The sequence below is a fragment of the Scyliorhinus canicula genome, chromosome 15 (genome assembly GCF_902713615.1).
Source record: "Scyliorhinus canicula chromosome 15, sScyCan1.1, whole genome shotgun sequence".
Lineage (NCBI taxonomy): Eukaryota > Metazoa > Chordata > Chondrichthyes > Carcharhiniformes > Scyliorhinidae > Scyliorhinus > Scyliorhinus canicula.
In genome coordinates, this window is record NC_052160.1 from 139,991,849 (window position 1) to 140,200,068 (window position 208,220).

General features: G+C 46.9%; 4 protein-coding genes across 6 annotated transcripts; 2 read left to right on the forward strand and 2 right to left on the reverse strand.

Annotated features, from left to right (window-relative positions):
- Window positions 1-19,698: 19,698 nt before the first annotated feature.
- On the forward strand, window positions 19,699-36,609 carry LOC119978396 (pepsin A-like). Its single transcript, XM_038820018.1, has 9 exons — window positions 19,699-19,805; window positions 23,358-23,517; window positions 24,994-25,111; window positions 27,054-27,172; window positions 30,611-30,810; window positions 31,631-31,750; window positions 32,808-32,952; window positions 33,185-33,283; window positions 36,173-36,609. The coding sequence occupies exons 1-9, from the start codon at window positions 19,750-19,752 to the stop codon at window positions 36,329-36,331; spliced, it is 1,176 nt and encodes a 391-aa protein (XP_038675946.1). The 5' UTR covers window positions 19,699-19,749; the 3' UTR covers window positions 36,332-36,609.
- An 18,088-nt stretch (window positions 36,610-54,697) lies between these two features.
- On the forward strand, window positions 54,698-70,971 carry LOC119978394 (gastricsin-like). The gene is made up of 9 exons (XM_038820016.1): window positions 54,698-54,822; window positions 56,207-56,372; window positions 58,985-59,102; window positions 59,223-59,341; window positions 61,617-61,816; window positions 65,815-65,937; window positions 67,918-68,062; window positions 69,483-69,581; window positions 70,751-70,971. Exons 1-9 carry the CDS (start codon window positions 54,767-54,769, stop codon window positions 70,904-70,906), a joined length of 1,182 nt encoding a protein of 393 aa, XP_038675944.1. The 5' UTR covers window positions 54,698-54,766; the 3' UTR covers window positions 70,907-70,971.
- Window positions 70,972-77,733: 6,762 nt separating this feature from the next.
- Window positions 77,734-96,608, reverse strand: LOC119978810 (gastricsin-like). Its single transcript, XM_038820688.1, has 9 exons — window positions 96,476-96,608; window positions 94,116-94,281; window positions 92,485-92,602; window positions 92,250-92,368; window positions 86,834-87,033; window positions 84,104-84,226; window positions 82,792-82,936; window positions 81,235-81,333; window positions 77,734-78,195 (listed from the first exon to the last, which is right to left on the reverse strand). The coding sequence occupies exons 1-9, from the start codon at window positions 96,529-96,531 to the stop codon at window positions 78,040-78,042; spliced, it is 1,182 nt and encodes a 393-aa protein (XP_038676616.1). The 5' UTR covers window positions 96,532-96,608; the 3' UTR covers window positions 77,734-78,039.
- A 24,029-nt stretch (window positions 96,609-120,637) lies between these two features.
- LOC119978012 (fibroblast growth factor receptor substrate 2-like) lies at window positions 120,638-207,592 on the reverse strand. 3 transcript variants are annotated; one of them, XM_038819330.1, is made up of 8 exons: window positions 207,461-207,592; window positions 150,705-150,812; window positions 143,543-143,631; window positions 140,520-140,706; window positions 136,358-136,519; window positions 133,000-133,166; window positions 129,497-130,446; window positions 120,638-127,637 (listed from the first exon to the last, which is right to left on the reverse strand). In XM_038819330.1, exons 3-8 carry the CDS (start codon window positions 143,606-143,608, stop codon window positions 127,610-127,612), a joined length of 1,560 nt encoding a protein of 519 aa, XP_038675258.1. In that variant the 5' UTR covers window positions 143,609-143,631; window positions 150,705-150,812; window positions 207,461-207,592; the 3' UTR covers window positions 120,638-127,609. The 3 variants fall into 3 exon arrangements, with proteins under 3 accessions (XP_038675258.1, XP_038675259.1, XP_038675260.1); XM_038819331.1 differs by lacking the exon at window positions 207,461-207,592 and adding an exon at window positions 168,357-168,447; XM_038819332.1 differs by lacking the exon at window positions 120,638-127,637 and having other exon boundaries at window positions 129,493-130,446.
- Between the last annotated feature and the right edge of the window lie 628 nt (window positions 207,593-208,220).

Genomic DNA, 208,220 nt, shown 5'->3' on the forward strand with positions numbered 1-208,220 from the left:
GAAAAATCGTACAACATTATAAATAACCAATACCCATTCCCCCTTCCCCCCCCCCCCCCCGCTCCCCACCATCACCCCTTCTCCATCCTGCCTTCCCCATTTCCACCCCCTTACCTCCCTCGCTCCCCTCCGCCCTTACTGAACCTTCAATCCTCCTTAAAGAACGGCTTCCACCTCCGAGTGAACCCATCAGCAGACCCCCTCATGACCAACTTGACCTTCTCCAGCCTCAGGAATTCCCCCAGGTCACACACCGTCACCCCTGCTTTCGGGGGCTCCGAGCCCCTCCATCCGAGCAAGATCTGTCTCCAGGGCTATCAGGGAGGCAAAGGCCACGACATCGGCCTCTCTCGCCCCCTGGACGCCTGGGTCTTCCGACACCCCGAATATCGCTACCTCTGACTCGGCGCCACTTTCACCCCTGACCTCAGACAAACCCCTGCCAGAACCTCTTTATCTTCGGACATGCCCAAAACCTGTGAATGCGGTTCGAGGGCCTCCGCGCACAAAGCCCACTCATATCCTCTACTTCCTCAAAAACCCTACTCATCCACGCTACCGTCATATGTGCTCTATGAATGACCTTAAACTGAATGAGGTTTAGCCTCGCACACGGCGAGGACGCATTCACCCTCCACAGGGCCTCAACCCACATCCCGGCCTCCACCTCCTACCCAGCTTCTCATCCCTCGTACGCTTTCTGTCCCCCACCAGGGCCCCCTCCCAAACCATCAGCTCCTTGTAGACCTCGGACACCTTCCTGCAAACCCCACACCCCCCCCCCCCCCCCACCCCATCTCCTTGATGCGACCATCAATTCACACGAGACGATTAGTAGAAGTGAACAGTGGTGAACAGCGGGAGTGAAGTGGGCTCACATACCGAGTCTGTCCGGCGCCTTGATCGTTCTCTGTGATCGCCTCAGCTCCGGCTTTTTCGATGGTCGCTGGGGAGCTGGCAGATGCCAGATCCTGGAGGGAGACTGTATCTTGTCGTCCGTGGCAGTGCGCCATGTAGGCATACTGAGGGTCGCCTCTGGAAACCCTAGTAGACACATCCATTATCGTCAAAAGATATTGATTCCCACTTTTCATTTCAGGAAGCGGTCCTACGCAACCAATTAGGACCCTTGTAAAAGGTTCCTCAAATACTGGAATGGGTATTAAGGGTGCTGGTTTTATCACTGCTTGAGGTTTCCCTATCACTTGACATGTGTGACATGTTTGACAAAATTTAGCTACATCTTTATGTAGTCCAGGCCAATAAAAATGTGTATTTTAACTTGAGTTTTCCTTATTCCCAAATGACCTCCCACTGGTATCTCATGTGCAACTCGCAACACCTCCTTTCTATGCCCTACCGACAATACTACTTGATGAACTTCTGCCCAGTTTTCATCCCACTGCATATGTAAAGGTCTCCATTTTCTCATCAAGACATCACTTTTACGGTAATAACACTCTGGTATATATTCAGATTCCTCTTCCGTATATGCTTTCCGATACATCCGTTTTATTTCTATATCTTTCTGTTGTAACTCCATTAATTTTCCTGAACTAAAAATATCCACCTCATCCTCCACCTGTTCTTGTTCTTTTTCAACCATCTGATCAAAAATCGTTTCTGATAATCGCACTTCAACTTCATCTTCACTCTTTGATTTCTCCTCTTGTCTTAACCTGTGACTTTGCGACTTTGTTACTACACAATCCGGAAAAAGCCCAGGATATTCGTCCTTCAACACTTCAGTTGTCTGATTTTCCACTGGCTTATCAACCACAGTAGGCATCACTCCCACCTGCGATCCAGCTATATCATTACCCAAAATAAACTGTATTCCTGGACAAGATACTTTCTCTATTACTCCTACTAGTACTTCACCACTTTTCACTGGACTTTCCAACCTTACCTTATATAATGGAGCACTACTCCTCTCATCCTGAATTCCACATATTACCACTTTCCCTCGCAACATTCTTCCCAAACTACATAACTCCTCATCTCTTACTATTAAAAATTGACTAGCTCCTGTATCTCTTAAAATTGTGACTTCTTTACCTGCTCCTCCTGATACACATGAGTAAACTTCGCCCACACAAGTAAATTCTTTAAAGACATCTGGCACTTTCTTAGATCAGGCTGTACAATCTTTTGCAGCTCCTTCGCTTCACTTGGGCTTTCCTTTACCATTTTAACCAACCCCACTTCTTATCCTGTTTTACCACATCAGCCTTCCCAGTGCTTTTCTTCAACTACCAACCCTGTGACTTTACATGGCCTAGTTCATTACAGTGAAAACATTTGAAACTTTTCATGTCTCTTCCACCCTCCTGGATTTCATTTTTAATCTGGGGTACACTCTCCTTATTATCTCCCATCAGATCGCCTTTACTTTTACCACTTGAGTATTTCTCATCTTCCCAGTTTCTATCCCTCACAGGCTGAAACTGATGTCGGTAACAAAGCTTTGATTTCTGAACTAATTCATAATCATCTGCCGTTTCTGCTGCTAACCTCGCAGTTTTAACCCTCTGTTCTTCCACATGAGTTCTCACTACATCAGAAATTGAATTTTTAAACTCCTCCAAAAGTGTAATTTCTCTGAGAGCTTCATACGTTTGGTCTATTTCCAAAGCCCTTATCCACCTATCAAAATTACTCTGTTTGAGCCTTTCAAACTCCATGCATGTTTGACCAAATTCCTTCCTTAAATTTCCAAACCTTTGTCTGTCAGTTTCACGCATATACACCTAAGATGGATTTTTTCACCTCTTCATACGTCCCAGATACCTCCTCCGGTAGTGATGCAAACACTTCACTAGCCCTACCTATCAGCTTTGTTTAAATCAGTAATACCCGCATGTCCTATGGCCATTTCATTTGTTTAGCTACCTTCTCAAATGAATGAAAAATGCTTCCATCTCCTTCTCGTCAAACCTTGGCAATGCTTGGACATATTTAAATAAATCCCCACCAGGCCTTCGACGTTGATGCTGTTTCTCACTGTCCTTATCGCTATCATCCAATTGTACGTTTCCCTTTACGTCTGCCAATTTTAACTGACTGTCATGTTTCATGGCCATTTTCCAAAGTTCAAACTCTCTCTCTTTATCTTTTTCCCTGATCTGTATCTCCCTTTCTCTTTCTTTTTGTTCTGCTAGGGCTATTCTTTCTTTTCTCCTTTCTTCTCTCTCCTTTTCTTTTTCCTCTCTATCTCCCTCTTTCCGCTCTCTCTCTTTTTTTATCCTCTCTTTCGTACTCAAGCTGCTTTAATTCTTTCTCATGTTCAAGTTGCTTAATGAGTCAGGCTGTATCTCAGGCAACTTTAAATGCTTAGCCACCGCCATAATTACCTCACCTTTTTGCATTTTGTCAGGTAATGTTAACTGCAATGTTTTTGCCAAATCTAACAGTCTGCTTTTAGTCTCTGTCCATAAGGTACTGCGTGTGACCATCTCCACCCCCAAAAACATCAGAGCCTCTGAAAGAGCCATTGTCCACAACACACTCCCTACATAAACTAGAATACCACAACCGAAAAGCAACCACAATATGCACATCCCTCACTATCTTTAAGTTCACTAAGCCAATCCAATAGATAGACTTTTATCCTCCTCGAGCCCCCAATTTGTTATGGGCCAGGGTTTAGAGAACCACAAAGTGTATCATGGAGTTCACCTGACCCACAACTTTTAATAGATTGTGGTATGGGGAGCACACGGCCCACTCTACAGGTGTGGTACAGCAGAAATGGAAAAGTAATTTTTTAAAGAAAAACAATGTTTATTCTGTGAATACAAGTTAATCTTTTTAAAACATACAGTGAACATGTTCACAACCATCATTTCAAATACAACCCCCAAAGAATACAACACTAAATAATGCTTAATAACTTCCCAAACAACATCCTGAAGACAAAAGAAACACCTTTTAACAGAAGCACATTAGGTTTACATCCACTCGTCAGAACATTTATAATTCTGAATTCACCAACTGATCAAGAGATAGTCTTTTCATGGCAGAGAGATCAACAGTACATCTGCTCTGCCTGGCTTCAGCTCCAACCCTGAAAATTAAACTAAAACACACCCTGCAGCAAACAGCCTAAAGCAAAAGTAAAAAAGCTGACAGACAGCCCAGCTTAACCCATTCTCTGACATCACTGATAAACACCTATTTCTTAAAGGTACTCTCACATGACAGTGTGTATATGTGTGTTGTCTGTGTGTGGGTGTGTGTGTGTGTCTGTGTGTGTGTGTGTGTATGTGTGTGTGTATGTGTGTGTGTATGTGTGTGTGTGTGTATATGAGTGTCTGGTTGCCTGTACCTTTTCCCAGTTCTGATGCAGGGTTTGGACCCAACGTGTTCACACGTCTTTCTCGCTCTCGATACTGACTAATCTGCCGCGTGTTTCTAAGATTTATTGCCTTCCTTTGAAATTAATAGCATTTCTTTGTTGTCTAAATTGTCTTGTTAAAAAGGTGAAGTCACAGGTTTGCAGAATAGGCTGGATCCTCTTAGTTACAAAGATGGACACTTCTATTAAAATATTTTATTCAGGCATTTTCATAAAAACAAACCAAAGCAGAAGAAAAATCGTACAACATTATAAATAACCAATACCCATTCCCCCTTCCCCCCCCCCCCGCTCCCCACCATCACCCCTTCTCCATCCTGCCTTCCCCATTTCCACCCCCTTACCTCCCTCGCTCCCCTCCGCCCTTACTGAACCTTCAATCCTCCTTAAAGAACGGCTTCCACCTCCGAGTGAACCCATCAGCAGACCCACTCATGACCAACTTGACCTTCTCCAGCCTCAGGAATTCCCCCAAGTCATACACCCTCACCCCTGCTTTCGGGGGCTCCGAGCCCCTCCATCCGAGCAAGATCTGTCTCCAGGGCTATCAGGGAGGCAAAGGCCACGACATCGGCCTCTCTCGCCCCCTGGACGCTCGGGTCTTCCGACACCCCGAATATCGCTACCTCTGACTCGGCGCCACTTTCACCCCTGACCTCAGACAAACCCCTGCCAGAACCTCTTTATCTTCGGACATGCCCAAAACCTGTGACTGCGGTTCGAGGGCCTCCGCGCACAAAGCCCACTCATATCCTCTACTTCCTCAAAAACCCTACTCATCCACGCTACCGTCATATGTGCTCTATGAATGACCTTAAACTGAATGAGGTTTAGCCTCGCACACGGCGAGGACGCATTCACCCTCCACAGGGCCTCAACCCACATCCCGGCCTCCACCTCCTACCCAGCTTCTCATCCCTCGTACGCTTTCTGTCCCCCACCAGGGCCGCCTCCCAAACCATCAGCTCCTTGTAGACCTCGGACACCTTCCTGCAAACCCAACACCCCCCCCCCCCCCCACCCCATCTCCTTGATGCGACCATCAATTCACACGAGACAATTAGTAGAAGTGAACAGTGGTGAACAGCGGGAGTGAAGTGGGCTCACATACCGAGTCTGTCCGGCGCCTTGATCGTTCTCTGTGATCGCCTCAGCTCCGGCTTTTTCGATGGTCGCTGGGGAGCTGGCAGATGCCAGATCCTGGAGGGAGACTGTATCTTGTCGTCCGTCGCAGTGCGCCATGTAGGCATACTGAGGGTCGGCATGTAGAAGCTGGACCCTCTCACCAGGGGTTTGGACTTATGGCTCCTCACGTGCTTCCAGAGGAGGACAGGCCCCGGTGTTGTCAGCCAGGACGGAAGCGAGACCCCGGAGGTGGACCTCCTGGGGAAGAAAAATAGGGGGTCTTGAGGGGTCTTGTTCGTGGCTGCGCAGAGGAGTGACCGAATGGAGTGGAGTGCATCGGGGAGGACCTCCTGCCAGCAGGAATCTGGGAGACTTCTACACCGTAAGGCCAGAAGGACAGCCTTCCATACCATCGTGGTCTCCCCTCACCACCTGTCCATTTCCCCGGGGATTGTAGCTGGTAGTCCTGCTCGAGGCAATGTCCTTACTGAGCAGGTACTGACGCAGCTCATCACTCATAAACGAGGAGCACCATTCACTGTGGACGTAAGTGGGGAAACCGAACAGGGTGAAGCTGCTGTGCAGGGCCTTAATGACAGTGGCTGTGGTCATGTTGGGACAGGGGACGGCAAAGGGTAAACGGGAGTACTCGTCAACGATGTTGAGAAAGTACACGTTGCAGTCAGTAGAGGGGAGAGGCACTTTGAATTCGACGCTGAGGTGCTCAAAGGGGCGGGAGGCCTTCACCAGGTGGGCCTTGTCTGGCCAGTAGAAGTGTGGCTTGCACTCCGCGCAGACCTGGCAGTCCATGGTCATTGCCCTGACCTCCTCGGTGGAGTAGGGCAGGTTGCAGGCCTTGACGAAGTGGAGAAGCCGGGTGACCTCCGGGTGACAGAGGTAATTGTGGATGGCCCGAATTAGGTCATCTTGCACGCTGGCACACGTGCCGCGGGACAGGGCATCTGGGGGCTCATTGAGCTTCCCGGGACGATACACAATATCGCAATTATAGGTGGAGAGTTTGATTCTCCACCTCAAGATCTTATCATTTTTGATCTTGCCCCGTTGTGTGTTGTTCAACATAAAGGCTACCGATCGTTGGTCGGTGACGAGGGTGAACCTCCTACTGGCTTGGTAGTGCCTCCAATGTCGCACAGCTTCCACAATGGCTTGAACCTCCTTCTCGACAGAGGAGTGTAGAACCTCGGAGGCTTTGAGGGTACGGGAAAAGAAGGCACCGGGCCTGCCCGCCTGGTTAAGGGTAGCGGCAAGGGCGACATCTGACGCATTGCTCTCCACCTGGAAGGGGATGGACTCGTGCATTGCGGCCTTGGTAATGTCTGCCTTGATGCAGCTGAAGGCCGGGCGGTCCTCAGTCGTCAGGGGAAAGATGGTGGCTTTGATAAGTGGGCAGGCTTTGTCCGCATAGTTAGGGACCCACTGGGCATGATACGAGAATAACCCCAGGCATCTTTTCAGGGCCTTGGGGGAGTTGCAGGAGGAGGCGCATGCGGTTGTGGTCGGGCCCTAGGACTCTGTTTTCCACGACGTAGCCGAGGATGGCCAGTCGGGTTGTGCGGAAAACCTTGTTGTAGCTGAGATTGAGGACTTGGGAGGTTTGGAGGAACTTCTGAAGGTTAGCGTCGTGGTCCTGCTGATCATGGCCGCAGATGGTGACATTATCCAAGTACGGGAACGTGGCCCGCAGCCCATACTGGTCCACCATTCAGTCCATCGTTCTTTGGAAGACCGAGACCCCATTGGTGACGCCGAAGAGGACCCTGAGGAAGTGGAAGAGGCGGCCGTCTGCCTCAAAGGCAGTGTAGTGGCTGTCTTCTGGGCGGATCGGGAGCTGGTGGTATGTGGACTTCAGATCTACCGTGGAGAAAACCCGGTAGTGTGCAATCTGATTAACCATGTCCGCTATGGGGGGAAGGGGGTACGCATCGAGATGCGTGTACCGGTTTATGGTGTGGCTGTAGTCTACAACCATCCGGTTCTTTTCCCCGGTCCTGACGACCACCACTTGGGCTCTCCAGGGGCTATTACTGGCCTCGATGATCCCCTCCCTCAAGAGCCGCTGGACCTCCGACTTGATAAAAGTCCTGTCCTGGGCACTGTACCGTCTGCTCCTGGTGGCGACAGGTTTACAGTCGGAGGTGAGGTTCGCGAAGATCGAGGGAGGGGCGACCTTAAGGGTCGCGAGGCTACATGCGGTGAGAGGGGGCACGGGTCCGCTGAACTTTAGGGTCAGGCTCCTGAGGTTGCGCTGGAAATCCAGACCAAACAAGAGAGGAGCGCAGAGATGGGGAAGGACAGAGAGTTTACAATTGGCGTAATCGCCGTCCTGTATCGCGAGGTTCGCGACACAGTACCCCCGGGTGTGCATTGAATGTGATCCGGAAGCAAGGGAGATTGTTTGGGACGCGAGGGAAATCTGGAGGGGACAGCGCCTTACCGTGTCCGGATGGATAAAGCTCTCCGTGCTCCCGGAGTCAAACAGACAGGGCTTTCGTGCCCATTGACCTGGACGGTCATCATGGAGTTCTTGAGGTGCTTGGGCCGTGACTGGTCGAGAGTGACAGCACCAAGCTGCGGGTAGCCGGCGTGGTCGGTGGTAGTGAGGTGGTCCCAAGATGGCGGCCAAGATGCCGGCCCCCGTCGGTCGCACGTGTCAGCCGGCGTTGAAGATGTCGGCCAAGATGGCGGCCCCCATTAGTTGCACGTGTCAGGCGGAGTTAAAGATTGCGACAGATAGCACAAGGCGGATGACGTGTCAGAAGGGGTTGGTACCGGCAGACACGCAGCCACGCTGCGGGGTCTGCGGGGCCTGTGAGTCTGTGCGTCTGGCCTGCGATTTTGGAACTTTGGGTCGGGCCAGGCAGACTTTGGCAAAATGTCCTTTCTTGCCGCAGTCGCTGTAGGTCACGTTCCGAGCTGGGCAACGCTGCCTGGGGTGCTGGTTCTGACAACAGAAATAGCAAGACGCCCCCCCGGGTTGGGCGGGCAGCTGCGCGGCACAGGCCTGGGTCACCCTCGGGTCGGGTGATGGCCGCACCTCCGGCGCCCACGAAGAGATTGCGTGGTCGGAGTGGAAAGCATTTAGGCTCTGGAAGGTTACCTCTAACGAGGTGGATAGTTTTACCGTCTCTTCTAATTCGAGGGGGTCCTTTTCGAGCAGCCACTGCCTGACATAGTTGGACCGGACTCCAGCCACATAGGTGTCCCGGATGGCGAGTTCCATATGCTGTGAGGCCGTGACGTCCTTGTAGCTACAGTTTCGAGTGAGTACCCTCAGGTCGCGTCGATATTCCTCCAGCGATTCCCTGAGGCGTTGATGACGAGTGGTGAGGAGATGCCGCGCAAACACTTCGTTCACCGGCCTCACGTAATGTCTTTTCAGGATCGCGGCTGCATCCGTGTATGTGGTCGCGTGGAGGAGACTCAGCTTCTGTGTCTCGGTGACGGCGGGCGAGGAGGAGGCTGCGAGGTAGGCCTCAAAGCAGTGGAACCAGTGTGAAAAGATTCCTATTGGCTTCAGCTGCCTGTGGTTTGAGTTCCAGTCGACCAGGTTTGAGTGCGGCTTCCATTGCGATATCTCAGCTTATTAAATTGCTGCGACCATCAACGTACACGAGACGATAAGTAGAAGTGAACAGTGGTTTTAATCAGCTAGATCTGTGCCTGCCTGCGACTGCTCTGTACTGAGTGTCGCCTACAGGCTGCAGGTTTATATAACACCCCCGAGGGGGCGGAGCCACATAATACAATACAATACAGTGGTGAATTGTCACTGTAATACGTTCACCTACAGAACCTTATCCTGCAACTCCAGGGGCGGCAGCCCAGGAATAGAGGACACCTCTCTCCTCATGAAAACCCAAGCCTGCAGGTACCTAAAACCATTCCCCCGGGCAACACATACTCTTCCTCCAGGTCCTCCTCCAACTTCACAAATCTGCCCCCTATTAACAGGTCACTGAATTGCTAAATCCCTGCCTGCTGCCACCCTAGAAATCTCACATCCTGCGCCCCCCCCCCCCCCCCCCCCCCCCACACCGAGGCCCCTTCCAGTCCCAGATTCTGCCTCCCCTGCCCCCAGACCCTCAAGGCCAACACCACCACCAGGCTCACGGAATGCCTGGCCAGCGAGAACGGCAGTGGCGCTGTTAACAATGGCGTTTAGCTTGTTCCCCTACAAGAAGCTGCCTCACCCCCCCCCCCCCCCCCCCCCACGCCGACCACACCCCCATTCCCCATTTCCTAACCATGGCAATATTCGCTGCCCAGTAGTAGTTCACTATATTCAGCAAAGCCAGACACCCGCACCGCCCCCACCTGCACCACCTCACCCTCACTCCACAAATGCCCTCCTGACACACCGGGTCTTCCGCACCCACACAAACGCAGAAATCCCAAAACTGATCCAGATGATGGGACAGAGCCGTGACATTCAGGAGGGACTATTGGGGGGGCGGGGGGGGGGAGGGGGGGGGGGGGGGGGGGCGGGGGGCGGGGGGGGGGTGTTGTTGAGCTGACGGACACAACCTCCACAGTTCCCCTGGTATGTTGGACCCTTGCCGCCACCTGTCCTCCTGTCCGTGTCTGGCATTGTCAGCAAGGCCAGCACTTGTCGCCCCTGCACCATATTGCCCTTTAATACTGTGACCTGAAGGTAGACTACATGACTGTAGATCTGGAGTCACATGTAGGCCAGGCAAAGAGGGCAGATTTCCTTCTTTGAAAGGGCTTTAGTGAATCAGGTCAGTTTTTACAACAATTAATGATAGTTTCATGGTCACCATCACCAAGAGGCTAGCTTTCCATTCCAGATTTTTAAAAATTGAATTCTAAATTTCACCAGCTGTCATGGTGGGTTCTGAATTTGTGCCGCAGAACATTTGCCGGGGTCTCTGAATGACTGACCTGGTGACAGTATCACTGTGCTGCCATCTCCCCAAACAGCTCCTGTCTCTGTGATTGCTGTTGTAGCAGTGGCTATTCCAGAATTGATAACCTGCCTGTTATTAAAAACAGATCTCTCCGCAGAGACACATGAAATTCTCATTATGGACAGCTGAACACCTTCTGTCATTCGCTGAGTCTTCACTCTGTCTAGTATGTTCCTCAGGCAGCACCTTCTAAACCCACTACCATCTAAAAGGACAAGGGCAGCAGATACCTGGGAACCCCACCACCTGGAGGTTCCCGTCCAAATCACTCGCCACCCCGACTGGGAAATATATCGCCGTTCCTTCACTGTCGCTGGGCCAAAATCTGAAAACTCCCTCGCTAAGTGGGCATATCGGGGCCCAGACCGCTCTCCGCTCTCCTACATTTCCTCCACTGCCCCCAGACTCTCAGGGCCGCCACCACCGGGCTTGTGGAGTACCCGGCCGGCGAGGATGGCAGAGGTGCCATTATCGGTGCCCCCAGACTTGTGTCTTCACGTGATGCCGCCTGACACGCTCCCACACCCACCCCCCACCTCACTACCCACTTCCTAATCATGGCTATATTTGCGGCCCAGTAGTAGTTACAAAGGTTTGGCAGCGCCAAGCCCCCTCCCCCTGGCTGTGCTCCAACAGCACTTTCTTCACTCACAGGGTTTTACCCACCCACATAAAGCCTGAAATCACCTTATTTAGCCGTTTAAAAAAGGCCCTCAGGAGAAAGATGGGGAGGCACTGAAAAACGAAAATTAGTCTGGGGAGGACCGTCATTTTCATGATCTGTACCCTCCCAGTCAGTGACAGCGGGAGCATGTCCCATCTCCTAAAGTCCTCCTCCATTTGTTCTACAAGCCGAGGCAAGTTTAACTTGTGCAATGTCTCCCATTCCCAGGCCACCTGGATTCCCAGATAGCGAAAGCTCCTTCCTACCATTCTAAACGGCAGCTCTCCCAGCCTCCTCTCCTGCCACCTCGCCTGGAACATCTCGCTTTTCCCCATATTCAATTTATACCCCGAAAACCAACCAAATTCCCCTAAGATCCACATAATCCCCCCCCCCCTCCCCCCCACCCACTGAGGGCATCATGATAACATTTAGGAGCCTTCTCACATTGGCCGTAAGTTGCCTGCCCTTCACAAACCCCGTCTGGTCTTCCCCTATCTCCTCCGGAACACAGTCCTCTATCCTTGTGGCCAATATTTTAGCTAGCAGTTTGCCGTCCACATTCAATAGGGAGATTGGCCTGTATGACCCACATAGCTCACGGACCTTCTCCCGCAGCTGTAATCACCTCTTGCCATGTGCTGCATGTGCAACATCTTTTAGTCAATTCCTTCCATCGCGAGGAAAAAGTCAATCTCTTATTCCCACTCCCAGTAGAAGCTGTTCGGTCCCCTCATCACAAAGCAGTCCATCCATATGTGAACATGTTTGACATATTCATGCTGGGGGTCTGTTTAATTCAATCACTTATTGTTCCTCCTCGGTAAAAATGTCAGGCATGAGAGTTAACAAAGTAAAGAAACAATAACTTTAATTACTATAGTGTTCTTCTCAGAGCAGCACAATCCCTTTTATATTGCCAGGCCTAACACCAGCCGCCCCCCATCCCCGCAACTTCCGTGCCCCGCCCCCACCCCCCCTCCCCCCCCCCCACCCCCCCCCCTCCCCCCCTCCCCCCCACCAACTATGGCGAATGCATCTCAAAAGCTTTCATTCACATAACTCACAACTAAGGGGGAATACAAACTTTTCAAAAACAATGTATACCAACACTGTCTAACATACAGAAATAAAAGTCATGTGAAACCATATCAATATTCTTCCACCACTGAGCCTTGGCTGACACTCTCTGAGCAAGTTTGAGGTTTCGGAGATGAATCCTGCTTCAATCGGCTGCATTGCTAAAGTCCCAAATTCACCAGCCCACCAGAGTGTTACAATTTCCGGCAACATCTTGGAGGCCTGTGCTCCCGCCCTCAGAAAACCCACTGTCATGTTTGTTATGACAGGAATTGCACGATTTGCCCATAATGCCTCATGCAAACACGTTGTGGGGCCATTTATTAACTCCAGGCACATGTGTACCGATAGACATGGAGGGAAAGGTGGAAAACACCAACTGCAGTGCTGCCTGGGAGCTCTACTTAAATAGAAAAGTTAGGCTAAAACTGGATTGCACGGCACACTTGCTTTTTGTGATGTGATATTGCAATCTCTTAAAGGCATATTACAACACTCACTGGCCTCCGAATTAGCCCCAACAGGAAAGTGGTTCATAAAGAAGTGGCCACAGAATCTCGGGATGATTGGCCACCGTGAGTTTCAGGAAAATCGTTACAAGTTTATTCCTTCCAAACAGCCAGAAAATTACAGATTCAACTAAGTTTGGCACCATGGAATTGGAGACATTTTCTTTCTTAGGAGCTCTGCATTGAATACTACCTGATGTGTTGGCTTGTGTGGGCTTGAGAGATGAACAGACACTTCCAACACAGATGATGGTTCAACTCAATTTTATTAACTATTTCTAACTAACTAACACACGATGACTGTGGGTCTAAATAATGCTAACTTGAACTAGAGTCCTAAGCCTTGTCCGAACCAGTTGATTCTCTCAGCACGTGTTGTAAGTCTGTGCTGGGCTGAATAAGTTCCTGTTACACTGAGAGGCAGCACCCAGAATGAGCGGGAACCGTGGTGCCCTCTGCCTTTATAGTGTGTGTATTCTAACTGGTGATTGGCTGTGGTGTTTGTTCATGTTGATTGGTCCCTGTGTGTGTCCATCAGTGTGTGTCTGTACCATGATATATTGGTATATATTATGACACTACCCGATACAAATATGGGTCATAATTGGTCAGGATTAACGCTGGCAACAGCAGTCCCACTGACACTGCCAGAAACAGGGGGCAAACCGGCTTCAGTGGTCAGCAGGAGCCATGGCCACATTTGCATGCAGTAAATTAACTGTCACTGGGCCCTCCACCCCCATTAAGAATGGCCTCCCGACCCCCAGATCTGCAGGGTTAATTGTTATAAGTCCATTGAAGAAACCCAGAAAGCCACTCAATTTTCCCAGAGACACATACAACACACACAGGGGCTGTTCCCCCTTGAAATTTGGTGGAATTTTCAGAATCATGAAATCAGCCCAACTCTCCATAGTCATATTTTGCAACAGCTCCAGGGTTGCGTCACAATCTGTGCGGAGTCTGCACGTTCTCCCCGTGTCTGCGTGGATTCCCTCCGGGTGCTCCAGTTTCCTCCCACAAGTCCAGAAAGATGTTCAAGTTAGGTGATTTGGACATTCTGAATTCTCCCTCAGTGTGCCTGAACAGACACTGGAACGTGGCGATGAGGGGATTTTCACAGTAACTTCATTGCCGTGTTAATGTAAGCCTACTTGAGACAATAAAGATTATTATTAGTCCTGTAAATTTAAGAAAATCATGAACAATTTTTAACAAAAAGTACTCAGTGTGGCCATGGAACAGAATGCACTCAGCTGAGGGATTTCTGTTCACCAGCAGTAGTGGCTTGTAGCAGTGTTTCAGACTGAGTTGGCTCGGTCCTGAGTATATTGCCTCACTCTGCAAATCACTCATTCAGCATACCCCTCACTTGGTATGCTTGGTATGCCCCTCACTCAGCCTACCCCTTCCTCAGAACATCACTCATTCAGCATATCCATCGCTCTGCATAGCCCTCACTCAACATATCGCTCATTCAGCATGGCATATCCCTCACTCGGCACAACTCTCACTTGGCATACCCCTCACTCGGCATATCCCGCACACGGCATATCCTTCACTAGGCATTTCCCTCACTCAGCATGCCCCTCACTCAGCAAATCCCTCACTCAGCAAATCCCTCACTCAGCATATCATTTACTCGGCATACCCCTCACTTGTCATGTCTCTCATTCGGCATTCCCCTCACTCGGCATATCCCTTACTGTCGTGGAAATTACAATAAAGGCAAACTCTTCGAGCTTCGAGTCAGAAAATTTATTTCACACAAATATTTGCGGAGAGGGCTGTGGTCTGGCTAAATAGCCATTCCACAGTACTCTGAATTATACAGTTGAAAATCATTATATTCATAGTGTGAAATAAACAACTTTGAAGAGATAAAACCTTGGGAACATACACAAGAGGAAATATGAATGTTTTGCCCTTGGTTTAAAAACAATTCTCATACGCATTTTTAATCTTTCGGGGGACAATGTGTTCTTATAATAAGACCAAGTAAAAAATACAAAGCAGTATTTTGTTTATATTACCTGACCTACTTATTTTCGTTCAAAAGTAGTGTTAAAATATAGTCAAGCATTCCCAGCATGCTTTAGCAAGTGCCTTTTCATTAATAGCAACTAATATTAATGTATCTCTAAGCGGGCAACTAATGCTCACATTAACTTCCCTGCCACAGTTCCCTTCTTGTTGATCTTTTGATCAACACCTTTTAGTACCTTATCGTGTCCTCCATAGAGAAGGGCAGTTTATAATGTAAGGGGAATGGATGTATGACAGTTCCCTCCATGTTATGAAGCTGGTACCAAGAGGCAATGCAGCTAGGGCTGTTCCCATGTTCGTACAGTACCCTGTGTATCTTTACCACGTCCTATACTATTTCGACTTAGGGCCCATTCTGCTCTCTCGTTACTGGTAAATGGGATGGGTCGCACAGGGATGCCCTCCCCTGAGCATTTGGGAATGTGTGTACAAACCCAACAACTGGATGTATTTACCCTCTCTGCGTATGAGTGAGACATGTATATTAAGGTGTTAGTATGCAGTTCACCTCCTACATGATGTGCGATTAATATGATAATACATAAGAACAGCAACGCCGTCATTTTGTTCAGGTCAGCGTTTCTCTAGTACTCTCAAAGTTCCGTATGATGTAGTTTACACCGGGTTGCGTGGGTCCAATCTGGCCTTTCTTTCACTTTAACGGCTGTTCGGGTCGTTAGCAGCACTTGGTAGGGTCCTTCTCACCGAGGAGAAAAATAATCTTCGTTCAGTGCTTTCACATATACTTAATCTCCAGCTGAAAGGGGTGTGTAGTTCCCTCTTTTGGTTGCATCTGAGCCTGTCGCACCTTTTCATGTATTTTTCCAGCGGTTTCACACATGGCCTGGGCATATTTTAGTGATGCTTCATCTGCCCATATTAAGGCTACTGCCGCTGGAGTCATTGGGGGCTTAGTTCCAGTTGTCATGGGGCGTCCCATTAATATCCCAAACAGGGTTAAGCCCATGTTGTGATTTTTCTGATTTCTCAGGGCATACATTACTATGGGTACGGCATCTGGCCACTGCAGCCCATTTTGTTGACACACTTTAGTAACTGCAGTTTTAATTATTCCATCCGCCCTTTCCACCATTCCTGAGGATTGCGGCTGATATGGTATATGCAATTTCCAATCAAATCCCATGGCTTCTGTTAGGGCTTTGGTCGATTTGCTGGTGAAATGAGTTCCCCTGTCACTGTTAATACCCATTGGTATCCAAAACCTCGGCATTATTTCCTTCAACAGAATATTTGGTTTAGCACAGGGCTAAGTAGCTGGCTTTTAAAGCAGACCCAGGCAGGCCAGCAGCGTGGTTCAATTCCCGTACCAGCCTCCCCGAACAGGCGCCGGAATGTGGCGACTTGGGCCTTTTCACAGTAACTTCATTTGAAGCTTACTTGTGACAATAAGTGATTTTCATTTCATTTCATTTCATTTACCACTGTTCCAGCATCATCTCTTTTGGTTGGAAAAGCCTCTACCCACCGTGAAACCATGTCCACTATCACCAGCATGTATTTGAATCCTTTAGCCATCGGTATGTGTGCAAAATCTATCTGCAAATTTTCAAAAGGCATTTCGGGCTGTGGTAGATGATCAAAGACAGCGGGTGTTTTGCCCCGATTATTCCTCTGACAAATCATGCATTTGTGGGCTACTTTTTCAATTGTTACCGTAATACCTGGAGCATGCCATTGTTGACATATGGCATGTGTCATCCCTCCTTTGCCCACATGAGCCTGCCCATGGGCAAGGCGACATAGTGGCAAGAACAGACTTCTGGGGCATACCGCTCGGGTATCTGGGTGGACCCAGATCTGATGGCTGTCTTGGTAGCAACCTGCTTTTAGCCAAGAGCGATGCTCCTGTGGGGAGGCTTCCTCCTGTGCCTGTTTTAACTTTGGTTCTGTTATGGTGGACGGACGTTCTACTACAGCAGCTTGCAGTTGTGGCTGCTGTTTGAGAGCCACTTCTTTTGCTATTTTATCAGCAAATCTATTGCCGTATGAGGCTTCATCATCTGCAGTAGTATGCACTTTAAATGGCTATCTTGCTGGGCAGCTGAACAGCATCTGGTAAATTTAAACCCAATTTAGCATGTTTAAAAGGTTGGCCGGAGGAAATTATGAACCTCCTGTTTTTCATAATTGGCCAAAACTATGGACTACCCCGAAAGCGTATCGAGACTTAGTGTAAATGCTGACTGTTTTACTTTTAGCTGGAACAATGTAAGGGCAAACAATTTGGCCGCTTGAGCAGACGTTCCCAAAGGCAGAGCAAAAGTTTCCTCTATCTCGAATGGAGTTACTATTGCATAGCCGGCCGGGGGGGGCAAGCAGAGACCCGAAACACTTTTCAAAAGTACCTGAATCTGCACCTTAAGTGCTATAAGCTACAGGGCTATAGACCGGGTGCAGGAAGGTGGGATTAGAAAGGGCACCTGGGTTTCCTTGGGCTGGCATATCAAGATGGGCTGAATGGCCTCCTTCAGTGCTGTAACTTTTCATTGGTTCTATAGTCAATGGATGAGCAACCTGTCCATGACAATGTGGTACATTCAAGTGGGAGTTAATAGGAATGTACTCATATTTGAGAATGCTATATCAAGATTCTCTGCAACCGAGGGTATGAGTCCAGATGGTTCTGTTGCCTGAGCAGTGGCAGGATGCACAATATCTGCTCTGGGCTGGGGAGGAACATGTTGGTTGTGTTACACGCTGGCACCAAAGGCATAGATAAGACTAGGAAAGAGGTTCTGCTCAGGGTGTATGAGCAGCTAAGGGGTCAATCAGCATGGTAGCATAGTGGTTAGCACGATTGCTTCACAGTTCCAGGGACCCAGGTTCGATTCCCGGCTTGGGTCACTGTCTGTGAGGAGTCTGCACGTTCTCCCCCTTCTGCGTGGGTTTCCTCCGGGTGCTCCGGTTTCCTCCCACAGTCCAAAGATGTGCAGGTTAGGTTGACTTGCCGTGCTAAATTGCCCGTAGTGTCCTAAATTGCCTTTAGTGTTGGGTGGGGTAACTGGGTTATGGGGATAGGGTGGAGGTGTGGGCTTGGGTAGGGTGCTCTTTCCAAGAACCGGTGCAGACTCGATGGGCTGAATGGCCTCCTTCTGCACTGTAAATTCTATGATTCTAATTAAAAAGTAGAACCTGAAAAGAAATGGGGCATGATTCTCCATCCCGCTGCACCTGTTTTCTGGGACGGTGCGTTCCCGCCGGCAGCGGGATTCTCCGTCCCGGCAGCCCGTCAAACAGATTCCCATTGGGGGCACCGTAGAGAAATCAGCGGGTTTGAGTGAGCTGCCGGCGAAACAGAGGTTCCGCCGATTGTGAATCCAGCCATGATCTCTGGGTTATTACCTCAGCCACCAGCAAACTGGTGTTGAGTAAATCAGATTAGAGTAAATCAAAGATTGGTGTGAGCGAAATGGGTTTTTGATCATGAGGCAATGGCATCAGTCCTGGGGGAAATGGGAGCTGGACCATTGGGACAGTCTTCACGGAAACCAGGCTGGAACCAGCGTTCTGGTGAGTCATATAACCAAGGTGGCAGAAAGAGCTTGAAACGCATTACTGGGGGGAAGGAATCATGCCAGAGGCAGTGTAGTAAATCAAAGGGACACAACAATTTGGATAATGACATGTAGAGTATCCAAGGGAGGGATTGAACGTACAAACTTACGAGAGCATCAGCAGCTAAATCGGAAACTGAAAAATGGTAAAAGGACAGAAATTCTGGCTCTGCATCTGTTGGAGAGGAACGTGGTGGTGGTTCCAAATCATCAATTGCCCTTGTTCTTCTATAATGGGGAGATGTTCAGTCACCTGAAGAAGGAGCAGTGCTCTGAAAGCTAGTAATTTGAAGCAAACCTGTTGGACTTTAACCTGGTGCTGTAAGACTTCTCACTTGTTTTTCTAGGTGGCAGAGATTGCCAGTTTGGAAGATGCCCCTGAAACATCCTTCATGAGTTGCTGCAGGTCATCTTGTGGCTAGAAGACAACCTGGCCATAGTGCGCAGGTGGTGGAGACGGCATCCACCATGATGTTTGGATCATCTGTTTATCGCATCAATGGCTTTCCAAAACGTGTATCAACTCAATCCAATCCTTAACAAAGGATTCTGGTGATAAAGGCAGCAGGCTCATTCAGAGCCAATTATTGCATTTCTGACCTGACAGAACAGAAAAGAAATTATGGAACTTTGTGTAGTCTAACCCAATACACGAATCACCAAATCTTAAACGATTGTTGATTACAGATTGTGTGCTCCGTGTTTATACCGTCCAGGTGCCATCTCCACACTGTGAGTTTTTCCCACTCAATGGACAACTTACACAGCAGCTGACCTGCCATATACAAATAAGCTCAATGTCATCCAGACAGTAATTCATTGCTTATCAGTACCTGAGGCAAAATGTACAAGCTCCAACACCCCAAGTAACTACACTAATCATTTTTCATGGGTTTGTAAATAGTTTTTTTTTATAAATTTAGAGTACCCAATTATTTTTTCCAATTGAGGGGCAATTTAGCGTGGTCAATCCACCTACTCTGCACATTTTTGGGTTGTGAGGGCGAAACCCACGCAGACACGGGGAGAATGTGTAAACTCCTCACGGACAGTGACCCAGAGCTGGGATCGAACCTGGGACCTCAGCGCCGTGAGGCGGTTGTGCTAACCACGAGGCCACCGTGCTGCCCTGTAAATAGAGTTTTGATTTCTTTATCGGTTACAATTGCATTGATAGGTGCCATTGACATTTAATCATGTGATAAATTGTAACTTTCCCAAGTTTGATGTTACTTAAATTGGAAACAATATCTGTTTTTCCAACAAGGTCATCATGTTTGACATTTTCCATTATGGAAAAACTTTTAATTACCTGATCCAAATCTGTCGACCACGGAATGGATTGATCCTGATGACTATAAAAGCAGCAACAACCAGAACCCATTCACATTGGAATTTGACATTTCCTTGTGGTTTCCTTCAACTACTCGAAGAGGCAAAAATGAAGTGGCTGCTCATTGCACTTGCGTGCATTCAGCTCTCTGAATGTTTAGTCAGGTAAGGTTTTTATCTATTATAAATTTAAAGTACCCAATTCTTTGTTTACAATTAAGGGGCAATTTAGCACATCCAATCCACCTACCCTGCACATCTTTTTGGTTTGTGGGGGTGAGACCCACGCAGTCAGGGGGGTGAATGTGCAAACTCAACTTGGACAGTGACCCAGGGCCGGGATCGAACCCGGGTCGTGGGCGCCGTGAGGCAGCAGTGCTAACCACTGCGCCCAGTCAGATAGGAATTTGTGATTGCCATGTTGGTTTTGATGTTTATAGATATGCTTTGAATGTATCCTCACAGAAGATGATAATTCTATCAAAATACTTGGTGTTTGGTTTGAACATGAAGTTAAAACTCACCACTATTCTTAGAATTCCCCCTATACCAAAAAAGGGTCGATATTCTAAATGGTGAACAGGGATTCTCACTCCCTGACTCCGATGGAGGCTTCGGTGGGTTCTATTCAGGTCAAACTATATTTTCAAGTTATCCCCCGGTATAACCCATATCTTCACCGAAGAATTTTACCTACTTACCCCTTAGTAGCATCGATGTCCTGGGTCCTGCATTGTTAAGTAAGTAAAGTAGGCTAATAACCACTGTTTCAGGTTAAAACTTTTAAGTTATTTTATTATTATAATTTTTTTTTAAAGCTGTAAACACTTTCTGAACAGAAAGGTAAAACAATCTTGCTTCTGGATCCGTCCTGTTGGTTGAAGGGACCTTCAGGCCCACCTTGACAATCGATCTTCTTTAAAATCTGGTCTCCTTGAGATGTATTCGCTGGTGAGCTCGGTTGCTGTGTCCGATCCTTCCCATGTACCGAGCTGTGAGAGCTGGCTCTGGCTCTGCTGGCTGTCTCCTTTCTTCGGGTTTATAGTCTCTTTCGAACAGTTATTAAGTTTTAACGACTTTATTGTAAATGAGCTTGTTTCACTTTGATTGTTAAAAAGTATCTTTGATGTAAACATTTTAATACAACTAATTATTCATTTTGGGCATAACGTCACCTCTCAGATCTGATTAAAAAATGCTTTGGTTTCAATAGGTGTTACTTTTATTTCTGTGATTTCGAATCGTTTAATTTTCCAATTGTCCCCAGCTCATAACTTTGCCTTTGATTTTGATTTTAAATTATGTTCCTCATAGACAGGTTGTCTCCAATTTTCTTTTAATTGACTTGATGTTCGTAGAATTTTACACTTAGAATCGACACCAGATTCGACTGAGCATCATCCAGCTGTTTACTAAGAGAGTTTATTTCAATTAAGGTGTGAAACCTTTGCTTTTAGCTGTATGCTAAAATTTAACTTGGTTATGACTTGAAAGACCTGCCTGTTATAAACATTTGTCACTTAATTCAATTGAAACTCTCATCACTGCTTTTCCAGATGCTTCCTGAGATAGTTACATTCCATGAAGGTGTGAGCCATTGTTTTAGCTTACCACAAGGATCCTGTGTGTTTGCTAAACCTGCTTGTGAGCAAGAATCTGCATTTTATAATCCTGCTCTTTGCAGCTGCTATTAACCTTTTGTGGGATATTTCCCTGTATCCTCTCAGACCAGATATTGCCAGACTTCCATGTTTCAAATGACACATTTTTCTGTATTTTCAAGAACAGACATGTTCGCAACAGTAACAATGCCTGGATCTTAATGGGCCGATTTGCTGTCGGGCCCAATGTTTCACTCAGATGCCTGGTTGCATAGTTGTAAAATGGGGCCGAAATTGGGCGAATAAGTTCCCATTAGCTTTACCCTGAGTCCATTCTGCCTATGATGTTGCAACCAGCTGCTTCTTGTCGACTAGATTGCATGCACATTATTCATCTTGTAGCCACGCTAAGGCACCATAACACTCAACATTTAAAAAATATATCTATTCTAACTACAGGTGGACAGAAGTGTGCTTTTGCAATCAAAGCCCATTTTGAGTAGGTGCAAGGAGAGTTCCCTGTGCAATGGAACTCTCAGTAGCGAACAAGATTGGTTTTCTTTCTGCACCATTATGGTTTTTGAATTTATTAATAGATATGGCATATATTTATGAAATTTTTAATGTATGTGGAGACAATTTTGATTGAATCATTATAGTACGAAAAGGAAAGAAATGCTCTTTCTCAATGTGATGCGCACAATCAGCATGCATTTCAAATCATGAGAGATATTATTTAAATAGAGATTGACCCCTCCTTGTCATCTATTTTGGAAAATAGTTGTGCTCACTGTGGCCTACTCCCATGCTGAATTTGTATGTTCTCAGATTCACAGACAATACACTGCAGAAGAGGCCCTTCAGCCCATCGAGTCTGCACCAACGTTTGAAAAACTCCTGACCTACCTACCTACCTAATCCCATTTGTCAGCATTTGGCCCACTGGCTTGAATGTTATGACGTGCCAAATGCTCAACCAGGGATGAGGCATTAGGGAAGTGAGGCAACCCGCCTCTACCACCCTCCCAGACAGTGCGTTCCAGACCGTCACCACTCTCTGCGTAAAAAGGTTTATCCTCAAATCCCCCTTAAGCTTCCTGTCCCTCACCTTGAAGCTGTGTACCCTCGTAAATGACCCTTCAACTAAGGGGAACAGCTGCTCCCTATCCACACTGCCCATGCCCTTCATAATCTTGTACACCTCAATCAGGTCGGCCCTCAATCTTCCCTGCTCCAGCGAAAACAACCCAACCCTTACCCAATCTCTCTTTATAACTTAAATGCTCCATCCCAGGCAACAACCTGCTGAATTTCCTCTGCACCCCCTCCAGTGCAATCACATCCTTCTTATAATGTAATGACCAGAATTGCACACTGTCTGCCAGCTATGGCCCCACCAGAGTTCTATAGAACTCCAACATTACCTCACTGCCTTTGTAATCTATGCCCCGATTGATAATGCTAAGTTTCCTTATGCCTTTTTCACCACCCTATTAACCTGCCCTTCTGCCTTCAGAGGTCAATGGTCAAACACGCCACTGTCCCTTTGATCCTGGAACCTCCCAGTGTTTTGCTGCTCGTTGAATATTCCTAGTCAAATTTCTCCTTCCAAAGTGCATCACCTCACACTTTTCAGGGTTAATGTACATCAGCCACTTAATCTGCCCATTTGGCCATCCCGTCTATATCTTCCTGTAACCCCAGATGCTCATCCTCACTGTTAGTCACCTGGCCTATCCTTGTGTCATCCGCGAGCTGACTGATCTACCCCTCACATAGTTATCAAAGTTGTTTATATCAATAATGAATAACAGGGAACCCAGGACAGATCCCTGTGGTACGCCACTGAACACTGTTTCCAGTCACTAAAGCAGCCGTCTGTCATCACCCACTGTCTACTGCAACTAAGCCAATTTTGAATCAGTTTGTATGTGCACCTTCATACATCAATCTCTGTTTTTTGTAAATGCTACTTTTGTTTACCAATCACAACATAGTACACAGAAGGTTATAGCTTGTACACATGAAACAGAAAGGGATAGAAAAAGATATTTGGTTTAATTTAGAAGGACGAATCTGCCTGAATGTTGATCCATTTTCACTCTGATCCTTGCAGAGTGAAACTATTTAAGGGTAAATCTGTCCGCGATGTCTTGGCGGAGCGTGGTTTACTCGAAGAGTTTCTGAAAGAACACAAATACAATCTCTACTCAAAATACGTTGGACCATCCAAGGGGGAGTCGGGTTCAACAGAGCCACTCATAAACTACCTGGATGTAAGTAATCTGTACTGTTTTTAAAGAAGATCAGCTTACAGAATAGAATTGAAACAGTCACATCCCGGTGGTGTTTATTGCATTCTGCCCTTTATTAACACTGCCCTGTGTATCTGAAACCCAAAAGTGCAGCAAGTGTTGAAGTTGGTCATTTCGCGATGGATATATATTAGCACAGCCCTGAGGGAGTGCTGCATTGTCAGGAATACCCTCTTTTAGAATGGACATTAAACCGGGACCATGTCTGCCCTGTCACATAGATGTAAACAATTCCGAGCCACCTTTTGATGCAGTGCAGGGGAGATTTACCCAACAGTTATCACTGTACCAAAGTTACTAATAAAAATCTGCTGGTCATCACAGTGCTGCTGGTGGGATCGTGCTGTGCGCAGATTGGCTGAGCTGAGATCGGCCATGATTCTATTGAATGTTGGAGCAGGCCCGAGGGGCTGAATTGCTGACTTCTGCTCCTCATTCTCTTCATGGAGAAGTTACAGCACAGAAGGAGGCCGTTCGGCCCATCTTGACCATGCCAGCCTGAGGACACCCAGGTGCCCTTTCTAACCCCACCTACCTGCACCCGGTCCATAGCCCTGTACCTTACAGCACTTAAGGTACAGATCCAGGTAATTTTTAAAAGAGTTTAGGGTCTCTGCCTCCACCGCCAACCCGGGTAGCAAATTCCAGATTCCCACTACCCTCTGCATAAAAAAGTTCTTCCCCGTGTCCCCTCTGCACCTTCTGCCACTTATCTTGAATCTATGTCCCCTGGTTCGAGAATTCTCCACGACGGAAAATAAATCAATCCTGTCCACTCTATCTCTTCCCCTCATAATTTTGTACACCTCAATTAAGTCACCCCCTCAGCCTTCTTTGTTCGAAGGAAAATAATCCCACCCTACCCAATCTCTCCTCCTAGCTATTCTGTCCTGATTGTCATCATGATTCTTACACCATAACAGTGACTACACTTCATAGAGTACTTTACTGGGCTAAGTGTTAGGGATATCCTGAAGTTTAAATACACAATTTCTTTTGGCATTACCAGAATCATAGAACAGGTAATGAATCTGATTAATTCAGTTTCAAGATCTCTAATGAAACTGACAATAGCCACTCGCCATTCTGACAAATTTATGACAATGTTTTTAAGCTGCCTCACTACGTGAACTAGTGGACTATTTGCTAAAAGTCGCAGCGCCACCTTTCAAAATCTTAGTTTGACATTTGAAAACCTAAGGAGTTTGTTTTAATTAAACTCTGAGGACAGAAACATTTTAGCTGGTTGGAAAATGGATGCAAAACGTGTTCCCATTTTGGTTGGTTAGTTGGTTAATAATTTAGTATCCCTAAATTATTCTGTGAAAACTCCAAAAGCTTAAGCAGGTCTGACCTGTAACGCATCTCAACTGTACTTTACTGTCTGAGAAACAGACACATTCCTAATTATACATTTTCTTTTTAATTTCCTGACAGCTGTCGTACTATGCAACAATCAGCGTTGGGACTCCACCTCAGAGTTTCATTGTCATCTTTGACACTGGCTCTTCAAACTTCTGGGTCCCATCGGATTACTGCTCCAGTTATGCCTGCAGTAAGTACTTCCAGATAATAGCAGAAGTTCTCACAATAGCACATGTTGGCTTTTTTGATCGCGTAACGGTTTACAGAAGCTTGAGGTTTAGATTTCATAGAATTTACAGTGCAGAAGGAGGCCATTCGGCCCATCGAGTCTGCACTGGCTCTTGGAAAGAGCACCCTACCCAAGCCCCTACCTCCACCCTATCCCCATAACCCAGAAACCCCACCTAACACTAAGGGGCAATTTAGCGTGGCCAATCCACCTAACCTGCACATCTTTGGACTGTGGGAGGAAACCGGAGCACCCGGAGGAAACCCACGTACACACAGGGAGAACGTGCAGACTCCACACAGACAGTGACCCAGCGGGGAATCGAACCTGGGACCCTGGCGCTGTGAAGCATTTGTGCAATCCACAATGCTACCGTACTGCCCTATACAGTTCTTCTTCTTGACTTATGATGCACGATCAATTACACAAAGACAAGAGTTGAATGCAATTAAGGCTTCAATGCACTAAGATGTGTGGCCTCCTACAGCAGCTGGCGAAATGGCTGCTGTACAAGGAGCACACATATTTATACTCCGTCTCCTGGGCGGAGCCAGCAGGCAGGGAACTACCCCCGTACCTGCCACAAATCACCTAATATATACATCAGTGGTGACTACCACAACTTAGATTTGCCTCATTATGAGCTGATAGTGCAATTGTTAAACACTGAATCCCCACTTGGCTTTGTTACATCGTGTTGTGTATTTCAAATGATTGGCTAATTAGAGCCTCTGAAATATCAGGAATGGCTGGTGCCTGAAAGAAGCTGGGAGCTGGATTGATTCAGGATCCAGCTCTGTGCTCAGAATATTCCAGACGTTATCCCCGTCTGGATCTGCCGATCCTGTTGACGGTAAAACCCCCGCTGCGGGTCTCGTGGCGGTGAGGGGATGCACAGAACGACAAACCCCATTGACAACGATGGGACCAGAATATCCAATGGCGGGCCTCCTCCACCACTGTGAGGCACACCATGGAGTGGGGGAGGAGAATCCAGTCCAATCCAGTGCCTCATACATTTTGTTGACCGTCGCCCATGTGCAGGGTCGCCAAACTCTTCTGATTTTGCCTGCGTAGCTGTTCTGCTATTGGTGTGGCTGAAGTGATCCACATGGGCGAGTGAGGTGAGTTGTGTGTTTATTGGTCACAACACTGACTGTGAGAGCCGTGCACTCACTCTGTGCCCAAAGTGTAAATATTTATGTTCTTTTTACCATTTGAAGTTGGTCATAATTCAATTAATATGTAAATGATTAAACATTTTCTGCAACTCATTATTGAATATTCGGTTTGTATTGAATCTTATTCATGGGGTCACAGTTAATGAACAAGACCAATTTCAATCTCATGGTTCACTGAGATGAAGGAGGGTCACTCATGCGGCCCACTCACCATCCCAGGGTCCCATCAATGATCAAAAGCAAGAAGCCCCCAGTCTCTTACTTCCCAGGCAATTCAGAGAATCATAGAATTCACAGTGCAGAAAGAGGTCACTCGGCCCATCGAGTCTGCACAGGCTCTTGCAAAGAGCACCATACTTAAGCCGTCACCACCACCCTGTCCCCGTAACCGTGTAACCCCACCTAATTAATGTGGCCAATCCACCTAACTGCACATCTTTGGACTGTGGGAGGAAACCGGTGCACCCGGAGGAATCCCATGAAGACACGGGGAGAACGTGCAGACTCCGCACAGACAGTGACCCAAGCCGGGAATCGAACCTGGGACCCTGGTGTTGTAAAGCAACAGTGCTAATCACTGCTAATTAAATTTAAATTCCTCAGCTGCTGTGCTGGGATTTAACCATATCTCTGTACTATTAGGCCTGGCCAACATGTTGTTATATTGAAATGAACAGAATCATCTACTGAAACTGAGTGGGTAAAATGTGCTTTTCTTGTAGGGGATCATCACAAGTTCAATCCACAAGACTCCTCAACATTTCAGATGAGCAACAAATATATGTCCATTCAATATGGCACTGGCAGCATGACTGGTGTACTGGGATATGATACTCTCAGAGTAAGTCAAATTAGCTGATTACCCATCTCTGCGGGGCTCATTGCCCTAATTGAAATCAGGGTCCCAGATTGTGTTTTCTTTATTCTTTTGTTGGATGTGGGCATCGCTGGTTAGGTCAACATTTATTGCCCATCCCTAATTGCCCTTGAGTACCTGACCAAGGGTGTACAAAACCGAAGAATAACTTCCTGTCCTTTGTATTTCACCAGCAATCCATTGGCTTTTCTGATTGATTTTTGTACCTACCTACTGGCTTTGACTAATTTGTGTTGTTGGGCTCCTGAGTCACTCTCCTCTACCATTCTTAATTCCTCACCATTTGGGAAATATTCTTTATCTTTTGCCAAAATGTATGACCCTACACATGCCCACACTGAACTCAGAATGGCCATTCACTTATTCTATTAATGTTCCTTTGCAAGGATGACCTTCCACCTACACTACGTACTATCCCTCCTAACTTTATGTCATCAGAAGTCTTATACAGTGATCAATTCCTTCATCTGGGTCATTTTTGTCAGGGGCAGCGAGAATCCACACCGCGCTTTAGAGAGAAACAACACTTATTTGATTTAGCACGTTAACTATTATGTACAGCCGCAGTGGTCCCCTACTGGGCCTTCTGCAGTCGGTGCCTGACTGGCCGCCTCTATTTATACAAAGACACATGGTCCTTGTTAAGGGTCCGCTGTCCCCTTATCGAGGGAGCTCATATTCTACAAGCTCCACGGGGCGGTCGATCATCCCAACCCCGTGATGTGGGTTATAACAGTCATCAATAAATAGAGCAAAAAACTGAAGTCCCAGAGCAGGTTCCACCTTCCACATACATATCCTTTATCTCCACTCTCTGCATCACACCTCTCAAACCATTTCTAACCAAAGCCACATGTCCATCACATGTGATCTGACTTTTGCCAATAATCATTTGTTTGGAATCTTATCCAATGCCTTTTGAGGTGCCCCTGATGTAAAACCTCCATGGACGTTTCATTTTCATTATCTACCCTTATGGGTGACCTCCTCAAAAGATTTGGCAGGTTTAGACAGACAATGCCTTACCTTTAATAGAGTCACATTGGCTCTCTCTGTCCAGTTCATATTTGTTCAAGTGCTGGGTCACACGTACCTTCGTGACAGACAGTAACTGGGTGCACTTCAAAAGTAATTCATTGGCTGTGAAACATTTTTGAATATCTAAACAATGTCTGAAGATACAGCATAAGAAGTTTTCTCTTCTTCAATTTGCAAACACTGTCAAGTCCAGAATCTTTGGCATATAATTCCACTCGAGCTTCTGGGGCTAGTATAAGAACACCTAATTAGAATTGACTAATTCAGTGCAACTGCCAACTATGGGTGCACACCTGAGCCATGTGGTCAGGAACTCTGATGCCCACCTGGGAGTTTGGAAGGTTTCCTCTGACATCTTCTCCATCTGTTGTGGGACAAAAGCCAGTCAGAGACCAGAAATGGTGAGTCAGAAAATATTTTATTTAGAGTGACAAAGGGCGCGATTCTCCGCTGCCCACGACGGGTCGGAGAATAGCGGGAGGGCCTTCCCGACAATTTTCCCGCCCTCCCGCTATTCTCACCCCCCCACGGCCGCCCCACGACACGAATCGCTGCTCGCCGTTTTTTACGGAGCACAGTGATTCTCCCCAGGCCGATGGGCCGAGTTCCCAGGCCTTTACAGCCGTTTTCACGAACGCAATCACACCTGCTCTCACCGTTCGTGAAAACGGCCGCAAAGTGCCGTCCCGGAAAACCATGGCACCGATTGGCACGGCCGCACCACGGCCGTGCCAAGGGTGGCATGGGCCTGCGATCGGTGGGCACCGATCGCGGGCAGCGGGTCCAATACCCGCGCACTATTTGTTCTTCCGCCGCCCCGCAGGATCAGTCCGCGGGGCGGCTGAGGGGCATGACGGCCCGCGCATGCACGGGTTTGACGCGTCTGCATGATGACGTCATCCGCGCATGCGCGGGTTGGAGCCGGCCAACCCGCGCATGCGCGGCTGACGTCATCGTGCGTGTCAGCCGCCGTGACGCTTAGCGCGCGGACTTAGCGACGGTCGCTAAGCCCGCGATGCCGTGCTTTACGGGGCCGCGCTGCTAGCCCCGCCCGGGGGGGGGGGGAATCAGGTCCAGGGAGGGTGCGCGGAGGCTGCCGTGAAACACGGCCAGTTTCACGGCAGCCTTTACGACTCGCCACATTTCTCTCACTGAGCAGATACAATAACGTACATGTATACACAATACAGCTTTGTGTGGGTGTGTGCCAAAGCCTATTTTGACTGCTCGTGGCCTTCAAAAAGCACCCATTGAGCACATCCCATCATAGTTTCACAGCTCGTGGGAAAGTGCGAAATATTAAAAATAATCAAATACAGCTACAGTAACGTCATTTCAAACAAAACACCTCTGGAATAATGAAATGAAATGAAATGAAAATCACTTATTGTCACGAGTAGGCTTCAATGAAGTTACTGTGAAAAGCCCCTAGTCGCCACATTCCGGCACCTGTTCGGGGAGGCAGGTACGGGAATCGAACCGTGCTGCTGGCCTGCCTTGGTCTGCTTTAAAAGCCAGCGATTTAGCCCCAGGTGTGTGCGATAGGGGCAGCGTATCACAGTGGGTAGCACAGTTGCTTCACAGCTCCACGGTCCCAGGTTCGATTTCTGGCTTGGGTTACTATCTGTGCAGAGTCTGCACGTTCTCCCCGTGTTTGCGTGGGCTTCCTCCGGGTGCTCCGGTTTACTCCCACAGTCCAAAGATGTGCAGGTTAGGTGGATTGACCATGATTTGCCCTTCGTGTCCAAAAAGGTTCGGTGTGGTTATTGGGTTATGGGGATGGGGTGAAGGTGTGGGCTGAAGTAGGGCGCTCTTTACAAGGGCCGGTGCAGACTCAATGGGCCAAATGGCCTCCTTCTGCACCGTAAATTCTCTGATTCTATGATTCTGTGATAAAGCTTATGGAAAAATACAGCAAAAGAAACAGCTTCCAAAAATGTATCTCACTTTACAACTCAAAGTAATCGTGCTCACCCTTTATTTCTCACATCACATATCTTCCTCAGCTCCTGGAGGAAGACACGACGTTCCGGAAACTCTTTGAAAACTCTTCAGTGGGATGGGTTAGTGGGGCCCACATCTGTCCATTTAGAGACAGCAGTGCCTCACCTCACTCGATACATTAGTGCCCAATGACTGAGACACAGCAGCAGAAACGTCCAGAACAGAGTGTTTATGTCCCTATCTTCACATTCCAAAGACATTCACCTAGTGAGAAGCAGCCTGAGGCTCTATACCTTCCAAGGGCAATTTTAAACAGCAGAGACCAAGAAGGTGGCAATACCCTAATGTGTTCATATGTTAACTTGACCTTCTTACAGGACGACCTACTGTAAATATTTAAACTGTCTTCTTTTCGATTAGGTCGGCAACATTGATATCACCCACCAAGAATTTGGTTTAAGTATGACTGAGCCTGGCAATTTCCTTTACTACGCTAAATTTGATGGAATTGTGGGATTGGGATATCCAAATTATGCAGTATCAGGCGCCACAACTGTTTTCGATAACATGATGTCCGAGCGTCTGTTGGAGCAGCCTCTGTTTGCTTTTTACCTGACCAGGTGAAGTATTTTTTAATATTTACTAATTAATCTCGTCATAAAGAGCTTCCAACATAACCTGCACCAAACTTGCCCTTTTCTTCAACCTCTCTTTATCAACACCTGGATTTTTCTCTGGCATAATTCAATAGACGAAACAGCATTTGGAAATTGAGTAATGTAGGGATGGGATGCCCGTAGATAGAACTCCACCCCCCATCTGCCCTGCAGCAAAGTTTCTTCCAGCTCCCTGCCCCATCTGTCAGGGATTTTAGCCTCCCTGGCTTAGCTCTGACTATCATTCTTCGGCCCATCCCGCCACCCTCAGCAGTGAACCCACTCTCGAATTGATTCCATCCCTGTAGACTTTAATGAATCGAATCCTATGCAGCACAGAAAGAGGCCATTCGGCCCATTATGCTTGTGCTAGCGCTTTGAGGGAACTATCCAATTAGTCTGACTCCCCTGCCCATCCACAATAATCTTTTTCCCAACATATGCCCGATTCCCTTTTGCAATTTACTCTTGAATCCGCTTCCATTTTCTGCCCAGGCTGTTCCCTATTCCCCATCACAACAACAAATCAAATAAATCTGACCAGATTGCGATGCAAACATTTAAAACCTTGTGGGATTCACACTGTGCTGTGGTGGGATATAGTTGCATCCTACACTTTAGTTGTCAAATTCTCCAGACATTCCAGCAAGCTTTCCAAGAGGTTAACAACTATTCTCAGACACATATTTGACAAAAGGCTAATATGATGTGATCGTAGAAGCTGACAGAAATTCTGAACCTGCATACTTCCAGATTTAATTCATTTTTAACCTTTGATTTACAGAGAGAATGGTCAGTCTGGAAGTGAAGTTGTATTTGGTGGAGTTGATCCAAACCATTACACAGGTCAAATTAACTGGGTTCCCGTCACCGTAGAGGGATACTGGCAAATCCGTCTGGACAGGTAAGTAAATGCCTATTGACAAATGTTACATGTTCGAGATAGAATTCAGCTGCAAAGATGTGTTTTGTGCCGGAATAATTCATAATGAGAAAGAGGTTAAATGTTGCACAGTGCTTGCTGGGTAGTTTAACATTACAGGCGTGTCAAAGAGAAATATCAGGAATCAGCTGGGAAATGCATAATCCAGGGTTATTCAGGTTCAAAGCAAGTACTGGCCTGTACTCCCTGCTCCATTGTGGTCTCATGGACTTCTGCCCCCTACCTCCTGATAAATCTCTCCATCTTCCCTTTGCTCCTCATTAGAAGATCACACAGCATGATCAATACCTATCTCACCCTCAACCCCCCCCCCCCCCCCCCACCCCCCACTCAACAGATATTGATCCAATTGCTTGTAAAGACAACATCCCCAATTAATGTTGAGGCTGCTTGAATGCAAGTCAACTGCAACCAGGTTTGTTGTGCAGTTTTACCGCACAACAACATCCAAAGGCACTCTGAAGGTCAAACAGTGGATGAACAGGGATTAAGGAAGTGCAAAGAGGGAAGGAACTAAAGGCAAAGTTAAGGAATTGAGTTTTGAAGAGACTAAAGTTTTGATGCAGAATTCCCAGCAAGAAAAAAATCAACAGAGACTAACTTGATAGAACCCACAAAGAATGCAGAGTAATTGGGAGGCCGAGCTGATACATGTGCTGTTATTTAGAGTTGGAGAAGATCACAATGATTGAGATAAGCAAGCCAGTTGAGGAATATAAACAGGAAGAGGAAGGTTTTGAAGCCAATACACTAGATGACAGAGAGTCAAATGCAAACCAGAAAAGTGGGAATCAACATACATGGACCTGGAAAAACATTGCAAGACAGTAGTTGCAAATGTACTAAAGACAGAGCAGCCATATTGAGAGATTGAAAAACACAATCCTAATGCTATGTTTTATATTTACCTCAAGTATCAACTTGATGCAAGATGCACACATTTGCACACATTAATCTCAGTTGTCAATTAGATTTCCAAAACAGGTCACCTAACTATGAATGTCCTTTTACTTCCTAGTGTGAAAATAAATGGCCAGGTGGTGGCTTGCCAAAGTGGTTGTCAGGCCATTGTTGATACTGGAACCTCCCTGATCGTTGGACCTACCGCACCTATTCAGAAAATCCAGCGCCTAATTGGCGCCGGCCCAGAAAATGGGGCATGGGTAATTTGCATTGTGTTTTATCATGGGAAGGAGATAATTCCATCTCAAATATTAATGTAGAGAAGTTTCTTATATTAAAGGAGGTTCAGATGCATTGATAACGATATTTTACACTTATGCTAAAATTAAGTCAATTCTCAGAGCTAACCTTCGGTCAATAATTTAATTTAAACATAGATGTGAGCTGCCCCTTCAGATTATACCACTGTTAACTTCTTTCTCTGTTCTACAGAATTACGTCTACTGCAATTCCGTGTCCAGCATGCCCGATGTGACATTCACCATCAATGGAATTGACTATCCCGTTCCTTCTTCTGCTTATGTGCTCAAGGTATGCTTTAACCCTTAAGCTGCTGGAATTCCCACAGCACCGTACACCATCTCCGGGTTACTGGGTTTAGAACAGATTTCAGTGCAATGGCATAGCCCAGTTTTTCCAGTGAACCCTAACGCCAGCTGACTCTCTGAGTAATGTACAGGAACAGTGTGGTTGTTTTAAAAAATATTTTCATTCAAACCAGAACAAACATGAACATAAACACTGAATCATTCAAAAAACATGATGCACTTCCCACATTTTGACATCTTTTTCCTCGTTTACTCCCCGTAACCACCCCCTCCCTCTCCCCACCCACTGACAACAAACAGGTCCTCAAACAGGCACAAGAAACACTTTTTATTGTTCTGGTGAACCACTGTGTACACCTGTATTAGGGGATGTAAGGTAGGACCTGTATTACAGGTTCGCCGGTAGCCCCTGCCGGCTGGCTCCGCCCAGTAGGAGGAGTATAAATATGCGTGTCCTCCATTCATCTGTCGTTTCGCCAGCTGCAGCAGGAGGCCACGCATCTGACTGCAATAAAGCCACAGTTTTACCCAACCTTAGTCTTTGTGCCATTGAGGCACAAGAACAACTTCCATCATGGGCAGAACCTGAATCCCCTCCCACCCCCACAGCCTCCCACCCCCTAAGGGCGAATATAATATAATCGTTTCTAATTTAAAGAATTCTGCTACGCCCCCCAGCCACACCAACATCTTCGGTGGCTGCACCGACCTCCAATCCAGTAGACTTTACCGCTGTATGATCAGAGTTGTGGAGGCCACGACGTCAGCCTCCCCACTCCCCTCCAGCAGCCCTGGCAGCTCCGACACCCCAAGGATCATCACCAGAGAGTCCGGCAACATCTCCATCTCCACAATGTTCGATAATGCTTCAAATAACGGGCCCCAAAACCCCACCAATCTCAGACAAGACCAAAACATCTGGACGTGATTTGCCGCCCCGTCACCCACCACATCTCTCACACTTACCCCCTACCTCTGAAAAGAACCCACTCTTCCGCCCCCAGATCATGTGAGCCCTGTTCACCACCTTGAACTGTACCAAGCTCATCCTGGCACAGGACAACGTTTCCTCCCACTTCTACTTCTCCTCCTCAATTGGTGTTTCCCTGTGCCCACCAGCCCTCTGTCAATATCCGCAATTTTCCCGTCCCCTAGCTCATCTGGCGCCAATAACCTGTCCAACAGAGTGTGCTCCGGCAACCGAGGGAACAAGGTCACCTCCTTGCACACAAAACTCCGTAACTATACATACCTGAATGGCCGCCATCTCAGCAATTCACATTTCTCCTGCAATTCACCCAAACTTGCAAACCTTCCTCCCATGAACACGTTCCTCACTCATTCCACCCCTTCCCTACACTACCGCCGATATGTCACCTCCATCCTTGCCGGAGAGAACCTGTGATTCCCACAAATAGTACAACACCGACACGTCCCCCACAGGAAAATGCTGATTTAGCTGGTTCCAGACTTTTGTGGATGAAGCCACCACTACACTCACTGTATATCTGTCTGGGGCAAACAGAACGGGGCCACAGCCAGAGACCTCAAACTTACCCCCACATCCGACACTGGAATGAAGAACTTGTCGTATGAGGAACGTTTTGAAGATTCTGGGTCTGTACTCATTAGAGTTTAGAAGGATGAGGGGGGGATCTTATTGAAACTTACAGGCTACTACGAAGCCTGGATAGAGTGGACGCGGAGGAGATGTTTCCACTTTTAGGAAAAACAAGAAGCAAAGGACACAATTTCAGACTAAAGGGACAATTCTTTAAAACAGAGATGAGGAGGAATTTATTCAGCCAGAGGGTGGTGAATCTGTGGAACTCTTTGCCGCAGAAGGCTGTTCAGGCCAAATAACTGAGTATCTTTAGGACAGAGATAGAAAGGTTTTTGATTAAAAAGGGGTTGGGGTTATGGGGAGAATGTAGGAGAATGGGGATGCGATGCAGAACAAGGCAGCAGCACGGGTTCAATTCCCGTACCGACCTCCCCGAACAGGTGCCGGAATGTGGCGACTAGGGACTTTTCACGGTAACTTTATTGAAGCCTACTTGTGACAATAAGCGATTATTATGGTCTCAGGGTCTTATGATTCCTGTCCTCAAATGGTCTTCGTGAAATTCTGCCTCAAGCATGAAGGGGAGCTCAGGTTAGTTTGTTCTCCCTCCAGAACGTGGGGGTGTTCTGACTGAACCTTTCCCCCAGTTACTAACACATCTGCCCTGAGAATGAGAATCACCTCCTGTTCTTCCCCAATCGGGCCCTGGCCAATGTCACTCCTTGAAGCAGCACCGCCAACAAAATGATGAACTCTTTCTTCGTCCATTTGCCAAACGTGCAACGTGGTGATGTGAATGTTTTCAGCAGGGGCGCAGTCGCACAGTGGTTAGCACTGCTGCCTATGGCGCTGAGGACCCAGGTTTGCTCCGGGTCACTGTCCGTGTGGAGTTTGCACAGTCTCCCTGTGTCTGCGTGGGTTTCACCCACACAGCCCAAAGATGTGCAGGGTAGGTGGATTGGCCAGGCTAAATTGATCCTGAATTGGAAACAAAAGAATTGCGTGCTCTAAATTAATTTTTTAAAAGTGAAGGTTTTCTGCTGGATTTTCCCTTACCGCAGACTCTTTCCCTTCAAATTAATTAATTGCGCAAAGTGCTTTGGTCTTTTTCCCAAGGAAACATCAGGGTGTTCTGCTCATCGTGAAGTTTGGGGCAAGTCCTTTGTTTCCTATCTGTCAAATAAGTATGTTTGTATGTAATGCAATATGTTTGCGTGTAATACCGCATGCTGCAAAAGCAAGTGTAATCTTAGAAGCAAACAAATGTCGGAAAATCGGCTGATTTTGTCTTTATTACATTGCTTGCAGAGAATTTTCAGTGGAAAGCACTATTGTCTGAGCGGATTTAACCACATGGCTCTTCCTACTACTGAACCACTCTGGATTCTTGGAGATGTCTTCATTGGAGTCTACTATTCCATTTTTGACCGCGGAAACAACCAAGTGGGTTTCGCCAAGGCTGCCTAATTTATTCATCCATGACGTTGTTTAAGTTGCTTCCTTTTCCTCTCTCCAAATCACAACTACGAACACCGCCTGAATTCCTCACAATCTCCAAATGCAATGGCCAACACAAATGGTGAAAAATATTATTAGCAATGATTTTTTACAGATGAAGAAGACATTTCTTATTAAGAATAGTTGCCTGTTTAGCTGTGAATATATTTAGAATTTTACTTTGCAGATGATTACGGGAAAGGATTAATGGAGAATATTAAAAAATAAATATAAGTATCAAAAACGCATTAATAGCTCTGATCTCTTTTTTTGGTATTGGAGGTGAACGAGATGCCGCCCAGTTTCTAGACAAATGTCTGATCTCTGATATTTCTTCCCAAACCAAGTACCCACTGAATACAGCTTTCAGCCAAATTAAAATTTCTTGGGCCGGACCCGCCGTTCCTGGATGCCCGGAATGCATTTCCAAATGGGACGGGGAATCGGACGTTGGGGGGAAATCGGGATCGGCGCCCGGGGCCAATTTGAATGCCACGCTCGGAACCCCCGCTGACGGTGTGAGCGAGGTCCACAATCCACACCGGCAGGGAGCGTCAATAAATGTAAATGAGTCTTTATGCTCCGTCCTCCCATGATCCCCCCGTTCCTGCGGCCGGAAATCATGTGCGCACGGATCACTTGTGGTCTCAGCAAACCGTGAACCTGACGTGGTGGACCTCATGGTGGGCCAAACGGGCAACGGTGGTCATCTTGAACCACTGCAAGATTCACCACGCCAGGACCACGCTGGTCGAAACCATCCAAACACATCCGAGGGTCAACCCCACCTCTCCAATAATGCACCGCCTGCCGACCCCTCCTCTAGCAGCAGCTCCCCTCACAGTGTTGCCAGGGACCCCCAGAATAGGGGGACTCCCGGGACCCCTGTGATAGGCATATGCCCCAGGGACCGCCTGCCTAAAGGAACCCCCTGCACAGACCACAGTGTGTGTATGGCTGCCGCACCTCCGAGCGAACCCACCAGCCCACCCCCTCAGGACGAAAGTGACCTTCTCCACCCTCAGCAATTCCGCCAGGTCACTCACCCTCACTCCTGCTTTTGACGGCTCCAAGCTCCTCCACACGAGCAAGATCAGTCTCTGGGCTACCTGGCAGGCAATGGCCAAGACATCAGCCTCTCTCGCCCCCTGGACTCCCGGGTCTTCCGACACCCCGAATATCGCTACCTCTGACTCGGCGCCACTTTCACCCCCAGCACCTCAGACATTACGTCGGCAAAACATGAGGATGTGGTTTGGGGGCCTCCCCGCACACCGCTCACATCTGTCCTGTACCCTTCAAAAACCCTACTTATCCACGCTACCGTCACATGTGCTCTACCTTAAACTGAATGCGGTTTAGCCTCGTACACGGTGAGGAGGCATTCACCCTCCGCAGGGCCTCAAGCCCACGTCCCGGCTTCCACCTCTCCTGTTCCAGCGGCTCTTTTCCTCTCTCCCCACTCCTGGGGCGTGGATCCTTCCACCAGCCACACCAGAGGAGCAGCACCTTCTACAGATACTCCTGCACCGCCTGCCATCAAAAACCCCACCCTTCAGACCAGAAAATGCTGCCTTGGGTGGGAGCCACCAAATGTGTGACTGCTCACGCCATGGCCGCCACCGGAAGTCTCAAGGATGGACTCGGAAAGTTAGGGACACAATCAGTATTGGTGAAAATAGAGCAGGATCTCCAGTCCATAATAGCCGGGAACATTTAGATGGTAGAAACTGGGGACTGCGCTACTAACAGCACAACGTGGGCACATTCCAGACCGGGCAGGGTAAGAAAAGCACCATGAGTCAGCCACTGGTGCAGCAATGTGCTGCCTATACCATGCTCAGGCCCAGTTGGTTCCCGTTATGCGGAAGTTTATTTCCTTGACAGTATAGCCGACGTTTCCGAGTCCAGACCAGGAGCCCGACTGACCTGACTTGCAGCAATGTGTCTGTCCGTAAGTCAGGGTCATCCTCGTCTGGTGGCAGAGAGGTCACGATCCAATAAATTCGCAGCATCAGCTCTACCCTCACTAAACATAGATCAAGGTTGGCTTGTACCACAATCCCATTTACCCTCTGATAGGGGCTGGTTTAGCACACTGGGCTACATCGCTGGCTTTGAAAGCAGACCAAGGCAGGCCAGCAGCACGGTTCAATTCCCGTACCAGCCTCCCCGAACAGGCGCTGGGATGTGGCAACTAGGGGCTTTTCACGGTAACTTCATTTGAAGCCTACTTGTGACAATAAGCGATTTTCATTCCATTTCATTTCATAATGCGGGCCATTGGTGAGGCCGATGAATATTAAATCGCAACCCGGCGCTGAGGCAATCTCAAAGCTCAGGGAGTTACAGGTGAATCTGGATATTGAATCCCATGGTCCACCCACCCAGCTGACTGATGTCAAACTAATCCATGGAAATATGGGACCAGGGCATATGCGTTAGCGGAATGTCGGGTTGGATGGGTTAAGGCTCCGTTATGGAAGAACCAGAGGCTTGGAGCGGGATGAAGGACTCAATTAGGTTGGAAAGATTATTTGGACCGGAGGCATTTAGTCGGACTGGAAACAATGAACATAAAACCCATTGGCATATATGTATACATTCAATATCAGGAAGAATTTCACTTTGGAAAGGAGCATATGAACTATGCAGCAGATAAAGCCCATTAGATTATAGGACAGTAGCAGCATGGAAATATAATTGACTGAGGATCAGACAGAGATAATAACTGGTTGTTTAACAGACTGGAATGAAGAGGATACAATGGTGCCACACGGACGGCTCGGTAGCACATTCATTAGCACAGTTGTTTCACAGCTCCAGGGTCCCGGGTTCGATTCCCGGCTTGGGTCACTGTCTGTGCGGAGTCTGTACGTTCTCCCCGTGTCTGCGTGGGTTTCCTCCGGGTGCTCCGGTTTCCTCCCACAAGTCTCGAAAGATGTGCTGTTAGGTGAATTGGACATTCTGAATTCTCCCTCTGTGGACCCGAACAGGCGCCGGAGTGTGGCGACCAGGGGATTTTCACAGTAACTTCATTGCAGTGTTAATGTAAGCCTACTTGTGACACTAATAAAGATTATTATTATTATTATGTTGCCTTTTGGATTACTGTGTCTTTTTTTGATATATAAATTACCTGGGGGTGGCACGTAGTGGTTAGCACTGTTGCTTCACAGCTCCAGGGTTCCAGGTTTGATTCCCGGCTTGGGTCACTGTCTGTGCAGAGTCTGCACGTTCTCCCCATGTCTGCGTGGGTTTCCTCCGGGTGCTCCGGTTTCCTCCCACAGTCCACAGATGTGCAGGTTAGGTGGATTGGCCATGCTAAATTGCCCTAAATTGCTAATCTAAAAAGATTAGGTGGGGTTACTGGTTTACGGGGATAGGGTGGAGGTGTGGGCTTAAGTGGGGTGCTCTTTCCACGAGCTGGTGCAGACTTGATGGGCCGAATGGCCTCCCCCTGCACTGTAAAGTCTACGATTCTATGAATCAGTTGTATCTCCCATAAATGCAAAGTTGGCAAACTCGGAAATAAGGAACCAGATTTACCGGCTGTTCGTGTCGGCAGGAAAGTCCGGTCCAACACCGTTTTCTCGATGGTGAGGGGTGCAGTCACTGGGAAATCCAGTTGACAACGGCGGGACTGGTAGATCCCGCTGGTGGGCCACCACCCCGCCGAAAAACACGCGGCGGAGTGGTCAGTAAATCCTGCCCGTAGTAAACAATGAGGAGAATAGGGGCAGAAACATCACAGATGGGATTTAATAAAGGAAAATGTGAAGTGAAGCATTTTGGTAAGAATCATAAAATCCCAACATTGTAGAAGGAGGGCATTCGGCCCATCGGGTTCCCCAGCCCCTCCCCTGCAACCCCCATAACCCCACTTCACCTTGGGTCACTACGGGACAATTTAGAAATGGCCAATCCAACCAATCTGCACATCTGTGGACAAAGAGGATCGAGGAGAGACAGTATAAAGTAAATGGCAGAATCCTTAAAGGAGAGCAGGAGCAGAGTGATCGGAGATAAGGCAGAAAATGCCGCCAAATCTGCTGGATGTTCCGGCATTTTCTGTTTTTATTTCTCATTTCCAGCATCCGCAGGATTTTGCTTTTATCGGAGTGATCTGGAGATGACGATTTCCAAATCTGTGAAGATAGTGGAACAGTTTGGACAGGACAGTTAATAAAAGTAGGTGGGATGCTTGGCTTTATTAATTAAGGATTGGAGCATGAAAAGAAGGAAGTTCTACGTTTTAAGTGGGTTTAATTTAATGTTTCTGTAACTGGAAGGGTAATACCTATAAAGTTAGATTCATGTTGGGCAAAGGGGTTTGTGTGTAGGGGGGTTGATTTTCATTTACAACTGAGATTCTATGGTGCTTAGAGAGGGTTACAGTATGAAAAATAAATAGAATTAGCAGGGGTTGCTTAGCAACTGGGACCTTGTGAGGGAGAAAGCTTTTAGGTTTTAGTTTTGGCTGAATTTCTGGGAGGTTGGAGATGGGTAATGAAAGAAAAAGCTGTGCTAAAGCAGTTGGTTTTAGAAGTCTGAAGAGGATAGCAGAAAAGAGGAGAGGGTGGGGATGAGGCACTGGAGCGGTGAGCTCTGGCTGAACTGGGGTCCCTGGCCCACACCCAATCCCAATGTCTGATCATCTCTCCCCCCACCCCCAGTGCCCCCTCTGCAGCCAGCCCAGCCCATCCCTCAACCTTCTGCAATTCACACCAAGGCAGATTGAAACATGGTGAACATGTTAGGGCGGCACGGTGGCGAGCACTGCTGCCTCACAGCTCCAGGGACCCGGGTTCAATTCCAGCCTCGCGTGACTGTCTACCTGGAGTTGGCACGTTCTCGTCATGTCTGCGCGGGTTTACTCCCTCAGTCCAAAGCTGTACAGGTTAGGTGGATGGGCCATGCTAAATTGTCCCTTAGTGTCCAAAAGATTAGGTGGGGTTACTGGGTTACAAGTATAGGGTGGAGGCTTGGGCTTAAGTGGGGTGCACTTTCCAAGGGTCCGTGCAGACTCGATGGGCCGAATGGTCTCCTTCTGCATGGTAGGGATTCTATTATTCTATTTGTTTATTGTGTGACCGTGAACATATCATACAGGTTTGTGCCCTCGCACCTAACACTATACTTTGTGCTGCACCCATGCCAACTTAACTGGTGTCTATCTTTCTGGCCTTACGGGCCTTAACGCTTTGCCCAGGTGGATCCTCAGGTGGTACATCAGGAGTGGAGGTGACCTGCTGCAATTCCCGCCCTACGACCCGCGACCCCTTTGGCAGGAACCTTCTTGGGCAACGTGGACTGAATGGGCCCGGCTGCTGCCCAGGTCTCCCAGGTGGTGTGGTGCCGCCATTTTCAGTGCACTGCCCATCAGATGCATCAGGGACAGGAGGCTGGAAGTCCGAGGTGCTGCGGTGTTCCGGCACCTCCCCTGTGGGAGTCAGCGACAGAGACCCCATCACCTCCTCCTCCCTCAGGGTGCCTGAAGGCCCCCAAGGGATGGGGGCGCACGCGGAGCTGTCACCCTGAGGCTCCCCCACCACCTGGCGCAAGCTCTGGTCTCAAGCAGGGTCTCGATGCTCACGCCCATGGAGCACAGGGAGGAGAAACATCTCCCTCTGGGTCGGTGACACATCAGCCAGCACCTGGGCAATGCCGCCAATGCCCTCACCATAGCCCACTGTAACTGGGCCACACTCTGGAGTGCCTCTGCAATGTCCAGGTGGTCCTGGTAAATGACTCCCTGTGACAGGGCATCCCTGACCTGGGCCTCGGCCATTGCCCACACAGACAGCCCCAGGCATTGGACATCTTGACCCATGGCATGCATGATCGGCACCCTGCACTCCTTGTGCTTTTCCTCGTTGCTATCTGTCATGATATGCATAATCAATCCTGTATATAATATTGTACATGACCTCCGACCACCAGGTGTCAGTGTAAACCTACTATGTGACTGTACCTCGGGGAGTTGGGAGTAAGTCGTGTTGGTGGACAGACATATTTTGCAGTAGCTCTAGAATAGGTAGTTAGTGTCGGTAGTTTGTTATATACTTACTCCAGTTATCTTTACCAGTAATTGTTTCATAAAAAATTATTTTAACTAGTCAAGAACTAAATGTTCTGTTCTGCATCATTCACATCGCCCAGTGTGGTGGAAAGGGTGTGGTGGTGGTGGGGGAGTGTGGGCGTGGTGGTGGGAGGGTGGGAGTGGTGGAAGTGGGGTGGTGGTGGCAGTGGAGGGGGTGTGGGGGTGGTGGGGGGGTGTGGGCGTGGTGGTGGGGGGTGGGGGTGGTGGAGGTGGGTGGTAGTGGTGGTAGTGGAGGGGGTGTGGGGTGGTGGGGGGGTGTGGGCGTGGTGATGGGGGTGGTGGAGGTGGGTGGTAGTGGTGGTAGTGGAGGGGTTGTGGGGTTGGGGGTGTGGGTGTTGTGGGGATGGTGGAGGGGGGTGTGGTGGTGGAGGGGTGTGTGGGGTGGAGGTGGGAGTGGTGTGGGGTGGGGTTGGTTATGGGGTGGAGGTGGTGTGGGGTGGGGTGGTGGAGGTGGGTGGTAGTGGTGGTAGTGGAGGGGGTGTGGGGGTGGTGGCGGGGTGTGGGCCTGGTGGTGGGGGGTGGGGGTGGTGGAGGTGGGTGGTAGTGGTGGTAGTGGAGGGGTTGTGGGGTTGGGGGTGTGGGTGTTGTGGGGATGGTGGAGGGGGGTGTGGTGGTGGAGGGGGGTGTGGGGTTGGTTAGGGGGGTGGAGGGGTGTGTGGGGTGGAGGTGGGGGTGGTGTGGGGTGGGGTTGGGGGTGGGGGTGGAGGGGTGTGTGGGGTGGAGGTGGGGGTGGTGTGGGGTGGGGTTGGGGGTGGGGGTGGAGGGGTGTGTGGGGTGGGGTGGTGGTGGAGGGGGTGTGGGGTTGGTTTTGGGGGTGGAGGTGGTGTGGGGTGGGGTGGTGGTGGAGGGGGGTGTTGGGGTGGTTGTGGGGGTGGAGGGATGTGCAAGGTAGGGGTGGAGACACACGTGCCATGGGAAACTACAACTCAGTGGGGTCTGACTTGCTGGCTGTGGGGGTGGAGGGGTGTGTGGGGTGGAGGTGGGGGTGGTGTGGGGTGGAGGTGGGGTTGGAGGTGTGGGTGGAGGTGGTGTGGGGTGGGAGTGGAGGGGGGAGTGGGGTGGGGTTGGGGGTGGGGGTGGAGATGGTGTGGGGTTGGGGAGGTGTTGGAGGGGGGTGTGGGATGGGGGTGGCGGTGGGGGTGGAGGTGGTGTGGGGTGGGTGTGGTGGTGGGGGGGGCATGGGGTTGGTTATGGGGTGGAGAGGTGTGTGGGGTGGAGGTGGGGGTGGTGTGGGGTGGGGTTGGGGGTGGGGGTGGAGGTGGTGTGGGGTGGGGTGGTGGTGGAGGGGGCGTGGGGTTGGTTATGGGGGTGGAGGTGGTGTGGGGTGGGGTGGTGGTGGAGGGGGGTGTTGGGGTGGTTGTGGGGGTGGAGGTGGGGTGAGGGTGGGGGTGGAGACACACGTGCCATGGGGAGCTGCAACTCAGTGGGGTCTGACTTGCTGGCTGGATGCTGACCTCCACCTCGGTGACTGTGCTCTCTCCGGGATCACTGACCGGGTTCAGTGTCCGCTGCTCTGCTGTGGTGAGGGGCCGCAGGTCCGACGGTCCCACTCCAGCCTTTTCCCTCTCCCACCAGGTGTGAGCGCCCTCTCCTGGAGGGCGGGGGGAGGGAGCCTCAGAAAACGCGCAGAGTTAGACAATTGGACACATGCAGCACGGGGGTGGGTAGCTGGCAGCCTTCGTGGCCAGGGCACCCAGCCATGGCGGCCGGTATGGGTGCTGGCAGGTGGAGCAAGGTGGGGGTTCGGTCGCCCGGTGGGTGGGGGAGGGGAGGTTTATGGGTATTTGAACGGGGGGGTTGTGTTAGAGGCACAGTGCTGCCTTGTCACCTTGGCTGCCCTCAGGAGGTCGTGCAGGTTTTTATGGCACTGTTGGCCGGTTCTGGCATCTGGCCCAAGGCGCTCATGACCTCTGTCAGCCTCACAAGTGTCAATCCCCACCCCGGCGAATCCAACACCTCATTGGAATTGATTGTGTTCCACGTGGCGCCTGTTTTAGCCCATTAATTGGCCCAGGAGCGGCGTCAATGTTGCTGTGGTACAATCCACCGATTCTCTCCCGGCACCAACATTAGTTTCTGAAACGGAGAATCCGGCCCCTGAGCCGTGGTTACATTCTGGGATCTTCCCCTCCATCAACTGGGATGGTAACAAAGCTTTATAAAACACTGGTTTGGCCTCACCTGGAATATTAGGTTCAGTTCCTTGTACCACACGTTATAAAGGCCGTGCAGGGGGTGGAGAGGAGATTGTGTTGAATTGGAACAAGAATGAAGGACCTCAATTCTGTGAAGAGAATAGAAAAGCTTCTTTCCTCAGAACAAAGGTAATGAAGAGGGGATTTGATGGAAGGTTTCAAAATGAAGAATAGTTTTGGTATAATAAATAACGAGGAGTTGTTTCCACAGACAGAAGGTTCAATAACAATAGGACACAAATCACAGGCCATTGGAAAAACAACCAGAGGAACCTTAGGAAAAAATCTATAGATCAAGTTGTTATATTCTAGGGTGCACTGACTTAAAGTACAACGGAAGCTTATCCAACAGTAACCTTCAACAGGGAATTTGTACTTGAAAAGGAAAAATTACAGAGCAGAGGACAAAGTTCTGGGGACACAGTGGTTAGCACTGTAGATGCACAGCACCAGGGTCCCGGTTTTGATTCACGGCTTTAAGATGTGTGGTGAATGGGATTCACACTGGATTATAACCTGTATATACATGTGTCTATATTGTAAATGCAGTTGCACTATCTGACATCCAGGGGGAGTAGCTCTGGGAATGCTTGAGAGTTGTACGGGGCTCCTCCCTTGGCTCCGCCCAGGACTCCTCCCCTGGGAGCTGCTGTATAAAGATCAGTGCCACAGGGTCAGCCGGCCAGTTCACCGAAAGTTCAACGGCTAACAGGCTGGCTCTGTTGTAAGTATATTAAAACCGCTATTCTAATCCTACAAGCACGTGTCCGTAGAATTGTTGGTTCCAACAATTTAATATACTTAGGAAACAGTCGAAGAAATCATGGAAGCAGCCCTCAAGCCCGGACGCCTAGAACTCGACCCACAGGATGCAGAGGCTAAGGAAATTTTTCCCCACTGGCTGAGATGTTTTAAAGCCTGGCAGAAGCCAGCACCGCTGGAACAACGGAGGAACAAAAACTCAGCCTACTGCACGCGAGGGTAAGCCACAGAATCTCCACACAGCTGAATCCGGCCGGTTCTTACACCGCAGCACTGGCAATACTGGACAAAATGTACGTTAGGCCCATTAATGAGGTTTATACACGCCACGTGTTTACGACTCGCCGTCAGCGGCCTACAGAAACGCTTGCCGAATTTGTAAGGGAATTGAACAACCTTTCCAATGACTGTAATTATCAAGCCATTACCGCGGCTGAACATAGGGAGCTTGCTGTGCGGGACATTTTCGTAGCGGGTCTTAGGTCTAACTATGTGCGCCAAAGACTGCTAGAAAAGGGGGCCCAGGACTTAGACACTACTGTGGAGGCTGCTACCACTATGGAAGTTTCCTTCCGCAGCCTCACGTCGTTTCCCGCGGACCCCGCGACCTTATCGTGGACCCCCGACCAACAGTCCCCCCAGGCCTGTGCCGCACAGCCCCCCAGCTACCGCGCTGCCAAAGCCAGTTACTCAGCTGCTCCAGCCAGCTATTTAGCTGCCCCAGCCAGTCACTCTGCTGCCCCAGCCAGCTACTCAGCTGCCCCAGCCAGCCATTTCTGTGGCCAAAGCCAGCACCCGCGGCAGCACTGCCCAGCCCGATCCGCGACCTGCAGCAGCTGCGGGAAGAAAGGCCACTATGCCAGAGTGTGCCTTGCAAAAAGGGCCCCAGTTTTTAACTCCCCTGCAGAGAGAACAAATCGCTCCCAACACCAGCGGGTCCGCGGGGCCCGAAACGCTGCGGCCTACGCCCCGACTCCGCCCCCTCCCGCCACATGCGATCCATGGGGGCCGCCATCTTGGCAAACCCCCACCATGCAGCCGGCCACGTGCGACTCATGGGGGCCGCCATCTTCCTCGCCGCTCACCACGTGCGATCCACGGGCCCCATCTGCATCGGCATGCTCAGAAAGCTCATCTGAAGAATACGACTTCCTCGGGCACTCACCACGCGGCCCGCAACTCAATGCGGCCACCCTGGATCAATCCCGCCACAAACACCTACGAAGTTTGATGGCGGAGGTCCAGATCAACGGGTACAGCACACCATGCCTCTTTGACTCCGGGAGCACCGAGAGCTTTATACATCCAGAGCTGGTAAGACGCTGTCCGCTTTCTATTTTTCCGGTGAGCCAAACTATCACCCTCGCTTCGGGCTCCCACTCAGTCCAAATCCAAGGACGCACCGTCGCTACGCTCACAATTCGAGGCACTAGTTATTCTAAATTTAAACTTCATGTCCTGCCCGACCTCTGCGCGCCACTCTTATTAGGCCTGGATTTCCAGTGCAACCTCAAGAGCCTCACCCTCAGCTTCGGCGGGCCCCTGCCCCCACTCACTATCTGCAGCCTAGCCACGCTGCACATCTCCCCCCTCCGCTCTTCGCCAATCTCACTCCAGATTGCAAGCCTGTAGCTACTCGCAGCAGGCGATACAGCCTACAGGACAGGGTCTTTATCCGTTCGGAGGTCCGACGGCTGCTCAGTGAGGGGATCATAGAGGCCAGCAATAGTCCCTGGAGAGCTCAGGTGGTGGTCGTCAAGACGGGGGAGAAATTTTGCATGGTCGTCGACTATAGCCAGACCATAAATCGCTTTACGCTCCTAGACGCGTATCCCCTCCCCAGAATTGCAGACATGGTTAATCAGATCGCCCAATATCGGCTATTTTCCACGATGGATCTGAAGTCTGCATACCACCAGCTCCCAATCCGCCCGGAGGACCGCCACTACACGGCATTCGAGGCCGATGGCCGCCTCTTCCATTTCCTCCGGGTTCCCTTCGGCGTCACTAATGGGGTTTCGGTGTTCCAACGAGCAATGGACCGAATGGTAGACCAGTACGGGCTGCGGGCCACGTTTCCGTATCTGGACAATGTTACCATCTGCGGCTATGACCAGCAGGACCACGACGCCAACTTCCACCGTTTTCTCCAAACGGCACAGATTTTAAATCTCACTTATAACAAGGAGAAATGCGTTTTCCGCACAAACAGACTGGCCATCCTCGGCTACGTCGTGGAGAACGGAGTCCTGGGCCCCCTCTTAGAACTCCCCCTCCCTCATTGCCCCAAGGCCCTCAAACGGTGCTTGGGGTTCTTTTCATACTACGCCCAGTGGGTCCCTCAATATGCGAAAAAAGCCCGCCCACTCTTCAAGGCCACACTATTTCCCCTGTCTGCTGAGGCGCGCGAGGCCTTCAGCTGCATCAAGGAGGACATCGCCAAAGCAGCCATGCAGGCGGTGGATGAATCCACTCCCTTTCAGGTTGAGAGCGACGCCTCAGAGGTAGCTCTAGCAGCCACTTTAAATCAGGCAGGGAGGCCCGTTGCATTTTTCCTCCCGTACCCTATCCGCTTCAGAACTCCGACACTCCTCAATCGAGAAGGAAGCACAAGCCATCGTGGAGGCTGTTCGTCACTGGAGGCACTACCTCACAGGTAGGAGGTTCACCCTCATCACCGACCAACGATCGGGTGCCTTTATGTTTGACAACTCGCAAAGGGGCAAAATAAAAAATGATAAAATCCTTCGGTGGAGGATCGAACTCTCCACCTATAGTTACGATATTAAATATCGACCGGGGAAGCTCAATGAGCCCTCGGATGCCCTATCCCGCGGGACATGCGCCAGAGCGCAGATCAGCCGCCTGAAAGCCATCCACGTGGACCTCTGCCATCCAGGGGTCACCCGGCTCGCCCACTACATCAGAGCCCGAAACCTGCCTTTCTCCAACGAGGAGGTAAAAGCGGTCACCAGGGACTGCCCGATCTGTGTGGAGTGCAAACCGCACTTCTATAGACCAGACAGGGCCCACCTGGTCAAGGCTTCTAGGCCCTTTGAACGCCTTGCGACCGATTTCAAAGGGCCACTCCCCTCCACTAACAAGAACATCTATTTCCTCAACATCATCGACGAGTTCTCCCGATTCCCTTTTGCCATTCCATGCCCTGATATGACCTCCCACACAGTCATTAGGGCCCTGCATAGTGTCTTCACCCTGTTCGGTTTCCCCAGCTACGTGCACAGCGACCGGGGTTCGTCCTTTATGAGCGACGAACTGCGTCAGTACCTGCTCGACAAGGGCATCGCCTCGAGCAGGACTACCAGCTACAACCCCAGGGGGAACGGACAGGCGGAGAGGGAGAACGCGACGGTCTGGAAGACCGTCCTGCTGACCCTCCAGTCTAGAAAACTCCAAATCGCCCAATGGCAAGAAGTCCTCCCAGACACGCTCCACGCTATCAGATCCCTCCTCTGTACAGCTACAAATCAAACCCCTCACGAGCGACTCTTCATTTTTCCTAGGGGCACTACCACGGGAGTCTCACTTCCGGTGTGGCTGAGGACACCAGGCCCGGTCTTCCTGAGGAAACACGTCAGGGGGCACAAAACCGACCCCCTTGTTGAAAAGGTGCGCCTCCTCCATTCTAACCCCCAGTACGCATTCGTGGAGTTCCCGGACGGTCGCCAGGACACAGTATCCCTTCGGGACCTGGCACCCGCTGGATCCAGCCCCCCCCCACCCCCACTGAGGAACCCCTTACCCCGTTCCCTATGCTGCCGCCCCCTCGCGCCCCCGATCCCGCAAGCTCACCCCACCGGTTCCACGCGCCAGAACCAGCCCGCCCCCAGCGCCCCCAGTCTCCGGTCGAGCCAGAGGTGTATAAAGTTCAGATGAGACCCGCCCCGGAGTCTGCCATCGTACCCCAGCTCTCAACACCCACCCAGCCACCGCAAGAGGCTGCAACCCCGGTGCTCCGGAGATCGAAAAGAACAATTCGTCCACCGGACAGACTAACTCTGTGAGCCACCACCCCCACTGGACTCGATTTTTTTCACAGGGGGTGAATGTGGTGAATGTGATTCACACCGGATTATAATCTGTATATACATGTGTCTATATTGTAAATGCAGTTGCGCTATCTGACCTCCAGGGGGAGTAGCTCTGGGAATGCTTGAGAGTTGTACGGGGCTCCTCCCTTGGCTCCGCCCAGGACTCATCCCCCGGGAGCTGCTGTATAAACATCAGTGCCACAGGGTCAGCCGGCCAGTTCACCGAAAGTTCAACGGCTAACAGGCTGGCTCTGTTGTAAGTATATTAAAACTGCTTTTCTAATCCTACAAGCACGTGTCCGTAGAATTGTTGGTTCCAAAAAGATGCTTCCAAGATTCAGAGAGAATTTTCCAGCATTGTCCAAGGATTTGACACTTGTTCAAGTGAATCTGCCAGGACTTACTCCATGGGGCTGTCCATGATGAACCACGTGTTGCTTCTCGCTAAGGTTGCCTCGTGTTCTGCATCCTGAGAGCGTTCTCAAAAATGTCATGAGACTAATTATTCTGTTATTACCCAGTTTATCTTATTTCTTATATTGCTTGACCTCAGCCTTTTGTTTGAGGTTAAATTTTTAGCTTGAGATACCACGGCACTGTTGCTTCACAGCTCCAGGGACCCAGGTTCAATTCCAGCCTTGTGGGACTGTCTATGTGGAGTCTGCACGCTCTCCTCGTGTCTGTGTGTGTTTCCTCCCACAGTCACACAGTCCAAAGATGTGCAGGTTAGGTGGGGTTACTGGGTTACGGGGATAGAGTAAAAGCATGGACTAAAGTAGGATGTTCTTTCCAAGGGCTGGTGCAGACCCGATGGGCCGAATGGTCTCCTTCTGCATGGTAGAATTTTTTTTTTTTATAAATTTAGATTAGCCAATTATTTTTTCCAATTAAGGGGCAATTTAGCGTGGTCAATCCACCTACTCTGCACATTTTTGGGTTGTGGGGGCGAAACCCACGCATACACGGGGAGAACGTGCAAACTCCACACGGACAGTGACCCAGAGCCGGGATCAAACCTGGGACCTCAGCGCCGTGAGGCGGTTGTGCTAACCACTAGGCCACCGTGCTGCCCTTCCTTCTGCATGGTAGGGATTCCATGGTTCTTTGATTCTATGTGTCTATTATGCAATGGTGATCGTGTTTATAGACATGTGCATGTCCTAGCGTCTAACCCTATACTGTATCCTGCACTCATGCCAACTTAACTGGTGTTTACCTTTCTGGCCTTACGAGCCCTAACGCTTTGCCCAGGTGGATCCTCAGGTGATACATCAGGAGTGGAGGTGACCTGCTGCAATTCCCGCCCTGCGACCCGTGACCCCTTTGGCGGCTATCTTATTGGGCGACGTGGACTGGATGGGCCCGGCTGCTGCTCGGGGGGCCCAGGTGGCATGGTGCCACCATGCTCCGCGCACTGCCCATCAGATGCACCAGGGACAGAGGGCGGGAATTCCAAGATGCTGCGGGGTTCAGACACCTCCCCTGCAGGAGTCACCCACACGGGACCCTTCACCTCCTCCTCCATCGGGCTGCCCGATGGCCCCCAGGTTATTCCATGGGACAGGGCTGCGAACAGACCTAACCCCTTAGCTCCTCCACTACCTGCCACTGCCAGTCCTGGATGTCCACTACTGTCCCGACCAAGGCCTTGATGCTCACAGCGATGGAGCACAGGGAGTTTGCCACCTCCCTTTGGGACTGTGCCACATCATGCTGTGACTGTGCCACCACCTTCTAGGTCTGTGCCACATCAGCCAGTGCCTGGGCAATGCCGCCGATGCCCTCAGCCATGGCCCGCTGTGACTGTGCCACGCTCTTGAGTGCCACTGCAGTGTCCAGGTGGTCGTGGTACACGGCTGCCTGTGACTGACAGGGCAGCCCTGTCCTGGGCTTCGACTACCGCCCACACAAGGCCTCCACCGTGGATGCCACTCTTGTGCTGGCGTACATGGTAGGCACCATGCTTGGGGCTGGTTTAGCACAGAGCTAAATAACTGGCTTTGAAAGCAGACCAAGGCAGGCCAGCAGTACGGTTCAATTCCCGTACCAGCCTCCCCGATAAGGCACCGGAATGTGGCGACTAGGGGCTTTTCACAGTAACTTCATTTGAAGTCTACTTGTGACAATAAGCGATTTTCATTTCATTTTCATTTCATTTCATTTCATTCCATGCTTTCCTTGTCCTTTTCCTTGTTGCTATCTGTGATGATAGGCATAAGCAATTGTGTATATAATATTGTACACGACCTCCAACCACGAGGTGGCAGTGTAAACCTACCATGTGACTCTGTGCCTCAGGGAGTTGGGAGTAAGTCGCGTTAGTGGACAGACATATTTTGCAGTAGCTCTAGAATAGGTTGTTAGTATTAGTAGTTTGTTATATATTTATTCCAGTTATCATTAACATGTAGTTATTTCATAATAAATAATTTTAACTAGTCAAGAACTAGATGTTCTGTCCTGCTTGATTCAAGCCAGTCTACAGAACATGACACTGTCCACTTGGGTTGGGGTCTGGGGCGAGGGACAAAAGTGGAGTCCGCTTCATCTCCAGGAGATCCTGCAAGACACAAGACTAGACGCATGATTGGATCACGTGTTGGGGTGGTGGGTGGAGGGGATGGAGGGTGTGTGGATGTGGATGGAGGTGTAGGGAGTTAGAGGAGGTGGAGGGGGTGTGGGAATGGAGGGGGTGTGGGGCGGTGGAGGGGATGGAGGGGGTGTGGACGTGGTGCTGGAGGGGGGTGGAGGGGTTGCTGGTGGTGGTTATGGGGGTGGAGGGGTGTGAGGGGTGGGGGTGGAGGAGGGTGTGGGGTGGGGGCGGGGGTGGAAGGGGGTGAGGGATGCAGGTGGCGGAGGGGTGTGTCGGGTGATTGTAGGGGTGGAAGGGTGTGTGGTGGGGTTGGGGGTGGAGGTGGAGGAGGGTGTGGGGTGGGGTTGGGGGTGGAGGTGGTGTGGGGGGTTGTGTTGGAGGGGGGTGGGGGGTGGGGGAGGTGTTGGAGGGGGCGTTGGGGTGGTTGTGGGGGTGGAGGGGTGTGAGCAGTGGGGAGGGGATGGAGCTGGGGGTGGAGGTGGGGTGGGGTGGGGGTGGTGGTGGAGGGGGGTGTGGGGTGGGGGTGGGGTGGTGTGGGGTGGGGGTGGAGGTGGTGTGCGGGTGGGGTGATGGTGGAGGGGAGTGTGGGGGTGGTGTTGGAGGGGGATGTTGGGGTGGTTGTGGTGGTGGAGGGGGGTGTGGGGTTGGTTATGGGGTGGAGGGATGTGTGGGGTGGAGATGGGGGTGGTGTGGGGTGATGTTGGAGGGGGCTGTGGGGTTGGTTATGGGGGTGGAGGGGTGTGTGGGGTGGAGGTGGGGGTGGTGTGGGGTGGAGGTGGGGTTGGAGGTGTGGGTGGAGGTGGTGTGGGGTGGGAGTGGAGGGGGGAGTGGGGTGGGGTTGGGGGTGGGGGTGGAGATGGTGTGGGGTTGGGGAGGTGTTGGAGGGGGGTGTGGGGTGGGGGTGGTGGTGGGGGTGGAGGTGGTGTGGGGTGGGTGTGGTGGTGGGGGGGGCATGGGGTTGGTTGTGGGGTGGAGGGGTGTGTGGGGTGGAGGTGGGGGTGGAGTGGGGTGGGGGTGGAGGTGGTGTGGAGCGGTGGTGGTGGTGGAGGGGGGTGTTGGGGTGGTTGTGGGGGTGGAGGTGTGGGGTGAGGGTGGGGGTGGAGACACACGTGCCATGGGGAGCTGCAACTCAGTGGGGTCTGACTTGCTGGCTGGATGCTGACCTCCACCTCGGTGACTGTGCTCTCTCCGGGATCACTGACCGGGTTCAGTGTCCGCTGCTCTGCTGCGGTGAGGGGCCACAGGTCCGACGGTCCCACTCCAGCCTTTTCCCTCTCCCACCAGGTGTGAGCGCCCTCTCCTGGAGGGCGGGGGGAGGGAGCCTCAGAAAACGCACAGAGTTAGACAATTGGACACATGCAGCACGGGGGTGGGTAGCTGGCAGCCTTCGTGGCCAGGGCACCCAGCCATGGCGGCCGGTATGGGTGCTGGCAGGTGGAGCAAGGTGGGGGTTCGGTCGCCCTCCGGGTGGAATGGGGCAGGTATTTGAACGGAGGTTTGTGCCGGGGCAGAGCTGCATGCCACAAATCTAAGGCAATTGGAAAAACAACCAGAGGCACCTTGAGAAAAAGATTATTGACCAAGTTGTTATGTTCTAGGATGCACTGACTTAAAGTACAACGGAAGCTTATCCAACAGTAACCTTCAACAGGGAATTTGTACTTGAAAAGGAAAAATTACAGAGCAGAGGAGGAAGTGCTGGGGACACAGTGGTTAGCACTGTAGATTCACAACACCAGTGTCCCAGGTTCGATTCCCGGCTTGGGTCACTGTCTGTGCAGAATCTGCACGTTCTCTCCGTGTCTGCGTGGATTCCCTCTGGGTGCTCCGGATTCCTCCCACAAGTCCAGAAAGATGCGCTGTTCGGTGAATTGACCATCATGAATTCTCCCTCTGTGGACCCGAACAGGCGCCGGAGTGTGTTGACTAGGGGCTTTTCACAGTAACTTCACTGCAGTGTTAATGTAAGCCTACTTGTGACAATAAAGAATATTATTATTATTTATTGGATAGCTCTTCCCAAGGAGCTAGCACAACCAGGATGGGGCGAGTGGCTTCCTGATGTGTTGGATCATGATTCTATCTTTCATTCCATAAGCAGTCACTACAATCTTTAAAAAGAAATAAGCCGCATTACTGAGAGAAACAAGATGTTTCCAGTCTTGGCGGTCAGTTGAATTTTAGTTGTGATTATGAGCCAAGGATTATCAAGGCTTCCCGGAACTTTTTAATTTACTTTCAAGAATCAGGGAGAATTTTCCAGAGTTGTCCAAGGATTGGCCACTTGTTCAAGTGAATCTGCCAGGAATTACTCCATGGGGCTGTCCATGATTAACCATGTGTTGCTTCTCGCTAAGGTTGCCTCATGTTATGCATTCTGAGAGCGTTCTCAAAAATGTCATAAGACTAATTGTTCTATTATTACCCAGTTTATCTTATTTCTTATATTGTTTGACCTCAGCCTTTTGTTTGAGGTTAAGAGCGACTCAAATATGTTGGTGCTATTTTATTTGTATAAGAATGGAACAAATTTTTAGCTTGAGATATCACGGCCTTCAGCAGTGAAGGTGAGAAGCAAATCATTGATTAGTCACAGGTATAAAATCACCCAGGCTGCATCCGTCTCCAGCACAATTGAAGAAATTGTGCGAATCACGTCAACCGGTTACAGTTTTCCACAACCTCACAGCAAGAAGCAACATGAAGTGGTTAATCCTTTCACTGCTCTGCATCCAGCTCTCTGAGTGTCTCCACAGGTTTGTTGTTAAACCAGCAACTGTGTATTTTCTTTTCATGTACAGAATGATCTGTTTGAGCTGCCGCAGAACAATACTTTTCACTGTACCTCGGTACACGTGACAATAAACCAATCCAAATCCAATCAAATTGATATCAGCCAATGCTTGCACCATTGCATACATCAGGCACCTACTATCTTCCAATAAATTCACAGGATTTGCCCATTCAGGAATTAGAACATAAGAACATAAGAACTAGGAGCAGGAGTAGGCCATCTGGCCCCTCGAGCCTGCTCCGCCATTCAATTAGATCATGGCTGATCTTTTGTGGACTCAGCGCCATTTTCCGGCCCGAACATCATAACCCTTAATCCCTTTATTCTTCAAAAAACTATCTATCTTTACCTTAAAAACATGTAATGAAGGAGCCTCAACTGCTTCACTGGGCAAGGAATTCCATAGATTCACAACCCTTTGGGTGAAGAAGTTCCTCCTAAACTCAGTCCTAAATCTACTTCCCCTTATTTTGAGGCTATGTCCCCTAGTTCTGCTGTCACCCGCCAATGGAAATAACCTGCCCGCATCTATCCTATCTATTCCCTTCATAATTTTAAATGTTTCTATAAGATCCCCCCTCATCCTTCTAAATTCCAACGAGTACAGTCCCAGTCTACTCAACCTCTCCTCATAATCCAACCCCTTCAGCTCTGGGATTAACCTAGTGAATCTCCTCTGCACACCCTCCAGCGCCAGTACGTCCTTTCTCAAGTAAGGAGACCAAAACTGAACACAACACTCCAGGTGTGGCCGCACTAACACCTTATACAATTGCAACATAACCTCCCTAGTCTTAAACTCCATCCCTCTAGCAATGAAGGACAAAATTCCATTTGCCTTCTTAATCACCTGTTGCACTTGTAAACCAACCTTCTGTGACTCATGCACTAGCACACCTAAGTCTCTCTGAACAGCGGCATGCTTTAATATTTTATCGTTTAAATAATAATCCCGTTTGCTGTTATTCCTACCAAAATGGATAACCTCACATTTGTCAACATTGTATTCCATCTGCCAGACCCTAGCCCATTCACTTAACCTATCCAAATCCTTCTGCAGACTTCCAGTATCCTCTGCACTTTTCGCTTTACCACTCATCTTAGTGTCATCTGCAAACTTGGACACATTGCCCTTGGTCCCCAACTCCAAATCATCTATGTAATTGATTAAGAAAATCCTACCTGTGATCTATTTGAACTTGTTGAGTTTAGTTAAACGCCACATGGATTGACTTACTGTTGCTGCTTTGATGTGTTTGTGAGCTGAGATGTTCAAACCAGAAGGAAGATTAAACGGTGCGACTACTTCAGTGATCATCGCACCTATTCACTCTTTATCATTTCAGAATGCCTTTACACAGGGGAAAGTCTAAGCGAAGCATCCTGGAGGAGCGCGGGGAGCTGAAGCATTTCCTAGAAACTCACAGGTTCGATTCAGCCTTGAAATACCGAGCGTTGTTCCCCAATTTACCAGCTCAGATGGGAAATGAACCACTTCTGAATTCCTTGGATGTAAGTATGAAGACAGTCCACTTTAGAAAGAATTAAAACACCTATGGTTACTTCATATGTCGAAGGGAATGTGTTTCAGCAGAGGCTGAGTATCCTCCACATCTAGCTATTCAGGAGGCAGCACTGCTGCCTCACAGAGCCAGGGACATGGTTCAATTCCGACCTTAGATTACTGTCTGTGTGGAGTTTGCACGTTGTCCCCGTGTCTGTGTGGGTTTCCTCCGGGTGCTCCAGTTTCCTCCCCACAGTCCAAAGGAATGCAGGTTAGCTGGAGTGGCCATACTAAATTGCCTCTTTGTGTCTAGGGATGTGCACATTAGGGGGGATTATGGGAATAGAGCAGGGGGGAGTGGGCCTGGGTAAGGTGCTCTTTTAGAGGGTCGGTGAAGACTCAATGGGCCAAATGGCCTCCTTCTGCACTGTACAAATTCTATGGTTCTACATTGTGTCTATCTTTATGGCAGAGAGCTTAGCGAACCTCCCAAAGATATTTGAAAATGATGAGGTACTAGGGAGGAATGAGTTTAATTCAATCACCATCACCAGGGAATGTGCGCTAGGAAAATGATTAGACCTAAAAGCTGACAAGTCCCGGGCCAGATGGTCTACATCCTAGAGTCTTAAAAGAATTGGGGGCACAGGTTGCAGGTTCATTAGTTTTAATCGTCCAAAGTTTTATCAATTTTGGAACAGTTCCAGCAGACTGGAAAATAGCTACTGTAACAGCTCTAATTCAATAACAGGAAGAAGGAAACTGTAGGCCAGTGAGTAGGCCACTGTCTGTGTGGAGTCTGTGTGGAGTCTGCACGTCCTCCCCGTGTGTGCGTGGGTTTCCTCCGGGTGCTCCGGTTTCCTCCCACAGTCCAAAGATGTGCGGGTTAGGTGGATTGGCCATGCTAAATTGCCCGTAGTGTCCTAAAAAAGTAAGGTTAAAGGGGGGTTGTTGGGTTATGGGTATAGGGTGGATACGTGGGTTTGAGTAGGGTGATCATGGCTCGGCACAACATCGAGGGCCGAAGGGCCTGTTCTGTGCTGTACTGTTCTATGTTCTATGTTCTATGAGTCTAACGTCTGTCATGGGGAAGTGTCAGAATCCATGATTAAGGAAGTGAAAATCATGAATTGATCAGGCAAAGCCAATATAGTTATGTGAAATGGAAATCATGGTTAACTGATCGATCAGAATTTTTGACAATATAATATTCAAAGTAGTTAAAGGGGAACCTGGTGGACTTGGATTTCTGAAAGGTATTTGATAAGGTACATGGTGGAGGAGATAACATATCGGCGTGGATGGATGATTGGTTGCTAACAGGAAGTAGAGAGCGGGGATAAATGGGTCTTAACAAAGAACGATACAGCACAGGAACAGGCCCTTCGGCCCTTCAAGCCTGTACTTTGGCCAAAATCCGCAGTCTTGTTCAGATTGATAAACTGGGATTAGCGGAGTACCAGAGGGATCAGTGCTAGATCCTCAACTATTCACAATTTACATCAATGGTTTGATGAAGGGCCCGAGTGTATAAGAGCTAAATGTGCCGATGAAACCTCGGTAGGAAGGACAGTAACGTGTCTGCAAATGGACAGAGCAGGTTAATTGAGTGGGCAAAAGTGTGACAGGTGAGTATAAGGCCAACATTTGGCCCATATCCCTCTTTACCCTGCTTTCCCATATAACTTTCCAAATGCTTTTTAAAAGACAAAATTGTACTCGCCTCTACTACTGCTTCTTGCAGCTTGTTCCAGACACTCACCACCCTCTGTGAGCAAAAAATTGCCTCTCTGGACCCTTTTGTATCTCTCCCCTCTCACCTTAAACCTATGCCCGCTAGTTTTAGACTCCCCTACCTTTGAAGTATTGTGAGCCTCTTTGGAGCATTGTGAGCAGTTTTGGGCCCCGTATCTAAGGAAGGATGTGCTGGCCTTGGAAAGGGTCCAGAGGAGGTTCACAAGAATGATCCCTGGAATGAAGAACTTGTCGTATGAGGAACGGTTGAGGACTCTGGGTCTGTACTTTTTAGAGTTTAGATGGATGAGGGGGGATCTTATTGAAACTTACAAGATAGTGCAAGGCCTGGATAGAGTGGACGTGGAGAGGATGTTTCCACTTGTAGGGAAAACTAGAATCAGAGGACACAATCTCAGACTAAAGGGACGATCCTATAAAACAGAGATGAGGAAGAATTTCTTCAGCCAGAGGGTGGTGAATCCGTGGAACTCTTTGCCGCAGAAGGCTGTGGAGGCCAAATCACTGAGTGTCTTTAAGACAGAGATAGATAGGTTCTTGATTAATAAGGGGATCAGGGGTTATGGGGAGAAGATAGGAGAATGGGGATGAGAAACATATCAGCCATGATTGAATGGCGGAGCAGACTCGATGGGCCGAGTGGCCTAATTCTGCTCCTATGTCTTTTGGTCTTATGGGATATGGTTGACTATCTACCTTATCTATGCCCCTCATTATTTTATGGACCTATCATTGTTTTATAGACCGATAAGCGTGAGAGCTCATTAGTAAATGAACTGTCTTGGTGTTTTTTATGGAGATCTTTGGTTTCAGTTTAAATTCAAGTAAATAAAATCTTGTTCTTGTTTTTCAAATCGCTGTTTAGACCTACTACTACGGATCCATTACTGTGGGTACCCCACCCCAGAGCTTCACTGTCCTGCTCGATACTGGTTCATCCAACCTTTGGGTCCCATCAGTTTACTGTTACAGTACATCATGTGGTAAGTGAAGATAACATGTGATTACTTGATTAGAGCATGTTTTTAAGATTCAAACTCAAATGACTTTCTATGGAACCTGAATTCTGAAGTAATAGGTGATGATTCCTTTATCTCTTTCAGATAACCATGCAAAATTTGATCCCTCTCAATCCTCAACATTCAGTTCAACTGGAAAATCGTTTAGTATGTCTTATGGTGCCGGCAGTCTGTCTGGATATTTCGGATATGATACAGTGACTGTGAGTAGTGAACAATACGCTACCAACATGCATTGAGCACCTCATCTCCAAGTTTCCGCTTGTTCAAGCAGTTCATCAGTGTTCAATGTATTTTCAGTTCGCTGGCTAAGATCTTAAATTAAGGCTACAGTATGTATTCCGCTTAATTTTTAGAATTGTTTCCATTGGCAGTTTTATCGCACAAAATTCAAGTTTTTGCAATGAGTTTAGGGCGGCATGTGGCGCAGTGGTTAGCACTGGGACTGCGGCGCTGAGGACCCGGGTTCGAATCCTGTCCCTGGGTCACTGTCCGTGTGGAGTTTGCACATGTCTGCGTGGGATTAACCCCCACAACCCAACGATGGGCTGGTTAGGTGGATTGGCCACGCTAAATTGCTCCTTAATTATAAAAGAAAAATAATTGGCTAATCTATATTTAGTTTTTTTTCAAATTTTGCAATGAGTTTTTCTCAGATTCACTCTTATGTTCTTCAAGCTGTCTTTTACGTCAGTTGAGAGAACAGACTGGCTCTCGTCTCATTCAAGAAATGGCACCTCCAACAGCAAATTCCTCCTTCAGTACTGGACCACAGCACCAGCCCAAATTTTGTGCTGGATTGCTGGAGGGGAACTTAAACACACGACCCTCTAACTGAGAGGCCCGACTGTTCCAACCTGAGGCACCACAAAGACTAGCTTCAAAATCCACTTGAAGCACGTTGGCACAGAAATTAGAACAGTGTTCATTTCAGACATTCACCCAAATCAGGAAAGGAATTATTGGGGGTTCCGGCAGCAGTCCTAAGCTGAGGACGAGGGGGGAGCTTAATTTTGACAGCCCTGATTTCTCCTCTCACCACCCGAACATAATCAGATAGGTATTTTTGTTTTTTGATTTCCCCTTTTGTAAATAGTGGCATGTTTCCCAACTCCTCGGGTTTGGTGAGATTCAACGTCTACTCATTGCCCCACAGCAAACCCAACATAGGGTGAACTCAAAGGGATTTGTTCATTTTACACACACTCCAAACGAGGGAGGGGATGTCGCTATCTAGCCCCCGGTACATTCATACAATAAAAGAGGGATGAGGAGAAGAAAGAGGTACAGGGTAAAGACAACAGAGAAGGTGAGAATTATTGTTTCATGTAAGTCCAATTCCAGAACCAAAGTCCCTTTCACAGAGTCGGCAGGTTGAAAACAGATGCTGGATAATATACTTTTCTAGTCGAGGTGACTACCCTGATGGGAATAGGCACATAAAGATGGTTTAGTCTTGAGACACTTGAACAATTCGGAGGTTCTTGTGGAAATAGTGTAGATGAAGGCTGGGCAATTTAAAGGCCAATTTGAACCTGGAGAAAGATTTGTTTCTGCTGCTGTTCGGTTGATGGAAAGTGACAGGTTGCGTTGCTGATGGAGTTTGGTGTCTGCATGCAAACAAAGGCATGTTTCTGTGTCTACAGGGGTGATGAGATTGTAGTTGTGAATGTCAGGAATTTCCTAGTGTTTGAGTTATAGCCAGTAATGGCTTCAGTCATTGTAAAGCCTTTTAAAGATTTTATAAATTACCACACTGATTTATACAGATACATTTTATATTTTAAAAATATAGAATGAGATCTTAGCTCCAGGATAGTAACGTGACTCTCTATCCTTTAATAAAGTTTCACTGTTTAATGTATTTTCAGTTCACTATCTTAAATTAAGGCTACAATATATATTGAGCTTAATTTCCATAATTGTTTTCATTGGTAGTTTCATAGCACAATGTACTTATGCAAAAGTATGTGTTGCAGCCTGCAATGTAACTGGGTAACGTATGGGTGGGTCGTATCACAGTCAACTGATTTAAACCAACATCGCCAGTTAAACAAAAGAAAACTAGAACATTACTCAGCTTAGGTCATCCATTCAAAGCCAAACCTTCTTCGACTGACCAGGTAATATACTTCTGAGATAAAAGCAAAAAGCTGCCGCTGCTGGAACACTGAAATGAAAACAGAAAATGCTGGATAAACTCAGCAGGTCTGGCAGCGTCTGTGCAGAGAGACACAGAGTTAACGCTTCCGGTCCAATGTTTGTGTTGCAGAATAGCATCGCTGTGCAAGTTAATGTCTCTCCTCTCGATTAGAAGTGATCTCGCCTTGTGAGCAGTTTGAGCGAGGCACAAATTGCCAAAACTATTTTGAGGAGGGGTCAGTCAGCAGGCTAATGGATGGAGTCAATTGTTAGCTCGGTCACACAGTGCTTCTGCAATCAATCCACTATTTTTCTTTCTATTTTCTCCTTCCCAAGGTTGCCGGCATAACGATTTCACATCAAGAGTTGGGCCTGAGTAAACTTGAACCAGGCAGTTATTTTGGATATGCTCCATTTGATGGGGTTCTTGGTCTGGCATACCCATCACTCGCAAGAGGAGGAGCTACGCCTGTGTTTAACAACATGATAAATGACAACCTACTGGAACAGTCTCTGTTTTCTGTGTATTTGAAGAGGTAAGATACAAGAGTTCGGGACCGACATATGAAGATACCTTCAATGACATTTCATGGATTAATGGCAGATTAGACCGATGCCTATGGAGCCACAGAAAGGTTACTGCGCAGGAAGAGGCCATTCAGCCCATCGTCTCTGTTCCGGCCAAAAACGAGAAAAAAGAAACTAGCCGCTCATTTTAAACCCACCTCAATTCTGTCGCCCTGTAGCCTCCTCCGTTCTAAGGAAAACTCTAGCCTGTCCAATCTCTCCTCACAGCTGCAAGTTTCAGACCCCGGCACCATCCCCGGAAATATCCTCTGGAATCTCTCCGGAGCGATCATGTCCTTCCTGTGATGTGGTGACCAGAACTGGACACACAACTCCAGCTGTGGCCAAACCAGCTTTTTATACAATTCCAGCGTTACATCCCTGCTTTTGCATTCAATCCCTCGCCCAATAAAGGGAAGCATTCCATAGGCTGTCTTGACCTTGTCCACCTGTCCCGCAGAGATAGAGAATTTTCAGTTTGAGCCCTCAAAAGGGAATCACAAATATAAGTGGCTGTCTGCTCAGTATCAAACTCCCGTGCACCTTAGCAACACAGTCTGTATCGTCTGCTTGATCTCCTTGTGTCCAATTACAAAATACCGCTAAGTAAAACATCCATTTGTGGGGCGAAAAATTGGGGCTAAGAAGAATATAGCACGTCATGGCTGAAAAGGGAGGTTTGGCCTGTACATCAAGTACATGCAAACACATGGGGCGGGTTTCTCCGTCGCCCGACGCCAATATTGTAACCGTCGATCGGGCCGAGAATCCCAACTAACGGCCAAATCGGGGTTGGCGCCGGTTTTCGAATCTCTGACCCTCCAAAATGGTGTTGGCATTGGCGTTGGGGCATCCTGGGAAGGCCCTCCCACGAGATGCTCCACCCTCATTGGGCCGAGTTCCCGACCACACGGCTGATGTTTGGTCTGAGCGGTTGGGGTCCCGGAGTGGCGGATGCAACCTGGAGCCGTGCTGCTGGCCGGGGGATGGGGGGGGGGCTTTGCGAGGGCTGGTGGGACTGCTGGGGGAGGGGTGTCAATGGGGTGGCCTGTGGGGTTGTATTTGGCGGGTCAGATCCGTGCATGGCCGGGGCCATGTTGTACGGCGTGACCGCAGCAGGTTATCTCCGTGCGAGCGCCTGGGCGGCCAAGGGCCCGGCCATTCTCTGCCCATTTTTGGCGCGGGAGCCGGGAGTTTTACCCAGCGCCGCTGCTAACCCTTCGCCGCTCCAGGAACCGGTGAGGGTTCAGCGCTCATTTTGGCGTCGCAAACGCCCGGGATTCTCTGTTTCAGCCGGCACTTAGACACTGAAATGGAGAATCCAGCCCATCATATTTGAGGCCGAAGAAATCGAGATGTTTTACACGCCAGTTAACCTATAGGCCCAGACCGAGAAGGAATACAAGCATCCAAAGGCCATTCAGCCCCTTTAGCTTGTTCCATCATTCAATAAGATCATTGCTGATCTTTGGCCTCAGCTCCACATTCCCACCAAACCCCATATCCCATGATTCCCTTGGAGTTCACTATCTCAGCCATGACTATATTCAACGGCAGAATATCCACAGCTGCCTGGGGTGCACAATTCTGTTAATTTGCAAACTTCTGAGTGAACATTTAATGGGCAGAATTTTCCGATATTTTTTGAAGTGTGGGTCTCGATGGGAAAACCAGGGAGAATCCCGCCGGCACTGTCGGTGAGAAAGCTCGCCGTGTATTCATATTCAACCTCTTTAAGGAAAAGCCATCTTTTGCAAGTTTCAAACCTTGCCCATGGCGACCTGCCTCTGATTTGTTCACCCTGGCCGCCTGCTAATCTCTGCCCTCAGTGGGGCTCCCCATTTAAACGGCTCCCCAGCACTCATTCCAAGCTCAATCGGGGGTGGGGGGTGCAGACAGAAAGACTGCACCGTAATTCACCGAGGGAGCCCTCAGCAAGCTTCTGGATAGGGTCTAGCAGAGGGGGAAACCCTTGACCCTTGATCAGGCAGACGTCCCGGACTCGAAGGGAAGTGGATCGATAGGAGTGAAGCCTGGGGCCTTCCACCCAGCAGACCCTGTGAGTAACACCCCTCCAACTCGCACGCCAACGAGGGCCAAACCCGTGCTCCCCAAAAGCCTAGGAACCAGTGAGGGTTCAGGCCTTCAAGGTCCCAGCCCCCCAGGGGACGCCCGCCAAGGTCACCTCTGGAAATAAGGCCTGGCAGTCAGCAGGCCGCCTCAGCCTCAGCTGTGGATACCGGGGATACACCGAGGCACAGCGGGAGGGTGAGGAAGAGTAAGAAACTGTCAGCCTGGTGTGGGCACAGGTGAATCGAGGGCGCTATTAGAGGAAAGGCATCATTGTATTAGCCAGCTCGCATTAAAAATCATTTTGATCACCCATAAAGAGCCACCACACTGTCATGTCATGGTGCCCTGCTCCGCAAACCCCAACGCAAACTCCCCGCTTCCTCCCTGTGCAGTGAGAGAATGGCAATGCTCTGTCTCTCCCATCTCCCAGGCTGATGGTGCAGGGATGTCACACCGCTCTTGGCACAGGCCCCCCCCCCCCCCCCCAGCTCCAAGCACTATCCATAAAAGATACCCCACCCCTCCCCACACACACATACACACACACACACACACCTCTCCTGTCTGCCAGAATACTCTAGTTATGAGGATTCTAGCGGATGAAACTGTGTGAGAGTCTGTCCACCTCGCCTGTAGGTGCAGTAACACCTCGGGACCCCTGACCTTGGCGGAGGCAGTAGCAGCTGCGATGTGTCATTCCGCCTCTCTGGGGCCCCAGGTCACCCCGTTCAGTGGCTGGTTGCGACCAGCTCTCTGTCAGGCAGAAGTCAGAGATTTGACCGAGGGAACCAGGAGCATCGCTCTGTCCTCGCTGCACGGCATCATCATCCCCCTGCAGTTTCCAGCCAGTCGCTTTAACGCCCTGCCCGTGAATGGTGTAACCATAGCGATGCTACAGTGTCAGGTGGTGCAGAGAGCAGCAGATTAACAATGATGTGGGATACCCTCTGGGGCTGTGTTGGAGGGCTCACTCCAAACAGTCTAAACACTGAAACTGCATCCAGAGCAAACAAATTACCTGCTGGACCGGCGTGCAGGGTGACGCATGAGCCTCACTGTCGCGTGTCAGAGCGGGTGTTTGGGTTCTCCACACTGACGTCATCCCCCACCTCCTGAGGGGGTACAGTTTGTCCCCAACAAGCCATCCTTCCAGCCACTGCTCTCCCTCAGAAATGGCTGGGATCTGCAAGCCTCCCGGGATGGAGGTTTCATGGATGCTCCACGGGAAACGGGCACACACCTGCATAGCCGTTCCACACCCTCCGAGCATTGAGGCAGTGGGAAGCTTTGGAGTTTCCAAGTGGCACTCCATTCTGCCATGGGGAACGCAGAGATAGGTGACTGCAGTCAATGGCGCCCTGCACTTCGGACAGGCCAGCTCTGCAGGTGAAGCCCATGGTCCTGGCATCCTGGAGCGTCCGGTTCCGGTCAAAGTTGGTGAGCATGTGGGCCCTGGCAAATAGCGCATCTGTGACCTCCCTTATGCACTTGTGTGTGGCGGCCTGGGAGATGCTGCATAGGTCACCCATGCAGCCCAGAAATGAGCTGCAGTCACAAAGGTTCAGAGCGGTAGTTTCTTTCAGGGCCACAGGCAATGGGTAACCTCCCAGTCCATCTGGTGCCAACCCTTGCAGCACCTGGCACAGTTGGTCTACCCCTCGGAACAGATGCCGTCTTCTCTGGCATTGGACCTCTGACATCTGGAGATGGGGAATTCTCTGGCGGTAAACCCATGGCCGCATTTCCTGATCCTTGTGGGATTCATTGCGCGTGTTGCCATTTATGGGGAAGAGGGAAACGAGTTTCAGTCAGGAGTTAGAAAGTAACTAAGGGGGAGAGTTGTATTGGACTATGAAATGCATTAAGTGACCCTGAAATATTTCATTTATTCCAGGAATTCAAATAGCCAAGATGGAGGTGAAGTATTGTTTGGTGGAATTGACTATAGCCTTTACTCAGGTCAGATTACCTGGGTGCCACTTATTCAAGAAGTGTTCTGGACCATTGCCGTACAAAGGTGAGTGAGAAACAAATGATACCGTAACAATACAGTTGAACAACTATCCTCTCTGCAGACTGGTCCTGGGTGCAAATCCCTTGAAGGATTACAGCACATTTCTGTAATGAGATTACCATTCAAAAGTAAAAAGCAGCTTTTACTGAAACTCCATCATAAAATTCTGACTTTGAAGTAATGATGTGCAGATATTAGCACAAATGCATCAAATATTCGTATAAATTCCTTTTGTCTGCTATTTTAATGGACATTCAACCTTTGAAATAAACAGATTGCTTGTTGATGAAGGGTTTGATTCTGCAAACAGGAAATGGATTGTTGTTCTGCATACTGAATAATTGAAGTGTAATTTTGTTGTTGTTGCTGCTGCTACGACACCCTGGACGAATGTGCGGTCAATACCAGCCCCACAGGTCCCAGTGTCCCAACACAATGAATTGACCAATAGTTTATATAAAGTTTCTGAGATCTTTGCCGCTTGATTGCTTCAACGACTTACAGGCAGATTTGTAAGTGAAACACAAAACTGTTTATTTATAACAAAAATCGAGATAAGGCACGCAATAATTATAATAGGACAATGGCCAGCTCATCCACTACTCCCACATTTTTCCATCCCACCCTCCAACCAAACACACAGAAGACAGACACACACAGAGGGAGGGGGAGAGGTAAAAATAATGGGAATTAAAATCTGAAATGGAAGATATGTGTCCTTGCTTCGGATAATAATAATCTTTTATTGTCACAGTATGAAGTTACTGTGAAAAGCCCCTAGTTGCCACATTCAGGTGCTTGATCGGGCAAGCTGGTACGGGAATTGAACCCGCGCTGCTGGCCTTGTTCTGCATTACAAACCAGCCACCTAGCCCACTGTGCTAAACCAACCCATTACAGCAATAAACTGTCCTTCCAGGATGCAGAATGAGTGAAACCAGCAGTTGGGTTACTAATGAGGATCTTCTGCCAGTAAAATTCAGCCAGAACTCCCAGGCTTCAGAATTCCCTGTGGGGAGTCACTTTCACTTTTATTAACCTGGGCCTTCACCCCAAAAGAACAGCCTCAAGTCTGTGTAATTCTTATTTATGTCCAACTCCCCCGGAATGTGTAAAAACCTTTCTAAGATAAGAGCAGAGCTCCCCACACGAGAATTCAAAAAGGGCTTTGAAACACCAGCCTGCAGCTGGTGCTGGACTGGATTTTCTTTGCAGCTCAAACTGGCTGTGCAGAGAGAAAAGTCTTTCCTCTGGACCTTCAGAAATAATCCAACAGGTGAGAGAGAAATCAGAACTGTGAGCCTCCAGCTGCTGTACCAAATGAAGCTAAACCCTGGAAACTGAGTCACACAGAGGCAGGAACTTTCCTGAATGGTCAGCACCAATCAGCAGAGATTATCAGCTAACCTGAAGCAGATAATTTTCCGCATGCCAAGTCCATCAAGAGATGACATCACTGATGTCAGACCAAATCTTGCTGGAGTGCCCTGGTTTTTTTTAAAGGAAGACCAGTAAGCGAATTGAACACAATCTGCTGGCCTGCCATGCTCTGCTTTAAAAGCCAGCTATTTAGCCCTGTGCTAAACCAGCCCCAGAATGAGGTGGCTTCAATGTGAAATCCCCCTGACATGCGGCGGGGAGACAGAATCCCGCAGCCAGCGAAGGGTGCGCGGCTGAGAGACACCTGGTTGGGCAACCAAAGAATCCAGCCCATAATGATGGGAAGGGAAGTGGAAAATATATTACCCTGCACAGTCTTTTGTGAGATGTGCTCAACAGGATGGGGAAAGTTGAAATCATTTGGAGGGGGTGTGGGGCTATTGGACAGTTCTATCAAAGACGCGGAACAAGCATGGTGGACTAAATTGCCTCTTTCTGTGCTGTATCACTCTGCGATAATTCTATGATTCTAAGTGCTGCTCAACCGCACTGCAGCCCTGTTTTTGCGACAAGAACTATCATGAATGCAATTCTTCTTTTCAGTGTGATTATCAATGGCCAAAGTTCCTTCTGTTCCCAAGGGTGCCAAGCTACAATCGACACTGGAACCCCCCGAATCACCGTTCCACATCAGTACCTCACTGAATTCTTACAGGAAATTGGTGTGCAGGTGAATCCGTCCACTGATGTAAGTTGTTGTAACAAATACCAACTAATTCTGGACTGGCAACACAATTGGGAATGTTGCACCATGCTGACAGTGGAAGGGCTGCAAATCACTAGATGTAATCAATAATTAATGTTTATCTGGTCACGTTTGTCACCATAAAATAATATTTCAATAATTAATGAAAATGTTTCCCAAGCTTGATAGGTGCCACTCCACATCAGGTGTGGCTCACCAGGTGTCTCTGCCACCCTCACCACCAGCCATTAGCCTGTTTGAAAGGATTTGCAGGTTGTCGCTCCAGCTGTTTGACCGCATTGTGAAAGCAACCTCCTTGGCCGTCAAGTTCTGGGGTGGGACCCAGACCGGGAACTTTTGGTTCAAAGGCAGGGTCGTTACCCACTGCACCACAGGACCATGAAAATGGTCAATGACATATATTTCCAAACAGCATGGATCCTGTTTTAAGGATTAATGTTGCCTCACGACACTTAAAGTAAAATGGGATGACACAGAGGATTAGGTGTCTACGTATTCAGTTCTGCGAATATAGATTCAAATTCAATTCAAAATGACAGAACTAAAGTTTCTTCTCTCTGGCAGTTGGAAGGACCTTAAGGAAAATGAGGTGAAACTTCAATTCCCCGAACATCTGCCTCAGTAACAATGGGCCCCCGAGTACAAAGAACTCAAATGTCATGTGTAGGAAATGGGGCCAATAACATTGATGTAATAGGGAGTGTTCATCTTTGGTTCTAGTTAAGGTGCAATTCAGTATAGTGCGAGCTTCATTGTTTAATTTACATGATGCCAAACTCACTGCTGGGTATCTTGATGCTCAACATGGGTGTCATAAAGAGAAATGTTTGATTTCAAAGTGCTTGGTCATAAACCTCGAGGACTATAAGTTGTAGTTTAAAAAAATCTTTATGATTTTATTTCAACTCGATACTTCGGATTCCATCCAACCCATAGATGCTCATTCACCAAGGAACCAGTTGTCATGACAGCAACATCTTGAAACCAGTTTTCCTACGTTAGATTATTACTCGAGTACCTCGATCTGCATAGTTATGTTCATGTTCATGCGATCTGAAGAGAATATGTAGTGGGGGGCCCTGAAGTGTAGCATTAGCACCATTTCAAACTTGAGTTTGATAATCCATTTGGCAGGTTGTTTGTGAAAGACACGTTGGGCGGGATTCTCCGCCGGCGGGATTCCACGTTTTGCCGGCGCCCGGGGCTTTTCCCGATGCATTGGACTGCCCCACAATGGAAAACCCCATTGACCAGCCGGCGTAACGGAGAATCCCACTGGTGGGTCAAGGCACAAAAGTGGCGCGGCGGGGTGGAGAATCCCGCCCATTATGTCTCAAACTATTCATTTTCCATTTGTACCAACCATATGTGAATCTTCAATGTGATCTGTTCTATTTAACAGTATCTTGTGAACTGTGACAACATCCCAAACATGCCTACTTTGACCTTTGTGATCAATGGGGTTGAGTTCCCAATTCCTGCATCAGTATACGTCATTCGGGTATGTATGTACTAACAACAACTTCTTTATTTAGACCCTTTGATGTCATCAAATGTCCCTTGTGTTGTGTTCTGTGATATAACCGTTGTAATGATTTACACAGAACATATAGTTGATTGACTATAAAGGTGATTTATTAAGAAACACGTGGAAAAGATAACTCTGGAATTACAATAAAAATAGTGGCTATTAAATCAATCAGTGAATTTCCCCTGTGAGTGTGGCTATCATCTTGTACATCTTACTACCAACTGGCGGGTGTCTTGAGTCATGTGATAGATTTCTAACGCCACCAGCTGGTTGGAGGTCGCATTGCTAACTACACACAGAACTGTGCACTGGCATATCACCACAGGTAGGTGTGTAATCGGAGTGCTATAAAATATGGCAGCACACGGCAATATTTGGAAAGATGGCCAACTGTTTAGTCAAAGAAATAGGCTTTATGTAGAATCTTAAAGAGAAAAGAGGAGGAGAGGTTGACAAAGGGAAATGCTGGGCTCAGGCCTAGGCAACAGCCACAAATGGTGGAGAGGTTATAACCAGAGGTATTCAAAAGGACAACAAAAACAAGTCGCTGTGGATTAGTTTTCCTGTCACTAGGTAAAGGTGGGTCAGAATGGTCCCAAGCTAGATGTTTGGCTGCTTTATATGGACTAACATTAGGGGAAAGGAGAATGATGTTTTTCCGCTTTAACTCACTTCACCATCCTCATCTCTCCCATACCAACCCTCTCTCTAATTTTTCTTTCTTGTGCGCGTACTGTTTGTTGCACGTTATGGTCTGATCCAGATTGGTGTCGAGCTGTGCAACCAAACAACGCACAGCTTAGAGGGAACATTGGCTCCATGCTGTAATTTCTCAGCCAATAGGGAAGGGGATATAGATTCATGGGTCTTCTGATTACCTTCAGCCCAGTTTGCTGATTCTCCCGTGTCATTCCCCCTGGATCAACAGAAAGCTGTGGGCCCGAGTGTGATTTGCATAACTGGATGAATTGACAACAGGGGAAACTTATTCTGGGCTGTAGCAATCTATGTTCATCACTGCATAAACTTGTGTTGAAGAAAGAAAGACATCAGGATAATAGATTTTTTAATGTTTTTATTGAATAAAGATGGTTAAATCAGACAAGAACCTCAGCTAATGTTGTGTCATTATTTTACAGCAAAATGGATTCTGTATTGCTGGGTTTATGCCAACCTACGTCTATCCCCCGACCAATGATGGACCTCTGTGGATTCTGGGAGATGTCTTCCTCGGAGCGTTCTATTCTATTTTTGACATGGGGAATAACAGAATGGGATTCGCTACAGCTGTCTAAGGGACATGTGTTCTAATTTCGATCCATATTTCACCAAATAAAGCAAGACCTTTTAAAGCATACAATTCTCTTGGACTAAGTTTCAATTCTTTGACACACTGATTTCAATACGGATGAGTATCAGGCAGTTTCTACAATTAGCAGAAGGTGGGGAAAGTCAGTTTTACAGCCAGATATCAAGTTGTGAATCTGCTCCAAATTGTTTATTGTAACTCTGCAGGTGGGTGAAAGGCTTTTAACTTCAAACTGAATGGGATTTGTTGGGCATCATCCTCTTCTCATTTAACCTATCTTCCACCCTATCAAAGACATTGGGCGTGATTCTCCGTCCCGGCACACCGTGGGCTGGATCCTCCATCCCGCTGAACCAGGTTCCTGGTGCAGCCCCCCCCCCCCCCGGGGATTCTCCAATGGGCTTCCCATTGTGGGCAGCCCCACGCCATCTGGAAATCCCCAGGCAGCCGACACAACGGAGAATCCCGGCAGCGGAGAATCCCGGCAGCGGAGAATCCCGACAGCAGAGAATCCCGACAGCGGAGAATCCCGACAGCGGAGAATCCCGGCAGCGGAGAATCCCGACAGCAGAGAATCCCGACAGCGGAGAATCCCGACAGCGGAGAATCCCGACAGAAGAGAATCCTGACCGTGGAGAATCCCACCCATTGTCTTTCTTCCCCCTCCCTGTCCCTGCCCCTTACTTGCTGAAAAGCCAATGGGCCAGCATTTATTGCCCATCCCTAACTGCCTTTCAACCACATCTGGAATCACATGTAGGCCAGACCAGGTAAGGACGGCAGATTTAGAACATAGAACATAGAACGATACAGCACAGTACAGGCCCTTCGGCCCTCGATGTTGCACCGACATGGAAAAAAACTAAAGGCCATCTAACCTACTCTATGCCCTTATCATCCATATGCTTATCCAATAAACTTTTAAATGCCCTCAATGTTGGCGAGTTCACTACTGTTGCAGGCAGGGCATTCCACGGCCTCACCACTCTTTGCGTAAAAAACCCACCTCTGACCTCTGTCCTATATCTATTACCCCTCAATTTAAGGCTATGTCCCCTCGTGCTAGCCACCTCCATCCGCGGGAGAAGGTTCTCGCTGTCCACCCTATCTAACCCTCTGATCATTTTGTATGCCTCTATTAAGTCACCTCTTAACCTTCTTCTCTCTAACGAAAACAACCTCAAGTCCATCAGCCTTTCCTCATAAGATTTTCCCTCCATACCAGGCAACATCCTGGTAAATCTCCTCTGCACCCGTTCCAAAGCTTCCACGTCCTTCCTATAATGAGGCGACCAGAACTGTACGCAATACTCCAAATGCGGCCGTACTAGAGTTTTGTACAACTGCAACATGACCTCATGGCTCCGGAACTCAATCCCTCTACCAATAAAGGCCAACACACCATAGGCCTTCTTCACAACCCTATCAACCTGGGTGGCAACTTTCAGGGATCTATGTACATGGACACCGAGATCCCTCTGCTCATCCACACTACCAAGAATTTTACCATTAGCCAAATATTCTGCATTCCTGTTATTCTTTCCAAAGTGAATCACCTCACACTTCTCCACATTAAACTCCATTTGCCACCTCTCAGCCCAGCTCTGCAGCTTATCTATGTCCCTCTGTAACCTGCAACATCCTTCCACACTGTCTACAACTCCACCGACTTTAGTGTTGTCTGCAAATTTACTCACCCATCCTTCTGCGCCCTCCTCTAGGTCATTTATAAAAATGACAAACAGCAACGGCCCCAGAACAGATCCTTGTGGTACGCCACTCGTAACTGAACTCCATTCTGAACATTTCCCATCAACTACCACTCTCTGTCTTCTTTCAACTAGCCAATTTCTGATCCACATCTCTAAATCACCCTCAATCCCCAGCCTCCGTATTTTCTGCAATAGCCGACCATGGGGAACCTTATTAAACGCTTTACTGAAATCCATATACACCACATCAACTGCTCTACCCTCGTCTACCTGTTCAGTCACCTTCTCAAAGAACTCGATAATGTTTGTGAGGCATGACCTACCCTTCACAAAACCATGCTGACTATCCCTAATCATATTATTCCTATCTAGATGATTATAAATCGTATCTTTTATAATCCTCTCCAAGACTTTACCCACCACAGACATTAGGCTCACCGTCCTATAGTTACCGGGGTTATCTCTACTCCCCTTCTTGAACAAAGGGACCACATTTGCTATCCTCCAGTCCTCTGGCACTATTCCTGTAGCCAATGATGACATAAAAATCAAAGCCAAAGGCTCAGCAATCTCTTCCCTGGCTTCCCAGAGAATCCTAGGATAAATCCCATCAGGCCCCGGGGACTTATCTATTTTCACCTTGTCCAGAATTGCCAACACTTCTTCCCTACGCACCTCAATGCCATCTATTCTAATAGCCTGGGTCTCAGAATTCTCCTCCACAACATTATCTTTTTCCTGAGTGAATACTGACGAAAAGTATTCATTTAGTATCTCGCTTATCTCCTCAGCCTCCACACACAACTTCCCACCACTGTCCTTGACTGGCCCTACTCTTACCCTAGTCATTCTTTTATTCCTGACATACCTATAGAAAGCTTTTGGGTTTTCCTTGATCCTACCTGCCAAAGACTTCTCATGTCCCCACCTTGCTCGTCTCAGCTCTCTCTTTAGATCCTTCCTCGCGTCCTTGTAACTATCAAGCGCCCCAACTGATTTCTTTACTAATACTAATTTCCTTCAGTTCCTCACTGAGACATGCGTTGCTCAGAACTTCCAGAACATTATTCATGTCTTCCTTGGTGAATACGCAGTTAGTTCCTCAGCCATATCTTTTTTTCCCCGTTATGACTTCCCCAGTTTCTGACTGTAAGGGGCCTACATTCGTTTTTGTCAAATTCTTTTCTTTACATACCTATAGAAACTTTTACAGTCAGTTCTTATGTTCCCCACTAACTTACTTTCATACTCTACCTTCCCCTTAAATTGTTCTCAATCCTCAGGTCTCTTGCTTTTTCTTGAAAGTTTGTATGCTTTTTCTTTGAATCTAATACTACCTCTAATTTCCCTTGTAGACCATGGTTTGGCCACAGTTTCCTTTCAACTTTTGCAGCAAATAGGAATAAACAACTTTTATTGTTCTCTCCAATTCTCTCCAATAATTTACCTACCCGACATGAGGCTCACCGGTCTATAGTTTCCTGGATTATCCCTGCTACCTTCCTTCAACAGCGGTACCACATTATCTATTCTCCAGCCCTCTGTGATCTCACCTGTAGCCAATGAGGATACAAAGATGTCAGTCAAGACATAGATAGGTTATGCAGAACATAGATAGGTTGGAGACTTGGATAGGGAAGTGGCAAATGGAGTTAGATCCAGACAAATGTGAGCAAATGCATTTTGGTAGGTCTAACATAGAGGGGAAATATACTGTCAATCGCAAAACTCTTGGAAATATAGAAAGTCAGAGAGATCTGGGCGTGCAGGTCCACAGATCTTTGAAGGTGGTAACACAAGTGGACAAGGTAGTCAAGAAAGCATACAGAATGCTTGCCTTCATTGGACGGGGCATCGAGTATACAAACTGGCAAGTCATGCTGCAGTTGTATAGAACCTTGCTAAGGCCACATTTGGAATATTGCACACAATTCTGGTCGCCACACTACCAGAAGGATGTGGAGGCTTTGGAGAGGATGCAAAGGAGCTTTACCAGGATGTTGCCTGGTCAGGAGGGTGTTAGCTTTGCGGAGAGGCTGAATAGACTCAGACTGTTCTCATTAGAAAGACGGAGGTTGAGGGGTGACCTGATTGAGGTCTACAAGATTATGAGGGGCATGGATAGAGTGGATGGGCAGACACTCTTTCCCAGGGTTGAGAGGCCAGTCACGATGGTGCATATGTTTAAGGTCCGTGGGGCAAGGTTTAGGGGAGATGTGAGAGGCAGGTTTTTTACACAGAGGGTGGTGAATGCCTGGAATGCGCTGCCAGGGGAGGTTGTGGAAGCAGGTACATTAGCGGCATTCAAAATTAATCTCGACAAAGACATGAATAGGATGGTAGTGAGGGATACGGCACTAGGAAGTGAAGAGGATTTTGGCTCAGGTTGGTATCATGACAGGTACAGGCTTGTAGGGCCGAAGGGCCTGTTCTTGTGCTGTATTGTTTTTGTTCTTGTTCTGAACTCCCAACCTGAGGACATAGTTTCTATCTGCTCCATCAAATCATTTTCTCATCTCAATACTTTAACTGGATCACCCGTTAATCTTCAATACTTCAGGGAACACAAGGCTGGTCTGTTCAACCTACGCTCAGAACTGAACCCATTAAGCTCAGGTATCATTCTGCACTGCACCTATTGCAAAGCCAATGTCCCACTCCTGAGGTGGAATGCCTGAACTGAATGTAGTGCTGCTGAAGGGGTCTGACTAGCGCTCCTGTGCACTGCACACATTAGCATTCAGCTCTCTTGAGATAAAGGCCAACATTCCACTAGTTATTTCTAACCACCTTTTTGTGACTTCTGTACATGGATTCCTAAGTCTCGCTCAGCTCATCCACACTCCCACTTTCTCACCAGTTCGAAGTTACTCTGGCCAACTTTCTTAGGTCCACGTGGATGGCATCATTCTATCCCACACTGAATTCCAGTGTTGCCTTGTCACTTCATCCCTCAATATCCTTTTGCATCTTCCTATTGTCAGCTTTGAGTGCCTTCTGAATGTCATTATCACTCGATCTACTTTATTAGTGACAATCTCAAAACTTTAACTAGATTATTTCCACATGATTAACCCTAACAAAGCCATGCTGGCTCTCTGTCAGATCAACTCTAAATGTACAACTTTATTTTACAATTTTCAAATTAGTTCCTTATTTTCCATTTTGATGATGTCCAATTGCCTCGACATCCCCGCCATACATTCCAACATAGACACCTGGTGAAGAGACATTCCAACCACTTCCAATATTGTACTATCTTTCAATTTGGCGCACATCAAATTTCTTGTCTTTCAGCCCAAACCAAGGCCCCAACCCCACAATCTGGGCGGCCCGGTAGAACAGTGGTTAGCACCGTTGCTTCACAGCGCCAGGGTCCCAGGTTCGATTCCTGGCTTGTGTCACTGTGTGTGCGGAATCTGTACTTTCTCCCTGTGTCTGAGTGGGTTTCCTCCGGGTGCTCCGGTTTCCTCCCACAAGTCCCGAAAGACGTGCTTGTTCGGTGAATTCGACATTCTGAATTCTCCCTCTGTGTACCCGAACAGGCGCCAGAATGTGGCGACTGGGAGCTTTTCACAGTAACTTCACTGCAGTGTTAATATAAGTCTACTTGTGACAATAAATATTATTAATTATTAATGTCTTATTTACTGGGCAGGTAGTAGTTTGCAGGCTCAGTACGGGTTCATTATCTACATTTCAAAAGGATAGGCAGTACAGTGGTTAGCACAGTTGCCTACTGCACTGAGGTCCCAGGTTCGATCCCTGCTCCGGGTCACTGTCTGTGTGGAGTTTGCACATTCTCCCTGCGTCTGCGTGGGTCTCGCCCCAGAACCCAAAGATGTGCAACGCAGGTGGATTGGTCATGCTAAATTGCCCCTTAATTGGAAAAGTAGACAGTAAGGAGGTGTGGGAGAGAGGGAAATTTGGCCAATTGGTTAAGTAACTGGCTAACAGATAGAATACAGAGGGTGGTGGTGGATGGAAAATTTTCAGACTGGAGACCAGTTACCAGCGCTGTACCACAGGGATTAGTGCTGGGTCCACTGCTATTTGTGATTTTTATAAATGACTTGGAGGAGGGGGCTGAAGGGTGGGTCAGTAAATTTGCTGATGACACCAAGATTGGTGGAGTAGTGGATGAGGTGGAGGGCTGTTGTGGGCTGCAAAGAGACATTGATAGGATGCAGAGCTGGGCTGAAAAGTGGCAGATGGGGTTTAACCCTGATAAGTGTGAGGTGACTCATTTTGGTAGGACAAATTTGAATGCAGATTACAGGGTCAATGGCAGAGTTCTGAGGAATGTGGAGGAACTGAGAGATCTTGGGGTTCATGTCCATAGATCTCTGAAGGTTGCCACTCAAGTGGATAGAGCCGTGAAGAAGGCCTATAGTGTGTCAGCATTTATAAACAGGGGCTTGAGTTTAAGAGCCGTGGGGTTATGCTGCAACTATACATGACCCTGGTGAGACCACATTTGGAGTATTGTGTGCAGTTCTGGTCACCTCATTATAGGAAGGATGTGGAAGCATTGGAAAGGGTGCAAAGCAGATTTACCGGGATGCTGCCTGGATTGGAGGGTAGGTCTTATGAGGAAAGGTTGAGGAAGCTAGGGCTTTTCTCATTGGAGCGGAGGAAGATGAGAGGCAACTTAATAGAGGTTTATAAGATGATGAGGGGGATTGATAGAGTCGACTTTCAGAGACTATTTCCTCGGGTGGATGTAGCTGTTACAAGGGGGCATAACTATAAGGTTCGGGGTGGGAGATATAGGAGGGATGTCCGAGGTAGGTTCTTTACTCAGAGAGTGGTTAGAGTGTGGAATGGAGGAATGTAGAGATCTCAGAGGGTTGCAAGGCTGGAAGGGGTTACAGAGATGTGGGGCGGTGAGGCTATGGAGGGAGATTTTCATAAGGCCGAGAACTTTAAAAATGAGGCTTTGCCAGATTAGGTCACAAACAAAAAGAAATCACTTGGGTAGAACATGAAAAACGGACTGTACTTTAACACCAAAGATTGACTGGAATCGGAAATCTATTAGTTTACAGGTGCTTGACCATATTTGAATGTCAACAAGTCAAAAAGCAGACAAACCAGGAAGAATATTTTGCAATGCTTTATTGTGTTCCCTGTTTACACACAAGAAGAAATGATAACCTTCAGGAGAAAAGGCTTTCTCAAATAAAGAATGGAATATTTCAGTTAAAAGGTGCAGCAGAAACTAGGCAAAAACAAGACTGAGTACCGTCACACCCGGGTAATATCCTAATTTGCAATTATGGACATTCCAAAATGTTTGACGGAATACACTGCAATCAGTCCATGAAGGAAGATAATTGATGTCAGACAGGGAGTCAATTGAAGATACTGCTTTACTTGCAGGGTTAGAAGCATAAATGACAAGAGTTTAGGCAGCCGTAGCGAATCCCATTCTGTTGTTGCCTCGGTCATAAATTGAGTAGAACTCCCGCAGGAAGACATCACCCAAGATCCAGAAGAGGCCGTTTTGGGTAGGAGCACGCAGGTAGGTGGAGGAAATGGCAACAACACAATAACCAGAAACCTGGAAAACATGAGATGACAGCACTGCGTTAGACTCATGAAGAGATAACAGAAGCAAATATTTAGCAAAAGTTTATTAACTTCAGTTTTCAAGAATAAAATCCTACAGAAATAATTTAAGCTTACACTTTTCCGGCCTTATTATCAGACTGCCAAAAGAAAGATTTTTCTTTTTAAAGAGTTGATGATAATATTTGCACAAATTGGTCAAAGTTATTCATGTTAAAGAGCATCTTTTTTGCATCATTTTAGTTGGTAGTCAGCTATCTCTGTCGTTAAGACTTTTGACTCCCATTCAAATAGCTCAAGTTTGGGTCTTCAATTCTTCAGCCTTTTGAAAATGGGAATGTTATGATTCTTGCACCAGTGAGTAGAATGGTCTGTGGCACAATGGCATGGATTCCAAAGAGGGGAATCAAGGAGGAAGGGATGGAAGTAAACGTCTCAAGTCAATATGACCCTTCCACAGAACAGCAACTTCATAAACATCTTCCTTATAAAGGGTTTGTGAATTTACTGCAACCAGGATGCAAAGGAAATCTCTGTCCAATACTGTATTTCCAATGCTTCCCTGTTAACAAAGTATTAACGGGGGTGAAGTAAAACAGGGTTATATCCTTGGACTAGTAAAGCAGAGGCTTGGAATAATGATCCAGAGATATTCGTTCAAAGGGGAAGTTTTAATTCAATTAGTTCCATGAAATCTGGATTTAAAAAGTTGCCAACAGTACAGATGATCATGGAATTACCAGATTGTTACAAAAACCCATCTGGTCCACTTGTGTCGTTTAGTGATTGTGGCCTACATGTGACTCCAGGCTCACAGCGATGTGGTTGACATTGGAAATGGCCTAGCAAGCCACTCAGTTGTATCCAATGCGGTGGCTTGGCCGCCCGCACCTTCTCAAGGACACTTAGGGATGGGTAACAAATTCTGACCTTGCCAGTGGCACCCACATTAGACCATAAGACATAGAAGCAGAATTAGGCCACTCGGCCCATCGAGTCTGCTCCTAATTCAATCATGGCTGATATTTTCTCGTCCCCATGCTCCTGCCTTCTCCCCATAACCCCTGATCCACTTACTAATCAAGAACCTATCTATCTGTGTCTTCAAGACATTTAGTGATTTGGCCTCCACAGCCTTCTGCGGCAAAATGTTCCATAGATTCACTACCATCTGGCTGAAGAAATTCCTCCTCATCTCTGTTTTAAAGGATTGTCCGTTTAGTCTGAGATGGTGTCCTCTGCTTCTAGTTTTTCGACAAGAAGAACCATCCTCTCCACATCCACTCTATCCAGGCCTCGCAGTATCTTGTAAGTTTCAATAAGATCCCCCCTCATCCTTCTAAACTCCGAGTACAGACCCAGAGTCCTCAACTGTTCCTCATTCGACAAGCTCTTCATTCCAGGGATCATTTTTGTGACCTCCTCTGGACCCTTTCCAAGGCCAGCATATCCTTCCTTAGATATGGGGTGCAAAACTACTTACAATTGTCCAAATGGGGTCTGTTCAGATCCTTATACAGCCTCAGAAGTACATCCCTGGTCTTGTATTCTATCCCTCTCAACATGAATGCTGACATTGCATTTACCTTCCGAATTGGCGACTGAACCTGTACGTTAACCTTCAGAGAATTGTGAACAAGGACTCCCAAGTTCCTTTGTGCTTCTGATTTCCTAAGCATTTCCCATTTAGAAACTAATCTATGCTTCCATTCCTCATTCCAGAGTGCATAACCTCACACTTTTCCACATTGTATTCCATCTGCCACTTCATTGCCCACTCTCCTAGCCTGTCCAAGTCCTTCTGCAGCCTGCCTGCTTCCTCAATACTACCTGCCCCTCTACAGATCTTTGTATCATCTGCAAATTTAGCAACAATGCCTTCAGTTCCTTCTTCCACATCATTAATGCATATTGTGAAATGTTGTGGTCCCAGCACAGACCCCTGAGGCACACCACTAGTCATCAGCTGCCATCCTGAAAAAGACCCCTTTATCCCCGCTCTCTGCCTTCTGCCAGTCAGCCAATCCTCTATCCATGCCAGGATCTTACCCTTAACACCATGGGCTCTTAACTTATTTAACAGGCTCCTATGTGGCACCTTGTCAAAGGCCTTCTGAAGGTCTAAATAAATCACGTCCGCTGGTTCCCCTTTGTCTAACTTATTTGTTACTTCCTCAAAGGAATTGTCAGACATGACTTCCCCTTGCCGAAGCCGTGCTGACTCGGTCCTATTTTATCCTGCACTTGCAAGTACTTTGCGATCTCATCTTTTATAACAGACACTAAAATCTTATCAATGACCGAAGTCAGGCTAACCGGCCTATAAATTCCCATCTTCTCCCTCCCCCGCTTCTTAAACAGTGGTGTTACATTAGCCACTTTTCAGTCCTCTGGGACCTTTCCTGCCTCCAGTGATTCCTGAAAGATCACCACCAAAGCCTCCACAATCTCCTCAGCTATCTCTTTTAGGACCCTGGGGTGTAGCCCATCCGATCCAGGTGACTTATCCAGCTTCAGATCTTTCAGTATCCCCAGAACCTTCTCCTTAGAGATGGTCACTGCACTCACCTCTGCCCCCTGGTTCTCCTGGAGCTCTGGCATCCCACTGGTGTCTTCCACCATGAAGACTGATGCAAAGTAACTATTCAGGTTCTCTGCCATTTCTTTGTTTCCTATTATTACTTCTCCAGCCACATTTTCCAGTGGTCCAATGATTATTTTTGACTTTCTCTTACCTTTCAAACTCTTCCTATTTTCTTTTATATTACTAGCTAGCTTGCACTCAGTTCATCTTCTCCCCCCTTATTGCTTTTTAGTTGTCCTATACTTGCATTTAAAGACTTCCCAATCCTCTGGATTCCCATTAATCCTCGCCATTTTGTATGCTTTTTCTTCTTCTATGCTGTCCTTGACTTCCCTCGTCAGCCACATCCCCTGAATTAATAAAGCAGGCAGACTTCCCAGCTATTTTGACTAAACTGAGTCACGTCAAATGTTGGTTTAAAGAATAAAATGCAGGTGTTGGACATACCTGTTGGATGTAAGCTGAGCCTGGAATAGTGAGGTGAACTCCATTGATTATAAAGGTCAATGAAGGCAGGTTTCCGACAGTATCACAGTTGACCAAGTACTAGGACATAAAGAAGAAAACATTCAGCATACCTGTGTTCTTAACTTGAATAAACAACGTACAGCAAGAAATCATTGGGTAAAGTATTATTCCACAGATAACCTATCTCGTGCAGCTTCATTTTAGCTAATAAAGGTAAAGGTACGGTAAAGCCGCCGTAGTCCCAGATGACCATCGGCTGCTTTCTCCTTTGAAGGGGAGAGCTGACCGGTGGTGGTTTAACCAGAGGATCTCCACACCTCAGGTGAGGGGAAAGGTTGTGAAGGTGGACCTTCAGACAAGTTTTTAGATTGAAGGCCTTTTGTATAGTGCATTGGAAAATACCATTTCCATCAGATATGGAGCGCAAGTCAATGCTTTCTCAATTTAAAATCTGTACTGAGACAGTCAGGATTGTGATTAAGGAGAAATTTCTTCACAGAGAGTTTTTGCAGCGTGGGGTGCTTTGCCAGTGAGGAGATGGTCTTACTCGGCATTTTATTGAACCACATGAATGAGCCAATTGCTTCCAAAGTGCGTCCTAGTGCACTTCAGTTTAGAAGAATGAGAGTTCTAATTGAGGTATGTAAGCTGATAAAAGGTCTGGGCAGTTCGGTAACACAGTGATTAATCAACACAGGAACACAGGGGCTGGTTTAGCACAGGGTTAAATCGCTGGCTTTTAAAGCAGACCAAGGCAGGCCAGCAGCACGGTTCAATTCCCGTACCGGCCTCCCCGAACAGGCGCCAGAATGTGGTGACTAGGGGTTTTTCACAGTAACTTCATTTGAAGCCTACTTGTGACAATAAGCAATTTTCATTTCATTTCATTAGCACTGTTGCTTCACAGCGCCAGGGACCTGGGTTCGATTCCCAGCTTGGGTCACAGTCTGTGCAGAGTCTGCACGTTCTCCCCGTGTCTGCGTGGGTCTCCTCCGGCTGCTCCGATTTCCTCCCACAAGTCCGAAAAGACGTGCTTGTTAGGTGAATTGGAAATCCTGAATTCTCCCTCTGAGTACCCGAACAGGCGCTGGAGTGTAGCGACTCGGGGATTTTCACAGAAAATTCATTTCAAAAATTATTATTTTTACAAAGTAGACGTTGAGCGGATTCTTCCTCTTGTGGGGCAATCTAGAACGAGGGGCAATAGTTTTAGGGCAAGGGGTAGCAGATTTTAAACAGATGAGGAGAAATGACTTCTCTCAAAGGGTCGTGAATCTGTGGAATTCACTACCCCAGAGTGTGATGGATGCCGGGACATTGAGTAAATTTAAGGAGGAGACAGACTGATTTTGAATTTGTAATGGGGTGAAGGGTTGTGGAGAACGGGCAGGAAAGTGGAGTTGAGGCCGAGAGATCAGCCATGATCGTATTGAATGGCGGAGTGGGCACGAGAGGCTGAATTGCCAACTGCTGCTCCGAGTTCTTATGATACTGTCCCAGAATCTGTATCCATTAACACTTGTTACAAAAACTTACTTCACCATACTCGTCCTTATAGGCACCAATGGCTTGAAAGAGTTGTGCTATTTCTTGACCTGGTGCAGTGAGGTAGGAAGTGCCAGTATCGACCATAGCTTGGCATCCTTGGCTACAGAAGGTAGGCTGACCATTGAGAAGCACACTGAAAAACAGAATTCCATTATTGATGTATTCATTCATGTTAAGTCGTAATTTAGAACCACGTGGCAGTTACTCTGCAAGACTTATATTTGACTGCTTTCGTTGTATCCTCTTTTCCCATTTTAACAAGGACAAATTCGGAAAAGAAGAGGAGTCACATTGAATTGGAAATGTTAACTCTGGGGTGGAATACAGCAGCACGGTGGCACAGTGGTTAGCACTGCTTTCTCTTGGCGCCGAGGTCCCAGGTTCGATCCCGGCCCAGGGTCGGTCACTGTCCGTGTGGAGTTTGCACATTCTCCCCGTGTCTGTGTGGGTTTCGCCCCCACAAGACAAAGATGTCCAGGGTGGGTGGATTGGCCACGCTAAATTGCCCCTTAATTGGAAAAAAGGATTGGGTGCAAAAGTTTATTTTTTTAAACTCTGGGATGGATTCTCCGGCCTACCAGCCGAGTGTTTCTTGGCAGCGGGAGGAGGCGTGCCGTTTGCTGGCGGTGAGATGCTCTGTTCCTGCCGCTGTCAAGGGGAGTTCCCACTGAACCCACCCCCTCACTGCTGGGAAACCCATAGGTGAGCCACGGATGAGAGTGCCCTGCAGCAGGGCCAGCGAACGGTTGGAGAATTTCTCTCTTCACAGATGCTGCCACCCTGATGCTTGCCACACAGTTTTGTTTTTGAACAAGGAGAAATTCCGAGATTGTTCCTTTTTGGTTCTGTTTTTAATATAGCTCCTAGCTGCTCATATTCCTCTAGTAGAACTTCTATCCTTGTTCTACCTATGTCATTGGTACCAACGTGGACCATGACAACTTGATCTTTACCCTCCCACTCCAAGTTACTCTGCAGCCCAGATGAGATATCCTGAAACCGAGCTCCAGGCCGGCAACACAACCTTTGGGATGAGAAGTTATTGGTCACAAAGAGCTGGATAAATGGCCCTGTGCATTCACACCGTTTTTTGTAAAGCAAGTTCAAAAGTATATGGACGCGGATGAGGTTCAAAATATATGTAAGCAGAAATCGTGAGAGCTTGGGTTTTTTGTTCTGTAGAAATTATGTTTTATAGAACCTTGTCTGGTCTCATACATTAAAGTTATATCACCTGTTTTTCAAGGTGATCTGTTGCCAGTACAAGCCACTATTAAGTAAACACTCATTTGCTACTTACCCGTCCATGGCGATAAGCCAGTACATTTGTTGAAGAACAGGGACCCAGGTAATTGAACCAGTGTAATGACTATTGTCGATTCCTCCAAATATCATTTCACCTCCATTTTGACTCGTTGGTTTCCTGGAGAAAAGAAATATGTTCAGCTTTACTAATACTTCAATTAGTGCTTCAGTAATTGAGACATAAGTTGCCCTCATCTAGCTCCAAGTTACTGACTGAAACATAAGTCTCACTGACTACTCCACGGATTGACATAGTCCCATATCTGGCTTGAGCTAAATATATTGCCTTACATGCAGTACCACAATTAGCATCCAACAATCTGTGGCCAACAGTTTGTGGCGGACTGTATCATAACCTTCACTGCTTTTTGGGACAATCCCAGGTCAGGGATACCTCTCAGATGGCTCCCCTTAACTTCAGATTGAGAAAGGTGGATCCCAGAATCACTTAAATGAGTCCAAAGGACTGATCCATCTCCTTCAAAGAGCAAGTGCCAGCCCTGATACTTACCCTATTCACAAGTCTTTCAGTAAACTAAAGCCAGATTATAATTTTCTCAAATATTATATGAGTGTGGGTAAATACTTCTCATTGTATTCCCTCATCTATGGGATTAAAATGTCAGGCTCTATAGTTAGTGATACAGAAGACAATGCGTGACAATATAAATTCTAAAATATAAAAAGTTCAGTAAAGAACTTAACATCCATCTGAAAGAATCAGTGGAAATAGTGAATCACAACATTAGATAGGATCCAGGAGAACAAGAGATGGTAAAATGTTATATTTAACAGAGAACCCAGTTTCACATTTTAATTGTTCCAGGAAAAATATTTGAAGGATATCAATAAAATATCAAAGTAACATATTCCTTAATTCTGCCGAGTGAATGAGGCTCCCCTAAGCTGGTGAAGTGAATCTATCTTATCCAGTTTGCTTCTAAATGTATCATTTTTTAAAAACTGCATAATTCATTTCTCACGTATAAGTTTTAGTTTCTCAATTGTCATGAGGTGCTTCCTTTTTATGGTCCAAATTTTGGTTTTGATCATTGTTAGTTAACCCCTAACCTGTTAGCTGAACCTTTGTGAAATGTTGCAGGCCTGCCCTTTTTTTAAAAAAATTTACCCTAATAATCCTTTACGCTTTCAGAGGAAAATTACTCTTTCGCCTTTCAATATAACCATACTTCCTGACACTGGGGGCTGGATTCTCCAACCCCGATGCATGGAATCGGGACCGGCCCCGGTTCCCCGATTCTCCGGGGCCCGAAACGCAGCGTACCCAGAGAGTACACCGCGCAGCACCTACCTGGGGCCATTGCTGGAGGCTCACTCTGCCATTCTCCGACCCCGAAGTCCCGACGGCGTGGACGACTCATCGTCCGACCAGTCGGGAAGCTAGCGTGGCGGCTGCGGGCTCAGTTCCTGGCCATCCTGGTCGGGGGTGGGCTAATCGGCGGGCAGGGGGGACCTTATACGTAGCCGGGAATGTTCGGGCGAACGGTTAGGATCAGGCACGTGGCCGATCAGAGGATTTATTTTTCGGGTCCAGCTCCGCAGTCTGAGTCCACCATGGAGCACGACGCAGCCGCTGGAGGCCACCGCCGTGCGCATACGTGACCTCTGACCCGGACGTGCGGGGGGCCCGTATCTGCAGCGAAAGCTGCTCGGTTTACACCGGATCCCTGCTAGCCCCCTGCAGGGCAAGGAATATGTGGCCCTGGTGTGAAAGTCCACATCTTTACAACGGCGTGTGGACATAGTCCCCATAACAGTGAATCCAGCCCTGAGTTTTCATTATCAAAGGTTCAGCATTATTTTGGGTGGTCTATAGTGTAGGTTCGCAAAACCATAAGGTATAGAAGCAGAATTAGGCCATTCGGCCCATCGAGGCTACTCCGCCTTTCGATCGTGGCTGATATGTTCCTCATCCCCAGTCTCGTGCCTTCTCCCCATAATCCCCCATCGATCCCCTTAATAATCATGAAATCCCCTTATTGATCAAGATTATTGCTCACACGTGACGCCGCTCCATACAAACATGTTTTAGTAACTCATGATGATATACTGATCCTAGTGAAAAGTGTGCTAGAGCGATATTCAACTTTCAGGACATGGTTCAGCTTCAACCATGGCGCACTGGTAACATTCTTACTATTAAATCAAAGGGTTAAGTGGAAATTGCACTCCAGAAACTTGCACATAAAGAAATCTCCCCTGTCACTCCAGCTCGGAATGAGTGCTGCACCTATGCAGTTGTTGGCTTTCAGATCAGTGTTACAACAAGGCCACGTTTACCTCTGGAATTGATGTAAATGATCCCATGGTAGTATTTTGAAGAAAGACTTTAGGATTCCTCCCAGTGACCTCAGCCAATGGATATCCCTCAACCTCCGTAATTAAAAAGCAGATAACCTGATCATTGCTGTTTATGGGATCTTACTGTGCAAAAACTTACTGCTACCTTCACTACTGCGTAGCAATGTCTGCTCTTTCTGGGTTGTTAGCTGCTACCTTCACTACTGCGTAGCAATGTCTGCTCTTTCTGGGTTGTTAGCTGGCGATAAATCTTGCTTTGATCAACTTTTTAACTTTCAGGCTGTGACATTCCCCATGATTTCTCACAAAACCTCCCTGTCCTTTGACCAAAATCTATCGGTTCAATGTAGGCCGCCCTTCTCAGTTGATTTCATGACTTCAGTATGGTCCTAATTCCTCTTACCTGCTCAGGTATATAGAAAACAGAGGTGATGACACCAGATTGTCATGGATCATGTTGTCAAACACTGGGGTGGCATATCCTGCTGAAAGTGATGGGTATGCAAGACCAAGGATTCCATCATATTTGGAATAATAAAAAGAAGTCCCAGGTTCATTCTCACTGAGGCCAAACTCCTGGTTTCTGATAGTTATGCCAGCAACCTTGGGTGGGAAACAAAAAGAGAATCAGAAAATATTACATTAGGCTGGCCGCCTATTGGCTCACCAGCTGAGTAAACAAGGCAGCCACGAAGGAAATAACGCAGGTTAAGGATAGCAAAGGCAGACTGGTAACAGAGCCAAAGGATGTCAATCGGGCATTCAAGACCTTCTACCGGGGACTGTACACCTCCGAGCCCCCCCGACGGGGATGCGGGAATGAAACAGTTCCTCCACAGACTGGGACTACCGGTGGTGGGGGAAGATAGACGGGGGCAGCTGGAAGCACCAATAGACCTGGGAGAAATCATGGAGAGCATCAGCTCCATGCAGGCGGGGAAGGCAGCGGGACCCAACGGGTTCCCGGCCTTTGACAGAGTCGAAGGAGCTACCTCCTCGAGGTACTGGAACGGTTTGGGTTAGGAGCGGGATACAACGCTCCCAAAGTGAGTGTCCGAACTAACACCACCAGCTCTGAATACGTCCTGCTACAGAGAGGAACAAGGCAGGGCTGCCCCCTGTCCCCACTCTTGTTTGTGCTGGCGATCAAACCCCTGGCGATAACCCTGCGGGACGCAAAAAGCTGGAAGGGAATCCGGAGAGGAGACAGAGAGCACAGAGTCTCACTCTATGCAGATGACCTGTGTCTCGAAGCCACAGGAGGGACTGAAGGCAATACTGCAAATACTGAAAGAGTTTTGAACCTTCTCGGGTTACAAACTTAACCTGGCCAAATGTGAGACATTCCCAGTGAAACCAAAAGGGGGAGGGACAGAGCTGAAGGGGCTCCCGTTCAAAACAGCCCAGATCAGATTCCGTTACCTGGGGACCCAGATAGCCAGAGACTGGACACAGATCCACAAGTGGAACCTGACCAGCCTGGTGGAGGAAGTAAGAAAGAACCTTCAATGGTGGGGCTCACTCCCACTCTCCCTGGCGGGGAGAGTGCAGATGATCAAAATGAACTGCCAAGGTTCCTCTTCCTGTTTAGATCCATCCCGATCTTCATCCCCAAGGCCTTTTTCCAAAACATAGACAGGCTAATCATGGTATTTGTGTGTGTGTGTGTGTGTGTGTGTGTGGGGGGGGGGGGGGGGGGGGAGAGAGAACTCAAGAATTCCCAAACCGACACTGCAAAGAGGGAAAGTCAGAGGGGGCTCTGTCAGAGTTGAAGGTGATTTAGCGGTTTGGATCAGTAATTGGCTAGCTGAAAGAAGACAGAGGGTGGTGGTTGTGGTTGATGGCAAATGTTCATCCTGGAGTTCAGTTACTAGTGGTGTACCGCAAGGATCTGTTTTGGGGCCACTGCTGTTTGTAATTTTTGTAATTTTGTAATTTTTATAAATGACCTGGAAGAGGGTGTAGAAGGATGGGTTAGTAAATTTGCAGATGACACGAAGGTCAGTGGAGTTGTGGATAGTGCTGAAGGATGTTATAGGATACAGAGGGACATAGATAAGCTGCAGAGCTGGGCTGAGAGGTGGCAGATGGAGTTTAATGCGGAAAAGTGTGAGGTGGTTCACTTTGGAAGGAGTAACAGGAATGCAGAGTACTGGGCTAATGGCAAGATTCTTGGTAGTGTAGATGAACAGAGAGATCTCGGCATCCAGGTACATAAATCCCTGAAAGTTGCCACCCAGGTTAATAGGGCTGTTAAGAAGGCATATGGTGTGCTAGCCTTTATAAGCAGGGGGATTGAGTTTCGGAACCACAAGGTCATGCTGCAGCTGTACATAACTCTGGTGCGGCCACACCTGGAGTACTGCGTGCAGTTCTGGTCACCACATTATAGGAAGGATGTGGAAGCTTTGGAAAGGGTTCAGAGGAGATTTACTAGGATGTTGCCTGGTATGGAGGGAAGGTCTTACGAGGAAAGGCTCAGGGAATTGAGGTTGTTTTCGTTAGAGAGGAGAAGGCTGAGAGGTGACTTAATAGAGACATATAAGATAGTCAGAGGGTTAGATAGGGTGGACAGTGAGAGTCTTTTTCCTCGGATGGTGATGACCAACACGAGGGAACATAGCTTTAAATTGAGGGGTGAGAGATATAGGACAGATGTCAGAGGCAGTTTCTTTACTCAGAGAGTAGTAGGGGTGTGGAACGCCTTGCCTGCAACAGTAGTAGACTCGCCAACTTTAAGGGCATTTAAGTGGTCACTGGATAGACATATGGATGAAAATGGAATAGTGTAGGTCAGATAGGCTTCAGATGGTTTCACAGGTCGGCGCAACATCGAGGGCCGAAGGGCCCGTACTGCGCTGTAGTGTTCTATGTTCTATGTTCTATGGGGCCTGGCTCTACCGAACTTACAATACTGCCACTGGGCAGCAACGGCATCAAAAGTGAGGGAATGGGTACAAGAACCCAACACAGTTTGGGTACAAGGAGGAGGCATCCTGTAAAGGAACAACCCTCCGGGCCCTGGCCACGGCAACACTCCCATCCTCCTCAACAAGGTACACAACGAGCCCAGTGGTAGCGGCCACGTTGAGAACGTGGACCCAGCTGAGACAGCACTTCGTGATAACCAAAATGTCCTCCATTGTCTCCATCTGTGGCAATCACAGATTCCCCCCAGCCATGCTAGATACCACCTTCAAAAGATGGAGATGGGACGGGGGCACACTGACGGTCAGGGACTTCTACGTAGGGGGCAGACTGGCGACACTGGACGAACTGACGAGGAAGTGGAAACCAGCAAAAGGACAGGAATTGTGACACCTCCAAATAAAGCACTTCCTCCACAAAGAGACAGTAGGGTACCCCGGGGCCCCAGAAAGCACACTACTAGAGGACCTGATAGGCACAAGCAGCGAGAGGGAGGGTGGGCTATGTGGGAAAATATATGGACAGCTACTGGACAGAGCCCGAACACCACTGGATGGGACCAGACAGAAATGGGAGGACAAACTGGGGACAGAGGTAAGGTGAGGACTCTGGAGCGAAGCACTTAGCAGGGTGAACTCCACCTCCTCCTGCACAAGGCTCAGCCTAATGCAGCTCGAAGTGGTGCACAGTGCACCTGACCAGAACCCGAATGAGCAGGTTCTTCCCGGAGGTGAAGGACAAATGTGAGCGGTGCCAGAGGGGCCCGGCCAACCACACCCACATGTTTTGGGCTTGCCCCAAGCTTACTGGGTTCTCTGAGACAATGTCCAAGGTTGTAGGGGTGAGGGTGAAGCCATGCCCAATAGTGGCAATCTTCCGGTCACACATGGGGAAGGGGGCTAATGCCCTTGCTTTCGCTTCCCTAATCGCACGCCGGAGAATCCTGCTCGGTTGGCGATCGGCAGCACCACCCCAAGCTGCAGACTGGCTCGCTGACCTCTCAGAATATCTCCACCTGGAGAAGATTAAGTTCGCTATCCGAGGGTCAGAGGAAGGCTTCCTGGATACTTGGGGCAGTTCGTCGGCCTGTTCCAAAACCAGCTCGAAGCCAGCAATGAGGAGTAAGCCAGGGGAAAAAAAATAAGATGAAGAACCAAAGGACTGTGCAACCTGGGGAGGGGGAGTGGGGGGGAGGAAAATGGGGAAACCACAAGAGAAGAGGAAGCATGCTGAAACCAATGGTGGGGGGGGGGGGGGGGGGGGGAGGAGGAAGGGGGGATATCATAGACCGATCCTTGGGCAGTAAAATGTACATACAGTTAATCAAATGAAGGACAAAACAAACCTCTCTGTAAACTAAAGCAAATTAGTGCGGGCAAGAGAAATGTAATGTATATAAGCAACAACTGTTTATAAATGTGAGAAAATCCAATTTTTAGAAAATTTCCCAAAAAAAAGAAAATATCGCACTAAACTTAGAAAGAAGTTAAAATCCAACCGACTAATGATTCCAAAAACATAGCCATTGATTGATTCATCCGAACCCACAGCACTGCGATGGGCAGCTGCAGGGAATCATAGAACTACTACACTGCAGAAGCAGGCCATTTGGCCCATCGAAGATCTACTGACCCTCTGAAAGAGCACCCGAAGCAAGCTCCGTTTCTATACCCGCAACACCGTAACCACACTTAGCTCACACATCCCTGGACACTCAGAGGCAATTTTATCACGGCCAATGCACCTAACCTGTACATCTTTGGACTAGTGGGAGGAAACCGGAGCCCCCGGAGGAAACCCACGCAGACACGGGGAGAACGTGCAAACTCCACGCAGTGTCACCCGAGGCCGGAATCGAACCCGGATCCCTGGAGCTGTGAGGCAGCAATGCCAACCACTGTGCCACCGAGCCGTCCATGTTAAATACAAGTGGATTTGTGCTTTTTGAATGTTCGCCACAGGGTTCCTTCAGACTGAAATTCAGAAATCTGCACAAAAACTCTTTGTCAAGAATTGAAAATCGAGGTTTGAGAAATCACCTGTTTCTTAAGAAAGAGAAGAATGAATCATAATTTCTTTCTCTCAAGGGCTGTGGAGAAAGGTAATGAAATGAAATGAAAATCGCTTATTGTCACGAGTAGGCTTCAAATGAAGTTACTGTGAAAAGCCCCTAGTCGCCACATTCCGGCACCTGTTCAGGGAGGCTGTTACGGGAATTGACCATCTGATGAAAAGAAACTGGAGAAACAGTGATTTATCGTCACACCTGGCCCAATATGTCTCTTCTCTTGTACTGGCGTAACTCCCTGGCAAACCTTGTATACCCTGGTATTACCCCACCTCCTACAGTTAAGTCATCCTTGGATTGGAGATACAGCTGGAATTAGCAGGAGGTCGACAGGAGGTCGAAGGAGCCACTTCATCAATCACGGAGGTGTTAATTGTAGACTAATTAGCAATGGCTTAGCGCATCGCACTCTCGTCTTGGAGCCGGAGTGTTCTGGGTTCACGCCCTACTCCACAGACACTGGATTACAGTACTGAGAGGGTGCAGCACCATCAGCGGTGCCATCTTTTGGGTGAGACCTTAATACCAGGGCCCCACCTGACCTCTCAAGTGGACGTAAAGATCCCACAGGCACTATCTTAAAGAAGAGCAGAGACCCCCTCAACCAGAATGATTGAAAACAGATTGCCTGGTAACTACGTCATTTTTGTTTTGGACTTGGTTATGCCCAAATTGGCTGCCACGATTCGTGTATTAAAGAAGTGAACACGCTTCAAAAGTTTTTTAACTAACTGCAAAGCACTTTGAGATGTCTCAAGGCTATAAAAGGTGACATAAAAATGCTAATTTTTACCCTTTTCGCTTTGTGCTGTGTAATACTTACATTAGCCATGTCATATCCAAAGAACCCAGTCAAACTCCCTGAACCGTAAGCAATGCTGAAGTATTGTCCATTTGTGTAATACGTTGAGGATTTATTTGGATTATATCTCTTATGGTTCACTGAAAAGAGAAGAATGGATCATGATTTCTTTCTCTCAAAGACTGTGCCAAGTTATCTGATCATCCAATGACAGCGAAGAACTGGGAAAATAGCCACTTGTTTGAGGTATACTCACTGCACGCTGAGCTCTGGCAGTAGATGGATGGGAGCCAAAGGTTGGAGGAGCCAGTGTCGAACAGGACCAAGAAACTCTGGGGTGGGGTACCCATTGTCATGGCTCCATAATAGAAGTTCTGGTGTAAATTGAAAAACAAAAATTAGAACTGATTAACACAGGAATTAGGAGCAGGAACCGACAATTCTGCCCCTTAAGCCCACTCCGCCATTCAATCAGACCATTCCTGATGGCTTCCTGATCTCAAATCCACCTCCCTACCCGTTTCCCATACCCCTGTACCTCGATTTTTTAAAAAATCTGAAATCTCTCTACCTCCCTCTTGAAACATTTAATGGCTGACCCTCCACTGCACTGAGGCAGAAAGTTCCACAAATTCACCAGCCTCCTCGGGCAGTAGTTCCTCCTCATCTCTGTGCGAAATCTACCGCCTCTCAACCTATACCTGTGACCACTCATCCCACATTGCCCCACAAGGGGGAACATTTGGTCTATGTTTACTTTATCAATCCCTTTTCATATTTTATACATCCGATCAGGACCCCTCTCATCCTCCTAAACTCCAGCGAGTACAAGCCCAAACTGTTTAACCTCTCAGCATTCGTCAACCCCTTCATCCCCGGAATCAATCTCGGCGACTGTCATTCTGGATAAGAATCAGACTTTGTCATTAACCTGTGGAAGAGGCCAAAATATCACAATCTCAAATTATTTCAAGCTTCAGTCATTGAAAAAAATAGGAATGTTTAAATAGGGCATAGCTCTCGAGATGAGAGCTTGAAGAAAGGCTCATGGCTTTTGGCTCATTAGACTGGGGGATGGGTCTACAAACAGCAGCTCCGGACCCAGGTACCAACCTTGATCGATCATTTAATGGTAATCACGGATTGATTCTTTTCTTAAGTCATTGCTCGCATTGTGAGAAAGTACAATTCAGCTGACAATTTACTTTGTTTAAGCTTTAAAATGTTGAAACGTGCCTCTGTCCTGTTTTTGCCTATTTCTGCAATTCAGTAGCAGATTGGCAACTCTCGTGTTATTGCATTTTTGACTAAATTTTCTTTTAAGTAGCTGTTCTTCTAATTAAGGTTGGTGACCCCTGCACTGGGGCATTCATGTGCTTGTCTCCTTGGCAAAGTAGCAGCTTTAGAAGCAATTATAAACCCTGAGATATCAAAGTGTGGGCAGAGTGGGTGGTTAGCACTGCTGCCTCACGGCTCCAGGGACCCAGGTTCGATTCCGACCTCAGGTCACTATCTGTGTGGAGTTTGCACTTTCTCCCAGCATCTGTGTGGGTTTCTTCCCACAGTCCAAAGAAGTGCAGGTGAGGTGGATTGGACATGATCAATTGCCTTTAGTGTCCAAAAAGGTTCGGTGTGGGTTACTGCGTTAAGGGGATAGGGTGGAGGTGTAGGTTAAGTAGGGCTTTACAAGGGCTGGTGCTGTCTTGATGGGCCAAATGGCCTCCTTCTGCACTGTAAGGACTCCATGAGAGCTTATAATCATCAGTCTGACTGCTCACTGTACCTGCTGGTATGTGTTTTTGACAGTCAGCCTCTGTTGGAACTCAAACCAAATAGTATTTTAACACAGCCTCACTCTCCACTCTATATTGATTTTCTTTTTCTTACGTCAACATAACTCTGGAGTGGTTCACTTGCAGCCTCCGACTGGTATTCGGGGAAGAGGAGGCGGTACTTCAAGGCGGGATCACGCTGGTGAGTTTTTAAGAATTCTTTCAGCTCCCCACGCTCCCTCAGGATCTGACGCACGGATTTGCCATGGTGTAAAATCACTCTGAAATGTTAAAAAGCCAAATCAATGCTGATCAAATAATCATGGGTTGGAGCAAGCTTTCTTTAAAAATGGGAATCATGAGCTGCATTGTCATTCCACGATTTGGCACAATTCAAGACAGTTCAGGTCCCCATGAGAATTAAGAGTGGGGAAATTAGATCCTTTCTCACACGAACTTCTTCTGGAGGGAACACCCTTGATTATTTGAGGGTCAATGAAGCAGGGGCTGGTTTAGCTCACTGGGCTAAATCGCTGGCTTTTAAAGCAGACAAATGCAGGCCAGCAACACGGTTCGATTCCCAGACAGAGCCTCCCCGAACAGGCGCTGGAATATGGCGACTTTTCACAGTAACTTCATGGAAGCCTACTTGTGACAATAAGCGATTTTCATTTCATTTCAACTGTAACTTTGCTACATGGCAGGGTGAGGAGGCAGGGCCCAGTTCTAACTCAGCCAGAATTGAGATCGAACCTACCCTGTTTCAAAACCATCTAGCCCACTGAGGTAGCGTCCTTAAATTTGCTACTTCTTCCGGATTATACACATAGTCACATGTTCAGAATCAAATTTAATTGCTGAAGACATCATACAAGTTTGTGTTTGTGCTTCAGTAATTATTTTGAAGAATCATTCTCAAAACTACTCAGAATGTTAGCAGTTCAGTAACCAACTCCAGTCAACGTTTACAATGGATTCTACCTATTTAATCTCTTGATAGGAAGTTTGTCAAATGTATCCCATAATTTCTGTACCTCGAGCTCTGCGTTCCACTATTTAGCCTTGAAGGTTCCTTAATTAGCACAGGTGACAATGCCTTAGTCTCAGCTGCACAGGAACCAGGACGTTCCAGGAATTATTGCTCATCTTTTGCCAAAGTTATCTCTGCAGGCTTCAGTCTCCGTCCTAATTAGATGCTTATCTATTTGCTTGGATTGTTGAAGTAATGCAATCCAGGTTAGTCGTTAGCAACCTGCTGCATGGGTACCGTACTCCATTTGTCAGATATCCCTTTATCCATGCAAGATGTTCAGGCCTTGCCTCTATTTTTCGGTGCATGTTTATGGACAGTTTGTCTTTATTGTCCCTTGGGATGCCGGCATCATTGGCAAGGCCAGCATTTGTTTCCCACGCCTCACTGAATAATTCAGAGGCAGTTAAGACTCAACCACATTGCTGTGGGCCTGGAGTCACACATAGGCCAGACCAGGTGAGGGTGGCAGATTTCCTTCCCGAAAGGGACATTAGTGAATCAGATGGGTTTTATGGGGACAATCGATGATGGCTGCCATTGCTGAGGCTACCTTTATATTCCATATTTATTCATTGAATTGGAATCCCACCAGCTGCGTTTGGGAGGGATTTGAACCAATGAATCCAAAGCTTTAGACTGGGCCACTGGGTAACCAATCCAGTGATGGTGCTACTACCCTACCATGTCCCCGATGACAGGATAGGTATTGTGGTCAGACACGATTCAATCAGACAGAGACTTCTTTATCCAAACTGGGGAAGGCAATCCCCATCTTGACTTAAACATGTTGCTCATATCCTTGGGTTGTCCATTATAAGAACACAAGATATTGGAGCAGTTGTTGTCCATCCATCCCCTCCAGCCTGCCACACTGTTCAATATTGTGACTGATTTTAAACCTTATGGCCAGGGCTAGTGCAGGACGGTGAAGTTATCAACCTGTCTTGAGTGTGCTCAATGTTAGAGCATGCACAGCCCGCTGGGATTGAGAATTTCAAAGCATGTCGCTCATATTGGCAAGTACGACAATAACTAACCTTTTCTTAGTTTGCTTCTAATATAGGTGACCATAAATTAAGCTTAGTTTTTTTTTTTTTTTTTTCGTTTTTTTTTTTTAAATTTAGAGTACCCAATTATTTTTTCCAATTAAGGGGCAATTTAGTGTGGCCAATTCACCTAACCTGCACATCTTTTGGGTTGTGGGGGCGAAACCCACGCAGACACGGGGAGAATGTGCAAACTCCACACGAACAGTGACCCAGGGCCGGGATTTGAACCCGGGTCCTCAGCGCCGTAGGCAGCAATGCTAAATTAAGCTTAGTTATCTGATGGAATTAACTTTTCCTTTAAACAAACATCCCTCTTCATATAATGCACAACCAGCATATATTCTGGTAAAAATTTCAAGTGGTGTCCAGTTATTAAATTGCTGGATTACTTACTTGTGGAAGCACTCAGAGAGTTGGATACAGACCAAGGCAATGATTAACCATTTCATTTTGCCTCTCGATGTAGTGTCGCTGAAAATGGGAAGCAATTGCGGTCCACACAATTCCTCGAATTGTGCTGGAGACTGCAGTAGGCTGGGTGTTTTTATACTCGCAAGTAAGCAAGCGATTTGTTTGTTTTTCAACTTCACTAATGAAGGTCATTTTATCTCAAATGATAAATTATACATTTCCATTGTTCTCTTTTTAATACAAACAAAGTCACCTTAAAGTACTTGATCTCTTTCAACCTTGAAAATTCTTTGTGGTCAGAAGGCTTGCATCTGAAGACGAGCATCAACCATTCTGATGAGAATTGGACTGGTAAAGGTGTTTTAATATAATTCGGTAGAGAATGAGGACTATTCCATTCAGTTGACAACAGTGCGTGCATTTGTAGTTGTCCCCCAAAAAGTCTTGCATTTATTGAAGGTTGCAGGATAGAGACAAGGCAGAGGTTTGCAAGGACGAACGGGTTCAGTGTTGGGGTCTTTTTGAGAAATGGGGTGAAAGTGGCAAATTTGGAGAAGGGGTTTCAGAACTTGAGCAGCGAGGACAGCGAGAACAACTGGGGAGATGGTAGTATTGTCGCTGGAATATTAATCCACAGACCGAGGGCAATGCTCTGGGGGCCCAGGTTCATATCCCACCACGGCAGGTGGCAAAACCTAAATCCAATAACATTCTGGACATAAAAAACCCACCTAGTTCACTGATGTCCTGTCGGGGAGGAAATCTGCCCCCCTGGCCTACATGTGACTCTAGACCCACAGCAATATGGGTGACCTTAATTGCCCTCTGAAGCAGCCTTGCAACCACTCATTCAGTTAAAGGGTAATTAGGGAAGGGTGATAAATGCTGGACCATCCAGCGACGCTCACATCCCATGAATTAATTTGAAAGAAAATAACCATCAGCTAATATGGGAGCCAGACGGTGAAGTTAGGAGGACAGCAGTTTAGTGGGAATAGAGTCAAGGGAGCAGCAGGTGGGTCCCATGGACAAGATATCTTCTAATGGTCTTTCACAGCCCTCGGTGCTATTTTTCAAACTCCTGCTTCTAACCACAGCAATAAACTTCGACATTGGGTGACCACACCCAATAATGTGCTTTCCAAGAATCTTTAGCTGCCAAAATGCCACAGAATACTGCCTTCAGTTCCTCAAGCTGAGAAACTTTGAGCTTCCGCACAAGCAGTGAATATGCTAAAGCGTGCACTCATTCCAATTGCATGAAGCACTGAGATCTCCCACCATAAACAGCTACCAATGCATATTCTCACTGTCCCTCCATATAAAATGGACTGGTTTCGCTAAAGAATGAAATCAAACCGTGACATTTAGTGGTTGAACTCCCAAGTATTTATTTCACTGTAGGAGTACAAGTTTTAGAACTGATGTACCATCCGTTACTCTACAAAGTCTTGGCCTTTCATCCTCCTGGTCTCAAAAATGTTGAGAAGGCTGACGGGAATTGAACCCACACTGTTAGCCTCCCTCTGCATCACAAAGCTGACCTTGGGTAGATTGGTTTGTGATGCAGAGCGAGGCCAGCAGCGCAGGTTCAATTCCAGTACACGCTGAGGTTATTCCTGAAGGCTCCCCAACCTTGCCCCTCGCCTGAGGTGTGGTGATCCTCAGGTTAAATCACCTCCAGTCAGCTCTCACCCCTCAAAGGGGAAAGCAGCCTATGGTCATCTGGGATTATGGCGACTTTACCTGTATAGATGTAAATATGGGTTTTAAAATTCTTTGAAACCTGTACCACAGCTAATAAAATATAGCTCATATTACTGCACCAAAGAAAATCAATCAGGCTTGGTAAACAGAATACTTACCAGAAATCTCCAACTCATCTTACCTGAAAGGTCAGAGTTAAAGTCAGATGTATCAACTCCAATCTATACCGAGCTGGTTGATCTCAGTCAGGCGCTATTAAGGTGAGCACAGTTAGTCAAAGCATTCCTGGGCAAGGGAAGAGAAAAATAACACTTGTTCCTGCTCCTGATTGCCACGCAGCAATTCCTGCTGGGATTCTACATCCTGGGCATCCCCAATTGCGGCCATTTGCTCACTTTGTTAACTTTTTGGTATTCGCAGTCAAGTTTCACACTTGAATAACTGATACTTGAGAACATTAGAAATTGATGGTTGTCTGTAAACCCAACAAGAAACAAACAACTGGCATTTCTAATGCAGCTTTGAAGCAGTAGAATGCCCCACGACACATTTGAGGAGCGTTACCCAACAAAATTAGACAGCGAGCCATATGAGGGAGGTATGAGGGCAAGTGACCATGAGCTTGGTCAAAGGAACAAGGACCATCTTAAAAAAGGATAGAGGGGTAGAGAGGTTCGAGGGGGCAAATCCCAGAGTTTAGGTCCGAGACAACTGAAGACAGGGCCACCATTGGTCGAAGTGAGTAAAATCAGTGATACACCACGAGGGCCAGTGCCTTCAACAAACAAGGATAAAGAGAACTCAGCCTTAAAAAACTCTGGACCACAATATATTAAATGTTGTTATCACACCCTGGGCTAGTGCCCCACTGGTCCCACTTGACCCGGAGTCGCAACACAATTCAAATTGTCTATTAATTCTTTGAAAATACACAAAGTCCTTGGTCTTTGGCTGCCCAATGATGTGAGTCACCGGGTTTGTAAATTTAAACAATTAATTTTTATTAATGACAATACCGCGGCACGGACGCACAGTGGTTAGCACAGTTGCTTCACATATTCAGGGTCCCATGTTCGATTGCCGGCTTGTGTAGATTGCCAGCAGAGGGCAGCAGAGCGGAGCCGCTGATTGGCGTTTGCGGGGAAAATTCGCATCAGTGGATTGCGGTCACTGTATCCAGAAGGTGTACCTGAGCAAAACACCATCCGTGTTCAAGTGAAGGCACGCATCCAGCAGAGGGCAGCAAAGCGGAGCTGCTGATTGGCTGTTGCGGGGATTGTGGTCACTGTATCCAGAAGGTGTACCTGAGCAAGACACCCACCATGTTCAAGTGAAGGCAAGCATCCAGCAGAGGGCAGCTGAGCTGAGCTGAGCTGAGCTGAGCTGAGCTGAGCTGAGCTGAGCTGAGCTGAGCTGAGCTGAGCTGAGCTGAGCTGAGCTGAGCTGAGCTGAGCTGAGCTGAGCTGAGCTGAGCTGAGCTGAGCTGAGCTGAGCTGAGCTGAGCTGAGCTGCTGCTGTGGGGAAAATATGCATCAGTGCATTGCGGTCACTGAATCCAGTAGGTGTACCTGAGCAAGACACCCTCCGTGTTCAAGTGGAGGCAAGCATCAAGCAGAGTGGAGCCGCTGATTGACTGTTGCGAGGTCGATTTTCATCAGTGCATTGCGGTCACTGTATCCAGAAGGTGGTTTGTGGAGGAGCTGTTGTCAAGTGACAGCTAAACCCCAAAAATTTGTTCTGTGATTCCCTCCCTACATTCTCCTCTAAACAAAAAAAAACAATCACCGCAAGGATCCCAGCCGAGTAAAGATCAAGAGGGAGACTCAAGGGCAGGTGGAAGTAGAAAGAAGTTGAACCGTCACAGCCAGCAGGTAAGTGATTGGCTGGTGACTGGTAAGTAGTTTTTCTTTTTCCTGAGGTGTGTTGATAAGGTAAGGTTTTTCTATTTCTCTTCTTTTTTAGCGTGTAATTGGTAGCAATTTTTCTTTTTTTTTCCTTTTTCATTTATCTATTATTTGATATTATAGTTGGACTAAGTTAAGCTTAAGATTAAAAATAGCAGGAGATCTCAGACCCTTGTTATGCTCCTCTTGCTCAATGTGGGAGCTCAGGGACGTGGCTTATGTCCCTGGCTCCTTCAAGTGTGGGAAGTGTGTCCAGCTGCAACTCTTGTTAGACCGCATGATCGCTCTGGAGCTGCGGATGGACTCACTTTGGAGCATCCGTGATGCTGAGGAGGTCATGGATAGCACGTTTAGCGAATTGGTCACACCACAGATTAGGATTGCTAAGGGACAAAGGGAATGGGTGACCAAAGGGCAAAGAAAAAGCAGGAAGGCAGTGCAGGTGTCCCCTGCGGTCATCAGTATACCAAACAGGTATCCCGTTTTGGATACTGTTGGGGGAGATGGCTCACTTGGGGGAGGCAGCAGTAGCCAGGTTCATGGCACCGTGGCTGGCTCTGCTGCACAGAAGGGCGGGAAAAAGACTGGAAGGACTATAGTCATAGGGGATTCAATTGTAAGGGGAGTAGATAGGCGGTTCTGTGGTCGAAGACAAGACTCCCGAATGGTATGTTGCCTCCCAGATGCACGGGTCAGCGATGTCTCAGATCGGCTGCAGAACATTCTGAAGGGGAAGGGTGAACAGCCAGTTGTCGTGGTGCATATATGCACAAACGATATAGGAAAAAAATGGGATAAGGTCCAACAAGCAGAATTTAGGGAGTTAGGAGCCAAGTTAAAATGTTAGACCTCAGAGGCAGTAATCTCAGCTAGCAGTGCCACGTGGTAATCAGAGTAGAAATGAAAGAATAGGCAGGATGAATGCATGGCTTGAGAGATGGTGCAGGAGGCAGGGGTTCAGATTTTTGGGACATTGGGACCAGTTCTGGGGGAGGTGGAACTACTACAAATTGGACGGTCTACACCTGGGCCGGACTGGAACCAATGTTCTTGGGGGTGCTTTTGCTAACGCTGTTGTGGAGGGAAAACTAATGTGGCAGGGGAATGGGAACCAAATGAGGACGTTAGTGGATAGTAAGGAGGTCGTAACTGTAAGGAACTACATCATGAAGTCAGCGTGACTAAGGGGAAGAGTAGGCAGGGAGCAGATGATGAACGCAAAGGAACTGAGGTGCATTTGTTTTAATGCAAGAAGTGTCGTAGGTAACACAAATGAACTTAGGACTTGGATTAATACCTGGGAGTATGATGTTATTGCTATTACTGAGACTTGGTTGAGGGAAGGGCATGATTGGCAACTAAATATCCCAGGATATCGATGCTTCAGGCAGGATAGAGAGGGAGGTAAAAGGGGTGGAGGAGTTGCATTATTGGTCAGAGAGGATATCACAGCTGTGCTGAAGGAGGGCACTATGGAGGACTCGAGCAGTGAGGCGATATGGGCAGAGCTCAGAAATAGGAAGGGTGCGGTAACAATGTTGGGGCTACAGACCTCCCAACAGCGAGCGTGAGATGGATACAAATATGTAAACAGATTATGGACAGATGTAGGAGCAAAAGGGTGGTGGTGATAGGAGATTTTAATTTTCCCAACATTGACTGGGATACACTTCGTGTCAGAGGTCTAGATGGAGCAGAATTTGTAAGGAGCATCCAGGAGGGTTTTCTAGAGCAGTATGTAAATAGTCCAACTCGGGAAGGGGTCATACTGGACCAGGTATTGGGGAATGAGCCCGGCCAGGTGGTTGAAGTTTCAGTCGGGGATTACTTTGGGAATAGTGATCACAATTCCGTAAATTTTAGAATACTCATGGACAAAGATGAGAGTGGTCCTAAAGGAAGATTGCTAAATTGGGGGAAGGCCAAGTATAACAAAATTCGGCAGGAGCTGGGGAATGTGGATTGGGAGCAGCTGTTTGAAGGTAAATCCACATTTGATATGTGGGAGGCTTTTAAAGAGAGGTTGATTAGAGTGCAGGACAGACATGTCCCTGTGAAGATGAGGGATAGAAATGGCAAAATTAGGGAACCATGGATGACAGGTGAAATTGTGAGACTAGCTAAGAGGAAAAAGGAAGCATACTTAAGGCCTAGGCGACTGAAGACAGACGAAGCTTTGGAAGAATATCGGGAACGTAGGACCAATCTGAAACGAGGAATCAAGAGGGCTAAAAGGGGTCATGAAATATCTTTAGCAAACATGGTTAAGGAAAATTCCAAAGCCTTATATTAATATATAAGGAGCAAGAGGGTAACGAGAGAAAGGGTTGGCCCACTCAAGGACAAAGGAGGAAAGTTACACGTGGAGTCAGAGAAAATGGGTGAGATTCTTAACGAGTACTTTGCATCGGTTTTCACTGAGGAGAGGGACATGATGGATGTTGAGGTTAGGGATAGATGTTTGATTACTCTAGGTCAAGTCGGCATCAGGAGGGAGGATGTGTTGGGTATTCTAAAAGGCATTAAAGTGGACAAGTCTCCAGCTCTGGATGGGATCTATCCAAGGTTACTGAGGGAAGTGAGAGAGGAAATAGCTGGGGCTTTAGCAGATACCTTTGCAGCATCCTTGAACATGGGTGAGGTACCGGAGGACTGGAGAATTGCTAATGTTGTCCTCTTCTTTAAGAAGGGTAGCAGGGATAATCCAGGTAATTATAGACCGGTGAGCCTGACATCAGTGGTAGGGAAGCTGCTGGAGAAGATACTGAGGGATAGAATCTATTCCCATTTGGAAGAAAATGGGCTTATCAGTGATAGGCAACATGGTTTTGTGCAGGGAATGTCATGTCTTACCAACTTAATAAAATTCTTTGAGGAAGCGACAAAGTTGATTGATGAGGGAAGGGCTGTAGATGTCATATACATGGACTTCAGTAAGGCATTTGATAAGGTTCCCCATGGTAGGCTGATGGAGAAAGTGAAGTCTCATGGGGTCCAGGGTGTACTAGCTAGACGGATAAAGAACTGGCTGGGCAACAGGAGACAGAGAATAGTAATGCAAGGGAGTTTCTCAAAATGGAGAACTGTGACCAGTGGTGTTCCACAGGGATCTGTGCTGGGACCACTGTTTTTTGCGATGTATATAAATGATCTGGAGGAAGGTATACGTGGTCTGATTAGCAAGTTTGCAGATGACACTAAGATTGGTGGAGTAGCAGATAGTGAAGGGGACTGTCAGAGAATACAGCAGAATATAGATAGATTGGAGAGTTAGGCGGAGAAATGGAAGATGGAGTTCAATCCGGGCAAATACGAGGTGATGCATTTTGGAAGATCCAATTCAAGAGCGAACTATACGGTAAATGAAAAAGCCCTGGGGAAAATTGATGTACGGAGAGATCTGAGTGTTCAGGTCCATTGTACCCTGAAAGTGGCTGCGCAGGTCGATAGAGTGGTCAAGAAGGCATACGGCATGCTTTCCTTCATCAGAAGGGGTATTGAGTGCAAGAGTTGACAGGTCATGTTACAGTTGTATAGGACTTTGGTTCGGCCACATTTGGAATACTGCGTGCAGTTCTGGTCGCCACATTACCAAAAGAATGTGGATGCTTTAGAGAAGATGCAGAAGAGGTTCAGCAGGATGTTGCCTGGTATGGAGGGTGCTAGCTATGAAGAGAGGTTGAGTAGATTAGGATTATTTTCATTAGAAAGACGGAGGTTGAGGGGGGACCTCATTGAGCTCTACAAAATCATGAGAGGTATAGATATGGTCGATAGCAAGAAGCTTTTTTCCAGAGTGAGGGACTCAGTTACTAGGGGTCATGACTTCAAGGTGAGAGGGGAAATGTTTGAGGGAGATATGCGTGGAAAGTTCTTTACGCAGAGGGTAGTAGGTGCCTGGAACGCATTGCCGGCGAAGGTGATAGAGGCGGGCACGATAGCGACATTTAAGATGTATCTAGACAGATACTCGGGTGTACTCTGCAGAATCATATTGACAGCTTGCCTCACACTCCAACAAGGTCCCTTGAAGGCCCGCAAACTAAGCTCACCAACTGGGTAAAAGCCTTAAAGTGGCTGAAACAATACCCGATTGAATGTATCTTAAAATGTTTCATTTGCGTAATGCTGGAAAAAAAAAGACATGCTGATGAAGCTTTTCAACTTTGGCAAGAGTAGCAAATGTAAAGGGAAGCACAATTTATGCTGCATGAGAAAAGGGTGCTGATTGGCGGAGGTATTGCCATGGAGAATGGAACAGTTAACTGCCAAGCTTTTGTTTAAATACAAACCAGGTAGGTCGACTGGTCAAGTCAGTGCCCTGGGGAATGAACCAGGGAATGGCTGTCCCCTAATCTTCTGTTTCGATGAAAAAGGCACAAGGCCTGTAAAGGACAGGCCCTGTGTGAGAATAGCTTCGAGCACATGTAAGTGAGCCACACTGCGAGCCAAACAAACTGGTCGTCAGCACAATAAGGATTGCGCATCAAGTATTGCTCATTGGTCGGCATCCAATGTTGGACACTCTGTTCTGAGTTTTGCAAACATGGGCTGGTTGATTATAGTCAGTACTTTGCCGGTTTGATCCTTTATGGTCTGAATGGATCAAAGAGCGATGTAGAGCCTCTCTATTGAACTGAGTGGATTCCAACCATTCTTAAGTGCTTGGCATGGGATTGAACATAAAAGTCAGTAAGCGATGGTATATTTGTACAAGGCATTGGCAGGCCAACTTTGAATATCGTCCTCTGTTCTGTGTGCTTCATTGCAGGAAGGAAGAAAGGTTGGCCCACATAACTTGGCACAAGATTCATTCGAACAATATCAGTAATGAGAGCTTAGAGTTTAGTTATAGTTTTGCGGGTCGGAAAAGACAATAGAAAATGTAATAATTATTAAAATTTTAAGGGGGTAAACTGAAATATTTTACAGATTTGTCATTGATTAGAAATAAAAAGAGTCAATTTAGAATAAGGGACGAGTTACAACTTTTTCACCTCACAATAAAAAATGATGCACGAAAATGTTCATGAAAATTGGATTAGAGTTACTTCAACTAGCGTCCGGTGGCAGCATGTAGAGGGGAAGTCTCATGTTGGGTGGCTCCCGTTTGAGTTTTTAGGAGATTTTATGTCCGGTCCTGGGGATAATTTGTGAATGATTGGGTGTAGGAAGACATAATGAAGTCAAAGAATGTCAAAAGGTTTAAGGAAAATAGCCGTGAAGAAGGGAGGGAGAGATGGTTCACCGTCGAGTGAGAAGCCCAGCCCGGGAGCGAGTAAGATGGCGGATGGGTGGGGCCGCAGTGCTTACAGCACAGAGGATGACTGAGGTGATGTCTTTGGAGCTGGAGAAGCAGTTCGCAAAAGATATGGCGGTGTTGAGGAAGGAGATGGCGGTGGCTTTGAAGGAGGAGGCAATTGCCCCGGTGAGGTGGCTGTAGCGAAGACACGGCCGAGGTGCGGGAGCAGGGAGAGAAGCTGAAGTGAGTGGAGGAGGCCATGTCACAGCATGGTGATCTGCTCACCTCAATGAGGGATGAGCTGCGGAGGGTGGTTGAGGCCAATAAGAGGCTACGAACAAAGCTGGAGGATTTGGAGAACCGCTCGAGGCGGCAGAATTTGAGGATTGTAGGCCTGCCGAGGGGCTGGAGGGCTCGAGGCTGAAGGAGTACTTCGCCAAGTTGTTGGCGGAACTGATGGGTGAGGGTGAGGAACCCTCTCGGTATGAACTGGACCGAGCCCATCGGTCGCTGAGGCAGAAGCCAAAGTTGAATGAGCCGCCAAGGACAGTGATCATCTGCTTCCACAGGTAGCACATGAAGAGAAGGTTTTGAACATGGCAAAGCAGAAGCGGGAGGTGCAGTGGGCTGGTACTGGTGTTTCCATTTACCAGGACATCACGGTGGAGCTGGCAAAGAGGCGGGCGACTTTCGGCTGAGTGAAGAAGGCATTGTGCAACAGTGGGGTGCGATTTGGAGTGGTGTACCCAGCGAAGTTGAGGGTGACCTACAACGCCAGAGGTTTCTATTTCGAGACGGTGGAGGCGTTCGTGAAGGTAGAAGGCTTGGGACGGAAGTGAAGAATGGGACTGAAGAGGGCTTGTGGACTGTGAAAGAGGAGTTGGGAGAGTGTATAAATGTAGTTTTGACCAATATTGTTATTTTTTACTTCACGCTGTTATAGAGGTTCAGTTTTTTTATTGTTCTTTGTTGCGACGGTTTTATTTTGCTGAGATGTTTGTGTTTGATTGTTTTTCCTGGGACTGGGCGGGAGGGGAGTGGAGGGAAGTCCTGGGCGGGGGCCCCCACGCTAGCTAACTTGAGTCGGCTAATGAACGGAGGTGTGGTGGGGGAAGGGCTGCGTAATTGGAACCTGCCGAGCAGGTTTCGATGGGCCTAGAAGGTGTGAAAAGGGGGGAGGGGATCTATACTGAGTGAGGTTTTTTCGAGAGGAAGTGCGGGGGGTGATTCTGGGAGGGGGTTCGATATTATTGGTGAATGGGTCGGGTCAGGCTCATGGGGAGGGCCCTGAGTTATGATGATGGTGGATAGGGAGGGAGGATGGGGTGAGAGACCCACGGTTTGGATAGTTACGTGGAACGTGAGGGGGTTGGGTGGCCCAGTGGAGAGATCAAGGGTGCTGGGGGATCTGAAAGGTTTGAGGGCTGATGTGGTGATGCTGCAGGAGACTCACTTGAGGGTGAAGGATCAGGCGAGGCTTCGGAAGGGCTGGGTTAGTTAGGTATTTCACTCGGGATTTAATGGCAGGGCTCGGGGGGTAGCGGTCTCGGTTAGCAAAAGTGTACAGTTCCAGATGGAGAAAGTGGTTGCAGACCAGGGAGGGAGGTATGTGATAGTGACAGGGGCATTAGGAGGGGAGGCTGGTGGAGCTGGCAAGTGTATGTGGTGCCAACTGGGAGGATGTAGGGTTTGTAAAGAAAGTGCATGGGGCCTCCCTGACTTGGACTCACATAAATTGATAGTGGGTAGGGACTGGAACTTGGTGCAGGAGCCGAGATTGGACAGGTCACGGCTGCATTCACTAGTCCCGTCCATAGGTATAATATAACTAGTTTGGTGGGGAGGGTGAAAGCGGATTTGGCAAGGTGGGATGGTCTTCCTCTGTCACTGGGCAGGTCGGGTGCAGGCAATTAAAATGAACGTGTTGCCGCGATTTTTGTTTATTTTTCAGTGCCTGCCGATCTTCCTGCCAAAGGCATTTGTCAAGGTCGAAGAAATGATTACCTTGTTTATATCGGGGGAAGGTGGCTTTTGCAGAGAGGATGGCAGTCAGGGACATTGGTGTCTCCTGAATTTACTGTAGTTACTGGGCAGCAATGGCGGAGAAGATTAGGAGTTGGGCTAGAGATTGGATGGGGGGCTCCCAGTGGGTTAGAATGGATGAGAGTTTGAGCAGGGGTCAGGGCTGAGGGCGTTGGCAAAGCACCATGCCCGATGGCTCTGGGGAAATATTTGAGGAGTCCGGTGGTGGTAGCGACGTTGAAAACCTGGAGGCAGTTGCGCCAACACTTTAGGCTGGGGGCAGGGTCAAGGGAAATGCCGATTCGGAGGAATCATAGATTTGAGCCAGGGAGGTGGGATGGGAGTTTTCGGAGATGGGAGGAGAGGGAAGTTAGGGCACTAATGGATTCGTTTTTGGTGGGCCGGTTTACTGGACTGGAGGAGCTGGGGATGAAATATGGGCTGGGGCAGGGGGAAAGGTTTAGGTACATGCAGGTCCAAGACTTTGCTTGGAAGGAGATACAGAGCTTTCCGGTGTTGCTGGCCCCCACACTGTTGGAAGAGGTGCTGACGACACGGGGAGTGGAGAGGGGGGTTGTGTCAGCGATTTATTGGGTGATTCTGGGAGAAGGTAAGGCATTGCAAGAGGGGATTAAGATAAATTGGAAGGAAGAGTTGGGGGAGGGCATGGAGGAAAATGAAAATCGCTTATTGTCATGAGTAGGCTTCAATGAAGTTACTGTGAAAAGCCCCTCGTCGCCACATTCCGGCGCCTGTTCGGGGAGGCTGGTATGGGAATTGAACCGTGCTGCTGGCCTGCCTTGGTCTGCTTTAAAAACCAGTGATTTAGCCCAGTGTGCTAAACCAGGGGTTGTGGTGTGAGGTGCTCCAGAGGGTGAATGCTTCCACTTTGTGCGCGAGGTTGGGCTGATACAGCTGAAGGTGGTGTATAGAGTGCACCTCACAAAGATGAGGATGAGCCGACTCTTTGAGGGGGTGGAGGATGTTTGTGAGCGCTGTGGGGGAGGCCCTGCAAATCACGTTCATTTGCTCTGGTCCTGTCCAAAACTGGAGGGGTATTGGAGGGAGGTCTTCAGGGTAATCTCGAAAGTGGTGCATATGAAATTCAAATCGGGTCCCCTGGATGCCATTTTCGGGGAATCAGATCGGCCGGGGTTGGAAGCAGGTGCAGAGGCTGATCGCCCGAAGGCAGGTCCTGTTGGGCTGGAGGTCAGCTTCTCCACCCTGTGCCCTGGTGTGGCGGGAGGATCTGCTGGAGTTCTTAACGCCCGATAAAGTGAAGGATGGAAGACTTCTACAATTCATGGGCTTTGTTTATTATGCATTTTCAAGAATTGGATGACATTGAACATTAGGGGGTGGGGGGTTTTGGAGTGTATGCGTTGTTGCCGACTATGTATGGGGTGATGGTGGATTCCTAATTCATTTTCTTTGGTGTTTGTATTTTAAATGTTGGGGGCCATCTGGGGGATGGTGGGAGGGAGGGATTGTTGACCAAGGGTTTGTTGACCAGGGGTTTGACATTGTATTTGTTATTGTTGGTGAATGTAAATTTGGATGAAAATGTGAAAAACAATAAAAATATTTTATAAAAGAGTTGCTTCAATTAAAGAGCTAGCACCGGGTGATGAGGTTATTCAAATCTTTGCTGCCCGCATCTTAACTTGCAGCAAGTCCTGTTTCTCCGATCACTTCTGCACATATGCGACTCCATGTGTTGATTTTACAATTCTCATCCAGGATATGAAATCCCTTTATGGTCTTGCTGCCCCTCCCCATCTCTGTAAACCCCCTGCCTCCTCCCTCCAGGTATCTGCAGTCTGAATTCTGGCCATTTGTGCATTCCCAATTATTGGTGGCCATGCTCTTTAGTCACCTTGGCTTTAACCTGCAGTTGTAAGACTTCTTACTGTGCCCATCCCAGTCCAACGCCAGCATCTCCACACCATATTTTGAAGCAGGAAAGTTTCATTATTATTGAGGTAGGAGTTGAAGAAACAGGATTAGTCTCAGTTTTAAGAATCAGAAACTGCTTGACATTGATGTTTGGGCAACATATGGATATACTCAGGTCTAAGTCTGATCATTTGAATTCACAATTCTTAACCACAAGCTAGGGGACAAGAGCCTTTGTACAAGTCAACATCCGTGTTTGTCATCTCATCAATGTGTACTGTACAAGCCATATAAGATTTTAAATGTAATATGTCTCTCTACCTTCCTCCCCCTGTGGGGTGTGACTACTCCTTTTAGGTTTATTGCCTGAAACACTTGACTTTCTTTGATGTGGTCCAGGAGCTGTCAATCAAAGCTTGCTGTATATAGATATTGCAGTTAGTTTCACAGCTGACTACCTCAAATTCATTCAAGTGTGAAGGGAGATGAATGAAACAATGCTGACAGCTGTGTGTGTGGAAGCTGTCGATCTCAGACTAGTGAAATCAGTATCACAGAGAAATGAATACAACGCTTGCATATCAAAGATCTGAAGGGTTTAAACCCAGCAGATAGATTTTCTCTTTCCAGTTGTTGACAGATGCTGCTTCCTGTGCCTGAACCAGTAGGTGTATTGCCCAGGTGAGCTTTAAAGCAGTGGTTAATGGCGCTGAGGTCCCAGGTTCGATCTCGGCTCTGGGTCACTGTCCGTGTGGAGTTTGCACATTCTCCCCTTGTTAGCGTGGGTTTTGCCCCCACAACCCAAAGATGTGCAGGGTAGGTGGATTGGCCACGCTAAATTTCCACTTAATTGGAAAAAATTAATTGGGTACTCTAAATTTTTTTTTTAAAGCAGTGGTTATAAAGAACCTACTGGAGTGGGGCAGCAACAACAATCTCTCCCTGAATGCCAGCAAATCTAAAGAGCTGGTCATTAACTTCAGGGAGCAAAGTATTATATACACCCCTGTCAGCATCAAAGGGGCCAATGTGGAGATGGTTAGCAGCTTCAATTTCCTAGCTGTGCACATCACCAAAAATCTGTCCTGCTCCACCCACGTCGACGCTACCACCAAGAAAGCACATCACCGATACTTCCTCAGAAAACTAAGGAATTTCGGCATGTCCACATTAACTCTTACCAACTTTTAGAAAGCATCCTATCTGGCTGCATCACAGTCTGGTATGGCAACTGCTCGGCCCAAGACCACAAGAAACTTCAGAGAGTCGTGAACGCAACTCTCTGTTGTGAGAGTTGGGTCACACTCTCACAAACCTGCCTAACATCCATTGACTCCATCTACACCTCCCGTTGCCTGGGGAAAGCGGGCAGCATAATCAAAGACCCCTCCCACCCAGCTTACTCTTCCAACTTCTTCCATCAGGCAGGAGTCTGAAAACACGCACGAACAGACTCAAAAGCAGCTTCTTCCCCAATGTTACCAGACTCCTGAACGACCCTCTTATGGACTGACCTGATTTACCCTACATCCCTGTATACTTCACCCAACGCCGGTGTTTTGGACCTCGTGTTGCCCTATTATGTATTTTCTTTTATATTATTTTATTTTCATGTATTTAATGATCTGTTGAGCTGCTCGCAAAAATATACTTTTCACTGTACCTCGGTACACGTGCCAATAAACAAAATCCAACCCAATATTTTCACTGCCTCTGTCTGGACTTTTCTCTAGCTTCCAGACAGAAGGCTCTCTTCAAGGGGGCTTCTCGACAAGCGGGATTTCCAGACGGAGGGGTGGGGTCTCTTCTGGGAGTCTTCTAAACAGGGGTCTCTCTTGTGGGGGGGGGGGGGGGAGGAGGGGGTCTGGTGGGGGCCGCTTTAATTAAGGGCTCTCTGGTGGTCAGGCTTTGTACTGGGGGAGGGGGGGAAAAAGAGGGTGGCTTTCCGATAGACGTTGGGGGAACTCGCTTAATGAGTTATCCCCTTGGTCCTCGGTCCACCACGTCAGGGCCACACTCGTCAAGACCTGCAACAATCTTGCAGACGTGATTCCTGGCCCAGAGGACTGGAGAAACCGGAGGGCACGGAGAATATGGTGGCCGACCCATTAATAGGATGTAAGTGGGTCATTGACACCCGTGTGTGTTCTCCCACTGGCACGGCCTGAACCTCGATCCAGACGCCAGCGGGGGAGCTGAACATCAGAACTGGATCAGCGCAGTTTTCTGGCTCATCGCTGGAATCTCCGTCACCCTCAGCAAACTTCCCCATGCGGCGGAGAATCCCGCCCAACATGTTACTGATGATGTATTAATCTGACATCCTACTGGTGTCCACTGGAAAACTACAATAATAAATCTTTATTATTGTCAAAAGTAGGCTTACACTAACACTGAAATGCAGTTACAGTGAAAATCCCCTAGTCGCCACGTTCTGCGCCTGTTTGGGTACACAGAGGGAGAATTCAGAATGTCCAAATTACCTAACAAGCACGTCTTTAGGGACTTGTGGGAGGAACCGGAGCACCCGGAGGAAACCCACGCAGACACGGGGAGAATGTCCAGACTCCACACAGACAATGACCCAAGCCGGGTATCGAATCTGGGACCCTGGAGCTGTGAAGCAATAGCGCTAACCACTGTGCTACCATTAAAATCCTAATGCCCTTGCGGGAAGGAAATCTCCTGGTCTGGCCAACACGTGGCTCCAACTATGCCATAGTGCCGCTGACTCTGAACTGGCCCAGTTCAAGAGCAATTAGAGGTGGGCAATAAGTGCTGGCCAACGTTTTTTTTTTAAACTTTTAATAGACTACACAAGACACAAAAACAGCCAATGTAAGTTGAAATATCACAGATACCGCCTCGAGATTTTGTTATTCAGGCTTTGGAATGGCACCAAAACATTACGGTCACTGTACGATAATCAATTCACACAAAGAGGCTGATAATCAGTGGAAAACAGATAAGTGAAGGTGATAACCTTCAATAAACTTTCTTTGCTGTACTCGGGTGTACTCATCAGAGTCATATTGACAGCTTGCCTCACACTATAACAAGGTCCCTTGAAGGTCCGCAAACTAAGGTCATCAACTGGGTAAAAGCCTTAAAGTGGCTGAAACAATACCCGATTGAATGTATCTTAAAATGTTTCATTTGCGTAATGCTGGAAAAAAAAAGACATGCTGATGAAGCTTTTCAACTTTGACTGATCAGGACAGATTCGCAGGAGTAGCAAATGTAAAGGGAAGCACAATTTATGCTGCATGAGAAAAGGGTGCTGATTGGCAGAGGTATTGCCATGGAGAATGGAACAGTTACCTGCCAAGCTTTTGTTTAAATACAAACCAGGTAGGTGCCATAGCAGAACTTGATCTTGTGACTACAGAATATTAGTCCAGCTTCTGAATTACTAGCTTCATTACATAACCACTTTGTTACCATCCACCTTGACCTCTATGTTCCCACATAAGACATTCCATCGAGATCAAGTATTCCATCGAACGTTAGGGCAGGGAGGAACATTTAAAAATAGCTCCTTATTGATATGGACAACCAGCAATTCGTACCCAGTGTGGTTTAATTTGAAGCAGGAACAGTTTTATTATTATTGGGGTAGAAGAGACAGGATCAGTATTCTTAACCACAAGCCAGGGGACAAATACCTTTGCACAAGTCAACATCCGTGTTTGCCACCTATTCAATGTGTACTATTCAAGCCATATATATATATAAAAAAAGATCCTTTATTGTCACAAGTAGGCTTACATTAACACAATGAAGTTACTGTGAAAAGCCACTAAGATTTTAAATGTAACATGTTTCTCCACCTTCCTCCCCCTGTGGAGTATTTCTGCAGGGTGCGACTGTTCCTTTTAGATTTGTCTGAAATTGGGTGAAGGCTAATTATAACAACATTAGGTGGGAACTGAAGAACTTAGATTGAGGGCGGATGTCTGCCATGTGGGAGGCTTTCAAATGTCAGTTGAAAGGAATTCAGGACCGGCATGTTCCTGTGAGGAAGAAGGATAAATATGGCAAATTTTGGGAACCTTGGATAACCAGAGACAGTGTAGGTCTCATCAAAAAGAAAAAGGAGGCACTTGTCAGGGCTAGAAGGCTGGGAATAAAAGGAAAATAGGAAGGAACTTACGGAGTCAGGAGGGCCAAAAGGGGTCAAAAAAAGTCATTGGCAAATAGGGTTAAGGAAAATCCCACGGCTTTTTACATGTATATAAAAAGCAAGGGGGTAGCCAGGGAAAGGGTTGGCCCACTGAAAGATGGGAGGGAATCTATGTGTGGAGCCAGAGAAAATGGGCGAGGTACTAAATGAATATTTTGCATCAGTATTCACCAAAGAGAAGGAATTGATGGATGTTGAGTCTGGAGAAGGGTGTGTAGATAGCCTAAGTCACATTGAGATCCAAAAAGATGAGGTGTTGGGCGTCTTGAAAAATATTAAGTTGGATAAAACCCCAGGGCCTGATGGGATCTACCCCGGAATACTGAAGGAGGCAAGTGAGGAAATTGCTTAGGCCTTGACAGAAATCTTTGGATCCTTATCGTCTTCAGGTGATGTCCCAGAGGACTGGAGAATAGCCAATCTTGTTCCTTTATTTAAGAAGGGTAGCAAGGATAATTCAGGGAACTACAGGCCGGTGAACCTTACGTCAGTGGTAGGGAAATTACTGGAGAGAATTCTTTGAGACAGGATCTACACCCATTTGGAAGCAGAGGGCAGCAGAGCAGAGCTACTGATTGGCTGTTCCGGGGAAATTTGCATACGTGCAGTGCGGTCAGCCTAATTTGAAGGTGTACCTGCGAAAGAGACCTGAGGAGTTCGAGTGAAGGCAAGCATCCAGCAGAGGGCAGCAGAGCAGAGCTACTGATTGGCTGTTCTGGGGAAATTTGCATACGTGCAGTCAGCCTAAATTGAAGGTGATTTGTGGAGGGGCTGTTGTCAAGTGACAGATAAACCCGAAACACTTCCTCAGTGTTTCCCCCCCTATCTCCTCTAACCAAAAAAAAACCACGGTCGTTGGGAAGCGGGAACAGGGGCCTGTTGTGAAGGTGAGTGAGTGCCTTTAAATTTGCTTACCTTTCAGCGGGAGCAGGGTTTGAGGGAATATCAGGTAAGCTCTTCCTTTCTTTTTCTTGTTTTTTTTAAATCGAGAGGTGATGTCAGGGAAGGCAGTACAATGCTCCTCCTGCAGAATGTTTGAGGTGAGGGATGCCATCAGTGTCCCTGCTGATTTCATCTGTGGGAAGTGCACCCAACTCCAGCTCCTCAAAAACCGTGTTAGGGAACTGGAGCTGGAGCAACTTCGGATCATTCGGGAGGCAGAGGGGGTCATAGATAGAAGCTTCAGGGAGGTAGTTACGCCAAAGAATAAAGCTATATGGGTGACGAGGGGCTGGGGTAAGCAATCAGTACAGGGATCCCCTGTGGTCGTTCCCCTTAGTAACAGGCATACCGCTTTGGATACTGTTGGGGGGGACGGCTTACCAGGGGTCAACCATGGGGTACAGGTCTCTGGCACAGAGTCTGTCCCTGTTGCTCAGAAGGGAAGGGGGGAAAGGAGTAGAACATTAGTCATTGGAGACTCCATAGTTAGGGGGATAGATAGGAGATTCTGTGGGAACGAGAGAGACTCTCGGTTGGTGTGTTGCCTCCCAGGTGCCAGGGTCCGCGATGTCTCAGATCGTGTTTTCGGGAGTTATTATCTCTGGGTTGTTACCCGTGCCAGCGAGTCGAGGAATAGGGAGAGAGAGCAGTTGAACACATGGCTGCAGGGATGGTGCAGGAGGGAGGGTTTCAGATTCCTGGACAATTGGGGCTCATTCTGGGGTAGGTGGGACCTCTACAAACGGGATGGTCTACACCTGGACCAGAGGATACTAATATCCTCGGGGGAGGTTTGCTAATGCTCTTCGGGAGGGTTTAAACTAGTTCAGCAGGGGATTGGGAACCTGAATTGTAGCTCCAGTACACAAGAAGCTGAGAGTAGTGAGGTCATGAGTAAGGTTTCAAAGTTGCAGGAGTGTACCGGCAGGAAGGAAGGTGGTCTAAAGTGCATCTACTTCAATGCTAGGAGCATCCGGAATAAGGTGGGTGAGCTTGCGGCTTGGGTTAGTACCTGGGACTTCGATGTTGTGGCCATTTTGGAGACATGGATAGAGCAGGGCGAGGAATGGTTGTTGCAGGTGCCGGGGTTTAGATATTTCAGTAAGTTCAGGGAAGGTGGTAAGAGAGGGGGAGGGGTAGCATTGTTAGTCAAGGACAGTATTACGGTGGCTGAGAGGACGTTTGATGAGGATTCGAATACTGAGGTAGTATGGGCCAAGTTAAGGAACAGGAAAGGAGAGGTCACCCTGTTAGGGCTTTTCTATAGGCCTCCGAAAAGTTCCAGAGATGTAGAGGAAAAGATTGCAAAGATGATTCTGGATAGGAGCGAAAATAACAGGGTAGTCGTTATGGGGGATTTTAACTTTCCAAATATTGACTGGAAACTCTATAGTTCGAGTACTTTAGATGGATCCGTTTTTGTCCAATGTGTGCAGGAGGGTTTCCTGATGCAGTATGTAGATAGGCCAACAAGAGGCGAGGCCGTATTGGATTTGGTACTGGGTAATGAACCAGGACAGGTGTTAGATTTGGAGGTAGGTGAGCATTTTGGTGATAGTGACTACAATTCAATTACGTTTTCTTTAGCGATGGAAAGGGATAGATATAAACCGCAGGGCAAGAGTTATTGCTGGGGGAAAAGGCAATTATGATGCGATGAGGCAAGACTTAGGATGCATCGCCTGGAGAGGAAAACTGCAGGGGATGGACACAATGGAAATGTGGAGCATGTTCAAGGAACAGCTACTGCGTGTCCTTGATAAGTATGTACCTGTTAGGCAGGGAGGAAGTGGTCGAGTGAGGGAACCATGGGTTACTAAAGCAGTTGAAACACTTGTCAAGAGGAAGAAGAGTGAAGATGAGACGTGATGGTTCAGTTGGGTCACTTGAGAGTTACAAGTTAGCTAGGAAGGCTCTAAAGAGAGAGCTAAGAAGAGCCAAGCGAGGACATGAAACATCTTTGGCAGGTAGGATCAAGGATAACCCTAAAGCTTTCTATAGGTATGTCAGGAATAAAAGAATGACTAAGCTAAGAGTAGGGCCAGTCAAGGACAGTAGTGGGAAGTTGTGCGTAGAGTCCGAGGAGATAGGAGAGGTGCTAAATGAGTATTTTTCGTCAGTATTCACACAGGAAAAAGACAAAATTGTCGAGGAGAATACTGAGATACAGGCTACTGGACTAGAAGGGCTTGAGGTTCATAAGGAGGTATTAGCGATTCTGGAAAGTGTGAAAATAGATAAGTCCCCTGGGCCGGATGGGATTTATCCTAGGATTCTCTGGGAAGCTAGGGAGGAGATTGCTGAGCCTTTGGCTTTGATCTTTAAGTCATCTTTGTCTACAGGAATAGTGCCAGAGGACTGGAGGATAGCAAATGTCGTCCCCTTGTACAAGAAGGGGAGTAGAGATAACCCCGGTAACTATAGACCAGTGAGCCTTACTTCTGTTGTGGGAAAAGTCTTGGAAAGGTTTATAAGAGATAGGATGTATAATCATCTGGAAAGGAATAATTTGATTAGAGATAGTCAACATGTTTTTGTGAAGGGTAGGTCGTGCCTCACAAACCTCATTGAGTTCTTCGAGAAGGTGACCAAACAAGTGGATGAGGGTAAAGCAGTTGAGGTGGTGTATATGGATTTCAGTAAAGCGTTTGATAAGGTTCCCCATGGTAGGCTATTGCAGAAAATACAGAGGCATGGGATTCAGGGTGATTTAGCAGTTTGGATCAGAAATTGGCTAGCTGATGAAAGACAGAGTGGTGGTTGATGGGAAATGCTCTGACTGGTGTCCAGTTACTGGTGGTGTGCCACAAGGATCTGTTTTGGGGCAGTTGCTGTTTGTCATTTTTATAAATGACCTGGAGGAGGGCGTAGAAGGATGGGTGAGTAAATTTGCAGATGACACTAAAGTCGGTGGAGTTGTGGACAGTGCAGAAGGATGTTCAAGTTACAGAGGGACATAGATAAGCTGCAGAGCTGGGCTGACAGGTGGCAAATGGAGTTTAATTCAGAAAAGTGTGAGGTGATTCATTTTGGAAGGAATAACAGAAAGGCAGAGTACTGGGCTAATGGTAAGATTCTTGGTAGTGTGGATGAGCAGAGAGATCTCGGTGTCCATGTCGATAGATCCCTGAAAGTTGCCACCCAGGTTGAGAGGGTTGTTAAGATGGCGTACGGTGTGTTAGCTTTTATTGGTAGAGGAATTGAGTTTCGGAACCATGGAAAGGGTAGAGAGGAGATTTATTGAATGTTGCCTGGTATGGAGGGAAGATCATATGAGGAAAGGCTGAAGGACTCGAGGCTGTTTTCGTTAGAGAGAAGAAGGTTAAGAGGGGACTTAATTGAGGCATACAAGATGATCAGATTAGATAGGGTGGACATCGAGAGCCTTTTTCCTCAGATGGTGATGTCCAGCACGAGGGGACATAGCTTTAAATTGAGGGGAGATAGATATAGGACAGATGTCAGAGGTAGGTTCTTTACTCAGAGAGTAGTACGGGCGTGGAATGCCCTGCCTGCAACAGTAGTGGACTCGCCAACACTAAACGCATTCAAATGGTCATTTGATAGGAATATGGACGATAAGGGAATAGTGTAGAGGGACTTTAGAAGGATTTCACAGGACGGTGCAACATCGTGGGCCGACGGGCCTGTACTGCACTGTAATGTTCTATGTTCTATATTAGCGTGAGGCAGCACGGTTTTGTGAAGGGGAGGTCGTGTCTCACTAACTTGAGAGTTTTTCGAGATCACAAAAATGATTGATGCAGGTAGGGGAGTGGATGTTGTCTAAATGGACTTCAGCAAGGCCTTAGTCAAGGTCCCACATGGCAGACTGGTACAAAAGGTGAGTCACACAGGATCAGAGGTGAGCTGGCAAGATGGATACAGAACTTGCTAGGTCATAGAAGGCAGAGAGTAGCAATGAAAGGGTGCTTTTCTGATTGGAGGGCTGTGACTAGTGGTGTTCTGCAGGGATCAGTGCTGGGACCTTTGCTGTTCGTAGATATATATAAATGATTTGGAGGAAAATGTAATTAATCTGATTAGTAAGTCTGCGGACGACACAAAAGTTGGTGGAATTGCAGACAGCGATGAGGACTGTTCAGAGGATACAGATCATTTGGAGACTTGGGCGGAGAGATGGTAGATGGAGTTTAATCCAGACAAATGTGAGGTAATCCATTTTGGAAGGTCTAATACAGGTCGGGAATATACAGTGAATGGTAGAACCCTCGAGTATTGAGTCAGAGAGATCTAGGTGTACAGGTCCACAGGTCACTGAAAGGGGCAACACAGGTGGAGAAGGTAGTCAAGAAGGCATACTGCATGCTCACCTTCATTGGCTGGGGCATAGAGTATAAAAATTGGCAAGTCATGTTGCAGCTGTATAGAACCTTAGTTAGGCCACACTTTAGTGTTCAATTCTGGTCGCCACACTACCAGAAGGATGTGGAGGCTTTAGAGAGGGTGCAGAAGAGATTTACCAGGATGTTGCCTGGTATGGAGGGCATTAGTTATGAGAAGGGGTTGAATAAACTCGGTTTGTTCTCACTGAAACGAAGGAGGTTGAGGGGTGACCTGATAGAGGTCTACAAAATTATGAGGGGCATAGACACAGTGGATAGTCAGAGACCTTTTTCCCAAGGTAGGGAGGTCAATTACTAGGGGGCACAGGTTTAAGGTGCGAGGGGCAAGGTTTAGAGGAGATGTACAAGGCAAGTTTTTTTTTATACAGAGGGTAGTGGGTGCCTGGAACTCGCTGCCGAAGGTGGTGGTGGAAGCAGGGACGATAGTGACGTTTAAGGGGCATCTTGACAAATACATTAAAAAGATGGGGATAGAGGGATACGGACCCCGAAAGTGTAGATTTTAGTTTAGACGGGCAGCATGGTCGACGAGGGCTTGGAGCGCCAAAGGGCCTGTTCTTGTGCTGTACTTTTCTGTGTTCTTTGACTCTCTTTGATGAGGTCCAGGAGCTGTCAATCAAAGCTTGATGTATATAGATATTGCAGTTAGTTTCACAGCTGACTACTTCAAATTCACTCAAGTGTGAAGGGAGATGAATGAAACGATGCTGACAGCTGTGTGTGTGTGTGTGGAAGCTGTCAATCACAGTCTAATGTATAACATAGAAATGAAAGAAAGGCTTGCATATCAAAGATCTCAAGGGTTTAAAACCAGCAGACAGGCTTTCTCTTTACAGGAGCTGCTTCCTTTGCCTGAGCCAGCAGGTATATTGCACAGGTGAGCTTTAAAGTAGTTATTTTCACTGCCTCTGTCTGGACCTTTCTCTAACTTCCAGACAGGAGTCTCTCTTCTGGGAGATGTCCAGACAGAGGAGTCTCTTCAAGGTGGCTTCTTGACAAGTGGAATTTCTTCTGAGGGGGTTTCCAAACAGAGCGGTGGGTCTCTTCTAAACAGGGGTCTCCCTTGTTTTTTTTTGGGCGGGGGGGGGGGGGGGGGGGGGGGGGGGGGTATGGTGGGGGCCTCTTTAATTAGGGGCTCTCTGGTTGGCAGATCTTGTATTGGGGCGGGGGGGGAGGGGGGTAGAAAGAGGGTGGCCTTCCTATAAACATTGGGGGGAAACTCCTTTAATTAGTTATCCCCTTGGTCCTCGGTCCACCACGTCAGGGCCACACTCGTCAAGACCTGCAACAATCTTGCAGACGTGATTCCTGGCCCAGAGGACTGGAGAAACCGGAGGGCACGGAGAATATGTTGGCCGACCCGTTAATAGGATGTAAGTGGATCATTGACACCCGTGTGTGTTCTCCCACTGGCACGGAATGAACTCGATCCAGACGCCGGCGGGGGAGCTGAACATCAGAACCGGATCGGAGCAGTTTTCTACCAGTCGCTGGAATCTCCGTCACCCTCAGTAAAGTTCCCCATGCGGCGGAGAATCCCGCCCAACATGTTACTGATAATGTAGTTACATTCTACCGGCTGTCCACTAGGAAACTACAAAAGGACTTCACTGGTTGTGAAGTATCACAGGCTCTCCAGAGTTTGTAAAATGTGCTTATATAAAAACAAATTCTTCTTTCTGTCATCAATAAAATGGAAGAAAACAGCTAAATTGTGGCACCAGAAATAGCCGAGTGCATCGTGAATGCAATGTGTCTGCTGAGAGAGGCGAGGGGGTGGGGAATATTCTGGAAATACCACTGAGTTAATGCTCATTCTTTAACTGTGCTTAAAGTTAACATTTCAGGAAGAAAGTTTTAAAAAAGTAAAAGAACACTTTCTTTTAGTCCATTTCTTTATTCTATATGCCATTTTTAAAGGCCAATAAAGTATGATACAGCATTGCCCTTACAACATTTAATCGTTATATTTCATACATTTCCATACAGCATATAAACAAAGTATGAAATGGTGCTAGTTTGAAGATAACATTTGCAGTACCGTATAATACAATGCATTTATAAACATAACCTGATTTCCATAAAACAGAAACATCCAACTTAATTGTTCATCCCTAATGGGGATTTTATTAGTGTAGTCACTTTAATAAAGTCATAAATATTTAGAATAAGACTACAATTACTTTGACTGAAATTACAATACCATTATTCTGCTTAAGCGTACCTACAGTTTACCTAAGGAAAACTAGGCCATTAATTGCGTTTAACCCTTCCTTATCCATAAGGGCACAAACAGCACTTTTGTGAGAGTGAAGATGGTGGTGATTATTATGATATTGAAGCTCAATTTAAACAGGTAACAAATTACTGGGCTTTACCTTTAATAAACAGAGTGAATAATACCTTTAATATAAAGCATCAACCACTTTAGCATGAGTAGTTCTCATAATGTTGCTACAATGCAGAAGTTAACAGTATTTTGGATTTTTTTAAAATGTGCAAAATCTACTGACAGAGAAAGAAAATACAACTTGTCTGAATAATAAATGGTTACAATCCAACCAGATTATTTACTGGTTAACTTTACCTGCAGGTCCTACTTGATCAATGAAGCAGCTCTGGACAATTTGTACCATGATCCTTTGTGAATTCATGAAGTAGGTTTGAACACTTCATGGATTGGAAAGGGTTAAAAACATTCAAGTTTATAAACTCAAGGATATCACAGCTAAGGAAACAAGATATAATCACAGAATTTACAAATGCTACCACAGTTGCCTACACGTGAAAAAAATAACATTGGCATATGTGAAACTTGAACGGCGGATTTATTGCGGCCTGGTTAAAGTGGTGGCAGCATTGGTCACGGGTATGAGCAAATAGAACAAAAAGATTTAGAGGGCAACGGGATATTGATTTACAGCACACCTTTGTCTGAAAATATGTTGTATGTGCGAAGACCTGGGAAAGTAAATGTCGCAAACATCATACTGTCTGATAAAATTAAGGCACCAATTTTAACAAAGCAAATCAACAAAAGCTGGACGCATGTTAAGTTTAAAATGCCCAGGTGCCTATCTCAGGGTGCCAATACAATTAAATCACATTCTTACTAACTGTAGACTTGAAAAAAATAAATGTAGGTGCTCAGTTCAATATAATTTGCCTCTAACCAATAGTGTATATGAGGTTCTACCAGCACTACTTGATTTTGAGTAAAAATGTCAATTCGGACTGATTGCTAAGGCCTGGGAAATTCACTCTTTCTGTACCAAAAAAACATTGAATTAAACAATGTAACAAATTCCCTGCAAAGGGGAGGGGGGGAAATCCAGTTTCAGCGTCCCATTTCTTTTTTGCATATAAAGTTTTTCAAATGGCTATAGTTCAGCTCGGTTGACAGTTTGTTCTGACATTTCTTTGGGCACAATGAGTTTTGTGTACATTCAGAAAATTCTGTGATTACCCTTCTTCAGTACCTTGGATAAGCTCACAGAAGCAGACATATACAGCAGCATCCAAGGACATCTACGTACCTACGTGCAGTACACAAAAAAAAACTCTACAAACTGCCAGCAGATCAGCACATGCAGAAAAATGAAGAGAAGATAGTGATGACTATGGCCTGAAACCTGCTCGGAGTATTTATTCATGAAACTTTACACAATACTTGACGGGAAAACACCCACTGAAATTTAAAAGTGACTGTACAATGAAAGTTGCGCAATTGTGTTTGTGACGACAGGCATCTAGGATGTCACCATCAGGTCGACAAGTGTCACTTCAAATCAAATCATACGCATACTTTGCAAAGCACACCAAAATGACCAGACTTAAATACTTCCATTAAAGTCCCAGTATTTTTGTTCAGTGTGTTTTAGTCACCAGTGCGGAAGAATGAAACTACTTTCCACTTTTGCATTTGTGACAATACTAATGATTCAAGACCAAGTAACCTGATTTTGTGAAAGTTTTGGCCCCTACTACAGATATATAATTAGAAGGAAAAGGAAGAAGTGTAGCCAAACGCGACAGCATTTAAAATTCTTGCTTCCATCTAAACACCTTACTAGCACAGTGATAAGGCACTTGCTTCTCACCTCAATATTTTACAGATTAAGTCAGGCAAAGCCTTACATTCCAAACAGGTTTGTAATATTTGAATCTTGGCATTAGTAGCATCCACCTCCTAATATAACCACCCCCGCCACGCACAGAAAGAAAACACTAATTACACTATTTAGAAAACAGACACCTGCTACCAGCCAATCCATATGGCAACTTAGGCACTTGAGCTGTAAAAGAAACGTCAGTGCTAATCTGTAAACATAATTGAAATCAGCAGTCTCAGCGACTGATCAGAGGTCACGTTTCTTTTTTTTTAAAAAATAAATGTAGACAGGGGAGTGATGAAGTGGCCTTCTAAATGATTTAGTAGCAAGAGCTTTAAATTTAAAAAGCTTTACCTCACCCAAAGAACGCACAGGGAACATGGGCCAGTATTTTAAGGCTAAAATTGTACAATATGATGTTATAACTATTGTAGATTTGGCCAAGCCGGATCAACAAGGAAAGATGCAAGGATTCTTGGCTTTTATCCTTAGTTTTTAACGTATCAGTCAATGTTCACTACAAGGTTTTGGATTGAAGAGAGCTGGTGGAAAACCCTGAATAGAAATCCAGACAGCACAATAATCTCTTTAATAACATCTATTCTTGGCTTGAGAGTGCTGCGGAGGATCTGTACCTTTAGCAGTGCAACAATGGACAGAGTGAAAGTCCCAGTTTGAACTATCATTTGAGCTTCGGATCCGTCAGCCGGTTGGAGCAATTAGGGCTGTTGTGCAGTCCAAAGCATTGCTCTCTTACGCTAGGGAATCTGGATTCAAATCCTACTTCGAGAGAACACGATCTCCATCGTCTGCCAAACGTTTACGGTGACAAATTAAAAGAAAACAAATTAAGAGAAATTCTGACAAGTCTTCATCCAGTTTCCAGTTGGAATCTATAGTTCAAAATCAACCCTAATTTGGCACCGATTAGTAATTTTCATCTAAGACTGTCACGGAACTGGAATTGATGCAGTTCATGTACATCCAGGACTTGAAAGCTATACTCAATTCCAGATTTCAGAGCTCTGCCTGATCCCAAGAGTGCAAAAGGTGGCACAAAGTGGAAAACAAGTTTCATTCTTTAGCCCTGTTGAACCTCACCCTGATGAGTATACCTACATATAGAAGATAATACTGTGAAGCCATTTATTTGGCTGACTGAAGTTCAAAAGTTGTGCACAGAACTGGTGTAGGTCCAAGTTCAGTTCAAAGGACATAATCCTTAATCCCTCACAGCCATGGTAAACAATATAGATGATCCTGGAAATAAACATACAGATAACAAAGGCCACATATGCTCGTTGAGTGGAAGTCACCGTCACCCTGTAGAGAAACCAAAAATTGCAACTGCACCCAGCACAGGAAAAAGTAAATGCAATTTGGCAACGCTTAGTTTTCAAAACAGACACTGAAAATATTTTCAAAGCTGCAATATATTCCTACCAATGTGGGATCAAGCATTACATGAAACTGTTAAATACACATGTATGACTGAGCAATTGAAATGTCATCAATTGCTACTATGCTCTGACTATTAAACACAACTTTGTAATCTCAAATTGCATTGAACAGAATAAATTGTAAATTCCTAAAATATGATACTTTAGGTCCATCTAGTGGGATGCTGGGGTAGTGACTAATTTTGGATTCCATTTACTAGCTTTTTCCAACTTGTTTTTCCCCTGACAATTCTTCCTCTTAAAATGTACTGACTTTTTCCTGGGGTCTAAATCTTTAAGCAGCACTTGCTCTCACGGCAGCTAGTTCATATGGCCATTTATTCAGGCGTGAGATTTAACAGTCAACATGTTAATTCACCTCGAGAGACGAGTCCCAACCTGCCCTCAGATGTCCTCACATGCACATCATCAGCAGGGGTCACTGAATAGCAACCAGAAGGAACAGTGGCTGCTTTTACACCCCCCCACCCCAAACATCTGAGATCAACTGTACCAACACTACCACTGTCGCCAACTGAAACCAGCTCATAGATCTAATATGAATCTCGGAGATCTATAATACAAGCCACTCATTGCATTACTCACTAAGCTACTGAACTTCTCCAACCCCATTTTGAAGTTATTTCCTTATTATTCCTCTGCATTTTCACTCAAATTGGCAATTGTGCATAATCTTATAACTGTCAAACCAGGAAACTTGCACCGTGTGAATGAAGCAAGGCTGTGATTCCCACTCTTTGACTTTCTTCATCCCACTTAGAAAAACTCCTCGGTGCCTCGTTGTCTTTGCTCAGACAGCTAACCAGGATTATGGATGAGGGGCTGCTGTGTAGAAACTCCACTTTCGGCCCAAATCTCGTGTCACAATCTGCTCTTTCTACAATATGATATACAAGTCCCTGTGTAACATAAGGCACCATTTTGACATGACAATTATACAATGGAAACCTGTTCAGTAATATTTCATTCCAAATTCTTCTAAATAAATGGAGACTTTTCACTGTAGCATATTAATTAAGCCAGAAAGCTGAAATGCAGTACCATCTGTGACTCATCACCATGGTTGCTGTAAATTCAGCGAAGGGGGGGAAGGCAGTTTTAAAGAAATTAAGCTAAGCCTTCTTTATTTGAAAAATGAAAGTAATTAGTTTTAGGAATGTCATGATTAATGAAAGTTTGCGGTATCACAATAGCCAGTTTTGCAGGGAGTTGCAAAACAAGGATGTTTAAACTTTAAATGTATTTGTAAAGAATTGCAATTTAAGACTGAGACTTCATGGAGACATTTATAAGTATCAAATAAAAAATCTTTAGTGACGTCGAGTATCTAAACTACCTTTTTTTTTAAATATCAGTTTTAGGAAACAATAATGTCCTTCATTTAGTTTTCATAGATGCTCCACATCTGTCAACTCACTCCCAACAAACTTGAAAAATGGGTAATATATTGCAGCTTTGAAAGTGATATTGGGCAAGTCAGACAAATGTCAGGCTACGTGATCATGTGCAGAAAGTTATTACAGTATTTGCATTCCCACAGACCGCAGCAGAAATGCTTACGGCCAAACACCGTCATACTCACTTTTGCACTAAATGAAGTACAAGCTGAAAAGGGAATTATGGTGTTTTTGTTTAACAACAGCCAAAGTACAACAGACAAATAAGTAATTATCTTTAAAGCTCCAACAATCAGAAGGAGCGAGCAAGTCTCAGTGTAAACAAAGGTACCAGGCAGACTGGATTTTGTTAAACACTATATCATCTTATTTCATGCATGGAGGGTTGGCACTTTTTTGGCACATTTTACAATGTTTTATAACCCTGAAAATGTAAAGAGTCAATTACAGAACTAGAAATAAGAGTTAAGGATGTTCAATAGAAATTGCAGAAAGTCAGTTCGATGAATGATCGCTCTTTTGATGGGAGATTCATTCCTACAGACTATATAAGGGAACAATATGTACTTTAAAAACATATAGTACTCGTACACATAACCACCAATTGTAACTAGCTGAAGAGGAATAAAAATTTGGAATCTTTTCCTTTCTGATCCAGTCGACAGATTGGAAACTTGGGGAAAAGCTGAAACGTCATTACATGTGTCAATAGCACCTTTACTGTAGAAATTACTGCTACATAATCATTTGCCCACCTCCAATTTCAACTTAAGTTTACCTTACTGACACTCATTTGAAGAAACAGATTGAAGTTATTATTTTAAACATTTGCTTGTAACATTTTTATACAACTCCAACTTCATGTCCAATTTTGCTTGCCAATTCGTTTCTGCCGGTTTTCCATTCCTTACTTTTCCTCCCATCCCTCAAGTGTGTGTCTGTAAACACCAGCACCTCACCACAACCCGACCCCCACTACCACATCAAAATGATCATAGTTCAATGTGCAAGAACAACCTGTTCCACCTTGCATGAGCAGGACATACGCTGAAGTGTCTCTTCACCCAGAATCCATGTGCACACCCTTCCCCCAGGAGTCATGAGACTGCAGTTAAGAGGGGCAGTTCGGCCTTTTCTTCTCTTCCATAACCACGCACTGCAGAGATCAGCGAATTCAAACATTAGATTGAATTGCTATTTCCTACTAGGGCTAGGTTAGCTACTCACTAGATAAACTTAGTATTGATGGAGCAGAAATTATTACATTTGTGCTATGTTGATTTTGTCAATATGAACACACAGAATCCCCATTTAGTTAAACTTTCATTTGATTCCCATTGACAAATAAAGCAAAAGTATTTCCAATGAGCAGGCCACCGTTGAAATTTGTAGCAAACATCCTTAATCCTTTTGACAGTTGTCCATCTGAGCCAATCTGTGTAGCTTTTACATCTTTCACTACACAATGCACAGTACAACAATGTAGACTGATGCATAGTAATGAACGTCACCAAACATCTTAAAGAGCCTTCTTACACTTCGATCAAAGAGACAGTATCTGTTTTCCTGGGCCTGCAGTGTTCCAAAAAGCATTTCAAAGAACATTTCAAGAAAAACTCGAAGCACATGATACGATTTCCTTTTGAAAGTAGCAGCCCATCAAAATGCCTATTTCTGTACCAAGCCTCTTTATCTTTAACAAACAATCTTTGCAGGAATGTAGTGACAATTTAAAGCCATTCTGAAATGTCCGCGCACACAAGACCTTTATAAACAGAGACTGTCCCTTCAAAAAAAAGGCAAAGTTTTACCTAAAGAAAATGTAGACTATAATGTACCATATTTGACACTTCAGAAATAGAACATTTTTAATGGCAATTATGGCTAGCAGTGGGTCCCAACAAATGAAGAGCTGTAACAAAACATAGAAAAAGGGATTAAAAACAAGCATGAACATGGATAACTGACCTCCAATTAAACTGCCCTCCCCCTTTCTGTGCAACATCCCACAACACTCCACAGAATGTTCAATGTAAATGCCCAAGTAAAAACAAAAACAACTAAATAAAAGTGCTTCTTCTAATGCTTTAAGCCAGTAAAAGACTATTAGAAATATAAAGTACACAGAGAATAGATTTTAAAGTATGAAAGATTGATTTGAGTTCTATCTTCATTGACGTTTTGTAAAAGGCAGGGCCAGCCAGGGTTCTGACTCCCTGGTTTCTGTGAAAGAGTTTTGTCATAGCTTTGTGAGAATGGTCCGTTAAGTGGGATATCTATGGAATCTGTCGCCAAGAACAAACCACCGCCTCAAAGAGAGGGGTAGAACATCAACAATTGCCACATTAATGCTAAACGATTCCCAAATTATTCTGCAATATATATATTATGCAATAACTTAACAGCTGGAAAATAATTTTTTTTTTTAAATCACAATTCCCAAAAATATTTAACAAGGAAAAAATATATAGTTTCAAAACTTCTGCAGATCTGTCCCATTATATAAGTTAAATGAATTACTCTCGGTTTCTTTTGTAGCTCAATGGGTAAAATCATACCACTGTGCTAGCCACACACTAACTGAAAAAAACTGATCAGGTAATTGAACTCCTATTTCTACACAGGTTTATAGTGCAATGCTCTGAGGTTCCTGACCAAACATTGAGATCCTGATCGGGGAATCATAAAAATATTAGGTGTTTGGTAGAATTATACCATTTCATTTAAGTGTTGCAATGTAATCACTTGACACTGTAGTCAACGTTCTTCAGACTCGCATCTTCAGTATTTTATTATTTACGAATTTATGTTTTACTTGACCAATGGGTTGGCCAGAGGGGGTGTCTATGTGGGAGGAGAAAATGCTTGCCTGGCTCTGCTTGGGTATTCTGCTGTGCATTTCCAGCATGTTCTACTTTTGATTCAGATTTCCATCTTTTTGTTTTATTAAAAACAGACATCAGTTTTACCTTACCCTCGCCTATTTGAACAGCACAAAACCCATCATGTATCCCTTCAGTTCTGAAGAGTTGTATTGGACTCGAAACATCAATTGTTTCTCTCGCCACAGATGCTGCCAGAGCTGCTGAGGTTTTCCAGCATTATCTGTTTTTTAATTACAGATTTCCAGCAACTGTAGTTAGTATTTTGCTTTTATAACAGAAAGTTGCTGATTTAATCCGTAATCATAGAATCCTTACAGTGCAGGAGGCCATTCGGCCCATCGTATCTGCACCGACCCGTGGCAAGAGCATCCTACCGAGGCCTCGCCTCCACCCCATCCCTGGAAACCCACCTAACCTTTTGGACACTAAAGGGGCAAGTTAGCACGGCCAATTCACCTAAACTGGGCTGTGGGAGGAAACCGGAGCACCCGGAGGAAACCCACGCAGACACGGGGAGAATGTGCAAACTCCACACAGTCACCCAAGGCCGGAATTGAACCCTATTGCTGGCCCTCGTGCTGTGAGGCAGCAGTGCTAACCATTGTGCCGCCACTATCTTTGTTGTTCAGCTGACCCAGACAGGGGATGCGAAGTTAGAAATCAATCAGGATTCCCCCACTATTATTGCTACTCCTAGCAGGAAATAGGCAAAGGTGGAAATGAAAGATCAGCTGTATTGCACCTCATGGTCAAATAGCTGCCCAGGTCCATGCAGGAAGCGCAGTGATTTGGGCACAGAGGAGTCCTAATAAATGGAACTGCACCACAATCAGAACAAGATGATGTAAATGCCAATAGCTCAAGGATGAAAATTGTTGATGCTTACAATGGCAGATCTGTACTGTTGTGCCTCGTCTTCCTTGATGTCCCATCATCCCTTGGTAGTGCTTTTTGCAAACTGGACATAGCAGCTGTTTTTTTAATGTCTATCACAGCGTAAAACTCAGTCTTACGTGTTGGAGTTGGCGGGACTGGAGTGCTGGGCATTTTGGGGGTCTGGGGGTTATCCGAGTCACTCCCACCCTCCAGCTCCACTTGGATATAGTTTAATTGTCTTTGTTCGGGGCACGAACGCTTAAAGTCAAAGCTGAAGACATTTGGAGTGCAATCCCGCCGCCGGGTGAAGTCTACTTTATGTAAACCAGGTTGAATAGTTACATTCTCAGTATTGACATAGTTCCGCAGTGGGTCAAAGTTATTGTGGTATCCATTTTGTGGAGGAGTTCCAGGGTCACTCCAATCCTCTTCCTCTCGCCTTTGTGTCTGACTTTCCCACACAGGAGGCAAAGAGGGCAGGTTTTCATAGTTCAGCATGGCTGTCTTCCTATGAGCACAGTTGTTAAGGTTCTGGCCATCCCCACCCATCTTGAGCCGACCTCGCCGTAACCCTGCGCCAGCGGACACAAGTAAACCATTAATATTCTCATAAGTCATCTTGTTGTTAGCTGCACATGCCATATTGTACTCATCGCCATCGTGGATATTATCTCGGTCCACAAAGCTCAAGCCACCACCACCGTGTTCAGTGTAATCTGTATGCCACTCTATCCTTTCACGTTCCAATATTCGCTTCTGAACTGGCGTAGGACCCAGGACAAATTTGACATCCCCAGGCTGCAGAAGGACTTGCGGAGTTCGGTCCTCTGTGGCAGGGCAGTGATTTGCGTGGCTTCGCATCATTTCAGAGATGGACGGCCGTGCCTCCGTCAGACCATGAACACAGGGTCTTTTCTTCCGTTCATCGTCAACATTGGAAGTATTCACATATGTGTGAATCTGTAGAAGAGGGGGCCACAAAATATTGGCAAAAATAAATATAGTCACCACACACTTAGGATTTGTAAACATTAAGGATTTGTAAACATTACCAAATTTAATCAGGACATGGATCAGACAAATATAAAATTAATAGAAGAAACAAAATCATTTCACTTTCTCATAATGTTGTAATTCAAACTATTTTAATTCAACTTACAACTGAAGAGATTCTCCTGTTAGTTGACCTATCCTATGTGGTCACTAATAGGGGAATGCAACCTAATTTTCTTAATTTTATCCAATTAAAAAATCTATAATTTACCAGAATCAATCACCTGCACAATGACCTAAAAGGTCTATTGCTATGTTGTGAAATCAGCTTGGACAGTATAAATTAGCAATAACCATAGGAGTTTAATGTGATTAAGTGTGGCCGAAAAATATCAGGCAAATTACTATGTAAATGGAAAGCAGATTCAAAATGCATCTGGGCAGAGGGATCTGGGTGTCTTTGTTCATGAATTGCAAAGTCTGTGTGCAGGTACAAAATATAAGAACGGTGAATGGAATGTTAGCGTTTATGGCAAAAGGACTGGAGTCTCAAAGTAGAAAAGTATTGTTGCAATTGTATAGGCTGTTGGTAAGACCACATCTGGAGTATTGTGCCCAGTTTTGTTCTTATTTGAAGGAGGCATTGGAGGCAGTTCAGAGGAGGTTCACTAGGTTGATTCCGGAGATGAAGGGGGTGACGTATGAGGGGAGATAAAAAGGTTTGAGCTTATACTCGCTGGAATTTAGGAGAGGGGATCTGATCGAGTTATAGAACATAGAACAGTACAGCACAGAACAGGCCCTTCGGCCCTTAATGTTGTGCCGAGCCATGATCAACCTACTCAAACCCACGTATCCACCCTATACCCGTAACCCAACAACTCCCCCTTAACCTTACTTTTTCTAGGACACTACAGGCAATTTAGCATGGTCAATCCACCTAACCCGCACATCTTTGGACTGTGGGGGGAAACCGGAGCACCCGGAGGAAACCCACGCACACAGGGGGAGGACGTGCAGACTCCACACAGACAGTGACCCAGCCGGGAATCGAACCTGGGACCCTGGAGCTGTGAAGCATTTATGCTAACCACCATGCTACCCTGCTACCCCTTATATAAAGGAATTGATAAATAAATGTAGACCAAATGTTCCCCCTTGTAGAGCAATCTAGAACAAGATATAGGTTGAGAGGCGGTAGATTTAAAACTGAGATGAGGAGGCAGGTTCTCAGAGGGGGTGAATTTGTGGAACTCGCTGCCCCATAGTGCGGTATAGTCCGAATCATTAAATGATTTCAAGAGGGTGATAATTATATTTCTGATAAAAACGGGTGAAAGGGATATGGAGAACAGGTGGGGAGGTGGATTTGAGACCAGGAAGAGATCAGCCATGATCTGATTGAATGGTGGAGCAGGCTCGAAGGGCCAAATTGCCTATTCCTGCTCCTAATTCCCATGTTCTACAGTATTTTACTGATTTCCCTTTGGTTAGGTCAGTACCGTAACGGATAACTTAGATTTAATCGTTCATTTTTCCAATGAAAAACCATTTAACATTATTTCCAAAGATAAATTATATATATTCACTAATAAAGCACATTCTTTAGCATAAAAATGAAATATAGTGCTTTCTTCGAATTTAAATTCTGGTTAATTATTTGATAAGTAATTTTGTTACTCTATTTTGATGACAGATACAAGTCTAAATTAATGCTTACCTGGAACACCAACCAGTGAGATATTTTTATGAATTATGTGCAATGGAGGATGCGCTGTGGACTGTACATGTCATTTACACGTTCAGTATGACATTTCTAGCACATATATAGGTAAAAGAAATTTCCTGTATATGTCACAAGATATACTTTCTGATCGAGTAACTAAGTGAAGGAAATGCCTGCATGTGTGTCTTAATAGATTTAAGACTATTTATCCAGAGGTTATTGCTGCAATAGAATTTGGTATTAAATTCTGATCATTTCATGGTGATAATTGTGTATTGCATTTACGCTGTCTTTGGCTGTGCAGCATATAGCTTCTTTCTAACCAAGTATCACCATACAAAGTGGCTTGTTTATCTTCCAGCTGATAGGAACAGGAGTAGGCCATTCTAGCCCATACTGCTATTCTGTTCGGTAACTTTACAACCCTTGCCTCACGAAAACATAGCAATCTCAGTTCTGAAATTTTCAACTCATCTCGCCACAACATCCTTTTGGGGGTGGGAGGAGAAAGAGTTTCCGCATTTTGTTCTAAGCACCGTATAGACGTAAAGCTTCTTTCTATCTGTCCTTTCAGATGCTGACATTTGTTTCTTATTCCCATATTATGTCATAAAGCTATATACCTCCTCTCCAACCATGAACAATGCAATAAAAACAATGCAAAAAGGGAAAACTGCATGAACTTAAACAAACATCAATTTTGCGTGGTTACGACAACATTGAGGCTATGATTCATAGATGGTAAAAATGTTCAACCTGTGAAGTAAATTGGTCAGAAATAGATGTGTACGCACCTGATCATCACCTCCTACAATCAAAGGGTGCGTGGAATCTTCACCCACTGAGGAGAGGCGTGTGCTTCCTATGGAGGGATGTCGAGTTGATGGGTGAGACGAACCATCGCCCATTGGTGGATAACAAGGGAAACCATTTGGAAATCCCGGCACAGTAAAACCAGGGGCTGAAATAAAATTATTTGCATTCAGCTTTACTACAGCAAGCTGAACTGGATGTTCACTTTAACAAACTATTCCAAACTCTTTCCAGTTATTTGGCTCTACATTTGTTCCTTTAGCATTAGCCTTTTTCACATTCATAGGAAGATCATTGGGACCTTCCAGGAAATTCAGCAGGGAGACAATTTTTAGATTACACCAAGAGCCACACTAGCATGATATAATAGGAGAAACACAAATCAGTTTCTGCGCACCCCCCCCCCCCCTCCTTCCCCCCAGAGGGAGAAATCATGTACTCTATAAAAACAAAAGCAACATATGTAAATTTGGGATTTAATTATGAAGTAGTAAGGTGTCAGGTAAGTGACACACAATGTCGGATATTAAACTCAAGCAAATGAGCAAAGTAACTTATCTCTTCAGCCTTCATAGAATTTACAGTGCACAAAAAGACCATTTGGCCTTTCTCAGTCTGCACCTGCCCTTGGAAAGAGCACCCTACTTAATTCCACGCCTCCACCTTATCCCCGTAACCCCGTCTAACCTTTTGGACACTAAAGGGCATTTAAGCATGGCCAATCCACCAAACCTGCACATCTTTGGACCGTGGGAGGAAACCCACCCGGACACGGGGAAAATGTGCAGACTCCACACAGACAAGATACCCGAGGACGGAATTGAACCCAGGTCCCTGGAGCTGTGAGGCAGCAGTGCTAATCACTGTGCCCCGTGCCGCCCAAATTACAGTCCTGCAAAGCAATAGGGGCTTTAAATCTTGGATGTACATGGACAGAAAGAGGGCTTTTACTCTCATCCACCACTACTCCCTTCTGTGCCCATCCTTGAAAATAATTCAAGTTATTCGTAACTACACTTTCAAACGTCATGTCAAATTTGCACCATTCCATTCACCACACTATTTCTGTAGTTATTCATTTACTCAATTGGCCCTCACCTTTGCTTTTGATATCTTGGTCCATAAAACTTTAACACACCCATCCACGTCAATCCCACTGATATGACTCCCATCTTTGCTCCATTACACGTCAGTGTACCCGTTGCACAAGATGGTTTAACCAGCAACAGGTATCTATTCTTGGGGCTCGTCTCTTCCTCACATGTTGCCCTTGGTAAGTCATCTAGATAGATCAGCAACCACCTGTATGCTGACAACGCTGGCTTCTGTTCTTCAATCACCAGTCTGACCATGGTCTTATCCCTCCCCAGTGCTTTAGTTTTCCTCAGCTCTACAACCCTCTTGATGCATTTGTACTCCTCTAATTCGGGCCTTGAGCATCTGTATTTAATTGCCCCATTATTAGTGGCTACAGCTGCCTAGGTTCTAATCTCTGGAATTCCCACCCAAGCCTCATCACGTCTCTTTCCTCCTTAAAGCCAATCTCTTTGACCACATTTTTGGCCGTCTATCTTGGTATCTCATCTGGCTCTATATCAAATTTTGCTTTATAAACAGTCCCGTAACGCATCTTAGGACATTTGATTACGTTAAAGGCACTACATAAACACAAGGGGTTATTGCATCAGTGTTGTCGTACTGAGTGTCTTCCGGACTTCTATCCCCCACTCTCCTATCCTCCATAAGCTTCAACTCATCCAAAACCCAACTGACCACATTCTGTTTGACAGCAATTCCCACTAACCTATCACCCTGCTGTTGCTGACCTACAATGATGCATTAATTCAAAGTACGCATACTTGATTTAAATCAGGTGGGCACGGTAGCATAGTGATTAGCATTGTTGCTTCACAGCGCCAGGGACCCGTGTTCGATTCACGACTTGGGTCCACTGTATGTGTGGAGTCTGCACGTTCACCCCGTGACTGTGTGGGTTTCCTCCGGGTGCTCCATTTTCCTCCCATAAGTGCCAAAAGACGTGCTGTTAGGTGAATTGGACATTCTGAATTCTCCCTCAGTGTACCCGAACAGGCGCCATGGCCTTGTCCCTCCCTAGCTATGCAACCTCTTCAAGCCCTCAAACCCCAGATCCAACCTCTCGTGTGACTGTGCCCTTTTCTCCCTCCCTTCACTTCACTGATTGGTAGCCGTGTCTTCAGCCATTTACGCCTCATGCTATGTAATTTGCCGACTTATTCTTCCATCATGTCTCTCCTCCTTTTCAATCCCTTCTGAAAATCAACTTTGTCTGCCAAGCATCGCCCCAAGGCAGTATCGCCTGCCTTGTCTTTATGTTCAAATTGTCATTACACATCTGTGGAGCACCTTAGGACATTTGTTCTACATCAAGATGTTACGACACCCTGGGCTAGTGCACGGTCAACTCCAGCCCCATAGGCTTCAGAGTCCCAACTCAAGTGAATTAGTCAATAATGCATATAAAAATTTCTGAAATCTTTGGCCCTTGGCTGCCCAATAATTTAGTCACCAGGTTTGTAAGTTGAGACACAATTAATGTTTATTTATAACAGAAATAATGAAGAAATATGCAGTAATTACAACAGAATAATGACAAGCTAACCTATTCCGTCCCCTTAATTGTCCCTCCCTCGACCCACACACAAACAAGACAAACAAACACAGATGGGTGGAAAGGGATAGAAATAATAAGGATGAAGGTAAAGAGGACAAGAGTCCTTGCTTTCGATGTTGGATTCTTTGCTGGACGCTGTCCTTCCAGCAGGCTGATCGAAGCCACCAGTGTACAGTTGATGGTCTTCTTGCAGAAACATTCATTTGGAAACAAAAACCAGCCTTAGCACTGAAAAGCACCTCGGAGGCTAAATATCCAATCACCGCCTGGTGCCGGGTAGAATCACAGACTTCCGGGCCATTTCATTGGCCACCAACCACATCAATCAAATCGAGTCAGCACTGATGTCAGCCAATCAGCAATCACCAGCCTAAAATAGCACAGCCTTCTGGAATCTGCTTGTCTGAATTAAAAGGCACAAGCCACTTTCCTTAAAGTCGCAGGGCCCTTAACCTGCCTTGGATCAAAATTGGAATAGTACAAAAGAAAAGGGAAAAACAGGAAACAAATGGTTTAAATAGGAGGATCCTTACAATGATTATATCAATGCAAGTTGTTGTAGGCGGTTGCAATTATACAGTTGGATAATATGTCTTTCGGGATTATAAGAAAATATCTGTCCAGCACACCTAACTCAATAAAACACAAACCCAAATAGCCCAGAAACATCTGCCACAATCACTCACTGGTTGGTGTTTGAGGTGTCCTTGGTAAATCAAGTTCTGTTGGATGGGTGTTTCTTGATATCATCATGGGTTCCTCCACTACATTAATACTGTTGCACTGCATGATCTCCTGAAGAAGGTTAAAAATCTCCTCAGCACGCGCACATTTGAAGGCAAAAATGCCTGTAAAATAAGTAATCATCAATTAGCTACTGCGTAAAAATCACAAGGCATCAAAGAAAGGTTTACTGAGATTTTACTCAATGAAATCCAGGGCTGCTTTGATTGGTTTAACACTCGAGATCTGGCAATCAATGGCTTTGTCAAATTGTCCTAATTTCACGCACCATAACACTCAGCCACACCTACCCAGCATTCAGGATCAAGAATAGTTGCATGCAGGAAACACTGCATTTACGTGCTACAGTAATAGAACAGGTTCCCAGTTCCATTGATGGTCAATGTAAGATGGTCACTTACTGTACTTTCCTACTGCAAGACAAATCAGTGCTACAAGTTTTCCTGCAGTTACTTTTAGTGTACAGTAGGTGGTGCACAGAAACTATGAAAAATACTACGGAACTCCCAAAACAAGAACAGCATGGGCAGGATTCTCCGACCCCCCGCCGGGCCAGAGAATCGCCGGTGGGCGGCGTGAATCCCGCCTCGCCGCCAGATTCTCCGGCGTCGGTTTTTCAGCGGGGGCGGGAACCGCGTCATGGCGGTCAGGGGCCTTTGGCAGTGGCCACTCCTTGACGCCGGTACGGTCCGCCCCACCGGATAGCAGAGAATCCCGGCCCTTATCTCTCCAGCAGGATTTCTGTTTTGTCTGTTTTGCCCTGTCCAACTTCATTGCTTACATTTCCCTCCTGGTGTTTGACAAGGTGTTCATCAAAACTCACTTCCACAGCCATATTTCCTTCCTCAGCGACTGTCCCTGTTCCCGACTTACCCAATGTGGATTCCTACTCAAGTTCCACCCCTTATGTTTTGAATGCACCCAGGATTACAGGTATCTCTAGGACGTACAATGTTCTTCAGGCTGTTCTCACCGCATCCTGAGGTCCACATTCAGTGCCATGTGCCATGGTATACAAACACTCGATATGTTTCTCCAGCAGTACCGACTCACCCTACCTCAAAGCTGTCCTTGTCCCGTTTCATTTAATTCCTCGTCTCATCCAACGCATTTCAGTTGTTAAGGAACGCAAACTCTAACAGCTCATCGATCCCAACGCCCATCCAGGACCCCTCCATCCCTCCCTGTCCCTTGGACCCCATCCCTGCAAACCCCAGCCCTTGCTATGCATTCACCATACCCTCAGACCTCCCCCTCTCTGAGGCTGAACGTGCTCTACTCAGCAAAGGACTCAGCTTCATACCCTTACTTCAATTAACTTTGGGTTCGACACGATGCTGAACTCTTCTTCCCCCGCCTTAGTCTCCTTGCTCACTTCTTCAGGCATAAGTCCTCACCCCATTCAACAGATCTGCCTCAAGGATCTCTCTCCAGCTGTACCCCTCTCTCCGGCTGCTTACCTGCTCTTGATCTTTTCAGTCTCAATTGCTCTGCTCCTCTCACCCACTCTAACCAGTCTCCTCCTCTCTCTGGTCCAACCTTGCCTTTGTCATCAAAGGTGGGGTTGTTGTTGTCTGGCGTACTGACCTCTAACTCAAAGGCTGAGCGCGAACTCTCATTCACTTCCTCCTACCTCCCCCTGGGCTATGATCCCACCACCATGCATTAAGCCATTATTCCCAGGAACGTCACTGTCTTCATGTCCTATGGAGATCTTCCAACCTCAGTCTCCCAACCCCACACAGCCCGCTTCTACCTCCTCCCCAAAATCCACAAACAGGAATGTCCAGGTAGGCCCATCGTGTCAGCCTGTTCCTGTCCCACCAAACTTACATCCTCTCTTGTCCAGTTCCTTCCCACCCAGATTTTATCAATTTCGCTTCCAATTTCCACCCCTCTATCACCTTCACATGGTCCATCTCCAACACCTCCCTTCCCTTCCATGACCTATCTCCATTTCTGGGGACAGACTGTCCACTCGTATCCATTACAAACCCACTGACTCCCACAGCTACATGGACTACAGCGCCACATCCTGTAAGGACTCCATCCCATTCTCCCAGTTCCTTCGCTGCATCTGTTCCAATGATGCCACTTTCCAAATCAGTGCTGCTAGCATGTCTCCCTTCTTCCTTAATCGTGCTTTCCCACCCACTGTGGTTGACAGGACTCTCAACCGGTGTCCGACCAATCTCCTGTGCCTCTGCTCTCCCTATCTCCAAGGACCAGGATAGGGTCCCCCTTGTCCTCACATTTCACCCCATCAGTCGCCGCATTCAAAAGATCACCCTTCGCCAGTTCTGCCAACTCCAGCATGATGCCATCGCCAAACAGTTCTTACCTACACTCCCTGTTGTCAGCATTCCGCAGGGACTGTTCCCTCTGGGATTCCCTGGTTCACTCCTCCATCACGCCAACATCTTACCCTCGTCCCATGTAATCATAGGTGGTGCACACCTGCCCCTTTACCTCTTCCCGGTTACCCATTCCAGGGCCTAAACACTCTTCAGGTGAAGCAGCGCTTCACGTGCGCCTCCTTCAATTGCTTTCGCTGCTCCCAATGTCTCCTCTACATTGGAGAGACTAAATGCAAACTGGCGACCACTTTGCAGAACACATTCATCCGCAAGCAGGACCCAGACTTTAATGTCACTTTCTATTTCAACTCACCGTCCTGCTCTCACGTCCACATGTCCATCCTTGGCCTGCTGCAATGTTCCACCCAACGCAAACTGGAGGAACAGAACCTCATCTTCCAATTAGGCACATTACAGCCTTCCAGACTTCAAATTGAATTCACCAACTTCAGACTGTCACTTCTTCCATTGATTCATTTATCCCTCACTGCTATCTCCTCACCCCACTCCGCCCCACCAGGTGTTCCCTGTTCCTGGTTGCCATTTGGCACACTGCTCACCTTTGTTCTGCCATTTATTCTGATAGCTTAATGTGCCACTGTCGGCATCCTTCTTAGCCATATTCACCATCATTGACATTCCCTTTGTCTGTTAGACCATCTTTGTCAATCTCTACCTAGCCTCCACTCAGGCCCTCCACTCAGATGGGTTTTTACGACAGTCGACAATGGTTTGTTTAATGGTCATCATTAGGTTTTTAATTCCAGATTTTTATTGAATTCAAATTTCACCATCTGCAATGGTGGGATTCAAACCCGGTTCCCCGGAGCATTAGCCGGGGTTTCTGGTTTACTAGTCCAGTGACAAAACCACCGCCCCCACATATGACGAAGGGTCAACCAGACTTGAAGCGTGAGCTCTGTTCTCTGCCCACAGACGCTGTCAGACGGGAGATTTTTCAGCATTTTCTGTTTCTGTTTTAGATTAGAGCAACTGGACTCCGCACAGACAGTGACCCAGCCGGGAATCGAACCTGGGACCCTGGAGCTGTGAAGCATTTATGCTAACCACCATGCTACCGTGCTGCCCGCTTGTCCCCTTAAATAGTTAGTTGAGGTTTCATAGCAACGTGAGCAACCACCATCTGCTGTATTTTATTTCAGCAACCGGAGACAAGCTTATTGTTTTTCTGGATTAGCCTCTAGTGGTTACCTCAGTTTAGCTTTGCCTCTCTGAAGAGACAGATTGACTATTTGTGGGATGGAAGAGAATCATAGAATTTATAGTGCAGATGGGGACCATTCGGCCCATCGAGTCTGCACCAGCCCTTGGAAAGAGAACCCTACCTAAGCCCACACCCCCACCCTATCACCGTAACCCAGCAATCCCACCTAAACCTTTTGGACACCAAGGACAATTTAGCATGGCCAATCCACCTAACCTGCACATCTTTGGACTGAGAGAAAACCAGAGCACCCGGAGGAAACCCACGCAGGCACGTGGAGAACGTGCAGACTCCGCACAGACAATGACCCAAGCCGGGAATCAAACCTGGGACCCTGGAGTTGTGAAGCAACTGTGCTAGCCACTGTGCTACCGTGCTGCCGGGTTTGGGATTGTGTTCCAAAGTTTCCTATTCAACAAAAGCCGCTGGCCTGAATGATACAGAATTTGTTTAGTACATTTATAGAAATGAAGAGCTTCCAGAATATTATTAAACAGTACAGCTGACAATTCAAAAACTAACCTTGCCCAGTCTGACACCTTCTTCCACTTTCAAATGAGAAGAGGTTAGAGTCGTAACCATAGCGGCGCAGACAGAGGTACGGCCATCTCACAGCATCTCGTTTCCTGGTGTGCAAAATCAGCTCAGAACTGGTCAGTTCCATGATCCCTGAGCCCAGCTCATTACCATCATCATCGACGTTTGTCACCTGTGGGAGAGTATCATTGTGATGATGTAATGACAATCATGCTTTATCTATTCTTCGCATACCTCCAGTCAGCTTTCATATACATAGGGCTATAACATGCAGATTTACCCCTCTACCATCTCCCTTGGTCACATACATAGTGTCATTCAAAGCTATTCAAATGCTTGTCTAACATCAAGTTGTGTATGAGCCAAAATCTTCTGGAGCTAAACACAAACCTCTGAACCGCTGTCCATTAACACAACCCCCTCCCACAATCTCCAATCAAGTTCAATCCAACAATGTCGACCTTGGTGCATTTCCATCTTTCAATTACCAAATACCAAATCAGAACACCAAGTAAGTTAATATTGTGACAGTCAGAACATTTTAGAAATATTGGCTTCTAAATATTGGGACAACCTAAGGGTTAAAAGCCTGGGATTAGAATGTGTGATTAGAATGGGGGATTAGAAGGCAGAAAATACGGAGGCATGGGATTCAGGGTGATTTAGCAGTTTGGATCAGAAATTGGCTAGCTGGAAGAAGACAAAGGGTGGTGGTTGATGGGAAATGTTCAGCCTGGAGTCCAGTTACTAGTGGTGTACCACAAGGATCTGTTTTGGGCTACTGCTGTTTGTCATTTTTATAAATGACCTGGAGGAGGGCGTAGAAGGATGGGTGAGTAAATTTGCAGATGACACTAAAGTCGGTGGAGTTGTGGACAGTGCGGAGGACGTTACAAGTTACAGAGGGACATAGATAAGCTGCAGAGCTGGGCTGACAGGTGGCAAATGGAGTTTAATGCAGAAAGGTGTGAGGTGATTCATTTTGGAAGGAATAACAGGAAGAGAATACTGGGCTAATGGTAAGATTCTTGGTAGTGTGGATAAGCAGAGAGATCTCGGTGTCCATGTACATAGATCCCTGAAAGTTGCCACCCAGGTTGAGAGGGTTGTTAAGAAGGCGTACGGCGTGTTAGCTTTTATTGGTAGAGGGATTGAGTTTCGGAGCCGTGAGGTCACGTTGCAGCTGTACAAAACTCTGGTGTGGCCGCATTTGGAGTATTGCGTGCAATTCTGGTCGCCGCATTATAGGAAGGATGTGGAAGCATTGGAAAGGGTGCAGAGGAGATTTACCAGGATGTTGCCTGGTATTGGGGGGGGGGGGGGGGGGGGGGGGGGAGAGAGAGATCTTATGAGGGAAGGCCGAGGGACTTGCGGCTGTTTTCATTAGAGAGAAGGTTAAGAGGTGACTTAATTGAGGCATACAAGATGATCAGAGGATTAGATAGGGTGGACAGCGAGAGCCTTTTTCCTCGGATGGTGATGTCTAGCACGAGAGGGCATAGCTTTAATTGAGGGGAGATAGATATAGGACAGATGTCAGAGGTAGGTTCTTTACTCAGAGAGTAGTAAGGACGTGGAATGCCCTGCCTGCAACAGTAGTGGACTCGCCAACACTAAACGCATTCAAATGGTCATTGGATAAACATATGATAAGGGAATAGTGTAGATGGGCTTTAGAGTGGTTTAGGTCGGCACAACATCGAGGGCCGAAGGGCCTGTACTGCGCTGTAATGTTCTATGTTCTATGTTTGTTTGCATTGTCAGGATTTTTAAAATAATTGTTATCTGCAAGGTCTGGGTAGTTTTAGCAGCCAGCATGTGAAATTGACCAAGGAATGTGTTTTTCAGTCTGGCTAATGCCTACTGGTTTGCCTGGGGAGGTCCCTGGGGAGTTAAAGTGCATTGCAGCCTGCAGAGAGAATGCTTTTTTTTAAGCTTGGGGAGATGAGGTCATTGCTGGGTGGAGCCAAGGAAGGCAGTGAGACATTTTGAGAAGCTGTGGAGAGAAGCAGTTTTGGAGAAAGCTGTGGAGAGAGACAGGGTTTTGGAGAAAAGGCTTTTGGAAGTGATCTGATCCGACAACCCTCGGTGTTCAGGCCAAAGAAAGGCAGTTTTTTTTTCCCAGTAAGATAGTTTAAGAAAAAGAAGTGGCATTTGTGAGGCTCAGCAGTCAAGAAAGAGGCTGAAACAACCAAGTTGAAGCAGCTATTTTGAAAATATTCAGCCAGAGTCTGAACAAGAGCCAGAATGAATCTGTTCTGTAACACAAATATTACTGCATGTCATGCTGGATTGAGAGCTGTACATTACTTTTTTGTTGTTTAATGGGAAATTGTATAGTTGTGTTAAGGCTAATTGTAAGCTGTTCTTTCTCGAGTGTGAAGTTGTGTGTTAGAAATGCCAAAGCCCTATTTTTTCATGCAATCACTTCTGGAGCAAATCATTCTTGCCGCAAAGTCTCAAAAGTAAACTAAAATATTGGGGTTTGGGTCCAGTATCCCAGTCACTGTTGGGGTCTGGTCAGGGATCATAATATCCATTGGTCAATTTGAACTCTATGCAAAAAGAGAACAAAACTTTACGATATTTGCCTAAGTAGCCCATGCAAACAAAAAAGTTAAGTTGTTATTCTTAATGCAAATAATGTAGGGAACATATTAAGAACTGCTCTGGTAGGGCAGCACGGTGGCCTAGTGGTTAGCACAACCGCCTCACGGCGCTGAGGTCCCAGGTTCGAATCCCGGCCCTGGGTCACTGTCCGTGTGGAGTTTGCACATTCTCCCCGTGTCTGCGTGGGTTTCGCCCCCACAACCCAAAAATGTGCAGAGTAGGTGGATTGGCCACGCTAAATTGCCCCTTAATTAGAAAAAATTATTGGCTAATCTAAATTTAAAAAAAAAAAAAGAACTGCTCTGGCTTTTACAAAAGTACTTCTTTTCAGTTGAGGAAGGTTTCAACTAATGACAGCCAATCGATCAAATTGTTTTGGGTTAACGTGAAAATGTTACCTTGAATTTGGTTGGGTGGTTGTCTGAGATTGTGTCTTTATCCAGACAGCTCCAGCAGCTCCCCATGGCTTCAGCAGACCAGCTGATCTCTAAATAAAACAAATTAATGCAGATGCAATTCAGCTCTCGCACTCCATTGTAGAAATCATGTGCCAATACCAAAAAAGTTAACCGTTAAAGAAAAAAAAATACAGATTTTCTCCACAAACTCCACTTTGTTCAAAATGATACAAGATTAGTAGACATTAAGGTACATTCTTGTACATTATAACACAATAATTTATAACAATTGTGTAAAAATCAGCTCTGCCCAGCAGAGTTTTAAAGTTCACAACCTAATAAGCATTCGCTTTTCTGCATACAAAGTTTGTTCCTGTTTCTCTGCCTGACAAATGTTCCACCCCTCAAACTCCCCAAACCAAACAGTTTGCCTTCAATATGCCTCAAAGCTTCCCGCAAGGTTCTTCCCTCTGAGTCACTGCTGAACTATCCTCTATTCCACTCGCTCCCTTTCTTCTGCTGAACACCTCCTCCAACTGAGATTGGTTAAAGGAACAGAGATGTTTTAATACTCCATATTGTTTTGCCTTGCTGCTGTAATTTACTTTCCTAAAAAAAAAAATATACACCATCTCCTTTATCATCAAATTTATATCATTTACACAGTTATACATTGTAAAATGTCATTAAAATGTAGAGCTATTTTCCAACTCATTTGGCGGTTTACCTCCGATGTCACATTTCCGGTTTACACACAAACTCATCCATTCACAGGACCTCAAAATTGTAGAACACTCGGTCCTTCCTTCTTCCTCCAAGCTACAGGATAAATGCAACCCAGCCAATTACTGCCCTATCAGTCCACTCTCCATCATCAGCAAAGTGACGGAAGGAGTCATCAACAGTGTTATCAAGCGGCACTTACTCAGCAATAACCTGCTCACGGACACTCAGTTTGGGTTCCGCCAGGGTCACTCAGCTCCTGACCTCATTACTGCCTTGGTTCAGATATGGACAAAAGAGCTGAATGCCAGAGATATGGGGAGTGTGACTCTCCTTGACATCAAGGCAGCACTTGACAGAGTATGGCATCAAGGAGCCCTAGCTAAACTGGAGTCAATGGGATCATGGGGAAAACTCTCCGTTGGTTGGAGTCATACCTGGCACAAAGGAAGATGGTTGTAATGGTTGGAGATAAATCATCTCAGTTCCAGGACATAATTGCAGGAGTTCCTCAGGATAGTGTCCTAGACCCAACCATCTTCAGCTGCTTCATCAATGAGCTCCCTTTAATCAGGATGTCAGAAGTTGGGATGTTTGCAGATGACTGGACAATGTTCAGCGCCATTTGCAGCTCCTCAGATAATGAAGCCATCAGTGTCCAAATTCAGCAAAACCTGGACAATATCCAGGCTTGGACTGCCAAGTGGCAAGTTACATTCTTGCCACACAAGTGCCAGGCAATGACCATTACCTGCAAGAGAGAATCTAACTACCACCCCAGACATTCAGTGGCATTACCATTGCTGAATCCCCCACTGTCAACATCCTGGGGTTACCATTGATCAGAAACTGAACTGGTTTAGCCATATTAATACCAGGGCAGGTCAAAGGCGAAGAATTCTATCGTGAGCAATTAACCCCCTGGCACCCCCAAAGCCTGTCCACCATCTACAAGGCACAAGTCTGGAGTGTAATGGAATACTGTCCATTTGCTTGGATGACTGCAGCTCCAACAACACTCAAGAAGCTCGACAGCATCCAGGACCAAGAAGCCCGCTTGATTGCTCCTCCTTCCACAAACATTCAAATCCTTCACCACCGACGAACAGTGGCAGCCGTGTGTACCATGTACAAGATGCACTGCAGTAACTCACCAAGGTTCCTTAGACAGTACCTTCAAAATCCACTACCATCTAGAAGGACAAGAGCAGCAGATACCTGGAACCTCACCACCTGGAGGTTCCACTCCAAGTCACTCGCCACCCTGACTTGGAAATATATCACTGTTCCTTCACTGGCACTGGGGCAACATCCTGGAACTCCCTCCCTAACAGCACAGTGGGCGTACCTACACCTCAGGGACTGAGCGGTTCAGGAAGGCAACTCATCATCGCGTATTGATGGGCAACTAGAAATGGACAATAAATGCTGGCATAACCAGGGCGCACATCCCCTAAATGAATAAAATAAGAAATTCTCAGCTGGGCATCAACTAAGTGCCAATTCTTTATTGCCTCATATAGATGAACTACAGAAACTATGGCGGCGATTTTATGGTTGCTTCGCACTTGAGCGAGAGCACGACTATTAGATTGCTGGAAAGGCCAAAATCGAGAACCACGCCGGGCGCCGATCTGTTTGCAATCTAACCAGCCTGCTTCTGTTGGTGAAATCAGGATCCCGCGTGGTGTGGCGAAAAACCAATAATCGCCACTGAAATTTAACGGCCTCCCGTAAACTAACTGTCTCCCCAGAAAGTGGTTATACAGGCACCACTTAGTTCCTTTTTTAAAATGGCTGCTGTAGGGATCGGAGGAGATGAGTAGCTATGTTCGCTCCCAGGCAGCGTGCCCAGGGGCACTGGGGTTGCTGCCCCAGTGCTTGTTTTGGAGAGGGGGGGGGGGGGCACGTGGAGGGTGACTTTGTCGAAAGGGGATTGGCTGAGTGAACCAGGGAGGGGTCTAGCACCCAGTCCAGATAATATTACGTGCAGGCGTTTGGGGTACAGGGACCCCCGGTGCAGCCAGGGGTACATGAGCAGAACGTGTCGGATGGCAGGAGATATAGTTGTCAGTCTCTTAACCTCTCCAATTCCTTACAGATACTATATAAAACAGATAACTTGAACCCCTCAAAGGCCGTCATCGCGGCGCTGCTGGTAGGCCAGGGGCCATGTGGTGGAGAAGGCAGCGGCCCATGTGCAGGGCCCTGCCCCACACCCCGAGGACCCGGCCACACATCAAGCGAGGGAGGGACCCAGAGGGAGATGCCGGCAACGGCCATTGATGTACAGGCGTTGCTGGTTTTCCAAACAAATGACGGACAGCGCGTGCCTTAGGAGGCTCTGCCTCAACAAGGAGATGGTGCGGCACCTGTACCCGTCCTCATGGGCTTGGCACCATGTGGAGGAGGATGCATGCTCCCGGAGGCAGTCAAGGTCACCACAGCATTGAACCTCTACACCTCGGGATACACCTCAGGATCATTCCAGGGCTCGAGCGGGTATTTTTGTGGAATCTTACAGCTACAGCCCACAAGTGCACCCGGGATGTCATGGATGCCCTGTTTGCCCAGGCAGCAAGCTATAAAAACTTTGACATGGCACCAGGCCAAAGAGGCATGGACAGCAGGATTCTCTGCCAACGACGGGATGCCCCAGGTCCAGATGGCACGCTGTCACTTTGCGCACAACTGCACTACATCAACAGGAAGGGGTTTGATTTGCTGAACGACCAGCTCATGTGCGACCACCACCCTGATATCATGCACGGGTGGATACGTTTCCCACGGATTGTGCAGGACAGCTATATCCTGGGGCAGTCATACACACCCGGCCTCTTTGAGGACCATCCCAGATTGGCCGGTTGGCTCTTGGGGGATAAGGGGTACCTGCTGAGGATCTAGCACATGACCCCAGTATGGACGCCGATGACTGATGCAAAGACCTGATATAACAAAGCCCCTCATGTCCCCAGGATGATGATCAGAGATGGAAGCAACTTGCTGCTCATCGCGTCCCGTGTCCTTCAAAGTCCGTTCCTCGTAGGGTTTTGGAATGATGAGTGTGATATGGAATGTTACGAAGTTGATTTTCAAAACGCTGTTACTGTTTTGTTTATTTTGAAAATCTTTTTATTGGCTTTTCACATATTTATAAACAGTTGTTGCTTATATACATAACATTTTTCTTGCCCGCACCAATTTGCTTTATTTTACAGGTTTGTTTTGTCCTTCATTTGACTAAATGTACGTACATTTTTCTGCCCTCTGGATCGGTCTATGATATCTCTTCCCCCCCCCCCCCCCCCCCCCCCCCAATTGTGGTTCCCCCATTTTCCAACCCCCACCCCCCCCCCCCCCCCCCCCCCCAGTTGCGCAGTCCTTTGGTTCCTCATCTTTTTTTTCCCTGGCTTACTCCTCGTTGCTGGCCTCAAACAGGTTTTGGAACAGGCCGACGAACTGTCCCCAAGTATCCAGGAAGCCTTCCTCTGACCCTTGGATAGCGAACTTAATCTTCTCCAGGTGGAGATATTCTGAGAGGTCAGCGAGCCAGTCTAAAGCCTGGGGTGGTGCTGCCGATCGCCAGCCGAGCAGGATTCTCCGGCGTGCAATTAGGGAAGCGAAAGCAAGGGCGTTGGCCCCCTTCCCCATGTGTAACTCTGGCTGCTCTGATACCCCGAAGATTGCCACTATTGGGCATAGTTTCACCCTCACCCCTTCAACCTTGGATATTGCGTCAGAGAAGGCTGTCCAGAACCCAGTAAGCTTGGGGCAAGCCCAAAACATGTGGGCGAGGTTGGCCAGGCCCCTCTGGCACCGTTCACATTTGTCCTCCACCTCTGGGAAGAACCTGCTCATTCGGATTCTGGTCAGGTGTGCTGTGCACCACTTTGAGCTGCGACTGTTTTAATAAACAAAATATTCTCAAGTGCATTCTCGTGTGTACACGTGCCATAACTCAGACAATGATTACTGCATCGAATTTCAATCAAACTTTGAAACCTGAACACTTTGCCTGAACTCTAGAAGCGTCAGCACCATAGAGACAGCTGCCAACAAACAATCAAACACTAAAGAGCTGGGCTTCGCGCTGCAGATATCCTTGCGACCAAAGGGCAAGTGTGAGGATCAGGGTAGGGCACCCGATCACGATCTCCCTAATGTTCTCGGAAGGGGTCTGGGGTCTCGGGGCTCCTGCTGTGGGCCGGGGGGGTTGGAGTGGAGTGTGCAGAGCGAGGTTCTCCAGCATAACCGGCTCACTGGATGGCACTCAAAAGAAGGCGAGACATGCAAGTTGGGGGTTTTGAGGATCATGGGGTGGAAGCCCGAACTGATTTTCGGTCTATCTTCTTCTCCATTCCTTGCAGATACCAAAATGGATGGTGCTGGTCCCATAGAGGGTGCTCTTGCAGTGCTGATGATTGCCTAGGCAGCCAGACAGCAGAGAAGGCAGCAGCGTCAACACAGGCTGGATTTGGCACCCCACGTGCAGAGGGCTGCCACACACCCTGAAGACCCGGCCACCCATCAGGCCAAGGAGGAACCCAGGGGGAGACGCCAGTGATGGTCCACGGTTGATCTATTGAGATGATGACGGACAGCATGTGCCACAGTAGACTCCGGCTCAACAAAGAGGTGTGGCACCTGTCATGTTCTCGCGGACATTGAGGAGGACACCCGCTCCTGGAGGCCATGAAGGTCATCACAGTCCCTGAATGTTTATGCAACCGGTTCATTGCAGAGTTTGAGCCCATTTCACGCTACAGCCCACAAGTGCGTCCGTGAGGTCAGGCTATGTTAACTTTGAGCGAGACCAAGCACACCACGATGCCTGCTCAACAGGGTTCTCCACCATCGCGAGGATGCCCCAGGTCCAGGGGTGATTGATGGCATGCATGCCATCTTGCACCTAGGGGGAAGGGGTGGCGTAGCGGGATTATCACTGGACTACTAAACCAGAAACCCAGAGTAATGTTCTGGGGACCCAGGTTCAAATCCCACCACTGCAGATGGTGAAATTTGAATTCGATAAAAAAAAATCTGTAATTAAAAGTCTAATGCTGACCATGAAACCATTGCAGATTTTACTAAAAACCCATCTGGTTCACTTTAGGGAAGAAAATCTGTTGTCCTTACCTAGTCTCGCCTACATGTGACTCCAGACCCACAGCAATGGTTTGACTCTTAACTAGGGATGGGCAATAAATGCAGGCACAGCCTGCGATGCCCACGTCCCATGAATGAATAAAAAGAAACGGGCTATCAGGGCTTGCCCTTCATTAACAAGATGTGGTTCCACTCCCTACATGATCAACTCGCGTGTGACCACCTCTGGGTCGTGCATGTGTGTGCATGCTTCCCAAGAGTGCATAAAAGCTACATTCTGGGTCACTCGGAGATCTCCGGTGTCTTAGAGGACCACCCCAAGATGAGGAGTTGGCTCTTGGGGGATAAGCGGCACCCTCTGAGGTCCTGGCTGATGACCTCAGTAGTGCGAAGGCTGGAGACTGAGGTGGAAACCCGTCATAACAAGGCGGCCCATATTGCCACCCATGCTGTGTATCAGACTGCTCAAAATGCAGTTCTGATGCCTGGACCCCCCCCCAAAGCAGTTGGTCTTTTTCTCCCCAAAGCTAAACCGGCCGACCAGCTTTCAAACACTATTTTCCAGGCACGTTCTTTTTTCCCCAAAGCATGTGACCCTTTCATAAACAGTCCACCAGGGTCAGGAGGTTTCCAGCTTCTTTAAAACTGCTTCATTACTTCTTCCAGTATTAGCACACCCAAAGCCCTTGCATTGACTCTTTAAAGGACAAGGTCTTTTAAAGAAGAAATTTCTCGTCTTTGAAACCGAACCATTTTCAGTGATTAAAAAGTTTACCTCCTATTGTAATTTGTCTCCGGTCACATCTATTCCATTTTCAAAATGTGCAGCAGTTTTTTTTTTTAAAAAGATCTTCTTGGGAGCTTTTATTAAAAGAGGCATGAAAGTAGTCCAGGTTACAATTCGGTGCGATTCAGAGGGAAGACTCCATGGTCACTGGTGCCATCATTTCAATGTTTAGACAAGATCCTGTCTACGTTTGGGAGGATATTAAAGATCCCAAGGCACAATGTGAAGAAAATCATGAAACTTGCCCCTGGCCGAAATGCATTCAAGCAACATCATCAAAAAAGAAAACAGATTAGTGGTTTGTGGAACATTGTGCACAAATTGACTGCTGTGATTACTTATATAATGACAGCGACAACAGTTAGAAATGTAATTAGTCCAAAGTACTTTTGAGTTCTTTTTTGAATAAAGGGGACTTTGTAAATTCCAGTTGTTTATCAGGAAAAAAAATGCAACAACAAAACAGGCCAGGCTGCCGCACACGGTTATTCTGTGTAACTCAGTAAGAGTTAGCATGGATATGTGGATTATACAGTTCGCTCTTACCTAGTCTTGGCCATTAGTGGGAAAGCTGCCTAGTCTCAGTTCCAGATGCCTCTGCTTGGGGTCATGGTAAACAAACTCAAGCCATGATCGAGCACTTGTGTCTTCAACCTAAAGTAAAGTATTACAGTGATTTAGTCATCTGGTCAGATATAATTCTCACCAAGGGTATTTAATGTGGAGCTATTAATCTCAAAATAAACAACTTTCTTCCCCATTTCCAAAATCTTTAAGTACAGTAGGTGCAGACCTTCATACAGTTAAGTACAATATCACAAATAGCAGTAACCTTTCCAAACTGCCCAATCTGCTGTGAACATTTATAGTAAATGTCAGTGAATAATAAATCTTGAACTGAAGGGAACATCGCAGCCAGCTCAATGCGATCCTCACCCAATTTCGACATGTGTATACCTCCCAGTCAGAGTTACTCAACAACAATAAAGATTAGCAACCCTTGCTTATATTGCCCTTTCTTTGGGCATTGAGAGAAATTCAAGTGCCCTTGCCCGAAATCCCCCTGATCCGCATGACCGGTTATCACACTGAAATTTGATCTATGCTATAAACCACAAGCGAGGTGGAATGAGAGAGACTCACTGTATTGTAATAATTCAGTACATTCTATTTTGCAAATACTTCAGCATCTGTCAGAACACATTCACCATATATACAGCATATGAATTTTGCACATTGCAAAAAGCAACTCCTTCAGAAACCCATTTTAAGAAAACAGTGCACAAAAATTGGAATTTTTGTTGAGAATAAAAACAAATGAAATAGTAATGAGGGAAAATCCGTATAGACTCTGGAACTCAAAAGAAGATCACTGTAGTCTACTTTAAAAATATATTGTCTAATTCTGTCAAGGGTTTGCAGTACAGTATTGTGAACATTCACAAAGGGTTGCCACAAGCTCTCTGCAGACTACAGACAATGCTGAACACTTCCAAGTTTGCTGCGATAACATTTTTTAAAAACTCAACCATGCAGCATGTGCAGAATCCTGGAGCAAGTGAAAGCTGCAACATAGTCACAGCGCTTTGAGGTTTTGAAACCTATCAGTATTTCTTACCAAGTGAAATCAAATACCAATTGAAAATTCACCCACAAGTATTTATCAGTTAACAACGTGCGGTGTTAAAAGTACCAATGATATTAACACCTTTCGATGTAGAGCTAATGCCCTTGCGATATTTCAGCAAACCCACTGGTTCATAGAATCATAGAATTTACAGTGCAGAAGGAGGCCATTCGGACCATCGAGTCTGCACTAGCCCTTACAAAGAGCACCCTACTCAAGCCCACATATTTATCCTATCCCTGTAACCCAGTAACCCCCACTTAATATTTTTTTGACACTAAGGGCAATTTAGTATGGCCAATCCACCTAAGCCACACATCTTTTGACTGTGGGAGGAAATTTGAGCACCCGGAGGAAACCCACGCAGACACGGGGATTCCGCACAGTGATCCAGCCGGGAATCGAACCAGAGACCCTGGAGCTGTGAAACAACTGTGTTAACCACTATGCTACCGTGCTGCGTTGTTGCCACAAGCAAAATATTTTAGTTTTCACTGGATGCAGAGGAATTTAGGATATTATTTTTTTGAAAGGCAAGAGGAAGGAGAGCAAAGAATAAACGTTCAAAAGTTGTAACACTATTCTCCTGCATTCTCCACGGATATTTTACAAAGCGGATTAAAGTAATTCCAGTTTCATTACAGCATTCCCAATGAAAAGAATCATTTAGCATAATTCCAGCAAAGTAAATACCAAGACATAAATCATTTACATACTGTAAATTGTATAGCAGTTAGTACGATATGGTGGTAGCCTGTCCGCCGAACCACAGAACTCTTAGAAGTTTGGAATCGGTCTTCACCAGAATGATGAGCAGAGGTACCCCATGTTTACAGAGAAAAGTCAGCAGAGTAAAACAGCACTGTTCAAACTCATCACTACAGAACAATTAAAGAAACAGCTGGCAACTTGGCTTCTTGGTCAAGCATGGGAGTGGCACAAGGCTAATGCACACAAAATTCATGAAAAACAGCAGAAAATATTAACAGCAATCAGCATTGTGGTGCAGTGAGTCGTGGGATGTGGGATTCGCATCACTTTGGAAAAGGAGGTCGGAAGAAAAATCAGAGACCATGATATCATCAAACCACTCTCTAGAATGTCCTTGAGACTGGTCCACGTTGGCAATGTTAGGGCCCCAGCAGATCAGCTACCCACCCTCTCAACCAGACAGTATGCAGCCCAGAAAACAAAGCCCAGAAACAAAGCAATTGAGATTTTTAAAAAGTAGCAGCAGATTATGATGATGAAAGGCTGAAGTATAAAACTCAAGTACCGCAAAAATCAATGCTCTACAATAACTTCTCTACCATAACCATTACTGCGGTGTAACTGGTACAATCAGTGGCACGGGAAAGAACCAAAATGGCATGTCACAAACATAAATTATGAAAACTTTAAATTTAATCCAGAGAGGAGAGAGAAAAAGCAGTACTTGGGCCTCCCGAAGATGTTAGCATTTCCCAGCATATTGCTGGGACGCACATGACATACAGAGCGGAGTTCAACAGGATACAACTATTCCCAGCGTTTGAAGAAGTGGAACCACTAATACAAACAAGGAGGGTTGTATCTTATCACTGACTATAACAATGTTTCTTCCCCCCCCCCCCCCAATTTCTACAATACTTGCAACAATCCCCCCCCCCCCCCCCCCCCCCCCCCCCCCCACTGTTTTTTAAAATTACTTTATCAGGATTACAAAGCCAGAGCGAGTGTGGACGGGGCAAACCCCTAATCCAGCTTCTTGCCTGCTCCAAAAACCAATTCAAATTGAATCCAATTCATGGCCCCCAGAAAAGAGACAACAGATCCAGGCATTACACCTGACCTCATGCTCATCTTAGCCAAAAGGCTTTTAAGTGCTGGACTCTTGGTAATTTTCATTCCCATATGAAGAGGACAATTTATATTATTGCGTTTTCTTATTGTAAGTATTTAACGAGAGGAAGTCTGTTAAAACCTAATCAAATGATTGACACCAGTGTTAGTAGAAAGGAATGATGGTTCGCAGCAGTCGGTTGGTTCAGTTGTCAAATCAGAAATGGCTTTCAAAAGGTGTATTTGTATCAAAATCCTGGAACTCTGCCCCTAACAGCACTGTGGGTGTACCTGCACCAGGCGAACTTCAGCGGTTCAAGACAGCTCCTTGCCACCTTCTCAGGGGCAATTAGAGCAATAAAATTCTGACTTTGCCAGTGACATTCGCATCCCATGACTGAATTTTAAAAATTGGTTCCGATGCACAGGCAGACACAATGCGGGCTCCCAATAACTCCATTTTAACAAGGAATCAAAACTTGGAAAAGGAAAGGGTCGCTGACAACATAACATTTAAGATTCATGGCCAAGCAGCATCGCAAAACTCCCCACGCAACCCACACACAAATCAACCCTTTTAAGTTACCTTGGCAACACACACAATTTAAAGGACCCACATACAGCTCGACTGTACGCTAAAGAAAACATTGTTGGTCCTGATCAAAATCATTCTCGCGTGGGCCCACACCCGAAAGATAAAGCAATCTATCTACAGGTGCAGCCTGATCAAAAATGTTGCCGTTTTCTTTTTTCTTAGATTTCCAGTGTTTGCTTTTCCTTTACTTGATGGTTAATCAATTTATGTTAAAATCTGATTAAACATTTTTCCATACTTCAGTAAATTTATCTACTCGAGCCTGACACACTGACAGTTCCCAAGCATGCCTCTTTTGAATATCACGCGTGAAGTTCCTTACCCTTGCCCCATAATTCTTCTGTAACACACCAGCATAAAAGATCTTCTATTTATTTTCTGGGGCCACAAAAATACTTTACAGTGCGCTGTGACGAGCATTTTGTGTAGCATACTGATATTGTGGAAATACCCAACATTGCAATTACAGATTGTTACTCTTCCAAATGGGCTGTGCCGTGATAGATGATTTTCAGTTTTAGAAAACCAGGGTGAAGTACTGGTGGTTACAGGGCTGTCACTGGTGCCAGCAATTTGAGGTGATGAATTAAAGCTGTGCTTCTGCTGCACTATTGGCTCGAGACCAATTGCTGCATTCAGAGGCTTGCAGCTGGCAACACCTAATTTATAACTCTTGGCTGGAAACGAGAGTCCTATGCATGCAAGTACATGTGTGTAGAGTTCTACTCCCAGACGGTAAATATTAAAGAGTGTGTGTGTGTGTACACATAGAAGGGCCCACATTATCCAATAACTTAGAGGATTTTAAAAATCTGCTTTACAGATTTTATTTCATACTGCCTGACGCCAAAGTACGTCAGTGAGACCATCAGAATTGGCTAAATGGTCACTTTTTTGCTACATTGATGAGAACCTTCATATCAGCGATGCTAGGGCGGCACTGTGGCGCAGTGGTTACCAGTGCCGTCTCACGGCGCCTAAGGACTCAGGTTCGATCCCGGCCCCGGGTCTCTGTCCGTGTGGAGTTTGCACATTTTCCCCATGTCTGTGTGGGTCTCACCCCCATAACCCAAAAAGATGTGCATGGTAGGTGAATTGGCCACACTAAATTGAACATTAATTGAAAAAAAAGAATTGGGTACTCTAAAATTTTAAATCTCAGCGATGCAAAATTAAATTACAATGATCAAATATTAGAGACTATTAAATAATATTATGTCCATGACTTTCCTGCAGATCTGGTGACAAGAACTACCAGCTGAATACATCACAGCCAGCCATGACATTCACCTTAAGAATTAAACTCATCTAGTGAGTGGACATGAGCGTGGAAATAAATCTTCAATGACTAACTCATCCTGTTATAGCTTAGGTGGCAGAAGCACTGAATGTTCCAAACACACTTGTTCAGGAGTGTTTGATCTGTTTGTTGATACCCAAATGACTGCAACATCTGCTCTAAACCAGATTTGTGATAGCATGTAATTCTGCAGAAGAAAAAAAGTCATGCTGAAGCCATAAACTGCTCTTAAAGTCATGTTTGAACCATACAAAGTATTAGTCAGACTGTAGAGCAGGGGTGGGCAAACTACGGCCCGCGGGCCGCAAAGGTCTTTATGCGGCCCACCAAGATCAAGTCATTAAAAAAAAAAAAAAAAATTTTAATTTTTAAAAAGTTTTTTTTTAATTTTAAGGTTAATGGGGGGGGGCTGTTGGGTTACTGGTATAGGGTGGATACGTTGACTTGAGTAGGGTGATCATTGCTTGGCACAACATGTGTTTCATGTGAAGTTTCTACTTTAAAATATTAATTAATAAAAATTAATTGCTTTTTTTCTTTAAAAACCTTTTATTTTGGCTATTTTAAATATTAATTATTTTACTTAATATACTATGCGGCCCTTTAAAATTGTGAATTTCTGAATGTGGCCCTTGCACGGAAAAGTTTGCCCACCCCTGCTGTAGAGTATGTGTCACCGAGACACAAGGAGGCATTCAATCCTTGGGAGATTGTGCAGGGAAAAAAAAGACAAAACTATTACCGAAACTCAAGGAATGGAGGAAGAAATATTGGAGAATTTAAGCTTTTCAAACTTGAAAGGAAGTGAACTTGTTCTCTAAAATATAGTCATGCAGACAAATTCAGGAGTACTAAATAATTCCCTAGAAATAGATTGAGCTTCCAGGTTAGAGATGGTGATAGTACCAGATTTGGGTACAACCATCAGTTATTATTTTTAGCAATGGTGAGCAGGACATAATTAGCCCTAATCAACCAAGTACACTTCTAGGAAAGTAGTAATTTTTTTTAAAGCAGCTTTTAGTTTGAACATCACTAAATTTCAAGGAAACAAGTGAGACACTAATCAGGTAGTTAGAAGTAACAATTTGGATTTACCTGCATTTGCATTGTTCAGATACCACTTTGATGAGGCTCAACAGCAATTTATTGCTCCAGCAAGTGTATATTTGCAACAGTTACATTTAGTTATCAGCATTACATGATTTCATTTGTGCGTTGAGACTCCAATGAGATGGAGATCTTATGGTACATTGGTAACCTTCCAGACTTTGGGCCCAGATGCTCTGGGTACAAGGCCCACTTAGCATTCACCGAAGGTGCTTTCATTACAGGAGGTATAATGGTAATGTCACTGGACCAGTAATCCAGCTAAGGACCTGGACAGGTGTGTTCAAATCCCACCATGGCAACTGGTGGAATTTAAATTCAATTAATACATCTGGAATTGTAATGGAAACTACCACCGGTTGTCATAAAAATCCATCTGGTTCACTAATGCCCTTTAGGGAAGGAAATCTGCATCTACCATCCTTACCTGGTCTGGCCCTGTCACTCCAGAACAGCAGCAATGGGACACTGCCCTCTGAAATGGCCTAGCAAGCCAGTCAATTCAAGGGCAACTAGGAATGGTCAGCAAATGCTGGCGTTGGCAGAGAAGCCCACATGAAGCATAATAAAAATAAAATTGATTGTCAGCCTAGAAATCCTTCCAATACACACGATGGCAGGCAGTTCAGGAGGTACAGATCCTGGTCAGCCATAATGCAGAAGGCAATAGCAAACCATTGCAGTACTTTGGCAAGCATAGACCAATCCAATGAAAGTCATGGTCGGCAATTGCTTCTTGGGGAATGGTACCTGACAGAGGAGGGTTAGGTTCATGCCTGTGCCTCAACCTTGATCACAAGTAAAATAATGTTGGATCTATATTTGGGTTCAGTGCAGGTTTATTATTTGCCCAATTTTTGCTACGTTCCTTTGAAGAGTGATTTTGGTTTTGCATCCACGAAACTGCGTACCTATTAATGGGAACTCACCATGTAAGAGGAATCAAAGAACCCATGTATCCTCAAACAAAGCAATCCTGAAGTAATGGGAGAAGACAAGCAAAAATGAAGAACTTCAGTAAATCAGTAAAGTAATGATACAGGACTGTGGTAACAAATTCCCTGCATGCCTGGGTTTTAAAAGATCTAGCAGCAGAGAGCAGATGCATGGCTTTGATCGTCTAGAAATCCTTAGATTCTAGAATGGTTCTCTTGGATTGGAAGGTAGCAAATATGCGTTTGATAAGGTTCCCCACGGTAGGCTATTGCAGAAAATACAGAGGCATGGGATTCAGGGTGATTTAGCAGTTTGGATCAGAAATTGGCTAGCTGATAGAAGACATAGGGTGGTGGTTGATGGGAAATGTTCAGACTGGTGTCCAGTTGCTAGTGGTGTACCACAAGGATCTGTTTTGGGGCCGCTGCGGTTTGTCATTTTTATGACATGGAGGGGGGCATAGAAGGATGGGTGAGTAAATTTGCAGATGACACTAAAGTCGGTGGAGTTGTGGACAGTGTAGAAGGGTGTTACAAGTTACAGAGGGACATAGATAAGCTGCAGAACTGGGCTGACAGGTGGCAAATGGAGTTTAATACAGAAAAGTGAGAGGTGATTCATTTTGGAAGGAATAACAGGAAGACAGAGTACTGGCCGAATGGTAAGATTCTTGGTAGTGTGGACGATCAGAGAGATCTCAGTATCCATGTCCATAGATCCCTGAAAGTTGCCACCCAGGTTGAGAGGGTTGTTAAGAAGGCGTACGGCGTGTTAGCTTTTATTGGTAGAGGAATTGCGTTTCGGAGCCATGAGGTCATGTTGCAGTTGTACAAAACTCTGGTGTGGCCGCATTTGGAGTATTGCGTGCAGTTCTGGTTGCCGCATTATAGGAAGGATGTGGAAGCATTGGAAAGGGTACAGAGGAGATTTACAAGGATGTTGCCTGGTATGGAGGGAAGATCTTACGAGGAAAGGCTGAAGGACTTGAGGCTGTTTTCATTAGAGAAGGTTAAGAGGTGACTTAATTGAGGCATACAAGATGATCAGAGGATTAGATAGGGTGGACATTGAGAGCCTTTTTCCTCAGATGGTGATGTCCAGCACGAGGGGACATAGCTTTAAATTGAGGGGAGATAGATATAGGACAGATGTCAGAGGTAGGTTCTTTACTCAGAGAGTAGTACGGGCGTGGAATGCCCTGCCTGCAACAGTAATGGACTCGCCAACACTAAACGCATTCAAATGGTCATTGGATAGGCATATGGACGATAAGGGAATAGTGTAGATGGGCTTTAGAGGGGTTTTAAAGGTCGGCGTAACATCGAGGGCCGAAGGGCCTGTACTGCGCTGAAATGTTCTATGTTCTATAACCCCCTATTTATGAGGAAGGAAGAAAATGAGAAAACATGGTGCTAGTTAGCCCATCAGCAGGAGGCAAAATGCTAGGATCGATTATTAGAGTTGCGATAACAGGGCACTGAGAAAAATAAAAATATATTATTGAGCAAAGTCAAAACAAGTTTAATAATAATCTTTATTAGTGTCACAAGTAGGCTTATATTAACATTGCAATTAAGTTACTGTGAAAATCCCCGAGTCGCCACACTCCAGCCTGTTCGGGTACACAGAGAATTCAGAATGTCCAATTCACCTAACAAGCACGTCTTTCAGGATTTGTGGGAGGAAACGGGAGCGACCGGAGGAAACTCACACACATGGGGAGAACATGCAGACTCCGCACAGGCAGTGACCCAAGCCAGGAATCGAACCCGGGACCCTTGGCGCTGTGAAGCAACAGTGCTAACCACTGTGCTACCATGCCACGTTTTTATGAAAGGGAAGTTATGTTTGACAAATCTGCTGGAGGTTACAAAACGAGTAGGATGAATTAGGGGGAACCATTGGATGGATTGCATTTGAATTTTCAAAAAAAATATTCAACAAGAAGTGATTCCACAAAATTGGGACTCGTGGGACTCAGGGTCTGGACCGTGGACTGGTTAATGAATAGAAATGGGGAGTGGGAACAATGGGACATTTCAGGTCAGCAGGCTGTAACTAGTGATGTATGGCATGGATAAATACTTCGGCCTCAGGTATTTACAATCTATATTAATGACTTAGATGAGGGGCTGAGTATAACATTCAAGTTTGCTGACAATACAAAAAGTTAGATGAGAAAGAAAGCAGTGAGGAGAACAGAAAGGAGTTGCAGAGGGATATGGGCAAGTTGGGTGAGGGGTGAGAAGTGACACTTGGAATACAATGTGAAGAATGATGTTATCCCCTTTAGTAGGGAAAACAAAAATACACTATTTTTGAATGGCGGGAAACAGGGGGATGTTTGCATTTGTGGGGGGCCTGGGAGACCTTTTATGTGAATCATAGAATGTTAACATGCAGGCAAATTGTATATTTGTATATTAACAGGAAGGCACATTGTATATTAATACAAGTTAAAAAGCAATTGGAATAGGAGCATGAATACGAGAGTAAAGGCAGTCTTACTACAATTATACAAGGATTGTTGAGCTACATCTAGAGTACTGAATATAGTTTTGATCTCCTTATCTCAGTAAGGACATACTTGTCCCAGTGCAAATAAAGTTCACTGAACTGAACCCTGGGATGAGAGAATTGTTCTATGAGGAGAGATTGAGTGGACTGGGTCTATATTCGGGTACACTGAGAGAATTCAGAGTGTCCAATTCACCTAACAAGCATGTCTTTCGGGACTTGTGGGAGGAAACAGGAGCACCCGGAGGGGCTAGTTTAGCACAGTGGACTAAACAGCTGGCTTGTAATGCAGAACAAGGCAGCAGCGTAGGTTCAATTCCCGTACCAGCCTCCCCGAATAGGCGCCGGAATGTGGCAACTAGTGGCTTTTCACAGTAACTTCATCAAAGCCTACTTGTGACAATAAGCGATTATTATTGTTCCCTGGAGTTTGGAAGAATGCAAAATGATCTGATGAAACATTAAAAAATTCTAAAGGAATACACATAGATGCTGAGAAATATTTTCCTTGAATGAGGAATAAAGAAAAACAGGGTCAGAGTCTCAAAATAAGGAGTTGGCCATTTAGAATGGAGATGAGAAGAAAACTGTTCCCTCAAAAGAGTTGTGAATCTTGGATTGAGAGCTGTGGATGCTCAAGAGGTCACGTACATTCAGAACGGATGCTAATTGATGAGTATTGAGGACATTAATGAACATGGGAATGGTAGAGGAAGGTGAAGTTGAGGAAGATGATCAGACATGGTGCTGTTGTATGCCAGTGCCGTCACCAAGGGAAAAACACTCTCTTCCTACTTCTAATTCTCTTGTTATGTTCAAACTGGATTTTTGAGAACAAAGTTTAACGTGTCGGCAATGGCATCTTTGAAAGAGAGACAGATAAATAATTTTGTTCCAGAACAGTGAACAGCTACATTGTGCTTTCACTTTGGTACAGGTATATAGAGCAATATACTAAATATTACACCAAATTTAGGTGGACAAAGAAATGCAGAAGTTCTTATCAGTGGAATTCATCTGATCAATCTTCACATTTAAATGAGTGGTTTTACAGGTAGAAATATTTACACTGGGGCGGCACGGTGGCGCAGTGGTTAGCACTGCTGCCTCAAGGTGCCGAGGACCCGGTTTCAATCCCGGCCCCAGGTCATAGTCCGTGTGGAGTTTGCACGTTCTCACCTTGTCTGCGTGGGTCTCAACCCCACAACCCAAAAGATGTGCAGGCTAGGTGGATTGGCCACGCTAAATTGCCCCTTAATTGGAAATATATAATTGGATACTCCAAATTTTTTTAAGAGAAAAAAAAAGAGAAAGATTTCCACTGGTCAGTGACTGCTATAGAAAGAAATTGTATAGCCCAACACATTTCTGTTAAAGTTCATCCCTCCTCTTAAAAATGCCAAGTTATTCTGAAACCTATGCTAACACTCCATCTGGTGATCACACAACTATATTCTAGTCCAATATCTTACAGTACAGTGGTAGTTTTCACAGTACTTAGCAATCACTTCCCATCTCCAACCAATGCCAACATGGCCAAATGCACAGCAAAGTGCAATTCTCAGCCATTTTTGCTTGATCAGCCGTGTCTAATTAGCTAATTAGGACACTAAAATTGGTTTCCATCCGCATGTTAGTGAGTGGATGGAAAAAATCATCCAAAATTTGCATTCCCAGTGATAGCCACTGAGCCCTACTAGGATGCTGCTCGTCATAAGGTCACGCTAGGTTGCTTGCACTTGCAAACACTGCTTCAACATAGTGTCAGGCTCGGCTTTGATCTCCACACTTCCCACAAACGGCCTTCTGACGCACAACCATGTCCAAGCTCTCACTTGTAAAATGGGACAGCCATCTTAAAAACAGTGTGCTTTCATATTGTGGTGTCATATGCATTATCAATTCTGCAGAAGTAGTGTTATTGTGGGAGTCAAGTTTCATTGTTCAATTGTGTTTCAGAACTTTTTCTTTGACCAAAGCAACAAGCAGCATGCCAAAATCCTCTGTCAGCAATTATTGCCAAGAAAGCCAATTAATTAAAAAATAAACAAAAAAATGGATGATAGCAACAACTGTTCCAAATCCACGGGATTAAATTTATATTGCAGAAATATGCTTCATAGGTTTGCCACTGTAAAACAGCAAAATATCAGTACAGAAGCCTAGAAATTGCTGCACTCTTGGGATTTATAATAGAATAATGTAAGAACACATTTGATCATTAAAGGCATATTATTTTTCAATATAAATGCATGCAACATCCCAAGTGAAAACTGTACTATGGAAATGGAATTGTTTAATTCCATCGCATTCTCCATCATTTTTCCATATAAAGTTTGAACAAACTAGAAACAGAATGTAGGCTTATCCAAAAGATCAAACATACAAAGCAGATTTCAAGATTAACTGAGCATTACTGCATGCATACAGCATTTGATCTGATATTTGATGATTTGAGTTCGTCTTTGTACTCACATTGAAAATAACCCACCTTCCCCTGCATAAAGTATAAATAATTAGATCACATTGTGGAAATCTGCTCTCACCACTAAATTTATAACAAGGTTGTAAATGTGCACATGTTTTATCTATGGACCTATAAATTATGCTCCCTGCAAATTAATTATAAATTTGCATTTGTTTAGAAGAAAGAACTGACAAATGTCTGAATTCCATATTGCTCAACTGTTTAGAGCTTTCCTGCAAGTTAAGCTCAGTGTTAGCCCTCACATATATTACTCCAGATATATCACTGGCGTTGGGGTACAGCGGAGGAAATATAAATCAAACTAGTAAAGGATACTTCGCTCAATATCAACTGTGGCTTGGTTATTTTACCATTTTATTAAGAATTCAAATGCAAATCAGCTGCAAATCTACATTAGAATCCAAACAAGAAACTGCAGTATAGTAAAGAAAGGCTTCTTGCACTATGTATGCTAAACTATTGAATACGAAGCTATGATTGTTTACATACAAAAGTGTATACATAAAAGAACATGGACCTCCCTAGTTGAAGTATCAAAGACTACAAGTTAACTCTAACCAACAAGTCATCATTCGCGTTATATTTAATGTTGCGACGAGGATATTTTAAAAATTAAGATAAAGAACTGAAAGGTATCAAAAACTACATTCTAAATATGTGTTCACTAAAATAAAAATGGAAAGAGATCAGAGATCCAAGGTAGACTTTTCATGGATAATGTTGTGGACATGTACATGTAACATCAAGCTGACCCTTATCCGAACCAAAGAGGCAAGATGGTGGCTTACAAGATACTCAACACCTTGCTGTCCGGTTTAGCTCACTTGGCTAAACGGCTGATTAGCGACGCAGAACAATGCCAGCAGTGTGGCTTCAATTCCCGTACCAGCTGAGGTTATTCATTAAGGTCCTGCCTTCTCAACCTTGCCCCTCTCCTGAGGTGTGGTGATCTTCAGGTTAAATTACCACCAGCCAGCTCTCCCACTCAAAGGGGAAAGCAATCTATGGTCACCTGAGACTATGGCGACTTTACCTTTGGGCTTGAAACATGGACAACTGACAGCTATCAAGTAAAGGTGGTTAACAATTACTATCTTCGTTGCGTGCAGCGCATGATGGGTATGTCCTGACAGGACAAAAATCATGAATGCAACGGTTCTCTCAAAGACAGGAATTACAGGTCTGTTAGCAATCATCAGAGCATAAAATTGGGATACCATTCTGCATTAAACTGGCAACTTTATTCAGAGGTCACGAGAGATGGCAGGTCTACAAAATTATGAGGGGCAGGTCTACAAAATTATGAGGGGCATAGACAGAGTGGATAGTCAAAGGCTTTTCCCCAGGGTAGAGGGGTCAATTACTAGGGGGCATAGGTTTAAGGTGCGGGGGGCAAGGTTTAGAGGAGATGAACGAGGCATGTTTTTTTTTTACACAGAGGGTAGTGGGTGCCTGGAACTCGCTGCCGAAGGAGGTGGTGGAAGCAGGGACGATAGTGACATTTAAGGGGCATCTTGACAAATACATGAATAGGATGGGAATAGAGGGATACGGACCCAGGAAGTGTAGAAGATTTTAGTTTAGACAGGCAGCATGGTCGGCACAGACTTGGAGGGCCGAAGGGCCTGTTCCTGTCCTGTATTTTTCTTTGTTCTTTGTAAAAAAAAAAATCAAATTGGTGCTGCTGGGCATATTAGGGTGGGGAAAATGCACATTATTCAAGCACAACAAAACCTATGTTCCAACAACATGACATTGACAATGAGTGACAAGACTGGAAGGAAGGGGATTCCTTTCCCCAGTGTTGATAGCTGTCATCCGGAGCTAAAATAATTCATCATTAAATAACAACAAAAAACTCTGCAACTCAATCACTTGGTGAGTAATTGAACCGAGCAAATCATCAGTTGTCAGTTATAATATCTCGATTGATTTCTACCAAGACCACAGTAGAATGGTATAATTAGCCTCCAGCATCATCATAATAATCATCATCTTAATAATAATAATAATCACTTGTCACAAGTAGGCTTCAATGAAGTTACTGTGAAAAGCTCCTAGTCGCCAAATTCCGACAAAAGGGGAGAAAAGGCAACCATGATGTGAATGTTCTGAAATTAAGCCCAGTCAAGCGTGTGGGTGGACATGGTCAGACCAGGTTACTAAGCCTCTGCAGTCTAATATCCCAGTACCACGGTGGAAAAATGAACCAACGGAAGTTAAAACTTGCATTCCAGCCTAGAGCCAGTTTAAGTGAGAATGCAAATGGAAACATATGTATCGATTTAAGACACAAGAGGGCTGAACATTTTAAAAGAACTCTTCAAAATAAAACATTGCCACCAGAGTTGTTTATTATCCAATGTATATACCAATAGATCAGACGTTAACAGACAACATGAAAGCAGAGAAATTTAGTTTATTCCGCTACCTGCCCTTTCGTCATATACTGAAATTCTTTCCATCAAATATTTGGCCATTTCCCTTGAAGACTGTACTGAATCTGAATTAATCACTCAGGCAGTACATTCCAAATCCTAACCATTCGTTGCGTAAAGAATGTTTTTCCTCATCTTGCCACTGGTTCACTTGCCAATCACCTTAGGTCTTTACCCAGCCTTCCCCCGAGATCCTGACCCTTCAACCACTGAAACAGTTTATCTTTATTTTCCTTATTTGAATCTTTCGTTGTCTAAACCTCTAGCAAATTTGGTCTCTGTTTTAAGGAAACCAACCCAATCTTCGCCAGTCTATTCACGTAAACGAAAGCATTCGACTGAAATCTCTTCCATATAATAATCTTTATTATTGTTACAAGTAGGCTTACATTAACCCTGCAATGAAGTTACTGTGAAAAGCCCCTAGTCGCCACATTCCGGCGCCTGTTTGGATACACTGAGGGAGAATTTGGAATATCCAATTCACCTATCAGCATATCTTTCGGGACTTGTGGGAGGAAACCAGAGCACCCGGAGGAAACACAGGGAGAACGTGCAGACTCCGCACAGACAGTGACCTAAGCCGGGAATCGAACCTGGAGCTGTGAAGCAAGTGCTAACCACTGTGCTACCATATCCTCACTAAAAATTTCCACGTCCTTTCTAATAACCGTGGTGCCCAGAATTGGGTGCAATACTCCAGTTAGGATCAAACTGGCGTTTTAAATAGCTTTAGACTCCAGACCCGCAGCAATGTGTTTGATTCTTAACTGCCCCTCAAGGGCAATTAGGGATGGGCAATAAATGCGGGCACAGCCTGCGACGCCCACATCCCATGAACGAATAAAAAATAGAAGCATAATTTCCCACCTTTTGTACTCTATCCCTCCTTTTTTTCAAAGCCTAGGATCCCATTTGCTTATTAACTGCTTTGTCAACCAATCCTGTCGCCTTCAAAGACTTGTGTACAAACACCTCCAGGTTCTCTCTCTTCTTGCTGACTCCTTAAAGTGGTGTTATTTTGATTGTACTATTGCTCATTATTCTTCCTACCAACTGACATTTTCCTGCATTGAATTTCAACTGCCATGTTGAACCCATTCTATGTCCTCTTGAAGTAGACCGTCTTCCTCACGATTGACTAACACTTCCAAGTTTTGCGTCATCTGCAACGTACAGAGTAGGCCAAGTATCATATTAATGTCCATCACAAAGAGCTTGGATTTCTTTACCTATGCAACTTGTAATGATGTTCTGGGGATTAAAAATTGAAGCAAAGCTTGAAAGGCTTGCTTGTTTTAATGTCGGTCGTGGAATTTGATCACAGTAAGTAAAATTATGGTTTTTGTAATAAACTTATGAAATCGACAAGATACCCCCTGAAGGATTTCAACAAAATTGAGTAAGGGAACAAAGTGAAACACAATTAATCAAACCTCAATGCACTAAACAACTGTCTTGGATAAACTGCTCTAAATCTTAGCATGTGCCAAGAAGTAGTTTACTTGTCTAGCCACACTCCTCCTCACCGTAACTGTAACCATTTATTGGCAAGACTCTCTGTTTGGTATTCAAGGCAACACCATTTCATTTGTATATTAGGATTTTTGATCGTTTTAAGCACAGGTCTTTAAAGCCGGGGAAACTTTCCAATTTAGTTTTAATTTGTTCCAACCTTCAAAATGAACCGTGCAAGCCAGAATCAACAACACAAAATTAGTGCTAGATTTTAAACAAGAAAAAAAGAGATTTTTGTAGAAGATTTTGAACAAAAAAGACAAGAAATTGAAAGAGAGAGAACATGAATACCCACACATGCAGGTCACCTTTAGATACAAATGTCTATTTAGTGCAGTGTTGCTGCCTATTAACAAACTGTCTGGAATGCCCATGTAAAAATACTGTATCAATGCCAAGTTGCACATAGTCCCTTAGGATGAAAGCCTGAGTGAATCTTGGCAGAGTTCAAACCCACGACTTTCTGGTCTAAATCCAATTTGGAACGGATTGAGCTACGCAGCACAGTAAAGGAGAGACGATGGGAAGAACAAAGGAAGGCAGGGAATGTAGAATTAAAAAGTGCTTTCATTTTTATTGCCAATTAAAGCTAAGTACTTTTATTGCACTGGACTAAAATCTTGCTTTTAACAATTAGTGTTTGCTCCACACGTTACTTTTAATGGTGATCAAAATGATCACAGTAAATTTTTGATGGCTTTTACTTTTAAAAAATAAATCAAATTTTAACGACAACAAATAATTTAAACACTGGAAACAATGATATGGCTGTTCGCACAAAGCTTAGTACATAGCAAGTTCCCCCCAAAAATAAAACTAGTTTTGCAGACCCCCTCACTACATCTACAGCCTTTGCTTATCGCTAGATGCCAGCAACACTTAAGGTACTGTACTGTAAGAATGCAAGCAACATGTCTGAAAACCAATACAGCTGGTTAATTTCATGAATTTGTGGTGAGTTTTTATTTTTTAAGCACTGCCCATGTGAGTAATAACATTGGCATCAGAGATGCAGGTAAGAGCAAGGTTTTTGATGTTGTGGCAACAGTATGTGATATTGTTCAAAGCCATCTTACACAGCATGAAGAATAAGTAATATCTATGCTAGAACAGTCAGCATTTATTGAGCTTTAGTGGTTTCTCCCCACATGGGTGGAGTACAGCCTCCACCCACACAGTGACTAAATAAAGGGTTAATAGGAGATGCCTGAACAACAGGGCCACACAACTTTCCTAGGTTCTGCAAAACAAAATCTACCAATTCATTGGAAACCTTTCAATAAAATGCAATAGGCATGGCAGAGGAAAGCAGCATAAGGCCACAAGGTGATTTATCAAATAGCATTCAATGATTTACTAGAATAGCAATTGCCTTCTAGCAGTTTCTTTTCTATTATTTTTGCCAATAATACTCTTTGAATTATCATTTTGAATTAGCATTAATACCCATTCATGTCACAATATACTTCATATCTTATTTTAAATTTTTTAACAGTTTAATGTGATTTTTTTGCGAAATCCATGCTTTAAAATTGCTAGTCGGTGGTTCATTACTCCCACCTTCCAGGGGAAACATAGCCGATGTAAAATGAACACACATACTCAGAGATTTTAAAAATATACATTTACAGCAGAGCTTTGCAACCCAGAGCAGCTTCGGTGATTCCTGGCTGAACAGGAATTACCACGCGCCCTTGCAAGCAATTCAATCTTGCTTTCCAGCCATTCACTTGGACTACATCACACTGTTTACAATCGTGGCATATTACTTGGCCCCAAGCTGAGCTTTGCATCCAATACCCCATCCATCACCAATACCATATATTTACCCTCCACAAAATAACCTACCTCCACGCATTCCTCACTGCATCAGCTTCAAAACACCTCTTCAAACCCATGTCTCCTGGCTAACCTCCACAGCCTATAAACTCCAACTCATCAAATCCCTGCTGCTTGCAGCACCACATCCCACTCATCCATCATCCCCCATCCTGACTGACCTACATTAGATTCGGTCTTTCAGCATTTTAAATTTTAAATTCCCATCCTGGTCTTTGCTGCCTCATGCCATTCCAGGTCTCGACGGACGAGCTCGTCCCTTAAGCCCGATCATCACCTCCCAATTTCTCCCGACGTTCATTTTCTCCTCTCTTCATCACTCAGCCCCCACCCTCCCCTTTTACTGGTGGAAGAGTTTTCAGCCACGTCAATCCCTCAGTCTAGTACACCCTCCTTAAAGTTCTCTACCTCTCCAATTCTTTTCCTCCTCATCACGTTTTCCCACCGCTACTTCAAAACCCAACTTTCCAAACTTCAGTCTCATTTCCCAATCTTTCCCTTCGTGCCTCACCATAGCTCCCTAACTTACCTCCATCTATAAAAAATGTGTATTATTTGTGTTAAAGGCACTACAGAAACGTACGCTGTTATTGACTGAGACCAGAGAAGAACTGCGGCCTGTACCTGCTGTATTGGTTCAGCGATACTGTCACTTGTTGCTCCAACTAGCCAGTAAGTAGCCAGGCACAGAGTTCCATCTATAAAGACCGATAGTGCAATAAATCTTTCTTTTTGAAGGATGTGGGTTTATGATTACAATACAAGATCAGCTGCACATTTCAAAGACAACTTATTGACAGCCGTCATTAGCAACATACACTCTGTTGGTACAGAAATGGACACAGTCACCTTAGTAGTGATTCCTTAACAATTTACCAACTGCTAAACTAACATTTTGCAATCTAGGTTAATGGGTTGTAAGGAGAAATACAATTCTATTCCAGTAAACACAGTAACTCAATCCAGATAAATGGCAAATACACCCACTCTTTGCCATTCCCAGCACAAGTTTCAGAATGACGTACGACTACATCAAGCTCCAGACACCCACTATCACACATAACAAACTGCAGTCTCAGTTAAAGCCACATTGACAGTGCCAGGATTACCTTGGTAACCCAGCACTCCCATTTTGCATGGCTTCTCTTTGATGCAGCCTGCGCTGATGACCATGAACTCTGTATGATACTCTTACTGGGGTCAAGAGTTAAATGCAATTCCCACACAGATTTATTATCTTACAAACAGAGTCTACCCTCCCACTAAAGCAAGTTTATAGCCTGAAATACACTAATTATACTCATAGAAAAATGCTTCTTTATTTGCAAGAACAGAGTTGTAATCTTTAACTCTTCAAGTCACAAAAGTTCAGACAAAATAGACGCATTAGTCCACATAGGGCTCTTCTGTGTGGCACTGCAATCTGTACCAAGCAGCAGCTAGTACTGTCACTGCACTGTCAGTGCAAGGCAGGTGGCACACTGACACGTTCAAACGCTTTGCCCAATATAGTCACACCTCATTAATCCAAGATTTTGAAGTGTCATATTAATTAGGTTACTGGATTTTCAAGGCTGCTCTGCTTATTAAAGTCAATTCACATGTGCAACTTGTCCCTTCTAGTTCTGTTAGGAAAGTTGAATTCAAGAACATATATGCTTAGTCTCAATATTCACCACTGAGGAAGAATCTCGCACCGTGTCACATATTTCCAGGTTATTTTCAACAACGCACAAAGCGTACAGTTTAACACCGCAATGAGCATGTTATGCTGTTGACTAAATACTAAAAGGCCATGATTACACAGTACACTGAAACGAACTTAAGTTCAAGATGCAATGATGTTTTGAAAGGAAGTTTTGAATTCTTATACCATTAGCTAACTATAGACATGCACACGTGTACACAGAATTAGTTTGAAAATGAAAAAGAGATTGACAGAAACAAACAAATCTTTGAAATATTGAACAAGAATTAGAAAAATGAGGGGGAAATCATAACAAGGAACAGAAAAAGTAAATATAATCTCGGAGATCAGAATATAAACATCAAAGTGTCTGCGTAAATCCTATGCAGTAAAAGTATTTCAACTTACAATACACATTACTAGCAGAGGGTGATTTGCAGTTCATCTCTAAATTTCCTCAGATGTTCAACAAAGCAAAGTAGGTTATCTGTTAATCAATAATGAAGTATTTACACAAATGTACTCCCAATTATTTTAGATCCCTAGCATACTGAGAAAATACATGTCACAGAAATACCACAGCCATTTTCTGGAAGCAGTAAGAAATGAGTTAATACAGGATTATGATATCAGTTTTTAGTTGTACTGTCCATTAAAGATATTGAACGCGCAAGCCCTTTAAAAAAAATGTAGATACATTTCAATAATTTATCACTGTTTCTTAAATAGTTGCTTACTAGATTTTAGAAACAGGTTACTTCCAGAATCTCCTCATTATTTGGACCTTTGTTAGTTTGCTAAAATTTCTTTTGAAATACACAATATTTTGTGCTCCTGCCAGCTCTATTAAACAGATGCTTCATCGTGGAGCTTCTTTTCCTCATTTCAAACTCAGCAACAAGTGCAACACCAAGACCTGATTTCCCCAGTTCCAGTGCTACACTGGTATGAAGGATTTCCTCACTCCACTCACTGGTACAAAAATATAAAAAGACAAGAATCTCTTCCTGGAGACACGTGCTTTTGGCATATCTGGCTGAAACTCACCAGCACTACTTAGATATCCTACTTACTGTATGACTCCTCCTGGAGTCTTTAACTCAATTCTGGAACAGCGTGAGCTGTTGTCAGACATTAGGTGATACTTTTGCAAAATGTGTGCATCATCTCTGATTTTCAAAACGTGTGAAATAATTCTAATACTTTGAGCAGTGAAGTTAGCAATCACACCAATAAAAGTTAAAAAGAACATACCCTAATTCATAACATTACACTACATGCCATACGTACATATTAAATAACCCTAAATGAAGTGATTCACAGAACAATTTCACAGTAGGCTGAATCATTTTCTCTCGAGCCAGAAACAAGCTGTTCTCTACAGCAGCAAGCTTGATCAAAGCTCTGAGGATTTGAGTGGAATACTGGTATTACACCTTCATCCACACATTTTTGCTCATCCAAAATAGATGATTTTTGTTTACTCCTGCCACAGGAGCAGTTCACAAAGGGATCGTAATGTTTTTTTTTAAAAAGCAGCCTACCTTTCAAGCAACTACTCTTTTACCAAATTTGCAGGAAATAGATTAACCACGCAATTCCAAGATTATGTATCCACTTCTGAGAGTAGGATTCATCAGATGACCCATAAAATTGCCTTCAAGCTGACATCAATGGGAGTTACAACCAAGTAAAAGATTCGCTGGGGTACAGCTCATGTCACGCTTTAAAAGGAATGATCATCTTGATTTTTCATCTGACAATTAGATATGAACTGAAGCTAATGGGAGTTGGAGATAAATGTGATCAGAAATTCTACTCATCTACAAAAGTAGTGTCACGGTTATATTAGTAAACTCCCAAGCTTCCAAAATTCATTTTCCATTCTAAAAGTTAATGCTAACTCTTGTCTGCATTTAAAGACAGTTAACCACCAAGATCTTACAACATTGGCCCCTACTGCGTGTCCATACTACCCTCCTAACCTTACAGCACACTACATAGGGCCGTCCCAGACTCTGTCACCTCAAAACTATAGTACTATAGCAATCTACATGGAAGTGTTTAGCCAAGGTTAAACACAGAAATATGAAGGTTGATTCTCTGGCCAGGTGCACCAGCAGCAAGTGGTATTCGCAGAGAACGATGGACCCTCAGCCCCGATTTTCTGTTGAGTGTTTTTAATGGATGGAAAAAAAAATCAGACCATCCCATGCACTCCCTGCGATGTACCGAAGAAGAGCATCCAGCCTTACAATCGGGCTTATACACTCTATAACTGATATTCTGACGATGTTTTTAACTTTGAAAGAGCACAGACAAACTATTCTTCCGTTGTACATCTAAGTTCAATGGCCAGATCTGTAGGAGGACTCCTGAACATTTGAGTTCAACAACTTACCATCCAGGTAATACCTCTCATTCTAGAAAACCAGACACGGGAGCCAAAGGCCAGCATGCTTAGAGAGAATAGCATCCAACATCAATTGAAACACATGCAGAGCAGCACGGTGGCACAGTGGCTCGATCCCGGCCCAGGTCACTGTGTGGAGTTTGCACATTCTCCCCGTGTCTGCGTGGGACTCACTCCCACAACCGAAAGATGTGCAGAGTAGGTGGATAAGCCACGCTAAATTGCCCCTTAATTTTTAAAAAAAAAGCATACAAACGCACTGAGATCACACTCGGGAACTATAAAACTTGGTGAACTCAAATTACTTTGAATCTGAGAACACTGGTTCTCAAAGTGTAGTCCATGAGGTCCCTCCAACTGGTCAAAAATTTAAGTGAATGTGCAATGCTGTGGCCAAGGTGATAAGGAGAAAAGAGGCATGAACTTTCATCCCAACTCTCAAGCGATATCTCACAACTTGATCAGCTCCAGTGTTTGACACGAGTAGTCATAATAGCTAGATTCAATATTGAACACTTGTGGGGTGAAAACAAAGAGGAACCAGCTGAATGAGACTGAAGCTCTCCAGCCTGGAGCCAGACATCTCGTTACTATCTGATCAAAATACATGCGAGAACACCACCCACCAGGTACGCGGTACATACTCGTGCAACCCGATCAACGTGGTGTACCTCATACGCTGCAGGAAAGGATGTCCCGAAGCATGGTACATTGGCGAGACCATGCAGACGCTGCGACAACAGATGAACGGACATCGTGAGACAATCGCCAGGCAGGAATGTTCCCTTCCAGTCGGGGAACACTTCAGCAATCAAGGGCATTCAGCCTCTGATCTCCGGGTATACATTCTCCAAGGCGGCCTTCAGGATGCGTGACAACGCAGAATCACCGAAAATAGTTTACATAGAACATACAGTGCAGAGGGAGGCCATTCGGCCCATCGAGTCTGCACCGACCCACATTAAGCCCTCACTTCCACCCTATCCCCGTAACCCCTCCCAATCTTTCTGGACACTACAGGCAATTTAGCATGGCCAATCCACCTAACCTGCACGTCTTTGGACTGTGGGGGGAAACAGGAGCACCCGGAGGAAACCCATGCAAACAAGGGAAGAACGTGCAAACTCCGCACAGACAGTGACCCAGCAGGGAATCGAACCTGGGACCCTGGTGCTGTGAAGCCACAGTGCTATCCACTTGAGCTACCGTGCTACCGAACAGAAACTTATAGCCAGGTTCCGCACACATGATTACGGCTCCAACCGGGACCTTGGATTCATGTCGCATTACATTCGCCCCCCACCATCTGGCCTGGGCTTGCAAAATCCTACCAACTGTCCTGGCTTGAGACAATCTCTGGATCTGTAAAGACTTAATTACCTGCAAATGCTCACATTCAAAACATTGTCTTGCATCTTTGACTCTGTCTGTCTGTATATATAAAATATGTTTCTGGAACCTATTTCTTCATTCACCAGAGGAAGGGGGTAATGCTCCGAAAGCTAGTGATTTGAAACAAACCTGTTGGACTTTAACCTGGTGTTGTAAGACTTCTTGCTGTGATCAAAATAAATGCCATTCTTCTCATTAATTCTGAGGTGCTCTTCTGTGAAAAGTAGCAATTGAAAGGAGGTCCGGTGAGACCAGTAGGTAGGCCAAAGGGGGTTTTGCCCCACCCAAGTGGGTTGTGGGCAAAACAAAAGTTGAGAACCAATGTCCTAGAAGTATTTTTGTTTTATATCGGAACAGGATGTGGCCACTTAGCCCCTCGAGCCTGCCCCATCATTCAATGAGCTCACAGCTGAATTGCAAACTAAATCCATAAACCCACCTTTGCTGCATATCCCTTAATATATTTGATTAATCTATCAATCTGTTTTAAAATTAACTGATCTTACGTCATCTGCTTTTTTCGGCAGAGATTTTCAAACTTCCTACTGTACCACACTTGATCCAGCATTTCCAATTTTAATCCTGAAAGCCTGGGTCCAATTTTTAGGCTCTGCTACCCAACCAGAGTTCTACTAAATCTGTTCAATATCTTCAAACCTTCAAATCAAACACCTTTTATAGAATACAAACCTAGTATTTCCTAGTAATTTAACCCTTGGTGTCCAGCTACCATTCTGGTACATCTACGCTGCATACCTTCCAAGGCCAATATATCCTTCCTATGATATGGCACTCAGAACTGCTCACAATACTCCAGATGTGGTCAAAAAGAGCTTTGTGTGGCTGAAAACAGGACTTCAACTCCTTTGTATTCTAGTCCATCAGATTATGAAAGCCAGCATTCAATAGCAATTTTGATTATCTTCTGCATTTGTGACATGCCACCTTATTGATCCATGTACGGGGGAAGGGACCGTAAAACTCTTTCACCATTTCAAAAGCATTCTGGTCTGACCATCTGAAATCCAAAGTAGGTAACCTCAAATGTTCCTCCACCGAAATCCATTTGCTACACTTTTGCCCATTTAATCAATATTCATCAATGTCATTGACTTTTTAATCACGTTATAATTTAATGGCAATCAGATTGTTGACTGGGTGATGGGTATTTGCACACCTATAAATGGGGAGACCATTTGTTAATTTGTTTTAAGTTTCACCAAAAAAAAGTATAAATGAGGATTGCTACTTGTTTGCTCAAATGAGTAGAAATGCAGATAGCTGGGACACTAGTACTGTGAGCAGTTTTGGGCCCTGTATCTAAGGAAGGATGTGCTGGCCTTGGAAAGGGTCCAGAGGAGGTTCACAAGAATGATTCCTGGAATGAAGAGCTTGTCATATGAGGAATGGTTGAGGACTCTGGGTTTGTACTCGTTTTTTAGAAGGATGAGGGGGTGATCTTATTGAAACCTACAGGATACTGCGAGGCCTGGATGGAGTGGACGAGGAGAGGGCGTTTCCACTTTTAAGAAAAACTAGAACCAGAGGACACAATCTCAGACTAAAGGGGCGATCCTTCAGAACAGAGATGAGGGGGGAATTTCTTCAGCCAGAGGGTGGTGAATCTGTAGAACTCTTTGCCGCAGAAGGCTGTGGAGGCCAAATCACTGAGTGTATTTAAGACGGAGATAGATAGGTTCTTGATTAATAAGGGGATCAGGGGTTATGGGGAAAAGGCAGGAGAATGGGGATGCGAAAATATCAGCCATGATTGAATGGCGGAGCAGACTCGATGGGCCGAGTGGCCTAATTCTGCTCCTATGTCGTATGGGCACTCGTGGGTTGCAGTAGCACTGACCATGAACTAAGTTAAAATGCTGTCTCCATTAGCTTTGTATTTGATTTAACTTCACCAAACGGCGTAGATCCAGAACAACGATCAACAAGGTAAGCAACCGGGCAGCCCGGTGGCGCAGTGGTTAGCATTGCTGCCTCACGGCTCCAAGGTCCCAGGTTCGATCCCAGCTCTAGGTCACTGTCTGTGTGGAGTTTGCACATTCTCCCCGTGTCTGCATGGGTTTTGCTCCCACAACCCAAAGATGTGCAGGCTAGGTGATTGGCCATGCTAAATTGCCCCTTAATTGGAAAAATGAATTGGGCACTCTAAATTTATTTTTTAAAAACAATGTAAGCAACCTATGTGTCTTTGGAAAATTTGGATATCTGGCTTTATATCACATCTAAGTAGTTAACAAATACAATAAATAGTTGAGGCTCAACACAGATCCTTGAGGGTCACCATAGTATCACCTGCAAATTAGATCACCAGCCATTATCCCTACTCTCCATCTCTTGCCATTCAATTAATTACCTTACCAACTCAACAACTTAATTGCAATTCCGAGGTTTTTCAACTTCAGTAATTCTATAGGCATTCCGGTGTCTATCACTATATCAAAAAAATAAATCACATGTGCCAGGTATGACCTTTCATTCCAGAAATGCTCCATTAAAAAAAACCATTGAACAAAATATGATTCAATTATCATGCAATGGGAATTCTTTATGCTTTCTCCAATTTTCTTCCATTCCTCTCACTGGGCTACATTTCAGTGCCTCAAGCAGGAGAGTATTATTGGACTGTTTATTTTTCTGCGAGCAACTCAACAGATCATTAAGTACATGGGAAGAAAAGGGAATAAAAGAAAATACATAATAGGGCAACACAAGATACACAATGTAACTACATAACACCAGCATCGGGTGAAGCATACTGGGGTGCAGTTTAATGAGGTCAGTCCATAAGAGGGTCGTTTAAGAGTCTGGTGACAGCGGGAAAGAAGCTGTTTTTGAGTCTCTTTGTGCGCGTTCGCAGATTTTTGTATCTCCTGCCCGATGGTAGAAGTTGGAAATGAAATGAAATGAAAATCGCTTGTCACAAGTAGGCTTCCAATGAAGTTACTGTGAAAAGCCCCGAGTCGCCACATTCCGGCACCTGTTCGGGGAGGCTGGTACGGGAATTGAACCCACGCTGCTGGCCTTGTTCTGCTTTACAAGCCTGCGGTTTAGCTCACTGTGGGTAAGTCAGAATGAGTAAGTTAGGTGGGAGGGGTCTTTGATTATGCTGCCCGCTTTCCCCAGGAAGCGGGAGGTGTAGATGGAGTCAATGGATGCAGAGGCAGGTTCGTGTGATGGACTGGGCTGCATTCACGACTCTCTGAAGTTTCTTGCAGTCTTGGACCAAGCAGTTGGCATACCAGGCTGTGATGCAGATTATTCATGTATGGAGGCTTGATTGTGTGCACTGGAAGACTGGTCTAATTGTGGAGATGCGCACAGCCAGGCCCAATACTGTCCTCACCAGGAATCCATATATTAGCAATCAATTAGCTAATTTTCTCCAGAGTCATATTTCCATTACAATCAAAATACTCAGGTCTTGCAATGTATACACACATATTAGAAAACATATTGTATTGAGAAATAATTATACAGCTTAAATCAAGTTTACGTCATTGCTCTCCGTGGTATGAATACTCGCTTAAGCACATTGCATTCAAACCGTAATTCTAAACCCAAATTAACATTGCATTGCTTCTGTTAAATTTCTATATCACATGGTTCAGTGTTCTTAACACCTATGAAGAACAGCTTGCTGATCAGTCTGTTCAGCAAGAGTGTTTCGACCATAATTCCATTAACAAGTTTATTTTCTCCCCCCCTCGAATCAGTTGAAATCTCACATCTTGGTTCAGATGGGCTCAGCAAGATCACTGCAGGATTTATACTGCATTCAAAGGCAGACTGCTTCCTTCAAAAGGGCACAGGATCCATCAGGATTCTGACGGATGGAATGCTTCACCAGGGCACTTGAGAAATCGCCATTTCCCACATGGCTGCTCCAGCCACGTCTGTTAAAGAACTGTTTCCAATTGCGTAGCATCATGTCGTATATACTTTTTTTTTTATAAAAGTAAAATATTGTGGATGGGTGTACTGTGTTTTATAAAACCTGCTGGAAGAAGATTGCTCAAGAAGAGATCATTCATGTATATTGGCTGGTTTAGCTCAGTGGGCTAGACAGCTGGTTTGTGATGCAGAACAAGGTTAGCAGCGCGGGTTCAATTCCCGTACCAGCCTACCCGAACAGCACCGGAATGTAGTGACTAGGGGCCTTTCACAGTAACTTCAGACTTGTGATAATAAAGGGTTATTATTATTGACAGGAGCATTTGATTTTCCCCTCAAGTAACCATGTGCCATGGGGTTGGGTAGCTCAATTGGCTAGATGGCTAGCCTGTGATTCAGAATAAGCACCAACAGCATAAGGTGCAATCCTTGTTCCAGCGGTGGTGAATTTGGAGCCTATCTCTTGACCCTGCCCATAGTAAAATAGCAACATAAATAATGGTTCAACACCCTTGAATAAGCGAGGATGCTACCCCACTCTCAACCCCACCCCCCACAACTCCCCAAAGTGAGGACACCCCGCTATGGGTTCGCTAAGGCCTTTTCAGGCTTCACCACAACTCCTTTCATATCCCACCCTTCCAGGACCCAGACCCCTCAACCCACTAACCTTCCACCAGAGGCCTCTTCATATCCACCCTTCATCTCGCCCCCCACGCTTCACCCATCCCTCCTTTCATGGGCATGACCCCCCCTCAGGCACTGACCCTTGGCAGTGCCACCCTGGCACCCAGCATCCTGGCAGGGTTCCTGCCAGCACCATCCAGGCACCTTGGCAGCACCAGCCCAGCAGTGCCAAGGTGTTCGGGTGCTGTGGGGAGAGCCAGGGTGCCCCTCTGCCCTGTCCCTGACCACACAGCAACCTCCAATGACCTGAAGAACCCCCCCCCCCAGGTGCCATTCCACCTGGTCCTCGTGTAGACCAGCACTAAACGGCATCCGGCAGGGCTCTCCCTGGGTAGGCAGATAGATGCTTGGAGCCAGTTAGATCTGGTGTCAGCACAGTTAAGTAGGTTCTTAAACCCACTTGGCCGTGCAAGACTGATCATAAAGCCTCACAGGGTTGTCGGGAAGCCGGGGGAGGCCTCCCTTGCCCGGCATCCACCGGCCACGTCGCACTCAGATTCCAGTGGGGCGTGGCCGCTAGCTCACACCCTATGTGTTTCCCTTCTATGACGATCATGTTAATGAAGGAAAAAAAGGTACCTTGCATTCTCATTTCCCCTTATCTCTACTGCTCAAAAATTAAGAGCCTGCGCAAAAATGAAGTATAAATGCTGCAAAATGACAAAAATCAAAAAGCGTGTGCAACAGCTCATCGATGTGGGGAGGCTTTTGACACTTTTCTTTTGAAGTATAATTGCAAAGTTTATTGGTCAGCAGCCCATGTTATCAGAGCTGTGCCCCAATATCAGTTCGAGACATGTAGAGTACAGCAAGTGCGAACAGCATAAACAGGAGACCATTTCCAATACCAAAAAGGCATTTTTGTCATTTGCTACTCAAAGGTTTACATGCATTACACTTATAGCCACTTGCCTGTTTTTGAAAAGGTTACTACATAATGTTACTCCAACAGTGCCTCCATTTTTAAATCGTCATGGTGGCAGTCAAGGCGGCCAAGCGCCAGAGACATAGTGGTTAGCACTGTCACTTCACAGCGCCAGGGTCCCAGGATCGATTCCCGCTTGGGTCACTGTCTGTGCGGAGTCTGCACATTCTCCCCGTATCTGCATGGGCTTCCCCCAGTGCTCCGGTTTCCTCCCACATGTCCCGAAAGACAAGCTTGTTAGGTAATTTGGCCATTTTGAATTCTGTGTGTCCCCGAACAGGCGCCGGAATGTGGCGACTAGGGGATTTTCACACTAACTTCACTACAGTGTTAATGTAAGCCTACTTTTGACAATAATAAAGATTATAATTAAAAGGTGGTGGTGGCAGCAGTGTCAACAGAGGCTCAAAGCAGCTGTGCAGTGATCCACCCCACACCCGACAATCAGGTCAGAGAGGGGTCCAGAGGGGAGGCCAGTGACTGCCCAAGGTGTACAAGCGCCCTGGTCATTTGAAGGGATGTCAAACAGCATGTGCCGTAGGAGGCTCCGCTTCAAACAAGGGGACGGTGCGGCACCAGTGCCATATCCTTGCAAACTTGGCACGATGTGGACTAGAAGGCTACCTGCTCCCAGTGCCGGTCAATGTCACCACAGCTCTGAACTTTTACGCCTCAGGTTCATTCCAGGGCTCGAGCAGGGAATTGAGTGGCATATCCCAACCAACAAGTGCATTCGCGAAATCACAGATGCCCTGTTTGCCCGGGCAGTTGACTATATAAACTAATGTCCTTTAGGGAAGGAAATCTGCCATCCTTACCTGTTCTGGCCTACATGTGACTCCAGACCCATAGCAATGTGGTTGACTCTTAAACGCCCTCTAACATGGCCTAGCAAGCCACTCAAGTTGTATTCAACCACTACGAAAACACAAAAAAAGGAATGACCGTAGAATTTACAGTGCAAAATGGAGCCATTTGACCCATCAAGTCTACACCGGCCCTTGAAAGAGCATCTCTACTCAAGTCCGCACCTCTACTTAAGTCCACACCTCCACCCGCTTCCCATAACCCAGTTACCCCACCTAACCTTTGGACACGACAGGAAATTTAGCATGGTTAATCTGCACATCTTTGGGCTGTGGGAGGAAACCGGAGCACCCGGTGGACACCACACAGAGACAGGGAGAACATGAAGACTCCGCAGAGACAGTGACCCAGGCCGGGGCCCTGCCATTGTGAAGCAACAGTGCTAATCACTGTGCTATCGTGCCGCCCAATGAAACCAGACGACCACCCGGCATTGAACCAGGCAGTGGAAACGACAATGGCAAACCCAGTCCGTCAACCTGCAAAGTCCTCCTTACTAATATCTGGGGGCTTGTCAAGTTGGGAGAGCTGTCTCACAGACTAGTTAAGCAACAGCCCGACAGTCATACTCACAGAATTATACCTTACAGACAATGTGCCAGACACCACCATCACCATTCCTGGGCGTGGAATGCCCTGCCTGCAACAGTAGTGGACTCGCCAACACTAAACGCATTCAAATGGTCATTGGATAGACATTTGGACGATAAGAGAATAGTGCAGATTGGCTTTAAAGGGGTTTCATGGTCGGCACAACATCGAGGGCCGAAGGGCCTGTACTGCGCTGTAATGTTCTATGTCCTGTCTCACCGGCAGGACAGACCCAGCAGAAGTGGTGGCACAGTGGTATACAGTCGGGAGGGAGTTTCCTGGGAACCTCACATTGAATCTGGACCGCAGGAAGTCTCGTTGCTTCAGGTTAAACATTGGGCAAGGAAACGTCCTGCTGATTACCACATACTGGCCCACCAGCAGCTGATAAATCAGTATCCATGGTGAACCACCACTTGAAGGAAGCACTGAGGGTTGCAAGGGCACAGAATATGCTCTGGTGAGGGACTTCAATGTCCATCACCAACAGTTTGGGGCAGCAAGGTAGCATGGTGGTTAGCATAAATGCTTCACAGCCCAGGGTCCCAGGTTCGATTCCCGGCTGGGTCACTGTCTGTGTGGAGGTCTGCACGTCCTCCCCCTGTGTGCGTGGGTTTCCTCCGGGTTGCTCCGGTTTCCTCCCCACAGTCCAAAGATGTGCGGGTTAGGTGGATTGGCCATGCTAAATTGCCCGTAGTGTCCCTAATAAAAGTAAGGTTAGGGGGGGGGTTGTTGGGTTATGGGTATAGGGTGGATACGTGGGTTTGAGTAGGGTGATCATGGCTCGGCACAACATTGAGGGCCGAAGGGCCTGTTCTGTGCTGTACTGTTCTATGTTCTAGTTGCTCGGTAGTACCCCCACAGACTGAGCTGGTAGGGTCCTAGAGGACATAGCTGCCAGACTGGGATAGCAGCAGGTAGTGAGGGAACCAACAAGAGGGAAAAACATACCTGACCAATCTACCTCCTTCATATGCATCTGTCCATGACGGTGCTGGGAGAAGAGACCCACAGTCCTTGTGGAGACAAAATCACGTCTTCACATGGAGGATACCGTCCATCGTATTGTGAGACACTACCACCATGCTAAATGGGATAGACTTTGAACAGATCTACCAACTCAAGACTGGGCATCCATATGGCGCTGTGGGCCATCAGCAACAGCAGAAATGTATTCAACCACAATCTGCAACCCCATGGCCCGGCATATTCCCCAATCTACCATTACCACCAAGCCAGGGGATCAACCCTGGTCCATGAAGTCTGCAGGAGAGCATGCCAGGAGCAACATCAGGCATACCAAAAAATGTGGTGTCACCCTGGTGAAGCTACAACACAGGACTACCTGTGTGCCAAACAGCATAAACAGTAATAGACAGAGCTAAGCGATTCCACAACGAACGCATCAGATCTAAGCTCTGCAGTCCTACCACATCCAGCCATGAATGGTGGTGGACAATTAAAAAACTCACTGGAGGAGGCTCCACAAATATTCCCATTCTCAATGATGGAAAAGTACATTCATTTTTGTCAATCTTTTTCTCTTTACATACCTATAGAAACTATTAATCAGTTTTCATGTCCCCCGCAAGCTTACTTTCATATTGTATTTTCCCCTTCTTAAACAATCCCTCGATGTCCGCCTTTTCTGAAATTTAAACTGTTCCCAATCCTCAGAATCTATTGCTTTTGCTTGCTAATTGGTATGCCTCTGCTTTGAATCTAATACCATCTCGAAATTCTGCTATACAACAGATGATCAGCAGTAGTTGCTCTTTACTGAAGTATGGAAATTACTCTGATCTGCGAAGCTTGCTGATTTTCACTTTTACCCACCCCACTTCGTTGCCGCTGCCCCCCCCCCCCCCCCCCAAAGCTGTAAGGAACACAAACTTAACATCCTCCCACTTCCATTGCAGTCTTGTCACATGGTGTGCATGGCCAAAACACAGGTTGTAAATCCATTCACTCATTTATTACTGCCCAATAACCTTTTAACAAATGCAACAGATCCCTTTCATAAACTGAAGAAGGCCCAGATTCTTTAGTTCAGTCAATGAATGGCAATCATAAAGAAACAGCTGAAGTACTGTTCATTGTGTGTATTCCAAACGATTGTCCACAACCTTGCTAAATATCAAGGAACAAAATTCAGAACGGGCTTGGATGCTCATAATGCCAGGCAAATTTATGGGGTTAATTAAACCTGAAGCAAAGGATGTTAAGTGGTCTGCTACAAATTCCTCAAAGTGGTTTTGATGCTAAAGCTCAGACGTTTGCATAGAGCAGGATACGCAACAATTTGGGGACTGGGGAATAATACACAAAATTGCAACTGTTCCAAGAGTGGTCTAATACAAAAGCTACGCTACGCTATTCCAATTAGGCTTTTACCAATTGCGCAGGCAAGTTCCCAAGCATAACTTGTTTTACATTACATCCTTCTCACCATTGTTCCAGAATGTATTAAGTTTTAAACCACCATTCAACTTTCACCTTTCCCTGGGCCATAATTTAGATTCCAGCTTTGAATGTCACGATCTCAGATCCAGATCGTCAGAGTTGCCACCTGGCATTTCAGCCCTTGCATTACCCCAGTCCCTGGCCCAAATGTTTCCAGCTCCCCACCCCCCCAATTTTGGAAGATTCTGATGTGGGAAATACAAGTGAATCTACATTTTATTATTTATCTTGTTTCCTCTTTCTGAAGACAGAGGTGTCCATGAAGTATGGGGATTTTCTCAAAAGCCAAGGTATCAGTATAGTCCAGTGTTAATAGCTCATAGTTGTTCCTGTTATGGATTCTGGGTTACCGCAGTGCTTATTTCTTTTCAGCCGTCGGTGACTATAGCATTTGCACATGCAACAAGATGTCTGAAATCGCAAATAATGAGAAACGGTGGTAGGAGAGAGATTATAAATAAAATGGAATGAGAAAAATACAAGGAACGTGAGAATGAGGAAAGATGAGGGGGGAAGAGAAAGATGAGAAGGAAAAGGTGAGATATCCCATCAATTTATATTGCACTGAAAGATTCAGTCTTGCTTCTACTTCACAGCAAGGCAAGTGTGAACCATGTTTTTTCAGATTATAATAAAACTGGGAAAGGTACAACACGTGCTGCTGTCCACCCTAACTCCAGTGCAATATTAAAATAATGCAAAATAACTGATGAGTCGGCTCTTTTTAATTATTAAAATAGGAAAATATGGCAGTTCCTCGTTAGTATAGTGGTTAGTATCCCCCACCTGCCACGCAGGAGACCAGGGTTCAATCCCCGAGGGGGAGTTTGTACCTAGCCAGAAAAACAAAAATATGAAAATACTGTTAACAGCAATCTATCAGACCTGGTTTTAACTTTAACGTTTTGTTTAGCTGGCTTTGCACCAGTTTTTTATTTCTGGGAAGGATGTTCTCCATCCTTCCGAATGTGCAACATTCTCTGCCACATGATTTTTGATAGGCAATTGGTTGAAAGCACGTCTTGGGAGTTTCCAGGAGGTACATCTTATTTGTGGTAACAGCAATGGAAAAATTACACGCACTCAGAACAATCACAACAGCAAGGAGGGATTAAATCAGAGAGAGACCATCTGATGATTAGCTTGCCATTTTTAAACCATGAACATTCTTTGGCATGAGGAGACTGGCCAATTAAGCATACAAACTTGCAATTGAAAATTTAGACTTCCCAATTCTGGCAGCCCTAGTTTCAAGCACATAGCGGCAGCACGGTAGCACAGTTGCTTCATAGCTCCCAGTTCGATTCCCGGCTTGGGTCACTGCCTGTGGGGAGTCTGCACGTTCTCCCTGAGTTTGCATGGGATTCCTCTGGGTGCTCCAGTTCCTTCTCAGTCCAAAGATGTGCAGGTTAGGTGGTTGGCTATGCTAAATTGCTTTTAGTGTCCAAAAAAGGATAGGTGGAGGTGTGGGGGCAGGGTGGAGGTGTGGTGGGAGGGTGTGGGGGGGGGGGGGTGGGGGGTGTGGGGGGGGGGGGGGGGGGGGGGGGGGGGGGGAGGGGGGGGGGGGGGGGTGGGGGGGGGGGGGGGGGGGGCAGGGTGGAGGTGTGGGGCAGGGTGGAGGTGTGGGGGCAGGGTGGAGGTGTGGGGGCAGGGGAGGTGTGGGGGCAGGGTGGAGGTGTGGGGGCAGGGTGGAGGTGTGGGGGCAGGGTGGAGGTGTGGGGGCAGGGTGGAGGTGTGGGGGCAGGGTGGAGGTGTGGGGGCAGGGTGGAGGTGTGGGGCAGGGTGGAGGTGTGGGGGCAGGGTGGAGGTGTGGGGGCAGGGTGGAGGTGTGGGGGCAGGGTGGAGGTGTGGGGGCAGGGTGGAGGTGTGGGGGCAGGGGGAGGGTGGGGGCAGGGTGGAGGTGTGGGGGCAGGGTGGAGGTGTGGGGGCAGGGTGGAGGTGTGGGGGCAGGGTGGAGGTGTGGGGGCAGGGTGGAGGTGTGGGGGCAGGGTGGAGGTGTGGGGGCAGGGTGGAGGTGTGGGGGCCGGGTGGAGTGTGTGGGTGCAGGGTGGAGGTGTGGGGGCAGGGTGGAGGTGTGGGGGCAGGGTGGAGGTGTGGGGGCAGGGTGGAGGTGTGGGGGCAGTGGTGAGGTGTGGGGGCGGGTGGAGGCTTGTGGGGGCAGGGTGGAGGTGTGGGGGCAGGGTGGAGGTGTGGGGGCAGGTGAGGTGTGGGGGCAGGGTGGAGGTGTGGGGGCAGGGGTGGAGGTGTGGGGCAGGGTGGAGGTGTGGGGGCAGGGTGGAGGTGTGGGGGCAGGGTGGAGGTGTGGGGGCAGGGTGGGAGGTGTGGGGCAGGGTGGAGGTGTGGGGCCGGGTGGAGGTGTGGGGCCAGGGTGGAGGTGTGGGGGCAGGGTGGAGGTGTGGGGGCAGGGTGGAGGTGTGGGGGCAGGGTGGAGGCTGTGGGGGCAGGGTGGAGGTGTGGGCAAGGGTGGAGGTGTGGGGGCAGGGTGGAGGTGTGGGGGCCAGGGTGGAGGGTGGGGGCAGGGTGGAGGTGTGGGGGCAGGGTGGAGGTGTGGGGGCAGGGTGGAGGTGTGGGGGCAGGGTGAAGGTGTGGGCTTAGGTAGAGTGCTCTTTCCAAGGGCCGGTGCAGACTCGATAGGCCGAATGGCCTCCTTCTACAGTGTAAATTCTACGTCCGCAAAATGCTTTGGGATTCTTACAGGCACACAAAATTACAATCAAGCAAATTTTTACTTAGGATTACAGATCACAATGAAAATAGAGAAGTCAGTGACTCATCCTGGTTTACACCTTCAGATCAAAGGTTCTGGAGGTTTAGGGCACATTTCATCCATATCAAAACAGCATTACTGCAAAACTGCATTAACTTCCTATTCTGCCTCTGCTGTAAAATAGCTAGCAGTAAGCTTAAAGTAATAAGTCAATCTCAAAATTAAATAATGTTTATAAGCATCTGGAACTTCTAATACTGTAAGCTATGAAAGGTAATAATTCAATTGCATTGCCAACTATGATCACACATCGACCTATACCTTCCTAATGAAATCACCTTTTATTTATGAGCAGTAACTTTAATATATTTGGCATACTGTCATAATACCTTTACAGAGTTTGACTAGTATTTATCTTACTTTAAAAACAAAATTAAGATCAACAGTAGCCAATAGAAATAGTGAGATCCTCAAGTGAATAATTCTGCTCAAGTCGTTTAATGAAAATGATCATTTGCAATATACTTTAGACATCAGAGAAAGCACTAATGTCAAGTTCCTAAATGTTACTGGAAAAGCTTGGAATATAGAATCCCTACAATGCAGAAGACATTCAGCCCATCGGGTCTGCACCAACTCTCCAAAAGAGCATTTCACCTCGACCCACTCCCCCACCCTATCCTCGCAACAGAAAATATTAGCTTCTCAACTAAACACAAAAATTCAGGAATAATTGAACCATGTAAATACCACACCTTGGTAAATTGATCCATACATTATCTATTTGTATAGTTTCAAAAGAATTTCCATGGTTTGTGTGGTTTGCCTTGTGGAAATTTGATACAACGGAGTGACAAGCTAAGGCACTTCTGAGAGCAGTTGTCAACTACACTGGGGTAGGACTGGAATCCAGGCAAGGCCAGGCAAAAATGGCAGGTTTCCTTCTCTAAATTACATTAGTAAACCAAACGAGGCGGTGTCTTATGACAACCTGAAACCTTTAAGGCCACTTTTGAACGGTGCCAGCTTTTCGCTTCCAAATGTCTTCAAATTGAGATCAAATTCTCAAAACGTCATGCCGAAATTTGTATTCACAAATTCCGGATTATTAATAAAAAATAGGACATTATTGCCCACACAAAGTGGAAATTTGGCTTCACTGCCAATGAATAATCATAGAAGTCATTGCTTTAAAAACTAGAATAACAATAATCCATGCCATATAAACGCAACACATTGCACTCTGCCATTGAAGCACTTACTGCAGTTGAATAAAAATAAATAAAAACAGCGGGTTAAGTTCACAATGTTATTTAGTAAGCTTATGGCATTGGAAACAAAGGACCTCTTCAACAGATTTTCCTGGCAATGGGCATTCTAAAGCGTCGGCTTGCAGGGAGCCTTTCAAACTGAGGATATAAAGAGTGGGAAGCACCAATATCCCTCTTAACTGCGTGATTAAGTAGATTATCGAGTAGTGTCTGCTATCTACCAGGGATTTTGGCCGCAGTGTTGACAATTCTGGACAGTTTACTTTTGCACATCACACTCTGGTTACCATACCAGACTGTCATGGTAAGGATTCTCTCGACAAGAATCCTCTTGAAAATATCTTGATTCACTCCAAACCCTTTCAATTTTCTAATTAAAAACAGACGCAGACCGGCCTTTTCAGAAACTGCTGGATTGCTAATCCGGGAACATAACTACCTTAATCTGAGCCTGGTTTTAGAATAAATCCTGTGCAGATTTAATTCTGAACCAAATACAGCCATGTGAATAATGCCAAAACAAAATAAGCACAGACCAAGGCCAGAGAGATGCAGTGATGGGGACATGACTGGTCTAAATATGCATTCTGGCATTACATGAAATCCTATGTACCACTTTTATAACAAACTGTTCCAGGATAGGCTCTGTATATGTAACATAAAGCGATCATAGGCTACATTTTTAATTTTCATTATTATATTAGTGGACCAGTGGCTTTCATTGCAGATCACTGCCTTTCAGTCTGTTGTCAAATTTTGAATGATTCTCTCTCCACAAAGTCATTTCACATCACTGGATATTGATAGTTCATCTGCAGTGTACTATTTCTGAAAGAGCCTTTGGTGGAATAACAAATCACACATTAATATAACCTTACACAAACAGGTCTTGTGACAGCGGCCTCAAAAAAAAATACCCTCATGTCAATATTTCTACCAGATATAATTACTTAGCCTTTGCCACAATGCACACTTCTTGAGGATTAATCAAGGCCACTGACTTACATTTTCCACAAAAGAATGTCTGGTTTTGTGGAATACGATCTCTGGAACAAAAATTTACCTTGCCCTCCATTGGTTTTATGAAGACCGATGAAAGCACACTTCTAGCACAGCACTTTGCATTTGCCCAAAAATACAGGCACAATATCTCATATTGCCAATTGATATTTGTCCTTTACACTTATCTCTGCAATGTGGCTGATTGTGACTAGTCAGGAGTTGTTTCACTGCAATGAGTAATTTAGAAAGACCAGTGAAAATTATCCACCTTCATACCTCAGCGATACGTTAATGTCAATGGAATCTAAATTCCTTTCCCAGCTCTCATGTTGTAACACTTCAATACACAAATAAGGTAATAATTAATGTTTTAGCATGTTTGACTGGAATAGCAGAATTCAGCAGGATGTGCATCTCCTTCACTTGTTGAGAGTATCTCAGAGAAAAGCTGGCAGAAAAAGCTAAAACTCCAAAATCCTGAGGTCAAGGGGCTCCTCTGAAGTTGACCTTCGAACATCTGTTGATCATTCTAAATAAAGCTATTGCTATTCATCTTAGGCCAAACAAAATCACTCCATTTTCAGCAGAAAAAAAGGTGGAAAGCAATAGTGAGTGAAAGGGGAAGGATCACAGGAACACAAACACAAGGTTATATAGCACAACCAAGATTGTAAATCTCATGGGGCCACTCTGAGATGCAAAAAGAAAAGCCAAGTTGAATTGATTAGCCCATGATGGCTGGCTATGGTTGCAGGACAGTTCTATGACAACTTACTGGGATTGGGCCTATGTCAATGTTAATGAAAGCAGCCGATCAGCATTTTATTTTTCTCCTGTTCAAATACTTAATAAATCCAAGGTGCCTGATCCTAATATCAAGGGTCGAAAACATTAAATCACAAATGCCTATATCAGAAGGAGATTAAAGACAATTTCAGCTGTCTTATCTCTATTACCTAATTTTAATCTCCATTCATAAACAAGAATCAAGATACATACTGTATCTTAGGCATGTAAATAACTACTGGCGTATTGAAGTCACTGATTCTCTCAATTTCTCTGAAGCTGAAATAACAATTTAAATGGTATAAAAGAAATGGGCTACCCTTTTAAAATTTCAAAAGGAATAAAGAAAATCATTCTATCAAATTTATCCAGCGAAAACTAAAAGGCAATTGCTGAACTGGAAAAGTTTCATAATACTGTATACAGAAGCTTCATTATTACAAACCTGTAACAAATTATACAATAGTCCCTCATGGGGTTTACAACAATGTGCCTGTCTGCAGAAGTTTACTATACAAGCAGTCCTCGAACTTGCAACACAATTGCTTCCTGAAAACCACACCGTAAGTCAAAACATCATATGTTGGAACCATTTTTTTCAGAGAAACAATGCTATAAATGGGGGATTGATTCCCGAACCCTATTCACTGAAGAATAGTGTTCCCTTTCAATCAGCAGGGCTGAGGGGAGTAGTGTGGGGAGGAATTTGCAAAAACAAGAATTTGAATTCAACATGTTGGGAACAGGGATCAGTAGAGATTGACAAGGACAAAGGGCGACGGGGGGGTGGGGGGAGAGATTTAGTACAGGATCGGATTAATTTCAACTTTAATGGAACTCTAGCCAATGCAAATAATAATATAATAATTGCTTATTGTCACAAGTAGGCTCCAATGAAGTTACTGTGAAAAGCCCCTAGTCGCCACATACCGGCACCTGTTCGGGAATTGAACCCGCGCTGCTAGCCTTATTCTGCATTACAAGCCAGCTGTTTAGCCCACTGTGCTAAACCAGCTCCAAAGAAAGAGAGCCTGGTCTAACAGGAGGCTGGTCATGAATAGGTTACTGTGCTTTAAAAAAAAAGTATTAATTGATTATCTTTGTAGCAGGCTGCTATAAAAAAAAATCTAAATACCCAGTCACTAATAATTTTGAGAGACATCTACTTATTTATCAGTTGGATCATTTCTTTGGGGGTCTGAAATGCACTGCCTGCAAGGGTAGTGGAAGCAGGAAATCTCACAACCTTTAAAATACCTGGATGAACACTTGAAATGTCACAACATTCAAGGTTATGGGCCAAGTGCTGGAAAGTGGGATTAGTGTAGGTTTAATGTAGTTTTGTCGATGCAGAGTCAATGGGCCAAAGGGCCTCTTCTGCATGGTGTGACTCTATAAATAAATACTAATCTCAAATGTATAATAAACCTCAAGAATCCCTGAGAGGGGATCTTTATTCCTTTACCGAAAATGTCAAAAATCAAAATGAGGCAGGGGTGTAATCTATGAAGTCAGCCATTTGAACTACCAGAGTCATCACTGTTAACTGTACGTTCAAGCAGCATTTAAACATTGGCCTCGCTTCTAATATACCAATTTTAAAAACCTAAGCTAATTAAACAAATTAAATTTTTATTCATAGCCTATATTTTTTCCCCCCCCAAAAAAGAAAAAGACATGAATGTTTAAACACCAATATAACAAGAATCTCAGCAATTTAATCCTTGGAAGTCCCACTGTAAATACATGCCTCAGGTCAAGAAAGTAACACTGAAAGATCACCACTGTGATGCCACAGCATAATAACGCTCAACATATGCAGCAGAGGCAATATTACTGTAGATGAAAACAGGATCTGTACAAGACAGAGACAGGTCGAAGTCTATTCACTCATGCTGAAATGGAATAGTCAGTAGGACAATTTGGTCTCAGGAATAACCTGCTTTCAATCTCCTCTGTTAAATCACAGCCTGTCTTTTTCCCCTCAGATTTTTATGTAGATTTGTAAAATGCCGAGTGTCAAATTTCAGAGGAAGTTTATCTACTATACATACAAATAAACATAATATTCAACCAATATTTTCAATGTTCCTCAAACTGTTAGAAAGATTGTGTAGTACTGGGTTTGATAGAAGATTGACTGGGAAAAATTGAAAACGCTATATAAATTTTAATTTGGTCACAAACATATTAAAGTTCACTGCATTGAACTGCACTGTCCATTTTATTTCTTTATATATTTCCAGCAGCAAAAATAAAGGCTAATAAAATATTTATTTGGAGCTTTGCCTTGTAACACTAATCAAATACATACTGATTAAATTACATAAATTATGTACTATATAAAGTTCCTTAAAAATAAGCATGGCATTTGAAGTGATCGCCCCCCAAAAAAATCCACTTTTTATAATATGAAACAAAACATACATCCCTATCTCCTTCCTTTGCAGATGTAACTTTCCAAGATCTACTGGAATCACAGACACCACTGAATCTAGCATAAATCGAAAAAGTAGAATGCTATGGATGCTGGAAATCGAAAATAAAAATCGAACATGCTGGAAATACTCAGCTCTGAAAGGTCATCGACCTGAAACGTTAACTCCACTCCTCTCTCCACAGATGCTGTCGACCTGCTGAGAATTTCCAGCTTTTTCTGTTTATATTACAGAATCTAGTACATCAAACATGTCACATTTTGTAGAGTGAGCAGGACACAAAACTAGGCACACTGATGCATTAGCTGCTCTGGCTATAGAATTTAATTGGTTAACTACTGGCAGAAGAGTTATAACATCCACCAATTAAGGCAATCAGACTTATGATGAAGATTGTACTTGTAGAATTGTTACTGTTGAAATTCAAGCGGGAAAAAATTAATTCTCATTATAATCTATAAAGCACATTATACTGAAAACTGAAGCAGAATGATAGCTCAAAAGAAAAGAGAGAGATTGGACAATCAAGAATGCATTGAGACAAGAAATTGCTGGGAGTATATAAAAAGACTGCATAACTGATGGAGCTCAGATACATTTTTCAAAAAGCATTGCTGGAGCTCAAGTGATTTACAAACGAAGAGAATGTGTCATGGTGTAAAATACTTTCACATTATCCACCCTTAGAATTTACACAATATTTCCAATTTCTTTCCTCTAACTACTAAGCTTACCCTTTCCATTTTTGTAGTTGAAGTTTCTGCCCCCACCATTAATTAGCATCCTATTCCCAGTTTCCTTGTATGGGTTTATCTCATATCGGAAGTGGTTGTTTTACCTATCAGCTTGACTCAGTTGGTAACACTCTTGTCTCAGGGTTAGATCATAGAATTTACAGTGCAGGAGGACATTCAGCCCATCGTGTCTGCAGCAGCTCTTGGAAAGAGCACCCGACCCAAGTCCACACCTCCAGCCTATCCCCACAACCCAGGAACCCCACCCAACACTAAGGGCAATTTTGGACACCAAGGGCAATTTAGCATGGCCAATCCACCTAACTTGTACATCTTTGGACTGTGGGAGGAAACCGGAGCACCCGGAGGAGACCCACGCACACATGGGGCGAACATTTTCATTTAATTTTCATTTTTTCATGTGCAGACTCCGCACAGACTCAGTGACCCAAGCCGGGAATCGAGCCTGGGACCCTGGAGCTGTGAAGCAATTGTGCTAACCACTATGCTGTCGTGCTGCTGTTATGCTAGATGTCGCAGGTTCAGCCCCACTCCAGAATCTAACCATGGAATTACGTCAGACACTTCAGCGTAGTACCGAATTACAAAATTGCTAACATTTCAGATGATTCTTCCCGACGGCATTGCATTTGGGATCAACAAAATGCTCGATCCTCTCCACCATTGGAAGGTGGCAATCCACGGAAAAGATATTTCAGTGTAGGGACAAGATGACTGGAGATCTTTGGTGACACGCGATGGAACAAGGCTGGGATGGGGAGATTGCAAAGGAGGAGGAAATAATTGTTCTAGTTGGAGGCATGAGGCTGTGGGGGGACCTGTACAAAAATCAAGTTAAGGATAAAGATTTTGAGTAGAATCCTTTGGGGATATATGCCAATGGAAATTGAGCTGCGTCCCTGCCCGTTTCCCTTGCTCTTTAAAAGAAAAAAAACTCTCATTTCATACATACGGACAAACATATGAATTAGGAATAGACGTAGGCCACTCGGCCCCTCGAGCTATTCAAGTAGATCACGGCTGGTCGGATTGCAACCACAACCTCAAGTTCCTGATGACCTTTCACCCCTTGTTGATCAAGAATCTATCTACCTCTGCCTTAAAAATATTCAAAGACACTGCTTCCACTGCCTTTTGGGGAAGAGTTCCAGAGACCCACGGCCCTCTCTTCATCTCTGTCTTACAACAGTGATCCCCCCCCCCCACCCCCCAATTCTAGATTGTCCCAAAAGAGGAAATATTCTCCCCACAACCGCCCCGTGAAGACTCCTTATGATCTTAAAGGTTTTGATCACAGTCTCTTACTCTTCTAAACCTCCAGTGGATACAAACGTAACCATTTCCTCATAAGGCAAACTGCCCATTCCTGGTATTAGTCTAGTAAACCTTCTCTGAACTGCTTCTTACGCATTCACATATTTCCTTAAATAAGGAGACTAATACTGTACACAATACTCCAGGTGTGATCTCACCAATGCCCTGTATAATTGAAGCACAACTCCCTACTTCAGTAATCAATTCCTCTCACAATAAATGATAACATTCTATTAACTTTCCTAATTACTTGCTGTCTCTCCACACTAGCCTTTTCTGATTTGTGCACCAGGAAACCTGTCTGCATCAATGGCTCCAAAGTGGAGATGGTCGATAGCTTTAGGTTCGTGGGGGTCCATCACCACAGTCTGTCCTGGTCCACTCACGTTGATGCAACAGTCAAGAAACCCAACAACGTCTCTACTTCCTACGGAAGATAAAGAAATTTGGCATATCTGCATCGACTCTCGCAAACCTCTACAAATGTGCGACAGAGAGCATCCTATCCGGCTGCATCACAGCCTGGTATGGCAACTGCTTGGTCCAAGATCGCAAGAAACTGCAGACTGTGGTGAACTCAGCCCAACACATCACACAAGCTTGCCACCCCACATTGATTCTCTATACACCGCCCGCTGCCTCAGGAAGGCAGACAGCATTATCAGAGACCCCTCCCACCCAGGCATTGCCTTCTTCCAGACCCTTCCATCAGGCAGAAGATAGAGGTCTGAAGACCCGCACATCCAGACATAGGAACAGCTTCTTCCCCATAGCTACAAGACTCCCCCTCAGACTGATCTGTTCCCTGTAAGAACACTATTCACGGCGCCCTATGCAGCTCTTTCTTATGTATTTGCTTTGTTTGGCCCCTTGTTCCGCACTGTAACCAATCACTGTTTGTCGATGTACCATTTGTCAATTTTCTCTGTTGATTATTCTTTTGTCTACTATGTACGTACTGTGTACGTTCCCTCAGCCGGAGAAAATACTTTTCACTGTACTTCAGTACATGACAATAAATCCAATCTTCATCATCATCAAAACATCTGATTCTCGGACCCCTGAAACCTCTCACCATTAGATAATAAGCTTTATTCTTCCTACAAATGGAAAATTTCATATTGCTCACATTATAATCCATTTGTCAGATCTTTGCCTACTTACTTCTATGTCCCTTTGTAGCCTCTGCCCTCTCCACAATTTACGCTCCTACCTCAGTGTCACCAGTAAATTCAGCAACCATACCTTCACCATCCAAGTCATTTATAGAAATTTTTTAAAGTTGAGGCCCCAGCACTGATCCCTGTGGCACACCATGTCACATTCTGACGACCAGAAAAAGACCGATTTACACCAACTCTCATGGGAACTACTGAACAAAGAGCCGGGAACTTCTGGTGTTCTGGCCAACACATTTCCCTCCTAAAGCAATTCTGATTTCTGATCATGTACCTCATTTATTGGAACAGAGCTAGCTAGAGGGAACAATGCTTCCAAAATGAAACAATGTGTTAAAAATGCTACATAAATGCAAGTTTATTCTTTCTTTACATGATGTCAGAAGCAAGTAACTGGGGCTTCCTCTGCTGGTTGAGTGCACATTCCAAAAGTGACTAGATTGCAAAAGTACTTCATTGGCTGTAAAGCGCTATGGGACATTTTACAGTTATGAAAGTGCCAAATAAAAATGCAAGTCTTTCTTTCTTACACTTAACACATGGTGTAGCATCAAGACTAGGAAGCTTGCAAATTGTGATTGCTATTCAGTAGTTTTGTCTAATTAACAGTTGCAGCACTGTCATTTACACCAATATCTCATAATTATCATGATCATTACCCAGCAACACCTATTTGAAAGGATTTTCATTCAGGCTGAAATAGAAAGCTTTGTCTGCCAACCTTCTACCCCAACAGTTGAATGACTAATATTACAGCTGAGTTATCCCTGTTCTTGAAGAGTGGCCCAGTTATTGAAGTACTGGAGCTCCGTTAGTGCCTATGAAACAATACCTCAAGTTAAGGGGCAAGACAAAATATATATGAATTTATTGAAGAATAATGCTGTATTACCAAAAACAGTGCCTTTATATTGCAGTTACAGGCCTAATATCAGTTGTTTAAAACAAGTTTTCTAAAGGCAATTCCCTATTTTCCATTCCTACAAGGGTGGAATTCCAATTCTCCTCCCAAAACAGAGTTCTTTATATGCTTCCCGTAGCAGTTACAATGTAAATGTTCAGAAAATAGGGGTAGGGTTTCCATATGTAACATTGAAAGTATCCAGGAGATCCAGTGGGTCCTCCTGGCACTTTACAAACCTTTTTACAACACGTGTCACTGGATTGGCCAGCATTCGTTGCCCATCCCTAATTTTATTCGCAGATGGTGGTGAGCAGAATGGACTTAAAGTCCATACATGTACATACTTCCGTAGTGCTGTTAGGAAGGGAGTTCCAAAGTTTCACCCAGCAACAGTAAAACAGTTGAATAGTTCCAAGTCAGGATGGTGTGCGCAGCCTGGATGGAGAAATGAAAGGCTGCTGTGTTTCCAAGAACTTGCTGCCCTTGTCCTTCTAGGTGGTAGAGGAAAAAAGGTGCTGCTGGAGGAGTCTTGGAGAGTTGCTCATGCAGCTTGTGGATGCGGCCACGGTGCAGTAGTGCAGGGAGTCAATGTTTTAAGGTGGTGGATGGGGTGCCAGCCAAAAGGGTTTTTTGGTCCTGGATGGTGTCAAGCTTCTAGAGTGCTGATGCATTCATCCAGGGAAATGGACAGAACTCCATCACACTCCTGGCCGTGCTTTGCAGATAAAGAACGGGTTTTGGGGGAGTCAGGAGGCGAATTATTCACCTATAATTCCCAGCCGGTGAGCTGCTCTTGTAGCCACAGTACTTCTATGGCTGTGACAGTTCAGGCTCTGGTCAATCCTAACTCCCAGGATGTTAATAAAGGGGTTTCAAGCAATTGTAATGCCATTGTAGGTCAAGGAGGGGATGGTTAGTCTGTTGTGTTGAAGGACATTTTTATTGGATGTGGAGAGGGGTGTTTCCTCTTGTGGGAGAATCTAGAACTAGGGTTCACTGTTTTAAAAAAGGGTCGCCCATTTAAAATGGAGATTAGGCAAAATGTTTACACTCAGGAGGGTTAAGAGTCTTTGGAACTCTCTTCTGTGAAGGTAGTGGAAGAAGAGTCTTTGAATATCTTAAAGGCAGAGGTGGATAGATTCTTTATAAGCAAGGGGGTGATTGAGGTGGGCAGGATGCAGATTTGAGGTTACAATCAAATTAGTCATGATCTTATTAAATGGCAAGCAAGAGGCTCAAGGTTGAATGGCCTACTGCTCCTTGTTCATATGTCTAGCACTTTGTTGCATGAATGTTATTGTCCATCAACAGCCTAAAGCTGAATGTCGTCTAGGCCTTTCTTCATATGGTCAGGGCTGTGTCAGTACGATAGTCATAGTCAAAGGATGTTTACAGCATGGAAACAGGCCCTTCGGCCCAGTTTGTCCATGCCGCCCAGTTTCTATCACTAAGCTAGTCCCACTTGCCCGCATTTGGCCCATATCCCTCTATACCCACCCTGCCCATGTAACTGTCCAAATGCTTTTTAAAGGAATAAATTGTACCCGCCTCTGCCACTGACTCTGGCAGCTCGTTCCAGATGCTCACCACCCTCTGAAGAAATTTCCCATCAGGTCTCTTTTGTATCTCTCCCCTCTCACTTTAAACCTATGCCCTCTACTTCTAGACTCCTCTACCTTTGGGAAAAGATGTTGACTATCCACCTTATCGATGCTCCTCATTATTTTATAGACCTTCACACAGTTACACAAGGCCGGAATTGAACCCGGGTCCATGGCGCTATGCTAACCACGGTGCCACCCACATCTACATTTTTGTAGTAATTGCATTATTTGAACTTACCCCGGCAGTCAAGTTCTGTCCCCAATTGCACAGTAGGTCTCAAAAGTGTGCAGTAGCACCTCCACACTCCCATAGGTCAAAATGCAGCAAATGTTTTCAGTTGAAATAATGCAAGATACAAGTTATTATATACAAGACAGCATCTGAAACGACTGCTTGTACATTTATTAAACACTGTAACAGGCCATTTTACTGCCACACAACAGAATGACCCAAGAACTTATAAAAGTAGTATGTATCAATCATATCACAGCAACGGACTGTAGTGACCCATCGCCAACTGAGCAGATCACAGTTAACTTTTTTGTAATAATTGAATTTTCTTCCAGAACCTATAGCAGTCAGGGTAGGATATTTAAAGTGAAGTAATTAATGCACGACCCCATATTCAGATTTAAACGATTCCAACATTTCATTTATAGTATAACATTTCAATTATAGTATATGCAGATTGGCAAACTCAGTAAAAGCATTTACTTAGCACCTTCCATGACCTTTCAGAAAGATAGTTATAGGAGCCATTCAGCCTCTTTCACCATTTCACTAGTCAGCCAATCTGTTCCTGAACTCCAATTACCCACATGTGTTCCATATTCCTTAATTACCTTTACCTAACTAAACCCATCTTGAACATTTCGATTTGATCCACCATCCATAGCCTTCTGGGAGAGAAAATTCCACACTTCACCAACCCTCGTGTGAAAATACTGCCATATGATTTATTCCCAAGTAGCCGATCTTTAATTTGATTGTGCCCCATTGTACTCCAACTTGCTACCAGATCACTAGCTCTACTCCAATAAACCTTTAGCTAGTTGAATGGATCACCGTAACATCCTAAACTTGATATATAGCAAGCTTGTGCAACCATTCCTGACCGAGGTCTGCACAACTAAAACACCAACAACTCCTCACTTGTGATAAGGACAAACATTCCTAACATTTTGATTACTTTTTATATCTGTACACCAGCTTTAATTGATCTATGCACGTGGACCCTATATCCTTTTGCATTACTACTCCTAGCGTCCAACCATTAAATAAATGTTCTGATTTATCTTGCATAGATCCAACATGCAAAACATCACACTACCCCATTGAACTAACTATATCTGCCAACGGTTTTCCCACTCATTTAGTTGTATGTCCTTTGTAACTTCCTGCGCCAATCTATCAGATTACTGGGCTTCCTAACCTGGTGTCATCTGCAAACTGCTAAGTAAAACTCTCTATTTCCTTCATCCAAGTGAAAAGCCTCAGATCTGAGTCTTGGAGGATGTCATATGCCAGTGACCTCCTCAGAAAAACAAGCACACTGACTTAGTAATATATTCCTTACGAATTTGAGCTCTCTGCTGCTTTTTGAGAAAAGTAGCACGGTAGGGTCGCACAACGAGCAGTCAGATAATTGGACAGTTAATTCATTGTTCTGCTGTTGGTTGAAAGATGAACACTGGCCACGGCACCAGAACATTTTGCTTCTTCAAAAGAAAAAAGTGCCATGGGATTTTTAGTATCCACCTGAACAGGTTTAATACCTCATCCAAACGATTACACCTCCAACAATGCACCATTCCCTCAGTTTGTATTTAAACGTACAAGCATTAGTACTGCTTTGTCATTATGTACCTTTACCACTGTATTTATGAACCTTCACCATCATACTTCTACCACATTGTTAAGTGAACTCACATGTACGCAATATTGTATTTTACAACATCTGAAATGTTGGCATTCAGAAGGGATGCACTACACCTTTGAACTGCTCCTCACTGATTGAGCTCATTCACATACCTGTCCAAATAAATCCTACAATATTTATAACATCACTTGCTTTTGAACATTTTCTCAACATCGGCACATTAATCACAGTAGAGTTAGTATGACAGCAGAGCACAAACATGCAACAAGATAGTCAAAGGATAGTCAAAGATAGCCTTGGGACTGAGACTCTAATGAAATTTGCTAATTACAGTCAAGGGTAAAAAATATTTTCTAGTTCTTACGGAAGGCAAAAAATGTCTTGCAATGCAGTACTACATTTTGTTTTGCCACAGTTTTTTGAGGCATGGATTCTTCGGAAAAGCGCCAGTCCCCATGGAGGCCTTAACAGTAAACTTCAGCAGAACGTCGACAGTGGAGCAAAGCAGTGGACCCTGATCTACTCCTACTCGCTAGTTGGCACTCAGGAGCAGTAACCATGACAGACATTATCTTTGACCCAAAGGATACAAAGACAATTGTAATGTCCCAACTGATACCCGGCTCAGATCACTAACCAGGGACATAGTGGAAATCAATTCTGGGGCTTCCTAGCCTCAGCAGGTTCAGCATTCCTGCTTAGTGTTGAAATTTGAAGCAGGGCAAGACAGACTAACATTGCACTCCATTATAAACACCAATCATATAGCAGTTGTAGAAGAACCTACTGCCTAATAATCTACTGCTCGTGTGTTGAGGAATGTTGATTGGTTTCAGAGCAAACTTCTCACAAAGCACCTATTTTTCTGCTACCAATCTCCAAGTTTTCAAGAATACTAAAACATAGTCTCAAAGAATGGTGAAGATACCATTACCGCACATACCAATTTACAAATAAAGAAATCACAGGGCAAATCGGTAATAAGTACTTTACTTTTAACTTTCTCCTGACTACCAAAATCACATTTATTTTTATACCATTAAAGGGAGAAAAAGAAATGCTGCCCTAACTTGGTTTTCAATAGTAACATATTGCTGACACTCGCAGTGACATGGCCATTCCTCCACATGACTATTTGTGGTGGATGTAGAATCCAAAATCTAATAACTAGGCGATAACTAGGGGCTGGTTCAGCACACTGGACTAAATCGCTGGCTTTTAAAGCAGACCAAGGCAGACCGGCAGTACGGTTCAGTCCCGTACCAGCCTCCCCGAACAGGCGCCGGAATGTGGAGACTAGGGGCTTTTCACGGTAACTTCATTGAAGCCTACTCGTGACAATAAGCGATTTTCATTTCATTCATTTTTCATTATTGCCTTCATTACTACCCACATCATGAGAGCACATTTAACCATATGAACACAGCCATACTCGGTATGCCCCAAACAGTCACATTAAACACTGCATACCCTAGCCCATATTTATCCCCCCGCCCCCCCCTCGATCAATATCACAAGACTCTCCGGTCAATATTATATTGCTGTCTGTCAGAGCTTGCAATGTGCAAACTGGCTACTGCGTTTCCCACAACAGTCACTGCACCTCACCGTGTTGTCTGTGGAGCACTTTAGAGGAGTCAACTTGATGTTATTCCATGTATGTTTTGAGTCAGCCAAAGGCGGTGGTTGCTCTCCGTGTGTGCGCCAGATTCTGAATCAAAGGACAGATTGTCTGACACTGTGGACCCCGCCGTGAAGGTCACTAACTAAATGTAAGCCTTCAGAAACAAAGTGTGACCCAAGTTTACAGAGTGCAAACCATCAGTCATTGCAAACACCAATCAGTGAAATGTGTAAAATACACACAACCAAATATGGAAACATATTAACACACACCATATCATAAATATTCAGTCACAGTGAAATAGGGGGCACGGTGGTTAGCACAGCATCAGGGATTCGGGTCCAATTCCAGCCTCAGGTGACTGCCAGTGCGGAGTGTGCACGTGTTCTCCCCGTGTCTGCATGGGTTTCCTCACACAGTCCAAAAATGTGCCGGATGGCCATGCCCCTTTAGTGTCCAGGGATGTCAGGTTAGGTTAAGGGGGATGGGACGGGGGAGTGGATCTAGACGGGGGTGCTCATTCATAGGGTCGGCGTAGACTCGAAGGGCCAAATGGCACTATGGGGGATTCTACAAAACACACATGATATGGGTTAAATCCCTGTACCGGCGGAAGTTGTCCATGAAGGTCCATCTTCTCACCCTTTGCCCCTCACCTGAGGTGTGGTGAACCTCAGGTTAAATCACCACCAGTCAGCTCTCCCCTCAAAGCAGCCTCTGGTCATCTGGGACTTTACTTCAGATATAATCATTTTTATTACTGTCACAAGTAGGCTTGCATTAACACTGCAACGGAGGTACTGTGATTATCTATATCTGCTGGGGAGGGAGGCAGCAGCTCAGGCTGACTGAGACCAGACCCGGGTCGCAGCTTGTGGGAGAGCCTGGCCGGAGCTGCAGGGGGAGAGCAGGACCCGGAGCTGTTCAGGGCCCGGAGCTGCAGGGAGAGAGCGGGGCCCGGAGCTGTGCAGGGAGAGAGCGGGGCCCGGAGCTGTGCAGGGAGAGAGCGGGGCCCAGCTGCAGGGAGAGAGCGGGGCCCGGAGCTGTGCAGGGAGAGAGCGGGGTCCGGAGCTGTGCAGGAGAGAGGGGCCCAGAGCTGTGCAGGGAGAGAGCGGGGACCGGAGCTGTGCAGGGAGAGTTAGGGCCGGAGCTGCAGGCGGAGAGGGGGCCCGGAGCCGTGCAGGGAGAGAGCGGGGCCCGGAGCTGTGCAGGGAGAGCGGGGGCCGGAGCTGCAGGAGGAGAGCGGGGCCCGGAGCTGTGCAGGGAGAGAGCGGGGCCCGGAGCTGTGTAGGGGGAGAGCGGGGCCCGGAGCTGTGCAGGGAGAGTTAGGGCCGGAGCTGCAGGCGGAGAGCGGGGCCCGGAGCTGTGCAGGGAGAGAGCAGGGCCCGGAGCTGTGCAGGGAGAGAGCAGGGCCCGGAGCTGTGCAGGGAGAGAGCAGGGCCCGGAGCTGTGCAGGGAGAGAGCAGGGCCCGGAGCTGTGCAGGGAGAGAGCAGGGCCCGGAGCTGTGCAGGGAGAGAGCAGGGCCCGGAGCTGTGCAGGGAGGAGAGCAGAGGCCCGGAGCTGTGCAGGGAGAGAGCAGGGCCCGGAGCTGTGCAGGGAGAGAGCAGGGCCCGGAGCTGTGCAGGGAGAGAGCAGGGCCCGGAGCTCTGGGGAGGAGAGCAGGGCCCGGAGCTGTGCAGGGAGAGCGGGGCCCGGAGCTGTGCAGGGGAGAGCGGGGCCCGGAGCTGTGCAGGGAGAGCGGGGCCCGGAGCTGTGCAGGGGAGAGCGGGGCCCGGAGCTGTGCAGGGAGAGAGCGGGGCCCGGAGCTGTGCAGGGGGAGAGCGGGGCCCGGAGCTGTGTAGGGGGAGAGCGGGGCCCGGAGCTGTGCAGGGGGAGAGCGGGGCCCGGAGCTGTGCAGGGGGAGAGCGGGGCCCGGAGCTGTGCAGGGGAGAGGGGCCCGGAGCTGCAGGGAGAAAGCGGCCCCGGAGCTGCAGGGGGAGAGCGGGGCCCGGAGCTGTGCAGGGAGAGCGGGGCCCGGAGCTGTGCAGGGGGAGAGCGGGCCCCGGAGCTGCAGGGGAGAGCGGGCCCCGGAGCTGTGCAGGGAGAGAGCAGGGCCCGGAGCTGTGCAGGGAGAGAGCAGGGCCCGGAGCTGTGCAGGGAGAGAGCGGGGCCCGGAGCTGTGCAGGGAGAGCGGGGCCCGGAGCTGTGCAGGGAGAGCGGGGCCCGGAGCTGTGCAGGGGAGAGCGGGGCCCGGAGCTGTGCAGGGAGAGCGGGGCCCGGAGCTGTGCAGGGGAGAGCGGGGCCCGGAGCTGTGCAGGGAGAGAGCGGGGCCCGGAGCTGTGCAGGGAGAGAGCGGGCCCGGAGCTGTGTAGGGGGAGAGCGGGGCCCGGAGCTGTGCAGGGGGAGAGCGGGGCCCGGAGCTGCAGGGAGAGAGCGGGGTCCAGAGCTGGGCAGGGGAGAGCGGGGCCCAGAGCTGTGCAGGGGGAGAGCGGGGCCCGGAGCTGTGCAGGGAGAGCGGGGGCCTGAGCTGCAGGGAGAAAGCGGCCCCGGAGCTGCAGGGAGAGAGCGGGGTCCGGAGCTGCAGGGGGGAGCGGGGCCCGGAGCTGCAGGGGGAGGGCAGAGCCCGGAGCTGTGCAAGGAGAGAGCGGGGCCCGGAGCTGCAGGGAGAGAGCGGGGCCCGGAGCTGTGCAGGGAGAGAGCGGGGCCCGGAGCTGTGCAGGGAGAGAGCGGGGCCCGGAGCTGCAGGGGGAGAGCGGGGCCCGGAGCTGCAGGGGGAGAGCGGGGCCCGGAGCTGCAGGGGGAGAGCGGGGCCCGGAGCTGCAGGGGGAGAGCGGGGCCCGGAGCTGCAGGGGGAGAGCGGGGCCCGGAGCTGCAGGGGGAGAGCGGGGCCCGGAGCTGTGCAGGGAGAGAGCGGGGCCCGGAGCTGTGCAGGGGGAGAGCGGGGCCCGGAGCTGTGCAGGGGGAGAGCGGGGCCCGGAGCTGTGCAGGGGGAGAGCGGGGCCCGGAGCTGCAGGGAGAGAGCGGGGCCCGGAGCTGTGCAGGGAGAGAGCGGGGCCCGGAGCTGCAGGGGGAGAGCGGGGCCCGGAGCTGTGCGGGGCCCGGAGCTGCAGGGAGAGCGCGGGGCCGGAGCTGCAGGGGGAGAGCGGGGCCCGGAGCTGCAGGAGGAGAGCGGGGCCCGGAGCTGCAGGGGAGAGCGGGGCCCGGAGCTGTGCAGGGAGAGAGCGGGGCCCGGAGCTGCAGGGGGAGAGCGGGGCCCGGAGCTGTGCAGGGGGAGAGCGGGGCCCGGAGCTGCAGGTGGAGAGCGGGGCCCGGAGCTGCAGAGGGAGAGCGGGGCCCGGAGCTGCAGGGGGAGCGGGGCCCGGAGCTGCAGGGGGAGCGGGGCCCGGAGCTGCAGGGGGAGCGGGGCCCGGAGCTGTGCAGGGGAGAGCGGGGCCCGGAGCTGTGCAAGGAGAGAGAGCGGGGCCCGGAGCTGCAGGGGAGCGGGGCCGGAGCTGCAGGGGGAGCGGGGCCCGGAGCTGCAGGGGGAGCGGGGCCCGGAGCTGTGCAGGGGGAGAGCGGGGCCCGGAGCTGCAGGGGGAGAGCAGGGCCCGGAGCTGTGCAGGGCCCGGAGCTGCAGGGGGAGAGCGGGGCCCGGAGCTGTGCAGGGAGAGCGGGCCCCGGAGCTGCAGGGGGAGAGCGGGGCCCGGAGCTGTGCAGGGGGAGAGCGGGGCCCGGAGCTGCAGGGAGAGAGCGGGGCCCGGAGCTGTGCAGGGGGAGCGGGGCCCGGAGCTGCAGGGAGAGAGCGGGGTCCGGAGCTGTGCAGGGAGAGCGGGCCCCGGAGCTGCAGGGGGAGAGCGGGGCCCGGAGCTGTGCAGGGGAGGAGGCGGGGCCCGGAGCTGTGCAGGGGGAGAGCGGGGCCCGGAGCTGTGCAGGGGGAGAGCGGGGCCCGGAGCTGCAGGGGGAGAGCGGGGCCCGGAGCTCCAGGGGGAGAGCGGGGCCCGGAGCTGCAGGGGGAGAGCGGGCCCCGGAGCTGCGGGGGGAGAGGGGGCCCGGAGCTGCGGGGGGAGAGCGGGCCCCGGAGCTGTGCAGGGGGGAGAGCGGGCCCGGAGCTGTGCAGGGGGAGAGCAGTGCCCGGAGCTGCAGGGGGAGAGCGGGGGCCGGAGCTGCAGGGGGAGAGCGGGGCCCGGAGCTGCAGGGGGAGAGCGGGGCCCGGAGCTGCAGGGGGAGGGCAGAGCCCGGAGCTGCAGGGGGAGGGCAGAGCCCGGAGCTGCAGGGGGAGGGCAGAGCCCGGAGCTGCAGGGGGAGGGCAGAGCCCGGAGCTGCAGGGGGAGGGCAGAGCCCGGAGCTGCAGGGGGAGGGCGGGGCCCGGAGCTGCAGGGGGAGAGCGGGGCCCGGAGCTGCAGGGGGAGGGCAGAGCCCGGAGCTGCAGGGGGAGAGCGGGGCCCGGAGCTGCAGGGGGAGAGCGGGGCCCGGAGCTGTGCAGGGGGAGAGCGGGGCCCGGAGCTGTGCAGGGAGAGCGGGGGCCTGAGCTGCAGGAAGAGAGCGGGGCCCGGAGCTGTGCAGGGAGAGAGCGGGGCCCGGAGCTGTGCAGGGAGAGAGCGGGGCCCGGAGCTGTGCAGGGAGAGAGCGGGGCCCGGAGCTGCAGGGCCTGGAGCTGCAGGGGGAGAGCGGGGCCCGGAGCTGCAGGGGGAGGGCAGGGCCCGGAGCTGCGGGGAGAGCGGGGACCGGAGCTGCAGGGGGAGAGCGGGGCCCGGAGCTGCAGGGGGAGAGCGGGGCCCGGAGCTGCAGGGGGAGAGCGGGGCCCGGAGCTGCAGGGGGAGAGCGGGGCCCGGAGCTGCAGGGGGAGAGCGGGGCCCGGAGCTGCAGGGGGAGAGCGGGGCCCGGAGCTGTGCAGGGGGAGAGCGGGGCCCGGAGCTGTGCAGGGGGAGAGCGGGGGCCTGAGCTGCAGGGGGAGAGCGGGGGCCGGAGCTGCAGGGGGAGAGCGGGCCCGGAGCTGCAGGGGGGGAGCGGGGCCCGGAGCTGCAGGGGGAGGGCAGAGCCCGGAGCTGCAGGGGGAGGGCGGGGCCCGGAGCTGCAGGGGGAGAGCGGGGCCCGGAGCTGCAGGGGGAGAGCGGGGCCCGGAGCTGTGCAGGGGGAGAGCGGGGCCCGGAGCTGCAGGGGGAGGGCAGAGCCCGGAGCTGCAGGGGGAGGGCAGAGCCCGGAGCTGCAGGGGGAGGGCAGAGCCCGGAGCTGCAGGGGGAGAGCGGGGCCCGGAGCTGCAGGGGGAGGGCAGAGCCCGGAGCTGCAGGGGGAGAGCGGGGCCCGGAGCTGCAGGGAGAGAGCGGGGCCCGGAGCTGCAGGGAGAGAGCGGGGCCCGGAGCTGCAGGGGGAGCGGGGCCCGGAGCTGTGCACGGGGAGCGGGGCCCGGAGCTGCAGGAGGAGAGCGGGGCCCGGAGCTGCAGGGGGAGAGCGGGGCCCGGAGCTGTGCAGGGAGAGAGCGGGGCCCGGAGCTGCAGGGGGAGAGCGGGGCCCGGAGCTGTGCAGGGGGAGAGCGGGGCCCGGAGCTGCAGGGGGAGGGCAGAGCCCGGAGCTGCAGGGGGAGGGCAGAGCCCGGAGCTGCAGGGAGAGAGCGGGGCCCGGAGCTGTGCAGGGGGAGGGAGAGCGGGCCCGGAGCTGTGCACGGAGAGAGCGGGGCCCGGAGCTGTGCAGGGAGAGAGCGGGGCCCGGAGCTGTGCACGGAGAGAGCGGGGCCCGGAGCTGTGCACGGGGAGCGGGGCCCGGAGCTGTGCACGGGGAGCGGGGCCCGGAGCTGCAGGGGGAGAGCGGGGCCCGGAGCTGCAGGGGGAGAGCGGGGCCCGGAGCTGCAGGGGGAGAGCGGGGCCCGGAGCTGCAGGGGGAGAGCGGGGCCCGGAGCTGTGCAGGGAGAGAGCGGGGCCCGGAGCTGTGCAGGGGGAGAGCGGGGCCCGGAGCTGTGCAGGGGGAGAGCGGGGCCCGGAGCTGTGCAGGGGGAGCGGGGCCCGGAGCTGCAGGGGGAGAGCGGGGCCCGGAGCGGCTCCACCCGGCCCGGGGCCCGGAGCTGTGCAGGGGGAGAGCGGGGCCCGGAGCTGCAGGGGGAGAGCGGGGCCCGGAGCTGCAGGGGGAGAGCGGGGCCCGGAGCTGTGCAGGGGGAGCGGGGCCCGGAGCTGTGCAGGGGGAGCGGGGCCCGGAGCTGTGCAGGGGGAGCGGGGCCCGGAGCTGTGCAGGGGGAGAGCGGGGCCCGGAGCTGTGCACGGGGAGCGGGGCCCGGAGCTGCAGGGGGAGAGCGGGGCCCGGAGCTGCAGGGGGAGAGCGGGGCCCGGAGCTGCAGGGGGAGAGCGGGACCGGAGCTGCAGGGGGAGAGCGGGGCCCGGAGCTGTGCACGGGGAGCGGGGCCCGGAGCTGCAGGGGGAGAGCGGGGCCCGGAGCTGCAGGGGGAGAGCGGGGCCCGGAGCTGTGCAGGGGGAGAGCGGGGCCCGGAGCTGTGCAGGGGGAGCGGGGCCCGGAGCTGTGCAGGGGGAGAGCGGGGCCCGGAGCTGCGGGGAGAGCGGGGCCCGGAGCTGCAGGGGGAGCGGGGCCCGGAGCTGCAGGGGGAGCGGGCCCGGAGCTGCAGGGGGAGCGGGGCCCGGAGCTGCAGGGGGAGCGGGGCCCGGAGCGGCTCCACCCGGCCCGGGGCCATTGTTCCCTCTCTCTCGTTAAAGGCGATTTTTCCGCCTCCGACACAAACCCCGGGGCGCCGCCGCCACGCTGGCCTGGTACTTACGCCTCGGACACGGCCTCGTTCCTCCGCTCCGCCCGCCGCCGGCTCCGCTCTCATCGCTGCCCGGCCGGCCCCCAGTCTGACAGGCCGGCGGCCGCCTCAGGCTGCAGCCTCCGCTCGCAGGCCGCAACTGACATCTCCCGCGGGGGAGGGAGCCCTGGCGCTGAGGAGCCGCACCGCGCCGCAAGATGGGCACCTCCCGCCCTCAGTCAGCCGGCGCCTGCCTCACACTGCCCCCTCCAGGCCGGTCCTCCCAGTCCTCGCCAGCCTCACACTGCCCCCTGCAGGCCGGTCCTCCTAGTCCTCACCAGCCTCACACTCAGCAGCTGTGCAGAGTAACAACAATCTCACCCTGGCACAACCTGCCCAGGGAAAGTGTCACCTGAAATCTTCCAAGCCCATCATTTTCATTTATAAGTTTTTTTTTCCATTATCAAGGAGGGTTGCCAACTCTGATTAAATGCATTCCTGAAGATTTCATCATATGGTTCCCCCCTCCCCCCCCCCCCCCCCCCCATGATTTTGCCATTAGTCAGACAACAGACCTATCCTAGTGCTACACAGTAGCACAGTGGTTATCACAGTTACTTCACAGCTCCAGGATCCCTGGTTCGATTTTTGGGTTGTGGGGGGTGAGACTCACGCAGACAAGGGCAGAATGTGGAAACTCCACACAGACAGTGACCCCCCCGGGACCAGATTGAACCCGGGTCCTCGGTGCCGTGAGGTAGCAGAGCTAACCACTGCACCATTACGCTGTACT

What these genes read in the sequence shown, in the direction of transcription:
- LOC119978396 (XM_038820018.1), top strand. Translation starts at nt 19,750, where the DNA reads ATGAAGTGGCTGCTCATTGCACTTGCGTGCATTCAGCTCTCTGAATGT. An exon ending in TTTGCTTTTTACCTGACCAG is followed by an intron (nt 30,811 to 31,630) that starts GTGAAGTATTTT and finishes TTTGATTTACAG; the next exon opens with AGAGAATGGTCAGTCTGGAA. An exon ending in GCCCAGAAAATGGGGCATGG is followed by an intron (nt 32,953 to 33,184) that starts GTAATTTGCATT and finishes TCTGTTCTACAG; the next exon opens with AATTACGTCTACTGCAATTC.
- LOC119978394 (XM_038820016.1), top strand. Translation starts at nt 54,767, where the DNA reads ATGAAGTGGTTAATCCTTTCACTGCTCTGCATCCAGCTCTCTGAGTGT. An exon ending in TTTTCTGTGTATTTGAAGAG is followed by an intron (nt 61,817 to 65,814) that starts GTAAGATACAAG and finishes CATTTATTCCAG; the next exon opens with GAATTCAAATAGCCAAGATG. An exon ending in TGGACCATTGCCGTACAAAG is followed by an intron (nt 65,938 to 67,917) that starts GTGAGTGAGAAA and finishes TCTTCTTTTCAG; the next exon opens with TGTGATTATCAATGGCCAAA.
- LOC119978810 (XM_038820688.1), bottom strand. Translation starts at nt 96,531, where the DNA reads ATGAAATGGTTAATCATTGCCTTGGTCTGTATCCAACTCTCTGAGTGC. An exon ending in CACTCCAGAGTTATGTTGAC is followed by an intron (nt 92,603 to 94,115) that starts GTAAGAAAAAGA and finishes AATTTACACCAG; the next exon opens with AACTTCTATTATGGAGCCAT. An exon ending in TTGGATATGACATGGCTAAT is followed by an intron (nt 87,034 to 92,249) that starts GTAAGTATTACA and finishes TTCCCACCCAAG; the next exon opens with GTTGCTGGCATAACTATCAG.
- LOC119978012 (XM_038819330.1), bottom strand. Translation starts at nt 143,608, where the DNA reads ATGGGGAGCTGCTGGAGCTGTCTGGATAAAGACACAATCTCAGACAAC. An exon ending in ACCACCCAACCAAATTCAAG is followed by an intron (nt 140,707 to 143,542) that starts GTAACATTTTCA and finishes ACTCTCCCACAG; the next exon opens with GTGACAAACGTCGATGATGA. An exon ending in AAGGTGTCAGACTGGGCAAG is followed by an intron (nt 136,520 to 140,519) that starts GTTAGTTTTTGA and finishes CTTATTTTACAG; the next exon opens with GCATTTTTGCCTTCAAATGT.